At 43.7% G+C, this 288,358-nt stretch overlaps 1 protein-coding gene and 2 pseudogenes across 4 annotated transcripts; all 3 read right to left on the reverse strand.

Annotated features, from left to right (window-relative positions):
• Positions 1–24,106: 24,106 nt before the first annotated feature.
• On the reverse strand, positions 24,107–226,020 carry FCHO2 (FCH and mu domain containing endocytic adaptor 2). Of its 4 annotated transcripts, XM_040341455.1 has the most exons (28): positions 225,831–226,020; positions 165,656–165,747; positions 144,279–144,353; positions 144,043–144,184; positions 143,794–143,946; positions 142,691–142,756; positions 135,696–135,800; positions 112,260–112,358; positions 103,915–104,011; positions 91,629–91,673; positions 91,451–91,523; positions 85,206–85,230; positions 79,902–79,959; positions 76,976–77,154; positions 75,457–75,468; positions 72,388–72,412; positions 72,230–72,269; positions 69,666–69,751; positions 67,510–67,971; positions 64,363–64,478; positions 61,826–61,955; positions 59,189–59,300; positions 58,915–59,070; positions 51,167–51,299; positions 44,449–44,648; positions 41,565–41,629; positions 34,335–34,499; positions 24,107–30,146 (listed from the first exon to the last, which is right to left on the reverse strand). In XM_040341455.1, the coding sequence occupies exons 1-28, from the start codon at positions 225,861–225,863 to the stop codon at positions 30,124–30,126; spliced, it is 2,967 nt and encodes a 988-aa protein (XP_040197389.1). In that variant the 5' UTR covers positions 225,864–226,020; the 3' UTR covers positions 24,107–30,123. The 4 variants fall into 4 exon arrangements, with proteins under 4 accessions (XP_040197389.1, XP_040197392.1, XP_040197390.1 ...); XM_040341456.1 differs by lacking the exon at positions 142,691–142,756 and having other exon boundaries at positions 30,002–30,146; positions 225,831–226,019; XM_040341457.1 differs by lacking the exon at positions 67,510–67,971 and having other exon boundaries at positions 30,002–30,146; positions 225,831–226,017.
• On the reverse strand, positions 36,802–36,920 carry LOC120925441 (annotated as a pseudogene).
• Positions 162,288–162,406, reverse strand: LOC120925440 (annotated as a pseudogene).
• Positions 226,021–288,358: the final 62,338 nt, after the last annotated feature.

Here is a 288,358-nt window from a genome sequence, read left to right on the forward strand (position 1 = left end):
TTTTTGTGTCATACGAATACAAACAAAATGAAAATGCCGCACTAAAATCCAGGAAACAAATTTAACAATTTTCACTAGATGGTACCTCACACCCACTAGACTGCACAGATGCTTCCCGGCGGCGTCAGACCTATGCTGGCGCTGTGGGGAAGACAAGGGATCCCTATTACATATCTTTTGGTCCTGCCCAAGACTGCAGAATTTTTGGGATGACATACACAATATAACGCAAAGGTTTACCGATTACACGATCCCTGCAGATGCATCTTTCTTCCTACTGCACCTATCCAAGATCTCAGCCAAGACTTACAAAAAATCACTACTACGACACCTACTAAATGCCGCTAAGGCATGCATACCCCTCTACTGGAAACAGCAGTGCCCACCAACCATTGGGTGTTGGCTCAGGAAGGTGGAGGAAATAAAAAAAATGGAAGACTTGATTTTCACGACACAGCATAACCATGAGAAATATACAGAGACCTGGAGCATTATGAACATTTTTATTTATTCCGACGAGGGGATGGCCCTTTTGGGGACATAGTATTGTAGTGCTTCGATACAGTCCCATCCCACTGAGCCCTCGCCCTGTCGCGGCCCTCCCCCCCTTCTCTCGGACCTGCCCCCCCCCTTACTTGGCGGTTCTGCCCCTTACTTTTTTTAGTTCTCTCTACCCTAATTATAATTTTTATTTCTTATTTTAATAAATGTTGGTTGTTGTATAAAGAAAATGGAAAATGACAAAGGGAGACCCTTCTCATATACGTGCCGCAGCAATGTAATGTTATAATGACGTAAGCAGGAGTAGACCTCTAAGAGGATTGTGTATCTCAGGGTAGGAATACCTCACACAAGTTTTGATGATTATCCTACTCTGCTCTAGCATTCACGGTATTGTGTAAGATGTGAGGCTGCGACCTCGTTGGTTTAACTGTTTATGTTGTAAAATTGGGGCCAGGCCCTTTCTCGAACTTTAATAAAAACTATATTTGAAATAAAAAATGAAAATGCCTAAACATTTGTAATTTCAACAAGTTTCTGGGCAAAGTGGTGCATTATCTGACAGAAATGCATCAGTGCCAATATTTCTGGCCATGACTGTACATACCTACATTCCAGATGCCTTTTGGTCAAATGATCATGTTAGTCCTTCTGTTCCAGTGTCAGCAGTGGGTGGTCCTCAACACAGTCAGGTTGTGATGTGTAACAAATATGGATACTAAAGTCAGCACTAGAAATAAAAATGGCAGCTAGCAACAAAGGTAGGGTACAAATTAGTTTAGAGTCCAAAATCTTCCACTAAGAGGGAGTAAATAATGCAGTCCACTTTAAAGTAGAAAAGATGGTGTCTTTTTATTGAAGACCAAGTAGCAAAGATGATAACATTTTAAAATCTATCAATATAATGCCAATAATATAATTAATCAGCTCCAAAGTATTCAAGACATAAGTAACAATAAATATCAAAGGAAGTGCACTAAGATGGCTGCCGTCTCTGAACCCGGAAGCCACTGAGTGAAGTTAGCACATAGCTCTGCCTCGACGTGTTTCATGCAAAGGCATGTCTTCAGGGGGATTACAGAGTACAGTATTGTTATGTGTCTGGAAAGGGGGAGAAGTGCTTTGAAAAGTTTTTTTTTTTTTTTTTTTAAGCAAGCACAGAAAAAGGGACATCCATATAGCCTTAATTAATACTGCTGCTTAAAAGGAAACTTGCCGTCATGGAACTGTGACAACCATTTACTGGTCTCCTGAAAAGGTCAGTTGCCTGAATGTTATACAGGTCCCCAGTCTATCTGAATGACTTTCTGAATGTGGATCAAAAGTTCCCATTTCAGTTGTTGCATGCTTGTTGTTGGAATGGTCGTACATACTGGGCACACAAAAGCTGTGCGTGTGGCAGCCATTTTGTTCAGGTCTGAAGTCAACCCATACCATTTTGTCAAATGCAGTGACCTCTTTATAATATGAAAAGTTAGCAGACTGTAACCTGTAAGTATTCAAAAATATAAATATTTATAGAAAACTGTATCTGGGACATGGTCGTACACATAGTGATATCCCAACAGCTAAAAATGTTACCGGATGATTGGTTAAGTAATTTCTGTTGACGCCCCCTTTAACAACCAAAAAAGGGGGCTACCCATGCAGTAGTGAGCTCTCGTTTAACATCAAACCAAGGAACACGTATCAAGTTGTATGAGAGCCATGTACCATCTTGCTTGATTGATTTGACTCTGCTGAACCAGGGCATTGTTAATTATTCTCACTCTCAACTTTTTATTTCTCTGTTGCATTATTGTCTCTGTTATACCCTTTTTCTGTAAATATTTTATTTGCACCATTTTTAACCTTTTTATTATTAAGCCATATTAAGTGTTAAAATGGTCTATAATGCCCTAATGCAAACTAAACGAAGCTACTGTATTATAAATCTCTGAATATACCTGTATGTACAGAAGTTTATTTAGATTCACAATTTTCATTGTTATTGTGAAGGGTTGATGGGCCCAAAGCTATCTGGTGGTAGTTTGTGGTGTAACTGGTTAACTGCTTAGTTAACTACTCCCAATGAGAATCACACTCAAAGTCTGTTGGCACTTACATTGTTGTCCCACAAGCTGGAAAATCTTTGTGCAGGATGAGGCTAAGAGTGTCATTGTTTCGTATCAGTGCCAGCGCAGTGTGAGGTTGACCAGCCATTTGTCACAAGTTGGTGAAAAAGGCCATGGTCTGACCCAAATTTGTCACAGTTATATCTATCTTTTTTTCTTCAAAGACTGAAGACCGACCATATGCCTTTTTAGAAGGAAGGAACAAAAGGCAGCCTTATTTTTTGACAGGTCACCTTTAGGCAGATGCCAGTGGATTAATTATCCACAGGTTTCTAATGTTTTTCAGAAATTCCAGTGAATTCCAAACTTCCAAATGCAGTTCCCATTACTGAGTTTGAAGAAGTACACCTCCTGCTTATTCTCTACATTGTAAAATAAATGTAGGGTTAATCAGATTGAGAGGTGTATGGACCTGGAAGCTCAAGTGCAGGCATTTAATCAAAGGAGTCCACACAATTCAATGGCGTCACATTAAAGATAACCCATCTTAAGGACCTTATTTAGGAACTAAACATTCAGGGCTAGATTCAGGTAGCCCTGCGTAACATTGTGCGAGCGTAACGTATCTCCGATACGTTACGCCGCCGTAAATTAGGGCGCAAGTTCCGTATTCATAAAGAACTTGCGCCCTAAGTTACGGCGGCGTAACGTATGTGGGCCGGCGTAAGCCCGCCTAATTCAAATGGGGATGATGTGGGCGTGTTTTATTTAAATTATGGTTGACCCCGCGTATTTTACGTTTTTTACGAACAGCGCGTGCGCCGTTCGTGAAAGAATCCCAGTGCGCATGCTCGAAATTCCGCCGCAAATCGTCATTGCTTTCGACGTGAACGTAAATTACGTCCAGCCCTATTCGCGAACGACTTACGCAAACGACGTAAAAAATTCAAAATTCGATGCGGGAACGACGTCCATACTTAACATTGCATACGCCTCATAGAAGCAGGAGCAACGTTACGCCGGAAAAGCCTTGCGCAAACGACGTAAAAAAATTCCGCTAGTTCAACCAATAGATAAAGTAAACATTTAACTAAAAAACTGTAATATACAGAACTGCATACCTATAGTCCAGGGGTCTCCAAACTTTCTAAACAAAGGGCCAGTTTACTGTCCATCAGGCTTTAGGGGGGCCGTACTGCGGCCATTTGGAGTACAAAATGTCCCAGCGTCAAGGGGAGTAAACAGTCCCCCATCATTAGTGTCAGTAGGAGAAAATTGCCCCATCATTGGGCCCCATTGGGAGGATTCGTGCCCCATCATTGGTGTCATCGAGTCCCATTGGAAGGAATCGTGCCCCATCATTGGTGTCATCGGGCCCTTTTGTTGATTTCATTGGGAGTAATTGTGCCCCATCATAGGGTCTCATTGTTGGTGTCTCGCTGAGAAGCTGTGCCCCATTATTTGTGTCATTGGGAGAAATTGTGCCCTTCGTTGTTGTCAGTGAATAAAATGGCACTGCAAGGGCTGGGTAGAAGCAAATGGCCACATCTGACCCCTGGGCCATAGTTTGGAGGCCACTGTTATAGTCGATGAAGAGGAAGGCAGCCCTATAAATAGTAGTCCAATTATATTCGGGAGGTGGGGGATTCCTTCCTTACCCCCAAAGGCAATTGGAAATTCTTCAAATCATTGGTCTCCAAACTGCGGACCTTTGCTTGTCTTTATCTGGCCCTTGGGGCACTTTTCTGTTCACTGATACAAGACACTATTCCTCCCACTGACACCAACAATGGGGAATAATTCCTCCTACTGACATCAGCGATGGGGCACTATTCCTCTCACTGACACCAATGATGGGGCACGGTTCCTCCTACTGACACTAATGGTGGGGCGCTGTTCCTCCTACTCACACCAATGATGGGGCACTGTTCTTCCTACTCACACCAATGATGGGGCACTGTTCCTCCTACTCACACCAATGATGGGGCACTGTTCCTCAAACCGACACCAATGATGAGACACTGTTCCTCAAACTGACACCAATGATGGGGCACTGTTCCTCCTACTGACACCAGCGATGGGGCATCACTCTTCCCCATAATACCAAAGATGCATGCTTTACTCCGACCAACACCAGGACAATTTCTACTCCCCCCTAAAATCTGGGGAACCGTAAACTGGCCTGTTTAGAAAGTTTGGAGACCCCTGCTCTAGATCAACATTGAACCAAAAAAGGCTGCATTTGTTTTGTTTTTTAGGCTTTCTGTCCTTTACTACCACTTTAAATGTGACCAATGAAATCTTTCTTCTTACAGTGCCTTGAAAAAGTATTCATACCCCTTGAAATTTTCCACATTTTGTCATGTTACAACCAAAAACCGAAATGTATTTATTTGGGATTTTATGTGATAGAGCAACACAAAGTGGCACATAATTGTGAAGTGGAAGAAAAATTATAAATGGTTTTGAAAAAATATCTAATAAAGTGTTGTGTTCATTTATATTCAGCCCCACTGAATCAATACTTTGTAGAACTACCTTTTGCTGCAATTACAGCTGCAAGTCTTTTTGAGTATGTCTGGACCATCTTGGCACATCTAGAGAGTGAAATTTCTACTTTAAAAAATATCTCAAGCTCTGTCAGATTGGATGAAGAGCGTATGTGAATAGCAATTTTCATGTCTTGACACAGATTCTTAATTGGATTTAGGTCTGGGCTTTGACTGGGCCATTGTAACACATGAATATGCTTTGCTCTAAACCAGGGGTCTCCAAACTACGGCCCGCGGGCCACATCCGGCCCGCCAGGCCATTTCTTCCGGCCCGCAGCGTGAATCCTTAGTCCACCTGTTAGTTGTGGAATCTGCGCTGCATATTTGCCCCAGGCAATATGCAGCGCAGGTCCCGCAATCCCTCCCGGCGTCTCACTGTGTGTGTTGGCTGCTGGGACCACGGCATCCCAGCAGCCAATGAGGTGTTTAGGGCAGACCCGTAGCCGCCTCCCTGCTCCCGCCTCCCGCCTCGCTGTTAACCAGTAACGAGTGTGCAATACCAGCGGGGCGGGAGTCGGGAGATGCAGCAGGTCTGCACAGCCAGTGACGGAGAGTGGAGACGCGCTGGACACATGCACGGAGGGGGGCTGATACACTTGAGTGGGGGTGGGTTGAATGGCGCTGATGGGGCACAAACATCTGGGGGCTGATGACTCTGATGGGGACACACGTGGAGGGGGTTTTTCAGACTGATTTGGACACAAATTTTGGGGGGCTGATGACTCTGCTGGGGACACACGTGGAGGGGGGGTTGTAGACTGATGGGGACACACATTTTGGGGGGCTTATGACTCTGATGGGGACATACATGTGGGGGGGCTGATGACTGATGGGGACATAAATGTGGGGGGGGGGGGCTGATGACTGATGGGACATAAATATGGGGGGGGGTGATGACTCTGATGGGGACACAAATATCTGTGGGGTCTGATGGGGACACAAATGTGGGGGGCTGATGATTCTGATGGGGACACAAATAACTGTGGGGTTTGATGGGGACACAAATGTGGGGGTGCTGGTGGCTCTTATGGGGACACAAACATGTGAGGAGGGGGGCTGATGGCTCTAATGGTGACACAAATATGCAGGCAGGGGTGGGCTGTGATGGGGACACAAATGTGCAGGGAGACTCGGATAAATGATGGGGGGGGCTCTAATGGGGACACCAATTTGTGGGGATAGCCTGATGAGTGATGGGGACACAGATGAATGGGGACACAGAAGAATGGGGACACAGATGAATGGGGAGACTGATGGGGACACAGATGAATGCGGAGACTGATGGGGACACAGATGAATGGGGACACAGATGAATGGGGACACAGATGAATGGGAAGACTGATGGGGACACAGATGATGGGGACACAGATGAATGGGAAGACTGATGGGGACACAGATGGATGGGGACACAGATGGATGGGGACACAGATGGATGGGGACACAGATGAATGGGAAGACTGATGGGGACACAGATGAATGGGGACGCAGGTGGATGGGGAAACTGATGGGGACACAGATGGATGGGGACACAGATGAATGGGGACACAGATGGATGGGGACACAGATGAATGGGGACACAGATGAATGGGAAGACTGATGGGGACACAGATGAATGGGGACGCAGATGGATGGGGAGACTGATGGGGACACAGATGAATGGGGAGACTGATGGATGGGGACACAGATGGATGGGGAGACTGATGGGGACACAGATGGATGGGGACACAGATGGATGGGGAGACTGATGGGGACACAGATGAATGGGAAGACTGATGGGGACACAGATGATGGTGACACAGATGGATGGGGAGACTGATAGGGACACAGATGAATGGGGAGACTGATGGGGACACAGATGAATGGGGAGACTGATGGGGACACAGATGAATGGGGAGACTGATGGGGACACAGATGATCGTGACACAGATGGATGGGGAGACTGATAGGGACACAGATGAATGGGGAGACTGATAGGGACACAGATGGATGGGGAGACTGATAGGGACACAGATGATGGTGACACAGATGGATGGGGAGACTGATAGGGACACAGATGAATGGGGAGACTGATAGGGACACAGATGGATGGGGAGACTGATGGGGACACAGATGAATGGGGACACAGATGATGGTGACACAGATGGATGGGGAGACTGATAGGGACACAGATGAATGGGGAGACTGATGGGGACACAGATGAATGGGGAGACTGATGGGGACACAGATGATGGTGACACAGATGAATGGGGAGACTGATAGGGACACAGATGAATGGGGAGACTGATGGGGACACAGATGAATGGGGAGACTGATGGGGACACAGATGATGGTCACACAGATGGATGGGGAGACTGATAGGGACACAGATGATGGTGACACAGATGAATGGGGAGACTGATAGGGACACAGATGAATGGGGAGACTGATAGGGACACAGATGAATGGGGAGACTGATGGGGACACAGATGAATGGGGAGACTGATGGGGACACAGATGATGGTGACACAGATGGATGGGGAGACTGATAGGGACACAGATGAATGGGGAGACTGATAGGGACACAGATGATGGTGACACAGATGAATGGGGAGACTGATAGGGACACAGATGAATGGGGAGACTGATAGGGACACAGATGAATGGGGAGACTGATAGGGACACAGATGATGGTGACACAGATGAATGGGGAGACTGATAGGGACACAGATGAATGGGGAGACTGATAGGGACACAGATGAATGGGGAGACTGATAGGGACACAGATGAATGGGGAGACTGATAGGGACACAGATGAATGGGGAGACTGATGGGGACACAGATGAATGGGGAGACTGATGGGGACACAGATGAATGGGGAGACTGATGGGGACACAGATGGACGGGGAGACTGATGGGGACACAGATGAATGGGAAGACCGATGGGGACACAGATGAATGGGAAGACTGATGGGGACACAGATGATGGTGACACGGATGTAAAGCCTCATGCACGCTGGAAGTTTAGCCCCGCTGCATGATGCTCCAGCGTTTAGGTGCCAGCAAAGAATATAGGAGCACCATCCAATCCTGCTGTCAGCAGTAAGTCAAATTCTATTCTATTCTTCTTCTACTGTGGATTTATTTATAAATTATGTTTCCGGCCCGCGAATATGTGTAAAATACAGAATGTGGCCCTCGAAGTAAAAAGTTTGGAGACCCCTGCTCTAAACCATTCCATTGTAGCTCTGGCTGTAGGTTTAGGGTCGTTGTCTTGCTGGAAGGTGAACCTCCGCCCCAGTCTCAAGTCTTTTGCAGACTCTAACAGGTTTTCTTCTAAGATTGCCCTGTACTTGGCTCTATCTACCATGTTTTACCACACATGCAGTTTTTCTTTTAGGCCAAAAAAGTTTGGTCTCATCTGAATAGAGCCCCTTCTTCCACATGTTTGCTGTGTCCCCCACATAGCTTCTCACAATCTGCAAACAGGACTTCTTATGGCTTTCTTTGAACAATGGCTTTCTTTTTGCCACCTCTATAAAGGCCAGATTTATGGAGTGCTCGACTAATAGTTGTCCTGTGGACAGATTCTCCCACCTGAGCTGTGGTTCTCTGCAGCTCCTCCAGAGTTACCATGGGCCTCTTGGCTGCTCCTCTAATTAATGCTCTCCTTGCCCAGGCTGTCAGTTTAGGTAGACGGTCATGTCTTGGTAGGTTTGCAGCTGTGTCATTCTCTTTCCATTTTCGGATTATGGATTGAACAGTGCTCTGTGAGATGTTCAAAGCTTGGGATTTTTTTTTTATAACCTAACCCTGCTTTCAACTTCTCTACAACTTTACTCCCGACCTGTGTGTTCCTTATGCGGTTTGTTCACAAAGGTTCTCCAACAAACCTCTGTTCACAGAACAGCTGTATTCATACTGAGATTAAATTACACACAGGTAGACTCTATTTACTAATTAGGTGACTTCTGAAGGCAATTGGTTCCACTAGATTTTAGTTAGGGTTAGCAGAGTAAAGGGGGCTGAATATAAATGCATGCCACACTTTTCACATATTTGTAAAAAACAATTAAAACCATTTATCATTTTCCTTCTACTTCACAAGTATGTGCCACTTTGTGTTGGTCTATCACACAAAATCCCAATAAAATACATTTATGTTTTTGGTTGTAACATGACAAAATGTGGAAAAGTACACATACAACTTTTACTAACTGCCCAAACAACACAGGAACGCAACGTACCCTCTGAAACTTTCCATTTTTTGTTTTATTCAGCTGTATTTACTCAGTGCAACTTATAACATCCAAATGAAAGATATAAAACCAATATGTAAAAAAAAAGAAATACAAAAAAATGCCAAAACAGAAGAACACCCCTCCTAAAAATGACCCATAAACTTAATCAGGTGTAGCTAATCACCTTCTCAATGGCACACAAAGACTTTCAACTGTGATAATTTTGATTAGTCCAGCATGAGAAGAGCTTTGCTGGAGCATTTCAGTCCCTGCAACTGAAACAATCAACTATGGGTGGCAAAGCACAGTCAAAAGATCTCCGGGATAAAGTTGTGGACAAGCACAAGTCAGGAGATGGATACAATTTTTTTTTCAAAGGCTTTATCAATGCCTAGAAGCACAGTGAAGTCTATTATTAGGAAGTGGAAGGTATTTGTACAACACAGACCTCCTGGATCAGGACGTCGTACCAAACTGGATGAAAGAGACAGGAGGATACTTGTCAGAGAGGCTGCAAAGAGGCCTACAACAACCCTGAAGCAGTTGCAAGAATTTATGACAGAGTGCTCATTGTCTGGATGAGACAATAAAATCACAATTTCTCTACAAATGTGACTTGTATGGGAGGGTTGAAAGAAAAAAGCCACTCCTCAAGAAAGGCAACATGCAGTCAACACTGAGCTTTGCCAAAACGCACCTTGAAGATTCTGAGGCCACATGGAAAAGGGTGTTATGGTCAGATGAGAATAACATTGAAATAAATGGCCTCAACACCAAAGGTTCTCTGGCAAATCTAATACAGCTCACCAATAACACCATTCATACAGTAAAGCATAGGAGGTGGCAATATCCTGTTATGGGGGTCTTTCTCTGCAACAGGGACTGGAGCACTTGTCAGGATAGAAGAAACATGAATGGGGCAAAATACTGTCAAATTCTTGAGGAATATTCATTCCCCTCTGCCAGAAAGTTGTCAATTGGGAGGTTTACCTTCCAACATGACTATGACCCAAAGCACGCAGCAAAAATTACCACACATTGGTTGAAGGAGAAAAGGATGGATGCCCTTGCATGGCTTTGTCAAAGCCCAGACTCAAACACCATTGAAAATCTGTGGAATGACTTGAAGACTGTAGTCCACAAACGGTCACCATTAAATTTTACTTAACTTGAGCAGTTCTGCAAAGAAAAGTGCACAAATATGGCAAAGTCTAGATGTGCAAAGTTAGTAGAGACATATCCCAAAAGACTACAAGCTGTAATTAAAGAAAAAGGTGGTTCAACAAAATACTGACATAAGGAGGTGATCCTCAGATTCGGTTTTTGATTTTTTTAATATTTTATTTTTACATGTTGGTGCTATATCTTTCACTTGGATGTTATAATGTTGCACTCAGCAAATACAGCTGGATAAAACAAAACAAAAAACTGTGCCTGTTTTTGTAAAAAAAAAAATATATATAACTGTGTCCTCATTTCAGGGTGCAAAGAAACAAAATGTGATTATTTTTTATATGTTGTTTTATATTGCACATACATAATAAAAACAACACATTTCTCACCCAAATGAAAATATACTTTACCATATTTACCCCTAACTATTTCTACTCCACCTCCTCCCCACAAAAAAACTACCCCCCCCCCCCCCATCTCTCTATTTTACCCTTCCCCTAAACCCTGTTCCACCTCTCTACATGCTCTTAATTTCACCATATTTCTTTGTTAACTTAAACCATTCCCACTCTTCACATATTTTTGAGAACCCCTCTCTTGTATCTTCGTAGCAATGTCTTAAATATTCCATATCTCTTCTATCTTATCAAACCATTCACCTATCTTTGGACTTTCTACTTCTTTCCAATTTTTCGGTATTAAACTTTTTGTGGCATTCATCATGTGTATTATCATTGAGTTTTTATATTCCATTATCGAGATATTTACTCCATGAAATAGACATGTCCAAGGTTCTAATCTCTTTAATATAACTTAACACTTTCTTCCAATAAACCGCTATCTTGGGGCATCCCCACCATATGTGGGCCATAGTTCCCACCTGCCCACACTTCCGCCAACACTTCGTTGTTTGACCTATTTGGTACTTCCCCAGACTATCAGGAGTTCTATACCACCTAGATATGCATTTATAATTAATTTCCATGATCTTATTCTTTACTGTTGATCCGTGTACAAGTTTCAAGATTCTTCCCACTTCTTGATTCCTTCCTCGTTTCCCCAGTTCCTTCTCCCAGTTTTTTATGAATGTTGGTACTTCCAACTCCTCCACTTCGCTCAGAATTTTATATATTCAGGATATATTCCCACGAGTTTTCTCCGTATTACGTAGGCGCTCCATTGGTAATAAGTCATCTCCTTCTCTTAGCGGATGGGGGAGTGCCGCTATGAAATGCTTGAGCTGGAAGTACCGCCATTCGTTTATATCCATCAAATCCTTTTTTGTTTTTAGTTCTTGTATGGTGCATATTTTTCCCCCTTGCATTATGTCTCTTAACTGTGCATTGTCTTTTTTAATACAATTCCCTCCCATTGAGTTTTTCCCCGGTCCAAAATAGTTATTTTCCTTTAATGCTATCAGAGGTGAATTATATTTCCATGTATTTTTCTTGTGCACTGGTTAGCTTGTAAGGTTTTAATTAGCATTTTTAGATCTTGTATTTCCAGTGCTTGTTTATTATTTTTCTCTTCTGTGTCTTCTACCCTTTTCAAAAGATGGCCCAAATCCTCTCGCCTTGTTGCGATCTCTGCTTTAAAAGAGTTCTCCAGTCTTCTTTCCAGTCCCTCGAAGATTTCGTAGGCATTTGTGATTGTACGCTCTGTTCTCCTGTATCTGCTAGGCTGGCCATCTTAGTATTTTCTCCTTTTTTTTTCTTTAGTCGCCTGCGATTTATCAGGTATGGGGCTTGTAGGGCTCCTTTCTTTTGTTAAATATTTCTGTATCGTACTAGTGTTCAAACTTTCCCTTGGTGTTTTTGGTTCTGTTCCTTTTGTGGGTCTCCCTCTCATTCTAATAGGTAAGAGGGAGCAGTTTGAAAAGAAAATGGTTATAGCGAAGGAAAGCGAAAAAAACTAGAGAAACTATATACATTTTTTTTATATGTTTTTTTCCCTCCCAGACTATATCTGCTTTTCAGAAGAGTTCCAACAGAATTCTTTATAAGATACTCAGTTCTATAGAGGGGTGGGGTGCTGCTCCGCCGGAGAGGTGTGTTTTTTTTTTGTTTGACGCCACTCCAAAGGAAGAAGCCGCCACTGAAACTGGCTAGAACACAGGTGTCAAACACAAGGCACGCAGGCTGATTCCGGCTCGGTTCACACTGGTGCGGGAGTGAAATCGTGCGAGTTCAGCTGAACTCGCACGGCTTCACTCCCGCAGCCCAGTGTGAACCTGGGCTTCAGGCCATTTCATGTGGTCCTCACACCTCTCCTGCAGGAGAGCTCCAGCCCTTCTCTGGTCCTCCTCCAGACCCATACTTTCTGCTTTTAAGCAATGCATCCAACTTCTTCTCAGCAGCAGCATAAGAAAAGGGGGTGCACTGTGATGTAATGGAGTGTAGGGAACTCAACTTCTGATGGTGGGGTGGCTCTTGACATCTAATATAAGGGGAGGGGATGCGCTAGACATCTAATCTTACAGACACAACCGGCCCTTTTGAGGACAATCATAATGCTGATGCGGCCCACAATGAAATCGAGTTTGACACCCATGGGCTAGAACTATGGTACAGTATTTTTGTTTGTTACCCATACTTCATGAACTATAGTGGATATAAAGAGTCTACACACCCTTGTTAAATTGTCAGGTTTCTGTGATCTAAAAATGACACAAAGATAAATCACTTCAGAACGGTTTCCACCTTTAATGTGACTTATAAACTGTAAAACTCAGTTCAACAACAAACCAAAATCTTTTAGGTGGAGGGAAGTAAAAATAAAATGATATGGTTGCATAAGTGTGCACACCCTTGAACTAGTACTTTGTTGAAGCACCTTTTGATTTTATTACAGCACTCAGTCTTTTTGGGTATGAGTCTATCAGCATAGCACATCTTGACCACTCTTCTTTTCAAAAACACTCACATCTCCGCAGCGGCTCCGGTGCGATTTGCATAGGATCCCTGAACAAGAATGCAAGGACTCCTGCTGTGAGCCACTGCATGCTCATATGTGAACCCTGACTAAGGCCCCTGTTGCAGCTTAAGAAAGACAGCCCCAAAGAATGAAGCTGCCACCACCATGCTTCACTGTGGATATCATGTTCTTTTGGTGATGTGCAGTGTTGTTTTTGCACCAAACATATATTTTGGCATTATAGTTTATCAGAACAGATGTGTTTTTGCACAATTTAGCCGGGCTTGGATGTTTTTCTTCATAAGAAAGGGCTTCTTTCTATCTTGCCACTCTACCCCATAGTCCAGCCATATGAAGAAAACGGGAGATTGTTGCCACATGTACCACACACAGCCAGTACTTGCAAGATATTCCTGCAGCTCCTTTAATGTTGCTGTAGGCCTTTTGGCAGCCTCCCTGACCAGTTTTTTTCTTGTCATTTAATTTAATTTGGAGGAATGTCCAGTTCTTGGTAATGTCACTGTTGTGCCATATTTTCTTTACTGTGTTCCATGGTATATCTAATGCCTTGAAAATTATTTTGTATTCTTCTATAGTGTTGCTCAAGAATATTCGTGTTACGAATATTGCATATTCGAGTATTCGCGAATAACTCGAATATCGCGGCCAAAATTCGCTATTACGAATATTCGTATTTTTTCAAATTTATTTTTAAAACAGATCACATCCTAGTGATCTCCATCGACGTCTAAAAGCATTGCTGGTATGATTAGAGACCCTGGGCCGAGTAGCTGAGGCGATCCTTTTATGTTGACGAATATTCGCTTTCGCGAATATTCGTATTACGAATATTCGCGAATACTTTCTCCGCCCTTCTTTTGCATCAGAGCCAATCAGAGTTCTCCTACCACAGTTGTCAGAGGTTAGCAACCTCCATAGAAACCAATAGGAACCTGCCTGCACGACCAGTATATAAGATCACTCCCAGCAGTATTTCAGTGCAGATTCACAAGGTGGCTAGAGAGAGTGGAGTGTTTCTGTGTGTTTTTCCAGTGTATTGCGATCTTAGAGCATTGTGCTTCCTATAGTGCTTTCAGTTCTGAGTTTCCTGCTTCTATAACCAACTGCTTTTTTCAAAGCAAAAGACCCAACAGCTTTTCTAAAATCTCAGATTTGTGTTGTTTTGTCCAGGTTAGTGTAGCTTAGTGTTAGATAGATTTCTGTGTAGTTAGTGTAAGTGTACATTTCTTTAAGGTAGCTTAGTTTAGTGTGTGTTTAGTCTCTGGCAAAGATCCAGGAAATGATCTCCATTCTCGCGTGTTCTTAGCGCGCATGCGCGGACGAGAATTTCGCAATCAATTTCGCATTAGCGAAATTTCGCAAATTTTTTTTTTTTATAAAATATCACGAATATTCGATTTTAACGAATATTTCACGAATATTCGTCTATATATTCGTGATATATCGCGAAATCGAATATGGCGTATTCCGCTCAACACTACTCTTCTCCTGACTGATACCTTTTAACAATGAAATGCCTCTGTTGCTTTGGAAACTCTCTGCAGACCATGGCTTTTGCTGTAGGATGTGACTAAGAAAATGTCAAGAAAAACCTACTAGAATAGCTGAACTTTATTTGGAGTTAATCAGAGGCACTCTAAATGATGGCAGGCGTGTACTGACTCCTATTTACCATGAGTTTGAATGTGATTGCTCAATTCTGAACACAGCTACATCCCCAGTTATAAGAGTGTGCACACTTATGCAACCACATACATTTTCATTTTTAATATTTACTCCCCCCTCTTAAAGATTTGTTTGTTTTTCAATTGAATTGTACAGTTTATAGGTCACATTAAAGGTGGAAAACATTCTGGAATTATTTATCTTTGTCTCATTTTTTTTTTACATCACAGAAATCTGAAATTTTAACAGAGGTGTGTAGACTTTTTATATCCACTGTATGTTAATTACTGTGCTGGAAAAAATATGGGAGACAGGAGAATTCATATTTGTTCTAGATCAGTGAGGCAGGATTAGGATGACACCACCATTGCCTGAAAGCTTGAGGGCAAAATAATTGAACGCAATGTTCGCTTCTATATTTATGTTCTTGCAGGTTCACTTCATTTAGTTACACCTTCCAACAGACATTTATTTTGCTGCAGCGGTAATGTATGAAATCCCAGGGTAGTTAAGGCATTCATAAATCCTTTGAGAACCAGTACAGAAATAAACATCACTTACACCTATGCCATAGCCTAGGTGGGCATTATAAGCAGCATAACTTTAGCCCCACTTACGAGTCTTCTGAATGGGCATGATCATTCATTAGCTAGGAGGGGCTGTAAAATTTGCCTGTTAAACAGATTACTGGAAAGCCCTAGGCTAGTTAACATTTACCCCTGTAAAAATTGAGCATTGTGCGTCAGGTGCTCAACTACATCCATCTGAGACTGGAGAAACCATTAGAAGATGTTCTTTTCAAGCCAAGTGGAAAATACATTTACATTTGTATAAAAGCACTAATGTGTGTACTAAGCCACTCTAGTGTTTAAAGAGCAATGCACCCTTCTCAAAATTACATCCCCTGACAGTAAACAGTGGAAACATGTCTTATCAGAAGTAGGCATTATAATGCAAGGGCCCACAAGCTACCTTTATTTGTTCCCCTCTTTCCTGGTCTTATGTGCTCCTGTCAGCTGTACACAGTGAAATCATATAGTGAGCTCACTGAATTAGACTATTGAATGATAAGGAGATACTGAAAATGATGAGCCCTGATGTACAAAGGTAGTTTCAGTTTACTTGGAATCTCAGTTTATGAGTATCTTTACCATACCTTGTAACAGCTGCATTTAAAATGTATAATGTCAAATGAAAAAATCTCTGTATATACACCCTGATATTTACTAATGGAGGTTAGAAGCTGTTTAGATCATTTGTATGTAAACCTATGCCTAGTACACACGATCAGAAAATCGGATGAAAAATACAGCTTTCAAAGTGATCGTACAATAATCTGATCATTAGTACACAGCTTTCAAGCGCCGATCACAACAGTTCATGCAAAATTATCTGAAGGGACAAACATTGTTCTCGTACTATACCAGAACATACGATATTTGTTTAATCAGTACAGTTTTAGCTTGAAAAAATAAATAAAAAATCGGAAGACCAAGGCCATGCATGCTCAAAAACAACAGAATTCATTACAATACAATGCATCACATCACTTCCGAAGTATTCTGTCATGCGAGATTTTTTTTCTACTTAACCACTTCCAGCCCAAGGGCGTCATATAATGTCCTTGACTTTGTGTAGGGATACCTGAATGATGCCTGCAGCTACAGGCATCATTCAGATATCCTCGTTTTCAGCTGGCGATTCTGTGCACCATAAGAAAGATCATAACGGCAGTTCCTTACAGGCGAAGGGAGGGGACATCCGCCCATATCCACTGCTTTTCTGGGCTCTCCCGTGCCATTGGGAACCCGGAGAAAGAATCATCCGCCGCCAGATGATGACCATAAAGAATTCCGGTAACCATATGGGAACCAGTCTCTATGACCCTCAGAGGCCCGGATGTAAACAATGCCACAATCGCGACTGGTAAGCATGGGATCGTGATTTTTTTCGATCTCATGCTTTTCAGCCTGGAGGAAAGATGTGGGGTCTTATTGACCCTGCATCTCTCCATAAAGAGGACCTGTCACAAACTATTACAAGGGATGTTTACATTCCTTGTAATAGGAAAAAAAGTGAGCAAAAAAATGTAAAAATATAAAAGTAAAATAATAAAAAAAAAAATTAAAAATGCCCCTGTCCCCGGTAGCCTGCGCTCAGAAGTGAACACAAACTTAAGTCACGCCCACATATGTAAACTCTAACTCTAAACTGGTAACCTGTAAAAAAAAAAAAAAATTAAGTGTCGCCTATGGAGATGTTTAAGTACCAAAGTTTGGCACCATTCCATGAGTATGCACAATTTTAAAGCAAGACATGTTGGGCATCTATTTGGTGTAACATCATCTTTCACATTATACAAAAAAAATTGGGCTAACTTTACCATTTTGTTATTTAATTAATGAAACAGTCCCCCCCCCCCAAAAAAAATGCGTTTGAACAATAGTTGCGCAAATACTGTACACGATAAAAAGTTGCAATGACTGCCATTCTATTCTGTTTGGGGGGGTTCTGAGTAATTATCTAGCAAAAAAAATATGATTTTTACATGTAGGAGAGGAGTGAGTGCCAGAATAGGCCCGTTATGGAAGTGGTTAAGTACCCTTTTCATTTTCGATATAAGACTAGCATGCAAAAATAAAAACGAAAGATCATTCGTCTGATATTTTCATTGTGTGTACAAGGCATAACAAAGAAGCAGTTTCATCACTAGTGATACTTCTTTTGATGGGCTAGTCAATCTTCAAAACCGCCACATGCCTAATCTATGCATTTCCCTTTGGTTTTGCCACTGAAATGTTACCATAAATCCTGCAGTCAATTTGCAAATTTTCCAGCTGTAAAGGAACCTATGCAGATTATAAGGTTCATATAAGACAACAAGCAAAATTAGGAAACCATAACAATCAAGTTTTATCTGTCACAGTCCTGACTGCTCCAAGAAGCTCCATAGGTGGCCCTATAATCATAAGTGATGAACCCAGTCAATCATTTGAAGATGGCAGTGGTGTGAAGGGAAGTACAGACACACCACAGCAGGAGGGCATTGTGTAGGTTAAATGTAGGGTAAGTCTGAAACAATCAGACATCAAGAATGGTCTGATGACTGATATTACTTTTGTACCATTTAAAACCATTTTTATTTCATATTTCAGCTAGTAGGAAATAGCCACAACACATTTTATTTTCTATTTTGCGGTGTTCCATTGGGGAGATCCTTCTTAATTTCCTATCTCGAGACATAAAAAAAGTGACATAAGATATGAGAAATCGTCTAAGACACTTGTCTCAGAAATAGATGTCTTATGCTCTGTACACACGACCGGGATTCCCGACGGCAAAAGGTCTGTCGGAAATCCAGAGGGGAAAATCGAGAACCTGCTCTCTACTTTTTCCCCCGTACACACGTTCGGTTTTCCCGTCGGGAAAACTCAGATGAGAGATTTTCCTCGGGAATCCCAACCGTGTGTATGCTCCTTCGATCTTTTTCCCCAGAGGAAACGGACGTTTTCTGCTGGGGAAAAGACCGCCGGGAAAAAAGAGAGCTGGTTCTTTTTTTTCTTTGCTGGCCAAATCCGTTAGTTTTCCCGTCGGAAAAACTGCGATGGAGCATACACACGCCCGGGATTCCCGGCCAAAAGCACCCCTCACAGTTTTCCAGTCAGAAAACCCAGGCGTGTGTACAGGGCATAACTAATTATTACCCTTTTAGATTTTTCCCTTAAAGTAAAAAAATGTAAAGGTAACACTGTATACCCTTCACAACCCCCCTGGGTTCCAGCTGTACTTACCCCTGGAGTTCCGAGCTGTCAGCCACTCCAGCAGCCCAGGAATTTGAAATCCCTGCTCTTCTCCATCAGTGCTTCAGGGATGGACCAAATGGATTCTGATTGGTCAGAATCAATGTGATGCCGCCAAACAGAATCGGTGTGGTCAGTTTTGGAAGGGCTGCATGCATGGTGATTCCCCAGACTGCTGGATTGACTGCAAATGTGCTGAAAGCAAAGCAAACCCTGAGATATGTACAGCGGAGATAAAATACATAAAAGAAAAGTATTGGGACTTTAAATGAGGTATGTGTAGATATGTACAGTGGGGGCTGGGGAAGGTGTCTAACATTTTAGTTTAAGAGAAAATGTAAATAAATACCAAAGTATGTGTATTCTCGTTTACATCTATCTTCAGGACAAAGAGAATTATTCTCCCCAGTAGAGACACAGACAGCAATATAAGCCTGACAGAGGTTCTAGTTATTTTACTCACTATCAAAATAAGTAAAAACTTTTTCTCTGAGTCCTTAAGGAAAACAGAAATTCAGATACGTTAGGTTATACTGCTGCGTACAGGAGGATTTGACACTGGCAAACAAAAAAAATAAAAAATATGTAAGCCAGCCCAGGATAACCCCTCCGTCTCAGATATTTTTGCTAATGACCTGGGAGGATGGGCATCTTTATTTAGCTCTGCTATGAAAAATTCAACTGTTTTTTGCTAGCCTTTTGATTGATTTATGTGGCAGGGCAAGGCCATGTCACTGGCTAATATGACGGTCTGGGCCAGGTTTTCTAGAAAACAGGCACACTAATGGCGCAGGTGTGTGCTGCATTCTTCTTAGAGCCAGAGTTAGAGCTCAGGGCCCCACCCTTCCCAGGAGGTCGGTGTGTTAAAGTGGTTGTAAACCCACTTAGTAATTATCAGGCAATCCCCTGTCTTCCATAATGCTAGGTGTCCTGTATATGTGCCTTATTTAAAAAATGCTGTTCTATACCTTAATTCTTAACACCGATTGGCGCTCATGTGACCGGCAGACTCTCCCCACTCCCATTCGGACAGCTAAAGTGGGAGGGGCCGAGAATCCCCCCTGACGTCAGTTAGAAGGAGGGGAGTCAAGGAGGAGAGAGGCAGCCGATCACATGAGTGCCGCTAGGAAATAAGGTATAGAACAGCATTTTTTTAATAGGGCACATATATAGGGCACTTAGCATTATGGAAGACAGGGGATTGCCTGATAATTACTTCAGAGCTGACAGGCAGGGAGGGGAGGGGGGAGCTACAGATAGCTGCGGATGATGGAGGCATGTAAATGCTCAGCAGCCATGATACACCGTGGTCAGTTTACAGTGTGGAGGGCAGAACTAGGAAGGATCAGTCAGGTAATTTCAGGTGATACAGGGGGCCAAACTACACAGCGCAAGCACTGTGCTGTTATTTAAACTTTAATGCAGTGATCGGCAACCTACCCACCGCCGCTAAATGCCTGGCCTAGCAGTGCAAGTGATCAATTCATGTGCACCCGGCCCTCGGACAATTTAACCCTGGTCTGCTTTCTTGGGATAACGAACAATGTGGCTAAGAAGCCTCTCGGCTATTTATACCAAGCAGCATGAGGGGACACCCCCCCCCCACTGTTTTTATGCGCAATTGGCTTTGATCGGATCTTGGATATAGTAAACCCGTAAGCGATGTCATGACAAAAGACTGAAAGGTGCCAAATTTTTTATGACAGTATTCAAAAAAGCCAAACTTGGTGTTTTGAATGCTTTTGAGTGTAAAAGGAGGAATTTGGGGTCTTATAGATGCCAGATCCCTCCTTAAAAAGAGTACATGTCACTACATAGTTTTTTTTTTTTTAAAGGGACAGTGTAAAAAATGAAAATAAAGAATGAAATAAAAAATTAATATTTAAAGCGCCCTATCCCTCCGTGCTCACACGCAGAGGTGAACGCATTCATAAGTCGCGACCGCTAAATGTAAACAGTGTTCAAACCACACATGTGGTATCGCCACAATCATTAGAGTGAGACCAATAATTCTAACAAAAGAGCCCCTCTAACCTGTAAACAGGTAACCTATAGAACATTTTAAGTACAGTAGTTTGTTGCTATTCCATGTGTGCACAATTTTAAAGCATAACATGGGGGGGTGTGCAATATGCAGGGGGGCTGGGTAGGGGGGCTGTGTGAGGTGCAGGTAGGTTGTGTAATGTAAAGGGCTCCAGATTATCCCAATGTATTAGCAGATGAATGAGGCCCTCTATGCATTTACATGCATTGAATCCGGCCAGTGGAAAATGGTTGCCAACCCTGCTTTAAAATAACAGGATCCTTTTTTTTTTAGGGTAACAAGCAGTGAGGTGCGCATGTCTGAACTGTGCTGTCCAGGTCAGGACAGACCAGGGACAGAGCCTGACAGAATCTAGGAGAGCTGGGAAGCTGCAGGAAAGCCAAATTGACGGAGGTACAGTGTGGGTGCACGAGGACTGGGAAGTGGGTACGAGGCTTAAGCCGCAAGGGTGATAAAGAGCTGGAGGCTGATTTTTTTTTGTTTTGTTGCATTGATGAGAACCCCCTGCATGGGAAGGCATTCATTTGTGAAGTTTTTTGTTTAAATAAAAGCAGGCAGAAAAAGCCATGAAAGACACTTCTGTTTGGCACTACAAATGAGCTACAAAACCCCCAACTTGTCACATTATGATTAAAAAACATTCGATAAATCCTAATGCCAAGCCAAACAGGCCTACTCAACTGAGTCTTCAGAGACCATATAAGCACTGAGGCAATGCTTCAGCTCTGGATATAGAAAGCGATACTTAGCTTTCAGCAGTACTTATAGTCTATAAAGCACCACAAGCAGAACCATGTGCCTGAATGTAAATTCCAGGTCCCCCCTCTCCCCACGTCAAGTCCACCAGGGTCTGGGCATGACACTCAGGCCATTCTCCTGGGACACCAACAAAAAAAACAGGCATGCTGGATAGGGTAGGGGTTATCTTGGGATGACCTGTAATCTTTGTTTGCCAGTGTCCTATGCTCCTGTAGGTTGAAGTATAATCTAACAATAATTATCTGAATTTGTGTGTCCCTGAATGGAGAAAAACAAAAAACATGCATTCTGAGACACTTTAATAATTCTATAGGCATTTATAGATCACCATTGAATTCTAAATAGCTCTGAACAGTGATCTGCCCCTAAAAGTATTTTAAATTAAAATTTTAAGTGCTATCAAAAGTAAAAAGGAAAGGATCAAAACATCCCTTTGTATGAATAAACCACCAAATGCAAAGCCAGACCGTGCCATTTTTTGCTATCACACCGAACAACGCTCATTATTCATAATACACATGCATATTCTTTTTTCTGATGTAGCCTGTGTGTGTGTGTGTGTGTGTGTGTGTGTGTGTGTGTGTGTGTGTGTGTGTGTGTGTATTAAACCATGCGCTTCTCTTATCCATCTTCACGCTATGAAATGCTGACATGTTAAACAGTGTAATGTAACAATGAACAGAACACAACAAAGGATGCATTTTTTCGTAATTTATGTATATATTACATGTTTATTACAGATGCAACATATTTTGTAAAATTTACATTATGAAAAAAATCAAATATATTTACATAAGTCTTTTTGTAAGATAAACATGTTTTTGTTTTAATTTACAATCAAAAGTAAGAACATTCCATAAAAATTCTGGTGTACTTTAGCTTTTCAGTGTTTACAAAGTCATCTAAACAAGAGGCAGCTAGGAGGATATCACTGTGTATGAAAGCAAGGGCCAGCTCGCTAAACATTACACTTGGCAGATACCAGCATCGACCTGTACAATCCCAGTTCATTCATTACTAATGAAAATTCCCATAGAAATCTGGATGGCTTCCATATTGTAACCTGTTCTTTAAACGAATAACATTTCTGAATATCAAGGATAAAAAGTGCTAAATGATACAAATATGTATTACCAAATTGAGCCACAAATGCATTCAAGCAACCGATTAACTACAAGAATCAGCAATTACTACCGGAGCTGGCCAAAACGTATAGTTATTCAGCTGTTAGTGGACAACAGGACACCCAAAGCTGTTATATTTCGGAAGGTGAAAGGGCTTAACTACATACAAAGTTTATTTTTATTTTTTAATGCTTAACAACATTATTGATCTTTTGTTGTCACGTTACCAGTGATAATAATGTGTTAACAAAGAAAAACAAAGTATTAAAATTCCATGTGTAGTTGTACCATAAGTCCTTTCAGATAAAAAATAGCTTCTGTTAGGACAGTCAAATAATGAATTTTGCATAACATATTAATTACATTTGTTGTTCATTTATGCCTGTTGGGTTGTTTTATTTTGCTGGTTGCTATGGATCACTGAATATAGCTGCCTACAGATAATAATGAAATTGCTCACATGGACAAACCATTTCTTAATTTGAAATCACTGGTACAAAACTGAAAGTGGTTGTAAAGGTAAAAGTTTTTTCCTTTTACCTTAATGCACTCTTTGCATTAGGGGGAAAAAACGTTAAATAGTGACTCCCCTCCTACATACTCACCTCAGCCTGTGCGTGTCAAGCAGGTCTTCTCCCCTGTCTTACAGGCCATTGGCTCCTGTTGCTGTCAGTCAAAACATGTGAGCAGAGAGTGGGGAGGCAGGGCCGAGTCGGCCTGTGTGTCTGAATAGAAGCAAACAGCCTGACTCAAGACAAGAAGCTTTCTATGGGAGCACTTGGTGGGGAAGTAGCCAGGAGGGCCAGCCATGGATTCCAAAAAAAAAAAGGAGGATCGGGGCTACTCTATGCAAAACCACTGCACGGAGCAGGTATGACATGTTATTTTAATAATAAAAAAACTTAAGGCTTTACAATCACTTAAAGCACCTATCCAAGGAAGCCAGATTTATTATTTTATTTTGGAGCTCTACTTGGACTTTGCGGGTCACACATCAGACTACGATTTATGGGGCTTGTACACAGAATATCCTCAAATGTTGCCACGTGTGCATGCAACATTTACATTTTTGGTCAATTTTAGGATAACAAAGCTGGCTGCACATTCAGTGAGGGATTGGCTGGCACAAAGTGGCTTGTGTAGAAATTCTACGTGTTATATACATTTTTAGCAAAAAGTGGAGTTTTTCTCTTTGATGAAACCTTACTGAATTTTAAGCTTCTCCAATTTCTCTTCAGCATTGCAAATCATGTTATGGAGCGTATAGTGCCTGACTTCCTTGAAACCCTGGGTTCAGCACTAACTGTACAATAAAACTTTCTCAGTTCTCACCACTTCCCAATGTTCTCTGTGATAAAGTCCATTCAGTAATTGCATTGCTGAAATGACTAAAGAAAAGAGAAAAACAGCATTTCAAGTGACTTTGATTCCATCAGGTATAGGATAAGAAAACAAAAAAAGGACTGGCTGGTGCGCTTCTGACAATTTGTCTATGCATAGGATGCATTTTAATAATGCTCTCCAGTATGAATATGTTACCATTTACTAAATGGCCTATGCTCTCACTTTGCAGAAATGACATCTGGGTATTTTAGCTTTCCTCTGTGAAACAGTACTGTACATAACAAGCTTAAATACACCAGCTCAGCAGCAATCGTTGCGTTGAAGTCTATATAATGTTGGTTACAAAGCATTGCATCGGTCTGCAGCAGATCCATAAAACATGTGTAGAAGAGGAGCTAGATTTGAACCTGGGTGACCAACTTTAAGTTCCACTGGCTTCAACAGAAAGGTCTTAACGGAAAATTGTAGTGAAAAGTATGAGGATTACCATGTCCGATCTCCTAGGATTTCTAGTTGTCTACATGTCTCTAGCTTCAATACTTTCCTAGTCACTGGCCCTGAGCAAACACAGAAATCAGGAGAGAAGTCAGAACTCCTGGAATTGTTCCAGGTCACTGCCTCCAAGATCAATATGGCAGGCAGGCAGGCAACTAGCACTTTTTTAAGGAGAGTTGAACAATGGCAGCCTCCATGATTTAGGTGCATTGGCTGTCTCATTTAGCTTTGTCTAGTCCTGATATATAGTTTCCACGTGGCAATCAGCAAAATTTGAACATTGTGCACTGGGTATTACAGGCTACCTCAACAGCCCATCCAAGCATAAATGAACCAGCAAAAAAAACCTTGGCTTCTGCCAACAAGCCTTACAACATACTTTCTAAACAGAAGGAATTCTAAGCAACCAAACATATGGGTATGTTTACTCTAGGTAGATTTGGATTAGAGTACTAAACAGGTTACATCAGAGATGACCAGAAGTGTCAACCATTAGCTTTTCAAACTGTTAAAAAAAACTTTATAGTAAAAGTGTTGCCCAAAATAAAAGCACAATGTTTTTATTGCTTAAGTTTGTTGCAAAAAAAAAAAAAAAAAAGACTTTTCATACTGACTAAATATAGGATCAATAGCTATTTCCAAGTAGTGGAAGGTTGATTGGTGCTATAAAGTACTTGCGTATCTGCAGAATTTACAAACTGTAGTGGTTCATGTCTCTGTAGAGTTACCGTAACTGGTTATATAGGAAAGGCAGTATATTGCGCAATTCTTTTTAATGTGATATTTGTTCTCTCTAGTTTGAGAATTAGAAAATCATCATGTTAAGGAGATGAGCTACTTACAGGTAGGTTCAATATCCGTTCCGCTAAAATCTTGAGAACATTTTCTTTTTTTTGGATGAATTATGGTTAGTTTACAATAAGCTGAGCAAAGAAGGGTGATCTATGGCATACAGAAAACAGAATCTGGCAGGTAAAATGGCAAGGATTTGACTTGTGGATAGTGCTATAGGATAATACAAGGTAAATGATATATTTAGGTATATGGTTTATTATCAGATTAACAGTTAGGCTTTCAGGCAATACTATCAGTAAAGGACAATTTGCTTCCCTATAATTTACATTAGTGAGTGGAGAACATTTGGCCTAAGGGACAGAACAATGCTCAGGAATAAAACTTAATTGTATTATTTATTTCCTACACAATGGAGTACAATATGTGCAGAAAAGAGGTTAATAAATTACAATACATGGGTTGCATCAAGCAGAATTCGTATTTAGAAACTCTTTTCATCATTTAAATGGAAAATGTAAAAAGGGAGTACGCAGTATCTTTTTTTCTGACTTTTATATTTTGCATAGGATAGAATGACCAGGCAGCATGTCATCAGATACAAGAACGTTCCCCATACTGAGCACATATGACTGCATGGCCTTTATTTCTCTATACAGTCTCTCAGTAGACTGTAACTAGCCTGCTTAGCAAGGAATGAGTATAATGATTGACAGGTATGGAAAGTTTCTTAAACATTGACTTAAAAATGCTACGAAAAAGCAAACATAGCTGACCACAGTATTGTCAACTACCAAGCCTGTTCTCAAGTTTTACCGACACTACCTCCTTATGCTGAAAGGCAATTATTAATATAATGTTATAGGTTTCCAGTTGAATTGATATATGGACATAACTACATGTGTTATATTACAAGCAGTGTTATATAAAGCAGCACCTATTAACTGAACAATGTCTACATCTGAAATCTTTTCCTAATAATAAGGTTTAGGATTAACCCCAATTTTATTAGGATGTACACTGTAGGCATTTCTTTTTCACTGTCATGCTTAGGATATCCTTATACTACTTGGCTTAAAACCGATGACTTCCAATCAGCAGACACAATGATGGTTGTGGCCATGGACAGAAGATGCCCTGCTTATTCTCTCGCCAAGGGATGTAAAGAATTAACTACATTCAAGCAAACAGTATACACGGGCACTTATTAGATATACGACAGGGTTTTTTACCCGCAAAGCCCAAGTCAAGTCCATTTTTTTGTTAGTTGCTATGGGTAACTGGACAGTCTATTCAAAAAAATGTAACAGTTGTTAAAGACATCCATATAAAAAAAATCAGAAATTAAAAGGTGTGCATTTAAAAAAAAAAAAAAGTGAATAAATCTCCTTCTGAAATGTGTTTTTGAATATTAATATAAATGGAAGTTTACCCTAAAATAACTCTATGAACATTTAACAGCCATATAAAATGTACCTTGTACTATGTTTGACTTCTGTCCATTTTCAAGTTGGCCAGCAATCAGCATTAAAAAAAAAACGCCATTTACCGGAGACCCCATGAAACTGATGTCACTGAGCCCCCTTAATGCTATCTACGTTTCTGAAAGCCCTCCACGCAAAAAATGCGTAATTCCTGTGCTATCTACATTTTGTGATAGCACAGCCTGACTGGGAAATGCTTCTGCTGTGCCCGGGCATTGATGTGGATAGCACGGGGGAGGGGGAACACCTATGAGGTTTTGCTGGCAAATCTGACATTTTGCAATACTGATTGCTGGACAATAGGAGCACAGGTAGAGGAAAAACATTGTGCTATGCATTTATTGAGGTACATGTGTTATATGGCTGTTTAAAGAGGAGGTCCACCCCCCACAAAAAATTAAAAGAGAGCAGCTACAAATACTGTAACTGCTGACTTTTAATACAAGGACACTTACCTGTCCTAAAATCCAGCGATATTGGCACCCCAGTCGATGTTTCCATCATCTCTCGGGTGCTGCTGCCGCCATTGCCTGTAAGGGAAACCGCCAGTGAAGACTTTCCTACTGCACATGCGTGAAGCGAGCTGTACTTTGTAAATGGGAGGAGGGGGGGGGGGCGAAGTTCCAGGTGAAGGCGCCGTGACAAGATCACCTGGAAGTGGGAGCAGGTACCTGTTTAAAACCAGGTACCCGTTCCCCCTCCCACCTGCAAGGTTCCAAATGTGGCACCGGATGGGGGGGGGATTGCGGGCATGCAGGCAGATAAGCGGAGCTTCGGCTTTTGGGTGGAACTCCGCTTTAATCACAGAAGAGTAATTCTAGGGAGAACTTCCACTTTAATAGAAAAATAGCCTAGGGGAAGTGAAAAAAGGTTCAGAGGGAATATAGAAAGTCAAAAACGCTTATATTTGTGCTCAGTCACTAACAATATTTGCTACATATATTAAATCAATCAGGCAGTGGACTTGTGAAACAATTAGGATTACACTTTGGGCAGTACTTCAATAGTGATCACATATAAACATTTTATCAGGCTTATTTTCTCTACTCTTTCCTGAATTTCTGATTAGGTTTGGTCAGTGTATTTGTGCTGTCCCCCTATTCCCTTCCCAGTGCAAAGTAACCTGAAAACTTCTAGTGAATAGCATCTGCCCTAACAGGTGAGGTCTGTGCGGGGTGTTTCAGAAATTTGCATAAATCAGAGTGAAGTAGCCCTTTATATATCAGTTACTAAATCAATTCTCAAGTAACAACGATGGTGACTGGAGCAGGCTGGGAAAGGCACAGAAGTCAAGGCATATACAAAACTAGTTTGCCTTTAAGAATAAATTCACTGACAGACCACGTAACAAAAATCCTACTGTTTTTTTTTTCTTGTAATTGCACTTGTGCTGAACTTATTCAAAAAAGTAATACAAAAGCAAAACAAAGACTTGGATCTTGTTCCTTGTTCCGCTTGACAATAAAAGGATAAATCGATGACAACTGTCTTGTAGAAAAGGACGTAAGTATATTGATGACACAGTGGACCTTTTGCCTCCACTATAAAGAAGCAGCCATTTTGTGAGCAGAGCCAATGCCATGTATTGCTGTAACTGAGGCATTCTGGGTACTATTTAATAAACTAACATAGCCAAAAAAAGGATGTTTACCCACTTACCCAACTCCCAGAATGGACAATAAAGGTAATAACTGTGCAGACTTAACATTGTTTTGTAAAGTCATTTTCAAGGAAACATTGTGCATAGTATTGTTTTTGCAGAAGAATCTATTCTAACCAATCAGCAGAAATTATCCAGCATATTGAAAGGTTTTGATCAAAGCGAGAGATTCAGGATTATCTAAACAGCCTTTTTTTTCTATTGTTAATCACGTTATTAATATCATTGCAATACTGAACTCTTCAGTTTTGCTATTAGAAGTTTAGTGTTATCAGACTAGTAAACTACTGAGTGGTTATTAAGGGTTACTACTCCCCATCAAGAGACCTCCTTGATGAGACATATTAACAGTATGACATCAGATAATGAAGGACAGACCATATCAGTGAAAGCAACCAGTTGACCCAAGAATAACTTCTATGGACACGAAAAAAAAGAAAATCTGGTAGCTATGGGCCATGCAGACTGTACTACATTCATCCATGGTGTAAAACACTTGTTGCATAGAGCACAATACGTACAGTGATAAAACAGATGTAGAAAGATCAGTCTTACCAATTGTGTACTCGGGGAGTATAGAAATTTTGAGTAGTGGCCTGTAAATGGTACATATAACCCGTGGGAACAGATTTGTCCAAAGAGCCAACAATTTTACTGGTTACTCCACATGCACTCAGTCAAATAAATATTAATTGCGTTAGACCAAGAATGACAGGACACCAGTGGTTAGTCTTTTAGGGCCTGGCTAGCCTATTGTGTGGATAGCCTTAATTTGAGATATTTCTGAGATCGTTCAAAATTCATTGACAGGTGTATTTAACCTTCTTTTGACCTGACTCAAGTGGGCTTTGCGTTCCCATAAACTGGTAAGAGAATTCAAAATCTGCCTGATGTTAACAAATGCCCTTAAAGTCATCACTAAGCCAAAATTCAATGACTGTGCTGCATTGTCATTAAAAACGGATCAATTCACAAAATGGCCGACTCCATGATGTTAGGCAATAGGTCCACAAGAGGCGAATAGACATTACCATGAATTGCTCACAGATGAAGGCTTGTAAAAAAAAATGGTATTGTTAAATATTAATGCCTTGGCTTCTTACCACTGTATAAAATCTTGTACAAATGTATACGATTGCTCATAGATGTTTTGGATTTGTTACAAAAAGGTAACAGTTTATGCTTTTTGATAAAAGAATGGTGGTTTATATAGGAAAGTTTTTTCTTTACACAAAAACTGAATTTTTTATATTTTTTTTTTCTATAGCTGAATTTTTACCACGACTGCAGAAAAATTCAGTGCTACAACATAAAATTGATGAGATATTCCACAAAATGACTCATAAAAAGTGCATTTGTATACTCTGTAGTTGGCAGCAATATAGAAATACCTTCTAAACAAGTCAAGAATTAAAATATATATATATATCTATAATTAAAACAGCATGTGGAAGATTTCCGATAAATTAACAGGAAAGCGGCTTGCTTACATCCCACGATTAAAAATTAAATTAAGTTAAAAGCATCAACAGTCAGCCATGTATCTTCCTAAAAAAAAGAAAACAGTGAGAGAGAGTGAATGTCAGCATATACCAAAATAAGAAAATTATTTAAGACTTATACATTATGGAAATTATACAATATGTACTAAAATACAAAAATATGCAAAATAAGTGTGCAAAATGCGACAATGAATTAAAGTGTTTGTTCACAAATGCCAGAAGTCTGCCAAGCAAAATAAAAGGAGTTGGAAGCTTTGGTGCACAAAGAGAACGATTATTTATTTGGTATTGCTGAATCTTGGCTTCATTCTTCACATGACTGGGCTATTAAAGCAGAGTTCCACCCAAAAGTGGAACTTCAGCTCATCCGATCCCCCTTCCCCTTTCGGTGCCACAATTGGCACCTTTTGGGGAGGATACAGGATACCTGTCTTTTCCCACTTCCGGGAGTCTGGGCCGCAGCCTGTGACGTCAGCGCGGGGCTCCCTCCTCCCCCAGCCGCTGAGCCAGTAGGATAGAGGAGCGGGCCTTGTGCATGCGCAGCAGTAGGGTTCCCGGCGTGAAGCCGAAAAGGCTACACTACTGGTTACCCTTACCCACAATGGTGGCGGCAGCACCCAACAGCTGATGGAAAAATCAGCTGCGGGTGCCGACATCGCTGGACTCCAGGACAGGTAAGTGTCCATTTATTAAAAGCCAGTAGCTGCAGTATGTGTAGCTGCTGGTTTTAAAGCGGTTGTAAACCCGCAAACATTTTTTTTTTTTGTTCACCTGTAAAGGAAAAGCCATAATGAGCTAGTATGCACCGCATACTAGCTCATTATGAAATACTTACCATAAAACGAGGTGTAGGGAACTTACCTGGTCCACGCCGAGCGAGATATCATCTTGCCTGGCGTGTCTTCCGGGTATCGCCGCTCCACCGCTGTGATTGGCTGGATCGGCGATGTCGTCACGGGAGACTTCAAACCGGCAAGGGTCCGCGGCTGCCGGCCCTTTACCCGAGGATCCCCGCTGCGCATGCGGGGGGGAATATCTCCTAAACCGTACAGGTTTAGGAGATATTCTTTATACCTACAGGTAAGCCTTATTATAGGCTTACCTGTAGGTAAAAGTTAAAAAAAGAAGTTTACAACCACTTTAATTTGTATTTATTTTTTGGGACGGAACACTGCTTTAAAGGAGAAGTATAGCCAACGCTCGTTTGGCTGTACTTCTCCTATGGATCACAGAAGTGCAGTTCATTTTACACTCCTGTGACCCGTTTTTCAGCAGAGAGCGGGCTAAAGTCCGAGCATGTAGGCGCTTTACAAAATAATCTAGAGTGGATGACTGGGGACAAAAAGAAGGCAAATGTATTAAATACCTTCCACAGCTCTGTGTATGCAAAGGAGCATGGGGGAGCTCATGTTCATAATGGGTATTGGTATCGACGCAGCCCCAAATGATCCACAATTACTGTAGGTGACCGCGATATTGTGTCAATCTCGCTCCCGGGGATCTGATTTGGATTCCCGCCAATTCTAGCTGCTGCGTTTGCTATGAATCATGAGGGGGAACTCCACGCCACATTTTAAATAAAAAAACGGCATTGGTTCCCTCCCAGGGGCATACCAGACCCTTAGGTCTGGTATGGATTATAAGGAGAACCCCCTACGCCGAAGAAAACGTGTGGGGGTCCCCCCACAATCCATACCAGACCCGTATCCAAGCACGCTGCCCGGCCGGTCAGGAAGGGAGTGGGGACGAGCGAGTGCCCCCCCCCCTCCTAAGCCGTACCAGGCTGCATGCCCTTAACATGGGGGGGGTTGGGTGCTCTGGGGCAGGGGGGCACCCTGCGGCCCCCCAACCCCAAAGTACCCTGTCCCCATGTTGGTAAGGACAGGGCCTCTTCCCGACAACCGTTGGTTGTCGGGGTCTGCGGGCGGGGGGCTTATCGGAATCTGGGAGCCCCCAGATACCGGCCCCCCACCCTAGGTGAATGAATATGGGGTACATCGTACCCCTACTCATTCACCTGGAGGCAAAGTGTCAATAAAATAAACACACAACACAGGGTTTTAAAATAATTTATTAGTCAGCTCTGGGGGGGGTCTTCTCCACTCTCCAGGGGGGTCTTCACTCTCCGGGGGGGTCCTCTTCCATCTTCTCTGCTGTCGTCTCGGCGCTCCCCGGTTCTTCGCACCGATTTATATAGGCCTCTTATGACGTCCCAGTCTCATCATGCTCCGTGGGTCCCGGAGCATGATGGGGAGTGGAGAAGACCCCCCGGAGAGCGGAGAAGACCCCCCAGAGCTGACTAATAAATTATTTTAAAACCCTGTGTTGTGTTTATTTTATTGACACTTTGCCTCCAGGTGAATGGGTAGGGGTACGATGTACCCCATATTCATTTACCTAGGGTGGGGGGCTGGTATCTGGGGGGCCCCCTTATCCAGCCGTTGTGCTGGAAACACATTCTCGGTGACAGGTATTGTAGCTAATTTACTTAGTCTCGGAGGAGTTTGGTTAATGAACAGTTCAAACCTGCATCTTTATTGGTCTTGATGATGGTGGATTCTGCTGACACTTCAGGAAAGGAAGAATTTCCTCATCTTACACATTTAAAGGGGGATCTTTTTTTTATTTTTGGGACAATCTTTACAGCAACTCTTGAGTACTTTTTTGTTTATTGAATTTCTATATTGGCACTGTATATAAGCTTAATTTTGTATATGTTGGATTTATTGAATTTACTCACTGATTTAGCGCAACACAGGTAATTTATTATAATTTACAATGCCCATGTACATTTCTGGGGTCTACATGAGCCAGTTCTATGGAGCTTAGATTTTTGGTCAAGTTGATATTAACCACTTAAGACCTGGACCATTATGCAGGTAAAGGACCTGGTCCCTTTTTGCATTTTGGCACTGCGTCGCTTTAACCGACAATTGCGCGGTCGTGCGACGTGGCTCCCAAACAAAATTGGCGTCCTTTTTTTTCCCACAAATAGAGCTTTCTTTTGGTGCTATTTTATCACCTCTGCAACTTTTATTTTTTGTGCTATAAACAAAAATAAAGCAAAAAACTTTTTTTCCTCAGTTTAGGCCGATACATATTCTACATATTTTTGGTAAAAAAAAAAAAAAAAAAAAAAATCGCAATAAGCGCTTATTGATTGGTTTGCACAAAAGTTATAACGTTCACAAAATAGGGGATAGTTTTATGGATTTTTTTTTTTTTACTAGTAATGGCGGCGATCAGCGATTTTTTTCGTGACTGCGACATTATGGCGGACACATCGGACGCTTTTTTGGGACCATTGCAATTTTCACAGTGAAAAGTGCTATAAAAATGCACTGATTACTTTGAAAATTACAATGGCAGTGAAGCGGTTAACCACTAGGGGGCGCTAAGGGGTTAAGTGTGCCCTAAGGGAGTGATTCTTACTGTAGGGGGGCGTGGCTGGACGCCCAACGTCACTGATCATCGTTCCCGATAACAGGGAACAGACGATCAGTGACAAGCCACAGAGAAGAACGGGGAAGGTGTGTTTACACACACCTCTCCCCATTTTTCAGCTCCTGTGACCCGATCCCGGGACACTGGCGGTGATCGGGTCCGCGGGTCCCACGGTCACAGAGCTTGGGACCGGGTCACAAGCGCGCGGCCAGCGCGACCCACGGCTGGACACTTAAAGGGCAACAGCCGTGCCATTCTGCCCCGGTCCTTAAGTGGTTGTAAACGCATTTGTGTGATTTCTACCTATAGGTAAGCCTAGAATAGGTAGTGGAAATATCTCCTAAACATGCGCTGTTTAGGAGATATTTCACCTGTAGTGCGCCAAAGTCGTCATCGACCCATGCGCTGTGAAGAAACAAACCTCTGCGCTGTTTCTTCCCCAGAGTGTGCGTGACCGACGGCTCCGGACAGTCACAGAGCCGGAGTTCGCGGCCCCCGAAGAAAGAGGTGAAGATGGATGTGGCCTGCACAGGGGACATCGCCGGGCTTCGTTTGCAGGTGTCATATCATGGGCTAGTATACAATGCATACTAGCCCATCATGCTTTTAATTTGCAGGGTTTGCAGGGAGCAAAAGAGGAAGTAAAACCCATGGGGTTCCAATTTTTGGTGCTAAGCAACGCCCCCTTGTGATTTAACTGGTAAATGACAACCCCCTAGAAATTCTGGCATAACAGCTGAATAGCCATAGGCGAGGTAGAATAAGAAGAAAATAAAATAAAATACTGTACCTGTGCAAAACCTCTTTTTCACTAAAGAAAGGCGATAACCTGTGCCCACTAGTTCAATGTCCACACCAGATAGGGTGCCGCCGTCACTGACAAACTGCACTGCCAGAGTGCTCGGATTGCTAGGTCCCTCTGAGATATCAAATTTTGCCCTGAGTGATCCAGATCCTTAAAAAAAAAAAAAAAAAAAGCAAGGTCATATTTTCAGTCTTAAAAGGTTTAGTCTCTTAAAAATAATGCATTTTCAAGGAAGTTACTCATGTTACTACATATGTATTACAGAATAATGAACTCCAATCAGGAAATCATGCCTTAGCTTGTAGCAAGCAATAACAGAGAGCATTATCACAAGCACAGAAGTATCGGACCTCTGAGGAAACTCCAGAAAAAAGATTTTACAGTGAGTACAAAAAAAAGGATTTTTTTGTACTCACTGTAAAATCCTTTTCTCCGAGTCCATGGACGGGCACAGCTCCTTAAATCTTGACAAGTGGGTTATGTTCCCTGTTTACAGGAGAGGACTAGGCAGAAACATGTTAGATAATTAGATACATGTTACATTAACAGAGTTGAACAGCCTCCAGACGTAACCCTCCTCCCTGCAGTATGCAGCCTCAGTTCGTAACAAGCAGTAGAAACCTAAAAGGAGGGGTGGGTGCTGTGTCCGTCCATGGACTCAGAGAAAAGGATTTTACGGTGAGTACAAAAAATTCTATTTTCTCTAATCGTCCATGGACGAACACAGCTCCTTAAATCTTGACAAGTGGGACGTCCCCAGTGTCCAAAAACGATGGGTGGGAACAGCATCAGTAAAACTACTTGTAACTTCGCCCCAAAACAAGCAGAGCTCCTCAATGGAGGAGGTGCAACTTTAAACAGCCGCCTGCAAAACCTAGCGGCCGAAAGAAGCATCAGAAGATGCACTCACAGCAACGATGTAAATTCTGGAAAAAGCATGAACGGACGACCAAGTTGCCGCCTCGAACACCTGTGAGACCGACGAATGATGTCGGAATAAAACCCAGGAAGCACCAATTGCCCTGGTCGAAAGTGCCGTGACCGGAAAGGGGGGACCCACCCCCTAGGAGCATAGGCCTGTATGACGGTCTGCCTGATCCACCGACAAATGGTGGTCGACGAGACCGCCAGGCCCTTTTGTGGACCAGACACTGACACAAAAGAGTCAGATCTCCGAAACGGAGCAGTAGCAGGTAGGTACACCCACAAGGCGCGTACCACGTCCAAACTATGTATCGCAACCTCCTTAGGATGAGCCGGCCAAGGACACAAGGATGGAAGTACAATGTCCTCGTTAAGGTGAAATGAATAAAACCACCTGAATGGAAGAAGGGAAGGTCGCGGGCACACCACCACCTAATTCTTATGGAGGATCAAGCATGGCGGCTTGCAAGACAAGACCGCCAACTCAGAAACCCTTCTAACAGAGGTAAAGGCCACTAAAGGGGCCACCTTCTGAGATATTGTCAAAAGAAAAATCTCTCTGATGTTTCCAAAAGGAAGGTTCCTGAAGAACCGAGAGCACCAGAGTCAAAACTCATGGGGGAAGAGGTGGGCCAAGAGGGGAAGTACATGACAAACCCCCTGCACAAAAAGGTACCCAGCAGGGAATGGGCCACAAAAAGCCACTGAAAGAACAATGCCAAGGCTGAAATCTGCCCCCAAACTGTGCTTTAAGCAATGTTTAGATCCACTCCAAGCTGTAAAAACAGCAGGACCGTCCGTGGACGTCACTCCATCTCTTCGCACCAAGAGATGTAGGCCTTCCAGGTGCAACGGTAGATCCTCCGGAAGAAGGCTACCGTGCCCTCAGCATGGTTAAGATGACCGAGTCAGACAGACCCCAGTCTCTTAAAATCTGGCTTCCAATAGCCATGTTGAGCAAGTCAGTGACTGTACAACAGGAGGAAGTATGGGACCTCGGGACAGAAGGACCTCCCGCCCTGGCAACCGCCAGGGTATCTCCGCTACCAGGCACCCGATATCAGCGCACCAAGGACGCCGAGGGCAATCTGGAGCGATTCGAATCATCGGGATCCCCTCAGCCTCCACTCTGTGGAGCAGCCGAGGAAGCAACTACGATGGAAGAACAGCATAAAGCCGCCAATACAGACCCCACAGGGCCACCAGCACGACTGACGCGTCTGTACAAGATCACTAGACCTGGCCACTAACTTTGACGCCCTTGCGGTGGAGACGAGCGGCCAGGAGATCCATGCCCTGTGAGACTCACCTCCTGCAAGGGAGCCAAAACACCCCCAAGCACAAAGACCAGTCGCCCTAGTCCAGCTTCCGACGATTTCGGTAGTCCGCCTGCCGGTATACCTGATGGCAGATCGAAGCCACGGCCGTGGCGTTGTCCGGCTGAATCCATGACCTTGCAACCTCCTTGACCACAAGGGGAAGCATAGCCTGATCGCTCCAAAATAGTAGGACAATGAACGGTAGACAGGGTCCACAGCACCTGATATTCCCAGGCAATCTCCCACCCAGATACTAACCAGGCCCGACCCTGGGTAGCTACCGAGATCAGACGAGAGCGGGCGCATTCAGGGAGGTGTGGCCGTAAGCCCACACAAGTCCAGCGACTCAGGGCCGACTGGACCCCCCAGGTGCTCCCACAACTTGTGTGGTTGGCGACCGTTGTAAACACCGACCACTGGAAGGAAGAAACAACTTCCCGGAACGAAGAGTCGGGGATCTCTGTCACCAACTCAGAGAGACTGACTAGGTGGCACACCAGAATCTGATGCTTTCAGAGACAAGAGATCTTTACCACCTGGGCAGTATTTCCCCTGGAAAACCAGAGTGTGGAACTGGGCATACAGTAAGGAGGAGGCTACCCACAGGCCCTGGACCTGCATACACCCAGAGAGAAGACCGATTGCGTGATGCCAATACCTTCACCACAGACTGAAGAGTCTGCAATTCCTTCAGGGGAAGATGGACCTTTGCCACAGAGGAGTCAACCCTAGATACTCCAACGCTGAGTCGGAACCAGGACCGACTCCAAAAGTTTACCACCCACCCGAATCTTCGGAGGGTCTGAATGGCTATAAACACATCCACTAGGTCTGAGACAAACTGCTCTCAGAAGAAAGTCGTCTAAGTAGCCCAAGAGGCAAAGCCTCGCTATCCCACAAAGTTAGGATAAGTGCGAGCTCCTAGGTGAAAACCCTTGGTGCTGACGCCAGATCAAAAGGGAGGGCCACAGACTGACAGAGGCTCTCCCCCATCACGAAGCACAGAAACCTCTGTGACCTGTGCAAAACGGGACATGCATGTATGCATCCCTGATGTCCGAGGACGCAAGAACGTCCCCCGGATGGAGTGCAGCTACCACCAAACGAATGGATTCCATGCGGAACTACCCGACGTTCACAAAGGTATTCAGGGCCTGAGGCCCATAGAAAACCCTAAACCTCTCGTCCTGCAGGAAAGGCAAATTTATTAAATACTTTCTTCAGCTCTGTGTATACAAAGGAGCATGGGGGAGCTTATGTCCATAATGGGGGTGGTAGTGACAAAGCCCCAAATGATACACAATGGCTCAAAAGTGATATGGTCCAGAAATATTTAGAATAAAAGGTGGATAAAGCACCTGGGCCTGATGGCATCCACCCACGGATCCTAAAAGAATTGAGCTCTGTCATTTCAAAGCCACTGTATCTAATATTTAGGGACTCATTAATGACAGGAATAGTACCCACTGGATTGGCGCAGGGCCAATGTGGTGCCCATATTTAAAAAGGGAACAAAGTATTTACCAAGTAACTATAGACCTGTTCGTTTAACTTCTATAGCTGGGAAGATACTGGAGAGATTAATAAAAGACCACATAGACGAGTTCTTGCTGGTAAAAAAACTATTTAAGCAACAGACAGCATGGATTCATGAAAGACAGAAGTTGTCAGACAAACCTGATTTCTTTTTATGAAGAGGTAAGTAAGGCCATACTGTTTGTTGTGGGTTTGCAGTGACTGTATGCACAGTTGAAAATAAAAGACATCTCTTTTTTAAGAAATTTTGGAGTGCGGCTGTCCAGCTTTCGTCCTTTTATTTTTGCTAAGTAAAACCTTGGACAGAGGCGTGGCAGTGGATGCGGTATACCTGGATTTTGCAAAAGCGTTCGATACAGTTACGCACACACGGCTTATGTGTAAGGTAAAGTCTACAGGATTGGAAATATCAGTTTGTAAATGGATAGAAAACTGGCTAAAAAGATAGAATTCAGAGAGTCGTGATTAATGATTCTTACTCTGAATGGTCTAAGGTTATCAGTGGTGTACCCCAAGGTTCAGTGTTGGGACCCTTACTTTTTAAAATCTTTATAAATGATATTGGGTCTGAGATCAAAAGTAACATTTCTGTCTTTGCAGATGACACCAAGGTATGCAGTGGAATAACGTCTTTACAGGATGTCGCCAATTTACAAGCCGACATCAATGCTCTGTCTAATTGGGCGACTAAGTGGCAGATGAGGTTTAATGTTGATAAATGTAAAGTTATGCACTTGGGGGCTAAGAATATGCATGCGTCATACATACTAGGGGGAGTACAACTGGAGAGATCCGTAGTGGAGAAGGATCTGGGGGTTTTGGTAGATCATAAGCTCAATAATGGCATGCAATGCCAAGCTGTGGTTTCCAAAGCGAGCAAAGTCCTTTCTTGTATTAAGAGAGGTATGGACTCCAGAGACAGAGATATCATTTTGCCCCTGTACAAATCATTAGTAAGACCTCATCTGGAATATGCAGTTCAGTTTTGGGCTCCAGTTCTCAAGAAGGATATTGGGGAACTGGAGAAAGTGCAGAGAAGGGCAACCAAACTGATAAGAGGCATGGAGGAGCTCAGCTATAAGGAAAGATTAGAGGGACTGAATTTTTTTTCTCTCTTGAGAAGAGAATAAGGGGGATATGATCAACATGTACAAATATATAAGCGGTCCATATAGTGAACTTGGTGTTGAGTTATTCACTTTACGGTCAACACTGAGGACAAGGGGGCACTCTTTACGTCTAGAGGAAAAGAGATTTCACCTCCAAATATGGAAAGGTTACTTCACACTAAGAGCTGTGAAAATGGAATAAACTCCCTGCAGAGGTGGTTCTGGTCAGCTCAGTAAAGTGCTTTAAGAAAGGCCTGGATACTTTCCTAGATGTACATAATATAACTGGGTAATGACATTTATAGGTAAAGTTGATCCGGGGAATATCGAATTGCCTCTCTGGGGATCAGGAAGGATTTTTTTCCCCTGCTGTAGCAAATTGGATCATGCTTTGCTGTTTTTTTTTGCCTTCCTCTGGATCAACTGTGGGTATAGAATTGGGTATATGTGATTGTACGTTACTATTATTTTATTTCTTATGGTTGAACTTGATGGACTTGTGTCTTTTTTCAACCTGACTATGTAAAATTACCCCGCAGCTCAGCAAGTCCCACACTGCCCAAGGCAGACCGACAAGCCGGGAGAGGAAAGAACTCCACAGAGACCACCTCGCAGACCCACTGGTCAGAGGGTAGGGAGGTTGACCAAATTGTGAACCTACCAGCTGCCCCCCCCCTACCTAGAGACGGGGAGGGAAATCTACATACAATGGCGGGATTTGGGTGCCGGCGTGAACGGCTTACGCACCCAGGGATGGATTAGTCCTGCAGCTGAGCCTTTTTCCGCCTAGGAGGGTTGCCCTTTAATAATACATACACATAGTGTGTATGTATTATATGTAGGTGTATGCACACATGTCTTTGGAGGGTGGGAGGAAACCGGAATACCCGGAGTAAACCCACGCAGACACAGGGATTGACAATGCAAGCTCCAGGCAGATTGGCATCAGTGTCCAGATTCAAACCAATGACTCTCTTGCTGCCAAGTAATGGAGTTCCCACTACACCACCGTGTGCAAAAACCATCTCTGAAACAGAAGCCCTGGATAACAAGGGCGCGGCATTCAATGAAGCATCACAGACCTATACAAGGCCCTGGACCAGCTGGTCCGCTAACCTAATAACTTTGGGAGAGAGTTTGTGCTCCTCCACTGTCTGGTGCAAAATGCTCACTACGTGAGTGACTGAGACCCCAGAGTAGTGGCCACAATAGGCCGCAAGTCAGACCCCAGCATGGTAAACATGGAACGGTCAGTACTTCGGATCTTCCATCAGTCAGATCCATACAAGCGGGGGTTCCCGCAGTAGGGAGAGTGGTCACCCATACATGACACCCGGAGGGTCCACCACCGGAAAAAAAGCTCACCTTTTGAAAAGGCTCTCCTCAAAGTGGCACTGAATCGCACGGCGGTGAGGGACTACAAAAGCCCTCAGTGGCTTTTCTCATTCCACATTTAGAAATTATCAAAGAAGGGCACAGAAGGAAAAAACCTACACAGAGCGGTCTGATTTGTTTGATCCAAAAAAGACCGAGCCCTCGGCGGAAACCCGGCTGCACAATCCAACTTAAGAGAGTCCCTTGCAGCAGTGAGAAGCGCACCCATAAATGCCTTATCCTGCTTTTTTTTTCCACTACCCAGGTACCTGGTCCATGGCTCCATAACAGAGCATTCCCCAGGGGATAACGGGGGAAGGGGACACTTGTTTAGCGCCCGTCCGCAGTCAACCCCCACTGTGGCACAAACGTGTCCATGACTAACAATAAAACCTCTGTGGGAATCCCAGGAGCTAACACCTGCTGCCACCACCAGCATGGTGGGGAAGGACCCAGATACGGACTCCAAATATTAATAATATTTACATAGTGTGTATGTATAATATGTAGGTGTATGCACACCTGTCCTTACAAATAAACAGAAGCTCCTAGAGCCCTATTAAGGGCATCTCACCCACTTGCTGCGCTGACCAGGGGTACCCAGAGGACTCACCTAAGGAGGAGACTGCCCAGCGCTGACATACGCTCTCTGCACACAGCGTGTGAGAGGAAAAGAACCATGAGGTAACTGTTCGGCGTCTGCAGGGACATGTGTGCGCCGTAGGATACAGCACTAGGGGGTCAGGACTACTCCAAGATGGCCGCCGAGCGTTCAGAACGCGGCCACAGGAAAATGGCCGACCGCAATGTAAGCTGACCTTTTTTGGTGTTTTGCTGGCAACCAATATATTTACTTACTATCTCTTACTTTACATATTGTTTTCTAGATTTCGTTTTTTAATGCATGGGCAAGGCAGATTTACTTTGAACACCATGCATATTTCTGTACTTGCCTCCATTTTCAGATTTTTCTGAAATTGCAGATATTTTCCACAGGGCTTTCATCTGTTCAGAATTCCTGCAAGAAAATAAATATGAGATATTTGTTATTAAAAATAATACATAGGCTTTATTTTGTTTTGAAAGAAAGAGAGAACCACTGATCCCTAGGATGTAACAGGCTATGGTATAATATGTATAAGGAGTGATCAGAGGCAGAGATAATGGAGTAGAAAAGACACAGTACAAGGACCCTAAAGTGCTTACGCAGCTACATATACAGCGCTGGAGGGCTTTGTTCCAAGGTATTTCATAATGTGGTAGTATGCTATGCATACTACCACATTATGCCATTGCCTTGCAGTTTGTTCGTTTTTTGGCAATATCCACGGTTTACAAACACTTTGGGATCTTTGTTGTGATCTTTGGGAAAGAATAATGCCGCATACACACGACCGTTTTTCTCGACGCGATTCTTGTCAAGCTTGCCTTGCATAGACACGATGAAAAAAAAAAATGCTTGAGCAAAGCGCGGCGACATACAACGACACTATAAAGGGGAAGTTTCATTAGAATGGCGCTACCCTTTGGGCTGCTTTTGTGTTAGTAAAAGTTTGGTGAGAGACGATTTGCGCTTTTCAGTCTTTGTGCTTTTCAGTCTGTTACAGCGTGACGAATGTGCTATTTTCATTACAAATGCTAGTTTTACCACAACGAACGCTCCCATTTCATAACTTGCTTCTGAGCATGTGTGTTTTTTTTCCCGTCGTTAAAGCCTACATATCGCCGTTTTTCACAACGTGAAAAATGACGAGAAAAATTAGAGCATGTTCTCAATTTTTAATGCCCATTTTTCACGTTGAGAAATAGAGCGTTCTTTTGGTGGTATTTGATCACCTCTGTGGTTTTCTATTTTTTGCGCTATAAACAAAAATAGAGCGACAATTTAAAAAAAAATGCAATATTTTTTACTATAATAAATATCCCCCAAAAACATATATAAAACATTTTTTTTCCTCAGTTTAGGCCGATACGTATTCTTCTACCTATTCTTGGTAAAACAAATCGCAATAAGCGTTTATCGATTGGTTTGCGCAAAATTTATAGTGTTTACAAAATAGAGGATAGTTTTATTGCATTTTTATAAAAAAAAAAAATTACTACCAATGGCGGCTATCAGCGATTTTTTTCGTGACTGCGACATTATGGCGGACACTTCGGACAATTTTGACACATTTTTGGGACCATTGTCATTTTTACAGCAAAAAATGCATTTAAAATGCATTGTTTATTGTGAAAATGACAGTTGCAGTTTGGGAGTTAACCACAAGGGGGCGCTGAATGGGTTATGTGTTCCCTAAAGTGTGTTTACAACTGTAGGGGGGTGTGACTGTAGGTCTGACGTCATTGATTGTGCGTCCCTATATTAGGGAACACACAATCGATGACATTGCCACAGTGGAGAACGGGGAAGCCGTGTATACACGCAGCTCTCTCCGTTCTTCAGCTCCGGGGACCGATCGCGGGACTGTAGCGGCAATTGGGTCCGCAAGTCCCGCAAACGAGGTCACGGAGCTTCGGACTGGGTAGTGGGAGCGCGCCGTATATCGTCGTTAGGCGGTCCTTAAGTGGTTAAGAAGATTTACATATTGTAAATAATTGGGACAGAGGTGCACTTTAACCTCTTTACCACCGCGCTATAGACAAAACATGTCTACAGCGCAGTGGAGTTATTCTGGGAGGACATCCCTGGGACGTCCTCCCAGAATCCTCCTCTCGCGCGCCCCCTGGGAATCATCTGAGCGCCGGGTCTAGCAGACCCGGCGCATCACAGATCGCGGTAAATTGACGCCGATAGCGGCCGTTTACCACGTGATCACTCCGTCAAATGACGGAGCGATCACTTGTAAACAAACAGGCGTCATGTGGTGACACCGGTTCCTCCCTCTCCTCTCTGTACCGATCGGTACAGTGTGAGAGGAGAGGGGGGAGAGCGGGTGGCAGCAGCTGCTGTGGCTGGATCTGTGACAAATGCAGTCACAGATCCAGTCATCCATCCCTCCCTGTGCAATACTCTGCAATACTCTGCAATAACCCCCCCCATACTCTGCAATAACCCCCCCCCATACTCTGCAATAACCCCCCCCCAATACTCTGCAATAACCCCCCCCCCCAATACTCTGCAATAACCCCCCCCCAATACTCTGCAATAACCCCCCCCCAATACTCTGCAATAACCCCCCCCCCAATACTCTGCAATAACCCCCCCCCCCATACTCTGCAATAACCCCCCCATACTCTGCAATAACCCCCCCCCCATACTCTGCAATAAACCCCCCCCCCATACTCTGCAATAAACCCCCCCCCCATACTCTGCAATAAACCCCCCCCCCCATACTCTGCAAAAACCCCCCCCCCCATACTCTGCAATAACCCCCCCATACTCTGCAATAACCCCCCCAATACTCTGCAATACCCCCAATACTCTGCAATAACCCCCCCAATACTCTGCAATAACCCCCCCAATACTCTGCAATAACCCCCCCAATACTCTGCAATAACCCCCCCAATACTCTGCAATAACCCCCCCAATACTCTCAAATACCACCAAAAGAAAGCTCTATTTGTGGGAAAAAAATTCAGATGGGCACAATGTTGTATGAGTAATTGTCATTCAAATTGTGAGAGCACCGAAAGCTGAAAATTGATCTGGTTAGGAAGGGGGTTTAAGTGCCCAGTGGTCAAGTATTCCAGATGTTGTTAAAAGCAGATATTTGCCAAGCATGGTACATGATCGAAGTCTAATTAAATTTAGGAATTGATCAAATGAACACATCTAAATTTAAGAACAGAAAAGGTCTATGAATAAATTCGTAAAGGACTATAGTACAAGCTTACCATATTGCAGTTGGTATAGACTGCATGTTCGTGACACCGCCATCCACTGGAACCACAACCTGTATATTCGATAATGCACTGGGCGCTACCATGGACTCTGGGTTGTACTTATAATCTAGCCTGACATCTGTAGTGGTGGGGTTACACTTCCAGTAGGTGGCCAGGTTTAGAGGTGTGGACTGAATTCCATTCGATGATACCTAGAATCAGAACTCACATTAGTTTTTTTTAGCCCAGGATAATTTAGGTGAAAGGCTTTGTATACAGAACTATGTTCAATGGTGCAAGAGAAACATCATAAAACTTAATGAACTAAAAAGGCAAATAAGCATGACTGATTTCCAGTCAAAAACTGAAAGATGAAAAGTATAAATACTAGAGTAAAACCTTTGTAGTGTACACAGAAGTCGTTTTGCAATTCAGCAATGCCTGAGCAAAGGTCACACATTCTTGGACTGAAAAACTACGTCTGCAGCCCTGCCGTACTGGACTCGCTTGTACAGCGCTTCGGCTTTCATCCACAATTCAGAAGATACTGATAATGGTTAGGAATGTTTCAATCAATAAAAGGGGAAACTATTTATGGTGTTGCTCAGCCATACACCCCAATAATCACTGGGATGCATATGGGCATTTTCCAAGGCAGACGGAGGGCTGTGAGCCAGTTTGTCATTTCTGGCTCCATACGGATCTGGCTATGAAATCTGATTTCACAGCAATGCTTAGATCACATGCTGTGCCGAGGAACATTCTGCTCATCATGGAACAAAACTGAAAGTACAAGTTTATTGACAGATTAAGCCATTTGTTCTATTGTGTATACATTTCCAGGGATTTAAGATTTGGGTGGCCACTTTTATTCTAAAGCAGGGCTACATTATCCTGCATACAGTCACACCAATCTGCATCTATGTCAATGTAACAAAGGTGTTTTTCTTTAGCACAACACTATTTAATCCGTGATTCTTAAAGTGCTACTAAACCAAGAACCTGCATTCACTATATCTGGTCTCCCACAGTACACAGAACATGGAAATGCAATTATTTTAGTAAATATAAACTGCTAAATACCTTTTCTCATCAGCAGTTTATAGCAGTCTTGTGTCTGGCTGAGCACTAATTAAAGCTTGTAGGAGGGAGTTTTCATTCTCCTCTGACTGTCCTATGAGGCTGCATGACCCCCGACCTTCTGTCTGGACAGGACTGATTGGCCCTCTGCTAATCACACGCACCCTCCCAAAAAACTTGCTAGCAATACAAACCAAACTGAGCACCTGCAGACTGGCCCCCCCAATGCTCTGTGCTATCAGGAGATGGACTGAGGATTATGATAGCAGGGAAAAATCAGAGAAGACAAAACAGCATTTTTACAAATGCACAGGATTAACCCCTTAGGTTCCACAGTGAGTATAACGAGCATGCTTTACTGCATATACTGACCGATTTTACTGTTGTGGGTTTAGTAACTTTAATTTGCTTCTTTTTCCTTATGTAACAGACTGTAGGCATTATATTTCCTCTGTTATATGCCCACAATATACACAATAAAGGATAAGTTCACCTTTTTATAACACGTTACACCCATATTTAGGGTGTAACATGTTACAAACAGACCGCCCCCCGCACCTACCCATTCTGGCAGCAAGTGGGGATCTCCCCCCCCACGAGCTGTCACAATTTAAAAAGGCCCATGGCCAAGCAGGGCTCCACCCGTCCGGCCGCGTCACTCATTAAACAATGTCCTGGGTACAGCAGCCTTTGCGGCCGTTGACTTGTAGTTTTCAATGAACTACCACAGTGCTGTGGAGAGCCATGGTATATTTTGTATTTATTCAATGATTTCAGCCTCAAAAGACATGTTGTCCTTTGACTGGCATGCAAAGGAGGTGGTTATTGCATGCCAGTTCAATAGACCAACGCTTTACCCAAAGAGTCATCCTCGTGTTTACCAACAGGAGACTCATGCAGAAAATGAGAAAAGAATCTTCTAAAAACCTATTCACAAAGTAATTCAAAACTGAAAGCACGAACTCTAAATGCACAATGATTAAGGGATCAGCTTTCATAGAAAGCAACATGACTATCGATGAAAGTTTAGGTAGCGGCAAAATACGGCCTAACAAGAGTAGTGGTGAAATGCGGATGTAATCATAAAGATAACCCAGGTACTTCATTCTGCATTGTAATAATCACAAGTATTATGGAGGTAGGCTGTCAGGTTTCTCATCCTTATTAGGAGGCATATATTGGTGACCCAGTCCTTGAATTAAGGGACAGTACCTAAGAATTAAGGTGCACATAGCAAAAATGAAGTGTAGTTTTGTGTGTGGACAGTTGCACCATATATGTAGCATGCTGCCCAATGAGGCATTGTGGTGCCAACAGGGGCGGGGAATTGTTGGGAAAATGTTATGCATGTGTGCCTTTATACCATCAAATCAATATTTCACATGCTTTCTCCTGATCTGCGATAGATCCATTTAGGCTATGGGCAAAAGTACGTTCGAAGTGGGCAAGGGATTGTGAGTTCTGAGAGAATTTGGATGCCTCCTGATGCGAGGGAGCCCGTTGAATAAGACAGGGCTCGGACAATCATCACTAAAGGAATGTGAGGCTGTTGCAGTTTAACTTGATTACCCATGATCAGGCCCCATGAATAAGGGAATCCTCAAGGACGATTGAATGGGGGGGAACCAGGCGAGAGAATATGGGAGAAATTAAGAGATATAGTTTTCAACAGCAACCCACAACTTGTTGTCTTTCTGAAATCAACAGTCACAAACGAGAAAGAAGACCTTGCTTACAGCAGTTTTAAATCTGCCTGGCTCTACCTGTATTTGCCTAGATAGCAAGCTCCTGCTATCAGGGTAGACGTGCAGACTTTCATACTACGTCAGCTGCCAATATCTCTGCATCTTTTTTATTATTTTGATATTGTTTTTAATTAAAGGGGTTGTAAAGTTTCCTGTTTTTTCACCTTAATGCATCCTATTAAGGTGAAAAAAATATCCGATCATGACTGCCCCCAAGCCCCATTTTACTTACCTGAGCCCTGGAAAGTCCTGCCTCGTAAACATGCTGGCTCTTTGCCCAGGGTTCTTGGCTATTCATTGGATATTCATAGATTAATAGCAGAGCAGCCATTGGCTCCCGCTGCTGTCAATCAAATCCAATGACGCGGGAGGTCGGGGCTAAGTCCTGCACTCGGCGGCTATGGACGCCGAATGCAGGACTCAGGAGCGCACCCGCAAGGTAAGCCCCTTGGGAGAGCGCTTCCCAGAGGGGGTTGTCTGAGGCAGGGAGGAGCCGAGAGAGTTGCCGGGGGACCCCCAAAAAACGCAGTTCGGGGCCACTCTGTGCAAAACGAGGTGCACAGTGAAGACAAGTATGACATGTTTGTAATAGAAAAAATTAAAATTGAACCTATAGTATCACTTTAATTCTGCTTACGCATTGTTTGTTTTTTTTGATCACAGGTTCATTCTGAATTCCTCAGACTTATATCAGGTATAGTTTAATGGCTTTTCATCCACAATTTGTATAATAATGTTCTTTAACATGATGCTCCTTGCTGAAGGAACATGAGTATATGTTCGGCTGTGGATACTAACAGCTTGCAGTAGTGTGGGCTGCTTGTTCCCGGACCGCACCGTGTCCCTGATCATGTGATCACCATAACAGCCAATTATAGAAATCATGTAAGCCTGTATACAAACCAAACCAGCAGGTTCAGCTCTCAAGGTGCTCAAATGGTATCTTTACTAAACCATTTGTATTTACCTTAGATAAGGTACAACACGCACTCATGGAGTTCTAACCTACACCAGGCAGTGAGCTGGTCCTATTATTATCTGACAAAGCTGTCCATTTACTGCTTTCATCTCCAAGCCAGAATGGAAAAGCCTTCTACACGTAAGCCTGCTGGACTCTCCGTGGAATTAAAATGAAGCCCTTATTTCATTCAGTAACCTACATGAAAGTCTGTTACCAATATGTTTCTGCGCAACATAAGGGTCTGTGTAACTCACTTATCTCTGTTAGACTATAACTGCAACCATACATTTACATGAAAACCAGCAAGTATATGATGCACATTGCTCAGCACTGTAATCAGTATGCTTATTTGTTCACATTAGTCATGCACAGAAGGTAAATAAACCAACTCAACAAAAAAAGTACACAAATTTCATGACTTCGTACAAATTAATTTCCTTGCCACCTGGATCCCGAAGTAGCCAGCTTCCCTTCAGAAACACAAGGAAGCTCTCTTCATACTCATGCCACCAACTATCAGTGTAAACATTTTACTGATCATGACCGTTACCGCTACATTCCTCTAATCCAAAAAGTATGTATGAACTTCAGCTAACAAGTCACCCACATCCAGTAAATTAGATACAGACACCCTGTCTTCCAACAAAAGAAATACAGCCAGACTTAACCCTCAGTGTGCACATGTTACAGCGAGCAACACTCTGAAAATGACCGTGTAAACAGTACAAAAATGTCAGCGCTAAGGCCCTGTCACACCAGCACTTCTGTTGTCAGCAACAAATTCATTAAAGTGGTTGTAAACCCCATTCATGAAATTTGACTTAACCCATTCCTCTGTTATCAGCATGATAACTTCTGACAAGTTCTCCGACACCAGAAATAACAGCAGCTGGAAATTTGTGTCCTGAGGAACTTATTCCTCTGTCTATGTGGAGGGGGGTGTGTGCCTTTCCTCCAATCAGCTCTCACACAGTGTATGCCCAGACTACCCACCCACTGCTGAAACAGGAAGAAAGATTTCTAACAGGATGTGCACTTCCTAAAGAGTGTAGAAAGGGGAAGACAGCAGCTATACATGTAAAACATATGTAGGGAGATATGTTTCATTCCTGTGTACTGTTTGAGGTTATTCACTTCACTGGGTATAGGAAAGGGCCACTTTAAAGTGGAACTAAAGCTCTACTGCAAAAAACTTAGCAGGATGGCTCTTTACTGCAGAAGAGACATGCAATGTCTCCTCTTCTGCATTAAAAGAAACCTACCTGCCTGCTTGCAGTCTACTTTATAATATACACAGTTCAGTGTACATTCCAGGACAGCACCTGTGTGCCGGAATGACTGCGCTCATGTGCATAAGTGACATCATACCCCAGTGGTCAATGAAGATAGCCAAAGACTGGCACCCAGCAGAAGATGCCAGCGAGGGATGCAGGAAGGACAGGTAAGTTTAGCTCCTCAAGCCCACTCTACCTTAGCTTAATGCTGTTGCTTTCTCACCAAAATAAATAAATAAATTACAGGTCTCTAACCTATTTCAGCATAAAAAGCATCTAATAGACCTGTTTTTGTCGGCACACAGCAACTAATTAAAATGGTAATCCCACAGCCAGGGCGCAATGCATATGGAGTTAGGTGCCGATTAGTTTACACTATCCCATGGTCATTCCAAATTACATGGTGGGAAACCGGTGGATCTTGTTCGAGTTCATACACGCTGGCATGGCTCTTAGTGCCTTTTATGTGAGTGTGACGCCATGTTTTAATTGGCAATAATAAAGCTTTTAGGCCACTTTGACACTGGGGCAGTGAGATCACATTTCAGCTGCTAGCGGGGTGCTTTTAACCCCCGCTAGCGGCTGAAGAAGGGGTCAATGCCGTGTAGTGCCGCTGCCGAAGCGCTTTTGCAGGTCTGCCAATTCATTTCAATGCTGCTTGCAAGACTTTTTCTAGCGTCCTGCAAGCTTACCGCTCCAGTGTGAAAGCACTCAGACTTTCACACTGGAGTGACAGGATCGGTGCTTTACAGGCGTTATATTTAGTGCTAAAAGGCCTATAAAGTGCCTCAGTGTGAAAGTAGCATTAGACAGCTAGCACTTATGTTTTCTTTTTTACATTGCATTGCCATGATTCTGTGAAAGCACCTTTAAAGGAGGGAACTGGGTTGAGCTTGCTGGAGGAGTCTTATCTATACAGAATTGACTATACCCCCAGCGGGAACAGCACGTTTTGACTCTCTGGTAAAAATCTGGAGGTAAACGACCAGAGAACACTGGTGGGGGATTGCAGGACCACCTTCTTTTACCGTTTATGATATCTTGCAGAGGTGGAAGAAGTTGGTTCATGGATGTGTCCAAAAGACTGTTTTCTTATTGATTGATACAAATGTTTCTTTTACATTGTCTATGGACGTGTTTCCATATATGTTTTGGACTATTATATCAACTGAACGGAATATTATGTAACATTTGGATACTATGTTTCACTTGCACTTTTGAATTATTAGTATATTGCATTTTGGATGATTATAATTAGTAAGACTAAGCACTTTTGGTATAATTGCGCTGCACTACTTTTGAGGTTTATATTGGTTAAAAGTAAGGTGAGAACACATTTTTGGTGCTGGCAGCAATTACCGTGGATTCACTCGTGTTAATTTTTTTTTTTTTTTTAGCAATATAATTTTTTTTATGACTTTATGCACAATATTGTTTTACAATCATTTACAGGTTAGAGATTGTGCCGATTAAAATATAGATATCATATAGTTAGAATATAATAGCATTTCCTCCACATAGAACAATTTTTACAATAGACATGGGATTATACCAATGCTCATCAGGAAAAAAAACAGGTGACTACAACCAGAACACCATGCCCTTTCCATCTATATATTTGCATTCTTATTATTTTGACAAAGAACGGATAAGATATCAATGCGGCCTACCTGGTATTTTAAGATGTCCACATTATAATAAGAGGCAGATGGGTTCTGCTCACAAGATTTCTTGAGGTAGGCAGTGACTGCTTGCATATTCATCCAGAAGTCTTTACAGTTGTTATCGCTCTGGGAAGGATCACTGTAATAGAAGTGAATTGAAATAAAAGACACATGGTACAGTTCATAATGAATTGCAAACATAAATCTAAAAAATGATAATACACTTTGCACGCAAGATCACACATCATTTGCAACAAATGTACACCCAAGTCTAAACTCCAAACATTTAAAGTGTTATTAAACCCATAGCCTAACATCCACAAATAGTTACTATATAAAAAAAAAGCTACTATATGCTTAACATAGATACTGTAATAATAGATTTTTTTAACAGAACATAGATAATAATTACTTCCAAAAATACCTCAAGTCTTTGGAGGTCAGGTGAAATTTCCATGCTCCACACCGCAAAAAAAAAGTTTTAAACAAGTAAATACGAAAAACGTTCCTATCTATTTACTAATGCTAGCAGCATCAGGATTATAAATAGTCAATGTTGATTGGGAGAGTGAAGTTCTACCTTAAAGGTAAAAAAAAAAAATCCATAAATAGCTTCCTTTACCTTAGTGCAGTCCTACCTCATCCTTCTATTTTGCTTTTAAATGTCCTTATGCCTTCTGAGAAATCCTCACTTCCTGTTCTTCTGTCTGTAACTACACACAGTAATGCACGGCTTTCTCCCTGGTGTGGAGAAAGCCTCTTAAGGGGGCGAGCAGGAGTGTCAGGACGCCCACTAACACACAGCTTCTTTCTCTATCTGCAAAGTAGAGAGTGTCCTGACTTGCCTGCTCGCCCCCCTCCCCCCTCAAGAGGCTTTCTCCACACCAGGGAGAAAGCCTTGCATTACTGTGTGTAGTTACAGACAGAAGAACAGGAAGTGAGGATTTCGCAAAAGGCATAAGGACATTTAAAAGCAAAATAGAAGGATGAGGTAAGTGAAGGAGGACTGCACTAAGGTAAAGGAAGCTATTTAGGTACATTTTTTACCTTTACAACCCCTTTAATTTAACCATTTTACCCTGATCATTTTTTTCACTGATCTGTGTTTATATTGAGAGCTGAATCACAGCCAGATATTAAAGTGGTTGTAAACCCACTTTTTTCACTTTTACCTACAGGTAGGCCTATAATAAGGCTTACCTGTACGTATAAAGAATATCTCCTAAACCTGTACGGTTTGGGAGATATTCCCCTCGCAATGCGCCGCTGATTGCAGCGGTGCATGTGCAGGGGGGATCCACGGCGTAAGGGCCGGCAGCCGCCGGACCTTGCGAATTTAAATCTCCCGCGCGTGCGCGCGGGAGTGACGTCATCGCCGCTCCAGCCAATCACAGCGCTGGAGCGGCGATACCCGGAAGACACGCTGGAGCAAGATGACCTCTCGCTCTGCGTGGACCAGGTAAGTGTTCTTCACCTCGTTCCGAGGTAAGTATTTCATAATCAGCCAGTATGCGGTGCATACTAGCTGATTATGCCTTTTGCCTTGCAGGTTTAAAAAAAAAAAAAAGTTTGCGCGGTTTACAACCGCTTTAAGCAACACCATTTAACCATAATAGTGTATTTATTAAATATTCATTGGTTGTATAAAAAAACAGCATATATACCTGGATTTGTTTTGATCTCGGCGTCCTGTTTGTACTGGGAGCTGTAGCAGTCATTACTGTAATTCTACCTCCACTGTCCATTCATTGGCTAGGGCCATGTTGGTGACCTAGCTGTATTGCTGAGCTGAAGTACAGAAATATGAGGCCACCAACCTGGCTGTTCGTGGATATCTTCATCACAAAACTGGATGAACATAGAACTTTTGGCAGATAAAATGGTTCATGTACTAAATATTTGTGTCCACTGTGTATTTAAAGTGTCAGAAAAGTGTAAACCCAAAATATATCTCTATGTATATCTATATATCTTGTTTCTTTTAATATGCGATTGGTGTGGAGAGGAAACAGGAAGGCTCTTAGTTTTCCTTCACACGTCACTGCAGGAGGCTGTTTCTTCTGACCATCCAGCGCTGCTCCAGTCCGCTGGTTTAACCACTTTCTGTCCACCCTATAGTAGTTTTACTGCTACAGGGCCGCTGCTGTGCGCCAAAACACGCACATTATATATACATACACACACGTGCACGTGTGATCCCACACTTCCGGGAAGGGGGCACTCACAGCAGAAGCCAATGGGCGGGTGCCGGGTATTTGATGTCCTTCAGCACCCGCCGATCGTCAGGCAGAGAGACAGAACTGCAATCTGCCTATGGGATGGAGTCTGTGTCCCTGCTAAGAAGGAAATAAATTCCATCTCTTTCCCCAGTAAAAACAGCACATACAGTATAGCAAAACACCGGTTAGGCACAGTTAACCATTTTGTTAACCCCTTTCTAGCTAGTGTCATTAGTATAGTGACAGTGCATATTTTTTTTAGCACTTATCACTGTATTAGAGTCTCTGGTTCCCAAAAAGTGTCAGAATCCCCACCACAATATCGCAGTCCCGCTATAAGTTGCTGATCGCCATCATTACAAGTAAAAAATTTGTAGACGCTATAACTTTTGAGCAAACCAATCAATATACGCGTATTGGTATTTTTTTTTTAACCTAAAATATATAGCAGAATTTATATTGCCCTAAATTTATGAAGAAATTCGATTTATTTTACATTTTTTTAATTTGGTATGTTTTATAGCAGAAAGTAAAAAATCGTTTTTCTCAAAATTGTCATACAATTAGTTTATAGCACATAAAACAAATGCAGAGGTGATCAAATACCACCAAAAGAAAGCTCTATCTGTCGGAAAGGACACTGGAAAGGTACAGTGTTGCACGACTGCACAATTGTGAAAGTAATGCGGTGCCGTATCACAAAAAAATTGCCTGGTCATGAAGGGGGGCAAATCTTTCAGAGGTCAAGTGGTTAAAGTGGAACATCATTCTCTCAATGAACATGGATTATTTTTAATCCTAAAGCTGCTAGCACTACTAAATAGATTGGAACAAGTAAATATTATATAGTTTCCCAACTTTTTTTTTTTACATTTCTTCTAGGCCTAGGCAAATGTCATCATACATCCCAGGAGTCTTCAGGAGGGAAGGAGAGGAGGAGGGTTTTTCTCAGGTAAGCACACTCTCCTGCATGCATGCTTGAGCTAAGGGCAGATGGATTCCAAGAAGTAAATGCTACATAACCCATTTACCCTTACTCAAGATGGGCAAGGCCAGAAATGTTAGGACGTGTTTTTCAAAGTGATTTCTCATCAAAATAAAGAATGTAGACAAGGATGGATGGGGTAGTTTGATTGGAATATTAAAAATAAATGAAATGGTGCTTTTGGTTTGTGGTGCTCAGATGCAGTATAGTTCCGCTTTCATGAAAAATAACTTTTACAGGCAAACACTTGCATACAAATCCCAGGGAGCACATGCTGCTTTATTCTAATAAACTTGAATGGAAATAGAAAACTGATGTCAACCGTTCTTGCAGGCCTCGGCCACATTTACTTGTTATGTGAGAGAGAGGGTGTGAGCTGTCAACCAAACAGTTGTAGCCGTCCCTCAAGCAGATGACAAAATTAATGTGGGCCGGTAACGAGAGGAAGGAGGAGGAAGTCTGAAGGCTAATGATGGAGCATGTGCATTGCAAGTGTCAACACAACAGCCAGAGGATCAGCTGCTATAACGTGGACACCACCAACAGGGAGTTCCAGAGGATCAGCTGCTATAACGTGGACACCACCAACAGGGAGTTCCAGAGGATCAGCTGCTATAACGTGGACACCACCAACAGGGAGTTCCAGAGGATCAGCTGCTATAACGTGGACACCACCAACAGGGAGTTCCAGAGGATCAGCTGCTATAACGTGGACACCACCAACAGGGAGTTCCAGAGGATCAGCTGCTATAACGTGGACACCACCAACAGGGAGTTCCAGAGGATCAGCTGCTATAACGTGGACACCACCAATAGGGAGTTACTTGAGAACAAAAACTCAAGACACGCAGCAAAGAAAGGTTTTGCAAGCAGGCAGAGGAAATACTTGTACATAGGTATATTTTGGGTTTACGCTTTTCTGACACTTTAAATACACAGTGGACACAAATATTTAGTACATGAACCATTTTATCTGCCAAAAGTTCTATGTTCATCCAGTTTTGTGATGAAGATATCCACGAACAGCCAGGTTGGTGGCCTCATATTTCTGTACTTCAGCTCAGCAATACAGCTAGGTCACCACCTAGCCAATGAATGGACAGTGGAGGTAAAATTACAGTAATGACTGCTACAGCTCCCAGTACAAACAGGACGCCGAGATCAAGACAAATCCAGGTATATATGCTGGTTTTGTATACAACCAATGAATATTTAATAAATATACTATTATGGTTAAATGGTGTTGCTTAAAGCTGGGGTTCACCCTATAAAAAATTTCTAACACTACATCCAGCCCAGTTCTGTAAATAAAATTACACTGACCTTTTTTTTTTTCGCCGTAGATAGCGTTTATCGTTAGAATTCACCGCGGCTTCCAGGTAGGGAATCCCGCGGGAATGGGTGTCCCTATTGACATGCCAATTGATTGACATGCTAAATGACGGCGCACACAGCGCGTCACGACTTCCCGAAAGAAGCTCGGGTCGGCTCGGTGCCTGCGCACCGGTGCCGAATAGTGCCGAGCCGACCTTCTTTCGGGAAGTCGTGACGCGCTGTGTGCGCCGTCGTTTAGCATGTCAATCAATTGGCATGTCAATAGGAACGCCCACTCCCGCGGGATTCCCTACCCGGAAGCCACGGTGAATTCCACGGCTAAACGCTATCTACGGCGAAAAAAAAAAAAAAGGTCAGTGTAATTTCATTTACAGAACTGGGCTGGATGTAGTGTTAGAAATGTTTTATAGGGTGAACCCCCGCTTTAATATCTGGCTGTGATTCAGCTCTCAATATAAACACAGACCAGTAAAACAAATGATCAGGGTAAAAGAGTTAAATTAAAGGGGTTGTAAAGGTAAAAAATTTCCCTAAATAGCTTCCTTTACCTTAGTGCAGTCCTCCTTCACTTACCTCATCCTTCCATTTTGCATTAAATGTCCTTATTTCTTCTGAGAAATCCTCACTTCCTGTTCTTCTGTCTGTAACTCCACACAGTAATGCGAGGCTTTCTTCCTGGTGTGGAGAAAGCCTCTTGAGGGGGAGGGGCGAGCAGGCAAGTCAGGACACTCTCTACTTTGCAGATAGAGAAAGGAGCTGTGTGTTAGTGGGCGTCCTGACACTCCTGCTCACCCCCTCAAGAGGCTTTCTCCACACCAGGGAGAAAGCCTTGCATTACTGTGTGTAGTTACAGACAGAATAACAGAAAGTGAGGATTTCTCAGAAGAAATAAGGACATTTAAAAGCGAAATGGAAGGACGAGGTAAGTGAAGGAGGACTTTTTTTTTTTACCTTTACAACTCCTTTAAGGTAGAACTTCACTCTCCCAATCAACATTGACTATTTATAATCCTGATGCTGCTAGCATTAGTAAATAGATAGGAACTTTTTTTGTATTTACTTGTTTAAAACTTTTTTTTTTTTTACACTTCTTCAGTTACTTCCTGGTTTCTGGCCTAGGCAATTTATGCTATGCCTCCCAGGAGTCTTCAGGAGGGGAGGAGGGGTTTTCTCAGCTATGCACACCCTTTCCTGCGTACATGCTTGTTGTTTTTAATCAGATTTTATTTTTGGTTTTTTTTTCCTTTTACATAAACTACAAATAAACAAAACAAACAATAAATAAACAAAAAAAAAAACAGAACAAACCGGCTTGTGTGACTTCACTACATACCAGCCTGCAGGCTAATCCGCGCTGTTCTAAAATGTCTTTGATGCAAGTGCAGTGGAACCTTTCAAATAAATGTTTTTCTGTATCGCACCATAAAGTCTTTCTCTTCTATTGCCCTCCATACATGGAGTTGGAAACAGTGAGATCAACTGAACGTTCATTTTTTGATCCCATATGTCTCCTAGAGACATATCAACATTCAACTCCCATTTTTACCTACATGGTATGGGAAATTTAAGAAGCAAATTAGATAGCAATTGGTTTTAAACTTTAGAAATTAGGCCATTTATGTTATTAGCTTGGGCTACACAGTGTTCGGACCAAACTGTGGAATTGCAGAGCATGTCTTCGTTGGAGATACTGGAAAAACCACCTCCGATCCAGACTGAGCTGCATGAATGCTTGTTGCTAAGGGCAGATGGATTCCAGCAAGTAAAAGCTACATGTACTATTGGCCCTTAGTCAAGATAGCCACGGACAGAAATGCTAGGGGGTTGTTTTTCAAAGTGATTCCTCAACAAAAAGCATGGAGACATGGATGGATGGGGGAGTTTGTTTTGAATATTAAAAATTAATTAACCACTTCCATACCAGGCCAATTCTGGCACTCCTCTCCTACATGCAAAACTAATAATGTTTTTGCTAAAAAAATTACACAGAACCCCTTATCATCATATATGTTTTTTTAGCAGACACCCTAGGGAATAAAATGGCAGTCATTGCAACCTTTTATCTTGCACTGTATTTGCACAATCATTTTTTAAACGCCTTTCTTTTCATTTTTAAACAATAACAAGACAGTAAAGTTAGCCCATTTGTTTTGCATAACGTGCAAGATGATGTTACGCCAAGTAAATAGATACCCAACATATGCTTCAAAATTAGGCACACTCGAGGAATGGCGCCAAACTTCAGTACTTAAAAAAATGTTTTAATATTTTTTACAGGTTACCAGTTTAGAGTTACAGAGGAGGTCTAGTGCTAGCATTGTTGCTGAGCACGTGCTGCCAAGGACAGGGGCGTTATAATTTTTTTGTTTTAATTTTACTTAATTTTTTTTATTTTTACACTTTTTTTTACATTTACTTTTTGATCACTTTTATTCCTATTACAAGGAATGTAAATATCCTTGGTATTAGGAATAGTTTATGAAAGGTCCTTTTTATGGAGAGAGGTGGGGTCAACAAGACCCCACCTCTCTCCTCCAGGCTGGAAAGCATGAGAGCGAGAAAAAAAATTCACTGATCTCATGCTGACAGCCGCGATCACGGCTTTGTTTACATCTGCAACCCAGGTATGACGGTCATAGAGATGACTGGTGACCGTCATCCAGCGGTGGCCGATTCTTTCATGGGAGAGCCCGGAGAAAGAAGTCCCCTCCCGTCGCCTGTAAGAAAGATCAAGTGGTGGAACTGCCGTTATGATCATTCTCATCGTGCGCAGAATCGCCGCCAGAAAATAATAATATCTGAATGATGCCTGTAGCTGCACCCATCATATAGATATCCCCCTGAAAGTCAAGGACGTCATATGACGGTGTGCGGTAGGGAAGTGGTTAAAATGTTTTTTTTTAGTTTCTGGTGCTCAGATGCAGTAAAGATCTGCTTTAAAAAACCTGTCAGGACAGAAACACTGCAGCAATCAATACCAAATTACTTTTAAAAAGTGCACGTTCCAGGGCTTTTTCCCCTGTATTCTACCATTTAGCAAGTCACTGACCTGAAACAAGCATGCAGGTCAGGGGTTCTGATTTTACTGGCTACATGCTGGTTCTAGTTCTACATTTACTCAAGCATATAAACAGAAGAGTGTTTGCTACAGTTCTGGTACTGAATGGATTAAAAAAATAATCACAGAGGTACTGTAGGGGAGCTCTTATACATACCTGTATAAAAGTTGAGTATTTGGTAGAATTTGCTCTAGCTTGCTGGTGTTTTTTATCCTGAAGCAAAGCACTGCTGGAGATGGGTTACTTGTGAACACTTTAATAATTCCACTTGGAAATGACACGGTCATATCCCCAGTAACCTTGACAATACATCTGTAGAGAAAGAAAGGTATTATATGCAGGAAAATTATAAATATTTTTTTAATCACAATATTCAGTGTGAACAAAATATATCTATATGTAGAATAATGAAACCCTGAAAATGACTTACTTTGCTGGGTCTGCTCCTTTGAAGTAAGCGTTAACAGACTCTGACAGCGCTACAGCAACAGGTAGTGTGTCCTGAGATCCTAAGGTAACTGGACTGGGCCCACGCGATATACCTAAAGCAAGTGAAAAATAAGTCTGGATAGTGTAACCTCAAACTACACAGCGTCAGTTCACCAAAAAATGATCAGTCTAGTTAGGAGTAGATAACTGTGGGTTGAATTATCAACTGACCCCCTTACCACCCCCAAAGAAAGTGCTCCATTATTGCCATTAAAATTTGATCCCACAAATTATGTCCAATTTATGTAGCATGTAGTATGTAGTACTTACACTGTTCCAGCCTACAGAATGCAGCTCACCACACTAAAGCCTCGTACACACGATCGGATTTTCCAAAGGGAATTGTGTGATGACAGGCTGTTGGCCGAAAACCCGACTGTTTGTACGCTCCATCGGACAATTGTTAGATTTTCCACAGACAAATGTTGGATGGCAGGCTTTAAAATGTTCCCGGGACAACGGTCTGTTGTCAGATTTTCCGTGTACACAAGTCCGTCGGACAAAAGTCCAAAGTAGAAACACGCGTGCTCGGAATCCATGCTCACCAAACATGACATTAGCAGAAAGGGTGACGCTCAAGAGCTGAAATTTCACGTAGTATGTAACTACGTTCGTGTTTGTTGGCTGACAATTGTGTGCCGTTTGTATGCAAGACAAGTTTTTGGCCAAAAGTTTGAGGCTTTGTCTGCAGAAAATTCGATCGTGTGTGCGAGGCTTAAGGCTCCATTCAAACCTAGGTATTCAAGGAACACAGGTGGAATCGTCGCAAAACGCAGGAACGCAGGCTTGCAATCCCGTTACATTTAATGGCACCCTATTTGCTGCGCGATTTTACCGCAATTGAAGACCTGAAAAATCGTGGCATGCCTGTCGCCCAAAAGAAGTTCTGGGGTGCCATTGAAAATAACAGGGGAAAACAAATGCAGCCCACGTTTTGTGAATACTCTGGAATCACGGGCAGAATCACAGCAATTCCACCTGCAATCTGAAATGCCTAGGTGTGAACGGAGCCCAACTAATGTCCCATCACTGTGCCAGGGCGAACAACAACAATGCTTATTTTTGCCTTTTTCAAATACATTCTCCTGAAATTATAGTATTATTATATGGGATTTATATAGGGCCAACAGTGTGCCCAGCGCTTTGCAATATAAATATAATAAATTATCCCCCAAAAATATATATAAAAAAAAAAAAAAATTTCCCTCAGTTTAGGCCAATATGTATTCTTCTACATATTTTTGGTAAAAAAAAAAAGTGTATATCGATTTGTTTGCGCAAAAGTTATAGCGTCTACAAAATAGGGGATAGTTGTAAAGCATTTTTTTTTTTTATTCGTAATGTCGGTGATCTGCGATTTTTATCAGAACTGCGACATTATGGCGGACACTTTTGACACTATTTTGCGACCATTGTCATTTATACAGCGATTGGTGCTAGAAAAATGCACTGATTACTGTGTAAATGACACTGGCAGGGAAGGGGTTAAGCACTAGGGGCGATAAAGGGGTTAAGTGTGTCCTAGGAAGCGATTCTAACTGTGGGGGTATATGCTACCAGTGACATGACAGTGATCACTGCTCCCGATGACAGGGAGCAGTAGATCACTGTCCTGTCACTAGGCAGAACAGGGAAACGCCTTGTTTACATAGGCATCTCCCTGTTCTGCAGCTCCGTGACACGATTGCGGGCACCCGGCGGACATGGAGTACGCGGGACCCATGGTCACACTCATCGAGCTTGCGGCGGGCGCACGTGCCCGCAATTTAATGGGACCATGAAGGTACGTCCATATGCGCAGCCGTGCGATTCTGCCGACGTAAATAGTCGTGCAGCGGTCGGCAAGCGATTAAGGTGCTTTAGGAGCAGTGTATACACTGCTCCTAAAGCACCGCTGCCCATTGAAATTAATGGGCAGCAGAGCTTTTAACCCTTTTTCGGCTGGTAGCCGGGGTTAAAAGCACCCTGCTAGCGGCCGAAAAGCGATGCTAAAACGACGGTAAAGCGCTGCTAAAAATAGTGGCGCTTTACCGCAGACGCCCGGGCGCTGTGAGTGCGATAGGGCTCTAAGACAGGGGTCCTCAAACTACAGCCCTCCAGTTGTTCAGGAACTACAATTCCCATCATGCCTAGTCATGTATGTGAATGTCAGAGTTTTAGAATGCCTCATGGGACTTGTAGTTCCCGCAACAGCTGGAGGGCCGTAGTTTAAAGATACCTGCTCTAAGAGAAAAAAAAAAATCTGTATTTTATTAAATATATTTAAAGAAAACTTTGTTTTTATGTAGAGTTTATTATTAAATTTAATATGCAATATATTATATTTTACTGACTCATTTATTAATATTTTTAGCCCCAACCAGAACACCCTCGGAATGTGCGAAGCATGTTTCTGTGCAATTCTGGTGTGAACCAATATTTCTGTTTACGATATGTTTTGATTGGTTTAAAATCATAATTTGTCGTTCAACATGCTATTGTAATGAATAATGCTGCACACTTCTGGAACAGGAACTGGTTACGACATGATATAAGACAAAGTCTTGACAGGTACATGACAGATGCACATAGCACTTACCAAAAGTGGGAGTATTTGCTGCACTAATTGAAGCCGACGAGGATATTGAAGAAGAGCTTTCTGCACGAGGCAATGAAGCAGAGGAAGGGGGGCTAGTGTTCGATGTCACGGGAGGGCTGAACGGTCGTGGCTTGAAAGGAAGCAGAAATAAAATGAATGCAATACTAAAAAATAACTTCTCTAAGTTAATTAGTTAAATCGATTTCTAGGAAATAGTCCCAGAAAAATCTAGAAAACCACTTTTTAGCTTACCCTAAAAGATTTATTTAGGAAATGTTAGGGAAACTAAACAAATAAAATAAAAATACTTTGGGATGATTTAGGGGAAAAATAGCAACAGGGTATATAAATGCAAACATCTATGCTTCCGTCACCTTATAATACATGGCCAAGGAGCAAAAGCATCATTTATGGTGACAAAATAAAAGCCCCAATTTCTACAAAAACCCAGAAACACACCAAAAATTCAACATTTAAAACATACTATTATAGTACTGTAATTTGTGAATGTTTACTGTACTTACTGTAACATTTTGTAAAATAGTAAAAGCGGAACTAAACCGACCGATTTAACAGTTTCTGAAAATGGGTCGATTCACACCAGGTATGGTGGGACTCCATTGGGCAGCTAATCAAGCACAGTCCCACCGCACCCTGACTGCAAGACTGCCTTGTCTCCGGTGTGGCTGGATCACATCACTGTGTTGAAGTGGTATAGGATAAAAAAAAAAAAAGTACCGCATGCAGTACTTTTTCCAGCTCAGTCACCGCACAATGGCCAATAGAACTTTATGAAAAGTCACTGTATGACATTTCAATAAAGTTAATTTTGGAAAAAAGGGTAAACAGGGTCTCACCAGCATCAGCATTGGCCTTTCCACCTCGCACACCATCTGCTAAGTTGTAAAGTAGTGACTGGTGGAAATGTACCCTTGCAATTACTAGAATAGAGAAATGTCACTAGCACACCAAGAATTCCTCAGAAGGGTCCAAAGCTCTATTCACATGGTCACACGGTACACATACAGCAACATTTCGGAGCCACACAGGGCCCCTTTTTCAGGCAAGGGGCGCCGCGTGGCTCCTAAAAGTTGCCATATGTGTACCGTTTGACCATGTGAATAAAGCTTTGGATCCTTCTGAGGAATCCTTGGTGTGCTGGTGACATTTCTCCATTCAGATTGTCTGCGATTTCCAGCCTATTACAGCACCCAGCATTATTACAGTCATTTCCATGAACGCTTGTGTAGGGAATATTGCAATTGTACTTGCAATTACTAGTGTTCTAAAAGTAAGTTCTCTAACAAACTATCAAGCCATTAAATGACTGGGGTCATAGCTGATCACATGGCAATGGATAATCAAACAGAGGCTAAGATGATCCGTGGCCTGGGGGTTGGGGACCTCTTCTATAGAGGACAGACAGATGTCACCCTGACCAGAGGGTGACACCGGATTTACTATTATCAGAAAATGATGAACGACCACTATTTTTAACATGAATTAGAATCATTACTTTATTCACCTAATCTAAGACGACACATACTATATTATCAATTAATATTTCTGCAGTATTATTGTACCAGGCTTCTAACAATATATAAAAAGAGTGGTACTAATGCGCTACCAAATAAAACCAAAATAGGAAAAACCCAGCAAAAAACAACAAATGATAAAAGCTGCGTATCAAAAAAAGTGAACCAAACAAAGATAATAGTGAATTGAGTATAGATAGCGCTGATTATCAACTAGTGCAAGGTGAGTACAATAAAATCAAAATAAAAATATATATTCAATAGTGTGAATTATAAATGTAGGAAACAACAACACTATGTCAATATTGCCTATCTACATGAGAGTGAGTCCGTAATGGGTTAACTAGACTGGACCCATATGCAGCCCTGCAGGAAAATCAGCTGACATCTCCTTCTCAATGCTTCAGAATAGATAGGATAGATCTTCCCAAAGATTCCAGCCAGAAACTCCACATGTAAGTAAAAAGAGAAGAACGAGAGGACAAAGCCTCCTAGTGCAATATTGTTGGAAACAAGGAAGGGAGACAAGGACTACACCGACGGTGTGAAAACTCACAAATCCGCCGATTAACACAGGCTCTGAATCTGGTTGCCGCTCAGTGTGATGGTCTCCTCACTCGGATCGTGTCCCGTCACATAGGCTCCTCCCCCACGCGTATCGTCACTCGTCACGTGACTTAGTCATGGGCTGCCCATGACTAAGTCACGTGACGAGTGACGATACGCGTGGGGGAGGAGCCTATGTGACGGGACACGATCCGAGTTGGGAAGATCTATCCTATCTATTCTGAAGCATTGAGAAGGAGATATCAGCTGATTTTCCTGCAGGGCTGCATTACGGACTCACTCTCATGTAGATAGGCAATATTGACATAGTGTTGTTGTTTCCTACATTTATAATTCACACTATTGAATATATATTTTTATTTTGATTTTATTGTACTCACCTTGCACTAGTTGATAATCAGCGCTATCTATACTCAGGCTTCTAACAATACTCACTACTTCGTTTATTCCACTGAGCTTGGCTGAGGGAAGCTTTGGTCTTGATGGAGGCCGTGGAGGGGGTACAATTGTGCCTACCGAGAGTGGTGTGGTTGGTCGTGCAGGTGGCGACACTGTTAGAGAAAACATGTATTAGCAAATATTAATGCATATCTACAGTGCTAAATAATGTTTAGCTCCTACTCTGGGAGGACCCGAAGGTACAGTATGTTTTTAAAAGCAAAGCAAATAAACTGTACAATTAAAGCTTCAATCTTACATTAGATGTAAAATGCTTGGCAAGATGCTACATTGCCCTTTGACCAGAATGTTACTACATGGGTGAGATTCTATGCTTTGCCCACAAGCAGGTTCCCTTAGTTGGTGCACTCCCCAGCTGGCACATACAGCCCCCCCCCCCCAATAGCCAATCAGGATTAACCTATGCCATCCTGTAGGAGGAAAGGGAGCAAGTCACATGCTCCCCATGGGCAGATGTACCAGGAATTCCTGAAAGAAGGAATCAGGTATAGTGAAAGGATGGCAAGTACAGTATGTGAAGCTGGGGAAGGGAGCAGTTAAGTAAACCTAATGTTTTTGGCCTGCAGAGGGCAAGCACAAGTTCCTTTTAAATTTTAGAATTATCCATAATTATCCATAGAATTATCCATAGAATTTTAATAACTCATGATAGTCTTTTTATCTCTAATAATAATATCCTAACATTACTTCAAGATGCCTGTCCTATTAGATACAGGTCTCTTTTCACTAGTATGGACAAAGGAGCAAGGATGTACAATTACTCATAATGTCTAAGGGGACCAGTCAGAGGTCTTTCAGAGATGGTCTAAAATGATTTGTCTTATTAAATAAATTATATATTATTAGTTGACACTTAACAGCTTGGGACCAGTTACAGCTTAACATTCCTTTAACATGGAAAGGGTTCTGCAAATTACAGTCCTGAGGACAAGATAAGTATTGCTTTTTATCTTTTGTGTTTGTCCCTACTCTTGCTTTATTAGCATATACACAAAGTGCAAAGATTAATATTCAGAGGAACGTACTTACACTCACAAAGGCTCAAAGTTAGGTCAACAGGTGTCAAAAAAAAAAAACTTGTATAACTTGGTGTAAAAATTCAGTATCAAGCTTACTACAAAGCTACACCTACTGAAATATTAGCAAATGCTTCCAACTATCTCAAGCAAAGTCCAACAGCAACCCACTCCCTGAACTCTGCCTGACAATACAAAATAATGAACTATGGGGAACAGGCCTATTTATTTATTTCTATAAATCAATGTGACACATATGGTGGCCAGCTTTTTCAGATTTTAAGGATGTAGCATTTAGCTTTCAAACTGTAATATAGACGGCCATCATTTTTTTTTTATCTTTTTCTGTTCTGTAAGTGTTCTGAATTATTTAAGACTAAGTGCACCTTCATGGTAATGTTAACAGTCACAATGAATACTGCATCTGGTTTGTTCTGTGTGTTCAAGGTCTATACACTACATGCCACCATTTTGGTATCTCAAAGTTTTACAAAAGCTGATGAAACAGACAAAAGTCTTAGCGTTTATTGGTGTTCTATGAAAAGTGTCATAACAAGTATCCAGATAGATATGTATGCTTCCCTGATGATCTCAGGGAACAGGCAATCAAACTAAACGTCAGAGCATGCAAATCTAAAGAAGAATGGGGACAATAGAGCATGTATGACACTTTTCTGGCAGCATGGCCCTTTAAAAATGGTTGCGCCAGATAAAAAAAAAATAAAAAATCTATGCCACCAGTTTTGGTAGCTTTAATGGACCATGCAGCAGACACTGGTAGTTCTTAAAAGTGCCACTTTCAAAAAGTGGCGCCATGCCTACACTGAATTCAATATGACCTACCCCCCCGATTACAGATACCAAAATTGGAGGTAATCAAGACCAATTCTAGCTTTGATGTACAGAGACAGGCAGAGTACCTGATTCTGTACAACGTGCAGCATGTTTGCTGCTGCTATACCCCCTCCTCCCCCCAACCTTTCACTGGTTGTCTAGGACACTGTCCGATTCACAGCTGACCAGCTGACTGTTGGTGAAGTTTAATTGTGAATCTGAGTGATTCGTTTCCCATCAGGTCTGCTATTTCTTTGTGAGTGACAGCAGGCAGATTCTATAGCCAATAGCAGACTGTCTATAGGATACGTAACTTCCCACTGCCTGCTGTCAGTCAAAAGAAGAGTGGACCTGATGGAGAACTAATGTCTCTGAATCCTCACCAGGCTCCGCCAATCCAACTAAAAAAACTCCTTAGCCACTGCGCTGTCTATGCGTGAAAGCTGCAGCGGCAGGGAGGGAGCTCAGCTGCCCATAGAACTGAGTGTATGGAAGCTCCAGCCTCAGTACACCTTAGCACGCAGTGCTTGCCCCCAAATTCTCGCACCCAGTTCCTAAATCTGTCACCCACACTAACTGTTGTACAGAGGCATTTTGGAACTCCAAAGAGTACCGCATACATTCTTTAAGAATTTCCCTGCCTGTGCAGTATGTAGAAGGCCAACAGGATTTGGCAGAGCCAAATTTCAGATATAAATATCCCTAAATTTACCAACATATAGCAACTAAAATGTTTCGAAGTGCACATATTCTTTAACCATCTATGATTTATTGTATACCTTACCGTAAAGCTCTATAAAAGAAAAACATAATAAGGCTACATAAGACGATTGTACATCTGGGAAGAGCTTACTATATATACATTAGTGCAATGTATACAAGTGTTTAGTACCAACGAAACATAACTCTAAATGCTCATTACAATTTAAATAATTCACTCCATGCACATAAACACATGCAATTTCAGCACAAAACATCCATTTTCAAAATACAGAAGTTTGCATACACAATTACATCCATATGTAAATCTATTGAACACACAATATGCTAATGTATTATGCAAACCAATTAAAAAAAATAGCAAATCAAGCTGCTTTGAGACAACACGGGGTAAGAAAACCAAAATCATATTAAAGAATAACAAGATGCAACGGACACATAATAATGTGAAAGAAGGTATATGAGGCATTTGTCCACATAATGAATAGAAAAATCGTCCACTATTTGGGGACTACACCGCACAACATAGCAACACAAGGCATGCTTGTCATACCATTGTTTGTATGAACTGTAGGCAGGCTACAGTTGATAGAGGCAGACTTTGAAGACTTCTCAGTAGGATTTGAGTTTTCTTCAACAAATACATCATCAAGACAATAGTTGGCATTAGAGAAACCTACATAGTCTTCCAAAACATAGTTCCTCAAGGTTCTCTCCGATAAATAATACCGCATGTTGTCAACTTTCTCAAAAGCGCTATGGAATCTCTGAATCTTCTTGCGACCTCTAATGAATGTTCGGCTGTTACTCTCATACAGAGCAATCTGTGGCCTTTGGGGATGTGTGTTTTCTACCTGAGCTTTCACTGTGCCAACATTATGGGCAAAATTGGTACCAAAATCAGATTGTGCTGCGTCCCCGGGATCAGACATAGGGAAGTCAAATGTGAACTTATTACTTGAGGTCAGAGATGTGGGAGAAAAAGCAAAACTCCCAAAAGGCTCCTTTAGTGCAGCTGAAGAAAATACGGGGAAGAAAAGACAAACATTGAATGTACACTGCCAACGCTGGTAAGATCACTAAAATGCTTACGTTGAAGTGCTTTGCGTCTCTAAAATGAGGTGAGCACCTCTTACTAAAATCTCTCTTTTGGATGGACTGACTGTTTTAGTGCCCACCATACCAACGTATTAGAATGGGGAAACATAAGGCAGGTAAGCCTTACATTACACATTTTTCTTCATTTGGTTCATGTCTTAAAAACTTGTTTCCTTCAATAGTATAGATACAAGATGGACATATTTGCCCTGACTACGTTGCTACCGCATAATAGTGAAGGTTTACTGCTGAAACAACCTTAAGGCATGTCTAAGTACTTGTCCTCCATAAATGCTGTCAGTGAAAAAGGGTTTATGTAAAATTACTGAAATCATACACCCTAGTATTAAAAATGACTTCCCATAATAGGACAATGAACTTCAGGTTTCAACCGGTGGTAACATTTCTTTGCACTTCTTAAAAAATATACATTTTCATTCATTATTGGACCTTTATCCTCCACTTTTTACACCAATTCTCCTTTATAAGGGGTGTAAAAAGTATTACAACCGATCAAAAAGACAGTGATAAGCATAACAAGGCCATACTTAGTTAAAAACAACAGGCAGTAGCCTTTGTCCTGCCCAACATCCACCAAGGGTTATAATGATCCTTATACCACGTCAAGGGAAGCGATAAAGCAGAAGGGCGAGAGAGAAATCAGGAACCATTGAGGCCTGGACTAGCCAATCCTGTAAGGTTGGAAAATTGCAGCTTGAAGAGAAGTCCCCAATGGAGTTGTTTGAAGGGTCATGCCTCCTACCATCAGCTTATGGATCTGTAGACACCACTTTACCCTGGACCAGATATCAGTATAGACCCCGGTAAACTCTGGTACTTGGATACCTTTCAAATAACTTCAATGGGGACTTCTCTCCTATCTGCATATTTCTAGCCTTACGGGATTGGCTATTCCAGGCCTCAGTGGTCGCTGATTTCTAAGCATCTTTATAACCCTTGGTGGATGTTGGGCAGAACAAAGACTACTACATGCTGTTTTTAACTCAGTACTGCATTGCTATGCTTATCACTGTCCATTTGATCAGATGTGATACTTCATACACCCCGAAAAGGGAGCCTTGGTTTCTCTGAAATGCGTCAGCTGAAGGAGACACATCGTACCATCCATGATAATCAGGACAGTTACATTATAAGCTATGTTGTATGCTGTACCTATGCTTTTAAACGTTCGATTGTCTACCAATAAAATAGTTTTACCTTTTAACTATATGCATGTGTTGTTACAATAGTACCTTATAAAGTCCCACTAGGGGGAAAGTACATTTTTCCAGTTGGTGTATTAGGGATGTGGAACTAATCAGAATACACCCAACGCTATAGATATCCACTCTTTACACAAAGTAGAGACAGGACAATATAAGATTCAACAACTCATCTACAGCATTTTGCAAGTATAAAATCATACAGAGCAACCAAGGGTTTGTATCAATAAGCTTTACACTACAGAAGCAGAAAATTAACACCACACTTGTAAGAATTATTACGTTCATGAAAATGCATATATAAATGCAAATTATATCTAGAGTAATAAAAAGAACAAAACAAATTATTTTTTTAGAACAGGGACAAGGGCCAAAGACTGATCTTTACCTGTAGAACTGGATGAAGAGAGAGAAGAGGTTTCGACTGAGTTGCCAAACAACGGGTCCCAGGCCAGAAGATCACTGTTGACTCTACTGCACAATGTGAAAACAGTAAAAGATTAGAAAGACTATGCATTAACTTTAATAGTGCTTAATACTTTAACCGGTTCCTGACCTGCTCACGCAGATATACTGCGTCAGAATGGCTCTCCTGGGCAAAATCCTGTACAAATACGGCTTGGCCCAGGAGAGCCACCTGGGGGCGATTGAGCCCGCTGCACAGCGGGGAGCCTGATGCGATTGGCACCGGCTGCGCGCGATCGTGAGTGCCAGCACCAAGATTTGTATGTGTAAACACACAGCTGTCAGAGGAGAGAAGACAGATTGTGCGTTTCTACAAAATAGAAACAGTGATCTGTCATCTCTCCTAGTCACTCCCCTCCCCACACAGTTAGAACACAGAGAGAGGACACACTTAACCCCTTGATCGCACCCTAGTGTTTACCCCTTCCCTGTCAGTGTCATTTATATGGTAATCTGTGCATATTTATAGCACTGATCACTCTATAAATGTCAAAAGTCTCTGATCTGTCCGTTGCAACACCGCTAAAAATCACAGATCACTGCCATTACTAGTAAAAAATAATAAAAAAGCCATTCACTTGCATGTGTAAATTTCAAATGGTAAAAGGGATAAACTATTGCGCTACTGGGAGTAATTGAAATGAAAAGTGAATAAAGTGAATGTAACATGAAACGTGGAAGCTGCTATATCTAATAGTGGTCACTGAACACAAATATAGAATAAAATAAAAAGTGAGATAAGCGCTACACACTATTGGTAATAATAATGATTATACCAATACCACCACAACTGTCTACCGATAGGATCGCTGGCAGACGGAAATGGTCATAAATTGCATATAAATGTATAGCCAATACAAACAATAAAATAAGCAATCGCAAGTGCAAAAGTGAGGTGCAAACCAATACACTAACACAAGTGATCCATACAAAACATGTATATGTAAAATAAAATGTATGTGCAAAGTCCTAAATGAGAGAACAGTCCTTCAATCAGGAGAACCAATACTGGGCATCAATTGGTGCTGGCAGGCGATGACTATACAGAGTCCCAAACATATGCAGAGATATCCGACACTAGTCTCCCAAAACTCTCACCTTAATGGCATGAAATGCAGGCGTGTCCGGGAATGGATGCCAGGATACTCCCAATGGTGTCCTCTTATGTTGATCCTCTTGCCACTATGGCTAATGCTGATGCCAAGATGTATGGCTGATCTAAAACTCAATGCTCGATAGACAAGGGGGAGAAAAAAAAAATCCCCTTTTTTTTTCTCCCCCTTGTCTATCGAGCATTGAGTTTTAGATCAGCCATACATCTTGGAATCAGCATTAGCCATAGTGGCAAGAGCTCAACATAAGAGGACACCATTGGGAGTATCCTGGCATCCATTCCCGGACACGCTTGCATACATGCTACACGCCTGCATTTCATGCCATTAAGGTGAGAGTTTTGGGAGACTAGTGTCGGATATCTCTGCATATGTTGGGGACTCTGTATAGTCATCGCCTGCCAGCACCCATTGATGTCCAGTATTGGTTCCCCTGATTGAAGGACTGTTCTCTCATTTAGGACTTTGCACATACATTTTATATATACATTTTTTGTATGGATCACTTGTGTTAGTGTATTGGTTTGCACCTCACTTTTGCACTTGTGATTGCTTATTTTATTGTTTGTATTAGCTATACATTTAGTTATGCGATTTAGGACCATTTCCGTATGCCAACGATCCTATTGGTAGACAGTTGTGGTGGTATTGGTATAATCATTATTATTACCACAGTGTGTAGCGCTTATCTCACTTTTTATTTTATTCTATATTTGTGTTCAGTGACCACTATTAGATATAGCAGCTTCCACGTTTCATGTTACATTCACTTTTCATTTCAATTACTCCCAGTAGTGCAGTAGTTTATTATTACCACAGTGTGTAGCGCTTATCTCACTTTTAATTGTATGTGTAAATTTCAGCTTGAGGTATTGAGCTCTGTAAACAAAAGGGCAAAAATAAATAAAAGTAAAAAAAAACGATATCATCACCTTCTGGTTGCACATTAAAATGCATTTTTTTTCTCTCCATATTTCAATTTTTCTTTTAGTATTGACAGAAATACATATATTTTAAATCACTATACAGGTCTATTTTTCTTTTCCAAAGGCAGGAATTGAGAGTTAAAAAAACAAACAAAAGGACAGTGTACTCCCAAACCCCCTGTAATGTTTTACACTACAGGCTTGGTCTATGTGCTCCTTCTACAGAACCAGGACTGGAAACTCACTGGGTCCAGCGTCAGCCTCTCACTCGCCAGGCTTGCTTTCTTTCAACAGCATGCTTACAGTGAAAGGTCAGTGTTGGAGAACAAGTGGCAAGCACATGCCAGAAGCAACAGAGGTTAATGACTAACTCGCATCTAAACACCTAATCTGTCAGAACCTATAATACGCAACATCCCTATTCCAAATAAAAGATTAAAATGACTTACTCTGTTGTTCCCGAAATCTTTAGTTTGGTCATCTCGTCACCTAAAAATACAAACAAAAATTAATTTTTAGTGTATATAATATATATATATATATATATATATATATATATATATATGGGAATTCATAATACAAAAACTGCCACCCAAAATATACTTACTTGAAGCATTCCGGGTCATGTGTGCCTAGTGAAAAGGCATACAGTTATTTCAAGGGTTTACAGAACACAATCATATGCATTAGGAGCAAAAGTAAATAAAAGAAATTCATTATAATGTGACAGTGATTTCAGATTTTATTGGTCATGTGCATGCAGTGCCCTCAATAGTCAATGGCGGACAGTATTACAGCTAACCCTATACATAAAAGCTAAAGGCTGTTATAGCAGGGTTTGATAAGCACAATTTATTTTAACATCATCATTTTTTGTATTATATTACCCCCCACTGCTTCTGATCATTAGATGACATGGATGATGTTATCAGGGGGTGGGGTCTTGGAACAAGAAGAGCTGTTTCACTCCAGCGGCAAATTTGTTAGTGTGTTATATAATTAACAATTGTCTGGTTTCACGTGGTATAAAAGGACTGGGTCACCTTCAAAAGAAACTAGTGATAAACTAAACCAAACAAGCACGCATATGGCTCTGCTCCTCTCCATCTTATGTATATGGTTATTGGTCAAAGAGGCTACCTACTGCATAAAAAAAAATAAGAGTAGATTCAACTGAAAAAGTTTTGTTTTCCATATGGTTTTATCTGCCTTTATCTCTGGATCTACTTAAAGCGTTTGTAACCCTAAAAAAAAAAACTATAATATATACTGTATATATATACACACACACACACACACATATATATATATATCTATATACACACGCACACATATATCTGTATATAGATATATCTATATATATCTCCTGTTCCTTTAAAGCATGTTAAAGCGGTTGTAAACCCGCATATCATTTTTTTTTTTTTTACACCTGCAAGGAAAAAGCCATAATGAGCTAATATGCACCGCATATTAGCTCATTATGAAATACTTACCTCGGAACGAGGTAGGTAACTTACCTGGTCCACGCCGAGCCTCGGCGTGTCTTCCGGGTATCGCCGCTCCAGCGCTGTGATTGGCTGGAGCGGCGATGACGTCACTCCCGCGCATGCGCGCGGGAGATTTCCTTTCCGGCATGGGTCGGCCCTTCAGCCGAGGATCCCCCCTGCGCATGCGCCGCTGCAATCAGCGGCGCATTGCGAGGGGAATATCTCCTAAACCGTACAGGTTTAGGAGATATTCTTTATACCTACAGGTAAGCCTTATTATAGGCTTACCTGTAGGCAAAAGTGAAAAAAGTGGGTTTACAACCACTTTAAATAGCACAGTGCTTGTGCTGTGTAATTTGTCCCATTGCATGATGTAAAAAACCTGGCTGATCCTGCCTGTTCCTGTGTCCACCTGACTTTGCTGACCACGATAATCTTGGCTCCTGATCCAGGATACCGTGGTCAGTTTACATGCCCCTTTCATCACACAGTCTACTCTCTTCTCTGTCTCTCCCTCTCCCCCCTTCATGTCAGTTTCCGATGCCTGTGTGTAAAAGCGATCTCCTCCTCGCTCCTCCCCTTCTACTGCTCTTCCCTGTCACTTGAAATACATTTTAAAAGTTACTTACATCACCTCCGTTTTACCAAGATCTAAACTATTAGGTATCAGTTTCTTAAAATTCTAATCTTAAATACCTTCTCACGGTGGTCACGTGACATTCCTCTGCTGGTCCGCTGATGCCAGAGGGTTATCGCAGCCCCTCCCTCTGCATTCCTTACATCGGGGAAGATCAAGCAGAGGAATGTCACTGACAGACAACAAGTCATTGCTGAGATAAGATATTTATGATTAGAATAAAAAAAGACACAACGTACTGTAGCTCTTGATAAAACAGAGGGGATTTGCAGTGTTTTATCATCATGACTTTACAACCACTTTAACCATTTAAAAATAAATCCATGGTCTATGCCTACAGATCCTGTGTCCTGTACTATACGATTAATGCGGCACTAAAGGCACAAATACTCACCTATGTGCCAAAGATCCAACACCCTTCACCTTCTCTCCGGATTCTCCAGATGATAGCACTGGCCAATCAAGGTAGCCAAAGACTAAGTGACGTCACTGCCGTGCATGTGCAGGAAGTGAAGTCATTCTGGCATACAAGATCTGTGATGGAATGTAAGCTGTGCTGAAAATGCACAGCTCAGTGTACATTCTACAGGGGCTGTGAACAGGCAGGTAGTGTATTTTAGTGTAGAAGAGACATTGTATGTCTTCTCTGCAATAAATAGGTGGTTTTCATAAAAAGTTATCCTTGCTTATACAATTTACATGACATACTTCATGTGAAATTCCTAGGTTTATCACAAGCTGGCCTTACATGGGTAGATCGTGCTGCCTGACTACCTACATTTTCAAACTGCAACAGAACTGAAAACCCACAACGATGGTCCAGACCAACAGATCCACATTCTTGGCAGTCTCCCAAGTATGTAGTTGGCATGAAGAAGAAGAATGCAATCAGTCCTACAATAACCACACCCATTCTTGAAGCTTTGTTCAAGAGGATAATGGAATTGTGCATTTACCTCCGACTGATATCTTAGGCCTATTAGCAGCATAACTGATAAAAATAAGAAATATTTATCGCTGTGCTGCAATGTCATACAATGAGAGGTCACACATTTCACATAATAAGCTGAAAGATGAAATAAGAGACATCTTCTATGGCCACTTAGTGATAAGAATGAAGTATAATGTACTATAAATAGTGACAAAGGAAAACAAGCAGCTGGGAAAAGTACACAGAGTTTGCGAATAACTTCAATCAGACTCATTAACATCAAACGAAGATACATAATTCAAGTGTTAAAGAAGAATAATAAGACAATACAATGTAATTTACAGACACAATTATTCATAATACCATTGTCTTTCAAGAGACAGTCAATATTTGTAAAGCCTATTTGTGAATAATCAGCTTTGCGTGTTTGATACAACTCATGACATAGCATACAATAATCAGTCATTTCTCCTACAGTCTTTGTATACGCCATCACTTATAAATACTGTCACACATACACCTTTAATAGAAAAGTCAGCTGTAAAAACTGTCTATTTATGACTAAATCAGTAACTATACATTAAAAATTAAGTAATATTTCAAATCATGCCATGTACTCACCGGGCTTTGCCTCTATATGCAAAATAAAAACAGAAAAGAAAGGGGAAATTATTAACAAAAGATCTAAAAATTCAACACTATTATAACAACATATTAAAAAGGTGAAGATACAGAGAGGAGAATTTATAAGCCTGGAGCAGCTGTGCATGGCAACTAAGGATGATCTCCGGCGTGTTGGCAGAGCCCGCCAGGAAGTCGGCAACGGCACTGCGCTAATCACAGGCAGTGAGACATTGCAGCTGCGCATCGGGACAATGTCCCGCTGCCTGTGATTAGCGCAGTGCCGTTGCCAACTTCCAGGCGGGCTCTGCACGTGGCTTTGCGAACACGCCGGAGCTCATCCTTAATGGCAACCAATTACCTCCTATCATTTGAAAAGTTTACCTCAACAACTCAAAGACGGGAGCTGATTGGTTACCATGCACAGCAGCTTCATATTCTGTCTGATCCACTGCCGTCTGCCCGCCCGCTCGCTCCTCTCCACCCCTTTGCCCTGGAGTTTTTAGAAACAATTAGAAAACAAAATGAACCAATTAATTTTTTCTGGACCGTGATGTACATCTGTTGGCAAGGTGTGTTGGAGTGTAATGCAGAATGAATGGCAATGCATCACACCAACAAGCATAGCTCATGTTACGACAAAGCAGTAGTCTCCAAACTGCGGCCCGGGTGCCAAATGTGGCTCTTTGCTTGCCTTTATTCTGCCCTGGGAGCACTATTCCTCTCACTGACATGAATAATGGGTTGCTATTCCTCCCGCCTACACCAACAATGAGGCACTATTCTGCCCACCGATACCAATGATAGGATATCGTTACCAACGCTAGGACATTTTCTACTCACTGGCCACTGTCTAAAGCAGTGGTCATCAACTCCTGTCCTCAAAACCCACAAACAGACCAGGTTGGCAAGATAACTGAAATCAATCACAGGTGATATCATTTGCTGCTTAGTGATTGCAGTATTCTAGTCTGCATCTCCCCATGGTAATACATAAAATCTGGCCTGTTAATGGGCCCTGAGGGCAGGGTTGATGACCACTGGTCTAAAGGATAGTAAACTGGCCCTTTGTTTAGAAAGTTTGGAGACCCCTCCCAGCAATGGTGTGAATGGGAACCTAATCGGCACTGATGATGATGAAGGTCCATTGGTCAGCAGGCAAGTTACATAGGAAACTGCAAAGCTGAAAGATAAAATTGTGGCGCCTCTCTTCTCTTTTATACTCAGTTGTGACATGACGCTACATGTATATCAAGATATCACTTGTATATCAAGTAAAAATGTATTAAAAAAATTTGGCTTGTCTTGCAAAACGCTCTCAAACCAAGGTTTTACTGTATACTTCATATTCTAAAGCTCCAAACTGCTATAATAGCATCTGCAACATCATTAATTAAATATGCTTGGCTCTGTAACTTTTTTATTCATCTTGTGGTTATGATCATGTTGATTACTATCAGCAAGTTGTACGAGTTGAACTTTATAAATGATTTAGATCACAGGTCACAAGAATACTCACAGAAGGTGCTGGTGAAAGGGATATATTGCCAATAGAAACCTTCAGTTCATCTAGGGAGGCCATAGTGTGATGGGAGCCATTATTGGGCTGCACAGGTTTGATCTCAACATGAAATTTTTTAGGCCCATCATCATCAGGTTCAGAATCACTCGAGGAGTAAAAATGATTTTCTTTGGTATGTGTGCATCAGTTAAGAAAAGCTCTGATTAATTACAGTTATATTAAAACATAAACAACAAAACCGAACAATCCAAGAGAAAAGAGCAATCTGCATTTAGAAAAATCAAATGCCTTTGGTTATCCACCAAGAACAAAAGTGGAAAGATACAGAATTTAGCAGGCATTCAGTAATCTGAAAGAGTTGTGTTTTCACAACAAAAGAAAATAAGAAAACACCAAATGGTACAGTGGCCTTTTAAAGGAAATCAATGATTACTTTAATGTAAAAGGTTAAAGTAAATGTGAACCCTCACCTTGTTAAAAAAAAAAAACACACTCGGCTTTAAAGAGAAGTGAAAGGCAAAACATTTATGTATACATACATACATACACATACATATATATATACATATATATATATATATATGGGAGGTATATAAGTGATCACATACCCTCTGTTCTCAGAGAGCTAGGGGAGAAAAAACAGCAGCACATGTTTTTTCCCAGTGAATGTCTCTCCGGGGGGTGTCAGCAACAGCTAAAAAACGGACCATGCTGTGCTCTCTCATGCCTAGTGTGGTCAGTTTTTATTAGGAAAGTGGAGGTACTGAAAGGAACCCTAGATATTTCAAACAATGGAAGCAATACAAAGAGAATGGCATGCATGGTACAGCAGGCATATTTTAGGAATATGAAATGTTAGGTTTACATATTCTTTAACCACTTCAATACCGTTGGACATCCATGTACGTCCTTAGGTTGAAGTGTTTATACCGGGATGATCATCCCAGTAGAGCTGCATGATTAATAGGTCAGTTTAACCACTTAAAGACTAAACCTTTTTTTACACTTGTTGCGTACTAGTTAGATAAAATCAGTAAGTTGCTAGCAAATTACTTAGAACCCCCAAACATTATATATTTTTTTTTAGCAGAGACCCAGAGAATAAAATAGTAATTGTTGCAATATTTTATGTCACACTGTATTTGCGCAGCGGTCTTTCAAGTGCAATTTTTTGGGGGAAAAATACACTTTACTGAAATAAATAGAAACTAAACTGTAAAGTTAGCCTAATTTTTTTTGTATAATGTTAAAGCTGTTACGCCATGAGAATCGTGATCTTTATTCTAAGGAAAAACAATAGTGATTCTCATTTTAGCCAGAGTCATTTAGCTCTACATCCCAGTATCAACATTTTCAACAGCAATATGCTCTTCACTCAGAAGTGATTAGAGTGGCTGAACAGGGTAAAACCCCCTCCCCCCGCCACTGCCGCTGCCTTCCTCCAACTCTGCTGTCCGATTGCGAAACCCGGGAGCAATGGGACCGGCGGCCCTACACAGAGACGTTGTTCCTCCCTGTTTGTGACCCCGGAAATCAGAAATGACTAGGATTTCATTCACTTCCGGTTTCTGTCTCTTTGTTTACCTGGATGTTAGCAGCCAGGAAAGTAGCCGATCAGTCCAATCTGTGTCTGATCGGCTGCACAAAAGGCCTAGATATTTGAGGTCTAACAGAACCCAGATCTCTCCATAAAGAGGACCTGTCATGGCTTAAGCTGTCACAAAGGGGTGTTGTTCATCCCTTGTGATAGAAATAAAGTTAACACAAAAATAAATTAAAAAGAGAGTAAAAAAAAGTTTTGGATAAAATAAATACTAATAAAAAAAAACACGAGATTTAAAGCGCCTCCGTCCCCACATACCTAATCCCCCACACATATGTAAACGGTGATCGCACCACACTTGACAGGTATTGTAGCGAACATAAGCGCCAGAGCAATAATTATAGCACCAGACCTCCTGTGTCTCTCTAAACTGGTGACCTATAAAAGGCATTTAAAGCTTCGCCTATGGAGAATTTTATGTACTGTAGTTTGGCGCTATTCCAAAAGTGGACCCAATTTTAAAGCGTGACATTTACTCATCATAACATCATATTGTACCAAAATTGGGTATTATATTGTGTTTGTGTGCAATAAAATTCATGCAGGTGTACTTTTTTCCCCAAAAATTGCGTTTAAAAAACCAACTGCACAACTATGGTGTGACTTAAAAATTGCAACACATATGATTTTATTCTCTACGGTCTCTACTAAATATATATATATATATATATATATATATATATATATATATATATATATATATATATATATATATATAAATAAATAAATAAAATGTTCGGGGTTCAAAGTCAATTTCTAGCAAAAAAAGTAAATTTTTACAAGTGAGAAGTGTCAGAATTGGCCCAGAAACACCCACAAACACAATTATATGAAGACTTATCCATCCACTCTTTAAGGTCTTGCACAATAATCCACTCCAAACTGAAACACAATGAAGCACCAGTTTAGAGCAGATTATTATGCAAAATTTAGAAAAATGAATAGGTAAGCCTTCAAATATTTATGCTTGAGAGCTCAACATTCAAAATAATATTTGCTTTACATGGTTGATGTTTGCTTTTGGTCATTTCCTGTCTGCATATGGCTTGGTGTCAAAGCCAGGCTGCCGGTGATTGTTGAGTTGTGTGCTCTTCGAAGCACTTATACGAAGAGGACAAATTTGTCAAAGACGATTTTATCCATCACTGGAACCAATATCCTTTCCTATGCAGAGCACAGAAGGCATTTTAGACTACTATGCATAAAAGACAACACATGCAAGAGATTTAGGACACATAGAGCCCAACACCATTGTTTGAAGCTATTTGGTAGTTACAATGTTAACCTTATTAGCCTAGAAATTATGCCAGAAAAGGATATAATTCTGGTTATCTTCTGGTTTTATACTATACCCTTCTTCATCAACTGTAGGAGCATTCTGAAAAAGAAAGTAAATATTAAAAATGTATTTAAAGACTACACTACAATGTAATAGCAGTACAACATTCTATACAACACAGACCAAACAATCCTTGCATCTAAGGCTAATGCAGCATGCTTGCTCTAGTTGTGTACATCCTTCACTCAAGAACAGTGGCATATGTGGATGACCCTGTGCACCCTACCAATCTCTTATCTATACAGTTTTCTTGGGTAACTGTTAAGCCTAGTACACACGGGCCGAATGCCGGACAATAACCGGCTGGTTCAATAAAAAGCACCTGAAATTCAGCTCATCTGTATGGCAGCTGGTCCGACAGACAAGCATGCTGGAAAACCAGCAGCCTGCCAGCTCCTGTTTAGCGGTTTCAGCCAATGACCGGAGTGCTCTGATGGGGGGCTGTCCCCCTGTCAGAACACAACAGCTCAACAAGGGAGATCGTTGTACTAATATTGGATTGTTAATTCAGAGGCTCCAACCTGAGCTGTCAGTACAGCGGGTTGAACGAAACAAAAACTAATAATGTTTACTAGGCTTAAGGCTGGTCATACTCGAGTCCATTTATTTTCCTATTCAACCAGCGAGAAACCTCCCTGCAGTGTCTTTGTATTTTGAATTACCTCTCCGCTGTCTGAATACACTGATCAGTGCTGTAGCCAATTGCCTGCTGCACTGATCAAGCAGAAAAATAGGACGGTCGAGAAGAAGTCAACCAGTAGTTCAACCGCTGTGGCTGCACATGGATCGAAATTCAGCAAGTCTCTGCTGAACCAGATACAATTCAACTAGGGCTGCAACTAACGATTATTTTCATAATCGATTAGTTGGCCGATTATTGTTTCAATTAATCGACTAATCGGATAATCTTAAAAAAAAGTGTGGTGTACAATTTAGTTAATATGTAAAAAAAAAAAAAAAAAAAAAAAAGGCAATTTATTCTTAAATATCCATATGCAGTGGTAAATCTAAACAACCAACTACAGTAATTGTAATACCTTCTATTACCTCCACTTTCTCTGGGTTCAGATGCTGATCTTTCCTGCACAGAGTCTTTAAAGTGATTTTTTTTTAACATACTTGTTATACTCACCTGCTCTGTGTAATGGTTTTGCACAGAGCAGCCCAGATCCTCCACTTCTGGGGTCCCTCACTGATGCTTCTGGCTCCTCCTGCCTTCAGAGTGCCTCAATAGCAAGCTGCAAAGTATAGTATAGAGCGCCCGCTATAGCAAGGTAAAAAAACTTCTGCCTTTAGAACCACTCACTTTCTGCCCAGGACTACATGTCCCATGAGGCATTGCTCCTCGCACTTTCACATTCACAAATTCTCAGGCACTTAGTGACATGTATGGATGGTGTACTGAGCTGTATGTGTGCTGCACTGTATTTCCTGATATGTAAACAAATAATGTATACTATATGCAGGCCAACTAATCAACTGGCCGATTAATCAATTATGAAAATAGTTGACAACTATTTTCATAATCGATTAGTTGTCGATTAATCGATTAGTTGTTTCGGCCCTAAATTCAACCCATGTATGGCCAGCTTTAGACATCTTCTAGTGCTAAACAAACCAACACATATTTCCAAGTAAGTGGACATGGAAAAAACGCTGGTTCCTCCAGACCTACACCAATTGCCTAGTATTGTGGAAGAGTCCAGGAGCATTAGATAGTTAATTCTGGAAAGGTTCAACAGATATTCTTTAAACCTTTCAATGAGCAAGGGCAGCAGACATTGCGGTACTCCAAGTAAAATAATCACTTCCAACTGATACAGAGTTTGGGGTGGAGGAACTTGACTGTCCTAACCTCAAGCCGATAGAACACCGTTGGAATGAAATAGAGCGGAGACTGCAAGCCAGGCTTTCTCGTCCATCAGTGCCTGACCTCACAAATACGCTTCTGGAAGAATGGTGAAACATTCCCATAGACACACTCCTAAACCTTGTGGACAGCCTTCCCAGAAGAGTTGAAGCTCTTATAGCTGCAAAGGGTGGGCCATCTCAATACTGAACCCTACAGGCTAAGACTGGGATGCCCAATAAGATTTATGTAAAAGGCAAGTGTCCCAATACTTTTGACAATATAGTATATACACATGAACAAACGTGAACACACGCGCCAGGGGCAGCACCGCCTGTAAATGCAGATTGCGATACACGTTCCATATCACCACGCATGCTGGAGAGCTAGCAATATTTCTAGCACCAGACCTCCTCTGTAACACTAAACTGATGACCTATAGGGGGCTGTTAAAATGTCACCTATGAAAAATACAGGATACTGAAGTCTGTCGCCATTTCACAGGCGAGCGCAAATTTAAAGTTTGACATGTTGAGTATTTACTTGGTGCAACCTCATCTTTTAGATATTACAAAAAATGTGGTAATTTGTTGGGTTTGCATGCTCTAAAACTAACTTTAGTGTTAACCATTGCGGTAATATCAGGCGACATAAAAAATTTGAACTACCACTATTTTATTCTCTAGGGTGTCAGCTGTAATGTTTTGGGTGGTTTTATGTAATGTTCAGGACTAAAAAAATGTTTGCGGAAAAAAAAAACGTTGCTGGCAGTAAAAGGGTAAATACCAATAGAGAGACAGAGAAACTAATATGTGTTATACATTATAACAATCCTCAATGTACTAGCATGAGAAGGTGGCTTTAAGTGCATCTCTGTAAAACACTCAATACTTTCTAGTTTTTGCACGAAAGACAGACAAGTTTCCAGTTCACTGTGCCTCATAAATTATTAACTCTGAGCACCACAACAAGCAAACCAGAAAGTAAACATTGTAAGTCAAACCAAATTAAGACCTGCTTCACCGATTTAACCTTGCAGCTATCGAGAACTCGCACTTCATTAATGCGACTGTTAACGAACGCTCCCAGGAATTTTTCTTTTCACACAATATATTTTAAAGCAAAAGAGAGGGTGAAATTGTTTGAACATAAAGTATACCCCCCTCCATGGTTCTAGTCTGGATCATTTTAGAACAAAGAATTCAGGGCAATGGTAACAAGTTCAGGTAATGATTGCCAGCACCACCGTGTGCTCACTGATGTTATCACAAGCCCACTTAGTTAAGTATTATTTTACTATCCAATAAAACGGTTCTGTGTGGTAGTGCAACCTGACTCCATAAGGGAAGGTGAACAACGAGGGTCTGTAATATCACAATCTGTATATTAGAACATGGACAAAGAATAGTCTGATAAACAGTGGGAAGTCCGATTTCAATACACCACCCAGTCTAAGCTACTAAAAAACATTTTCTGGACATTGCTGCTCTTGCATTGTGATCCCATTTAAAAGCCTCAGGCTGGTGTGCAATAAAGGTATCCGTGGTAAAGCAATCTGCAGCAACCTGATTTGGTCTACAGTAGAAGAGAAGTATGCAATCCACTGTTCTTTTATGAAGCTGGTCGTCATTCAACCTGGAAGAGTAGTGGCTGGATGAAGGAGTGCCGCCACCGTGCCAATGTACTGGAAGCTGAAACTGCTCTGGAAGAGGAATGGCTGAATGAAGCTGTGCTGCAACCGTGCCAATGCACTGGAAGCTGAAATTGCCCTGGAAGATGAATGGCTGGATGAAGCTGTGCTGCAACCGTGCCAATGCACTGGAAGCTGAAATTGCCCTGGAAGATGAATGGCTGGATGAAGCTGTGCTGCAACTGTGCCAATGCACTGGAAGCTGAAATTGCCCTGGAAGAGAAATGGCTGGATGAAGCAATGCCGCAACCGTGCCTATGTACTGGAAGATGAAACTGCCCTGGAAGAGGAATGGCTGGATGAAGCTGTGCCACAACTGTGTCAATGCACTGGAAGCTGAAACGCTCTGGAAGAGGAATGGCTGGATGAAGCTGTGCCACAACTGTGCCAATGCACTGGAAGCTGAAACTGCCCTGGAAGAGGAATGGCTGGATGACACTGTGCAGCAACTGTGCTAAAGCACGGGAAGCTGAAACTGTGGCTCCTGATGTAGTGCCTGGCACCAGATCAGTGAGAGAAATAAATAAAAAACTGGGCCATGAATTGTCAGCTTAAAGTGAAACTAAACACACACTGTTTAATTTACATTGTCGCTTCTATTTCTGTATGTGGATGATGTCACTAAAATCATTTTAATAAATAAATGATCAATACACAGCCATTATATGACCCAGCTCTTTTGCAGACTGTACCTTCTGTATTGTACTGTACTATAATTGTGCTGTGCCCCCTATACAGAACAACAGGGGATACCGCCCGCCGTCATTTGACGGCGTACGGTACTAAGGAGGTTAATCGACATGTGATATCCCACCCCACTGTGTTTAGTTCATTAGTGGGCATGGAGGAGGAGGGAGGGAGTGGGCTGTCATTTACCACTGTGTTATAGTCACATGGGCAACTCAGAGGTAATAGGGAGGAAGTGCTAAGCATATTAACTCACTGAAAACTGGGCATGTGCAGGGTTGCATAAGAGGGGTTTATTAACCCTTCTTCACTACATCCAAAATGTGAAATAAAAAGTTGGGGGCTGACCCATGGACTTGCACTGAAGGATGGGAGCGATGAAGCCAGCCATTAGGCTTGAACTACTAAGCTGGAAGCAGAGCCTGTATATGTAATGAGCAAATATTGACAGCACCAGGCGTGCAGACACTGACATCCACAGAAATACACACCAATTCTAAAACATTAACTCACTGATAAGATTATTTACATAAAACTGATTCATTTCACATATAATAGGTAACACGTCATGTGTTCTTTTCCTTATTATCTACAAACAGAAATATGCAATAAACCAACTCGGCTTGACCTAGCAAAGCAAGCAAATATATTGGTTTTAAAAAATACTTTATGGAACGCTATTACCAAGCATGACTACATTTTCATAAAGGTCATTGCACACGTCCCTACACCTGCATTCCCTCAATGTAAATGAGCAAAGCGTACATATGTTTGTTCAATTCACATGACGTACAATATTAAATGTATATACTGTTGTACTTTGGAGTCACCAAGCACAAATGTCAGCACATGGCTGTGACTTATACATGTGCGGTTTTTGATTTTTAAAGCAGAGGTATGGCTGCAGCAAAGCTGCTGCTTTTAAATGGATCCCACGTCTCGAATATCATTTTTAGGCACAGCTGATTGTCTCCTGACATCTGAAACTAGCGGCTGTACTTGGTGAAGGCAAATCTACTGAAACATAGGAGTTTAACTTCATGGAAAAGCAGCACTTACTATTGAATCAGAATCTGCATTCTCTCTGAAAAAAAAAAAAAAAAAGAAAAACATATTTAGATAAGACTCAAACACATATATTAACACACAGACACAATATTACTTATTGATCTAATTTAGCTGGTAGGTGAACTCTTGTAAAACATACTTTATAGGGTTAGAACTCAGTTTTGGTATAAGCTGGAGAGATAAACTACCAGACAATTTATTTTTTATATATTCTGCAGGAGCTTTATTGACAAGATATTTGTATTATTATACACAATTTATATAGCGCCAACAGCTTATGCAGCGCTTTACAATGTATAGGGGGCACAGCACAATTATAGTACAGTACAATACAGAAGGTACAGGAGGGCACGGCTCGTAGAGATTACATTCTAAAGGGAGGGAGTGGTGGTACAAAAGGTAATAGCTGCAAAGAATGATTTCATGGTGATCGCTCGGGGACAGTTGTTAGGTGGGTGTGGGATAGGCTTCTGATATCTGCACTTAGGTTCCTGGATATGCATGACAGCTGTAGACATTATGAGGAACCTCATTATGGCTCCTTTCACACATGCTTTCCGATCAGGTCCGCCTGTCAGTTTTTCAGGCGGACCTGATAGGAGCCTCTATTGATCCCTATGGGGCAGCAGATGTCAGCGGTGACATGTCCACTGATACCCGCTGCTATCCGATCCGGTCCGTGAAATCAAGACGGGTGAATACCCTATTTTCCATCTGTCTGGCGGATCGGATGGAAACAGACAGGTGGACCGGTTTCATCCAAACTCCCCATAGAGGAGAGCGGGGCTCTGACAGGTCCTTCTTTGCACAGTGAGTGGAGATGGAACGGTCATCTGCCTGCTCAACGGGGACCAACAGAGCGATCCCCTGCTGAGCAAAACAGGGTCCGCCGGGCCAAAAACCTGTATGGAAAGACCCTCTCCCTGCAGTTGAATGCAAAGTAAAACATGGGATGCTGGAACATGCAAACATTAATTACCTTCCTACACTGGACTGGACCAAGACAGAACAATCTTGGATCTTGGATCGATTCAACTACCAGTAAAGCAAATAAAATAATAGTTGAAATGTATTTGCCAAAATGAGCCTCCAGACTCATGCAAGATATCCATGTTGCACTACCGACCCTGCACATCCTTTGTACATGTCCTGTCTAACCCTCATATTCTGTTTTATTGGTCCAGAACCTATTTCATTCTTAAGATGTTCCTCTTGAACATTATGGATTACTACATCCCAAAGACGTGCTCATGAACCATATTCCAATACACACCAATCAGCCATAACTTTATGACCACCGACCTAAAATTGAGTAGGTCCCCCTTTCACCGTCAAATAGCCCTGACCAGTTGAAGCATTAGACCTCTGAAGGTATGCTGTGATTTCTGTTACCAAGCCATCAGTAGAAGATCCTTTAAGTCCTGTAAGTTGTGAGGTGGTACTGGATGGATTGAGATCTGGAGAACTTGTTGTTTTCCTCAAACCATTCTTGAACTATTTTTGCAGGGTGCATTATCCTGCTGAACGAGGTCACTGACATCAGGGAACATTGCCCTAAGCATTACACTGCCTCCACCGGCTTGCCTTCTTCCCATACTGCATCCTGATGCCATCTCTTCCCCAGGTAAGTGACGCACACGCACCGGCCATTCACACATGGTCCATCATACCAGGCCACCTTCCCCCATTGCTCTGTGGTCCAGTTCTGACGCTCACGAGCCCATTGTAGGTGCTTTTGGCTGTGGGCACAGATCAGCAAGAGCACCCTGACTGATCTGCTGCTATGCAGCCCGATACATACACTGTGATGCCATTTTTTTTTGCTTTCAACAAAACTTTATCCCACCGACTATATCCTATTGTAACTAGATAATCAATGTTATTCACTTAACCTGCCAGTGATCATAAGATTATAGCTGATCTGTGGGTTTGTTTCTTAGGTTGTAAAGCTATGCTCTCCCCTTCATATGCCACTTTTCTGAGGCTTCTCAATAAGACGTTGCCAAAATACAAACCGATTTGTGTAAAGCTTACCACAAACTTATTACAATCTCCTTTAGATCACAATGTAACTCAAGGGCATGCCTGATTGAATCCAAATGTATTAGACATATTAGGTAGAACTTCAAATTTACCAAATCTATGCAATATTAAACTGGTTGTACAAAGATGATATAGCCAGATTGTAACAAGTATGGTAAGCCCAAGTCAATAATGCTGGGGAAACTTCATAAGATTTGCAGCCTGTGGTTGCAATGTATGAATCATACAGCTTAAAAGTCAAGTTCACATATAAGACAATAAAATGTACATATTTTTGCAGGTAAAAAACATGCCTCTAAAATATATTGGTTTATGCTCTTTTCAGTTATACAGTATATTTAATAAAACTTTGTTTTACTTTAAAAAAAAAAAAAAAAAAAAACATGCCTCTAATATTTTTAACACAGAAGCCTGCAAAGCATTGTACCTGTAACTAGTGGATCACGGGTGCTATGTCAGGCTCCTGCAGATTCTTCCTCCTGCTTTGTGCCTGTACCTCTCCTCTGTACGGGCTTTCAATTAGAAAGCTGGAGGAAGTATCAATGGACTATGAAAGTGCGCCAATTACAGTCCTTGCAAGCCCATTGAGAGCTACAAGTCTGTCTGCCGCAGTGGAAACCGGGATTTGTAGTTTATCTATTACTTCCAGAGCAAGCAGCTGGGGGGGGGGGGGTTGCACTCCCGCAAGCTGTTACAGGGAAGGGAGGGTTCTTGGGGGCGAGAAGAGGGTGTTTACGAACATGTTACCTGTTATACACTAAATACTGATGATGGCTTCTATGTTAGCCGAAACGTTGAGGTAATATCGCATCATCGCGTTACTTCCGCCCAACCAAAATACCCCCGGGAATCGCGCACCAGGACGCCAACAAGGGGCTCATCCGTTCAGGGCCGATTACCCTTTATATAATTGCCTGCTACATACGCCGGGTGCCAGGACTATCAGGCACTCAGCAATGTAAGTGTAACTTTTGTGGAACCAATACATTTTAATACGGCATTGCGCAATGAGGCTCTCTATTTGCTCTTATTATCCCATTCATCCTTATGAGGCACATCTCTACCTCCAAGAAGTCATTCTAATCATTCGGGGTATCCCCACATGCGCATAAGACCATACTAGAGATAGGTGGTCCATATCTAGTGGTGAGTGTACATCTATGTGGGGCACCCAGTCCAAGCACCAATCTGTAGGAGACATCTTTTCAGCACTGAGCACCATATGGGATTATTTGATGTCATTATTTTAATGATGCATTTTCATTAATATTTTTTTTGTTTGTCCAATGATTTGTCTACTACTTATATCAAACTATTTCTAGCGCAAGTTTTTGTTTTCTTATACTAAATATGTGTGTAACTTAGGCTTTAATTCAACTTTCATTTGAGGGACATCTTCCCAACCAGAGTGCCTCCTTACATGGGGAACTCTTCATGCTTCATAGCACTATTGTTTATTTGTGGGTTTGTTGATGTATCCGTTGAATGAATACTGGAATAGAGTAGGGAATTATGGCAGTAAGATTACACTACTTTCGTGGTCTCTTGCTTCATATCTACTGGCAATGTCCACTATTACAACCCTACTAAAAGTCAGTACAGGATCTTCTTCAAAAATTGTTTGACTCAAACCTTCCATTTTGTCCCAAGGTCTTTTATTTATTAGGGCAACTTCCTACTACTTTATCTATATGCTTGCTAAGAAATGAATGCGTCATATACTAATGGCGGCCAGATGCTTTGTGGTTCTTCAATGGAAAAAGCCAAAAACCGCCAACCTCCATTGAGTTGTACAAGGACGTGGAGATAATGAAGTCACTTACTGCTCGCCTAACTGATACGGTTGAGCAACATAATGCAGTTTGGGAGCCTTGGCACTCGCAAGACTCCTTATAAGAGTTTAATGTGTCCCAATGTTGACAATAAAAGTAAAGGTTAATGGCACACCAGAGGCCCAAAAAGACCAAAAAGTAAGTAGGGGCAGGGGGACTATAGTGGTACTGGATAAGAAAATTTAAGGAAAAGTTGTAGTAGAGGTAAAAAATAAGTCAATTTATTGAACATAACATCAAAAAAACACAGGAAATACACAAGGTTTATAAAATACATCAAAAGCAGTATAAAATAGACGTATTATACGACCAGCCGTCCAATCACCGTGATGGTATAAAACCCTAGACGGAGGGTGGCAATGAAAACAAAGGGGTCACAAGGAGTCCACTGGACTGAATCAGTGGACTCCTTGTGCACAGGTAAGCCGCACAGCTTTTGCCTTGTCCCCTTGAATCTTTATATATGCATTTTCTCTGATAGTTGTATACTTGTTGTCTTTACCCGAGTGGTTTTGTACATGTTTACCTAGATGTATATAGCCTGTGACGTTAACAAATATATATTATCATAATTTTTTTAGAAAAATTCTCCTGACGAAGCAACTATCGTGGCGAAACTAGTAGAGATGAGATCTTGACTTTTATGACCCCCTTCGTTTTCATCGCCACCCTCCGTCTAGGGTTTCATACCATCTCGGTGATTGGACGGCTGGTTGTATAATACGTCTATTTTATACTGCTGTTGATGTATTTTATAAACCTTGTGTATTTCCTGTGTTTTTTTGATGTTATGTTCAATAAATTGACTTATTTTTTACCTCTACTACAACTTTTCCTTCAATTTTCATATCCAGTAACGCTATACTCCCCCTGCCCCTACTTACTTTTTGGTCTTTTTGGGCCTCTGGGGTCCCATTAACCCTTACTTTTATTCAAATTGATGTTTAGGATGATGGTACTATAATTAACTTTATGTTTACTTTCTACACTGAGAGGCTTTCATATAAACCAATGTTGACAATGGCGGTATGCTCCAATCCCTTGGAGTGACAACCTCAAGACCCTTCTTACTTTTGCTCTTTCTTTCTTTTTACCAACTTGTTTTTGAAAGCTCTTTACGGGCATTGAATGGTGCGCTGGGCCTCAGTTGTTCCTTTCTGGGATAGGGTCCATTGGCTGATATTTTTAAAGTTAAACAGTTCAATGTATATTTTGGTTAAACTTGCAGATGTCGTACTGCTATTATTCATGCACTCCCTTCAGACCTATACTTTTAATGGATTGCTGGTCTGTTGTGGATCATATATGATGCCCTCTGTCTGTCTGTTGATTTATTTTTTTTGTTATCTGAATGAAAAAACTCTAAGACCCCTTTCACACTGAGGCAGTTTTCAGGCATTTTAGCGCTAGAAATAGCGCATGTAAAGTGCCTGAAAACTGACTCCCATTCATTGCAATGGGTGCTTTCACACCCGGGTAGTGTGCTTGCGGGACATTAGAAAAAGTCCTGCAAGTGGCATGTTTGCAAACGCACCTATACATTGCAATGAATAAAAAAGTGATTCGGAAGCGCTGCAACATGGGAGTTTTTCACCCCTTTTTTAGGGTTAAAAGCGCCCCGCTAGTGGCTGAAAAGCGGTGCAAAAGTGCAGCTTAAACAGCAGTAAAACTCCACTAAAACGAATGGTGCTTTACTGCGAACAGTGTGAAAGGGGTCTAATAAAAATTGTCAATAAAAAAAGATTTCATTACTAAAAGACAGACATAAAAACTCAAGCTTCACTTTTAATTGAAATCATTTTGATCAGAGTAAAATTTTAACAAAAAGCTGATGATGATAAATATGATATTATGGCGCAAAGGTATGTATTTAATCAAATGTTTTTACAATCCAAATAGGAATTTTGCTTATCTTTTCCTCAGTGGGGGCATAACGCACAATCTGTGGCTACAGATACTAATAATCATAAGACTAAAACCCACCACTGGACCAGATCACACAGAGCTGGTTGTCTCTGATGGACAAGAACGCAGACACACTACCTGCTTTTATCACCCGCCAAAAGTAATGTGTTCATTCTTATCAGCTAATCACTGGTAAAGAGCCTAGGGGCCCTTATCCCACTGCTAGGCATTAATCTTATTGAGGTTTTGCACTTTGTGACTGAAAAACATTAAATGTATATCATCACAGATAAGCTTTATTACCACAAAGGTTCTAGGAGACATGGAAGCTCTTTCATAAATCAATACTCAAGATATGAAATTTGAACTGTGCCAGAAGTATAGTAAAAACCTACTTTATATGCAAACGCTTGGTCCTCTTTTCTTGCAGAAATGCCCTCACAACACAATACTTACACAGATTCTGTGTCTTTCTCCTTCTTGATTATTGTTGGAAGCCCAAATGGCTTTCTTTTCTTCGTCCTCAATCCTGGGAACATTTACAGATAACATTTCAGTTGTGGTGGATTGAGGAAAGTCAATGTGTTACAAAACCATCTGCTTCAATTCCCAATCAACACTCACAATAACTCACCTTCTATTGCAATGGCTGTATTGCATGCTTCAAACTCAATGAGACCTTAAGGAAAGTAATAAAAAAAGTTTTAAAGGGAAACTTTTGCAAAGTGGAAAAGCATACAGGAACTGTTCAATAAACCCAATGTTTTGGTGGATCATCATGCAAGAACCCTTGCTGCAGTGAAAGGCTGGCCAACATGACAACACTATCCATAGTTGGCTGTTCTACAGAATTGGTACCTTTGTTTTGTTTCCTGCTTTTACTTCTGAATGTACCATCATAATTCCAACATCCACACTAAGCTCAGCAAAAACCTGATTAATGATTAGAACTCTAATAATTCTGATAAAAGCCTTTTTTTAAAAGAATATAAATAACAGTGTATCCAGGGGCTGCAATACTGAAAGTGGCTCATCTTCCATCAATCCAGAGAAATTGAATCGGCTACTGCTCGCCTCAAGTCACTCAATTCTAATCTCAGATCAACGGAGAACTGACTCCAGTTAATCAAAAGGAAATCAATGCCTTCCCTTAGCTTACAAGAAATCAGCACTATAGTAACCCTCTAAACCAGGGGTCTCCAAACTGCGGCCCTTTGCTTGCTTTTATCCGGCCCTTGGGGCACTAATCCTCCCATTGATACAGGACACTAGTCTGCCATCGAACACCAACAATGGAGTACCATTTCTCCCACTGACACTAATAATAGAGCACTATTCCTCTTTGATACCAACGATGGGGCACTATTCCTCTAAACTAATACCAAATGTGGTGATGTTTACTCCTACTGATGCGGAAGAAATTTCCACTCTCGCTGGCCACGATCTGGCCCTCCTGAAGTCTGAAGGACAGTAAACCTGCCCTTTGTTTAGAAAGTTTGGAGACCCCTGCTCTAAACGCTAGCTACATATAACATTTTCTTACTATAAAAAGTCTATTTAGGTTCTGATTGCTGCCCACCGTCACCTTCTCCCATTTCCTGTTCTCTGTACGTCATCCACATCTTCGCTCCAGCTGCTTCATGTAAAACATAGCACGCCTTGTGAAGACTACATTTCCCAGGTTGATCAGAACTGATGAAGTTAGGAAGCGTTATCTGTAAGGACTGTGCTTGTGGATGTAAATGGTGACCACTGACAGCAAAATTTCTGGTGTCTCTGTGGATGAGGGGAGGCTGGAGAGAGAGTGCTCTTTCCTTGTGAGGGGAATTCACTATGTACAGATGACTACACTTATATGGAGGGTCGCATTATTCGATAAGCCTTGTGTGCGATCAATGACACCTAGGGGACCTTACAAGTGTTTGATGGTGACGGCCTGGGGAGCTCATCCTATTTTCTCATCATGGCTTGTGTGACTCTTTGTATTGTATTTTGTCCTAGTGTATTTTCTGCTGTATATGCCCCCATATGAATTCATGGATTTAAAGCACTTTGTTGAGTTATGTTTTTGTATATTAACATGATATCATAGTTTATGTAAAGCATTTTTATTACACATTTTGCGGTAAACAAAAGACATTGGCCCAGATTCAAGAAGCACTTGCGCCCGCGCAAGTGCTTACTTGCTCCGGTGTAACGAGTGCTCCTGATTCAGGAACCTCGTTACACCGACTGCAGCCTAGGATGTGACAGACATAAGCCTCCTTATGCCTTCACATCCCAGGCTGCATTCTTGCGTTGGCCGCTAGGGGGCGCGGCCTTTGTGATCGGCGTGTAGTATGCAAATTGCATACTACCACCGATTCACAAAAGTTGCGCGGGCCCTGCACACGCAAGGTACGGAGTTTCCGTACGGCCACTTTAGCATAAGGCTGCTCCTGCTAATAGCAGGCGCAGCCAATGCTAAAGTATAGCTGCGCTTCCCGCTCGTGAAATTAAAATTTCACTTCGTTTACGTAAGTGAACCGTGAATGGCGCTGGACGCCATTCACGTTCACTTAGAAGCAAATGACGTCCTTGCGACGTCATTTGCCGCAATGCACGTCGGGAAAGTTTCCCGACGGAGCATGCGCTGTTCGCTCGGTGCGGGAGCGCGCCTAATTTAAATGATTCCCGCCCCCGGCGGGATCATTTACATTAGGCGCCCTTACGCAGGGCTATTTAGCATATCGCCCGCGCAATTTACGGAGCAACTGCTCCGTGAATCGCGGGCAAAGCGCAATATTTGCGTGGGCGCAGAGAAAAATGTTTGCTCTTTGCCCACGCAAATATTGCGCGATTCTACCTGAATCTGGGCCATTGGGGGAAAGATCTTGGTGATGCAAAGATTTACCTTTAATTTTTTTAATTCATTTTAGTTTTTGGTTTGTGAATGCTGTGGCTTGCTATATACCCAATTTCCATGCATGTGCACAGTTGCTACTAGTTTCTACTATCTGGGACCTTGCAGAGACCTGCAGCATATGTGCACATGTGAAGGAATCGCACACAAATGCGCAGACAGTTCACAGGTACCAAATACCTGGCAGAGACCACATTCATGTATCGCAGCACACATGCTCCCCTATGTAAAACACTACCTCCTGGCCTGTGATGTGGGAATGCCAGGAGGCAGAGGCATTCCATCTAATCTCACCCAAGCAAGGAATCTATAAGTGCTACACTGCATCAAAAAAAGTAACATGCTTTTTTTAAAACATTTAGGCTGGGTTCACACTATTGCGAATTGGATGCGCATGTCAGGAGATTGTGACCGGCTTTCAATTGAGCCGGTTCACACAGCTCCAGGATGGCTACAGTGCGAATTGCACAGGAATCCTGTGCGTCTTCTGGTCCATTTCAGATCCAAATTGAGCCAAATATTGGGACTGAAAACGGGCCTGAAATGGTGAACAGGAACGCACCGGACCTCTGCTGTGAGCCGCTCGTGTAAACCTAGCCTTAAACATTTTCCAATTCTGGAAATGGAAGCTGGGAGGAACCAAAAGAGGAAAAGTTAGTGTAAGGGGTCCACTAGAAAGCAGAAATTTAATGCCAGATTTTTATTTTTGACCATATATACACTTTAAAATGTTTCACCAATTAAACTGGAAAAAATTCTCTGTTAGTCCATTCTGCTTCAATCATTTTCTAGCAGTGGTCAAAAAGTAAGTAGACCCAATAAAAACATATGATATTAAATCCTTGGGTACTAGGATAGAAAATCATGACACTAAAAAGAGAGGTATAGCTAACAAGTGTGGTCACACTCTGACTGGCAGCACACTGGCTCAGCAGTGGGAATCCAACCTGTGGGTGACGTTACACTAACAACTGCCACGTCACTTCTGAAAGGACCACCTCCCACTGACACCAATTATGATGACCTAATACTCTCACTGACACCCATTTTGGGGCCCTATTACTCCCACTGACACCAATTATAGGGCCTTATTACTCCCACTAACACCAATTATGATGACCTAATACTCTCAGTGACACCCATTTTGGGGCCCTATTCCTCCCACTGACACCAATTATGGGGCCCTATTACTCCCACTGACACCAATTATAGGGCCTTATTACTCCCACTAACACCAATTACGGGGCCCCATTACTCCCACTGACACCAATTATGGGGCCCTATTACTCCCACTGACAATTATAGGGCCTTATTACTCCCACTAACACCAATTATGGGGCCCCATTACTCCCACTGACGCCAATTATGGGGCACTATTCCTCCCACTGACACAAATTATGGGGTCCTATTCCTCCCACTGACGCCAATTATGGGGCACTATTCCTCCCACTGACACTAATTATGGGGTCCTATTCCTCCCACTGACGCCAATTATGGGGCACTATTCCTCCCACTGACACTAATTATGGGGTCCTATTCCTCCCACTGACACCAATTATGGGGCACTATTTCTTCCACGGATACCAATAATGTAATTTTCTTACTCCCACTAACCACCAAGCTTATGGCATGGTTTACTCTTACAGATGCCAGGGCATTTTCTACTCCCACTGGCTACAGTCCAGCCCCTGTCAGGTCTGAAGCTTTTACTTACCTAATCCTCTGCTCCTCCCCACTGCTTCTTCTCCCCCATGCTCCAGTGGTCTAGGGTCCTGACATCAAGACCAAGGAAAGGTCCATAGCCCTGCACTGGATATTTAAATGCTGATGAATTGTCCACCGCCAGAGCATGTGAAAATACCATCTGCCAGGGAGAGCAGAGGACCAAGAAGTAAAATGGTTTCTCTTCTCACCTTGACAAAACAAGCTATTACTCTTTCAGCATAGGCTTAGCTCTACTGCAAGAGAGAACTTTTTAGTCATCCGAAGTTGAGCTTTAAAAAAAGCTGGTGACAGAGCAAAGCTGGAATCTTTTTAGTCGGATGCAATCCTTAATCATGAATAATCATGGCATGTTTGAGTTCAACAATTGAAATAAGGACAATATTTGTCCATATGTGGACAGCTTGAACTGGATTATTTTTTTAAGCTAAAGGCTGCTGAGCCAACAAAAAACCCAAAAGGAACTCATTCACTGAAACCATATTCGCCAATAACCATTTCATGCAAAATTACAACAGAAAATATTTAAATCCACTGACACATGTTGGCTAACATTGCCAGTGAATACATAATAAAAATTGATCTGTGTAGAACATATAACCAAGGCTATACCAATGGGAGTACTTTAAGAAGTATTACACATGTTGTGTCTGCCCCCTACTGCACATTAGGTGCAAAACACTGAAGAAAAAGCCGATTAAGTGCCAGTCAACCCAAAGGTTAAAAACAATGACAAAATAAAGGCATCAAGTTAAAGGTTTACAATATTTTAAGATAACACAATACCAAAATAAACTCTGAGGACTATGTATCTCATACACACAATTAACTTCCTAACCAGTGAAGCTCGTGAAAGGACACTGTATGCAACTTTTACATAGCTACACATGAGAAAGATTCTTTATTGAAATGATATTATAGATAATATTGTATACAAAATATGTATTTTTTTTATACACCAAACAACCTGTAATTTTAGAATGGTCATTCTAATCCTAGGTGATTTAAACCCAAAACCTACACAGGTACAACCATGTGCTCACATTATTGTGCATTTGGGACAACCCATTCATTTCAATGGGCTGCCCCACACGCAACAAATCACAAAAGAAGTACAAGCAATATATATATATTTTTTTTTTATTGCATCACAACACAACACACGGCAATAAGTTTACATTTGCTGTGGTGCGATTTACAGCAGGTGCATTTGGAGTGTCATTAAGATAGAATGGCACCTCAGAGCACCTGCCAGAAAATAATGTTCTCACATTGTGCAAGTGAATACGTAAGTGTGAATGGGGCCCAAACGATCATTTGCAACAATAACATTTTGTGAAAACAATCGTCTACAAAGAATTATTTTCTAACAAGTTGGAAAATCTTTCTGACCAACACTTCCAATTAGATTTTTTCATCAATAATTCCATTTGCAGCATAACCATTGAATATTTATTCAATTATACCTCTGAATAGTCAAAGTTTCAATAATTCTCTAAAAAAAATAGCATACAACCAGTCTTAGTTGAATGGCAAATAGCTAAATACACATTTGAATCATAAGACTGATTATACAGCCTTACAAATCCTTTGGCTGGTATATGGTATAATGTTCATTTCTGCTCTTTCCTGGAGTTCTGCTCCATATTTATCATAATCAAAAAAAAAGAAGATACCCCCAACCCAATTGCAGGCACCCTCTGTTTCTGCCTTTTACCACTAGCACTCCTACCCCCTTGCTCTGGTCTGCAAACATCCTATGTAATCATTAACTAAAAGTGAAATTCTGAAAGCCAATAACTGCATAGTACTAAGTACTCCCCACATCCCATCTGACAGTGCTTAGACCTAACGGCTAAATACATGGAATTACGCATAATTAAAAGAGAAGTATGTTTTTTCTTGTAGATTCATACTAACCTAGGTGGACGCAGCATCATACGGATGCTGCATCTGTCCCCTGCCGCCTCTACACTGAGATCTGAGCCACCAAACATTGCAGATGGCTCGGTTCTCTCACCTCATCGAGCAGAGAGCTGCTGACTGTCAATTAGCAGCTCTCCTGCTCTGCTCCTTCACGCTCACTTGAGCGGTGGAGTGGCGGCTGTCTCAGTGGCTCGCTAAGAGGCCGAGACGCCCATCAGTCCAGTCCCAAGTCGGAATGACGTGGTGCCTGGACTAATTCCATTGACGTCAGCAGAGAGCGGACTTCAGACCGCTCTCCGCTGAAAATGGGTCACAAGACTGCAAAATTAGTTGCATTCCTGTGACCCATAGGAGAAGCCCAGCCTAAAATGCCCAGGCTGGACTTCTTTAATTGCTGTTGGTACGCAAGGCCTGGCTCACATTGGTGCGGCTTTGAAATCACGCTACTTCATCGCAATTTCAAAGCCTCACATCACTTACATTTCATTGAGGCTTGCACCTTCATTTAACAGAAGTCTGTAGCCATTGAGCCAGCACCCTGGGCAGAGTTTTGTCCCCTAGCTTGTATTGTTCATCTCATCATACAAGAACTTGATTACACACTATGGGATCATACCCCTGTAACACTAGCACCTGCCGCTTTTGTGATAAACATGCCAGGAACCACAAAGCGGTTGTCTCTTGTGCGACTGGCAGAGAGTTTATCATAAAAGATTTTGTCAATTGCAACAGCAACAATGTAATTTACTTAATAGAATGTACATCTTGTAGGTTACAATATGTTGGCTGTATGTCCAGACCTATGAGAATCAGTAAGCATTTCCATGAGGTCTATCCCATGTCTCCAGATATTTTAAATATGAACATTGTGGAGAGATGGGATCTTTTTCATTTTGTGTTCTGGAAAAAGACAAAAAGACACCAAGGGGTGGAGATTTCCACTGCAAACTGTTGGAAAGAGAGGTTTGGTGGATCTTCAGTCTTTAATCCAGAACACCATCTGGTTTAAACTCAAGATATGATGTAGACTTGTTTCTCAAATAGTTTATTTGGATGAACCTTTTTGATCTCTAGATCTCTTGTGATTCCCTTTTGTTTGGATAATAATAATATATATATATCTATCCATTTTTATATATCCATTGCTAGAAATAATTTTCCATGTGTGTATTGCCAAGTGCTACACCTCACCACCTTTTTTGCATGTCTCTTAATTGCAATTTCAATGAGATAATTAATTGGAAGGTGTGGTTTTGCAAATCGTATATATGTTCTGTTCTTTTAACTTGAAAAAGGTGTTGTGATTAAGGCCTGCCTCTGTGCTAAATGGGCCAGTGCTACAACCAATACAGTGGTGGCAGGCAGCGTGGCAACTGACATTCTGAATATGGTGACAGGCAACGTGGCAAGTGACATTCTGCATCTTGTGACAGGCATCGTGGCTGGTGGCGTGGCAAGTGACAATCCACATCCGGTGGCAGGCAGCGTGGCAGGTGACGTGGCAAGTGACATTCCACATCCGGTGGCAGGCAGCGTGGCAGGTGACGTGGCAAGTGACATTCCGCATCTGGTGGCAGGCAGTGTGGCAAGTGACAATCCACAACTGGTGGCAAGCAGCGTGGCAGGCAACATGTCAAGTGACATTCCGCATCTGGTGACAGGCAACGTGGCAGGCGACACGCTCAGGGCTCCCACTGCTTCTGCATTTTGGTGAGTTGAATGATTTAATTCTATATTACAATGTAATAATAGAAACAATGTGCTTCAATCACCCCGACACCATATCCAGCATAGTGTCGTGATAATTAAAGCGCTGATACCAGCCAATGCCCACGAAAAATCGTTTACCTCCCGCGTGAAACCCCCTCCCGGTCCTTGGCACAATTTTTTTTTTCCACAGAGCTGGTCACCAGTGCCAAAAAGGTTGGGGACCACTGCCTTATACCATGGGCTCCCAATAGACAGAAGACCGTTAGCCAAGAAAAATGGTTGTTGAGGGAACTGTAAAGCTGGCCATACACTGATGGAAATTTGGCAGTTCAGCATTCGACCAGCCGAATTCCAATCAGTGTGTGACAGCAACCTCTTGACATAAGTTGATTGTTTGATTGACTGCTGTCAAAGCAACATGTTTGAAATTTTTCAAAGTAGGGGGGTCATCACTATTTCTATGAAAAATCTGAACTATCCCTCACTGGTTCCTAGCATTGGCGTAATGACGGCAAATTTGTGTCAACAAGCACTTCTCTGAGCTCATTACTGCTGAGGCTTTACTATCCACCCAACTCAATTATGACATGTCATGTCTGGGTACCTGTCTGTACATACATATATGGGGGAATAGATTACAACCAAAGTTACAAAGTTGGGTGATGATTGAAGTCAAGTACATTAGTTGTTCAATGTCAAGTATGTTCGATGCTGAATGGGCTGTGCATGCTCTGAAACGCATTACCGCCCATCACCTTCACCTGATGTCACCGCCTCATTGCATCTTCACCTCCTCGCCAATCCACATCACCAGGTACTCCAACAGCTGCAGGACAGCTCTCTTTCTCCCCCAGACAGAGGAGGATTACAGCGATCCGCATGAGGACAAAATATATGTCTATGACCTAGTATTTGCTTGTAAGTGTTTTTAATCCCATTGTGCCTGTAATAAATGTTTTACCACTGCACTTAGAGGTGCCTTTCTCTTTCCTTTATGACCCTCTAAAGCGGCTTCTTCTCTACAAAATGCTGCCTTCAGTGTCATCTCTCCACTGCTACCAATGACTCGATACCCTGCCTCACCAGAGTGCCCTCATCTCGCCCTCATTTCTAGGTCAGAATTTTGGCATCCCCTGCAACAAAGGTGAGAAACCTCCCAAAGGGTAATCACATCTAAAGGGATGCAGAACCTGACACTTTTCTCAATAGAGTCCTGCAGTTTCAGAAGCTGATAATTATAAAACTACGCCCATTCACATTCATTTTGCACATGGACACAAAGAAACAAACAGCTATTTCTTCAGAAAAACAAGACAGGAATCTGCAACAAAGTTTTATATATATATATAGAGAGAGATAGATAGTGTGTGTGTGTGCGTGTGTGTATGTGTGCGTGTATGTGTGCGTGTGCGTGTGCGTGTGTGTGTGCGTGTGTGTGTGTGTGTGTGTAAAGTGTTGCGTAAATTGATGGGACTATATAAGAATCTGTAATAAATGACAAAGTGTTGGCTGCCATTGTTGACAGGCTTTCATACGGACCCTCGGTCTTTGATCATTTTTGAATTACTGACCAAAAACAAGTTTGAAAATCAGTAGTTCTGATTTCACCGACTTCTCTGACCGCATGTTTGTTCAGAATCACTGAAGTAACTGAGGTAACTAGCATTTCAATAAGAATCTTGGCAATGGTAGCCCAACTATTTCTTTCAGTACAGAATTAATTTAAATATATATATTTTTATATTAGTAGTCATAACCAAAAGATTTCTGTATAATTCACACTAGCAGTCTAAACATTTGTGTAGCAGTAATAATATGACTGGATACACATATGGCCATGTAACAGTCCAATGTTTGAGTGTTTTGTGATAATACACAACACAGAATGCAAGCTCTTTGGCCAAGAAACCAGTTACACTCTACCGTGCTGCTATATAATCTGCATTAATCATCTTTTGTAGAAAACCACAGCTACTACTTCCATCTCTTTTAAAAATGTATGAGACAATCGGAAAAACAAAAAGTTAATTTTCCAACAGGATTATCCCACAGAGGGATTTTGAGGTTCTTTTTGCATCTCTTGCATGAGCTTCCCATGCCACAGTGAGTGGCAAGGCTTTGCGTGCCTGGCATGGTGCCAGTTGACAGCCCAGCAGGATATCAGTGCACATCGTGACCTCCCTCCTGCGGCGTGTCACTTCGCAATCGTTTCCGCAGTAGAAAGTTTATTCAACCTCTCTCTGGAAATTCAGTGGACCGGCCATCATTCTGCTATTTAATCAGAGTGGGACATTTTATTTTTCTGACAGCACTAAAGCCACAGAGCAATTCCTAATGAACAGCTTGATACAAGTGGAATTTCAAATGTTTTAGCCTCAATTAATTCTGCTGTCAAAACAAATGGCTGCTCTTAGCTCGGCAATGTTAAAGCTAGGTCAGCAAAGGTCATTCCTGTGAGTACACAATCAAGCTATTTTTCAGCATTTTACCCAAACGGGTTGCAGCGAGTGTGAAGGCTACTGGTTCAAACACATAAACAACAACAGTAACAATTTAGCAGTCGCTAATTGTACAACCAATGATGTACCTTGCACGGCACGGAAACAAAGAATACTACTTACTACCAACATGTGCATGTGTAGATTGTCTGCGAACTTGGTTTAGGCTGTCTTTGCCAATAACCCCTTGTATGCCAATAACCCCCTTGTACGCAGTCTTTCAACTTGTTAAAGTGGAACTCAAACTAAATTTATAAAAAAAAATTATAGATCCCAATATTTGTCATATGTAACCACATCCACGGGCCAGATCTGCTGCGAAACTGGCTACTAGTTGCTGAGAAGAAAACAGCCTTCTATGGCCTGACAGGCTTGATTAAGGGCAATTGGGCTACAAAGTCAATCACTGACAAGCTCCAACCTCATTTTTCTGTACTGCAGTTAAAGCAATACAGATTGATCAAAGACCACTGTGACAAGGTAGCAAAACATTGAAGACGTTAGTCTTGTGCACTCCCCTCCCGTTGACCAGATCCTTGGGTCCTGTGCAATGTATCAGAGCCTTATGACTTACAGTGCTGCCCAGTCCCCAGTCCTCTTTCAGTCTGAATCATGCACAGTGGCACCATTTACATGAAATCTGATGTCCACGTTTCATATTACTTTAAATAGTTTGTTTGGATCAAGCTGGCCCAAACTAACCATTTGATTTCACCAAGTGCTGCAGTGTCTCTAAGCACTGTATGTACTGCATGCAACTTCAGCTACATACTGTACATAATGCTGTGTCCCAGCATGGAGACACATCCGGAACAAAACAGAGTCTGGCTGTATTATATTCTCTGAATACAAAGCTTCCTCCGATTGGCTCAGTGGGAGGGGCGGGCTGATGACCTCGCGCTCTCAGACTTGGCAAGTCAGAGGAAGCTTTGTATGTATTTACATAACACAAAGCTGCCTATGAATGGCTGAGCACCGCTTAGCCGGACTCTGTTTTGTTCCAGGTGTGAGACGGGAAGTCTGTGTCTCACAGCCCGAAACCTAGCACTGTGCACTGTATGTAACTGACGTTACATGCAGTACATACAGTGCTTAGAGACACTGCAGCACTTAGCAAAGCAAATAGTTAGTCTAGACCAGCTTGGTCCAAACTATTTAAGGGGACATGAAACATGGACCTCAGCTTTCAGCTAATCTCTAGTATATAAGATCATCTTGGAGTCTTGAAAAGTGATTCTTTCAAGTTTAATGGTGGGCTTTCTAGTTATGTTTGAACCAAAAGAGAAGATTGTACCCATGGGACTTTAAAGTGATTGTAAAGTCTTGTTTTTTTTCCTATAAAAACAACAAACATGTTATACTTGCCTGCCCTATGCAGTGGATTTGCAGAGCAGCCCAGACACTCCTCTTCTCAGGTCTCTCTTTGGTGCTGCTGGTCCCTCCCTCCTGGTCCCCACAGCAAGCAGTCTGTCTATGGGGGCACCCAACCCGAGTCACAGCTCCCTCTACTCATTCAGACATGGAGCCGTGGCCCAGCCCTCTCACTCCTGATTGGCTGACTAACTTTGATCGACAGCAGTGAGAGCAAATGGCACCGCTGGTGCGTCTCAGCCAATCAGGAGGGAGAGTCTCGGTCGGCTGAGACACTTGTGAACATTGCTGGACAGAGATGGGGCTCAGGTAAGTATTAGGGGGGCTGCTGTACACAGAAGTTTTTTTTATCTTACTGCAGAAGTTAAAAAACCTTCTAACTTTACAACCCCTTTTAATAGTTGTGCCAAAATAAGGGAGTATCCGTTGTCTGTTGCTTTCTAGTTATGAATCATATTGGCACTCTATTTAGACAGAAGCAATGTTCACCAGCAGAGCTAAACATTTTTTGACATTTCGGTGATGACCATAATATGAGCAGCTTGACTGGGCATGGCAGAGAATGCGCAAAACAGTGAGAGGCTGTGGGGCGGAGGCACCAAGCACTTCCAAATCAATGTGATACAAAGCACAATACATCTGCCAGACGCTGTGCCCATGAGGGAATAAAAACAACCAGCATGTACACAATTTCAATTGACTCAACGTGACCTGTCACACAGAAATAAGTGGCAAGTGTCACCTCTACAAGCGGATAAGCCAGCAGCCCACTGCTGACCCGTAGTACTCACCAGGCCTTTCCTTTCCAGTGCCTTTAGACTCTGCAAACTGTTCTAGTAAGCTTTCTACTGTGATGTTTGCCATGTTGTTTATAAATTCTTCATGAACCTAAAAAGAAACAATACAAACTATTTATTTCTGTGAATTCCAATATTCTGTGCAGACATTTTATGAATGTCATTTCAGAAAATGGATACTGCAGTGGCACGAATACCAATTATATTATTGTTTTTAACTTGCTATTCCATCTTGAGTTCTTAGTCCTTCCATTTAACAATACCTAAGCATAAAGGTTATTGTCTTAATTATCCTTTCCTTTGTACAGCTAGCAATCCCTAGATAGCAGCTGTGAAAACTCTTTGTAAAAAAAAAATCATCTTTAGAAGTCTGATTTGCAGGCTGTGTTCAGTGTGCCCGAAAAGGACATTACACTGCTTTTTCCCATTTGTTGAGGAAGGTTTTTTTTTTCTCTACTGGCTGACCTCAGCCAATAGAAATTTGTCAGAAATACGATGACTGCTTTTGAAAATGCCAGCTGTCTGCCTATCAAGCTGATGCTTTAGCATCAATGACCTACTGGAAGAAATAGAAATTGGAACTTTTCTCTGACTTGTACTTTGCATTCTTGTTTTAGGTTTGTGACTCAGCATCGACAATTAATCGATTACAATTTTCATAATCGATTGATCGGCCAGTAACATAATGGGGTTAAAAAAAAAAATAGCCCTTTATAGTACAAAAAAGCAAATTGCTACTGTACATATTACTTTCACTGTCCCACTGTAAAAAAATGAACCCCTTACAGTAGCGATTATTTGCTATTTTTGTACTTATTTTAGTTTTTTTAACCCCATTATGTTACTAAACATCTCAGGCCTGAGTTCACACCTGTTTTTTGGTGCTTTTTGCAGAAACACACTACAGTTCATTTACATGTTTTCCTATGGGACACGTTCACATCCATGATTTTTTTTCAGCTGCTGCGTATTTGGAAAGGGCAAGGACTTTTTAAACGCAAAACAGTACTACTTTGTTTTTTTTGGTTCAATATACCGTATTTATCGGCGCATAACATGCACAGGCGTATAACACTAGCTAACTTTAAGAGGGACGTTTCAGGAAAAATACTTTCCACGGCCCTCTGCGTATAACACGCAGGCACAGTTTACCCTCTATTTTCAGGGTAAAAAAGTGAGTGTTATACTCCAATGAAGCTGCAAAAAAGCATGTAATGTGTTTTTGCAGCAATTTGTGTTTTGTAATCTGCCCAACAACAAATTGGCCCAAAAAATGTTTTATTTTTTTATTGCTATTATCTGATTAATCGAAACAATAATCGGCCAACTAATCGATTATGGAAATAATCGTTAGTTGCAGCCCTACTCAGAAGTATAAAAAGCAGACAAAGCCAGACAACTAAAGTTCCAGAAAGAAGCCAGCAATAGCAGTCATATACATTTTTTGCTCAGGATGGATTTGACTACACAAAACACAATAGATCAGGGTAGCATAAAAAAAAAACTTTAACTAAATAGGGTGGCTAATACTTTTTCTGCTAGAACATGCTTGATGCCTGGCTGTACTGCTGACCCTCTGCCTTCAGCATTTTAACACACAGGTGTTTATTTTCCAAAAAAGTGCAAAATCTGGTGCATCTCTGCATAGAAACCAATCGGCCTATAACTTCAGCTTGATCAATTAAGGAGTTATAAAGTCAGAAGGTTTTTTTATCTTAATGCATTCTATGCATTAAGATGAAAAGCCTTCTGTGTGCAGCAGCCCCCCATTATACTTACCTGAGCCCCAACTTTGTCCACTAGTGTCTGTCGTCCGAGACTCTCCCCCCTGATTGGCTGAGACAGAGCAGCGGCACCATTGGCTCTGGCTGCTGTTTAAGTCAGTCAGCCACTCAGAAGAGAGAGGGGGCAGGGCCGGGCCGCAGCTCTATGTCTGAATGGGCGCAGGGAGCTATGACTCGGGTGCCCCCATAGCAAGGTACTTGCTGTGAGGGTACTCAACAGGAGGGAGGAGCCAAAAGCACAGAAGAGGGACATGAGAAGAGGAAAATCAGGGCTGCTCTGTGCAAATCCACTGCAACAGAGCAGGTAAATATATAACATGTTTGCTATTTTTATTGAAAAAAAACAAGACTTTACAATCACTTTAAGCTTTGACAAAAAAAAAAAAAAAAAAAAAAAGGAAACTGGTTAATCTGTACAGCTGCACCAGATTTTGTACTTTCCAATTTTGTCAAAACTTTTTTTTATGGCTCTTCTAATCTGCCACCTATTCTGGATCTGCGACTTAAAATGACCTGAAGACACAATAGAAACAATACAAGCCTAATCCTTATATATATATTTCTTCCACCAAGTCTGTAAAACAATAAAGCTTTTAAGAGTGTCACTTTATAGTTTGTGAACAAAAAAATTATTTGTAGCAAAACCTTCAAGGAAGAAAAAAAAACAAGCCATCACCACCCCGTACCCTGAACTAGCCATCTTCTGGTGCCTGTACCTAATAAACAAGCTAAGGAAAATTCCTCTCTAGACCCCTCTAGTACACTAGGTAAACTATTTCCAGGGTGCATCGGGCATCCGTGGAGCGGTGGCTGCTCTTTTCGCTTCCGCCGCGCATCTCCTTCCCTCCTCCTAGGCCTCCAATAAAATCGCCTGTCCTTTCAGCCAATTGGGTGATGGGTATCAGCATTGCAACAGTGAATATTAATTAAACACTGGTAAACAAAGCTAATCAACGCCCCCTAGTAACTTTCTAAACCACCACTGAGCACAAGATAAACTTGATTACCTACAGCTGCTACTTAAAGTGGTTGTAAACCTTAAATTTGCACTTTTACCTACAGGTAAGCCTATAACAAGGCTTACCTGTAGGTAAAAAGAATATCTCCTAAACCTGTACGGTTTAGGAGATATTCCCCTCGCAATGCGGGCGGCGCATGCGCAGGAGGGATCCACGGCGGAAGATCCGGCAGCCGCCGGACCTTGCCGATTTTAAATCTCCCGCGCGCATGCGCGGGAGTGACGTCATCGCCGCTCCAGCCAATCACAGCGCTGGAGCGGCGCCGCTCCAGCCAATCACAGCGCTGGAGCGGCGATACCCGGAAGACACGCCGGAGCAAGATGACATCTCGCTCGGCGTGAACCAGGTAAGTGTCGTTCACCTCGTTTTGAGGTAAGTATTTCATAATCAGCTATTATGCGGTGCATACTAGCTGATTATGCATTTTGCCTTACAGGTAAAAAAAAAAAAAAAATTATATATGCGGTTTACAACCGCTTTAAATAGAAATGTATATAGTGAATCTTTAGTGAAAAAAATAGTAGCGCTCCGTTTCATAAAACAGTACTAGTAAAGTGATTTTATTAACCACTTAAGACCCGGACCTTTATGCAGGTAAAGGACCTGGCCAGTTTTTGCGATTCGGCACTGCGTCGCTTTAACTGACAATTGCGCGGTCGTGCGATGTGGCTCCCAAACAAAATTGGCGTCCTTTTTTTTCGCACAAATAGAGCTTTCTTTTGGTGGTATTTGATCACCTCTGCGGTTTTTATTTTTTCCCGCCTTGAAACAAAAATAGAGCAAACATTTTGAAAAAAAATCAATATTTTTTACTTTTTGCTATAATAAATATCCCCCAAAAATATATATAAAACATTTTTTTTCCCCCCTCAGTTTAGGCCGATACGTATTCTTCTACCTATTTTTGGTAAAAAAAAAATAAAAAAAATCGGAATAAGCGTCTGATTGGTTTGCGCAAAATTTATAGCGTTTACAAAATAGGAGATAGTTTTATTGCATTTTTATAAAAAACATTTTTTTTTACTACTAATGGCGGCGATCAGCGATTTTTTTCATGACTGCGACATTATGGCGGACACATCGGACAATTTTGACACATTTTTGGGACCATTGTCATTTTCACAGCAAAAAATGCTATAAAAATGCATTGTTTACTGTGAAAATGACAATTGCAGTTTGGGAGTTAACCACTAGGGGGCGTTGTAGGGGTTGTGTGTGACCTCATATGGTTTTCTAACTGTAGGGGGGGCGGGGCTGGACGTGTGACGTCATTGATCGTGTTTCCCTAAATCAGGGAACACACAATCAATGAAGCTGCCACTGTGAAGAACGAGGAAGCTGTGTTTAAACTCAGCTCTCCCCGTTCTTCAGCTCCGGGGACCGATCGCGGGACTACGGCGGCGATCGGATCCACGGGTCCCGCGGTCATGGTGCTTCGGACCGGGTCGCGGGACCCACGGCTGGGCACTTAAAGAGGACGTACAGGTACGTGCTTGTGCCCAGCCGTGCCATTCTGCCGACGTACATCTGCAGGAGGCGGTCCTTAAGTGGTTAAAATAACAAATAAACACATTAGCACATAAAAATTAACAAGTGAAAGTGAATTAATAAAATAGTGCATGCTAATGATCCATAAACATATAAAGAACGTTGAAAAAAAAATTCATATAAAAGTGTCCATAAATCACTCCAATCTTTAAGTGATTAAGCAGCGATTGATCAATGAATGGTATCTTTCTTGAAGAAATCTTGATACAAACTTTCCACCACACCTCATGTGCTTGTGAATCCACTCCCAAAGGAAAAAAACTCACCAAAATAATATGCCTCACATTCACATGTTCGGCACAATACCTTGATAACTCACCCGGGTTGATAGACAATTCCAACGGTGATCACAAATCAATCAAATCCACATGAAAAAATAAAAAAAAAGCTTCCAATGGTGAAGAATGTAAAACCAATTTATAAAAAGGGCTCATAAATCCTCACTCATTGTACTCACATGTAAAAAAAATTCACACAGACACTTCAATCAAAAAAGTTCTCTAATGAAGAAGACTTGCAGTAAGAGGTTAGGTTATTGCGTTCACGGCGGACACAGAACACCCAGCAGATCTCACCCTCCACTTGCTCGCTCACTTCCCCAGCTGGAACAGCTACCTCCCTTGGCGGTGATACTACGTATAGGGATCACAAAAATTTGCCGAGCAGGCTGGGGAAGTGAGCGAGCAAGTGGAGAGTGAGATCTGCTGGTTGTTCTGTGTCCGCCGTGAACGCAAGGCGCTTTGCATCCAGTGTCGTCCTGGTCCTTCAGAAGAGGTGGGTCTTAAGTTTTTTCCTAAAAGCCCGATGGTTTTCTTCCAAGGGGATGGTCGTGGGTAGAGCATTCCAGAGCCGTGGTCCTTGGGCTGCAAATCTATGTTCTCCCTTAGATTTGTATCGTGATTTAGAGATTTGGAGAAGGTTTTGGTTGGTTGACCGGAGCACGCGCTTGGTGACGTAGGGTTTTATTTTCTCGCTTAAGTATTGAGGAGGGTTACCCTGTGTACATTTGTGCGTGAGGCAGAGTGTCTTGAATGTCACCCGGTCCTGTACGGGCAGCCAGTGGAGGGACCTCAAGACCTGGGTGATTGGTTCCCACGGCTTTTTACCTGTTACCAGTCTGGCTGCCGTGTTCTGGACGACTTGTAGACGTGAAATCTGGTATTTCGGTAGTCCTAAGTAGAGGGAGTTTGCGTAGTCGAGTCGTGAGTTGATGAGTTACAACCACTACTGCTGTGTCCTCTTCCGGGATGAAGGGGATGAGTCTACGTAGCATGCGGAGCAGATGATGAGAACCGCTGACGACTGATCCTATTTGTGCATCCATCGTCATGTCTAAGTCAAAGATGACTCCGAGACTTTTGACTTTGTTGCTTGGCGTGATGGTTTGTCCGAGGATGGTGGGTGGTGTCCATGTGGTCCAAGAATTGGATTTGCGATTTGCGTGAAGGATGAGTAATTCTGTTTTGGATCCGTTGAGTTTGAGGGAGCTTTCAGTCATCCAATTGTCGATCAGTGTAAGGCACTTTCCTAGTTCATGAAATTGGTCTTTTTTGTTGGTGATTCGAAGGTAAAGCTGCGTGTCGTCAGCATAGGAGTGGTAGCGCAGGTCCTGTTTGCTGATGATTTTGAGGAGTGGGCGGATGTAGATGTTGAAGAGTACAGGTGAAAGGGGTGATCCTTGAGGGACTCCGCATGTAATGGTCCATGTTTCTGATGTAAAGCCTCCAAGTTTCACGGTCTGAGTGCGATTTTCTAGGAAAGATGCGAACCACGGTAGGGCAGAGTCAGCGACTCCGGCTACTTCTTTGAGTCGCGTGAGCAATGTGTTGTGGTCTACCATGTCGAAGGCTGCACTGAGGTCCAACAGCACTAGGAGACAGGATTCTCCGTCATCTGCTGCTTCGAGGGCGTCATCCCATAACTTGAGGAGAGCCGTTTCTGTGCTGTGGCCTGGGCGAAAACCCGATTGTAGGGGGATCTAGGAGTTTGTGGTCGTCCAGATGGGGCTGAAGCTGTTGTACTACTGCTTTCTCCATGATCTTGGAGATGGTGTTCAGGCTTGTTACCGGTCTGCGATGGTTTGGGTCTTTAGGGTCGAGGTTTGGTTTCTTTAAGAGGGGTTTTATTATGCCTTGCTTGAGGGTGATCGGAACAATCCCTTCCCTGAACGATTGGTTTATGATGTGCGTTATGGTGGTGGCCAAGATGTCAGTGCATTCTTTCAAGAGTTTTGTAGGAATTATGTCATTTGGTGATGTGTTGTCTCGGAGGCTTCCGATGATGTTTTTAGTGGTGTCGATGGTAATTGGGACCAGTAAGCTTTCCACCATCTTCCGAGCGGTGGAAAGTCATTTAGAACAGCTTACTAAACACCTTACTGAGGAGGAACAGGAAGTGAGAAATTCAGACAAAGAAAACAAAGAACAAAAACATTTAGAAGGGAAATTGAAGGAAAAGGTAAGTGAACCAACCATGCACTAGCTTAAAGTAACCTATTTAGAAAATAAAAAACAAACCTTTACAACCCCTTTAATCACTTGAAGATTGGTGTGATTTATGGACACTTTTATATTAATTTATTTTGTTTTCAACTGTCTTTATATGTTTATGGATCATTCACATGCACTATTAATTCACTTTCACTTGTTAATTTGTATGTGCTAATTTGTATGTGTTTATTTATGTTATTTTAATATAATCACTTTACTAGTACTGTTTTATGAAACAGAGCGCTACTATTTTTTTCACTAAAGATTCACTATATAATCCTGGACCCAGTCTATCAATAATGTACTGCCACTCTACAGGATCACATATGAAAGTAGACAATGTCCGGCAAAATTTGACAAGGTGTGGTCTGGGTGGATCGATGCCAGGGGTTAATGTTGGTTCTTGGTCTGGTTGTCATGCTGTACCTGAATACTAAATACTGTTTCCTGTGATGGGTTGCACTTGATATTCACCTACTGTTCACTACTGTCTCCTCCCCCCCCCTACCCCCCCCCCCCGCTCCCTCCCGGGGTACCCTGTTTTCCACTTCCCCTTCTTTATGTGACCCTTGGAGGGATCAGGGGGTCCTGATATAAACTCTGGTATGTCTTTTGCGGTCCTTGGGGGGGTCTGGATTTGGATCTCGTGTCTCTTCATCTGATAATGTGATGTGCTTAGGGATACTGTCCTGTTCTGAGCTCTTAGGTTGCCCCTGATTTTTCTACCTAACTGTACCTGTGTTTACATGTGATGATGTAACTTTGCTTTGTTCTCTTAATAAAACATCTCTGTTAAAAAAAAAAAAGATTCACTATATAGTGAATATTAATTCACTGTTGCAACACACCTGTGTGAGCTCCAGTCACACTCTCTGCGACTGGAGCCCAGCCTATTTTAAAGTCTTAGAGCTCTAATCAGGTGCTCCAAAAAAAACCTGGCCGCTGTTAGTCATGTGCCCGATTCCCTGAGGGGCCCGGATGCATGAATCTATCCATTGCATGTAGGGGGATGGCCTGGAGAGAATGGGTGGCGCTAGGATGCCCCTAATGGATGGCCGGGCCACCCCTGTATTTAAGTCTAGGGCACATTAGTGTGCAGAAGGAGAAAACTAAACACATGCAGGGAAATAGTCGGCTTAGTGGATTTTAGGGGGCTGGGAAGAGAGGCAGGTTCATATAAAAAAAAGGTGTGCAATGTCTTCCAGTCCATCTTCTTTAAAAAGCAGCAATAGCATACGTAGAAAAGACTGCCCTCTACCAGCATGATGTAGAGAAAAACCCTTGCGCTCTCAATGGAAACAGTATTCTCTCTGCAAAGGTCTGACACGCTCCCCATTGAGTCAGACGTATAGCTCTGCAATCAGAAAAGTTCATGCTCTTTGCTGATTAGAGAGTTCCAGCTGTAAATTAGGAAATGTGTCCATAGTAAAGCTGGTTATACACAGGCAGATCTATGTGTAATGGGGACATTAAAAAAAGGGCAAGAATTCAAAACATACCTGGCCAATCTGAATGTGAACCTCACTGATAGAATGAGAAAAGCCACCAATGATATCTTTAACCCGAATGAGATGTGCCTTTTCGATGTCTTGGAATTTCTGAAAATAAAAAAACAAAAAATGGCAACAAGTAGAAAACATGTATACATACATATGATTCTTGTTTTTATTTTATACAAACTAGGGGTCCTGAAGCCAGAAGAGCCCTTAGCACATTTAATGTAGAACCTTTTTGATTTTTTCATAAATATACTACATAGGATAAGTATGATTCCAGAGTCTCTGTGACCAAGACAGTATTCTGTTAAATACACTTTAATAGTAAAAGGAGTTGCAATTCAACCAAGAAAAGGTGAAAACTAGCTTAATAATGCACAAAAATTCTGAGAATAAAATTACAGAAAAAAAAAGCATTACCCTTTTTTTGTTTCTTGACTGAAGCAAGCCAATGAAATACCTGAAATCTCATAATGACCACATCCCAGGCACAGAATGAAGACTATGATGGTATGACATTTTCCCTGCCAGAGAATTAGGATTACAAACATTCTTAATATTCCTGCACAGTGGAATGACACCTACTGGTTACACAAGATGTGCCGACATGTTTATCAGATGAATAGCTTATCGCATGCAAAACTGCAGCAACGCTAAATGCAGGTTTTAGGCCAGGATGAAGGCTTTATTTATTTTTTAAAAACAGTCTTAAAGCGGAGTTCCGGACACAATTTCACTTTTTATATATAAATACCCCTGTAATACACAAGCTTAATGTATTCTAGTAAAGTTAGTCTGTAAACTAAGGTCCATTGTGTTAGGTTGTTACAGCATTTAGACACTTTATAAAATAGAAATTGACTGGGGCCATCTTAAGTGTGGGCATCATGAAGCCAGACTGTATGACTTCCTGGATTTCAGCCTTGCAGCTCTCGCACAGGCTCAGTGCTGCACAAGCAGTGTAATAGGTTTCAGATCAGGTTTCAGCACCTGTACTGTACAAGTCACATGATTCTTTGAGACTGGGGAGTGCACAGACTCCTGGAAAGTTACACCCACTACATTCCCAGGAGTCTGTGCGGTGTAGGTTAGGAAGCTTAAGCACCTAGGTGCAGGAAGTGGGAAGATTAACTATTCTGCCTAGCAACAACACTTTTAAGGCATCTAAAAAAAAAAAATGTTTTTCTTAAAGGACTAATGACATTTTTTTAAAACTACTGATGTAATGTTATATTTATGGGTGGAACTCCACTTTAACGACATAATAGATAATAAGATTGCAAAAAAAAGTGTTGCTTAGGAATAGAACATAACGTTTTTAAAAAGTAAAAAAAAAAAAGAAAAAAAGTAGTAATTGTAGTAGTAAATCAGTTTTTCCAGGAATACATCTGCAACAGGCTCACAGCTTTCAGCTTATGTTACCTTCCCACTGGGCCCAATATTGTGACAGCTTCCTAGTAGAATCGCTCAGTTGGGTTCGAACAAGGATACAAACAAGCTTGAGCTCATCCTTATGCCTCCTCTCTAGACAGCAAACTGGCATCATTGCCCCGGACCAATAGGTATAAGCCAACACAGGAAACAGTAAAGCTATCAAAAGAAAGCAGTAATGCTAAAGCAGGAAATGGTAGAGTGATCTTGCCCTCAACTTTGTATCTTTTCATGTCGCTATGCTGTACTGTGTGCACATGCCCACTCTGTATTTGTGTTCATTTCAATGGTCCAAATACTGTGTGTACTTACTGCAAGCACCCAACTTCATTTCCTTACAAAATTACTGGCTTACACTGCACAGGCATAAACTAGACATACACCAGTTCAATTTTTTTTTGAAAGTTTTCTTTTAAAAATGTTCGTTTGATTTTCTAACCATTAGTGAGGTCAAATCTACGTTTATTTTCAACAACGACAAAGAAATTTGAAGAAGCAAGATGGAAAACTTTTCATGAAGAAATTTCTAACAGTGTGTATGGATTTCGTACAGGAAAGTCCATGTATTCCAAAATTGAAGTTAAAGGCAAATTACATTTTGAAGTACTTTCAAACAACATTAATCATCTCATTAAATACATATACTGAGAATTTTCATACATGTAATGTTATTTTGAAAAACCACTAGTGTATGGCCAGATTTAGACAATGGCATCTGGTAGCCAACTGCAGATGAAGGGGGCAAGGCATTTTAAAGCTAAAATATGTTGTTGCATTGTTTGAAAATGCTGTCAAAAAAGTCAGGATCCACAAAACCTGCAATACACTATTACAGTAAATGAAAAAGTCAGTGTACTCAAACTTTTTTATCTGCAGTATGGTCTGGAAACACTAGATGGCATACAACACACAAGATGCGTCATGACATCTCTCCTACATCCTGACTACAGAGAACTCTCATCCTTTTACCTAAACCGACAGAGATCAGCGCAGCTCCCTACATTCAAACATGAAGAAAGGGGACGCCTTTAAAAGTGCAAAGTATGCAGGCAAAGAAGACAATGCTGCCACACCCCAGTTACACAGGACTGCAAGGAATGCATATGCAAAAATGATTGCTTAAACCCACTGGAACATTTTTCACCACTATTCTTTTACACTGGCTTTTTACATGAACAAATTAAATAATTTAAAGATTTGATGAAAAGCTTAAGCTGGCCATAAATGGATCAAATCTCGGCCAATTCAGCAGGAATTGGATGAATTTTGATCCATCTATGGGCACGCTGGTTGTACTGAAGTCGATCCATTGATCAATCTCAGTACATCCAGCCTGTTGGACATTTTTCAAGCGATCACTACCTGGGGTTATAGCTGCCAGCAGTGACCACTGTGTTTTGCAAAACACAACAGCATTGCGGGAGGGATTGAGCAATTTTCTTTTCTGCAACCCGTGGTGGAAGGAAAGAAAATTGCATAATCTATGGCTTGCTTTAGTGTTGTGCAGGATTAGGCAACCTTGGCACGCCAGCTGTGGTAATATTACAAATCCCATCATACCTTTGTCAGGGAAACTTATGCCTTAGGCAAAGGATCTTCAAACTACGGCCCTCCAGCTGTTGTAGAACTACACATCCCATGAGGCATTGTAAAACTCTAACATTCACAGTCATGACGGGAATTGTAGTTCCTGAACACCCAGAGGGCCATAGTTTGAGGACCCCTGCCTTAGGCTGTCAGTCTTGCAATGCATCATGAGACTTGTAGTTCTACAACATCTTGAGTGCCGAGGTGGCCTACCCCTGCTGTAATACAACACTCCTGGTAGTTAAAGTGACACCAAGTGGCGGTTCACACAGCACTCGACTTAGGCCGGGTATACACGAGAGGATTTATCCGCGGAAACGGTTCGGGGGACCGTTGCCGCGGATAAATCCTCTGGCGGATTTTGATCTCATGGTTGTACTAACCATGAGATCAAAATCCCCGCGGAATTCCGTCCGCGGTGACGTGTCACGCCGTCGCCGCGATGATGACGCAGCGACGTGCGCGACGCTGTCATAGAAGGAATTCCACGCATGCGTCGAATCATTACCACGCATGCGGGGGATGGATTCGGACGGATTGATCCGGTGAGTCTGTACAGACCAGCGGATCAATCCGTTGGAATGGATTCCAGCGGATCGATTTCTTAGCATGTCAAGAAATTTTGATCTGCTGGAAATCCATCCCCGGGGACAAAAATCCGCGGATACAGATCCGCTGGATCGTACACACCAGGGGATCTATCCGCTGGAGCCGGTCCGCGGATCAACTCCAGCGGATCGATTCTCTCGTGTGTACGGGGCCTTACAGCGCGACTTTGCAAGGCAACTTGGAGCAACTTACAACGCGCCTTAAAGTTGCCTCCAGGACAGGCAACTTTGGCTGTGGCCAATCACAGAATAATCAGCTCTGTGGGAGGGAGGGGTTTGCCTGAGTATGCTATTTTCTCTTCCTGTAAAGTTGCTTCAGTTAAGACAGAGATCTGACTTGGAGGCAACTTCCATTGAAATCTATGGGTACAAGTCGCCTTGAAGTAGTACAAAACCTTTTCTGAAGTCGGAGTGACTTCAGTAGTGTACATCAAGACAACTCTCGTTCACTTCAATTGAATTTCTCATGTCGGGCGACACAAGTCGGATCTCAAGTCGCAGTAGTGTGAACCGGCAAGGTTCGCGTTTTTTTTTTTTTTTTTCTAAACAACAAACATGTCATACTTACCTCCACTGTGCAGTTCGTTTTGCACAGAGCGGCCCCGATCCACCTGTTCTGGGGTCCCACGGCGGCTTTCGCAGCTCCTTCCCGCATTAGATAACCCCCTCTGGGAAGCTCTCTCACGAGGGGGTTACTTTGAGTCCATGGATGCCGAGTGTATGACTTGGCCCCTCCCCTGCGTCATTGGATTTGATTGTCAATCTATCCAATCAAAGCCAAGACTCTGTAGAGAGAAGGATGATGGGGATGCGCCCACGGAAATTCGAGGCTCAGGCAAGTAAAATGGTGGAGCTGGGGGCCGGAAACTGCAAGGTGTTTTTTCACCTTAATGCATAGGATGCAAGCCCTTTAAATAGTGCTTATTTATAGAGGTCTATAGATCATACCAAACAGAGGGAGGTGTAGAGAGAGAGAGAGAGAGAGAGACACAGAGGGATTTCATTACATTCATGTCATTACATTACATTCCAGGGACAGCTGGAAGCTATGCCCTTTGGTCAACTAACTAAAATGTATGCGTTGTTGTACTTGTGCTATTTTCTCATCAAAACACGCAATTTGCACACACATTGATAAACAACTCTTTACAGATAAGAATCTGTGTGAGACCTTATGACCTCCATGTATTGGTGCTGGCTGAAAATCCTTTTGCATTGTCCTTAATATTACTATTTTGGATCTTTACAGTAAGTCAGTACAGGTATCTATAAGAAACCCTGGAGCAGCTAAAATATGTGTCAGCTGTACACATTAACCAATCAGCTTCCATCTTCAGCTTGTTTAGTTAAGGTTTAAAAATGAAAGATAGAAGCGGATTGATTGCCATGCACAGCTGCTCCAGTGTAGAGCCTGCAAAAGTCACGGCAGTGTCAATGACCTCCTCCCCGGCTCTGAGGCTGGTGAACGTTTCATGCATGCTGCAAGACTGGGAAGATTGTTCATTTATGTGCCCCTGTAAACGTGGAGGTGAATTTACTAAAACAGGAGTGCACACAATCTGGTGCTGTTCTGCATAGAATATAATCAGCTTGCAGGTTTTATTGTCAAAGTTTAAAGTGTTCCTGAACCCAGGACCTTAAATTTACTACATCTGGTCTCCGACAGTACACAGAGCATGAAAATGCAATTATTTTATTAAACATAAACTGCTAAATGCCTTTTCTCATCAGCAGTATGCAGCTGGCTTATGACTTCTATCAGTGTCTAGTTAAAGATTGTAGGAGTTTTCATTCTACTCTATGAGGCAGAAGGACCTCTGACCCTATTGTGCCGATTGGTCCAATGCTGACTGCATGCACCCTCCCAAGAAAAAAAAAACTCACAAAAAATACACACCAAACTGAGCATGTGCAGAGCGACGCCAAACGCTCTGTTTTATCAGGAGATAAATTGGGGACATGTGGAAGAAGGGGAGGAGCATGATGGATCAAACAGCCTTTTTACACAATGTACAGGATTGACCCTTAGGTTACACAGCGAGTAGAACAAGCATGTTTTACTGCATACACTGACTGATTTTTACTGTTGTAGGTTTAGTAACACTTCCATCGAACAAGCTGAACTTAGAAGCTGATTGGCTAATATGCACAGCTGATTGCGCATTTTAATAAATCAATCCCTCTGGCCGGGTTCACACTAGTCCGACATACGCTCCGACATTAGGAGCTCATGTTGCATGACGTGTGAAAAGCAATGTTTCCCTATGGGAGCCGTCTTAACTGGTCCGACACATGTCGGTCCGACTTTCCAAACGCTCCCTGTACTACTTTGGTCCGACTTTGATCCTACTTCACTCCATTGAACATCATTGAAGTAGGATCAAAGTCGGAACGCAGTCTTGCACGCTCCGACTTTGGCATGCGACATGTATTCTACTGATCTTGAGGGGGAACTCCACACCAAATTTTAACAAAAAAAACGGCATGGGTTCCCCTCCAAGAGCATACCAGGCCCATGGGTCTGGTGCGGATTTAAAGGAGAACCCCCCTACGCCGAAAAAACGACGGGGGTCCCCCCAAAATCCATACCAGACCCGTATCCGAGCAGCAGCCCGGCCGGTCAGGAAAGGGGGTGGGGACAAGCGAGTGCCCCCCCCTTCCTTAACCGTGCCAGGCCGCATGCCCTCAACATGGGGAGGTAGGTGCTATGGGGCAGGGGGGCGCACTGCAGCCCCCCCACCCCACAGCACCCTGCCCCCATGTTGATGAGGACAGGGCCTCTTCCCGACAACCCTGGCCGTTGGTTGTCGGGGTCTGCGGGCGGGGGGCTTGGGGAATCTGGGAGCCCCCTATAACAAGGGGGCCCCCAGATACCGGCCCCCCACCCTAAGTGAATGAGTATGGGGTACCCTACCCATTCACCTGGAAGTAAAATGTTAAAAATAAATAAACACGCTACACAGGTTTTTAAAATATTTTATTAGTCAGCTTCCGACGTCTTCTGGGGGGGGGGGGGGGTCCCAGTCTTCACCGCCGTCTGGTTCTCTTCCGCCGAGTGGGGGCCACTCTTTCACAGCGGCCCCCTCCCGGTCTTCCTCTGGTCTCTTCGGCAGGCGGGGGGGGGGGTGTTGTTGCCCGGGCTTCTGTCTCCTTCTGCCTTCTCCTTTTTCGCTGTTGACACGTCGCTTCCTCCCGCTGTAATGCCGTGTGCGGCGGCTCGCACCGACTTTAATAGGTCTCTTTTGACGTCACAGTCCCATCATGCTCCGGGTGCACGGAGCATGATGGGACTGTGACGTCATAAGAGACCTATATAAGTCGATGCGAGCCGCCGCACACGGCATTACAGCGGGAGGAAGCGACGTGTCAACAGCGAAAAAGAAGGAGAAGGCAGAAGGCGACAGAAGCCCGGGCAACACCACCCCCACCCCCCATCGAAGACATCGGAGGAAGACCGTAAGGGGGCCGTTGTGAAAGAGCTAAAGAAGAAAGCGCCCCCCGCCCGGCGGAAGAGAACCAGACGGCGATGAAGACTGGGACCACCCCCCCAGAAGACGTCGGAAGAAGCAAGCCCCCCCTCGTGAAAGAGCTAAAGAAGAGAGGGGGCCCCCGGAGCTGACTAATAAAATATTTTAAAAACCTGTATAACGTGTTTATTTATTTATTACTTTACTTCCAGGTTCCACGCTCGCTCGTCCCCACCCCCTTTCCTGACCGGCCAGGCTGCTGCTCGGATATGGGTCTGGTATAGATTTTGGGGGGACCCCCACACACCGTTTTTTCGGTGTAGGGGGGTTCCCCCTTAAATCCGCACCAGACCCATGGGCCTGGTATGCTCTTGGATGGGAACCAATGCCGTTTTTGTTGTTAAAATTTGGCGTGGAGTTCCCCCTCAAGATTCATATCAAACACAGTGCCTGATATTGGTAGGGATCCAAGTCTGATCCCTGCTCATTGAAAGTCGGACTTCAAGTCCAGGACAAAGTAGGATCAAAGTAGTATCCTGTTCATGAAAGTCGGATGGATGTAGGACCAATGTAGGATAAATGTAGGACCAATGTAGTATCAGTGTAGGAGCATTGTCGCAGAGCAAAGAAGGATGAAAGTCGTGTAGTAGAGTGTGAACCCAGCCTCTGTGTCATAGTTTGTTCTTCTTGCTAATTTATAATCAATCCCCATTCACAGTTGTGTGAAAAGTTTGGTATCAGCTCAAAATCTACACATAATATTGTAGTCGGATTGCCCTGTAATCAGCGGCCCCTCCTTCAGTGGTATGCAATTCTGTCATCATTTATTATACCGCTCAGCTTGTTGAGAATGAACGGCACTCCTGTGATGCACAGGAAAAGTACAGCCATACAAGCTTTGGCTATAGTTCTCCTTTAAAGTGGTTGTAAACCCATTATAACCACTTTTACCTACAGGTAAGCCTAGATTAAGGCTTACCTGTAGGTGCAACAAATATCTCCCAAACCTAAAAGGTTTAAGAGATATTTGCAGAAATGGCGGCACCAATGGCTACGGCGCATGCGCCATAGACCAGGGGCACAGGCGCACGGAGCGTGCCGCTTCTAACGGCGATCATGCTGTTAGTGGCGGCACCCTCAGCCTCTCAGTGAGTCACTGAGAGCCTGATCCAGCTCAACCCCCCCCCCCCCCCACAGTACAATGCTCCAGTGGGGGTTAATGGGGGAGTTGGGAGAGCAGAGAGCCAGTGGCCGACAGTCAGTAGCTCTCTGCTCATGGGCACCGAGAGATCCGCAGCCTTTGATCGCTCAGTTCTCAGCCTTAAGAGCAGGCGGGGGCAACAAATGCAGCATTGGACCAATCCACCTTGATATGATTTCTAGAAATAAATTCATTTAAAAAAACGTCTCTTAAGTTAGGAAAACGTTTAGGGTTTAAAACCACTTTGAATTAGTGTCATTGGCAAAGTAATCTACAAAAAAAACAAAGGCAGACATAGGGGCTTATATATGAACACTGGGGCAAAGGAAAGTGTTGCCCATGGCAACCGTTCTTAACCTTTTTTTCCCACTTCCACAATGTAAGATCAGGATGGCAAATCTCCAGGAAAAGGTTCTATTTCCCACTGCTCTGATTATCAGAGGTCAGAACTCAAGCTGTCATTGGCTTCCAATCTGAGCTCAATGCGAACGCTTTGTTTTACTATTGTACAAGTGAAATGCGCACTGTAAAGTGCACACAACTTTCTATATGCTTCTGCATCAGCAAAGGCTCAGAGCAACTGTTGTAATAAAGGAAATCCTGAAACTTCATAAGGAATAAAAAAACAAGGCTCTGAAAGGTCTGTAACATACAGTGGACACCGCTGGGAGCCAACTGCAGATAAATAAATAAATGCAAGCTTAGCAAACAGGAAAAGGTCTGCAGGAAACATGTGATGGGTGAGAGGAATTGTACAACATCAGCGGATATGACAAAAGGATCTCGGAAAGCACTGCCTAGATCATACCGAGACTGGACACAGCACATGCTTATGTGTGCTTATTGGGAAAACAGAGGTATGCATCAGAATATAAGCTCATCTAATAAACAAAATACCTATCCTAATAAACTGGAGGAAAAGAAAATTTAAGAAAAGTACACGACGGGGGGGAAAAAAAAGCATTACCAAGAGGTTAGAACCGCATGTCAAAAACAAGAATTAGATCCTAGGTAAAGGGAGTTAAAGTTCCAAACAAATCTCTACTTTTCCTGACAAAGTCAGAGCCGACTCCAACCTTTTGATGATAACTGAGGCACCTCTTAACCACTTCAGCCCCGGACCATTTGGCTGCCCAAAGACCAGAGCACTTTTTGCGATTCAGGACTGCGTCGCTTTAACCGACAATTGCGCGGTCGTGCGACGTGGCTCCCATTTTCCCATAAATAGAGCTTTCTTTTGGTGGTATTTGATCACCTCTGCGTTCTTTTTCTTTGCGCTATAAGCAAAAATAGAGCGAATATTATAATATTTTTTTACTTTTTGCTGTAATAAATATCCCCCAAAAACATATAAAAAAACAAATTTTTTCCTCAGTTTAGGCCGATACATATTCTTCTACATATTTTTGGTAAAAAAAATAACGCAATAAGTGTTTATTGATTGGTTTGCGGAAAAGATATAGGCCCGGATTCACGTAGAAACCGTGCATCTTTGTGCCGGCGTAGCGCATCTCATATGCGCTACGCCGACGTAACTGTGAGAGGCAAGTGCAGTATTTACAAAGCACTCGCTCCCAAACTTGCGCCGGCGTAACGTAAATTGGCCGGCGTAAGCCCGCCTAATTCAAAGTAGGAAGGTAGTGGGCGTGATCTATTATAATGAAGCGTGACCCCATGTAAATGAAGGGCCGGACGAACGGCACATGCTCAGAATCACGTCGCATATACTCCCTAAGATACGACGGCTCAATGCCTTCAACGTGAACGTAACCTACTCCCAGCCCCATTCACTTACGACTTACGCAAACGACGTAAAATCCGACGGCTGTTCCGACGTCCATACCCTAACATGACTTACCCCTGCTTTATGAGGCTTAACTTTACGCCGGACGTACGCCTTACGTAAACGGCGTAGATTACAGCAACGGGCGCAAGTACGTTCGTGAATCGGCGTATCTTGCTCATTTACATATTCGACGCGTAAATCAAGGGAAGTGCCCCTTGCGGCCAGCGTACGTAAATATGCGCCCAAGATACGACGGCGTAGGAGACTTACGTCGGTCGTATCAAGCCAAAATTCAGGCGTATCTTGTTTGCTGAATAAGGCGCATAGATACGACGGCGCATCCGCAGACTTACGCGGCGTATAAGAAGATACATCGGCGTAAGTCCTTTCTGAATCCGGGCCATAGTGTCTACAAAATAGAGGGTAGTTTTATGGCATTTTTTTTTTTAATAATTTTTTTTTTACTAGTTATGGCGGCGATCAGCAATAATATTTTTTGTGATTACGACATAATGGCAGACACATCGGACACTTTTGGCACCATTCACATTTATACAGCGATCAGTGCTATACAAATGCACTAATTACTGTGTATGTGTGACTGGCAGTGAAGGGATTAACCACTAGGGGTCTAGGAAGGGGTTAAGTGTGTCCTAGGGAGTCATTCTAACTGTTAGGGGGAGTGGCTTACTGTGACACATCACTGATCGCTGCTCCCGATAAGAGGGAGCAGACGATTAGTGTCAGTGTCAGTGTCACTAGACAGAACGGGGAGATGCTTGTTTACACAGGCATCTCCCGTTCTGCAGCTCTGTGACATGATCGCAAGACACCGGCGGACATCGAGTCCACGGGTCCCGCAGCGAGCGCACTCACACAGCGGCAAATTTATACTGACGTATATTTACGTCGATTTGCCTGTCTGTGCCATTCTGCCGACGTAAATATACAGGAGCCGGTCCTTAAGTGGTTAAAGTGCAGCCAAAATCCAAAACAGAAAAATCTAAGCAATGTCCATAAAGACATGAATGAGTGAGTTTGCGGTGGAGGAACTTGACTGGCCTGCACAGTCTTGACCTCAACCCAATTGAACACCTTTGGGGTGAATTCGCTTCTGGAAGAATGGTCAAACATTCCCATAGACACACTCCTAAACCTTGTGGACAGCCTTCCCAGAAGAGTTGAAGCTGTTCTAGCTGCAAAGGGTGGGCCAACTCAATATTGAACCCTACGGACTAAGACTGGGATGCCATTGAAGTTCATGTGTGTGTAAAGGCAGGTGTCCCAATACTTCTAGTAATATAGTGCGTATATCAGAGTAGAGTTTAGACACACTTATTACTTCACATTCTCTACAACTACCAGCCAGTAATGCTTTGCTAGCCTGGTACCTGAGTGATCTGACCTCTTCTGGCATTCTGCATATATCACACACAGAGGTGTGGAATGCTACTTAAACCCAGATTAAAGAGCTAAATGAGATCCAGCTAACAATTATTTATAACTACCTGTGCACGTCATTGCTTCCACCTGTACATACACACATTGTAACCTTTCCTAAAAGTGCTACTACATGTTGGACAGGGCTTTTTTTTTTTCTTATATAATTAATCTGGTTAAATTAAACACTGAACTCAAATAAAAAATAAACACCTTAAACACATGTAAGTATTCATTAAAATTTAAATATAGCTACACTTATTAGTACTGAAATTAGTCTTGAAATCAGCCTTCTGTGGTCTACACAACAGGACTCGCACTTCGGGACACCTGTGCACGTGCGCTCCCGAGTTCTGCTTCTATTGAAACAGAAAGCAGGACTCGGCCCCGCCCCCCGCGTCACTGGAGTTGATTGACAGCAGCGGAAGCCAATGGCTGCACTGCTATCAATCTATCCAATCAGGACATGAGACACCAGCTAGAGCTAGTGTGCTCACCCCAAGAGAACAAGACCGGATTCAGGTAAGTAAAATGGGGGCACTGGGAGGGCTGCAGCATGAGAGGCTTTTCACTTTAATGCATAGAATGCATTAAAGTGAAAAACCATGAGGGTTTACAACCCCTTTAAAAGCCTCCCCCTTTTAAAAGAAAGGGGGGGAGAGAGAGAGAGAGAGAGAGAGAGAGAGAGACACGCCCCCCCCCCAAGACAGGGGGTTGAGAGAGACATGCCCCCCCCCCCCAAGACAGGGGGAGAGAGAGAGATGCCCCCCCAAGACAGGGGGGGGAGAGAGACATGCCCCCCCAAGACAGGGGGGGAGAGAGAGAGACATGCCCCTCCAAGACAGGGGGGGAGAGAGAGACATGCCCCCCCAAGACAGGGGGGGAGAGAGAGAGAGACATGCCCCCCCAAGACAGGGGGGGGGAGAGAGAGAGACATGCCTCCCCAAGACAGGGGGAGAGAGAGAGACACGCCCCCCCAAGACAGGGGGAGAGAGAGACATGCCCCCCCAAGACAGGGGGGAGAGAGAGACATGCCCCCCCAAGACAGGGGGGAGAGAGAGAGAAATTCCCCCCCAAGACAGGGGGAGAGAGAGACATGCCCCCCCAAGACAGGGGGAGAGAGAGAGACATGCCCCCCCAAGACAGGGGGAGAGAGAGAGAGAGAGACATGCCCCCCCAAGACAGGGGGAGAGAGAGAGAGACATGCCCCCCCAAGACAGGGGGAGAGAGAGAGAGAGACATGCCCCCCCAAGACAGGGGGAGAGAGAGAGAGACATGCCCCCCCAAGACAGGGGGAGAGAGAGAGAGACATGCCCCCCCAAGACAGGGGGAGAGAGAGAGAGACATGCCCCCCCAAGACAGGGGGAGAGAGAGAGAGACATGCCCCCCCAAGACAGGGGGGGGAGAGAGACACCCCCCAAGACAGGGGGGGAGAGAGACACCCCCAAGACAGGGGGGGAGAGAGACACCCCCCAAGACAGGGGGGGGGGGAGACACCCCCCAAGACAGGGGGGGGGGGAGAGACACACCCCAAGACAGGGGGGGAGAGAGACACACCCCAAGACAGGGGGGGAGAGAGACACACCCCAAGACAGGGGGGGAGAGAGACACACCCCAAGACAGGGGGGGAGAGAGACACACCCCAAGACAGGGGGGGAGAGAGACACACCCCAAGACAGGGGGGAGAGAGACACACCCCAAGACAGGGGGGAGAGAGACACACCCCAAGACGGGGGGAGAGAGACACACACACCAAGACGGGGGGAGAGAGACACACACACCAAGACGGGGGGGAGAGAGACACACACACCAAGACGGGGGGAGAGAGACACACACACCAAGACGGGGGGAGAGAGACACACACACCAAGACGGGGGGAGAGAGACACACCAAGACGGGGGGAGAGAGACACACCAAGACGGGGAGAGAGAGACGCACCAAGACGGGGAGAGAGAGACGCACCAAGACGGGGGGGAGAGAGACGCACCAAGACGGGGGGAGAGAGAGACACACCAAGACAGGGGGAGAGAGAGACACACCAAGACAGGGGGAGAGAGACACACACACCAAGACAGGGGGAGAGACACACACACACCAAGACAGGGGGAGAGACAAACACACACACACATCAAGATTGGGGAGAGAGACACCAAGACGGGGGGAAGAGAGACACCAAGACGGGGGGAAGAGAGACACCAAGACGGGGGGGGAAGAGAGACACCAAGACGGGGGGGGAGAGAGACACCAAGACGGGGGGGGGGAAGAGAGACACCAAGACGGGGGGAAGAGAGACACCAAGACGGGGGGAAGAGAGACACCAAGACGGGTGGAAGAGAGACACCAAGACGGGGGGAAGAGAGACACCAAGACGGGGGGAAGAGAGACACCAAGACGGGGGGAAGAGAGACACCAAGACGGGGGGAAGAGAGACACCAAGACGGGGGGAAGAGAGACACCAAGACGGGGGGAAGAGAGACACCAAGACGGGGGGAAGAGAGACACCAAGACGGGGGAAAAGAGACACCAAGACGGGAGAGAGACCAATATAGCTTTAGCTATATTGCAATGCATTCTCAGAAAATTACAGTGGCTGCAAATTGACAAGGAAAGGTAATTTTTAATAAATTACAATAGGATTCATCTCGCAATTATATGTGCTATATTATTTTTTCATTATTTGCTTTTTCTTGGTGGAGTTACCCTTTAAGATATATGGAGTTGTAGGGTACTACTTGTTTCCTGGCGCCACACATCACCCCCCAAACCTGCACTACCACTCTACTTTATAGTACTTCATTCTACCACTTATCTCCACCGCCTTATCTTCAGGGCTTTACATTCAAGCCATTATTAACATTTCAATCTAATTAACTTTGGAAGCTTACTATAAATGAGCAGATAAAATTAACTACAGTAAAATCTTAGATACAGGACAGTAGCCAAGAACGCTTTCAGTTAATGAACAACACGCTAAATCTTTCCTGCCTAAACCAGACATGTAATCGCACTGAAATTAAATAAAAATAATAGCTACAATATACCAACATTTTGGGGGGAACAAAATGTTCCAGTGCAATTTAATTTGAAAGGTAAAAACAAGAATTTCTGTGCCACTCTTAAAGTGGAAGTAAACCCTTCTATCATTTTCAGCCAAGGAAGCTGCCATCTTGGCCTCTGTTAAATCTTAAACTGCCATGATGCTGCACATGTGATCAGTTTGGATGGTTTGACAGTTTGGCTGAGAGCACAACCATGTGACAGTTAGCATTTTCTGGACGTGACGGGAACGTAACTGTTTTTTTTTACTGTTAAACCGATGGATATATATAGATATATATATATATCTATATATCTATACATACATACATACACGGTATATATATATATATATATATATATATATATATATATATATATATATATGTGTGTGTGTGTGTGTGTGTGTGTGTGTGTACCCACAGATGGTTAGACCTCAAAGGTGGGGCACAATCCATCTATCGGTATCCAAGGGAGGTCATCTGTCCCTAACCGTAGGTGATACATGCCCAAAGTGTTGGAGAGCTGTGACTACTGTGATCCTGTTGTTCAGGCACAGACATTGTTAATTGGAACACCTGGGATTCGGGCTTTAACCACATCCCACCCGGCCACTGCATATATACGGTCGGCTTCCTCCTTCTGATTGGACGTTTCAGGAACATCCCTCAGAAGGACCATACTAGCTGTCACTTTTTTTATTAGTGCGGCCAACCATATGGCCACGCCATTCATTCACACAGCTCTGGGTATGAATTAACTAGCAGTCCCAACATCCTTTGCGGATGTCAGCTTGCAGTTCTCAATGAACTACCACTGTGGAGCATCGTGGTAGTTAACTGATTCTTCCTGTCAGTGCATCTGCTTGTCCGTACGAGATGTATATGGGTACACAGATACACAGATAGGTCTGCAGGAGACTTGCATGATGTAGTGATCTGCTGATTGCTAGTGCAATGCTTTACAGGCTCCAAACAAAAAAATATAATAATTTTTATTTTTTAACCTGCAATAAATGTGCATTTATTTATTTTTGTTAAGAATACTGATGGTATCTGTTGACCAGTTTGTTCAATCGGTCATAGTGTGAACCCAAGTAACCCATATATAGAACAAGTGCAAGAACTATGAAGGATTTTATTTGTAATACAAATAGCAATCATTGCGTTCTCTGTAAATTGCTCTTATTAGAATATCTGTGGATTTCTATACTTCACCTATTACAGTTAGAGAAACTTCTCTCCACATATACAAAACAAGGACATTAATAGGAATTATTCAGCCTAAAACCAACTTAGTAATGGGAAGATGAGCTGTAAAAGCCAAACTTTTTTGTAAGGCTGTTACTGATTAAAATTTTTGTGTTTGATTAATTGATTTTTTTTAGCCTAGGTTCACATTGGAGCGATTTGTCATGCGATTTGAAAGATCAAATCGCATGATAAGTCGCAGCCTATTGGCGGCAATGGCACTGTTCCAATCGGTGCGACACCGATTTGCAAAAGTAGTTCCTGCACTACTTTTGCCAATTTCAGGTGCGATTTCTATAGACATCGGTGTATGAAGCCACACAAATGTCTATCAAGTAGCACCTGAAATCGCGCTGACCTTGCTACTTTGAAATCGCGCTACTTCAAGTAAAGTAGCACGATTTCAAAGTATCATCAGTGTGAACCAGGGCTTAATCGATTAATTTCAATTATGACGCACATACAGATCCAACTACTTTTAGCTGATCTCCTTGCAGGCTGATTCCCAGTGCAGCTACCAACCACTGGAAAAATGGATAACAACAAATAAAGAGAACTAAGAAAAAAAATGGATAGCAGGATACAAAAAACACACAAAGGCAGAACTCAATGGGAATAGCATTAAAACTTTTATAGTCTTCAAGTACAAAATAAATATTGCACTGGAGATAAAATCGATGTAGCTACATAACCTGTAAAAATGGTGCGAGTAATACCAAACGGTAGCAAAATCAGTCATAAAAACATGTAGCTAAGTAGATACTGGTATAAACATGTGTACAACGATACCACTGCTGAATCCAGATGAGGAGAAGTTAACATTTGTCTGTCGGGATGTAGATGTCCCGTGAAGGGAACTATCACAACTCCGAGGGGATGGTTGTAGAATCCCAGGTTGATAGAGGGAAGTGTAACAGCCCTTGCGTGTGGCAGATAGTAAGGTCCCGCCGGCATGCAGATATGAGGGCACAGCAAAGGAGCCCTTCAGATGGACACGGCAAGCCCCACCGGGGTCCGTGACATCACCGGATCGCCGACGGAACTCCCTGAAGACCCGAAAGTCGGCTGAGAGGTGAGTACCGATCAAAAGAATTTTAATCGATCAAAAAAAATTAATCGTTAATTTCCGCAGCCCTACTTTTTTGTGAATAATGCGACTGCCATCACGAAATCTCTCTTATAGGATTAAAAAAAAGTTGACTATAGTGTCATTGTGAGAGTTTTTGCTTTGTTGATGACAGTAGAACATTAGAATCATACGGTGATACACACCCTATGCCCAATGTAAACTTTGACTTTGCTAGTGTTCAATCACCTGAACAAAGCTGCATGTATCCCATTGTCTGAGAATACAAGTCCTGTACTGTAAATTAAGAGAAGTGTAATTTGTGGCCCAAAGAAAACTGGCAGGCCTTTCAACTAGCACAAGAAATAAACAGGCACATTTTATTTACAGTTCTAAAGAATCTGTCATTTATCAGGCATCATCTCATTGCTGTAGAGTTCAATGATCCAGAAATCATGCTTTTAAAATGTGTGTTCCCACGGCTGAGTAATCAATGGAAAATCTGAGGTTTTGGAGCCTTTTATTTATATAATTTTCAACATTTCAGAAGGCTGCATAAGAGCTGTAATAGAGCTTGTGACGCTAATCTGTGTCTGGAATCCGAGGATAATCGGCCAGGATAGCTGTGCCCAGGGCAAGGCTGGTATCACACCATATCATTAGCTTGGTCTATCACAGACTCAGAATATGACACTGTCTAATAAATTGTCTTAGTCTGTGACTAATTCTATTTCTAACTACCAACTCTAAATAAACTATCTGACTATCTTAGATACCTTCCTACCCCTATCTTTTTAGGTTATAAACTATTCTAAGAATGGGGAAAATGGCAAGTGGTTAGGACTACCAGTCTACCAAAAAAATAAATTTTAGTTTTTTTGTTTTTTTTTTACTTAACTCAGGACCCTGCATTTACTATATCTGGTCTCCCACAGTACGCATAACATGGAAATACAATATTTTTAGTAAATATAAACTGGTAAATACCTTTTTCTCATCAGAAGTTTGTCTGGTTAAAACTTGTAGGAGGAGTTTTCATACTGCACTGCCTATCCTATGAGGATGTAGGACACCTGACCCTCTATATTGGGGATCTTCAAACTACAGCCCTGAAGCTGTTGCGGAACTACACATCCCATGAGACATTGCAAGACTCTGACATTCACAGACATGATTAGGCATGATGGGAATTGTAGTTCCTGAACAACTGGGGGGCCATAGTTTGAAGACCCCTGCTCTATATGGACAGAGTTAATTGGTATGTCTTGGGAGAGTGCATGTGATCAGCACAGGACCAAACTGAGCATGTGCAGACTGACTCCACTAACTGTTCCATCTGGAGATGGTTTGGGGACAACGCAAGGAGGACAGGATCTGTGCATACAGGATCAAACAGCCTTTTTACACAATACGGAGGATTAACCCCTTAGGTTCCACAGTGAGTATAACAAGCATGCTTTACTGCATATACAGACCGATTTTACAGTTGTGGTGTTAGTAACACTTTAAGCCCCTTACACATGGGCCGAATGTCGGGAGACATCAGTCTGTTAAAAAAAAACAGCTGACATTCGGCCTGTGTGTATGCCACCCTGCCCGGCTTCTATAAGAAGAGCATGCTGGAAAATCAGCAGCCAACCGATTCCTGATCAGCAATGGCGGAGAGAGCCAATCGTAGTGCTCTGGCTAAGGGAAGGGGTACCCCTGTCAGATTACAACAGCTCAGCGGGGAGATTGCTATACTAAACTACTAACAGTTTTTATTTTTTGTTCAACCCAAAAACTCAAAGTGGGTACCAAGCTTTAAACCAGAAGAATCAAGAAGGACAGGCATTTAAATAGCAGGAGACATCAATATTAATAGACAGCGATACAAAAATCTAAAAAAATTATAGGCACATGCCATGGTTTCCAAAGTGTTAGCAACTGGGGTTTGTTCAGAACTACGCTAGAAATTATCTGTCTTACATAAAGAAGACTATGAACAAGCTTTGAGGTAAATGTTCCATGTGCCAAAACATGTATTATGCCACTGTGCTACCAACTGTATTGCCATTACATCAAAATGTAGGTACGGATTAAAGAGCACCCACGCGCTGTCAGTGAAAAGTGACAATGACACTCTAAAGCCTCGTACACCCATTTTCCATTGCCAATTGTGTGTTGGCAGGGTTTTGTCGGATAATCCGACCGTTTGTACGCTCCATCGGAAAATTGTTGTCAGAATTCCTGACAACAAATGTGGGACAGCATGCTTTAAAATTTTCCGACAACAAATGTGTCTTGTCGGATTTTCCAATCGTGTGTACACAAGTCAGTCTGAAAAAAATCCAAAGTACAAACACGCATGCTCAGAAGCAATGCTAACCATAAGACAACATTAGTAGAATTTGCCCAAAGGGTGGCGCCAAAGAGCTGAAAAACCACATCGTTTTGCGTTTGTTGGCCAACAAAGTATTGCCGTTTGTATGCAGAACAAGTTCACTGCCAACGCCCTTCGCACAAAATTCAACGACTTTGTCCGATGGAAATCCAATCGTGTGTACGAGGCTTTAGCCTCACCATGCACAAAGATTTTGCAGCTTGCTAGAACAAAAACAAGTGCCAGCAGACAGAGCGATCATTACTGGGTTCGGTTTACTAAGCAATTAACATTTCATACCCCACTGCCACCAGATATTTTATCGCAATATATTAAAAGTTTACACTAAAATGTATAACTTATAATAAATGTCTGTAATACCCACTGTCACCACAAACAGGAATATCTAGAGATTTACCACATAGCAGAACCCTTCAAAGGGGACAGGGATTCTTTAAGTACTCCATTGGTGCATTAGAGGCAATTTTAACACTTTTCAAAATACAGTAAAACCTTGGTTTGCGAGCATAATTCGTTCCAGAAACATGCTTGTAATCCAAAGCACTTGTATATCAAAGCATGTATGGTTTAATAGAAAAGGTAAAAAAGGGTGCAAAAAATATTTGCATAAAAAGAGTATTACAAAAGGAAACAAACATTAACCACTTCCCGACCAGCCGCTGCAGATATACTGCGGCAGGTCGGCTCCCCTGCACAAATCGACATACTGTTACGTCGGCCCGTGCAGTAGCTTTTGCGGACGCGCGCCCACTGCGTGCCACGGGAGCTCATCCACGGGTTTTGCGGACTCGATGTCTGCCGGCCAGCCACGATCGTGGGAAAGAGAGACAGAATGGGGATCTGTCAATGTAAATAAATAGATCCCCGTTCTGACAGGGGAGGAGAGAGATGCGCTGTTCCTAGTGATTAGGAACAGCAGATCTCTCTTCTCCCAGGCAACACATCCCCCAAACAGTTAGAAACACCTCACAGGGAACACACTTAACCCCTTGATCGGCCCCTATTGTTAACCCATTCCCTGTCGGTGCCATTTATACAGTAATCAGTGCATTTTTACAGCACTGATGAGTGTATAAATGTCACTGATCCACAAAAAAGTGTAAAACGTGTCCGATGATGCTCTGTTGGACCTGGTAATCTCAAACCATGCAAAGCTTATTACAAATGTTCATATAAAAGGAACATCTGGGTAGCAGTGACCATAACACAATTTAATTTGATGTTAGCTTTAAGAAAAAAAACACATATGGGAAAGATAAAAACACTAAACTTTAAAGCGGGGGTTCACCCTGTTAAAAAAAAAAAAAATGTTTTTTTTTATCAGACCATTACATTCGGCATCGTAGCGCGAGCTACGGTATGCCGGTCTTACATTTTTTTATCCCCGTACTCACTGTGCTATCGATGATTGAAGAATCCGGGGAATGGGCGTTCCTATGGTGAGAGAAGGTGATTGACGGCCGGCCCTGGCACGTCACGCTTTTCCGGAAATAGCCGAAATAGGCTTGGCTATTCACGGCGCCTGCGCATAGCCTGTGCGCAGGCGCCGTGAATAGCCGAGACCTACTCCGGCTGTCTTCGGGGAGCGTGACGTGCCAGAGCCGGCCGTCAATCATCCTCCCTCTCCATAGGCACGCCCATTCCCCGCGGGAGTCAGATTCTTCAATCATCGATAGCACAGTGAGTACGGGGATTAAAAATTTAAGACCGGCATACCGTATTTTGCGCTACGATGCCGAATGTAATGGTCTAATGATGTGAAGGAGGGTGAACCACCGCTTTAATAGAGCAAATTTAGAGGGCTGCTCTCCCGGACTTAGACTGGGAGGGAATATTGGCATTGATAAACACTGAACAGAAATGTGAATTCTTCAAAAAGACTGTTTGTGAACTCACTGCAAAGTATATTCCAATAGGCAATAAGTTTAAAAGGCTAAAAATAAAACCTATGTGGCTCACGGTCAAAGTTAAAAAAAGCTATAAACAATAAAAAAATATAAAAATTAAGGAACACGAGTGTCGTTAAAATGTTACAAAGAATATAACCGAATATGTAAAAAGGAAATCAAGGATCAAAAAATACAAAACGAACGACAGATTGCAAAAGAGTAGGACAAACCCCCGAAAAATCTTCAAATATATTAATAGTAAAAAAGGTCAGGTCTGAGCATGTAGGCCCTTTACAAAATAATCTAGAGTGGGTGACTGGGGACAAAGAGTAGGCAAATTTATTTAATACATTTTTCAGTTCTGTGTATACAAAGGAGCATGGGGGAGCTCATGTCCATTATGGGGGTGGTAGTGACAGTCCCAAATGATCCACAATGGCTCAAATGTGATATGGTCCAGAAATATTTAGACAGAATAATTCTAATTTTTAGGGACTCGTTAATGACGGAATTGGTATCACTGGATTGGCGTAGGGCCAATGTAGTGCCCATATTTAAAAAGGGAACAAAGTCTTTACCAAGTAACTATAGACCTGTTAGTTTGACTTCTATAGTCGAGAAGAGAATTTAATAAAAGACCACATAGGCTAGTTCTTGCTGCAAAAAAAATGGAAGAGTGCTTCTAACAAAATAAAGAATAGTTTATATAGAAAAGTAGAAGCAATACTTCTTACTACACCCCTAAAGTCTATCTGTCTGGCCACACTCCTGCCAGATCTCCACTGTGTCCACTTGAATCTGTATTGGACACCAATGCAAAGTCTGCCAGCCAAGCAGCTGCTTCTGTACATGCAAGTCTCATATGCTGACAGGGAAGATGCAGAAAGGAGAAAAAAGCCGAGTAGATGACTTATTGTGTTGCTACTCCTTCACTACCCAATCAAGCATGAGATGACACCTCTGTCCTTACAAATTCCAACAGATAAAACAGTTTGCATATGTCTATTTAGCTTTTTGCCTGGAGCTTGGTACAAATGTAAAGTCAATACATTAGAAATACTCATCTGCCAGAGCAAAGGGAAGCTGCCCCTGCTGGAAGAACACAGTAATTACTGATAGTAGCTATAACAGCCACTAGCAATAATCGCATGTAAAAAAACAACAAGTTGATCAATGGAACAATGGTTCCTGCTGAACTGGCTGAGATTCAAACCATCTATTGCCAGCTTAAGTTAAACTGTTTAAGAGAAGCACAAACAGAACTGCAGACAAGATACAATGGGCATCTCTGTTAGCTCTTGTTTGGTCTGGTCTTCTCCATTAACTCTCCACAGGAATGTCAACAGCCACAGAGCCTATAAGCTGTAGTACAGAATAGCTCTATGTATTAGTGCATTAAAATATATATGTTGTATTGCACAATCGTGCCATGTCTACATGTGTAACTAGTAGCTGCTAGACCCTGCTATAAGAGATAATGTTTTGAGAGTATGTGGTAGGAATTGATCCCACACTGGGGTGTTTCCATAAGCAAGCTTCAACACTTCCATTTCAGTAGTTCCCATCTACAGCAGTATACGGGGAATCATTTTCTGCCATCTGGGCCTCACATGTCACAGAGTAGGGGGTGGTGACAATTTAGTTGGAGTTGGGCCAGGCAAGAGCTCAATTCCAACTTAAAGCCTAACTTCAGGTATAAATTCACTTTAAAGCAGAGGTCTTGCCGATTTTTTTTTTTAAAAGCCAGCAGCTACAAACTTATAAAATATGGACACTTGCCTGTCCAGCACGCTCACGATGTCGGCAGCCGACATCGTGAGCGTGGAAAGTGGAACTCCGCTTTAAATAGTTTGTTTGGGCCAAGCTGGTTCAGTTATTTCCTTTACCAACAGATATATTGCCTGTCAGCTCTCTATGCAGAGGTGGGCGGATGACTTCACAATCCCTTCCGCAGCCAATCAGGAGAAGCCTTTTATTCATTGATAAAATACAATGCTTCATGTGAACGGGCGAGCAAAACTCAGCCTACCTTGATTGTGTCCAAGTAGCAGACGGGAAGTCACTCATACCGCTGCTGAAAGGCGCACTGTACAGTATGCTGTATGTAGCCAATGTATATTAAAGTTTCTTTACATACCAACGTAAAATATAGGCTTATGTTATAAAGTGTAAAAACCCTTTTCTGGACTCTTCATTTTATCACAGGTGCTAGGTTTTTTGCATCTAATGTTGTACCTTGTTTCTTCCCGTACAGTTGAATATTATGTTCAGTATTTGCACCAATTGTTTTCTCACCTGTGCAGTCTCTGCCATCTTCTGCTCAAAATCAGATTTTACAGCAGCGTACTTCTCAACGCAGCCCTTGTAGCTTTCTGTAGCTTTTTTGGCTTTTAGCGATGCCTAGTAAAACAAAGATTTGAAAAGGTAAACGTTACTTACAAAGAAGCCCAATTGCTAAAGTCAACTTTGCCTACTAGGTATAAAAAAAAAAAGCATTCGGCTACTTTCACATAAAGGCGCTTTGCAGGTGCTATAATAGTGCCTGGAAATCGCCCTGAAAGAGCCGCTGCATTTACTCCAGTGTAAAAGCCTGAGGGCTTTCACAATGGATCAGTGCGCTGGCAGGACGCTCAAAAAAGTCTTGCCAGTCGCATCTTTGAGGCACTGTAGGAGTGGTGAATACACTGCTCCTAAAGCGCCCCTGCCCATTGAACTCAATGGGCAGTGCCTCCAAACTGCCAGCAGTGAGCAGTTTCAACCCTTTTTCGGCCACTAGCAGGGGTTAAAAGCACCCCACAAGCGGCCGAAAAGTGCTGCAAAAACAATGGTAAAGCGCCGCTAATGCTCGTGACGCCCCAGTGTGAAAATAGCCTAACAGACAGCAGTCACCATAAGGTGCCTGCTCTTATCCTTCCATGTGCTCATCCACTGTCCTGATTCAGCACCAGAACACCAAGAACAAAACAGTACTTCAATGTAAGGTAGCCACCATGCATTGGCTGCCAGGCACAGCTGCACCAGATTTTGCACTCTACAGTTTTAGTAAATCAACTCTGATGCGTTTTAGCGAGTTTTTAATGCTTTGCATAACAAACAGATGAAGCTTTTTTTAGAAGGTTATCCACGTGTTGCCTTTGGCAATAATGTAATACGTGTTTTTACCAAAATGCACCAAAGATGCAGCAAGGAGGATTTTTCAGCAATGCAAGGCACTGTTTCCCAATGTAACACAGCTTCATAGATTATCATGGAAATTTGCTTTCATGCTTTAAGTGCGCTGTTATTCCACTTTATAGCGCACATAATAAAATGCCCAGGTACGAACAATCTCTTAAAAACTGTTAACTATCTCCCAGCTTATAACCCTCTGCCAGAGCAGTTTTGTATTTTTTGTGAACATTTAATTTAGGAACTGAAGGTTAATTAAAACCTCAAAAACATTATATAATTCCTAAGAGTAGAGACGCTGGAGAGTAAAATGGTGTTTTTTCTAAAATATTAGCTCTACTATTTATCAAACCCATAATTTTTAGCAAAGCATACACAAAAGTTACGTTTATTGCACACAAACACAAATTAGTGCCTAATTTTTGGTAAACTATAAGAAGGTGAAAATATGTGGAGTAAATCGATACCAAACATGCCAAGACTTAAAAATGCCAGCGCCTGTGAAACTGCGACAAACTACAGTACCTGAAATTGTCCATAGGTGAAAATTTACAGGTCATCGGTTTAGTGTTAACTGTGATCAATCATTTATTGTTAATAGTGGTTGCATATGTGGGACACCCAATTTGTGTGTTTATGCCTGTATGTACGTGTAGTACATGGGGAAGAAGGGCTTAGTAAGAAAAAAAAATTGAGTTTTTAATTGATTATACGTTTTTCCCCCCCATTATTGCCATTACATAGGAACCTTACATGGGTGGTAGCGTATAGTTTTGGAGATTTAGTCCTTCCCTACTTATACACCTAATATTTGTGGTATCCAATGCCTCTGCCAGGTAACCATGAAGAATTCTAAAGCATTGCTTCTTTCCCATCCTTTTCTCAGCATGTCATAGTAGGGCTGAACCTAAACATAAACCGGCCCTCCGATTCCTCTTATATTAAATTGTATTCTAATCGTACGGTCTGCCCTCATGTTGCAAAGTGCTACGCAAACTGTTGCCGCTATATAAATCTTGTATAATAATAAGTCTCACCCCCCATGATGCAGCAGGAGCTTTCCCAAATCTTGCCCTCCATTGACCTGACTAGCAATCAGCACCTACTTCATTTGAATATTGCCTGTTCTCACAATTCAATGAACTGCTGGAGGAAAAAAACCTTTGATTGATATTATGGGGGCCGGGGGGGGGGGGGGGGGTAGTGTTTTGTCTTTTTTATTTTTTTTGCATTGAAAACAGTAAGCTGTTTGAACAAAATGTTCATCTTCTTCATGCACATACATATGAATGTTTGAGGCAGGATGGTGGCGATAGGATGCCTTTATGTCACATGACCGTTTAAATGTACGGTAAATCTGGCATCTTTAAAATGATAAAGCACGTCATCAACCCATTCTGCCACCGCAATCTTTTTTTAAACCAAACAATCCGTATGAGTGCTTGTAACTAAAAATAATCACATCCGAATTGTCTTATGGGTGGGGGACATGAAAACAAGGCTAAGATTAGCCGAGGCAACTATTTTATGTGGGATAACACCCTTGAGCATAATGTTAAGAACATTTAAAAATGACAATATCCTCAGTATATACATACAAAACATAATATATACTGTAAACAGTACAAATGTCATTTCATTATTTCAACACGTCTGTTTGAATAAATATCTGTATTTACTGGCAGACGTATAAGTAGGGATCATGTGATGACAGAACATAATGCCTACTCAGTTCCCTTTTTTGGTTCCACCCCTACTTTATCAGGATAGCAATTCTTTAGTTGTCCCTAAAAGACAAATCTTCATTATATTTAGGCTGCCATTTAACGGGCATAGTTAAGTGGAATTCTAGTCTAGATCTAAAGAAGCCTTAACTGCTCCCACCCCCTTCTAACTACCCTGTAGAAAGAAGATACTCATGTTTAGCTATTCTGGGGGCACTCTGGTCCAGTCATGTCATCTCCCCAGCAGCCGGCTACAGGGGAGAGAAGAGAGAGCCAACAATGTATGGAATGCCTGTGTGGTGGCATCAACCATAGGATTACTATGGGGCATCTGCTGTTTGCTGTCCCTTCTTTTCTCTAAAGCCGGCTGCTGGGGAGATCATGTGACCAGGCCAGAGCACCCTTAGAATAGGTAAGCATAAGCATCTTCCTTCTACAGGGTAGTTAGTATAGGGCTTAGGATGGGGAGTGGGAGCATGTTGAAACTTATATTTAGACTGGACTTCTACTTTAACCGCTTCAATACTGGCCACTTTTACCCCCCTTCCAGCCCAGGCCAATTTTCAGCTTTCAGTGCTGTCAAAATTTGAATGCCAATTGAGCGGTCATGCAAGACTGTACCCAAACTAAATGTATATCATTTTTTTAGACGGATAGAGCTTTCTTTTGGTGTTATTTAAAAAAAAAATAAAAAAAAATAAAGCTTTTTATAGTTTCTTTTGTAAAATATTGAAAAAAAAGTTATTTTTCTCCTTCATTGATGTGTGCTGATGAGGCGGCACCGATAGGTGGCACTAATAGGCAGCACTGACTGGCATCACTGCTGGGCACTGTCAATCAGTTCCCTGATTATCTGTGCAGATCTCCCCTGTGAGGAAATGTCGCTGATCGCCTCTCCTCACATGCTGTCTATGCGAGGAGAGGAAGGCTGATAACCAGCATTTCCTTATTTACATGTGATCAGCTGTGAATCAGACACAGCTGATCACATAGGTAAAGAGCCTCGGCTCTTTACCGAGATCTGTGATATGTCGTACCCCAGGGAGACAGCGCACTGCTGATCGCCATGTGCCAAGAGAGCCGCCTCTTGCTCGTCATTTTACAATACGGCGGGCGGAAGGTGGTTAAGGTGTACGGGCCTTCAAACCACGGAATGAAGAAAATTGCATAATCTATGGTCAGCCTAAGGAATAACAGTATAACAAAGGCAGAGAGAACAAGAAGTTATCAGCTCACTGATTTCTGGCAGGAACAATAGATAATTTTTTTACACTTATCAGATATAACAAAATGCTTTAAATTATGCATTTACCAGGCCAAAAGGGAGCAAATAAGATAAGCCCATAGTTAAAGTTTACATATACTTTATTATAACAAAGTAAAGGCCTGATTCCACACATTATTATATCCACATACACAACCAGCGCTAAAGTTCAAATATGGGCTACAAATAATCCATACAATGTTGCAAAGTCCCCAATTTTTTCTGTGCAACTGCAAAGTTCGTCCGATTTTTCACAGCAAATCGGAACCGATGAATGAAAATGTTCGTATGGCAAAGGCTTTTTTTGCTGTTTATGGTTTCTGATCATGCATAGTCTTTGTCTTATTTTTAAGAAAATCATTTGAAAACAGTACACATTAAATGAAAATTGTTCATTATGTTCCCGTACGAGAACATTTTGGACACTGGTGAGGCTGTTGGGCTCAGGCAGGCTGCATATGACGGGCACTGGTGAGGCTGTTGGGTACAGGCAGGCTGCATATGACGAGCACTGGTGAGGCTGTTGGGTACAGGCAGGCTGCATATGACGAGCACTGGTGAGGTTGCTGGGCACAGGCAGGCTGCATATGACGAGCACTGGTGAGGTTGCTGGGCACAGGCAGGCTGCATATGACGAGCACTGGTGAGGCTGCTGGGCACAGGCAGGCTGCATATGAGGGGCAGTGGTGAGGTTGCTGGGCACAGGCAGGCTGCATATGACGGGCACTGGTGAGACTGCTGGACACTGGTGAGGCTGCATTGATCTCTTGTATCATTTCTGCAGTCTCTGGCCATCTCCTGTATCATGTCTGCTAGAGGTGCACCGAATGGAAACTTTCCTAATACCATTAGCAATGTGTTGAAGTAAGAGATTGCAAACGTGATACAAGACATGATTAGAGACTGGGGACATGATACAAGACATGATTAGAGACTGGGGACATGATACAGGACATGATTAGAGACTGGGGACATGATACAAGACATGATTAGAAACTGGGGACATGATACAAGACATGGTTAGAGACTGGGGACATGATACAAGACATGGTTAGAGACTGGGGACATGATACAAGACATGGTTAGAGACTGGGGACATGATACAAGACATGGTTAGAGACTGGGGACATGATACAAGTCATGGTTAGAGACCGGGGACATGATACAAGACATGGTTAGAGACTGTATTTTTCTTGAACTTTCTTGCAGTAAAGGTGCCAATAATGGCAAACAATAAATCCATAGTAATTTAAATTGATGATATTAGTTAAAAAGTTGAATACAATTATATATAAAAATATAAATATTTTTTAAAACTGGTCATTTTCGGTATCGTGCACCCTTTATTTTTAGTATCGGTTTCGGCACCAAAATTTCCATTTGGTGCACCCCTAATTGGCACTGGTTTTACAAAAGGTGCAAGGACTTTTTGTCTGTTTCCCGCAGTCAATTTATATGAATGGGCTGCTGTCCCTGTGCACACGCGGGCGGCATTAAACACATAGGTGTGAACCAAGCTCGACACAGGCTGCTTGCACACAGCTCTATGCTGCCCTGGATGCATAAACAAATGGCTCTTCATGCTATACAGGCCTCTGCACTTGTGTGAATGAGCCCCAAAGAGGTTTATCTTTTAGCCTTAGGATCCATTTCCACAATTTTTGTAGAGATTTTGTGTTCTGTTTGTGTCCGCACAAGTCTTTTCATGGGCACACTGGCACTGCTAAACTCCTTGTAAAAACCACACTGCGTGCATGGGGGGCGGGTCTCAAAATTGAACGCTACCCTCCACAGGTGATCACCCCCAGTGGCTGAACCCCACCCTGGAGCACATCTATACATTGCCCGAACCCTCAGCTGGCGCAAATCTACTCCCCCTCCGCTTTCTCTGTGGAAACAACTAATTAACAACAGCCTACCACTATACAAGGATACTTATGCCAATAGAGGCTGCCCTCACAGATATGACAAGGTCTGGTCCAAATGGCTGGCGGATCATTCTACAGTCCTCTAGATGAACCTGATCTCTAGGCTGCTCCCCGCTTGGTACTAGGTGAACACTGCTGACTGCTTAAATGTCTCATCCTGGTATGCACATTTGAGGACTGCACTGTCTCTCAACCCGGGAGCAGGGATACCGCAATCATTATCTTACTCTGTATTCCATGTTTTGATCTATACACTTGCTGATATGATGGTAGGATCCTTGCAAGGATTGCATTGATATTCTACAAGACCAATGCACGCATGTTTTTTTTTTTTCCCCTTTTTGTTCGTTTAATTGTACCTTTTTTTTGTGTTCTGAAAACGAAAAAAACAGATAAAAAAAAAAACTCCTTGTAAAAAAGCTAGTTGCTTGGCTTTTATGACAATCTCTAGCTTTTATAATAACTTTTGAATCACTGTCCCTCAAAAAAAAAAAAAAAAAAAGGATGAAGTGATGTTAGCAGGACTCCTGTTAGAAACCGACAAGCTTTTTTTCTGTGGCTGTGTGAAGGCAGCTTATGAACACAGCTGCAGGTCCTAACCAGACAGGCGTGTGGGTGCATGTGTACAGCCCTAAACACCCATCACCCTTAAAGGGACACTAAAGGCAGAAATGTTTTTTTTTTTAAATAACAAACATGTTATACTTACCTCCGCTGTGCAGTTAGTTTTGCACAGTGACCCGGATCCGTGTCTTCTGAGGTCCCTCGGCGGCTGTCTCGGCTCCTCCTCGCAAAAGCTTTCCACGTTCATGTGAGCTCCCTCGCATGGTGGAAAGCTTTTGCGAGCGCGCTCCCGTGATACATCAGCGGCCATAGCCGCCGACTGTATCACTCGGGCCGCCCCCCCCGGCGCGCCGCATCATCCGCTTTGATTGACAGCAGCGCCAGCCAATGGCTTCGCTGATATCAATCCGCCCAGCCTAGCCAATCAACGGCCAGGCTGGGAAACCAAGAACATCACGTGAACGTGCCCGGGAATTTCGAACGGTCAGGTAAGTAAAACGGGGGCTCGGGGGTGGCCGGTACCATCGGATGTTTTTTCACCTTAATGCATAGGATGCATTAAGGTGAAAAAACTTTTACCTTTACAACCCCTTTAATATTTTAAATTACTTTTCTACAAATTTGTTAAATACATATTTATACCATTTTTTTTATTTTTTGCACAACGCTTGGCATGGGGGAAGGCGTCATTGGTGAGATATCAGTTGTCTAAAATTATGAGAAAGAGAAAGGAATTAAAAAGGAACTGCAGTCTAATCACATAATTTGTAATAAAAACATCTTTGTCATTCTGAAGCTTCCCTCCAACCACGTTGCATATTATTTTATATATACTGAGATTCTGTACATGCTGTCTGGCTGCGTCCATTTTAACTGTGGGCAGCTGAAGCTGCTGCCTATTCACTTCCTGGATTTACGCAGGCATACCTCCAGCTCTGCAGCTCTCATAGGCCCTCTTATGACCCATCCCCCTCCCTTCCTGGCAAACTCTCACAAGAGTAAGAGGGAGAGCTGTGCATGATGTCATAACCCTAGGCTAATGACCAGACAAGAAAGAGGAAGTGGGCTGTATAAGGTATTTACTGTCAGAAAATACATGTTTTACTATTTTTTTGAGCACCACCATAATCCCATCCTTTTGCCATTTCCAACTCTCAATACCAGGGATGAGGTGCTGGATATTCTAGAGCATGGGTGCTCAACCTTTGGCCCTCCAGCTGTTGCGGAACTACAAGTCCCATGAGGCATTGCAAGCCACTGACAGTTACAAGCTTGACTCCCAAAGACAGGTATAATGGGAATTGTAGTTTTGCAACAGCTGAAGCGTCACAGGTCGAGCACCCATGTTCTAGAGTCACTCAACTCACCTTTCTAACAAGGGCAGAAGATTTAATAGATGGAACGATTAAAAAAAAAATTACTGAAGTTCCGCTTTAAGGACATGAAGTCCCCTTCTCCTTAGCTGAGCTGCAAAACAGTATACGCTGTACAGAGGCTCCTGTTCATTTAAAAACTAATGCATAGTAAACAGAGTTTACTATGCTTCAGTTATGAAAGGACACAGTGATCGGTACCGATCCCCCACTGTGTTTATTTAGTAAAGGAAGGAGCTGGTAAAAATAAAAACTTTCTCAGGTTTCCTTCAATACAAAGCTAGTTGTCACTTATAACACCCAGTTCACTATGTTTCCCTGGAAAGGTACAACGTAATGCATGTGCTTCCGCAGAAAACTCATCTACGTTACCTTTTCGATCTCTTTCTGGGCTGCACCTTCCTTTTTCAGCCTCTCCTGGTCCACACACTTGATGTTGTACAGTTCCTTGGATTTTTGCAGGGCTTGAGTAATACTCTGAATGCTCTGTACAGCCTCCAATGTTCCAGATACTTCCTCCTTGGTCTGCAAAATGTAAACAAAGAATTATCTATTGAAGTGTCCAACAGCCTTTAATAATCCTGGCATAGAAAAAGAATCAATCTTTCAAAAGACGGCTACCTTTTTATGAGACTTCAACTGTTCTTCCCCGTATTTTTGTAGCTCTTTTATAAGGTCCTGTAATTTCTTGACAAGTTCTAGGTGACAGCCAGCAAGCTTTTCTGTTGAAGTTTTAAAGACATCCCAGACGGGGCCAAAGGTCCTATGTAAAAATGACACGCTCATTCATTTGTCTTTCCTGAAATGTAAATTCAAATCTTAGAAACAAAATGTGTTCTTTCATTTCTCAAACATACCCAAGTTGTGTATAATTGCTAGCAGTCTTGGCGAGTTTTGTCATTGACCGGGAATAAGCTTCTTCAATTGTCGACCTGTAAAAGTAGTTGGAAGAACAAGTTGGTGTGTGTAAAGTAGACTTGTCATTATTCAACAAATGATAGGATAGGGATTGTACAAGCAATGTTTCCTTTAACCACCTCAATACTGGGCACTTTCACCCCGGTCCTGCCCATGCCAAGTTTCAGCTTTTAGTGCTGTTGCACTTTATATGAGGTCATCCAACACTTACCGTATTTATCGGCGTATACCGCGCAGTTTTTTGCCCTGAAAATCAGGGCAAAATCATGGGTGCGCGGTATACGCCGATACCCGCTTTCCCGCGCCGAGTTTGAATACTGCGCCGACATATACCAAGCGCAGTACACTCGGGTATAGTCGGGCAGTCTCGGCTCCTTCCGCGCTCACGTCCTGGACGTACAGGATGTCAGCGCGAGAGTTGCCGAGCCTGTCCGACAATACACGAGTGTACTGTGCTCTGTATATGTCGGCGCAGTATTCAAACTCGGCGCGGGAAACGAGCGGGGAGGACGCCGCAGAAGGACGCAGGACCCGACAAAGAGGACACCCGAAGCCGCAGACGGACGCCGGACCCGACGAGGCCGCCGATGGACGCCGCACAAGACACCAAAACTGTAAGTACAAAAAAAACTTTTTTCCACAGGAATCCGCTGCAACTTTAGGGGTGCGCGCTATACGCGGGAGCGCGCTATACCCCAATAAATATGGTAACTCATATGAAATTGTTATTATTTTGATACAGATAGAGCTTTCTTTTGGTGATTTTGAGCCGCTTGCCGACCACCCTCTATATATACGTTGGCAGAATAGCACCCGGCCCGAGCGCCGTAACCGTGCCCGCGGGACCCGCAGACTCAGTGTCTGGCCAACGTGTCACGGAGCTGCAGAACATGGAGCTGTAAACAAGGTATTTCCCTGGATTACCCTGTTCTGCCTCGTGACAGGACACTGATCTTCTGCTCCCTGTCATCAGGATCAGTGATCACTGTCGTGTCACAGGTAGCCCAGCCCCCAAACAGATAGAATCACTCCCTAGGACACACTTAACCCCTTCCCTGCCCCCTAGTGGTAAACCCCTTCCCTACCAGTGTCATTTACACATAAATCAGAGCATTTTTATAGCACTGATCGCTGTATAAAATGACAAAAGTCCCAAAATAGCATCAAAAACCAGCCATAATGTCGCAGTCACAATAAAAATAAAAAAACGCAGATCGCCACCATAACTAGTAAAAAAATAATAATAAAAATGCCACAAAACTACCGACCCTTAGGGCTAGTGCACACTGCAGCTTGAAAAAAAAGCTGCTTTAATAATAGGCATTTGAGCTTTTATTTCAGCTTGAAGCTTGTGCTTCTTTGTGCTCTTTTGTTTGCGTTTATTGAGCTTTCTTGAGCATAAGCGTCTTTCACGAATCCTCCCCTCAGATAATTTTTCCTTATTTATTTTTTATTTATTTTTGAGCTTCTTAGAGCATTTTTGGGCATTTAGTAGAGCTGCACGGTTAAGTGTTAAAGTGAAGTTCCATCTGTGAAAAAAAATAAAAATAAAAAAAGTCAGCAGCTACAAATACTGCAGCTGCTGACTTTTAAAGTAAGGACACTTACCTGTCTAGTGCGCCCGCAATCTGCTCACCCGAAGCGAACACGTCCCTTGGCTCCGTGTGGAGGCGCCGACATCTTCAGTAAGGTAATCAGAAAGTGAAGCCCTGTGGCTTCACAGCCTGTTTCCTACTGAGCATGCGCGAGTCACGCTGCACCTTCTGAATGGTATCTGCAGTCTTCTGGTACCTGTGCGTCTCCCAGAAGACAGCGAGGGGGGGCCAGATTCTGCTGCGTTCTTCCTCTGGAAGTGGGAGCAAATACCTGGATTAGACAGGTATCTGCTCCCCCCTGAAAGGTGCCAAATGTGTCACAGGGGGGGGGGGGATGGGGAAGAATCGGATCAGCAGAAGTTCCTTTTTTGGGTGGAACTCCGCTTTAAAGAATTGAGGTTGTGATTCTACCTCCCTCTCGATCTTAAAAAAGCATTTCCTTGATTCTGTGCAGAAAGTTCTCTGCTCAAGCTGACAAGAAAACAAAAGAAAAGAAAGAAGAACAGGCAGCCTGCCAAGTTTCTAACATCACTAAAGAGAAACATTGTAACATATATTTATTTTAGATCAAAAGGGATGAACTTCTGTCTGTAAATGAGGTCTGTTATTTGCCCAGCGGTCTTTCAAACGCATTAAAGTTTGCCCAATTTTTTTGTATAATGTCAAAGATGATGTTACGCCACGAGAATCGTGATCTTTATTCTAAGCAAAAAAAACAAACACATTTTAGCACTTAGGCGTCTTTTGGTCAGGGTTTTCTGCATGTAAACTCCTAAAAAAACCATAGTGTGCACTGACACATTGGCTAATGCTGTGTAAAGTCCAATGGGAGCTTTTCATCAGATATTCCGACCGTGTGTATGCCCCATCGGACCTTTTCCGTCGCAATTTCCGACGGACGTCGATAGGGAGCAGGTTCTCAATTTTTGCGACGGAAAAAATTCTTATCAGAAAATCCGTTGGTCTGTATGGAATTCCGACGGGGGAAAAAACATGCATGCTAGGAAACAATTTGACGCTTGCTCGGAAGCATTGAACTTCTTTTTCTCACCTCATCTTAGTGTTGTACGCCACCGCGTTCTTGACGGATGAAAGTTCAGAGAACTTTTTTGTGACCGTGTGTATGCAAGCCAAGCTTGAGCGGAATTCCGTTGGAAAAACCATCCAACTTTTTTCCGATGGAAATTCCGCTCGTGTGTACATGGCATAACATGGAGGGGAGTTTCCAGGCAGAAAAAATAAGAGCTCCAAAAAGCGCAAAAGCCTGTAGGAGCCGCTTCTTTGAGCTGCAGTGTGTGCGTGAGCCCTAACAGTGGTAGTAAAATAATTTGATATAGGGGGGCTCAATGGAAGCCCCTGACATCATCAAAGGGTCATACACAAGGAGAGAGAAAAAGCACACATGTGCCAAAGAGCTGCATGTTGGGCACAAGGGTCTAAAAAAAACAGCTACATAACCGCACACACTATAAAGTCCCTGTGCATAACTTAAAGCACACCTGTCAGCCTATTTTTTTTATTATAAGTGATCACATTCTCTCTGTTCTCAGCTGCACAAGAGTTTAGAGAGCTGGAGTAGGAGAAACAGCAGCACACAGTACACTGAGCTTCCAAGTGAATGGTTGTGCTGGGGGGGGGGGGGTGTCAGAACAAATCTGATTATTGGAGCAGGCCGAGTTCTCAGTACAGCTAGAAAACTGACCATACTGTGCTCTCATGCCTGGTGTGGACAATTTAAACACCATGGATATCACACAAAGGAAGCAATACAATGAGAATGGGATACTTTTTTCATACTAGTAGACTATACAGCAGGCACAAATCCAAATGTTGGGATTACATATTGTTTCTTCAAATCATAGTGAGCTGACAGGCAGCATTGTGCAAGTCAAAGGGGCCACACTGTATCCGTGAGTCAAACACTTGGCTCACAGTTGCAGCACAATAGCTAAATTATAAACTATTGTTTGTCAAAAAGGGGGGGGGGGTGACACAGATATCTATGCAGTGGCAGGATTGCCTCCTGAATGCCTGACAGCGACTGACAGCAGAGGGGATCGCTTTTCAAAGCATTGGCTAGTCTGAGCCTTGCCAAAGGGATGTTCTATGATTCTCAATAATAGATCATCCTATCAGGGGTTAGCTATATCATATGCAGGGCTAGCTTTTTCCATAGATCTGAATGCAGCACGGTATAACTTTATGGCTCCTGGCATGAAGGACATTAAATCTAGTAGGGATGTGCTGTACATCTATCTTGTTCTGTACAATGTAAACAGTGTACACACACAGGGCTAGGCCCGTGATAAAGCAGAGGAGAGAAAAGGAGCGAAAAGTCAAACCTAAGGAGGTTATACTTGCAAAGATTATTGATAGAACAAAATATCTAATGTGTTTCAAAAGAACAGCTTTGTTTTACATACTATTTCTAACATATATAGTAAACTCCAAACCAAGCACATTGTCAATATCTCTCCCAGAAGCTTAAGGCCCCTTTCACACGGACATGTCCACTGACATCCGACCCGATCCGCTAAAATCAGACGGATGGCGATACGTCGCCATCCGTCCATGACGGATCGGAAGAGATCTGATGAAAACAGACATGCTGTCCGTTTTCATCAAATCTCTCCATAGGAGACAGCGGCGCTGGACAAGCCCCTCCCCGCTCAGTGAGCAGAGAGGGACCGGTCATCCGCCGGCTCAGTGGAGATCCACAAAGAGATCTCCTGCTGAGCTGGCGGACTCCGCTGCGACGGATCCGCCTGGTGTGAAAGGGGCCAAATGTGTAATATCGAATGTTTACTATAAACATATTGATTATACTCTAATCAGGAGCACAGATAATCAGGAGCAAGGACATCTAAAGGGATGCCAGGAATGTGTTCTTTTATATAATGTTCAGTATCAACAGTACAGTGACTGATGCCAGCCTTGTGGATCACAATCACATGATAAAGAGCAAAACTGATTGCCGACATTGAAAGTCAATAGGTGACAGTACAGACCAGGAGGGGAGGGGACTGATGATGATGTTCAGACAAGAAGATAGGTTCAGGATGGCTGCCGCAGCTTAAAAGGACTATATAGTGGAGTTGCAGTCTTGAAGGGAATAGAGAGTAATTTCAACACGGGAGAAAACTTGAGAAAATATAAGGCCGGATTCAGTTTTAAATCTTTTATAATGGGTACCGTTTTGGCTGCAGAACATTTCCACAGCTTAAGAATAGCTATGGGTGGGTGTCCCTTCCCTGCTGTGTGCCAGCATGGAAGCTTTTTATGAAGCATAAGAGAATTGCATTCCAAAGCGTTGGCTTTAAACTTTCCATCAGTAAAAGGTTTTAAAGAACAGCATTAAATAAAATATACACTATATTACCAAAAGTATTGGGACGCCTGCCTTTACAGGCACATGAACTTTAAGGGCATCCGCGTCTTAGGCCCCTTTCACACTGCCAGACTGTTCAGGTCCGTCTGTCAGATTTTTTGGCGGACCTGAACGGCCGCTCCATTCTTCTCTATGGAGCGTCGGATGTCAGCGGTGACATCCGACCCGATCCGCTAAAATCAGACGGATCCATCCATGGCAGATCGGATCGGGTGAGATGCTGTCCGTTTTCATCCGATCTCTCCAAAGAAGACAGCGTCACTGGACAAGCCCCTCTCGGCTCAGTGACCAGAGAGGGACCTGTCATCTGCCGGCTCAGTGGAGATCAGCAGGGAGATAGCCTACTGAGCTGGCGTACCGCTGCAAGGGGATCTGCCCCGTGTGGAAGGGGCCTTAGTCCATATAGGGTTCAGTATTGAGTTGGCCCACCCTTTGTAGCTATAACAGCTTCAACTCTTCTGGGAAGGCTGTCCACAAGGTTTAGGAGTGTGTCTATGGAAACGTTTGACAGTGTTCAAGAGCTTTCAATGTGCAAGTTTCAGGCCCAGGTAATGCATCTGGTAATGCCTGACTTTGAAGGATTTGATTCTCTCTTGGATGAAGCCTCAGCAGCTAGGCCTCCTGGGCCATCCATGTATATATTCAAGAACAAACACAACATCAGGATTGTATGTCATCCATAAATCTGGGATTAACTTTTGCACAGTCTGATATATAACTGGAACTTCATTCACATGCAAATCAACATCATCTCCTAACCCAATCTTGTCAAGTTCCTGTACAGCCACCCAACTTGCATTAACAGCATGCTCGCCAAAAGGACCAAACCCTGCAAGAGATTCAGCAGGGTTTCCTTCAATTGGCTGCGGCCAGGAAACTTCATAACAAAGGGAGGCTGACAAAACCCATGGAGTGGGGTAGGGCTGGGGAAAAAAATTGTTTTGAATCCTGAATCGAGTTGCAAGGTCAAATCGATTCAGGTTTTCAAAAAATCAATTTTTTTTCCTCCTCCAGGACCGGCGCCGACACCGTGCCAGTCCTGAGGAGCTGCGGGCAGGAGTTTTTAGGTGAGGCCGGACATCGCGGACTAGGCTGAAGCCTTTTTTATAATAAAAAATAAATAAATCGCAGATTTTTTTTGGGGGGGGGGGGGAAATCGCCCAGCCCTAGAGTGAGGGGTTTGGCTTCTCCCCATACTTCCAGTGAAGGGAACACTTAAGGTGTGAGCATATCAAGACATTTTGGACAATTCCGTGCTCCCAACTTTGTAGGAACAGTTTGGGGATGACCCCTTCCTGTTCCAACATGACTGCGCACCAGTGCACAAAGCAAGTTCCATAAGGACATGGATGAGTGAGAATTGACCTCAAACCAATGCCTGTGGCATACCAATGATTAATCTGATTGATCTTGAAGTTTGTAAACGTACTTTGTGAAGACCTCCACCTATTTACTTCCTTGAATTCTATGACACCTATTCACTATGCCCGGTGAGTAGGCCACGCTGTGTCACACATTTCACAAAGCCCGCCTTCTGAACTATAGAGGTGGAGCTTCATTAGGCGGAGTCAGTTCAGCAACCACTGTTTGAAGGCAGCAAGGGACCATGAGATTGGTAGTCCTTAGAAATGAACAGTAAGGCTTCATGTACACGGGACGTTTTAAAAAAATCTCCTGAACGATTTAACTTGACAAATAATAACCAATGTTTAAAAAATCTGTTGTGCCGCGTTTGCATTTAGGAGCGTTTTTTTGCATTGCAAATAGTCAAAAATGTATCTCCATTAAAAAGGCCTGTAAAACTCCTATCACACCCCCCCCCAACACTGATGTACATAGGACACTCAGGACTCACACATACAAACCAAATCTAAAAATTTGAACATAATACAAGGGGGGACGTCAAACAAAAGTCCTATGTTCGAAAGCAAACAATAGGTACGGCATCAATAAGGGTTAACTTTTACAGCTGGTAACAACTGCCAAAGTCAGTGTTTTTTTGGCAACAATTTGGATGCAATAATTCAAGGAATAAATAGGACACAGCTGGAATCACAAAGCCATGACTGTTTCCAGTGACAAAGAGCAATGACATGAGGCTGTCACTACACTGCTCCACCAATCTATGAGACTCATGATAATATTAACATAAATGAAATCACAAATACTTAATACATAAAATTATCTTTCTGTTGCCATTATTCTGGCTGCTTATTGTCTTGTCTTTACTAGAAATATAACAATTAGTCATTACTTCTGAATAAGTGGCTGAGAACGCCAGCAAGCAATAAAAGTTTAAAGTGGTTCACAAACCTTCCAGAATGCTGGATAGCAAAAGCCATGAAAGATATATAGGATGTACTCAGAGAATAGGAATTAGGACATTTCAGACTTCACTGGCTACATGTAATGTTCATGGAAGTGATTTGTTAGGTAGTAAGGCCAGGAAGCGCTAATGAGCAAAGTCAGCATAAAATACAATACATTCATATACAGACACATACATACAAATGCCTACTTCAGGACTAAACACATTTGATAATTAGACCTTATGCTGTGCTGTTCCATATATACATCCCAAATCTTAAAAATGATTAAAAACTTTTTTTTTTTCAGCCCAGGTTCACACCGGGTACGATTTGGTACGATTTGAGATGCGATTTCACATGTCAAATCGCATCTCAAATCGGCGGCATTTGCCGGCAATGGCACTGTCCTAATCGGTGCGACGCCACATCTGCGGCGCTGCACCGTTTTCAAAAAGTAGTTCCTGTACTACTTTTTGCGATTTCGGGCCGCGATTTACATTGAACCCTGCACAGATGTCTCTTAAATCGCGGCCGAAATCGCAGCCGCGAAATCGCGGTAAAATCTCGGTTTTCCCGCGATTTTGAATTTGCAGCAGTGTGAACCTAGCCTAAAAGAACGTTATGAACCAAATTAAAGTAGTTGTAAAAGCATCTCTTTGTCTTAAAGAAGCAATGACAGATCTTGTTGATTCCATCCAGAATTTTGGCACGTGCAGATATATCGGTATTTGTTTCGAGATTTTAAGGCCAGAATGTTTTTTTGAACAGAAGCCTGATCTTCTAAATGACCTGGTACAACCATTCTCCTTGTGTCTGATGTAGGTACAAAGCACTTATATAGTCTGCCTTCTTCTGGTCTGAAGCTGACAGATTGGATGGTAATAAAACAAGCAGAGATCATACTCTATTTTGTGCCTCATTGAAATGGCAGAATGGACTCAGAGGTCCAGCATGTATCGGATTCAAACTGGCAAAATGTCAACAGATGTCTCCCCCACTCTTAAGAGTGGTGGCAACCCTCAATTGTTAGGAGGGCTTCTGGGCATGCTTTGTAGACTTGGGAATGCAGGGCTTGACAAAAGAAGGTGTTACAATTTAAAGCGGGAGTTCACCCATTTATTAAAAAATAAAAATAAAATTCCCTTAGATTCCTGCTCGTTTGGTCTAGGGGAATCGGCTATTTGTTTTAAAATATGAGCAGTACTTACCGTTTTCGAGATGCATCTTCTTCCGTCGCTTCCGGGTATGGGTCTTCGGGAGCGGGCGTTCCTTCTTGATTGACAGTCTTCCGAGAGGCTTCCGACGGTCGCATCCATCGCGTCACTCGTAGCCGTAAGAAGCCGAACGTCGGTGCGGCTCTATACTGCGCCTGCGCACCGACGTTCGGCTTCTTTCGGAAAATCGTGACGCGATGGATGCGACCGTCGGAAGCCTCTCGGAAGACTGTCAATCAAGAAGGAACGCCCAGTCCCGCAGCCCATACCCGGAAGCGGCGGAGAAGATGCATCTCCTAAACGGGTAAGTACTGCACATATTTTAAAACAAATAGCCGATTCCCCTAGACAAAACGAGCAGGAATCTAAGGCTAAAAAGTGTTCGCTATGGGTGAACCTCCGCTTTAAGTTCACCTTTTTTTTTTTCTAAAATCCAGCTCCCCTATGTACCAATAATGTACCTCTGTTCCACAAAAATGCAAGTTTTCTTTGGTTTTGAAGACCAGGCCTCACCTCCATCCATGGCTGTAGTTTGCAGATCATTTCAGAAACTTCCTGTTTAAACACAGGCGGACCAGCCAGTATGACCCAGGAAAGAGTTCACCAGCTGTCCTCTTTAGCATTCCTTCACCCATCAACTAAAGTTTTCACAGCACCCCCTGGCATTCCTCCATGTGTGAATTTACCTGACTTCCCGAGCGTCCCTTCGGATGGGCACGGGCTAAAATTTCCTGGGGCCACATGCAGCCCACGGGACATCCCAGATGTAGTGCAAGTGCCAGCCTGATTGGATACAGAGTGATTGGATTGATGGTGTCTCATCCTATTATATTGTTTTGATAAATCTAAAGGAGATTGTACAATCAGATTGTATAGTGTATGGCCACATTTATACACCTCTTTCAGTGTCATTAATTGTTAACGGCACACCAAACACAGAAGAAAACACACATTTGTGGTGACAAGTGCAGTAACAAATTTACAAAAATGTCATCTCATCCCTTTAAACCCGAACACATAATAATTACACAAGTTCTGTGGCTGATTAACCACTTCCAGACCTTAGGTGTTTTTCAGATTTGGTGTTTGCAAGACTTAAACAGTTTTTTCTGCTAGAAAATTACTTAAAACCCCCAAACATTATATATTTTTTTTCCTAACACCCTAGAGAATAAAATAGTGGTCATTGCAATACATTTTGTCACACCGTATTTGCGCAGCGGTCTTACAAGCGCACTTTTTTTGGAAAAAAATCACTTTTTTGAATTAAAAAATAACACAACAATAAATTTGGCCCAATTTTTTTATATATTGTGAAAGATAATGTTACGCCGAGTAAAATGATACCCAACATGTCACGCTTAAAAATTGCGCCCGCTCGTGGCATGGCGTCAAACTTTTACCCTTAAAAATCTCGATAGGCGATGTTTAAAAAATTCTAGAGATTGCATTTTTGGAGCTACAGAGTAGGCCTAGGGCTAGAATTATTGCTCTCACTGTAACGATCGCGGCGATACCCCACTTGTGTGATTTGAACACCGTTTTCATATGCGGGCGCTACTCGCGTTTGCGTTCGCTTCTGCGCGCGAAGCTCGTCGGGACAGGGCGATTTAAAAAAAAAATGTTTTTGTTTTCTTATTTATTTTTATTTATTTTATTACTTCTTACACTGAAAAAAAAAATTGATCACTTTTATTCCTATTATAAGGAATGTAAACATCCCTTGTAATAGAAAAAAGCATGACAGGTCCTCTTAAATATGAGATCTGGGGTCAAAAAGACCTCAGATCTCATATTTAGGCTTAAATGCAAGAAAAAAAAAATTGTCTCTTTAAGAGGCTGGGCGGGACTGACGTTTTGACGTCACTTCCGCCCTGCAGAGCTATGGGGACGGGCGAAGGAGATTTTTCCTTCAGTCTCGTCCCCGCTCAGCTGCCGAACAGTCCCGATCTCCTCCACCGCTACCGACGGCTCCGGTAAGCGGCGGAGGGCGTGGGAGAGCGTGGGGCCCTCCCGCCACCGATAACGGCGATCTCGCGGCGAATCCGCCGCGGAGACCGCCGTTATCGTGTACCAGACCGCGCACACTAAAGATCGATACCTCGGTTGTGGCAGCAGCTGCTGCCGTTACCGAGATATCAATCTTTAAAAATAGGACGTACATCATCGTGCGCAGGTCTGGAAGTGGTTAAGGTGATAATTAAACTCATTAGGTGCCTTTAACAGCATGAAATTAGTCTCAGAACCTGTGTAATTAATATGTGTTCAAGTTTAAAGGGATGACCCTACCTATGAGCTACTTTGCTAGGTGGAGCGCAGCGCATTAAAATCAACTGGCTGCCCTATGTGTGTCACTGGAAAAACGAGCAAAAAAACATGCATGAAATTGGTGCGTTGACAGGTCAGTCCCCACACACTGTGCAGGGACCGCCCTGTTAGATCTCCGCTCTCCTCTATGGGGGGATTGGATGAACACGGACCGTCTGTCCGTGTTCACCAGATCCATTCTGCAGACGGATGGAAAAATAGGATTTTCCTCCGTCTGCAGAATCGGAGCATTGTGGACCCGGATGAGATCGGGTGTTTACATCCGTAAACGGATGGATGGATGAAAAAGCGGACATACGGTCCGCAGGTGTGAAAGGGTGTGTAACAAGTGCAGAATTCTCACAGCTGGGAAAAAATTTAATAAAAAAAATCCAGACAGCCTGCCAAGTTTTATCACAACAGGCAATAAATAGAAACAAAGTATCTTTTCGATCTTTCATCAAAGAAAATAATTCCGGCATGTAAATGAAGGAAGTTAAACCAAACCTTTTCTGCAATTTGTTGCTTACAAGTAAACATTTTTTTTTCTGCTAGAAAATTACATGGAACACTCAAACATGAGATTATATATATATATATATATATATATATATATATATATATATATATATATATATATATATATATATATATATATATATTTTTAGCAGAGACCCTTTGGTTGTTGCAATATTTTTATGTCACACAGTATTTGCGCAGTGGTCTTTCAAACACATTTAAAAAATAAATACACTTTAATGAATAAAAATAAACAGTAAAATTAGCCCATTTCTTTCTATAATGTGAAATAAAAATGTTACTTTATTCAAAGCAAAAAAAAACGTGATTCTCATTTTAGCCAAAATCGTGCAGCTCTACCATGCGCTGCTCCAAAAATAGTTCTGGAGCTTCCCTGGGGCGAAGGGCAGTCTTTGTTAGGTGCATTTTTGTTAGGTGGAGATGTGAATGAGGCCTTATGACTGAGCGTCTTCGTCCACTCCCTCCTATGTACTTGTATAAAGATGCCATACACTATGCAATCTGATTGTACAATCTCTTTACAATTTCCATTAGATTTACCAGAACTATGTAATTAGACAGGCCCTTGTTCTACATAGTTGATGGGAGATCTAAAAGGAGATTGTATAGGAAGTGGTTGGAAGGTGGTATTGTAATGATGGAGGTGTGGTCCAGAGTGGTGAACAGACCCTATCACGCCCTCTTCTGTGATGCAACTAGGAAGTGAAGGTTTCTGGGAGATGACCTAACAGGAAGTGAATGCTGACACAAGCTACAGGAAGTGAATGCCGACACAAGCTACAGGAAGTGAATGCCGACACAAGCTACAGGAAGTGAATGCCGACACAAGCTACAGGAAGTGAATGCCGACACAAGCTACAGGAAGTGAATGCCGACACAAGCTACAGGAAGTGAATGCCGACACAAGCTACAGGAAGTGAATGCCGACACAAGCTACAGGAAGTGAATGCCGACACAAGCTACAGGAAGTGAATGCCGACACAAGCTACAGGAAGTGAATGCCGACACAAGCTACAGGAAGTGAATGCCGACACAAGCTACAGGAAGTAAATGCCGACACAAGCTACAGGAAGTAAATGCCGACACAAGCTACAGGAAGTGAATGCCGACACAATCTACAGGAAGTGAATGCTGACACAAGCTACAGGAAGTGAATGCCGATACAAGTTACAGGAAGTGAATGCCGATACAAGCTACAGGAAGTGATGGAATCTGAAAATCCATTCAAAGATACAACAAGATTGACAAGATTCTAAATATCATGTGAACGAGGTAAGTGAGAGAAAAGCACATTGGGAGGGCTGGGTAAGGAATGGCATTGGAAAACGCTTCTATTTATTACGAAAAGTGAAATTCTGCCCAAAAAGGTGAACTTATTCTTTAAGCCTTGGTTTGAAGAGCGATACCTGGGGAAGTAAAATTAACAATTTTGTTGAAAAGTAGTAGTAGTTTTAGGGGTAGGAATATAAAGCTGGGCACATAAGCCAGGCGGATGGAGAAATCCTTCCTGCTGATCAGCACTGCAGCATAACAAAAATTTCCAACAAGCCTGTTCGTGAGAAGTTGATCACTAAATCGACTTCTTGCGAATGGAAACGGCCATAGATGGATTGAAATTCTCCCAGTTCCTGCTGAATTGGCTGGATTTCAATCCATCTATGGCCAGCTTTAGGCTTCTTCAGCACCTTTCCCTCAGTGACTTCCTTGATGAATTTATCAAGGGATTCTCCAAACAGGCAATTACCACCAAAAAGGCATGCCTAGAAGACCCTTTTTACAAGCAGGTTCAGTGGACAAAGTTTATTGGCCACAAAGGCCTTTGTCTATTCAGAGAGATAAGGGACATTCAAGAGACTTGACTAATCACATTCTTAAGAGTGTCAACATAAAACAACACCGATAGCATCAGCTGTAATTGTTCTAATGGAGCACGATCCTCATGTTCCCTATTCATTTTTTCTTCCCAGTTAGCAATAATCTGGCAAATGAAACAGCAGCTATAGCTGGCTGCAGGGCAGGACCTGCAAGGGCAAAGAAGGCTTTTCCAGATGCCTATTAACAGAATTCCTTAAAAGAGGGAACATCCTCTGTAAGGAGTTTATTCAGAATATATTCACCAGGAAACAGCCAATTTCTTTTTTTAAAAGCTTTTCCGCTGTATAAATCTCAGCAAAAAAACGTAGGAGTGACCAGGAAAGGCTGGCCCTCATCAATCAATCTGTACATGCATTGGAAAAGTCTCTGTATTTAGACTTTTTTTTTTAGAGCCCATAGGGGCTTGTTTAGGCTGTGAAAAATCTGGTGCTGTAGGGAAAGACTAGAGCGCACCCCATCAATTAGTGTGTCCACAGTAGAGAGCATTTAGCTTGAAGCCACAGCTTGTACTTCATTCAATGCAATGGAGGGGAAATCCTCTCCAGCCTCTACTACAAAATCAGGGTCCTCAATACTTTGATCCATAATCTCTGCCAGGAAAGGAGGTTCCACTTCCGAATCCTGACTACAGTCAAAGGGAAGAGAGGACATGTAGCATTTCTGGCCTCTGGAAACCTAAGGTTTTAGAAGTGCAGAGAGTTCTCCAAAGAATTCAAATAGGTCAGACACATGCTGTGTGCCTGGGAGATAGCTGCAATCAGATAATAGCTATAGCCCTGAGCTGTAGTTTCCTGTGGGTGGTCTGCAGAACATGTTATTTGGCCCTTTTTACCCTGGCTGACTTGCACCTATGGTCCATCATTACAAAATGGATGGAGTTGTGTATGTCTGGATATTGTCGCCACTACAGCCCAGGTGCTGACTTGGTCCCTGCAGCTTTGTCTGTGTAGAACGGGGATATGCAATTAGCAGACCTCCAGCTGTTGCAGAACTACAAATCCCATGAGGCATAACAAGACACTTACAGCCACGAGCATTACACCGAGAGGCATGACGGGACTTGTAGTTTTGCAACAGCTGGAGGTCCGCTAATTGCATATCCCTGGTGTAGAAAATGGCAGCAGGAGTGCAGTATTGTGCGGTGTGCATTCTCAGTGAAAAAGATGGACAGGAATAAATCTGGGAGGCATGACAATTACTTCTTCCTGAGACTAATTCCGAGGGGGAGGGGAATAACTGCCAATTTTAAATTGCTCGCACCAAGAACTGTGAGAGACAAAATTGCAGGGGTTAACATAATAAAGTAAATATCCAAATCCTGTCTAAAGAACCACATAATGTTTTACACGGAGCTCATCCTAACAAAATGGACCAAGGCGGCTCTGGACCTTTATAGAACCCATTGGCTAACACTACAGATGTTGCACTAAGGTGAATGTCAAACGCAGTGGCAGAAGCAAACACTAAAAGCTGACCCCACACAGTGGGGTTCTGGTGTGGTCCCCAAAGTATAACGTGAGGATAAAATCAATCCAGAAACGACTATGTAGCCAAGGGAAGTTAGCATTTGGATCTTCATAGAAGCTATAGAGAAAAAATTGAATGGTTAGAAAAAGAAAAATAATTCTTCAGAGAAGAAAAGATCTAGAACCATAGGATGCCAGCAAAAAAATAGGATTTTTTTGTACTCACCGTAAAATCCTTTTCTCTGAGTCCATGGACGGACACAGCTCCTTAAATCTTGACAAGTGGGTTATGTTCCCTGTTTACAGGAGAGGACTAGACAGAAACATGTTAGATAATTAAATACATGTTACATTAACAGAGTTGAACAGCCCCGCCCAGGGGGCGGTCCCTCCAGACATAACCCTCCTCCATGCAGTATGCAGCCTCAGTTCGTAACAAGCCGTACAAACCTAAAAGGAGGGGTGGGTGCTGTGTCCGTCCATTGACTCAGAGTAAAGGATTTTACGGTGAGTAAAAAAAATCCTATTTTCTCTTCTCGTCCATGGACGAACACAGCTCCTTAAATCTTGACAAGTGGGACGTCCCCAAGCAGTGTCAAAAAACGAGGGGTGGGAACAGCATCAGTAAAACCAATTGTAACTTCACCCCAAAACAAGCAGAGCTCCTCAACGGAGGAGGTGCAACTTTAAACAGCCGTCTGCAAAACCTAGCGGCCGAAAGATGCACTCACAGCAACCATGTAAATTCTGGACAAAGCGTGAACGGACGACCAAGTCACCGCCTTGCATACCTGTGAGACCGACGCATGATGACGGAAAAAAACCCAGGAAGCACCAATTGCCCTGGTCGAAAGTGCTGTGACTGGAAAGGGGGGACCCGCCCCCTAAGAGCATAAGCCTGTATGATGGTCTGCTGATCCACCGAGAAATGGTGGTCGACGAGACCGCCAGGCCCTTTTGTGGACCAGACACCGACACGGTGTCTGGTCCAGATCTCCGAAACGGAGCCGTAGCAGGCAGGTACACCCGCAAGGCACGTACCACGTCCAAAGTATGTAGTGCAACCTCCTTAGGATGTGCCGGTCGAGGACACAAGGATGGAAGTACAATGTCCTTGTTAAGGTGAAATGAACAAAACCACCGGAACGGAAGAAGGGAAGGTAGCGGGCGCACCACCACTTAATCCTTAAGGAGGATCAAGCATGGCGGCTTGCAAGACAAGACCGCCAACTCAGAAACCCTTCTAGCAGAGGTAAAGGCCACTAAAGGGGCCACCTTCTGAGATAGTGTCACAAGAAAAAATCTCTGATGTTTCCAAAAGGAAGGTTCCTGAAGAACCGAGAGCACCAGAGTCAAAACTCATGGGGGAAGAGGTGGGCCAAGAGGGGAAAGTATATGACAAACCCCCTGCACAAAAAGGTACCCACCAGGGAACAGGCCGCAAAAAGCAGATGAAAGGACACAGCCAAGGCTGAAATCTGCCCCCAAACGGTGCTTTAACCACTTAAGCCCCGGACCTTTAGGCAGCTAAATGCCCAGGCCAGGTTTTGCGATTCGGCACTGCGTCGCTTTAACAGACAATTGCGCGGTCGTGCAACGTGGCTCCCAAACAAAATTGGCGTCCTTTTTTCCCCACAAATAGAGCTTTCTTTTGGTGGTATTTGATCACCTCTGCGGTTTTTATTTTTTGCGTTATAAACAAAAATAGAGTGACAATTTTGAAAAAAATGCAATATTTTTTACTTTTTGCTATAATAAATATCCCCCAAAAACATATAAAAAATATTTTTTTCCTCAGTTTAGGCCGATACGTATTCTTCTACCTATTTTTGGTAAAAAAAAAAAAAATCGCAATAAGCGTTTATCGACTGGTTTGCGCAAAATTTATAGCGTTTACAAAATAGGGGATAGTTTTATTGCATTTTTATTAATTTTTTTTTACTACTACTATTGGCGGCGATCAGCTATTTTTTTCGTGACTGCGACATTATGGCGCAGTCACTTTGACACATTTTTGGGACCATTGTCATTTTCACAGCAAAAAATGCATTTAAATTGCATTGTTTATTGTGAAAATGACAGTTGCAGTTTGGGAGTTAACCACAGGGGGCGCTGTAGGGTTCACCTAGTGTGTGTTTACAACTGTAGGGGGGTGTGGCTGTAGGACTGACGTCATCGATCGAGTCTCCCTTATAAAAAGGATCACTCGATCGATACGCCGCCACAGTGAAGCACGGGGAAGCCGTGTTTACATACGGCTCTCCCCGTTCTTCAGCTCCGGGGAGCGATCGCGACGGAGCGGCTATAAACGAAGCCGCGCCGTCGTCCCGGATCGCTCCCCGAGGGAATCCGCACGCAGCGGAGGGGGTCCCGATCGGACCCCCACCCGCTAGAAGGCAAGGACGTATATATACGTCCTTCTACCTGTACGTGCCATTCTGTGGACGTAAATAGTTGTGCGGCGGGCGTTAAGGGGTTAAGCAATGTTTAGATCCACTCCAAGCTGTAAAAACAGCAGGACCCTGAACACCGAGTACGTCCATGGACGTTACTCCATCTCTTCGCACCAAGAGATGTAGGCCTTCCAGGTGCGACGGTAGATCCTCCAGAAGGCGGCTACCGTGCCCTCAGCATGGTTAAGATGGCCGAGTCGGACAGATCCCGGTCTCTTAAAGTCTGGCTTCCAATAGCAAGTCAGTGACTGTACAACAGGAGGAAGTATGGGACCTCGGGACAGAAGGACCTCCCGCCCTGGCAACCGCCAGGGTACCTCCGCTACCAGGCACCCGAAATCGGTGTACCAAGTACGCCGAGGCCAATCTGGAGCGATTAGAATCATCGGGCTCCCCTCACCCTCCAGCCGAGAAAGCAACTACGATGGAGGAACGGCATAAAGCCGCCGATACAGACCCCCACATGGCCACCAGCGCGACTGACGCACCTGTACAAGATCACTTGACCTGGCCACTAACTTTGACGCCCTTGCGGTGGAGACGAGCGGCCAGGAGATCCATGCCCTGTGAGACTCCCCTCCTGCAAGGGAGCCGAAACACCCCAAGCACAAAGACCAGTCCCCCTGGTCCAGCTTCCGGCGATTCCAGTAGTCCGCCTGCCGGTATACCTGATGGCAGACCGAAGCCACGGCTGTGGTGTTGTCCGGCGGAATCCAGATCGGACGACCTTGCAACCTCCTCGACCACGAGGGGAAGCATAGCCTGATCGCCCAAATTAGTAGGACAATGAACGGTAGACCGGGTCCATAGCACCTGATATTCCCAGGCGGTCTCCCACCCAGGTACTAACCAGGCCCGACCCTGGGTAGCTACCGAGATCAGACGAGAGCGGGCACATTCAGGGAGGTGTGGCCGAAAGCCCACACAAGCCCAGCGACTCAGGGCTTATAACTTCAGGAGAGAGTTGGTGCTCCTCCACTGTCTGGTGCAAAAGTGACTGAGACCCCAGAGTAGTGGCCACAATAGGCCGCAAATCAGACCCCAGCATGGTAAACATGGAATGGGTCAGTACTTCAGATCTTCTAACAGTCAGATCCATACAAAAGCAGGGGTTCCCGCAATAGGAAGAGTGGTCACCTATTTATGACACCCGGAGGGGTCCACCACTGGAGAAGCCCACCTTTTGAAAAGGCTCTCCTCAAAGGGGCACTGAACTGCCCAGTGGTGAGGGACTACAAAAGCCCTCAGCGGCTTTTCTCATTCCGCATCTTAGAAATTATGAAAGAAGGGCACAGAAGGAAAAAACCTACACAGAGCGGTCTGATTTGTGTGATCCAAAAAAGACCGAGCCCTCGGCGGAAACCCAGCTGCAATATCCAGCTTAAGAGAGTCCCTTGCAGCAGTGAGAAGCGCATCCATAGGTGCCTTATCCTGCATTTTTTCTTTTTCTTTTTTTTTTACTACCCAGGTACCTGGTCCATGGCTTTATACCAGAGCATTCCCCAGGGGATAACGGGGGAAGGGGGCACACTCTTACAGCCTGTCCGCAGTCCACCCCCACCGTGGCACAAACGTGTCCAGGACCAACAATAAAACCTCTGTGTGAATCCCAAGTGCTAACACCTGCTGCCACCACCAGCATGTTAAGGAAGGACCCAGATACTAACTCCAAATATTAATAATATTTACATAGTGTGTATGTATAATATGTAGGTGTATGCACACCTGTCCTTACAAATAAACAGAAGCTCCTAGAGCCCTATTCAGGGCATCTCACCCACTTGCTGCGCTGACCAGGGGTACCCAGGGGACTCACCTCAGGAGGAGACTGCCCAGCGCTGCCGTCCTCTCTCAGCACACGGCGTGAGAGAGGAAAAGAACCGTGAGGTAACAGTGCGGCATCTGCAGGTACCTGTGTGCGCCGTAGGATACAGCACTAGGGGTCAGGACTACTCCAAGATGGTCATCGAGCGTTCAGAATGCGGCCACAGGAAAATGTAAGCTGCGCAATAGCGCGGCTACGACAAAATGGCCGCCAATGGGAGTTATAAATGTAATTGAAAAACCTCCCAAAAAATGGGGCCAGCAATGGAGGTAGCTGTCGGCTCGGTCCACTGTGAGTGAGACAACACCACAGCCCAGTCATATGTGGACCTCAGAGCAAAGCTCACCGGCCACCCCAGGAGTCATGGGGTATGGCGTGGAAGACCCAGCCTCTTTGCAAAGGTGTGCCCACGCTTGCTGGTCGGACTGAGTAGACTACAAGGATCTATATTATCCAGCCAGTCTCTCAGCCGAAAGTTGAAAGAAGATTCTTCAAGAAAAAGTAAAATAAAATGTCTCCTCAGGGCGCTGGGCCCAAAGGGAGCCATACGTCCTTCTCCTTTCTAGGCAGAACGAAACTGAGGCTGCATACTGCAGGGAGGAGGGTTATGTCTGGATGGACCGCCCCCTGGGCAGGGCTGTTCAACTCTGTTAATGTAACATGTATTTTGTTATCGAACATGTTTCTGCCTAGTCCTCTCCTGTGAACAGGGAACATAACCCACTTGTCAAGATTTAAGGAACTGTGTCCGTCCATGGACGATAAGAGAAACTGGAGTTTCACAGAGTGTATACGGTTATATATGGTGTGCTCTGAAGGCAGCCCTAGCAAATTGTGTGCTAGTGTCCAATCACCTGAAGGAAGCTGCATTTTTTTTTATTTAGTGGTATGCAACATACACAATGAAATGGTAACTTCACAGAGCAGATTATCAATACAAAATGGAATTTGCAAGGTAGCTGTGTTTAACCCATGGGTCTATGAAAAGTCCAGTGTCCTGTACTGTACAATATGGATAAAAGTTTTGACTTTGGAATACTTAAAAATTATCAGCTACTCGGCACCAACCGTCACTCTGCCTTATGCTGGCTACAATAGTTTAGTCCACTGAAGTCTATGGGGAGAGATGAGCTCCGGCGTGTTCGCAAAGCCCACGTGCAGAGCCCGCCAGGAATTCGGCCTTGCGCCAATCACAGGCAGTGAGACATTGTCCCAATGCGCGGCTGCAAAGATCGGGAAATGTCTCACTGCCTGTGATTAGCACATGGCAGTGCCGACTTCCTGGCGGGCTCTGCGAACACGCCGGAGCTCATCCTTATCTACAGGGATATCCAGGCTTTCAAGCAAGCTGCAGACCAGCACTTAGGTACCAAAAAAATGACGGCAGTGTAAGGCCCCTTTAACATGAGCCGGATCCGGTTTTGCTCAGCAGGGGAGCTGAGCAGAGCTCAGGTGCGCATTCGCTTTGCATACGTACAACGCCCGTTCTGCTCTATAGGCAGCCGGACACAAACAGATCGGCTGTCCGTTTACACAATATTGCCCTCTGATCATTATGACTAAGCGCTGGGGAGCTGAGTGAAATGTGTTGGAGCCGTGACCTGGTGGGAGCCCAGGCTGAGGTTGTCTCTCTCATTATCACAAAACCCCATGGATGTCCTTCTGCCCTCTGACACATCCAGATGAAGGGAAATGGATCCCCTTCCATTTTTTTGCCGGATAAGACCCGGAGGATGCCGGGTGTAAACGGATACAAGCCTGTTTATGTCTGGTGCACCACAGAGAAGAATGGAGGGTCCGATCGGACCTCTCGTGTAAAAAGTGCCCAAGTGATGCAGAGAAACCGAAATGATATTCCACCTGATGTCTCCAAGGATGCAATGGAGGAAAGTGCAATTTACATCTTACACCTAGCTGTCCCATCTGTACGTAAATGAGCTCCACTGAGGTTTTTTTTTTAGCTCACAATGAACCTTCTTGCTTTACCTATGAGAATCAGGTGGGTGACATTAATTGTGATAAATTATGTACCCGCTACAGCTTCCCATTCAAGGAAAACCTGATCATACCTGGCCAGTAATCCACCACCATGGATGCATCAGTCATCAACTGAAAGGCAGGTGTTCTGCATATTACAGTCATTCAGAGGTGGGAGATGACGGGACTGGTAAAGAAGGCAGCTGCAGACTGCTATAACACAAACAGTCATTGCAGGGCTGCCTTGGATGCTTTAAAGACAGCTGGCACAGCACAAACAGTATAAACATAATTTTTTAACACACACTTTACAAGTCACACAAAAATCTACACGTTACAATGCACAAAAAAGAGGAGAAGACCGCACCTTTCCCGTATAAATTCTGAGAGCTCCTTTGTTGATATCTGGCCATGTTTCATGTTGTGATATAGCACATCGAACCCATTATTCTTCTCCCCCTACAAAAAAAGATGGCAAATTTTATTACAATAGCACATAAACATTTCTTAAGAGTAACAGTTCAAATGAATGGCAAAAAAATGCAAATAGAATTATTAAAGCCACAATGTGACCCAGAAAAAAAAAAAAAATCCCCTTTGCGAAGGAAGAGAAGTATTACCTGTTCTACCACCTGTGCCTTCAATCTTATTTCATTTGCAGAGCTACTGCCTTAAGGATCTTCAGCATTTAACCCATGCCCATGATTGTCAGATGCCCAATACCCCCACTGCATAATGTGGTTCCATACACCACTTGCTATATCACTGCAGGACATGGGGGACAAAGGTACCCAGCAGTTCCAGAAGTGTTGAATACTAAAGATGACCACATTACAAGAGAGCCAAGATCAGAAGCATGGGCAGTGGGACGGTAAAATTAAAAGTAATTGTAAAGTCTCTTTTCTTGTTTTAAAAATAAATAAAAATAAACATAAAAATAAACACGTTATACTTACCTGCTCTGTGCAGTAGATTTGTGTCACACGCTCCCGATGCTCTTCCAACTCTGCACGGGGCAGATATAATGTTAATTAAAGCGTGTGAGGGGCGGATGCCTACAGAAGAGGCCGTATTTAATAATGATGGGCTGAGCTGATAAATTGGGGGTGGATTTCTCATTAAACTACACAGGCTTCTCAATAATACATCTGCCCCTTTAAAAAATCCACCCCCATCGTATGAGCTCTGCGCATCATGATACAATATGGCCTCTTCTGTATGCATCCGCCCCTTGTAGACTTCAATCAATAATACACCCGCCCCTTGCAGAGTTGCACGAGCATCGGGAGCGTGTGGCCTGTGTGGCACAATGCCGTCTTCATTGCGCAGGCGCCGTGTACAGCTGATCAACAGCTGTTCATGTTCAGAGACTTTCGGCGGCTCCGTACTGCGCCTGCGCAGTGCAGGGCGGGCATTATTCAACGGGGGACCTTTCTCGTCAGAACACCGGGCAGCTGAGGGACTCATGGACATTGCTGGATAGAGATGGGGCTCAGGTAAGTTAGGGGGGCTGCTGCACACAGAAGGCTTTCTTTATCTTAGGCTGCATTCACATCTAGGCGGACAAAATGGCGGCGTTTTGTCCCGCGAATTGCGGCGACAAATAGCGGCGTTTTGTGGCGACAAAACGCCGCGATTGTCCACCTAGATGTGCCCCTAGATTGTCCCCCTATGGAGATGGTTTCCATCTCCTATGCCGAACGCCGAAAGCCGCCTGAAAAAAAGGTCCGGGACTTTTTTTCAGGCGGCAGGCATTCGGCGCGGAGATGTGAACCATCTCCATAGAGGGCAATGATAAATCATCCCTCTAGCGTGTCGGGGCGGCAGCGGGCGTCGCACTACAGGCGACAAAACGCCTAGGTGTGAATGGGCTCTTAATGCATAGAATGTATTAAGATAAAAAAAAATTCTGCCTTTACAATCCCTTTAACTCACAATTAAATGTTTGTATCATGAGGCAAGCCAGGAAATGTATTCACATAAAAGACAAAAGTAGAAACGTGCTAGTACATCTCGTGAATTTACACAACTGTGTACAAATAGTGTGCCAAGAGCTAATTTTTTTCAGATACATGTTAAAAAATTGCACATTTTAGGTTTTCAGATTGCTTAATACCCAGAAATGTTATATAACTATATAACTTGTGAAAGCAGATGAAAGTTTGTCAGCTGAAATTTTTTATCTTGAAAAATATTGCACAACAGTTTAAGCTTTAGTTTCAGAATAAAAATACACTTTCGCAACAAGAAAAAAAAAATCCCCCTTATTTTTTTTAACATTTAAAAGATGAGATTGTTTGCAGTAAATAAATATCAAAACACGCCAAACCAATAAAACTGCGTGCACTAGCAAAACGATGAAAAATTACAACACCCAAAATTGGGCATCGATTTAACCAACTTTATAGGTTATCATTTTGGAGTTAACCATAAGTACTGGTCAGAGAAATAATTCCTATCACTCTGCCACATGCGGGGACACCCATAAGCTAACAACTTGCCTATGTGACAGCATATATGAAGTGACAGGTTCTCTTTATGTAGGCATCACAAGTCTGTTAAGACAGATAATGCCTCATCTACATGCCAGTGAGGACATTGAAGCCGAAAACAGTGTTTGAACTCCTTACTTTAATGGCTAGGGCCACCAGGTTCTGACAGCTCTGAAGCCACTCTACCAAAAAGCCAAAAGCCTGCTGAACAAAACTAAAACAAGCTCAAGGGTGCCATGAGCTTGTTTAGGCTCTTTTATTGCCATTACATTTGGGACATGTCATAAGCAGCCACAGAATTAACACGTATGCTCAACCACAGTGGAGTGTGGATACGTAAATAGACCCCGTCACCAGACCACGCATTTCAACAATAATCGAATAAGACTGTTCGCTAGATTCAGGTAGATGTGTGCATCTTTGAGGCGGCGCAGCGTATCGTATTTACGCTACGCTGCCGTAAGTCAGAGAGGCAAGTGCTGTATTCACAAAGCACTTGCCTCCTAAGTTACGGCGTCGTAGCGTAAATGGGGCCGGCGTAAGCGCGCCTAATTCAAATGAGGATGAGGGGGGCGTGTTATTTAAATGATTGGTGACCCGACATGAGTGACGTTTTTTACGAACGGCGCATGCGCTGTCCGTGTACATATCCCAGTGTGCATTACTCCATAGTACGCCGCAAGGACGTATTGGTTTCGACGTGAACGTAAATTACGTCCAGCCCCATTCACGGACGACTTACGCAAACGACGTAAAAAATTCAAATTTTGACACGGGAACGACGGCCATACTTTTTTTTTAAATCAAAATGACGCTTATTGAGCATAGAGCAAGGGTGGTTACAGACAGTGCAGTAAACGGTGCAACATGCACCACAAGCAAGGATACATGGTAATGTCAAGTGTACAGGCATAACAGACATAACAAAGACAGGATGAGTGTCATATGGCAATGCGGAACAGAGCTAAGAGACATGTCAAATTAAAGATGGGGGCCTTAACCCGGGGGTATCCAGCAGGTGCCTATGAGGGGGTTCAACCAGTAGGGGTACCACAGGAGGAGGCTTCCCCCAGCCATCTATCCCAGATCTTGTTGTATTTACCGGGGCATCCCCTATGGGTATAAAGAAGCTTTTTGAAAGGCAGGGTGTCATTGACAGCCTTGATCCATTGTTGCAGGGTGGGGGGGGACCCCTCAGCCAGGTTTTCGCTATCTGAAGCCTTGCGAGGAACAGAGTCTCTTGCAAAAATGTGTTAAGGTATTTCTCGGCCTCAGACAGCGAAAATATCCCGAACAGACATTGTCGGGGGCTAAGGGAGAGGGGGGAGCCCATGCGGTCGTGGAGGAACCGGACCACCTGGGAACGACGGCCATACTTAACATTTACTAGGCCAGCTATTTGTTCGACTAACTTTACGCCGGAAAAAGCCGTACGTAAAAAAAAATGCGCCGGGCGCACGTACGTTTCTGAATCAGCGTATCTAGTCATTTGCATATTCTACACCAAACTCAACGGAAGCGCCACCTAGCGGCCAGCGTAAATATGGCACCCTAAGATACGGCGGCGTAGGAGACTTACACCGCTCGTATCTTAGCCTAATTTAAGCGTATCTGGTTTCCAGAATACGCTTAAATTTAGGACGGCGTAGATTCAGAGTTACGTCGGCGTAAAGCTATCTGAATCAAGCTATGTATGTGTGTTTAATGTATACTAGGCATTAAGGATGAGCTCCGGCATGTTTGCACAGTCCATGTACAGAGCCCGCCAGGAAGTCGGCACCGTGCTGCACTAATCACAGGCAGGGAGACATTTCCCGATCTCTGCAGCCAAGCTTTGGGAAATGTCTCCCTGCCTGTGATTAGCACAGCACGGTGCCGACTTCCTGGCGGGCTCTGCACATGGACTGTGCGAACACGCCGGAGCTCATCCTTAATGCCTAGTATACATTAAACACACAAACAGTCTTGAAGGATGAGCTCCGGCGTGTTCGCACAGTCCATGTGCCGAGCCCGCCAGGAAGTCTGCACGGCGCTGCGCTAATCACAGGCAGGGAGACATTTCCCAAAGTTTGGATGCAGAGATCAGGAAATGTCTCCCTGCCTGTGATTAGCGCAGCGCAGGTACCCACTCCTTCCCGTGCCAAATGTGGCGGGGGGGGAGAGATTAGAAAAGCAAAGCTTCCCCTTTTTGTGGTATACTGTAACATGAAATTCTTTAAATTGGTGACCAGGTTTGCTCAAACGCAGAGATCTTAGTGCCATAATCTGAGATATTTTCATACCCACACCCGCTTGGCTCACTAAGGAGGAAGACTGATCACAAGGTCTACATTTTAAATAGGACCACATTTCAGTCATGGCCATATGTTAAACCAAGGGGGTTCAATAAACTGAGCAAGGGTCAAAGTGCTAAAAGTAGTAATTTATAGCAACCAATCAGAATTGATTTGCTGTCCTCAGACCAGACAAGAAAGATTCTGATTGGCTGCTATGTGTAATGCACTTTATACACACTGGTCAATATGGATGTGAACAACTATAATGCCACGTACAGACGATCGGACATTCCGACAACAAAACCGTGGATTTTTTTCAGACGGATGTTCGCTCAAACTTGTTTTGCATACACACGGTCGCACAAATGTTGACAGAAATTCCCGAACGCCAAGAACGCGGTCACGTACAACGCGTACGACGGCTCTATTAAAAGGAAGTTCAATACCAGTCGTGTTAGGAGAAGTTTGGTGAGAGACGATTCAGGCTTTTCAGCCCGTTACAGCGCGACGAATGTGCCATCTCCATTACGAACCCTAGTTTTACCAGACCGAGAACTTCCGTCTCGTACTTGATTCAGAGCATGCGTGGAATTTTGTGCATCGGAATTGGCTACACATGATCGGAATTTACGAGAACGGATTTTATCGGAAAATTTAAGAACCAGCTCTCAAATTTTTATTGGTCGGAAATTCCGACAGAAAACGTCCGATGGAGCCTACACACGGTCGGAATTTCCTGACAACAAGCACCCATCGAACATTTGTCAGAAATTCCGAGCGTGTGTACTTCAGTGTGGGATTTTCCTGCACAGAACGTAAAGCCGACCATAGAGGTTTTGAATCTCAGCCAGTTCAGCAGGGACCGACAGATTCAAATCCTATATGGGCAGGCTGATTGACTAATCGATAAACTTGGGTACAACCAGCATGTCGGATTTTTCATGCAATTATGGCCAGTGGCTATAGTCGTTTGCAATAATCACCATGTGTTTTTCTGGCAGGGACGGCCCTGGCTGTATTGATGGGGGAATTCAGCGATTTTCTTTCCTGCAACTCATAGTTGTAGGAAAATAAAATTTAAATCACACAATCTATAATCGCCTTAAAGTTTAAACTCCAGCTTTACCTTCACTCCATCTATAAAATATAAGCAGATTAAACTTTAGCTTTAATTATGATAAAACTTTATGCTGTTTTTTTTTTTACCAACAACATATTTTTTGTTCTAACAGAATGGCTAGACAGACTAACAAATGTCACTGCAGGCGGCCTGAAGGTATTAGAAGGTTTATCTAGTGCTCAGCATCTGTAATCAAACCGGCCACAGGATGAATAAGCAAACGTTCCCAAAGAACATATCTTTCTCCAGAAAAGAGAAACATTCTCCCCAGTGATAAGAAATAAACAATTTTAAACTGAAAATTACTGTGAAAAAACCCAGACTAAAGCACGACCAGTTATTATAATACCAAGGCATGTTTATTCCGGCAGCAGTACCCCTAAGGTTTCATCTGGTTAGACACAACCAAGCAGGAGGTTTCCTGCAGTTGTCCAGTGCCCAACACTAATGCCCTGTACACACGCCCGTTTTTTCCGTCTGAATAAACTCGGATGTTTTTTTCCGACGGAATTCCGCTCAAGCTGTCTTGCATACACACGAACACACCAAATTCCGACCGTCAAGAACGCGGTGACGTAAAACACTACGACAAGCCGAGAAAATTAAGTTCAATGCTTCCGAGCATGCGTCGACTTGATTCCGAGCATGTGTGGTTTTTAGTGCCTTGGAATTCTATACAGACGAACGGATTTTTCGTTAGGAATTGTTTCCGTCTGAAAAATAGAGAACATGTTCTCCAAGTCCGTCGGAATTTCAGGCGGAAAAAGTAGGATTGGGCATACACACTGTCGGAATATCCGATGAAAAGCTCCCATTTGACTTTTTCCATCAGAAATTCCGACCGTATGTACAGGGCATAAGGCTGGGCTCACACTTGTGGAATCACAGATATCGCATGTGAGTCACACCGCATTGCTGTGCAGATCACATGAGATGCAAATTCAGCCATACAAACTGTATGGTTAAATTTGCATCGCATTCCCACCTAAATTGTGCAGGACCCCTTTTTTTTAGTCTGCACTGGAATCAGATCGCATGGGCGTTTGCACCTATGTGATTCAATCCCTGCACCCTTTACAGTTCGCACTGCGATCCAATCTAGAGGTGTCATTAAAAACGTACATTGACACCTGCAGTGTGAACTACCAGTGCGATGCGGGAATCTGCACAGGAATCGCTGTGGTTCCTGCAACACACAAGTGTAAAGCTGGCCATAGATGAATTGAGATTTAGCCAGTTCAGCAGGTATTTTGATCCATGTGTGGGCAACCCTGTTCAGCGGAAGTCGATCGATATATTGACTTCTGTAGAATGAGAAACCTGAAAAACCTTTGTTGATCTGCAGCCACTGATCAGTGTATTCCGACAGCAGAGAGTCCCACTATCAGAACACACCGAAAAACAAAACAACCCATCAATGGCCAGCTTAAAGTGGTTGTAAACCCTTTACAACCACCTTTTGCTACAGGTAAGCCTATAATAAGGCTTATCTGTAGCTACTGAGGATATCTCCAAAACCTGCATGGTTTAGGAGACATCCCCTGTATCTGCCGACATCATCGGCACATGCACACTGAAGCAATGGCGCGTACGTGCTGTTGCTTTAACGAGTGTGCCGTTACCGGCGGCTCCTGTGCGCATGTGTGGGAGTACCGTCATCGCGGCTCGGGACAATCACAGCGCTGGAGCCCACGATACCCAGAAGTAACTCCGGGAGCAATGTCATCGGCCGGAGCAGTGTGACGGGGCCGCTGTGGGGGCTTTGATCTAAGGTGAGCATTTAACAATAAGCTAGTATGCTATGCATACTAGCTCATTATGCCTTTGTCTTACAGGTTTATTTTTTGTGGGTTTACAACCACTTTAAAGTGGAACTAAACCTAGCAAAACGTAACAGTTTCCCAAAACAATTACATTCAAGGCATGCCATAAATGATTAATGTCACAAGTACTTGTGTGCTCAACTCAACTGTCAATTCAACAAATGGCGGTTGTCATAGCTAATCACGTGTGCAACACCATGGCAACTGCAGTTCAGACAGAGGCTAAGATGGCAGCTTCCTAGGCTGTAAAAGATAGGAGGGTTTAGTTCCACTTTAAGTCGGATACCTATGGATGTCAAGAGTATAAAATGGGTTCAGACACCACAAATTATAGTAGATGCAGCAAATGCAAACGGAGTTAGTTTTCTAAAGTACCACGTATCATAAACAACTGCTATTTAGTTACTGATTTTCATCCCTTGCCGCATTTCAGCGTTGTTGCCCATCTTCTGTATTCTCCTTGCAGCTACTTCCTGTTTAGATGGATGCACTTTGGTGATAGTGGCATGGCGTCTCTCATGGAGGTTTCCCTAGAGTGACAACCGTGGACCATGTCTGCATGATGTGTGTTGGAACAACAACTTTTAGCCATTCACAAAACACAGGCTGACAACTCAGACAGGGACAGAACTTTGCCACTCTCTAACAAGAAGTGCCTCTATAAGGACCTTCATGGCAGGATCACCAGAAAAATATTAACCCCCTTCCTATCCATCCTGCAGTTTTTCCCCTTACCTTGTGAAGCAATATACGCTCATCTAAATCTGCCGTCTAGGCGCCTCGCCAATCACAGGGCACTGAAAGCCACAATCTATTGCTTCTCATGCAGCACCATTTAAAGTAAGGACTGGTAATACAATCCTTTGAAAATACCATGCTATAAGCCTACGTGGTATGGGAGAATAAAGATAAATAAAGAATTTTCTCTTCAACCAAAGTCCATTGTGCAGTTAATTTAGAAGTGTGGATAAGCTTGTGTTAAAGACAATTCAAGCGTCAAAGTAAACCTTCTTGGTTCTTTATTCAGTCTGGTGCAACCAATTCCATCAGTTTCTTTGCATTAGGATCACTCACAAATAACAGAAAATCTAAAGCTTTGTTATCAATGGGAAGCTAATGGAGACCCTCCCTATAACAAGACAAGCGCTTTTCTGTTTATCATTTCTATTCATTCTGCATACAATCTATACCTATATATAAAAAATACCTCTGCATGCTCTCTGTTAGAAAGCGTTCGATACAGTTCCCCCCACACGGCTCATGTGTAAGGTAAAGTCTACAGGCTTAGAAAGATCAATTTGTAAATGGATAGAAAACTGGCTAAAAGACCAAATTCAGAGAGTAGTAGTTAATGATTCTTAAGCCTCCTACACGCGATCGGATTTTCGGACAGGAAAAGTGTGATGGCAGGATGTTGTTGGATAATCCGACCGTTTGTATGCTTCATCAGACAATTGTTGTCGCAATTTCCGACAACAAATGTAGGATAGATAGCATGCTTTAATATTTTCCGACAACAAATGTGTGATGTCAGATTATCCGATCGTGTCCGTTGGAAAAAAATCCAAAGTACAAACACGCATGCTCAGAAGCCATGCCAACCATAACACAACATTAGCAGAAGTTGCCCAAAGGGTGGCGCTAAAGAGCTGAAAAAACAGGTAGTTTGGTGTTTGTTGGCCAACAATTATTTGCCGTTTGTATGCAATACAAGTTCCTGGACAACGCCCTTCGGACAAAAGTCCTACGATTTGTCTGATGGAAATCCGATCGTGTGTATGAGGCTTTACTCTGAATGGTCTAAGGTTATCAGTGGTGTACCCCAAGGTTCAGTGCTGGGACCCTTACTTTTCAATATATTTATAAATGATATTGGGTCTGAGATCAAAAGTAACATTTCTGTCTTTGCAGATGACACCAAGCTATGCAGTGGAATAACGTCCTTACAGGATGTCTCCAATTTACAAGCCGACCTCAATGCTCTGTCTGATTGGGCGACTAAGTGGCAGATGAAGTTTAATGTTGATAAATGTAAAGTTATGCACTTGGGGACTAAGAATATGCATGCATCATACATACTAGGGGGAGTACAACTGGGGGGATCCGTAGTGGAGAAGGATCTGGGGGTCTTGGTAGATCATAAGCTCAATAATAACATGCAATGCCAAGCTGCGGTTTCCAAAGCGAGCAAAGTCCTTTCTTGTATTAAGAGAGGTATGGACTCCAGAGAGAGAGAGAGATATAATTGTGCCCCTGTACAAATCATTAGTAAGACCTAGAGATGCACGATTCTGGCCAAAATGAGAATCACAATTTTTTTGCTTAGAATGAAGATCACGATTCTCACGGCGTAAAATCTTTTACATTTATACAAAAAAAAGGGGCTAACTTTACTTTTTACTGGCTTTTTTTTTTTTTTTTTATTCATTAAAGTAATTTTTTCCAAAAAAAAAATGCATTTAAAAAGACTGCTGCGCAAATACAGTGCAACATAAAATATTGCAACAACCACCATTTTATTCTCTAGGGTCTCTACTTAAAAAATATTATAATATTTGGGGGTTCTAAGTAATTTTCTAGCAAAAAAATAATGATTTTAACTTGAAAAGAGCTGTCAGAAAAAGGTTTGGTGTTTAAGTGGTTAAACGTTCCTAATTTACATACAGAAGTTTATTCCTTTGATGTGATACAATGTTTAGACTTAACTTTCCAATGATAAAGAATGTTTTTAAAACTTGGCAGGCTGCCCAGACTTGGCAGATTGCCCAGACTGACTTTTGGCTGAGAGCAGACAGGAAATTCTTTGCATACCAAAGTGCAGAGAGAAAATTATTTTCATGTCAAAGATTGTGAAGCCCTGTGTCAAGAATTGCAACGGGAAAAAGATTGCGATAACGATTCTTGACGATTACTCTTGTAGCTCTAGTAAGACCTCATCTAGAATATGCAGTTTAGTTTTGGGCACCAGTTCTCAAAAAGGATATCGGGGGAACTGGAGAAAGTGTAAAGAAGGGCAACCAAACTGATAAGAGGCCTGGAGGAGCTCAGCTATGAGGAAAAATAAGAGAAACTGAATTAATTCTCTCTTGAGGAGATTAAGGGGGGATATGATCAACATGTACAAATATATAAGGGGTCCATATAGTGAACTTGGTGTTGGGTTATTCACTTTAAGGTAATCACAGATGACAAGGGGGCACCCTTTACGTCTACAGGAAAAGAGATTTAATCTCCAAATACGGAAAGGTTTCTTCACAGTAAGGGCTGTGAATATGTGGAATAGACTCCCTCCAGAGGTGGTTCTGGAAAGCTCAATAGATTGGTTTAAGAAAGGCCTGGATTTCCTAAATGTACTAAATTTAACTGGGTACTGACATTTATAGGTAAAGTTGATCCGGGGAATATCCGATTGCCTCTCGGGGGATCAGGAAGGAATTTTCCCCCTGCTGGAACAAATTGGATCATGCTTTTCTGGTGTTTTTCCCCTTATTTTGGATCAACTGCGAGTATAGGATTGGGTATATGGGATTGTATTTTTTATTTATTTTTATTGGTTGAACTGGATGGACTTATGGTATATACTGGAGTATAAGCCGAGTTTTTCAGCAAATTTTTTGGTCTTATACTCGAGTCACCTTTTTGCGCCTAATCTCCCGGACTTTGGGGACCCTGTACCGGCCGTAGGTCCCCTGGACCCCAAACTTGGCACACGTATAGACCCACTCTTCCTCTACAAGTCTACAAAGTTGTCCGGGGAGCACCGATTTTTCAAAGTCGGGCATCCCTTCCATAGACTCCCATGTTAAATGGTAATTTCTCTGGTATCTTTGGGGACCCGGTAACGACCGTAGGTCCCATGTACCCGAAACTTGGCACACATGTAGCCCCAGTTCTCCTCTACAAGTTTGCTGTCTGGGGGATCAACGGTTGGGGAGCAACAATTTTTCAAAGCCGGGCACCCCTTCTATATACTCCCATGTTAAACGTAAGTCTAGGCATGGGCACAGTGAGGCATGGGCACAGTGAGGCATGCAGAGGACACTTTAGGATTATACTCGAGTCAATACGTTTTCCCATTTTTTTGTGGTAAAATTAGGTGCCTTGGCTTATATTCGGGTCGACTTATACTCTAGTATATGCGGTATGTCTTTTTTCAACCTGGCCAACAATGTAACAGTTATAAACCATCTCATTGATGTGTGTTTTAGAGTGGTTCTGAAGTCTAAGGCCCCTTTCACATGGAAAGCCCGATCGGATCCGCCTGTCTGTTTTTCAGGCGGATCCGAGTGGGACCCGTCTGCCATCCGATCCTGACAAACTTGGTGGATCGGATGAGATCTGATGAAAGTGGACATGCTGTCCGATCTTTCCATAGGAATCAGCGGCGCTCTGACAGACCCCTCCCCGTGCAGTGAGCACAGACGGACCTGTCATCTGCCGGCTCAGCAGAGATCAATGAAGCAATCTCCTGCCGAGCTGGCGGACTCCGCTAAATGGATCCGCCTCGTGTATGAATGAGGCCTAAGACCTTGTGCACACAGGATGTTTAAAAAATGCAAGCTCTGCTGCTAGGAAAAAGAAGAGTTAAAAACACACTGTTAGCCATGTTTTTAAAATAGCATTTACGATCCCACCACCTCCTCATTGGCACTATGACGCTATGCAAAAAAAAAAAAAAAACACATTAAAAACATTTTGGCTTTACATACACTTTAAGCTACCGTATTTTCCGGCGTATAAGACGACTTTTTGCATCTGAAATCATGCCCCAAAAGTCGGGGGTCGTCATATACGCCGGGTACCTGTCTGTCAGACGGCGGCCATCCATTATTCAAAAGCCGCGCCTCCTCCTCAGACTGTTCCGTGATAGGCGGAACACTAATTTTCCCAGCAGAGTCTCTGTTCAGTGTGCCGCCTATCATGGATGCCTTCTCATCCTCGGCCTCGGACGAGAGGACATTGGTGATAGGCGAAACACTGAACAGAGGCTCTGCTGGGAAAATTAGTGTTCCGCCTATCACGGAACAGCCTGAGGTGGAGGCGCGGCTTTTGAATAATGGATGCCCGCAGCCTGAGAAACTCTGCAAACAAAAGAAGGTAGGAAGATCGTCGAGGCAGGCATACTGGCACAGCGAGGCAGGCATACTGGCACAGCGAGGCAGGCATACTGGCACAGCGAGGCAGGCATACTGGCACAGCGAGGCAGGCATACTGGCACAGCGAGGGGTCGTCTTATACAGCGAGTATATCCCAAAACCAGCATTTTAGCTGGAAAATGAGGGAGTCGTCTTATACGCCGGCAAATACGGTACATTTTGCTCTGCATGTTTAAGTGATAAATGAAAACACATGAAAATGAATACAAAATGTGGAAAAATCACTGAAAATGCCTCAAAATCCCAGCTTCCTCCTCATCACTCCTCTGGTATGCAGACGACTCTGGCGGAGATCTCAGAGTAAAACTAATTAATGTCAGATTATGCAGCAGGAAGACGTGCTTAAGCAAACACAACATAATCCAGTTCTTTTATGTGCTAAGGACCTGTGACCTTGTACAGTCAGTCCTATACAGCCAGCGACTCTAATGTCCAGCATAACCCCCACAAGGCTCTACCCAGACAATACATTTGGTACATGGTATCTTCTAAAGCTTTGTACACATGGGCCAAATGTTGGGCAGCATCAGCCGGTTCAATAAAAACTGGCCGACATTTGGCCCGTTTACTGAAACCAGGTCAGCTTCTGTTGAAGGGGCATGACCGAAAAAGGTCTGCCGATTGCGGGGGAGATCGATGTACTAACATCACATAGTTAGTACAGCAGCTCATCCTGAACCCATTCAATGTTATCCTATGTGACCATGTACACAGGCTCATTTATTGCCGTCGCGTATAACAGTGTTTCTTTGAAAGTAAAAAAAAAAATGGGTTCAGACGCAGAAGATTTCCACGTTTCAGATGCCAAACGCGGCAACCCGCATTTAGTTTATAGGTGTTTTTCGTTTTTGGCCATTAAAAAAAAAAAAAGCGTCAAAACAGACATTTGAAAAGTGGGTTACTATCTGTCAAGTTTAATCATTTAGAAGCAGTTGTAAAAACGTCCCGTGTACATGGAGCCTTAAAAAGAAGAGAGGTGCCTCCAAGTGTAGTAATATGTTTACATTTATTAAAGGTAAAACAATTAGCAACTCACATGTTTGATGAATAAAACAATCACATGCGATTCAGACAGAATTCACACCGCATTCCGGTTCAAATCGCATTTGATTCTTTGCAGTGCAATTTGCACCATTTTTTTTGTATGGACACAGATGGCACCGCAAAGTTTTGGTACTCGGTATCAGCAAGTACTTGACAGATAAAAAAAAAAATGGTATCGGTGCAACCCTAGTATTTAAGGTTGCAATGGTCTTCACCATGGGGTGCTGTCCAGTTTCACACAGTTGGGTAGGTGGGGGGAAGGGGGACTTTAAGGGGACATTTTTGAAAAAAATGTAGTTATCCTTTACCTGGTTAAAAGTGACATGCAGCAAAGCAACACTCGCATTGCTAGGCTTTCTCCTAGCTCCTCTGCTGCTTGCATACCTGTCCAATGAAGTCAGCTGAGGTTCTCACTTGAACCAGCAAAGACGAAGTAAACATAAAATACATGATGACAGAATTCCAGGCTGTCGTGGAAACCCGTACAATTCCTTACATATATCCAGAATCTACAGAGTACAGACTATATCATTGCACAACCTGCTAAACCTTCACGGCACATTTATACTGTTCCTGCGTTTTAGAAGAAGCCAGGCTGCACAGTAACAACTAGGAAAGGATGAGAACACGATAATAAAAGTGCATTTCAGGAAATCGAACTCAATAAGGTGCAAAGTGCTGTGTGGGCCCAGACAAAAGATCTCCAAAAGGTCTTTTGTTTTGGGGAGTTCTTCTTAAGGCCCCTTTCACATTGGGGCAAGAGGTGCGGTGGAGGTTATTTTTAGCGACGCTTTACCGCAAATTTTGCGGCGTTATTCGGCCGCTAGCAGGGCGGTTTTAACCGATAGCGGCCGAGAAAGGGTTAAAACCGGCCACAAAGCGCATCTGCAGAGACACATTGCCGGCGGTATAGCCGCGCTGTCCCATTGATTTCAATGGGCTGGAGCGGTGAAGACGCGGTATACACATCACTCCAAAGATGCGGCTAGCAGGACTTTTTTTCCCGTCCTGCTAGCGCACCACTTCAGTGTGAAAGCTCTCGGGCTTTCATACTGGAGAAACAGCAGCAGCTGTTTAGGGTGGGTTTGCAGGCGCTATATTTAGCGCAATAGCTCCTGCAAACCGCTCCAGTGTGAAAGGTGCCTTAAAGTAGAAATAAAGCAAGAAAATACGAGGTCTGCTTTAATAACAGTTGACAACCTCAAACAAAATGTAAAAAGATGCTAAAACTATTACATTTAAAAATATACCTGGATCCCACCATTAGAGAGGTCTTTATAAATAACAGTAGAAGCAACAGAAATCAACAAAAGAAAACAGACGTGTGTTTTATAGTGAATAATAATTTAATAAAGGAAAAAAGAAAAAGTATACATCTGTATAAGGCCCCTTTCATGCGGTTAGGTCGTTCAGGTCCGCCTGTCCATTTTTTCGGCAGACCTGAACGGCCGCTCTACCGGATTTCAGCGGTGTGACATGTCTGCTGAAAAACGACCCGATCAGCTAAAATCAGACGTATAGTGACGTATCGCCATCCGTCCATGGTCGGATCGGGTCAGGCGAGAGCTTATAAAAACGGACATAGGAGACAGCAGTGCTGGACAAGCCCCTCCCCGCTCAGTCAGCAAAGAGGGACCCATCATCCGCTGGCTCAGCGGAGATCCATGGAGAGATCTCCCACTGAGCTGGCAGACTCCGCTGCGACGGATCCGCCTAGTGTGAAAGGGGCCTTAAAGGAAAAGTCCGGAAAAGGGTCACAGGAGTGCATTTAGTTTTGCACTCCTGTGACCCGTTTTCAGCAGCGAACGCTCTGAAGTCAGCTCTCTGCTGACGTCACAAAGATCAGTCCAGGTTCCACGTCATTTTGACAATGGATCCAGCAGGTGCCTGGACTGCCACCCATCTCAGCCTCTCAGCGAGCCGCTGAGAGGCTGAGACGGGCACTCCCCGTCCCTCCACAGTTTAGCGCTCGAGGGAGCGAGGAGGGGCAGAGAGGAGACCTGCTGATTGACAGCAGCTCTCTGCTTGGGGAGCTGTGAGAAGTGAGCCATCAGCGATGTTCGATCGCTCGGTCCTCAGTGCAGGGCCAGCGGGGGACAAGTGCAGTATCAGACTGATGTTGTATCCACCTAGGCAAGTATAAAACTAGAAAAAAAAACACATACTTCTCTTTTAAAGTGACCTTAAGCCTAGGTTCACACTGCTGCGAATTCAAAATTGCGGTAAAATGCGCGATTTTACCGCGATTTTGGCCGCAATTTAATGTAAATCGCGGCCCGAAATCGCAAAAACTAGTACAGGAACTACTTTTTGAAATCGCAGATGCGGCGTCGCACTGATTAGGACAGTGCCATTGCCGACAATTGCCGCCGATTTGAGATGCGATTTGACATGTCAAATCGCATCTCAAATCGTTCCAAATCGTACCCAGTGTGAACCAGGGCTAAAAGGATGTTTGGCCAATTTTAAAGCGGGATTGGACTCTCAACGCCGTGCTGAAGATCAGAGGCCAAAAGACTAGTCACAGGAGAATATGAGAGTGGACGTTCTGGCCTGTGCATTGCAGAGAGTTGGGGCATTGTGCTGCATCATCCGCTTCTGAAGACCATCTGCATAAACCAATATAGCATGGAAAGTTTTACAACTGGATTACAGGATTTCAACATTTTGATCTATTTAAGGATGAGATGCTGATCTTATTATGAGCTCATGGATCACAAGCTAACAATAAAAATAGAGAGAAAATAAAAATTGGATTTTATTGCATTCTTACCAGTTTAAAGTTTTTAACCGATGAAGAGAAAAAAAAAAACGAAAAGACAAAAAGGTATAATGTGCTAGTATGCATCGCACAATAGCAGCAGCGGGACTCGGGAGCGAGCCTGCATGGATTGGGAGTGGGCGTTCCTATTCGAGACTAAGTGATTGACGTATGACAAAATCTTGCCCCCCCGGCGCATAATGCGCGTCACCAGTTTCCGAAAGAAGCAGAACTGCGAGTCGGCGCTATACGGCGCCTGCGCACCGACGTTCGGCTTTTTTCGGAAACTGGTGACGCTCCTTTTGCGCCAGGGGGCAAGCTTTTGTCATACGTCAATCACTTAGTCTCGAATAGGAACGCCCACTCCTGCGGGATTCACTACCCGGAAGCCGGGGGAAGAAATACCTATACTACGGTATGTAAACCGAAAAAACAAAACAAAAAAAACAGCATACTGTACATGTCGGTAGTATGCTGGATTGAATGGTATAGACTTGTTTTTAGGGTGAACCTCCACTTGAATAAAAAAAAAGTTTGGATTTCACATAGATGTATTTGTATGATAATTTTACACACATATGCCAGTCATTAAATGTGTATTTTTATACTGTGTTGTGAAAGCTTCTTTTTTTTTGTGTGTGTGGTCTTGTGTCCAGCACAGCACCAATCAGAGCTGTACAGACACAGGGTCACAGTGCAGGCTTCCTCTGCTGATGGATAGAACATACATCACAGGGGACTAGAGGCTCCTCCTAGGATCCTTCCCCACACAGCTACAGATAAACACCATAGGATAGCTATATACAGCTGTGGCAAAAAGGTACTTAGAAGCTTCATTTTTATAAAAATGTAATAACTGTAAAAACCACATCCACATCTCTGTAATATCCACATCTCTGTAATATCCACATCTCTGTAATATCCACATCTCTGTAATATCCACATCTCTGTAATATCCACATCTCTGTAATAAAGAGATTTTTAATACAGCTTACCTGTAAAATCTTTTTCTTGGAGTACATCACGGGACACAGAGCGGCATTCATTACTATATGGGTTATATGGAGTACCTTCAGGTGTAGACACTGGCAATCTCAAACAGGAAATGCCCCTCCCTATATAACCCCCTCCCATAGGAGGAGTACCTCAGTTTTGTAGCAAGCAGTATGCCTCCCAAAATGGTCCTCAAAAAAGAGGGGTGGGAGCTCTGTGTCCCGTGATGTACTCCAAGAAAAAGATTTTACAGGTAAGCTGTATTAAAAATCTCTTTTTCTTTATCGTACATCACGGGACACAGAGCGGCATTCATTACTATATGGGATGTCCCAAAGCAATGCTTACAATGAGGGGAGGGAGAACATCTCCAAGACAAAAGGATTTAATTTAGAGATATACTCAAATCATAATAAATCCAACTTAGTTGAGAAAAATAAAATTTTTAAATTTAACTCGAACAAGAGGAGCCCCCGGAATCCGAGGGTCTCAAACTGCAGCCTGCAGCACTGCCTGCCCGAAGGCAGTATCAGTATTCCTTCTTACGTCCAACTTGTAGAATTTTGTAAACGTGTGGACAGAAGACCAGGTTGCCGCCTTGCAAACTTGAGCCATAGAGATCTGGTGGTGTGCTGCCCAGGAGGCGCCCATGGCTCTAGTAGAATGAGCCTTTAATGATACTGGAGGAGGCAACCCTTTCAAGCCGTAGGCCTGAGTGATTAATTGCTTAATCCACCTAGAAATGGTGGACTTTGCAGCTGCCTGCCCCTTCTTGGGCCCATCCGGTAGAATGAACAGCACATCTGTCTTCCGGATCTTCTTTGTAGCTTTAAGATAGGCCTTCATGGCCCTGACAATATCCAAGGTATGCAGCAACCCTTCCTTTCTGGAAGTAGGTTTAGGGAAGAAGGATGGTAATACCAAATCCTGGTTCAAATGAAAACTGGATATGACCTTCGGAAGGAAGGAAGGATGAGGGCGGAGAACGACCCTGTCCTTATGAAAAACAAGATATGGTTCCTTACAGGATAAGGCTGCCAGCTCCGAAACTCTTCTTGCGGAAACTATGGCAACCAAAAATACTAACTTCCTTGTCAGTAGAACCAAAGGAATATCAGCCAACGGCTCAAACGGTTGTTTCTGTAAACTTGACAGAACAAGATTTAAATCCCACGGACAAAGCGGGGATTTAACTGGAGGTCTAATACGTAAGACCCCTTGAAGGAAGGTCTTAACCAGCGAGTGGGTGGCCAGCGGCCGCTGAAACCACACTGACAGAGCAGAAATCTGTCCTTTGATTGTGCTTAATGCCAATCCTTTATCCACTCCTAGCTGGAGAAAACTTAATACTCTATCGATGGTAAATTTGCGAGAAAGCCATCGCTTGGACTCACACCAGCCTACATAGGCCTTCCAGACCCTGTAATAAATCACCCTAGAGACCGGTTTCCTGGCTCTGATTAGGGTAGAGATTACTTTCTGGAGACAGACCTCTACCCCTGAGAATCAGGGATTCAGCTTCCAGGCCGTCAAATTTAGATGCCGTAAGGCAGGGTGGAGGATCGGACCTTGCGATAGCAGGTCTGGCCGTAGAGGAAGAGTCCAAGGGTCTCCCACTACCATCCTTAAGATTAGTGAGTACCATGCCCTTCTGGGCCATGCTGGAGCTACCAGGATGACTGGTATGTGCTCCACCCGGATCCTGCGCAGCAGGCGGGGTAGTAACTGGAGCGGGGGAAACGCATAAAGAAGTTTGAACTGATGCCAAGGGCAAACCAACGCATCGGTTCCGCAGGCCATCGGATCCCTTGAGCGGGACATGAACCTGTCTAGTTTCTTGTTGAGTCTCGATGCCATGATATCCACGTCCGGCACTCCCCATCTTTGGCAGAGTGCTTGAAAGACTAGTGGATGCAGAGACCATTCCCCCGGCCATAGAGTCTGGCGGCTTAAGAAGTCCGCCTGAAAGTTGTCCACTCCTGGAATGAATATTGCCGATATGCAGGGCACATGAGCCTCTGCCCATAGAAGAATCAAGCTCACCTCTCTCTGAGCGGCTTGACTCCTGGTTCCCCCTTGGTGATTTATGTATGCCACGGCCGTGGCATTGTCTGATTGAATTCTCACCGGGAACCCCTGCAATTTTGACGTCCAAGCCCTGAGGGCTAGTCGAGCAGCTCTGAGCTCCAAGATGTTGATGGGCAACTGCTTCTCTGGCTTTGCCCAAGTACCTTGGCGAGTGCAACCATCCAAAATTGCTCCCCAGCCCGTCAGGCTGGCGTCTGTGGTCACTATCTTCCAAGCCACTGGGCTGAAAGACCTCCCCTTCAGTAGATTCTGAGGGTCTAACCACCAACACAGACTTTGTCAGACTCTTGATGAGAGCGGCAACGGGATATCCAAGGCCTGTGGCCTTCTGCTCCATGCTGACAGGATGGCTGCCTGTAGGATGCGAGTGTGGCTCTGGGCGTATGGTACCGCCTCGAATGTGGCCACCATCTTGCCTAGTAACCTCATACATAGGCGAATAGTCGGTTCTTTCTTGCTTAGAACCAGTAGGATTAATTCCTTGATGGCTTTTACCTTCCTCAGAGGTAGGAACACTCCTTGTTGTTCTGTGTCTAATCTCATGCCGAGATATTCCAACTGCTTTGTGGGCTGGAAAGCTGACTTTTCTCGATTTAGGACCCAGCCGAACCTCTCGAGGTATTGGACCGTGAGGGCCACTGCTCGCTCCAAGCCGGGAGACGAGTGATCTATGACTAGGAGGTCGTCCAGGTATGCTAGGATCGTGACCCCTTGGATCCTTAGTTTGGCTAGGATTGGAGCTAGGACCTTCGTGAACACCCGGGGGGCCGTAGCCAACCCGAAGGGAAGCGCCACGAATTGGAAGTGACGCGAAGCCACCATGAAGCGTAGATATCTTTGATGTGGCTGATAAATTGGAACATGAAGGTAGGCATCCTTTATGTCTATGGACGCCATGAAGTCGTCCTTCTGGAGTGTGGCAGCTGCTGACCGCACGGATTCCATCCGAAATGAGCGGATCTTTAGATATGCATTTACCATCTTTAGGTCCAAAATTGGCCTGACATCTCCATTGGATTTTGGGATGATGAATAGGTTGGAGTAGAAACCCAGCCCCTGTTCCAGGACTGGTACCTCTACTATTACTTCCTGGGAAAGTAGATGATCTAATGCCGATCTTAATGCGGCTCCCTTTTCCGGATCGTTTGGAATCCTCGACTTCTGGAAATGAGGAGGAGGAAACCTTAGGAAATCTAATTTGTAGCCTGTGGCCACGGAAGACCGTACCCACTCGTCGGGAATGCTGGCTTCCCAAATCTCTGAACAGAGTCGCAGCCTTCCCCCCACCTTCGTGGGTGGGGGCGCCCCTTCATAAGGTTGGCTTGGGGGCTGGTTTTGCTGGTTTGCGAAACCACTGCCTTTTGCCTCTAACAGCCTGTCCTTGTGATCTGCTGTTGAAGCCGAAGTTTGCTTTTGCAGGAGGCCGTCGATACTGCTTGGCATTAGAGGGCCCCTGCCCAGGGGAATACTGTCGTTTAAACGCAGGTCCCTGAACCTTCTTCTTAGTTGGCAAGAGAGTACTCTTGCCGTTTGAAATGGTCTGAATGTATTTATCTAGGTCTTCTCCGAAGAGTCGTCCTCCATGGAAGGGGAACCCTACCAGGAGCTTCTTGCATGGGGGCTCAGCCTCCCAGCTTTTTAACCATAAGAGTCTTCTCATATGGATAAGGGATAACGATAAACGTGACGCTTGCTGGATAGAATCCTTGATTGCGTCTACCGTAAAACATATGGCCTTAGGGACATCCGAAAATTTTTCTGCCTGCTGGGCCGGAATAAGTTTAAGCATCTGCTTAAATTGATCCGATAATGCTTGAGCGACCCCAATCGCAGCCACAGCTGGCTGTACTACTGCCCCTGCAGTAGTGAAGGAGTTCTTAAGTAGTGCTTCCAAGCACTTATCAACTGGATCCTTGAACACCTGTATGTTTTCTACAGGGCATGTTAACGATCTGTTAACACATGAGATGGCTGCGTCCACTGCAGGAGTAGCCCATCTTTTGGAAAATTTTTCTTCCATAGGATATAGGACAGAGAACCTTTTTAGGTGGTAAGAAGATCTTATCTGGCTTGTTCCAATCTTGGAACAAAATTCCCTCTAATAGAGGATGGATCGGAAACACAGCATTGCTTTGAGGCGCCCTCAGTGAGCCCAAAGCTGAAACCGTCGATACCTGGAGATCTGGTACTGGCAAGTTGAATGTCCTATGGACCAAGTCCGACAATCCTTGAATCCACCAGCTCTCCCTCAGGGAGACTGCCCCAGACTCCTCTGTATCCGGGTCTTCGATCCCTGAACCTACTTGGTCCGTGTCCAAGAGGTCGTCCAATTCCCCTGAGGAAAGGACCTCCTCTTCTGAGGGTCCGCGCTCGGGCGACGGAGATCTATTCCGCTTACTGCCCCGCATAGCTGCGGATATCATTGCTTTTCTCATCTCTTTTAAAGAGGTGAGTAATACCTCCTCCGTGACCATCTTAGGGTTGGACTGACCCGCGTCAGCTCCAGCCCCAGATCCCGATGGCCCCAAGGCTCCCTGTAGGGTAAACAGCGGCATACCATGGTACAATACCGAGGTACACCTGCTACCTATTGGTATTTGGAACTATAAAAGTTAATTGTCCAAACACCTGTTTGGGGGATAAAAAAATGCTTCCTCTCCCCTAGATGACTTTTTTTTTTTTTTTTTTTTTTTTTTCAAATCCAGGAAAGAAAAAACATTCTGTCCCCCTGAGTAGTATTGCAAAGAAAAACTATGAGATGGAAAAGAAACAGCCTATTTCTAGGCTTGACAAAACAGTCCTCTGAAGACTGCAATATCCTTTCTGGCCACTGTGTGTCCTCGGCGCCCCGTGCTGCCGCTCTGGTCTTTCTCCTCAGTTCCAAAGTATTGATGGAACAAACAAGGAAGGGCCGCCCCTTCCTTTAAGCCACTGACCCGCCCTTCCCCCCCAGCAACCTCAAACAGGAAATGCCCCTCCCGACAGGGGGAGGGGGGGGGATTTTGGGAGGAAGGGACCTCTCTGTTCCAGCAAACTGCAGCCTGCAACCATGAGGAGGTCAGCGTTTTGCCTGCTTGCAGGCTCTGAGGAGGAAGACTGAATGGAGCATCGCCTGGAGGCCTGCAGGTAAGCAAAGCTCTCTGACACACACATATATTTTTATATAACACAGGCCCCACTCAATGCTTTTCCAACACTACAAGGGAGGTCACATCTTATGGGGAATAATACATAGAGAGCCATCCTATCTTTATGATATGTGACTAGTTTGCCAGATGCAGTGCATAACTTTAGGCATGTCCCCTGTGACCCCCCAGAAAAAAACCTGCTAAGAACCAAGTTCCGCAAGTTTTCCCCTCACTTACCTGCTCCATGCCGCAGGACTTTGCCAAGCAAGAGGCCCAATCTTCCCCCATCTCCGTGGGGATGTCTAGACCTTCAGGCCCTGGGTTCCTATGAAGGATCCACTGTCCTGGGCCCATATAGCACCCTGGCAACAGAAAACTTTAGGTACCCAAAGGTTTCTAAGTTCTGGGCCCAGGGTCCAGCTCTCTAAAAAGAAAAGCATTATGGGCTATACCCCAAGGGTTTGGGGTCCGGTTACTGACCACTTTAGCGCTGAGGCTTTTTTGGACAGAACCGGTAGCTCACCTAATCCCAAGGATGCGGAGGCAAGCTAAACCATGACTAACACCTAAGACACTGGCGTAAAAACTGAGGTACTCCTCCTATGGGAGGGGGTTATATAGGGAGGGGCATTTCCTGTTTGAGATTGCCAGTGTCTACACCTGAAGGTACTCCATATAACCCATATAGTAATGAATGCCGCTCTGTGTCCCGTGATGTACGATAAAGAAATCCACATCTCTGTAATATCCACATCATCTCCCCCGCTGTAATATCAACATCATCTCCCCCACTGTAATATCCACATCATCTCCCCCACTGTAATATCCACATCTCCCTGTCAGCACGCTGCTCCGGAGCTAGGCCGAAGCCGCGGCCATTTTCTATGGCCGCAATCCGCGGATCGCGTGGTGTGCCGATCCGAACGCGGCGACCCGTTCAGATCACGGATCAATGATGATCTGTTGCACCCCTTATAAGTATGTGTTTATTATCACTTTAACTATTGGCAAATCTTCTTCTGTGGAGCCCCTGAAGCTGTGTGCACACTGTCTGCAGTCCTTGACTCCAAGTCAGAGCTGCAAACCCCACTGTGCAAAGCATTGCTAGTACCTTCACAGACAGCAGGAAACTACACAGAGGAGTCCGTGCCAGGATTATTTCTAAAAAACACAAACGCGGCAAAACGGAAGTTTTTAAACGCCGGTTACTATCTGACAAGTTAAATCGTTCAGGAGAGGTTGTAAAAACATCCCGTGTACATGAAGCCCAAGTCAGTATCTTGTCAAAGTCTACAATGATAGCTTTGAACTGAGCGGGTCATTTTAACTTTAAAATAGTTGTAAATTAAGAAGCAATTTTTATCTTTAAGCATTAAGATAAAGAACATTCTGTGTGCAGCAGCCCCTCTAATACTTATCTCTATCCAGCGATATTGCAGGAGAGTCTCTGCTGCCTGGGACTCTCCCTCCTCATTGGCTGAGCCAGCAGTACGGTGTCACTGCTGTTCATTTAAAGTCAGTGAGCCAATGAGTAGAGGGGTGGGGCCGAACTGCAGCTCGGTGTCTGAGTAGACACACAGAGCAGCGGATCGGTGCCCCCATAGCGAGCTTCTTGCTATAGGGGCACTCTGCAGGAGGGAGGGGCCAGGAGCACCGGCGAGGGACTCGAGAAGAGGATTTTTTTTCTTTAACCACTTGCCGTCGCCGCACCGTCATAATACGTCCACAAGGTGGCTCTCCTAGGCGAGAGCACGTATTATGACGTCCTGCCTTTAAGCCGCCACTAGGGGCGCGCGCGCCCCCCGCTCGCCCCCGACTCCCGTGCGTGTGCCCGGCGGGCGCGATCGCCGCCGGGCACACGCGATCGCTCGGTACAGAGCGGGGAACGGGAGCTGTGTGTGTAAACACACAGCTCTCGTTCCTGTCAGCAGGGGAAATGCTGATTTTCTGTTCATACAATGTATGAACAGAAGATCAGTGTTTCCCCTAGTGAGGCCACCCCCCCCCCCCCCAGTAAGAACACACCCAGGCATACTTAACCCCTTCCCCACCCCCTAGTGTTAACCCCTTCACTGCCAGTGGCATTTTTATAGTAATCTAATGCATTTTTATAGCACTGATCGCTATAAAAATGCCAATGGTCCCAAAAATGTGTCAAAAATGTCCGAAGTGTCCGCCATAATGTCGCAATACCGGAAAAAAAAATCACTGATCGCCGCCATTACTAGTAAAAAAAAATATTAATAAAAATGCCATAAAAATACCCCCTATTTTGTAAACGCTATAACTTTTGCGCAAACCAATCAATAAACGCTTATTGCGATTTTTTTTACGAAAAATATGTAGAAGAATACGTATCGGCCTAAACTGAGGAAAAAAAATGTTTTTTTTATATATTTTTGGGGGATATTTATTACAGCAAAAAGTAAAAAATATTCATTTTTTTCAAAATTGTCGTTCTATTTTTGTTTATAGCGCAAAAAATAAAAAACACACAGGTGATCAAATACCGACAAAAGAAAGCTCTATTTGTGGGGAAAAAAGGACGCCAATTTTGTTTGGGAGCCACGTCGCACGACCGCGCAATTGTCTGTTAAAGCGACGCAGTCCCTAATCGCAAAAAGTACTCTGGTCTTTGGGCAGCAATATGGTCCGGGGGGTAAGTGGTTAAATCATTTTTATCCACCCTGGATCCCAGCCCCTTATTTCTGAAAGTTCAGAAAGTAAGTTGTAAAAGTTGTATGGAGAATTTGTTCATCTCTGCGTGTCACCTTGGGCCAGTCACTTCACTGGTTATATGTAAGTGAGATCTAGAAGCCAACAGGTTGCCATGCACAACTACTACAGCCATAGTAAATTCCCCCAGAAATTCTGAAAGTGACATGGTAACTTGGACAAAGCTCTTGATTTGTATTCATTTATATTGGTGACGGCAGGACAGTATTTATACACCAAGACCGACGCATATGTCTGTACAGTACTAAATACCAATGACAATTACTGTTTACATATATTTTCCCGTCAGGCCTTCTCTGCCTGGAACTGTAATGGGTGGAGTAGCACAGATGAGTCACAAGACTCCGTAAATACGGCCATATTCAATATTATCCTGCTTGCTGATTTCTAATTGCTGGACTGTAATGAATAATCTAGACAAAACACAAATCACAAGCTGTTTTTAACTGTATAGTCTTAGAATAATAAAAGGTCAGTGATGTGTGCGTAAGGTGGCAGCTCTCAATAGTCATGAGTTAGGCTGGGTGTACACATGTACCGGTAGTCTTTTTGTTTTGTTCAGCCAGCGGATTAAACAAAAAAGATAAACGACAGATCTCTGCATCCACACAAAGGAACAGCTGTTTGCATCCCAGCAACTAAGGACAACAGTCTGCACCGTAGCAAATAAGACACTCTTTGGGAGGAGCCGTCTGCATCCTAGCAACTAAGGACACTCGTTGGGAGGAGCCGTCTGCATCCTAGCAACAAAGGATGCAATCAAAAAACACAAATCTATTGCGCTAGGGTTAGTACAAAGATCCTACATACAGCACATAGCACAGTATTGTTTGAAACAATAAAACAGTATGTGTGGTAATGGTGCAGCAACAAAGGATGCTAGGTAGCGATGGCCGTCTGTGTCCTGGCAACTAACAGGCTGCAATGAATCGGAGCTCCAGTCAGCAGCTACAAAAACTGTAGCTGCTGACCTAAAAAAAAACAAAAAAAACAAGATCCAGTGGTGTTCTCTCCCCAGCCGGTCCCCAGTATCTTCACTATGGGCACCTGGCTGTGACATGCACGAGTCGCTCTGCGCATCGTCAATGGTGGATGCAGTCTTCTGGGACCTGTCAGTGTCCCAGAAGACTGCAGGAGGGAGGGAGGAGAACTTCTGTTTAGTGAGTGAGTATCTGTCAAAATCAGGTACCCGCTTTTCAAAAGTGCCAATTGTTCAAGAGGAGCGGGGAACGAGTCCTTAAAGCGAAACTTCCCTTTTTGGGTGGAGCTCCGCATTAACACTGTATGCTTGTATGCATGTAAACGTTGCAATAATATTGCATGCGTAGTGTGTCTGCATAACTTTAAAAGCAGGATCTTGCTGCCAGCAACATGTGTACGAACCCTTTGAAGCTAACAAAGCATACAGCAGCTTTATTGACAAGTTGGCATGTGACACTGCAGCCATGTTTTCTAAAACAAATAAGGCCTCATACCAGCTATTCCATCTATTAAACTTCATTATTTCAGGAAACTGAGGAGCAAATAAGGCTGCATTCAGAATTCCAAAAGATACTATAAACTCTGATGCCGCGTACACACGATCATTTTTCAGCATGAAAAAAAAAAACGTTGTTTTTCAGCATGTCGAAAAAACAAAGTTTGCCCAACTTCATCATAAAAACGACATTGCCCACACACCATTGTTTTTAAAAAATGATCTAGCAAAGCGCGGTGACGTACGACTGCATTATAAAGGGAAAGTTCCATTCGCCTTTGGGCTGCTTTAGCCGATTCCATGTTAGTAAAAGACGATTCGCGCTTTTTTGTCTGTTACAGCGCAATGAATGCGCTTATTCCATTATGAACGGTAGTTTTACCAGAACGAGCGCTCCCGTCTCATAACTTGCTTCTGAGCATGCGCTGTTTTTTTACGTCGTTTTAGCCCACACACGATAATTTTTTACAACGTGAAAAACGTCATCGTTTAAAACAACGTTAAAAACTGCAGCATGTTCAAATTTTTTTTTTGTCGTTTTTCAGAACGTGAAAAATTATGTGAAGCCCACACACGATCATTTTAAATGAAGTTTTCGGAAAAAAAAAGTTTTTTTTCATGCCGAAAAATGATCGTGTGTACGCGGCATGAGACTATATCTGAACATAATGAAACTGATAAATATATTTATCAGAAATAAACCTCTGTCAGTTCTATGAAGGAACAGATCATTTGAACCTTATTTAACCACTTGCCTACTGGACACTTTTATCCCCTTTCCTACCCAGGCCAATTTTCAGCTGTCGCACATTGAATGAAAATTGCGCGGTGATGCAACACTGTACCCACATGAAATTTTAATCTTTTTTTCCCCACACAAATAGAGACTTTCTTGGTGGTACTTGGTGGTATTTGCTAAACAAAAAAAAAAAAATAGAAAAAATATATACATATATTTATTTTCCATAGATTGTTGTTATAACATTTTGCAAACAGGTAGTTTTTCTACTTCTGATGTGCACTGATGGGCATTACTGGTGTGCCCTGATGGGCACCGATAGGTGGCAATAATGGGCACCGATAGGTGGCAATAATGGGCACCGATAGGTGGCAATAATGGGCACCGATAGGTGGCAATAATGGGCACCGATAGGTGGCAATAATGGGCACCGATAGGTGGCAATAATGGGCACCGATAGGTGGCAATAATGGGCACCGATAGGTGGCAATAATGGGCACCGATAGGTGGCAATAATGGGCACCGATAGGTGGCAATAATGGGCACCGATAGGTGGCAATAATGGGCACCGATAGGTGGCAATAATGGGCACCGATAGGTGGCAATAATGGGCACCGATAGGTGGCAATAATGGGCACCGATAGGTGGCAATAATGGGCACCGATAGGTGGCAATAATGGGCACCGATAGGCGGCAATAATGGGCACCGATAGGCGGCACTGGTGGGCACCGATAGGCGGCACTGGTGGGCACCGATAGGCGGCACTGGTCATCAGGACACTAATTATTAGTGTAGATGCTCCTTTAACAAAATCCATGTATCGGCTCTCTTCTCCCTTCCTCAAGCTGTCAGTGTGAGGAAAGAAAACCAATAACCAGCTTGTGTTTATAGCTGATCACGTGGTAAATGGTGGCTGTGATGGGCCCTTTACCTCAATCCGTGATCGAAGGACTCAGGGGGCACGCGGGCAGCACGATAGGAGGTCCATGGACGTCCTCCCAGCAAAGTAAGCCCACGCTGTAGCTCTCTTTTGGCTATAGCATGGCCAGCAAAGGGTTAAGGGGCCTTCTTCTGTAAGAATAGACTGATGATCGGCTGCAGCAGCCAATTAAGAAAAGTGTTTCAGCATGTCCCTCTGACAGAAGTTGATCAAACGATTGACTTCTATTGAGCAAACACAGACATGCAATGATCATAATTTAGAGTCCCTGCTGAACCAGTCGAATTTCAATCAGTGCATAGCCAGCTTTAGTCCTGGTGTGCAAGAATTTATAGCAGGCTCATATCAAGAGATGAAAGGATTTTTGCTAGTTGTGCAAAATACATTTGGCGATTTATTTTTTATGAATAACGAAATAAAACGGTTACTACAATGTAGGGCTGCAACTAACGATTATTTTCATAATCGATTAGTTGGCCGATTATTGTTTCGATTAATCGGATAATAGCCTTAAAAAATTAAAAAATAGCATTTTTTTGGGCCCAATTTGTTGTTGGGCAGATTACAAAACACAAATTGCCGCAAAAACACATTGCATGCTTTTCTGCAGCTTCTCCATTGAATTATATTGAACCAAAAAAAATATATATATATCATCGGTTTGCGTTAAAAAGTTCTCGCCCTTTCCAAATACGCAGGAGCTGAAAAAAAAATCATGGATGTGAACGTGTCCCATAGGAAAACATGTAAATGAACTGGAGTGTGTTTCTGCAAAAAGCACCAAAAAACAGAGGTGTGACCCCGGCCTGAGATGTTTAGTAACATAATGGGGATTAAAAAAACAAAAATAAGTACAAAAAGAGCAAATTGTTTTACTGTGTGACAGTGAAAGTAATATTTACAGTAGTGATTTGCTTTTTTGTACTATAAAGGGCTAATTTTTTTTTTTAACCCCATTATGTTACTGGCCGATTAATCGATTATGAAAATTGTAATCGATTAATTTCATAATCGATTAGTTGTCAGCTATACATCTGAATCTGCTAAAAGCTTGGAACAAAGCAATCACAAATATAATGCATCCTAATGACATTCTGCCCAAAGTCTGTATTCCACAAAGAAGAATTGATTTTTCCCGTGGAAATGACACATGGCAAAATGTGATACACCAGTTTCTTATTTTAGAATTACACCTCCACCTCTGTGTAAGACCAGACGTTTATCATCACGTTTGTATGAGCAAGAAGGATCATTAATAGATTGCATGTGAGGTGCAGAGAAAAGACCATGTCTGCATTAGACCCCTTTCACACTGAAGTGTTTTTACAGCGTTTTAGCGTTAAAAATAGCGCTCTTAAAACGCTCTCCATGCATCTCAATGGACCCTTTCACACTGAGTCCTGCAAGCAGCATCTTTGGAGCAGCTTTTGGGTGCTGATAAAAACGCTCCAAAAACACCCCTCTACATTGAAATGAATTGAAAAGCATGAAAAAACACCTTACCCTTTCACGCTGAGGCACTGCAAAAACGCCCTAAAATGTTAGGATCTTAGCGGTGCTTTACCAGCACATTGGGATTGCAGATGAGGCTTCGCTCGAAGAACGCTGTAATAACGCTCGAAAAACGCCCCAGTGTGAAAGGGGCCTTAATCACAGCAATTAATAGGATTTTGCATTTAGTCTTTGAGCCTGATTCAGAAGAATAAACTGATGAATTGTGATTGGCTGGTATGGGCAACTACTAAGTCCAGCCTTATGTGTATGCTTTCTACATGGATGCTTACTAGAAACATTCTTTAAAGGGGTAACTCCACCTTTAAGGGGGCGAAAATTTAGCAATTTTTTTTTTAAATCTATCGATTAGATAGATAGATAGATAGATAGATAGATAGATAGATAGATAGAGGGAGAGGGAGAGAGGGGGGGGGGGAGAGAGAGAGAGAGAGAGAGAGAGAGAGAGAATAGATATAGATAGCGTATACAATTGCAACACAAGTCATATTGCAGCTGAAGACCTGGCTATTCTGCCAAGCATTTCAATCCTAGGTAAATTTTTCTTCGCTGATTTCTTTTTTTTTTTTTTTCTCCCTTCTCTTTTATTTATGCTCCCCACGCCAGAACATCCGGGCTATTTTGTCACAAAGCGCTTTGGCACCACCGACCGGTGGTATATGCGCGCTTCCCAAATAAATAGTAATAAATAAATAAATAAATAAATAAATAAATAAATAACTGAATGTTATATATAAAAAAAAACACCTTTTCTTTTCAATCTGCAGATCAGACATTTTCTGTAAAATGCAATATGGCTACTGGAGGCGTTCTGTGCACAGAACGCCCCCCAGAAACATCACTTGCAGCTTGTGTGATTGGCTCACTGATTTTCCCAGAAGTCTGCCCAAGTCATATTTTTGGCATCCCCTGCAGCATAAATATCATTTTTGACGAGATACTCCCAATAGTAAATCACATCTAAAGGGATGCCAACCCTGCCAGATTCCTCAGTAGAGCTCTGCAGGTGCAGCAGCTGAATAATAATTATAAAACCATTCCCATACAGCTTCAAGCACATGGACAAACCGCCATTTCTTCATAATCACAAAATCTGCATAAAAGTTTGGTAAAATCCTTGCCATGTAAATAGATCACCCAGGGGGAGGAATATATTTTCTCAACACAAGTGGAGTTGCTCTTTAACCACTTCAGCCCCATAAGACCCCATTCACACCTAGGCGTTTTTACGCCTGTAGCGCTACGCCGCTGCCGCCAGAGGGCTGAAATCAGATGTCCCTCTATGGAGATGGTTCACATCTCCACGCCGAACGCCGGACGCCTGTCGCCTGCCGCGTGAAAAAAGGTCCCGGACCTTTTTTTCAGGCGTCTTCGAGCGTTCGGCTAGGAGATGGGAATCATCTCCATAGAGGGGGTCATCTTGGGGCACATCTAGGCGGACAATACCGGCGTTTTGTCGCCGCAAATCGCGGTACAAAACGCCGCTATTTTTACCGCGATTTGCGGCGACAAAACGCTGCGATTTCGTCCGTCTAGATGTGAATGCAGCCTAAGGATTTACCCCCTTAAAGGGTAAAAAACTTTGTTTTTTTCACCCTAATGCATCCTATGCATTAAAAAGGTCACTAAAGGAAAAACAAATTTAGCTGAAATGACTGTTACAGGGTATAGAGACATAAAAGTTAACTGATTCCTTTTAAAAATGATTAAAAATAGATAAAAACCAAACATATAATGTGCCTGCAGTTTAGTTTCGTTTTTGCGGTTGTTTCCTGGTTCTCTGATGTACAGAGCCAATAGAGGGCAGTGATGGATTGTAAAACGAAACTGGATTGGTGCTGACACACAGTAATCACACCTCCTTGATTAGTGACCACCGTGAGAAATCTCCCAGTACTGTGGTGATCAGGAAACAGACAACCAGGAAGTGTCCAGAACAGAGAGGAATTACAGCAACATCAAAGCAAAAACAAACAATGAGGATATGAAACCAGGACTGCAGTAAGGTAAAGGAAGCTATTTAGCTAAAAAAAAAAAAATTCCTTTAGTGACCCTTTAAGGTGAAAAAACATCTTGTATTCTCGGGCCCCCCCGTTTTACTTACCTGCTTTCCCCCAGCTTGAGGCGGCTCTTCATTGGAGATTGATAGCAGCGCAGCTATTGGCTCCCGCTGCTGTCAAATCAATGAAGCGGGCGCTGGGGGGGGGCGGGGCCAAGTGATACACTCGGTGGCTATGGCCGCAACTGTATCACACAGGAGCACGCCCACAAGCTAACCCCCTTGGGAGAGTGCTTCCCATAGGGGGATTAGCTCTTGTGGGGAGCTGCCGAGACAGCCGCCGAGGGACCCCAGAAGACGAGGGTCGGGGCCGCGTCATTTTTTCCTGATGACGCGGCACACGCAAAGTGAATTGAAATCTGACAAAGCACGCCTCACACTGGAGCTATGAGTTTTTAAAGTCCTGAACAGCTGAGATGCATGCCGGGACCCATATCGCTTACAGTTGGATGATTGGAATACACAAGGAGTTACCTGTATTTGGATCTATTGGGAATTGACCTAATTTGGGAGAGAGCATAACAAGAAGGATCCTGATATAACCCTTTACATGTCAGTAGGTCAATTATGGCCGCATATTTCTGGTGAGCGCATTTTGATTGTCACTTCGGGTGAAGCACTTTTTTATGCACTTTCTGAGAGCACGGTGGTTGGAGCCTAATCTGGAATACAGCATTTGGTTACCAGTTCTATATTTGGACTTTTTCTTATTTTCCACTAAATATATGTTATTTCTGATAACTATTTACACTTGTTGTGCCCTTTCTACCTTCTTTTTTCACAGTTTATTTGTCACCTACTCATTTTTGGAGCTGCACTTGTTGTATATATTTAATTTCACATATTTTTGTTGGCGCCGTTATCCATTTTTTCCTATACACACTGGCAAAATGTCAGGCGATCGGTCGGTTCAATAAAAACTGGTCAACACTCAGCTTGTGTGTATGGCAGGCATTTGGTAGGCTTCTGTCAGACGAGCATGCTGGAAAACCAGTGGCCAACCGGGTTCCGATCAGCACTGAAAGCTTATGGCTGACAGCACTGACTAGTGTTCTGGCGGGGGGGGGGGGGCCTGTCGGAACACTATCTATAGCTCAGCAGGAGACATCACTTTACTAACATTGGATTGTTAGTACAGCGGCTCCAACCTGAGCTGTCAGTTTTTTTCTGTTTAACCTGCTGGGTTGAAAAAAAAACTATAGTATGTATGTACTAGGCTTAAGGCAAGATTTACATCTAACCACTGAGGTGCAATGCACACACATTTATTTGCATTTTTCCATGCTGTGTTAGGCAGCCAATAAAAAAAAAAAAAAAAACAGGCTGGCGGACACCTCAGCAGACCAGAGATGTGTGTGTGGTGAAGCACACCTCTGTTGGTTAGATGCATTGGGGTACAATCCAGAATGAATGGCACTGTATCACAGGTAGTGTACGCTACCTAACGTTGTAACATGTGCGTTTCTACAAGGCACTAATGTGTATGGAGTAGTAGCAAACCTGTACTTTGCCCAAGTTTTCCTGTAACACATACTTCTTTCTTTCACCAACTTCTCAATTCAGCCACCAGGTGTAAGGAAATGAACCTCTGAACATGCTCCCAGTCTCTCTAGCCGGAGCTTACAAAGGGCTGAGGACTCTCTCCCCATCTCCATGTGACAACACTGGTCCAATCACCAAGCACCAATTCTGTCACGTAAGAGGAAGCAAAAAAAAGTCACAAGATTCGCCACACCCCAAAGTAATGGGAATTTTCTTTGTTCTGAATGATGCCGTGTAGGAAAGGAAGAAAAGTATATGCTGCTGGGAAGTGGGGCATTAAATGGGTTGTAAAGGTTTAATATATATTTTTTTTTTTAATAACAAACATATCATACTTACCTCCACTGTGTGTTCGTTTTGCACAGAGTGGCCCCGATCCTCCTGTTCTTGGGTCCCTCTGCGTCTCTCTCGGCTCCTTCTCACAATAGTTAACCCCCTTTGGGAAGCGCTTTCCCAAGGGCGTTAGCTTGCGGGCATGCTCCCGTGTGATACACTCTGCGTCCATAGACACAGAGTGTATGACTCGGTCCCTCCCCCCGTGGAGGCATCATTAGATTTGATTGAAAGCAGTGGGAGCCAATGGCTGCGCTGCTATCAATCTATCCAATCAACACAGAGAAGCAGTGGAGAAGAGGACGCCGGGGGACATGCACAGCAGGTGAATGGGCTCAGGTAAGTAAAATGGGGGGGGGCTGGGGGACCCGTGACAACCAGGTGTTTTTTCATCTTGGGCCCCTATCACACTGGGGCGGGAGGTGCGTCGGCGTTAAAGCGCTGCTATTTTACCCATTTTACAATTTCGCGGGGCTATAGCGGGGTGGTTTTACCCCCTGCTAGCGGCCGAGAAAGGGTTAAAAACTGCCGCTAAGCGCCTCTGCAGAGGCACATTCCCGGCAGTATAGCAGCGGTGTCCCATTGATTTCAATGGGCGGAAGCTATTGAGGATACACACCACTCCTTCACCGCTCCAAAGATGCAGCTAGCAGGACTTTTTTTTCCGTCCTGCTAGTACCCCTTCAGTGTGAAAAGCCCTCAGGGCTTTCACACTGGAGACACAGCAGCGGCTGTTTAGGGACGGTTGTCAGGTGCTATTTTTAGGGCAATAGCACCTGCAAATCGCTCCAGTGTGAAAGGGGTCTTAATACATAAGATGCATTAAAGGGAGTTCCAGCCTTTTTTATGTTTATTAAAAGTCAGCAGCTACAAAAAGTGTAGCTGATGGCTTTTAATAAACAGACACTTACCTGTTCCACTGTCCAGCGACGCAGCCACCCAGAGCTTCGCTCGTCTCTCCGCCTCTATTCTAACTGTGGGTACCCAGCCGTAACAGCTTTCGGCTTGACGGCCGGGCACTCACTGCGCATACGCGAGTGGCGCTGCGCACCCTATTCCTACTGAAGCCCCCACTACCCCCCCAAAAAATGACATGCCAAATGTGGCATGTAAGGGGGCGAGGAGTGGTTTAAGCGGAGGTTCCACTTTTGGGTGTAACTCTGCTTTAAGGTGAAAAAACACAAACCTTTACAAACCATTTAAAGTGGAATCAAACCCTCCTATCGTTTTCAGTCAAGGAAGCTGCCATCTTGGCTTTAATCTTCAACTGCCATGATGCTGCGCATGTGATCAGTTTTGCCACCAACCATTGGATGGTTTCACAGTTTGGTTGAGAGCACAACCAATGTGACAGTTACATTCCTGTCATGTGCTGGAAATGTACATTTCTTGAAATTGTTAAATCTATTGGTTTACTTCTGCTTTAAAGCGAGCGTGATACCTTCCCTGCATTGGTTGACCACTTTTTTTTAGCAAATTGTGTGATTACAGCACTGGGAGGAATCATGTGACTACAGCAGGCCCACTCAGCACTCAGGAAGTGACTGGAACACGTTTCTACATTCAAACAGAAGCACATGGGTCAATGAAGTTTGCCAAATCATTGCAATGCATATACCCGACCAGGACAGAATTTTTCTTTCCTCCGTATAGAGATACGCTTCAAAATATACCCAGACCAAGTAAACAAGGAAAAGTCTGAAGTTTTATATTTCGACTTGTTGTGGGTCACTCACCCAACAGGTATTGAAGCCACCAGGTTAACAGAACAGCCAAGCAACTAGTATTTTTGGAAGGAAATTAGCGATGGCAGTCGCCATATCTCTCATGACAGGTTTCCTTCAATAGGCCAGACTGCAGACACACGGCTACATTCCTTTACAGCTCATCAAATTAAGTGCAATTTCTTTTGTTCGGGTCTGTTAGTGAGGGAAACGTCTGCCACTGTCACACATCCTGTAACCTTATCCCACCAGTTCACTAGAGAAAGTCAATCACTGTGAGGGGCTCTGCCAGGACAAATTGTTTAACACTGACATAAGCCCAACGGGAGTCACAACACACAACGAAAAGCCATTACCAACCTCCTATGCAATATATATATATATTTTTTTTTAATTAAAAGAGATTTGATGTGAATAAAATCATTGAAACTGCAGAAAACACAACCCAAACATCCAAAACAATGAGAAAACCACTCCGCTGATGAAAAGAACTTTCCTGTTAACATGTTATGGAGGTGAGGGCAGTATACAATAAAAAGCAGCCATGTACCTTCCAGAGTACTCAGCGTGCAATATATAAAGGCTACAGCGAGATGGGTTCAAAGAGCCTGTTGGCCACCAAATCTAATCGGCTGAGACCAGGGTAATCCAACCATGGTGCCCATATCTTCTCAAACTTGTCGGGGCAACTCTTACGCTGCTAAATAAATTTCCCTAAGCGAAGGGTGTCACCTATATAGGATATAAATTATTTACAGGTTGGTATATTGTTAGACTTCCATTAATGCTTACCTAGCTGGATGCAGCATCAGTCCGATGCTGCATCTGTCCCCCCGCTGGCTGAGACTGAGAACAGCGATCAAACGCTGCCAATCGCTTGGTTTTCAGAGCTCCATGAGTAGAGAGCTGGTGGCCTTCAGTGTTGTCTGTTCTGCTCCCCATGCTCACTAGAGCGCTGGGCTGTGAAGGGGGTGGGAGCGGCTCGCTGGGAGGTTGAGCCGGGTGACGGTCCAGGCACAACCATATGGTCGTGATCTCGCCTCAGCCTGGACCGGCTCTCACGTCAGCAGACAGTGGGCTTCATCCCGCTGTCTGCTGAAATTGGGTCACAGGAGTGCAGAACAAACTTGGGTGTATGTATCCTTTAAGAATTAACCTACGTTCTTGAAGCAATGCTCTTGCAACAGGTGAACTTGGAGAACTTCTGCAATTGCAAACTGTCCAAGATGCCCAGGATGCACTGCTTTGTGTCAGTTGTAATGGACACCTGAAACAGTGTTGAGTATACTAATTACCTTTGCCCCGTATAGGTGAAGTTTTGGGCATTGCCACAGTAGGTGAACTAGATCACTGTGGTTCTCTATGGCATTTTATGCAGAAGGGGTCTGGTATAATAACTATTTTAATCAGTTTAGTAGAGATATAATACACTCTCAGAATATAAAGTTGCATTTGTTTCTGACCTTTGGCCTCCTCCCACTGTTCCTCCTCAAAAGCACCAATATTCTTGGCCCAAAGGGTTTCACCTTTCAATGGTTATGTATCCAGAAAATGAAGTAATAACAGAGTGAGTGTAACAATGGGAAATTAAACTCTTGGTGGAAGTTTTATTTCTTAAAGACTGCATTAATCCCACACATTTCCATGAAAAATCTGGAGCAAATGCCTGTGTTTTTTTCAATATCACTCTTTGGGTAGAAGGCCAAATAAAGTGACTAGTAAATAAAATGAGCCTTTATTCCGTCACTTCTTTTCAGACGTTGCACCAGATAGATGAGAACATCTCAGGCTACATTCGCACATTTATGTGTTCTTTATGTGGTCTAGTTTTAGCGCAGACATGTTTTACAAGCATTTTCTATGGGTTACCATTCGTCCCTATGGAAACTTGCATTAAAGATGGAGCACACAGGATTTTAACACAGAGGTGTAAACAGGGCTTTTTTTCAGCAGGAACGCGGGGGAACGCAGTTCCGGCACCTCCTGGACTGACTGTATGTAATGGCAAGGGGTGCTGGGGTGTGCTGCAGGGTATTGATGCTCACTGCTGTGGATCTATTTTTGCAGGGGGGGTCTATTGTTGCTGGGGGGTCAGTTGTGGGATGGGTCTATTGTTGATGGCTGCCAGAGAGTCTATTACAGTAATGCTGGGGGGTGTTGATGCTGCTGAGAGTCTATTGCTGCTGGGGGGGGGGGGGGGGATTTTGTTGTGGGTGGTCCATTGTTGTTAGGGGGATCTACTGTTGCTGGCTGCAGGGGATCTATTTTACTGCTTTTCTTGATATCATTACCAAATTCCATACAAATTACTTAGCACCACAAATATATACTAGATTGTCTAAAAGGGGCAGTACTGGGAGGTGGGTAGAGGGCGGAGAAAAGGGGTGACCCGGGGGAGTTCCTGCACCTATTGTCTGAGAAAAAAAGCACTGGGTGTAAATAAGACTTCTTTCACACAGCCGTTCTGATCAGGTCTGCATGTCAGTTTTTCAGACTGATATTCACCATTAGGGAAAGGACTTGTGTCCATTTATATCCACCTACCTCCAGGTCCGATCGGGTCCACTAATAAAATAATTAAAAAGCGGAAGTGAACTCTGTCCTTTTCCATTTAGGAGGACCAAATCGGAAGTAGTCGGGTGTAAACGGACAGCGGAGTTTGTTTACTTCCATCTCCCCCCGACATTGCGTGGTGCGCCGCACAAGATTGCAGCGATCTTTCCCCAGAAGTGGGAGCAGATACCAAAATTTGACAGGTATCTGCTCCCCCTCCCCCCTGAAAGGTGCCAAATGTGGCACCGGCAGGGGTAGGAATCCAATCTACGGAAGTTCCATTTCTGGGGGGAACTCCGCTTTAAAGAGGAAGTAAACCTTCTCGGAAAAAAAATAATAATTCACCCTGCAAGACAAAGGCATAATGAGCTAGTCTGCATAGCATACTAGCTCATTATAAATTACTTACCTGAGATCGAAGCCCCCGCAGCGGGGCATGATCTCCGTTAGAAACGGCACGCTCAGTGCGCCTGCACCCGATGTCTACGGCGCATGCGCTGTAGACTTTGGTGCCGCTATAACTGCAAATATCTCCTAAACCTTTTAGGTTTGGGAGATATTTATTGCACCTACAGGTAAGCCTTAATCTAGGCTTACCTGTAGGTTAAAGTGGTTGTAATGGGTTTACAACCACTTTAATGCATAGAACGCACCAAGATAAAACACATTCTGACTTTACAACCACTAGAGGATAATGTCACAAGTTAACAAAAGCAAAAATAGGAAGTGTAACAATTTGAATACAACAGGATACAATTACATAAAGAGGTGACAAAGGGACTCCCTGGAGGCCACCAGCCAATAGCACAAGTTCCTGAGGAAGTCACTAAGATGGTTCAGGAGAATATGAAAGTTGGACCAGAGGATCATTGGATAGTGTTCTACTAATGAACTATAAAGTCAGAGCAAAGCTTTGCAAAATCATTTGTTTGGTTAAAAATTAGAAAAGTATCAAACGACTTGCCTACGACTGCTGTGCTCAAGTGTGAATGGGGGCTATATGTGAAGCCCGCCATAGAGATTAGTCACTTCTGGAGGTGGGGGAGCCGAGCTACTAGGAGAAAGTGAAAGTAAAATCAACAAACTTCAGCTGCAAGTCTGAGTATGAAATACTCCACAGCGGCTGCAGCTACGGCGGTCAGAGAGGTGGTGACTGGCAATTTTGTTTGTAATGTGAAAACCATCAGTCATCATAAAGACACTTAAAGCGGTGGTTCACCCTCCTTCGCATCATTAGACCATTACTTTCGGCATCGTAGCGCGAGCTACGGTATGCCGGTCTTAAATTTTTAATCCCCGTACTCACTGTGCTATCGATGATTGAAGATTCTGACTCCCGCGGGGAATGGGCGTGCCTATGGAGAGGGAGGATGATTGACGGCCGGCTCTGGCACGTCACGCTCCCCGAAGACAGCCGGAGTAGGTCTCGGCTATTCACGGCGCCTGCGCACAGACTATGCGCAGGCGCCGTGAATAGCCAAGCCTATTTCGGCTATTTCCGGAGAAGCGTGACGTGCCAGGGCCGGCCGTCAATCACCTTCTCTTACCATAGGAACGCCCATTCCCCGGATTCTTCAATCATCGATAGCACAGTGAGTACGGGGATAAAAAATGTAAGACCGGCATACCGTAGCTCGCGCTACGATGCCGAATGTAATGGTCTTATAAAAAAAAACATTTTTTTTTTTTTTAACAGGGTGAACCCCCGCTTTAAGAAAAGTTTTCTATGTCCCCCAACCACTCCACAATGCTGGTGAAAAGTGTGGTGCAGTGCAGAAAGATGCAGCATTTTTCCGCAGCACACTGGATGGCACCATACTTCACAGTACTGCAGTGCAGGGACTTAAGTGTAGCTTTGTACATTCTCAATAAAGTAAAAAAACACTGACCATTTTAGTATGCAAGGGTGAAAAGGTCCTAAAGCTTATTGCTTGTTAATAAAATGTAAATACTTGAATGAGCATAGCCTGAGCATAGTTCTATTTCAAACCAAGTCGCAGATACTAAGGACTGCCTATGCCAATATACACTATTTCCTTTTGCAGCTTAGCCTTTCTGTACTCAGTGACTAGTAAAAGTATATTTCTTACACCTGCCTGTAAGGAAATATGTTCAAACTACTGGAGATGCACTTTAAAGTGATACTATAGGTTTACGTTTAACAAACATGTCATACTTACCTCCACTGTGCAGTTCGTTTTGCACAGAGTGGCCCGATCGTCTTCTTCTGGGGTCCCTCAGCGGCTCTTGTGGCTCCCTCCCCGCAATAGCTAACCCCCCTATGGGAAGCTCTCCTTACCTTGCGGGCGCGCTCCCTTGTCATACACTCTGCATACTTAGCTGCCGAGTGTATGACTCGGCCCCGCCCCCTGGCACACGCGTCATTGGATTTGCTTGACAGCAGCAGGGGCCAATGGCTGCCATCAATCTATCCAATGAAGAGCCGAGAAGTCGTGGGGAGAACGACACGAGATCGCTGCCACGGTCGTTCAGGACTCGGGTAAATAAAATGGGAGCTGGGGGGGGGGGGGCCGGACAGTGCAAGGATTTTTTCACCTTAATGCATAGGATGCATTAAGGTGAAACATCATGAGGCTTTACAACCCCTTTAACGTGAACTTATGGGAAGAACTAAACAGATTTAGCAGACTGCAGGCAGCATAGGCCTTTTTATAATAATATCTGTTACTCCAAAACCTTGAAGCATCTACAAAAAAATTTTTAGACTTTTTCTACGTCTGTATTTGCATAGACGCACAGCCCATGGGCCCCTTACCCCACCACCACCACCACCCAATTACACAATAACAAGCAGTACATATTAAAGCGGGAGTTCACCCGAATTTTTTTTTTTTAACATTAGATGGATGCTCATTTTGGGGGGAATCGGGTAGTTTTTTTAAAATCGAAGGAGTACTTACCGTTTTAGAGAGCGTTCTTCTCCGCCGCTTCCGGGTATGGGCTGCGGGACTGGGCGTTCCTATTTGAATGACAGGCTTCCGGCAGGCTTCCGACCGTCGCATACATCGCGTCACGAGTAGCCGAAAGAAGCCGAACGTCGGTGCGGCTCTATACGGCGCCTGCGCACCGACGTTCGGCTACTTTCGGAAAATCGTGACGCGATGTATGCGACCGTCGGAAGCCTGCCGGAAGCCTGTCATTCAAGTAGGAACGCCCAGTCCTGCAGCCCATACACGGAAGTGGCGGAAAAGATGCATCTCTAAAACGGTAAGTACTGCTTTGATTGTAAAAAAAACACCCGGTTCCCCTTGACAAAACGAGCCTCAATCTAATGTTAAAAAAAAAAAGTTTTTTGGGTGAACCTCCACTTTAAGTGATATGTCCTGACCTGTAGTTGGCAAGGCTGTGCTGGTACAGGTATTAGCTACACAGACATGGCTTTATCTCACATCAGAAATTTCTGATCCTGCCTCCACCTAACAACTGTACTTTTATTTCTTCCATCAGCTCATCCCCCACAGCCATTACCTTTTGTAGCACTTGACCCTCCCTTTTAGATTGTAAGCTCTAATGATTAGGGCCCTCCGATTCCTCATGTATTGAATTGTAATGTAACTGTACTCTCTGCCCTTATGTAAAATGCTGCGCAAACTGTTGGCACTATATAAATCCTGTATAATAATAAATCATTTAACCCTCCGCACATACTTACTCCTCTCCACCTGTGCCAACACATAGGTGCCTTGTGTGAATTTTTATGATTCACTTGGCACTGGCTCCAAGCTATCACATGACAGCAACGGCACGAGTCCCCATTCTGTAGTGTTATCTGCAGATCTAAGTACTAAACATGAGGAACAGAGAAACCCCTGGGGACGCGTTTCTACTCTGGCCTTCAAAAGCAATTGCAGGTTTGTACGTCAGATTCTGCTTGTTTTTTTTTTTTCCATTAGGAAAACGTTTATCGTATCAACCACTTCAGCTCCGGAAGATTTTACCCCCTTCCTGACCAGAGCACTTTTTACAATTTGGCACTGCTTTGCTTTAACTGACAATTGCGCAGTCCTGCGACGTTGTACCCGAACAAAATTTGCGTCCTTTTTTTCCACACAAATAGAGCTTTCTTTCGGTGGTATTTGACCACCTCTGTGGTTTTTATTTTTTGCCCTATAATCAAAAATAGAGCGACAATTTTGAAAAAAATCCAATACTTTTTACTATAATAAATATCCCCCAAAAATATATTAAAAAAATATTTTTTTTTCCTCAGGTTTAGGCCGATTCTTCTACATATTTTTGGTAAAAAAAAAAAAAAAAAATCGCAATAAGCGTTTATTGATTGGTTTGGGCAAAAGTTATAGCGTCTACAAAATAGGGGATAGTTTTATGGCATTTTTATTAATTAATTTTTTACTAGTAATGGCGGCGATCAGCGATTTCTATCGTGACTGCGACATTATGGCGGACACATCGGAGCACTTTTGACAATATTTTTACAGCAAACAGTGCTATAAAAATGCACTGATTAATGTGAAAATGACACTGGCAGTGAAGGGGTTAACCTGTAGGGGGCGCTAAAGGGGTTAAGTGTTCACTAATGTGCGTTTCTTACTGTAGGGGGGCGTTGCTTGGTGTGTGACGTCACTGATCGTCGTTCCCTATAACAGGGAACAGACAATCACTGACAGGCTCACTAGGAAGCACAGGGAGAGGTTTATTTACACTTACCTCTCCCTGTTGTTCAGCTCTGTGACCCGGTCACGGAGCTCAGGACCAGGTCGCGAGCACACCGGCGGTGGCGGAGCGCGCGACCCGCGGCTGGGCTTCTTAAAGGGGACGTCCATATGCCCAGCAATGCCATTCTGCCGACGTATTTAGTCGTGCGGCAGTCCTTTAGAGGATAAAAATCCCACATTTTATTTTTCAAAAAACTTTTTCCTCAGTTTAGGCCGATATATATTCTTCTACATATTTTTGGTAAAAAAAAAACGTAATAAGCGTATATTGATTGGTTTGCGCAAAAGTTATAGCGTCTACAAAATAGGGGATAGAATTATGGCATTTTTATTATTATTTTTTTTACTAGTAATGGCGGCGATCAGCAATTTTTATCGGGACTGCGACATTATGGCAGATACATCGGACACTTGACATATTTTTGGGACCATTGACAATTTTACAGCGATTAGTGCTATAAAAATGCACAGATTACTGTAAAAATGTCACTGGCAAAGAAGGGGTTAACACTAAAGGGCAATCAAGGGGTTGTGTTCCCTCTGCATGTTCTAACTGAAGGGGGATGGGACTTACTAGGGGAAATGACAGATCGCTGTTCATACAAAGTATGAACACACGATCAGTCATTTCGCCCCTGAGAGGAAGTGCTTCCAGTGGCTCTGGGTTTATTGATGTGACAGAAGCAGCCGGATGAATTCTGCAGTGTTTAGAGATATATGGTCAGCCCAGATTCAGACAAATACAGCAAAGTTGATTGGACGGCGTGTCACATGGACAGATGGACAATGATTCAAAACACTGCAAAAGCAACCCAGGAGCTTTTGAAGGAAAATAAGTGGAATATTCTGCAATGGCAAGGTAATCACCTGATCTCGACCCAATTGAGCACTTGCTGAAGGCAAAACTAAAAGCAGAAAGACCCACCAATAAATAACAACTGAAGACATCTGCAGTTAGAGTCTAGCAAAGCAGCAGAGGACACACAGTCTTTGGTAATGTCTATAGGTTCAAGACTTCAGGCAGTAATTGCCAGTAAAGGATTCACAACACAATATTAAAAATTAACATTTTATTTATGATTATATTCATTTGTCCAATTGAACATAAGCCTAGGCTTTCAACTGACAGCCAGAAGTGTGTCAGATTCTAAAGATTCACCAGCTGCTGTAGCTATGCCAAAGTGTAAGGTCTGACTGTGCAAGTGGTGGAACAGGAAAGTATTGTTGTTGTTCAGTCGTGTCCGACTTTCGTGACCTCATGGACCATAGCGCGCCAGGCTTTTCTGTTCTTCATTGCCTCCCGAAGCTTGCTTAAAGCAGAGTTCCACCCAAAAATGGAACTTCCGCTTTTCGGAAACCCCCCTTTCAGGAGGAGGGGCAGATACCTGACCAATCCAGGTATTTTGCTTCCGGTCAGATAGCCGAGCCACCCGTGGCTGTCTATGCCATGTCCACTGCCCCCCCCCCCCCCCCCCCCCCGCTGTCTTCTGGGAGACACACAGGTCCCAGAAGACAACAGGGACCAGTGGGATCACGCAGAACGAGTCACGCATGTGCAGTAGGGAACTAGGCTGTGAAGCCGCAAGGCTTCACTTCCTGATTCCCTTACCGAAGATGGTGTCAGCAGCACCCGAGGGACAGATCAGCTTCGGGTGCTGACATCGCGGGCGCCCTGGACAGGTATCCTTATTTTAAAAGTCAGCAGCTGCAGTATTTGTAGTTGCCGACTTTCAAAAAAAATAAAACAATTGGTGGAACTCCGCTTTAACTTCATGTTCATTGTTTTGATGATGCTATCTATCCATCTTGATTTCTGTCGTCCTCTTCAAATCTGCCCTTCCAGTGTCTGGAAGGACAGATCCTGAAGCTGAAACTCAAATACTTTGGCCACCTAATGCGACGAGAGGACTCATTTGAAAAGACCCTGATGCTGGAAAACATTGAAGGAAAAAGAAGACGAGGACTACAGTAAACAAGATGGATAGATAGCATTACTAAAACAATGAACATGAAGTTAAAGCGGAGGTTCACCCTAAAAACAAGTATATACCATTCAATCCAGCATACTGCCGACATGTACAACATGCTGTTTTTTTTTGGTTTACATACCATAGTATAGGTATTTCTTCCCCCGGCTTCTGGGTAGTGAATCCCGCAGTGGGCGTTCCTATTCAGAGACTAAGTGATTGACGTATGACAAAAGCTTCACCCCCGGCGCATAATGCGCGCCACCAGTTTCCGAAAGAAGCCGAACGTCGAGCCGGCTCTATACGGCGCCTGCGCACCGACGTTCGGCTTTTTTCGGAAACTGGTGACACACCTTTTGCGCCGGGGGTGAAGCTTTTGTCATATGTCAATCACTTAGTCTCTGAATAGGAACGCCCACTCCCTCGGGATTCACTACCCGGAAGCCGGGTGGAAAATACCTATACTACGGTATGTAAACGAAAAAAAAAAACAGCATACTGTACATGTCGGCAGTATGCTGGATTGAATGGTATATACTTGTTTTTAAGGTGAACCTCCGCTTTAAGCAAGCTTCAGGAGGTATTGGAGGACAGAAAAGCCAGGCACGCTATACTCAGGGTTAATTTCCTTCAGGACTGACTGATTTGATCTTCTTGCCCCAATTTTCTCTACTGCAGGTCAAGGATAAGGTGTGACTTTCAAGAGTATTCTTCAACAACATAGTTAAAACAGTTGTATACCCCCTTTTTTTTTTACCTGCAGGTAAGCATACATTAGGGCTTACCTGTAGGTAAAAATGAATATCTCCTTAACCTGCACAGTTTAGGAGATATTCACCCTGCATGCAGCCGCCGACGTCGGCAGCGCATGTGCAGTGAAGGTCCGGCATATCATCCCGGAATGGAAGACTCCTGCACGCACGTGCAGGAGGGACATCATCGTGGCTCCGGCCACTCACAGTGCCGGACCTGCGAACCCGGAAGAAACGTTCTAAGGTATTACACAGCGATCAGTGCTATAAAAATGCACCGATTACTGTATAAATCACACTGGCAGGGAAGGGGTTAACACCAGTGGTGATCAAGGGGTTAAATGTGTTCCCTGGTAGGTGTTTCTAACTGTGGGGGAAGGGGGCTGACTGGAGGAGAGAGATCACTGGTCCTGATCACCAAGAACAGCAGATCTCTGGGCTGCAATGTTGGTCACAGTGTATTGGTGGTTTGAGGCTAAGCGCTCTAATGCTGCAGTCTGTGCGGAGGCGGCCTGGCTGGGCTCTCTACAAAGGCCTAAGGGCTTATGTGGGTCTGCCGGACCCAACTAGAGTGACTCTTAAGGTGTGGGTGGCGGCGAGACGTAGGTTCTTTCGGGAGGGGTGTTAGGTTAGGATTACCCCATAAGGGTTGGACCGAGGCCCGCCTCATTTCCAGTCCATACCTGATCCTCAGGTTTGGGCGAGATTTGGCATCAAGATTTTAAAAGATATCATGCCGTCGGGTACTTTGTTGTCGTTCTTGCAATTGACTCAGACCCATGAGCTACCTGGCTGGATGTTTTTCCGGTCTGCTTAGCTTCGTCACGCAGCTAGGGCCCAGTTTTCCGGCCCTCTGGAGCTTAGGTTAGACCCGGTGGAGGACCTCTTGTCTTGTGGTGACCTCTCGAAGCCTCGGTCTGCCCTGTATGGTGTATTGCTTCCCGTGGATTCCCTTAAATTGAACAAGCTCTGGGAATCTTGGAAGTTGGATATCCCGGAATTGGAGAGGGAGGATTGTCTGGAGCGTGCTCCCAAGTTGGTAATATCCGCAGGGGATAAGCTTGTGCAAACAAAATTTTTTGCACAGGGTTTATTTCACTCCGGTGCGTCTGTCTAGGATCTATCCTGGCAGGGACCCGCTGTGCCCGCGGTGTCGAGTGGAGCGGGGCTCATACCTACATATGTTTTGGACGTGTCCGGCTCTGGGGCCCTTTTGGGCGGGGGTGTTTGACCACCTGAATGTCCGTCTGGAGCTTTCCGTCCCTGTGGCGCCTGCACTGGCTTTGCTGGGTGTCATGGACGATCAAAGGTCCCATCACAGTAAATTACTGATCCTATATCTCCTGTTCTATGCCAAAAAAGAAATACTAATCAACTGGACCTCTTCTACTCCCCCTTCTGTGTCTTCATGGGAAAGTATGGTAAATGCAGCACTACCAATGTACAAATTAACCTATATCAGTCGTGGATGTCCCTGGAAGTATGATAAGGTGTGGCTGCCATGGACGGAACTTTAACCGTCCGGGTGGAGACACGTCTCCCGGGAATCGGCACTGTCTATTCTGGCTCCCTAGGTCGCATTCTTTCTCCCTTTTACGCTCTTTGGTCTGGGTTGCGATCCTGATCAAATTGTTGAATGTGCATAGTATGTGAAATATGTGATTGTCTTGTTCTGTATGGCATTATTCTTGTCTGACAAATTGTCTGTATTGCTGTTATATTATGTATTCTGTTTTCCTTCAATAAAGCACTCCTGATTGTTAAATAAAAAAAAAAAGAGAACAGCAGATCTCTCTATTACCCTGTTCGAACGGGATCTGTCTGTTTACATTGACAAATCGCCATTCTGGCCCTCTGTGGAGCGATCGTGGGTGGAGGGCGGACATTGCGACCACCGGTTCCTCGCATTGGCTCCAGCGCCGTGTGTGCGCCCACTGTCTATTGCACGAACCGGCGTACAGCTACGGTGATTCGTGCAATAGAGCCAAAAAAGTTAGGAGCCAGAAAACGCGCCCCGCCAAGCTCGCACGCAGAAGCGAACACATACCCGAGTAGCGCCCCCATATGTAAACGGTATTCAAACCACACATGTGAGGTATCGCTGCGATTGTTAGAGCGAGAGCAATAATTCTAGCCCTAGACCTCCTCTGTAACTCAAAACATGCAACCTGTAGAATTTTTTAAACGTTGCCTATGGAGATTTTAAAGGGTAAAAGTTTGACGGCATTCCACGAGCGGACGCAATTTTGAAGCGTGACATATTGGGTATCAATTTACTCGACGTAACATTTTCACAATATAAAAAAAAAAAAAATTGGAATAACTTTACCGTTTTCTAATTTTTTAATTCTAAAAAAGTATTTTTCCCCAAAAAAGTGCGCTTGTAAGACCCCTGCGCAAATACGGTGTGACAGAAAGTATTGCAACAATCGCCATTTTATTCTCTAGGATGTTAGAATAAAAATAAAAAAATATATATATATATAGTTCTCAAAAAATTAGCATATTGTGATAAAGTTCATTATTTTCTGTAATGTACTGATAAACATTAGACTTTCATATATTTTAGATTCATTACACACAGCTGAAGTAGTTCAAGCCTTTTTATTGTTTTAATATTGATGATTTTGGCATACAGCTCATGAAAACCCAAAATTCCTATCTCAAAAAATTTGCATATTTCATCCGACCAATAAAAGAAGTGTTGAGCCCCTGGCGGCATCGATTCGCAGGAACCCGGATATCCGGGGTGTCTTGGTGCGGGGTAGGGAATTCAAGCTGGCGCTTTTCGCAGACGACGTTATTCTGACCCTGACCCAACTTAGAATCTCCCTGCCTAACCTCCACGCTGAACTCGATCTATATAGGTCCCTGTCGGGTTATAAGATAAATGCGGCCAAGTCGGTAGCTCTCCCCATTAACATCCCCGACGAGGAGGTTCGACATCTAAAGCAGTGCTTTCCCTACCACTGGGCTACAGCGGGGCTGAAATATCTGGGGGTGCAGATCACCCCGTCCTTTGACTCTTTATATAAGGCCAACTTCCCCCCCCTCTATCGCTCCATAAGAGAACTTTTGCAGAAGTGGAGGGCCCATCACATTTCCCTTCTGGGTAGGGTGGCATCTGTTAAGATGGTCATCCTTCCCAAACTCCTATTTATTCCAGACGTTGCCCATACCAGTCCCATACGCGGACCTACGTAAGCTCCAAGCGGATCTGGTCCGCTTCGGCTGGAATTACGGGCGACACAGAGTCCCACGGACGGTCTTGACAGCATCCCGCACTGACGGGGGATTGGGGTTCCCTGACCTGCTTAAATATTATCAGGCAGCTCAGCTGCGCGCCGTTGCCTCTTGGTTCCCTCAGCGCTCTTATAATACATGGACACAAATCGAGAAAATTTGGATGGCTCCCGCACACCCGAATAGCCTACTATGGAATGCAGGCGCGGAGGTGGATCCGGGCCGACTCTTGGGGCCCATGCTTCACCTCAGGACGCTTTGGCGCAGACTGTCCCGGACGCATAGCCTGAGCTCGGAGCGGTCTCTTTTGACCTCCTTCCTGTTCAACCCCAAGATGCCTGATAGTTTGACCCATCAGATGTCGTCGCCTTGGGCGTCGCGTGATCTTTTTCATTTTGGCCATTTAGTGGACCCCATAACACGGAAACTCCTATCGTTTTCCGATTTGCAAAAGAAATTTGACCTACCCCGCCAGGTGTTCTATGGGTATCTGCAGATAAGACACTATGCACAATCATTTGCCCCTGGGCTCCAATTTTCAGCGCCAACGCCTTTCGAAAAACTGGTACTGGAGGGATCGGCTCGACGCGGGTTGATATCCGATACGTATCGGTTGCTGAACTCTCGCTCTTTCCCCACCCAGGGTAAGCATGCATACATGCTGCGATGGGAGAGGGAGCTCGGGGAGGAGATCTCGGAGACAGAGTGGCAGACGATCTGGTCCCAGGCGGCTAAAAGCTCTCTTTGTACGTTGTATAAGGAGAATGCCTATAAAATATTGTATTTCTGGTACATGACGCCGGCTACCCTCCACGCTATCTATCCATCCAGTTCAGACAGGTGTTGGCGTTGTCAGGGAGCCAGGGGAACCTTGTACCACATTTACTGGACCTGCCCCAAGATAGTACCGTTTTGGACGGAGACCCAGCAGTTGCTATCTCGCCTCCTTGGAGTGCTGGTTCCCTGGTCCCCGAAACTGTTTTTACTAGGAGTCTCAGCCCTGCGGATCTCCAAGTCCTCCAAGAAATTGTTGAGGCATGTATTGACGGCTGCGAGATGCCTAGTTGCCCTCCATTGGAAGCGCCTGTCACCCCCCTTCTCAATCTGACCTCTACGCCAGGATCAAAGATATTGAACTAATGGAAAAAATGACTGCCAGGTTACGAGATAGTTTGGACACTCATGATGCAGTTTGGGCGGAATGGCATCGTCGGGAGGATCCGCCTTGAACCACGAGTCGAGCCACCCCTTAACCCCCCCCCCCCTCTTTCTCTCTCCCTGTCTTATCTGCGCCTGCAGTCTCCTTCCTCTGCTCTTTCTCCACCTCTTTTATTTTTTCTTTCCCTTTTCCTTTTTTTTTTTTTCTTGGCTCCCTCTTTTTTGTTTCCTCCTATGCCTCTGCTACTCAGGGGTTTGTTCTACACGTGCTTACTTTTGTCTTTTGGCAGCTTGTGTTTTTAGGTTGGCTGCTTACGAGCGGAGTTATTGAGCTCCCCCTGATACCTGCCTTGTACTGTACTGTTATATGCTATGCACTGTTTTCTTTTCTGTTGATGCTCTGATGGCATCCTTGTACCGTATCTTTTCTGGCACGGGGGTTACCTCGTGTCCAATAAAAACTGTTAATTGAAAAAAAAAAAAAAAAAAAGAAAAGTGTTTTTAATAAAAAAAAAGTCAACCTTCAAATAATTATATTCAGTTATGCACTCAATACTTGGTCGGGAATCCTTTTGCAGAAATGACTGCTTCAATGCGGCGTGGCATGGAGGCAATCAGCCTGTGGCACTGCTGAGGTGTTATGGAGGCCCAGGATGCTTCGGTAGCGGCCTTAAGCTCATCCAGAGTGTTGGGTCTTGTGTCTCTCAACTTTCTCTTCCCAATATCCCACAGATTCTCTATGGGGTTCAGGTCAGGAGAGTTGGCAGGCCAATTGAGCACAGTAATACCATGGTACCATTTACCAGTGGTTTTGGCACTGTGAGCAGGTGACAGGTCGTGCTGAAAAATGAAATCTTCATCTCCATAAAGCTTTTCAGCAGATGGAAGCATGAAGTGCTCCAAAATCTCCTGATAGCTAGCTGCATTCACCCTGCCCTTGATAAAACACAGTGGACCAACACCAGCAGCTGACATGGCACCCCAGACCATCACTGACTGTGGGTACTTGACACTGGACTTCAGGCATTTTGGCATTTCCCTCTCCCCAGTCTTCCTCCAGACTCTGGCACCTTGATTACCGAATGACATGCAAAATTTGCTTTCATCCGAAAAAAGTACTTTGGACCACTGAGCAACAGTCCAGTGTTGCTTCTCTGTAGCCCAGGTCAGGCGCTTCTGCCGCTGTTTCTGGTTCAAAAGTGGCTTGACCTGGGGAATGCGGCACCTGTAGCCCATTTCCTGCACACGCCTGTACACGGTGGCTCTGGATGTTTCTACTCCAGACTCAGTCCACTGCTTCCGCAGGTCCCCCAAGGTCTGGAATCGGTCCTTCTCCACAATCTTCCTCAGGGTCCGGTCACCTCTTCTCATTGTTCAGCGTTTTCTGCCACACTTTTTCCTTCCCACAGACTTCCCACTGAGGTGCCTTGATACAGCACTCTGGGAACAGCCTATTCGTTCAGAAATTTCTTTCTGTGTCTTACCCTCTTGCTTGAGGGTGTCAATGATGGCCTTCTGGACAGCAGTCAGGTCGGCAGTCTTACCCATGTTTGCGGTTTGGAGTAATGAACCAGGCTGGGAGTTTTTAAAAGCCTCAGGAATCTTGTGCAGGTGTTTAGAGTTAATTAGTTGATTCAGATGATTAGGTTAAGAGCTCGTTTAGAGAACCTTTTCATGATATGCTAATTTTTTAAGATAGGAATTTTGGGTTTTTATGAGCTGTATGCCAAAATCATCAATATTAAAACAATAAAAAGGCTTGCACTACTTCAGTTGTGTGTAATGAATCTAAAATATATGAAAGTCTAATGTTTATCAGTACATTACAGAAAATAATGAACTTTATTACAATATGCAAATTTTTTGAGAACCACCTGTATATATATATAATGTTTGGGGGTTCCAATTAGAGGGAAGGAGATGGCAGTGAAAAAACACTTTAAGAACTGCTGTTTTACTTGTAATGCCAACGGCCACCACCAGATGGCGTCAGGTCACAGGAGTAAGCTTTGGCCTTCACAAGGCTGCAAAGCCGCGGCCTCAATTACCGGACGTCGTGGGCCCGCCACGATCGCACAGCGGGGGCGCACGGAGACACAGGATCCTGTGCCTCGGCGCGCCCCCGCCACGCGATCGCGGTGGGCCTGCGACGGACGGAAATTGAGGCCTTGTAGGCAGCAGCCTCAATTACCGGCGGGTGCCAGGTTGCAATTTCTTGTCGCAATTGTGACCTGATATTGTCGAACCCTGCCTTACATGCTTGCTAATGTGACAGAGCACCTCTGATTTTCACCTTCAGTTAAATGTGAAAATCAGAGCTGTTCTTTCACATTAGCAACCATGTAAGGTCAGCAGGTTTGCTGCGGCTTTTAAAATTTAACATGTAAACAGTCCGTCAGATTAACATATACTGTATTTAACCACATAAGCTCCATTTTGTGTTGAAAATAACTTTAAATAAAGAACATTTTGAGAATCATGAGAGAATCGGGATCTTCATTTTATACAAAAGAATCGCGATTCTCATTTTTCCCAGAATCGTGCAGCTCTACTGCAGGTCAAGGATAAGGTGGCACTTAAAAAAAAAAAGTCAGATATCCTTTTTGCCCGCTTTCCTGACCTTATCTAACCCTGCCCTAGGCACTTTATCAACTTCTAGTAAAGCAGAAATGAACCAAGTGAGTGCCTAAAACCTGAAAACGTGCATGCTACTATTGAGCAGTCTATGGCCAGCCTTACTGACCCCCAAACAGACCAAGTGTTTGTATTCTCATGATGCACAACACCCTTCAATGCTTTGCTGAGTAATAAAGAACAACTATTCAGCACAGATAAACAATATACAGGGGGCCCCCGAACTACTCCTACCTATGAACGGGACGCTGCAGGGACCATCTGCCATTTTGCGCATTCGCGGCCAGATGGAGCCTCGGAAAACATCGGAAAATTTAGAAAATGTCCGTAATTGGCCACGCATGTGCAGAACGGCATTCGACAGAACATCGGTAATGTGAATTGCCGTTCTGCGCATGCGCGGCCCGACTTACGAACATTTCCGGATTACAAACAACAGGAAAGTCCCCAACTCGTTTGTAAGTCGGGGACCCCCTGAACAAGATAACTGCCAGCTGAACACGACAAGGATAATTCAAAAAAGCCCCGATGAAATTATAAAACAGAATCAGTGCAGCGCAACATGAAGCATAAATAAATGTCCATAAAATTTTAATATTGTCCATGAACGAGCCAAACAATGGTGAACGCAGATGAACAGCTTCCAGGAGTGAGGAGCCTGATGACAGACGTGACAGTGAAAATGGTGAGTATAGCCCATAGCCTCTCATCATAGATATTGTTGTCCCGATACTAGTATCGGTACCGATACCAAGCATTTCCCCCGAGTACTTGTACTCGGAGAAAATGCTCCGATACTTTACTCGATACCTGACTTTCCCTGTATCCTCCTCCAGTTCCCCCATCCATTCTGCTCTCTCCCTCCATGATCCTGTGTCCCCCTTCCATGCCGCTGCCATTCTGCTTACTCCCTCCATGCTCCGTGTTCCCCCTCCATGCCGCTGCCATTCTGCTTACTCCCTCCATGCTCCGTGTTCCCCCTCCATGCCGCTGCCATTCTGCTTACTCCCTCCATGCTCTGTGTCCCCCCTCCGTGCCGCTGCCATTCTTACTCCCACCATGCTCCGTGTCCCCCCCTCCGTGCCACTGCCGTTCTGCTCTCCCCCTCCGTGCCGCTGCTGTCCTCCATTCTGCTCTCCCCCTCCATGCTCCGTGTTCCCCCTCCGTGCCGCTGTTGTCCTCCGTTCTGCTCTCCCCCTCCATGCTCCGTATCCCCCCTCCGTGCTCTGTGTCCCCCTTCATGTCCTCCTCCGCCCCCTCTGTCAGGACGGAGAGCGGCGATAGGAGCCGCTAAACCCGGCTCCTACCTTTTCTGAATGAACAGAGGCAGTGATCACTTGACTCTGTCCATTCATATAACTGAGCATCGTAAACTGTGTTTACAATGCTTCAGTTTATGAATGGAGAGGAGCCTCTGTCTCCTGTCCATTCATTACCAGTGCAGCTGAGAAAGGGACTGGGGAATCTGTGTCCCTAGTCCCTTTCCCTGTCTCAAAGGGGAGATGTCAGAGGTTTGTTAAGACCCCTGATATCTCACCAAAGCCCCCCAACAGGGCTAAGAAAAAAAATAGCAATAAATAATAAAAATAATCAATTGTAAAAAATAATACATATTAAAATAAAAAACACACCGACACATCCATCCCCTTCCCCATCCAAAGAAAGCATTGTAAAACAAAAAAACAAAAAAAAATAGTGAAAAATGAAAATTGTAAAATAAAAAAAAAATACTGACACATGACATTAAAAAAAAAGTATCGGTATCGGCGAGTACTTGAAAAAAAGTATCGGTACTTGTACTCGGTCTTAAAAAAGTAGTATCCGGACAACCCTAATCATAGATATTCAACCTAAAAAGATCACTCGGCATTCCCCCACACCATGGGGTTTAGACATCCAACAATCAGATGATGTAAAAAAAACATCTCTCCTCAGGACATGTATAAATCATGAAGGAAGAATCTAGTGCTCTCCGTTTAAGTTTATTGTCAGCATAGATAAAATCCTACTTACAAGCAAAGCACTTAGACTAAGTGTGGGCATATGAGCACGACTGTATGTTTCCAACCAAAAAGATGGCTGCGGTTTTGTTAATGTTTTTTTGTAGGGTTGAACTGAAACGTCAGTGAATACGAGTACTGATACTTGTGCTCAAGGCACTCGACGATACCTTTGCGGTGCAATTTGAGAAAATACAAAATGAAATGGGCTTAAATTCGCACTGCAAGGAAATCGCATGCGGTTTCCCACACCGCTCCTGTGTGAACCCAGGCTGAAGTCACAAAGGAGAGGTATGGGGAAACACATGCGATTTGGACAGAAATCACAACGCATTTCTGTTTAAATTACTTGCGATTCTTTACAGTATCATTTGAGCTTAATCATTTTGTATGGGCTCAAATCGCACCGCAAAAGGTATCGGTTTCCGGTATGAGTACTCGTGCAAATGCTTGGTATTGGCACCTATTTCAATATCGGTAGCTTTGACCACGCATGCTCAGAAATGAAGGAATACCTTACAAAACAATACATTACATTACTTCCACAGTTGTATTCTGTTGTAGGAGTATTTTTATAACTTCAGTAACCTATTGGTTTTTGATATGAGACTAGCATGCAAAAAAAACAAAAACAGACGATCATTCGTCCAATAGTCTTATGTGTACAAGGTAGATATGCACCGAATATTCGTCGGACGAAACATATCAGCCGAAAATGGTGTGTTCACTGTTCAGCACTTTGCCGATAAAGAAAAAGGTGCCCATAAGGACGCTGAAAACGCACACGATTTTGCTGCAAAAAAATTGCTGTGCTTATGGTGTGTTTTTCATAGGTCATGTGACAAAAAAAAACACATCAAAAACATAACAGGTGCGTTATCAATGCGTTTCCAGTGCTTTTCAATGGGGAGGTGCGTTTTTATTAACTAACCAAAAATGCAACAAGCACTTTTTTTTTTTAACACCACACCGGAGACACGCAGACATACATAGAATTTAAACTGATGCATTTTTCGTGAGCTTTTGTTGAAGGTGCCGATAATGGCCAACAATGAATCCATATTCATTTAAGTTCATGATATTCAATAAAAAGTTGATTATAATACAATTATATAAAATATAATTATTTTTTAAAAGCTGTTATTTTAGTTTTCGGCCAAGTGCATCCTGAATTTTTGGTTGACACCAAAGTTTCCATTTGGTGCACCTCTAGTATGAGGCTTAAAGAGGAAGTAAACCCACTTGTAAAAAAAAAAAAAAGCACCACCTGCAAGACAAAGGCATAATGATGACGTCACTCCCGGGCATGCGTGCGGGACCCGCCAGTCATGGCAGGCCTCCATTAGAAACGGCACGATCACCATTGCTAAAGTGCGCATGCGCCGTAGATGTTATTTTTGTAAATATCTCCTAAACTGTGCAGGTTTAGGAGATATTTAAAGGACCTACAGGTAAGCCTTAATCTAGGCTTACCTATAGGTTAAAGTGGTTGTAAATAAAGGGTTTTTAGAACCACTTTAAAGGTGTTGTAAACCTTCGTGTTTTTTCACCTTATTGCATTCTATGCATTAAGGTGAAAAAACACCTTGCTGTGTCCAGCCCGCCAGCCCCCCATTTTACTTACCTGAGCACCGAATTTCCATGGGTGCGTCCCTACCTTCCTTCTCTCCACGGAGTCCCGGCTTTGATTGGATAGATTGATTGCAGCGCAGCCATTGGCTCCCGCTGCTGTCAATCAAATCCAATGACGCGGACACCGAGTGTATGTATGACTCCGGAGCGCCCCCACAAGGTAACCCCCACCCCAGGAGAGCGCTTCTCCTAGGGGGTTATCTAATGCGGGGAGGAGCCGCAAGAGCTGCCGAGGGCCCCCAGAAGTGGAGGATTTGGGCCACTCTGCAAAACGAGCTGCACAGTGGAGGCAAGTATGACATGTTTGTTATTTTAAAAAAAAACAAAGCAAGTATGTCACTGCGACACATCCATTAATACACCCAGTGACTTATTCACCAAGGTAGTATAAAAATCTACAAATAAAAGCAGTGTGTTTACACAGATTTACGTTTACTGACATAAGCTCAGTGAAAGATGAATTCTTATTGGCTGCTACGCTTTAATGCACTTTGCCTTATTGCATAAGCCTATAATGGTGTTACTTTACACTGCTGAGCAAAGACAGCATCAATCTGGGTCTCTATGAAGGACAGCTGAATATCAGAGGTATCGGCTATGTAGCATTATCCCCCAACACTGCAGCCCCTCTCTCACTATCCTTTTCCACACAGGTGAGTGAATATCTTGTGTGTATGATGAGATCCAAGCCTATCACAAGGCAGCAAACACATTCCATCCACCACCAGATGTGTGAGCACAACACACCCATTACATACAGAATTACTCATCAACCCAACAGGTTAAACAATTCACAAATGTGTCCAGACACTAAAGCATATAAAAGGGTAAAAATAGCACCTACATCAAACCGGTTCACTGTAATTATTGCCAAGCAATATAGAGATATGGATCGCCCATACAGAGCAAACGTGACAACTCGGGACCAACCCAGTGTAGAGGCATCCTCATGTCCTGTATACCTTATAGCCTCGTCTACACTTGTAAATAAGGATGTTTAGGATCACCCATGGGAGACTAAGGGCGTCCCCTGCAATTAGACGCAAGTGGGTGGGAAGCCCCATTGAAAGAAATAGGCGCTTTGGATGTTCTGGACAGACTGATGTAGGGAATACAAAGATGAGCCGGCCCCACAGCGCCAATGCCAGACATTTAGCAATAAAACCTGGAAGCTGATTGGTTTCTCTGCAGAATTGGGACTAATTTTGCCCTCTCTAAATAAACCCCTCCGTGACACCTATAAATGCTGAGGATTATTATAGAAGCCACTGACACCAATGCTGGGGGGTATTAAGGCCAATAACACCAATGTGGGGGTTAATGACACCAATGTTGGGGGTTATAACTGTGCCCACTTCCATCAATGCAGAAGATTATTGCAGCCACTGACACCAACGTTCAGGGTTATTTTTGTGCCCACTGACACCAATGCTGGGGGTTATTACTGCACCCACTCACACCAATGCTGGGGGTTATTACTGCACCCACTCACACCAATGCTGGGGGTTATTACTGCACCCACTCACACCAATGCTGGGGGTTATTACTGCACCCACTCACACCAATGCTGGGGGTTATTACTGCACCCACTCACACCAATGCTGGGGGTTATTACTGCACCCACTCACACCAATGCTGGGGGTTATTACTGCACCCACTCACACCAATGCTGGGGGTTATTACTGCACCCACTCACACCAATGCTGGGGGTTATTACTGCACCCACTCACACCAATGCTGGGGGTTATTACTGCACCCACTCACAGCAATGCTGGGGGTTATTACTGCACCCACTCACAGCAATGCTGGGGGTTATTACTGCACCCACTCACACCAATGCTGGGGGTTATTACTGCACCCACTCACACCAATGCTGGGGGTTATTACTGCACCCACTCACACCAATGCTGGGGGTTATTACTGCACCCACTCACACCAATGCTGGGGGTTATTACTGCACCCACTCACACCAATGCTGGGGGTTATTACTGCACCCACTGACACCAATGTTCAGGGTTATTTTTGCACCCACTGACACCAATGCTGGGGGTTGTTGGCAGTAAAAAGGGTCACTGTTTCGAATCCCAACCACGACACTACCTGCATGGAGTTTGTATGTTCTCCATGTGACTGTGTGGGTTTCCTCCAGGTATTCCGGCTTCCTCCCACCCTCCAAAGACATGCTGGTAGGTTAATTGGCTCCTGTCTAAATTGGCCCCAGTCAGTGTATTAATGTGAGTTAGAGACCTTAGATTGTAAGCTACTTGAGGGCAGGGACTGATGTGAATGTATATGTAAAGTGCTGCGTAAATTGACAGCGCTTTATAAGTACCTGTAATAATAATATTACTGCACCCACTAACAACAATGCTGGGGGTCATTATTGCACCCTGACACCAAGACTGGATGTCATTATTACACCCCCTGACACCAATGCTGGGGGTCATTATTGTGCCAACTGAAAACAATGTTTAGAAGTACTATTGTGCCCCCTGGCACCAAAGCTGGGGGGTCATTTTTGCATATTTCTCCCCCCACTCCAATACTGGAGGTCATTATTTTGCCACTCGACACCAGTGCTGGGAGTTAATATTGCACCCACTGACACCAATGTTGGGGGATACTGGACAAGTAATGTTGGTAATATTACGGTGATCGCAGTTACCAATTTTGAGGGGTTATTATTGTGGTGACAAATGCCAATGCCGGGGAGATATGACTGCACCCACAGATACCAATTCAAGGAGTTTATATACCCACTGACATCAGTGCTGAGGATTATTTTTGTGGTCACTGACACCAATGCTGAGGATTATTATTGTAGTCACCGACACCAGTGCCGAGGATTATTATTATTGTGATCACTGGCACCAATGATGGGGGTTAATATTTCACCCACTTACTGCAATGTTGGGGGGATACTATTGTGGCCAATGACACCAATGCTAGACAGTACGGGAAGCCCACCCCAGGCGGTGACAGTACGGGAAGCCCACCCCAGGCGGTGACAGTACGGGAAGCAGCCCCCCCGTGGTGACAATACGGGGCACCCCCCCTGCTGGTGACAGTACAAGGGCTCCCCAGGTGGTGACAGTACGGGGTCCCCCAGTAGTGACAGTACGGGGGCCCCCCAGGTAGTGAAAGTACGGGGGCCCTCCCAGGTGGTGACAGTACGGGGGCCCTCCCAGGTGGTGACAGTACGGGGGCCCTCCAAGGTGGTGACAGTACGGGGGCCCTCCAAGGTGGTGACAGTACGGGGGCCCTCCAAGGTGGTGACAGTACGGGGGCCCTCCAAGGTGGTGACAGTACGGGGGCCCTCCAAGGTGGTGACAGTACGGGTGCCCTCCAAGGTGGTGACAGTACGGGGGCCCTCCAAGGTGGTGACAGTACGGGGGCCCTCCCAGGTGGTGACAGTACGGGGGCCCTCCCAGGTGGTGACAGTACGGTGGCCCTCCCAGGTGGTGACAGTACGGAGACCCCCCAGGTGGCGACAGTACGGGGGCCTCCCAGGTGGCGACAGTACGGGGGCCTCCCAGGTGGCGACAGTACGGGGACCCCCAGGTGGTGACAGTACGGAGACCCCCCAGGTGGTGACAGTACGGGGCCCCCCAGGTGGTGACAGTACGGGGCCCCCCCAGGTGGTGACAGTACGGGGCCCCCCAGGTGGTGACAGTACGGGGCCCCCCCAGGTGGTGACAGTACAGGAGCCCGCCCAGGTGGTGACAGTACGGGGACCCCCTAGGCGGTGACAGTATGGGGCCCCTGTAATGTAAACAATAGGATGTCATGTTGGACCCCCATGTTGATGTACTAAAGATCCCAGCATGCCCCCTGCCTGTGATTAAAAGGTTCCAGCAGCTGTAGGGCCCCCGGGGGCCCCGTCCCAGGTACAGCCCCCTCTTCCAGCACTCCAAGGAAGGGAGGCCAGGCAGGAAGAGAAGAAAAATCAGAGCTCAGCTCACCCAGAAATTCTCCACGAAGTACGCCATCACCATGCTGCTGGCGGACTCAGAGGCCGGACTCAGCCCCCCTCTGTCTTCTCCAATGCGACCCGCTGTCCGCCGGCTCCCCGGCCCGATCCGCTCTCCCTTCTCCGCTTCTCCCCAAACCTACGGAACCAGAAGGAATCCCTCCTCCCCCTCCTGGGACTGGGAGCACGCATGCGCGCCACGACCAAGGGAGGGACACCGGCCCACAGCGCCCCCTGCTGGCCGAGTCAGGCGGTGCCGCTCATTGCTGGCTCAAACGGTGATAAACACAGGAACAGAAATGACAAGTATGAGCGGCCTGTGTCTGCATGGAGGGTGTGCGGCCCTCAGCACATTACTATGCCTGCAATGACCTTTTAGCAACTTTAGGTGCACTTTAAAATGTAACTGACGGCAAACGTTTTTTTTTTCATTTTGTATAGTGTAAGGGAGGGTTACAACCCCATAATGTTTTTTTGCCATCTGATTATATACTCCATTGGGAAGATTTCTCATCACTTCCGGTCCTGGCCAAAACAGGAAGTGAGAGGAAATAACTTCAAATTAAATTGATTGTAAACCCATATGTACACCCATTGAAGCGACTGGCCTCAGTTGATAAACAGAGATAGAAAAAATCTACATAAGTTTTACCTGTTTATTTGCAGTCTTCTCTACATCCATTCAAAGTCCCGAATTTATACAGCCTGTCCCCGGGCCCGTGCTACCACTAGAGGAAGTAGGCATGAGCCTAGGATGCACTGCCACCTAGGGCGCAGCCGCCCACGTCTACTGGTTTCCCTACTCTATGCTGCCTTCCTAATATTTTGCTGGCTTCCCCACACAGTGCGCCGTAAATCTATAGCCTGCTGCTCTCTGCTGTGCACATCTCTGCAACTCGTATCTGCATATTCTGTATGTGATTTGTTTCTATTAAGGCCGTACCTCGATAGGAAAAAATCACATACACAATATGCAGTAATGAACGTGCATTCTGATAAAACAAACAACACAATCAAAGAATTTTGCAGGGCAAACTAGATATAGTATTTGGGGTATGGGTACTTTCTCCACTCCTCCGTACCCAGGACCTGCCTAACTATATAATAATGGCCACTACCACCTAATACATATAAATATGGTGTCCAGGGCTGCTGTTAGAAATCACGGGGCCCCGTACAGCCTACCTGACAGGAAACCCCAGCCCCCCCGAAATATATCAAAACAATATTTTCACAAACAAATACACTGAAATCATTATTAGCGGACACAAACATAACAGAGAACCCTAGCAGAAGGCAGCGCCATTCCTAGTGAGGCGTTGTTAGCTCATATCTCTGTTATTCCCAAAGATGGGAAAGACCCGACCCAGCCCCAAAGTTACAGACCCATATCCCTCCTGAATGTGGATGTAAAAATCCTAGCAAAAATTCTCGCCACCAGACTGAAACACCTGATCCCGTTAATTGTCCACCCTGACCAGACGGGGTTTGTCGCGGGTCGGGAGGCCCGGGACAACTCTGTCAGAGCAATTCAGCTCATTCACTGGGCACGTACTTCGACTGACTCCTCCCCGTATCTTATCCTCTCCACAGACGCGGAGAAGGCCTTCGATCGGGTGGACTGGAGCTATCTCCAGGCCGTGCTTGAAACCATGGGCCTTCGTGCACATATGCTGACTTGGATTATGGCGCTGTACTCAGACCCAAGTGCCCAGGTAAAGGTTAACGGATTCCTTTCCCACAGATTCCCGATCAGAAATGGCACGAGGCAGGGGTGTCCGCTGTCGCCCATCTTGTTTGCCCTGGTACTTGAGCCTTTCTTACGCACCGTCCGGGCAAATATTGACATTAAAGGACTGATGGTGGGCCACACTGAACACAAGCTTTCGGCATACGCTGATGATGTGTTGTTCCACTTGACGGAGCCCCTGATCTCGTTGCCAAATTTGCTACGGGAACTTAACCATTTTGGAACACTTTCAAATTTTAAAATTAATTACTCGAAGTCCGAAATACTCCCTATACAGATGTCACCCGCACTAGCTGACCGGTTACAGACGGCTTTCCCATTTACCTGGGCAAAATCCTCCCTGAAATATTTAGGTGTCCGGCTGACGGATAGGTACGATACCCTCTATGCAGCCAACTTCCCCCCCTTGCTAGCCACAGTCAAAAAGGACCTGGCCAATTGGACTAAGACGGCCTTTACCTGGCTGGGGAGGTTGGCTGTAGTGAAGATGAATATCTTGCCTCGCATCCTGTTTTATATGCAGATGCTGCCCATGTCCCTTCCTAGGACTTTCTTTACCCAAGTGTCCACTCTGATCTCTAAATTTATTTGGAACGACCGGAGGCCGAGGATCGCACTTCGGTTGCTTATGCGCCCGAGAGAGGCAGGGGGACTGGGTCTCCCCGATATTCAGAGATACCACAGGGCGATTATCCTACAGAGGATACTTAATTGGCGCTTCCACACTACCTCTAAGATCTGGGTCTCCATGGAGAAATGTATGGCGGGTAGGAACCTTTCCTATGCCCCTTGGCTGTCCCGGGGGGATAGAGGACTGTCGGACTCTGTTTCCCCGCTGACTGTCCAGACCTTGAGGATCTGGGATCGGCTCAATGCTCGGCTGGCGTTGGCCCCCCCTGTGTCCTCTTTAGCCCCACTGGGTGGTTTCCTGTGGTTCGCACCGGGAGAACAGGCGGGTTTTTTCGGGCCGTGGGTGGACGATAGTAATGCTAGCTGCGGTAAACTGCTACGAGACGGTAAGCTTTTGACCTTAGAGACGCTTAGAGGACGGTATGGGTCCTTTCCCATGGACTTTTGGCGCTATCGACAGCTTCATCACTTTTTTGAGACCCACGGGGACTCGATCAGGGACACTTCCACGCTTAAAGCCTTTAAACGCCTCTTTATTGAAGAGGAACCGATTCCACATATGATCTCTGAACTTTACCGCTTGCTTAGCCTTGCGACCCCCACACGAAAGCCCGCTTTTGTCCGGACATGGGAACGAGACTTAGAAATAACTTTTACCCCCAGCCAACTGACGCAACTGTACCAATTCACCCGATCTAGCTCAATTGACTCCAAGACCCAAGAAACAAATTATAAATTGCTGTCGCGTTGGTACCGTGTACCTGCGGACTTAGCTAGAATCTACCCTTCGGTGTCTGATAGGTGCTGGAGGGGCTGCGGCCACAGGGGCACGCTCTTGCACATTTGGTGGGACTGCCCGGTGATCAGACCTTTCTGGTTAGATGTACAATCCCAGATTAAGGATATACTAGACCTGGACGTCCCTTTCTCCCCGACCCATTTTCTGTTGCACATTCCTCCCATGCCGACGAGCCAATATAAGCGCAGTCTACTGCCTCATCTCCTGAATGCCGCAAAACGGCTACTTCCAATATATTGGAAGCGCACACAGGTTCCCAGCAGGGAGGAATGGATTCGTAGAGTAGATGAGATACGGGAGGCAGAGGACTGGATTGCCACTTGTAGGAATACGCGGGAGCGCTACTCTAGCACCTGGTCGGCCTGGACGGAGTACTTCCTGGACTCGAGACTTGTGTCATCTAGCTTAGATGTGGCATTGTTGGAGTTAGCAGACCCCTCCCTTAAGCAAAGACCTCGGGCCCAATAACCTGCAGCTCTACCCTTGGCTGAGCTGCTCTGAATTTCTTGAGTGTCGTCCTCTTTTAGTCGCTATCGTTGTGAGCTGGTGGTGGCGTGTGGCGCGGGGGCGGAGCTGGATGTCTGGTCTCAGGTACGTTCCTTCTGACTCTAAACCTTCTCTATCCCTTTTTTCTCTCCCTATCTTTCCCCCTTGTTTCTTCCATTTCCTCCCCCACCTCCCCTTTCTTTTTGCTCTCCCCCTAGGGGCCTAAGGGTGTTGTGGTGGCACTGGGGGTCCTGGTGGCTGATGCGCTGGGGGGGTGGGTGCTGGGGGCCCTGGCTGGCCGGACGGACTCGGCAGCCGGCTCTCGGGGGGGGAGCCTGGCCTCTTCTGAGGTGAGGCCCCTTTTTTGCCGCCCCGGGGCGGATCTGTCGATTGCTGGGGGGGTGGGTGGGGGTTACCGCGGGGAGGAAGGTAAGTTGGAGGCCCTTGGAGGCCCCCCTTCCTTCGTGCGTGCCCGGCCGGCTTCCCCCTATACCTTGCACAGTGCAATTGGTTTTGTTTTTCTTTTGTCCGTCGGACGGGTTGGGTCGGCCTTCGGCTCCCGGCCCCTCCTTGGGGCCCTTAAGGTTCCGGAAAACCCCTTTTAATACCTGGAGGATGGTGTGCCACCTCTGTATCTTAAATCTCAACGTAGGTGTACTGTATGGGGGAGGTGGGCCCCGTCCTCGGTCTGCCACCCGATTCTCCAGCCTCCCTTTGTGATGTTAGTACGGCTACTAAGCCTCGGTGGGAATATGTGCATCCCCTGTCTTTTTCTCTGTTATGTTGAAAAGAAATGACAAAAATGGATGGCTTATTGTTTGATATATGATGCCTTTGACAACATAAGTTGTAATGTATTATCATGCCGTCCACAAATAAAGATTTTACATAACAGAGAACCTGTGTGAATTAGCCCTTTTTTTAAATAGTTTTTAAAAATCTTTAAACTTTTTTTAGATAATTTTTTATTGTGACAGGTAAGCCAACAGTGCCGTGGGGGAGCAGCACAGTGACAGGGAGCTCATAGGGGGATCAGAAGCAGGCAGAACAGGAAGGGGATCGGTGCGGGGGTAGTAATTCAGTAATTGCCCCTCCATCCGACCACAATGATTCCCTCTGCTGTCTGGGCCCCCCTATTTGCCCGGGCCCCCTACAAGAGGGCTGGTGGTCCCCCCCTATCAGCGGCCCTGATGGTGTCCACCCCCAATATACTCAGTGGAACTCTGTGGAGGTAGCTATCTCTTCCACAAGCACCTGATGGTGTTTGGGCACCTGTAAATGGTCCTAGATAGCATTCTCGTTCCACTGTGCCTCTAAAGTACAAACACAGCTTCCAGGACATAGGGGAACGCAAGTCCATAGAGTTCCCTAATGTCCCTGATCATCCGCTGCTAGAGCCACCACAACCGCGTGAGGTGGTGGCTCTGCTCCTGTCCTGGGGGGCAGGTAGGATGGTAGGCGTGGAGGGTTTCCTGGGGGACTGTTGGTCTCCTCCCCTTCCTCTCCTCTGAATCCATGTAAGGAGGGCACCCCCTCTCAGGCAAAGCAGCAGTGTGGACTGGTGAAGCAACATGAGCCACAGTTCCTTCTGGCTCCTCCACCATGGCAGTAGCTTTAGGGGAGTCCCACAAAGCCCCAGGCTACTCATCAAGCTCCTCACAATTGTGTCTTGGCAGGTTACAAGGTGGTCACACGGAGCCTCAGGACATACAGAGACTAAAGTTTCTGTGACCCCAACGTGGCACACCACCAGACTCCTTCTGGGCATGACACAAGTCCAGTGTCCAGAGAAACATCACTGATATCAGGTGATATAAAATGGGACTGTGTCACCCAAGTTACAGGCTGCTTTAATATTTTCTACTGTTTTTAAAAACGTTGGAAGTTTTATTTTTTGTTGGGGGGGGGTGCAAGGGGGTACACTTTGCAGAGCTCAGTGAGCAGAGGTCTGAGAGATGGTTGAAGGGAAGGTACACTCCCCCCCTCCACAGCACACAGGAACAAAGATGAAGCGGTTGGTGGTAAAAAAAAAAAGTGACCTGGATTGAGACACATTATAGAGGGATATTCTTTGTTCATATTTCATGTTTGAGGTGTACAACCACTTCCCTACTCGCCCATAGTCATGATGTCCACAGGTGGGATCTCCCATCCTGGGTGGGCATCATATGACGTCCTCGGCTCCCCGGCGGTATAGGGGGGCAAGCGTGCGTGTGCCCGGCGGCCGCAATGTCTGACGCCACCTGTGATTGCTGGTGACAGAGCAGGAACGTAGATCTGTGTTTGTAAACACTGATCCACGTCCTGTCAGGTGGGGAGAGACAGTCTCTTGCTTGTTTCTGTTGTTTTTATTAGGGAATAGAACTAGGTTCGGGGAAACGGACATGGGATGCCCATAGGATAAATTGTACTTTGTACAATAAAAGTAACTGTGTCACACTTCTCAGCAGGACAAGATGGCTGACCCTAAACTTGACAGACTTTTACCTCAGAACACTTCTTCCAGCACACTACTTCACTGTCCAACTTTAGTACTCCTGTCACACCATCAGGTCACTCTGAAAAAGTCCCAGTGTCTTTAATTGATAGCCCTTTGTAGGCTGGGGCATGCAGTACTCCTTTGTGGCAGCAACCAATTTACTTGAGAAAAATAAATGTAGATGGACTACTGCTCCCAGCAAGTCTTGCCATCCTTCTGGCTGCAGAAACTTGACACAAATTCCCATAGTCTCTCCCTCTGGTTTTACATCCAGCTCCCCTAGCATGTTTCTTCCAGAGCTTTCCACTTTTGGACACCTGTCCTGAATCCTTCCTGAATGACTGTACTCCGGACGCGGACCAACTGTCTCATTCAGCTCCTGTTCCAGAACATCCCTCCATGGCCGTGTAAGAAGAGGCTCCCTTCCAGCTCCCGAGCTCACCGTCTTGGTAACATGTTTGCTTAATGAGACATCAGATGGTAACAGGGTGTGTGGAAGGGATCCAGCCGCCAGATTGCCTACATCTGACAGTTGCCAGTTGTCTTGAGCCACCGTAAGTGTGCATAAAACCCCCCCCCCCAAAGCCACCCACGTATCAGTGGCAGCACAAGGGTTAAGTCTTAGGGCTCATTCACAGGGGTGCAGAGGGCTATACAGGGAACATATATCAGAGCCTTTATGTAAGTAAAGGGAGGGATGTGTGCCCCTGGAAGCCAGGGCCGTCTTTACCGCAGGGCAAATGGGGCAGGTGCCCTGGGCCCTGTCACTGTTGGGGGCCCAAAGCAACCCCCTTTAAAAAAAAAAAAAAAAAAAAATTTTTTTTTTTTTTTTTTTTTTTTAGGGGTCCGGAGGCCCCCAGGGGCCCGGAGGACCCCAGGGCCCCAGATGGCAACCCCCTCTTTTTTTTATTTATTTTTAAATTAAAAAAAAAAAATTATATATTTTTATTAAACGGACAATTTTTTAATATATTTTTATTTTATTTTTTATTAAAGGGGCAATTTTTTTTAGAGGTCTGGGGGTCCCCAGGGGCCATAGTTCCCCAGGGCCCCGGATGACAACCCCCCTTTTTTTATAAAAAAAATCTTTTTATTTATATATATATATATAAAAATGTTTATTATTATTATTATTATTATAGGACCCAGAGGCCCCGGATGGCAACCCCCCTTATTTTTTATAAAAAACATTTTTTTTATATATTTTATTTCTTTTTTTTCTTTTTATATATATATATATATATATATATATATATATATATATATATATATATATATATATATATATATATATATTTTTTTTTTTAATTAAAGGGCTCAGAGTTCCCCAGGGCCCCATGTGGCAAACACCCTTTATCTTTTTTATAAATGTTTATTTTTTTATTTTTGTTTATATATTTTTTTATTTATTTTTTATTTAAGGGCCCAGGATGGCAACCCCCCCCTTTTTTTATAAATGTTTCTTTATATATATTTTTTATTAAAGGGCCCAGAGGTCCTGGATGGCAACCCCCTTTTTTTTGTAATTTATTTTTATTAAAAAAAAAATATTAAAGGGCCCAGAGGTCCCCAGGGCCCCAGATGGCAACCCCCTTTTTAAAATATATTTTTTATATATATTTTTTATTTCTTTTTTTCTTTTTATTAAAGGGCCCAGAGGTCCCCAGGGCCCCGGATGGCTACACCCCTTTTTTATATATATTTTTCTTTATTTCTTTCTTTATTTCTTTTTTTGTAAATGGCCCCCCGCTTCTAAATTTGCGGCAGCCCCCCCCTGCTTTATTAATTTCAGGCGGCAGCACCCCCCCATCCCTGTTCTCTGCTCCAGGGGGCTCATGCCTGAAGCTGTGTAAGTGGCCTCATAATTCCTGATGGCGGCCCTGCCTCCCGTTAAGCCCCTGTGCTGCCCACAAATCAGGCTGAAAATCATCAGCGGCACGCAGCCAGTGACAGTACTGCTTCCCTTCCCAGTGTTTTAAAATGTACAGCACCCCTGGCTTCCCTTTAGATGCGCACTTCTCCCTTCCTGCCACTGGGTGCTGCTTGCATATAAAAGTGAATTAGAATGTGATTTTATAACATCCCCAGTTTGCTCTTCCTGAGGCTGACTTCTTCATGTCCTGCTCCTCAAGGTATGTCACTGTTTGCTAATCTATATTGTATATAGAAGTTTTCTGTAGAGTGTGCCCAAAGTCTTTATAATATTTGATGATTCACTGCAGGTCTGGTCAGTGTTTTAAAAAGTTCCTCTATTTTACACATGGCATGGCATGGGGGTCACAGCACTGTCTGTCCATTCTGCTTTAGCACCATGGGACCCCATGCCATGCCATGTGTAAAATAGAGGAACTCTTTAAATAACAGACCAGACCTGCAGTCCAAGCTGAGTAAAGCCTCAGAGCAGATGACATTACTGTCTGTATTTAACTGCTTGACGGGCTTATTTTGGGCCTGGCTGGTTCACATGTATGTGTTTTGGCGGCCCACATTTGCGCAGGCACAGCAGCCCATTCATTTGAATGAGCCGCCATGCCTGCGTTTCCTGCAAAGAAAAGCGCATGCCTCATGTAATAGGCTGCGCACACGGCATGCCTATGCCCATCAAGCACTGAAATACAGCACTGTCTGTCCATTCTGCTGTCTGCTGTGACTTATCTGCAGTTCCCGCACTGTCAAACTTGCTGCATTTTTAGACGTTTAGGTCACGCTTTTAAAAACACAGTGCGTTTGTGTGTGCAAGAACTGCAGGTAAGTAGCATGGTGCAAAAGCAGAATGGATTTCAAGGCAACTGTATTTTTAAAATGCTGAATGCACCTTTTTTCTGCAGGAAACGAAGGCATGGCAGCCTATTCAAATGAATGGGCTGCTGTACCTGCACAAATGAGGACCGCCAAAACATACATGTGAACCAGCCAGGCCCAAAATAAGCTGGAGGGGGGCCCAAAAAAAATGTTTGCCCTGGGCCCAAACCATATTAAAGACGGCCCTGCTGGAAGCAGACAGTTTGCATTTGGCTCCATTCATTTGTCCATGTACCATGTGTAGCACTACCCCCACAGGAGCTGCTGGTTATATTTTGGGTGGCACGTTACCTCTATATTATCGCTGTCCAGGGTGAAAGGAGAGTCTGAAGAATTTCAATGTCCACACAATGCACTTCTTTTTCTTGGATTTATTTGGGAGAACTTTAGAAGAAAAGAAGGATGAGGGGTGGAAGGGTAGGTAGGTTCAGGTGCATAATCAAAAGTAAGGAAACACTCCTGTTTCCAGTATACAGTTCTCGTCGCCACTCTAGCCAGAGTGGGTATTGCTCACCCGGATAGGTCCCGTCCCTCTCACTGGCCCAGCAGTCGGGATGGCGCACAAAGTAAAGTAGTCTCTGCCACAGACCTTCCTTTTCTAATGAGACACTTTGGTCCGGAATCCTCTGCCACAGGATTCAGCACCCGAATCTCTTTAGCTTTGTTTCTTTAGAAGTTTAGATCCCACAGGTGACACCGTCAAGCCTCTCGGTATACATCCTTCGATGAAGTTTCCAGGCCTTCTCCCAAGGTACCAGCCTCTTGCATGGCCCTCTCCAGGATAGGTCCTCCCCTGGCTTCCTCCATCAGGTGGCTTCCTCCCGCAGGACGGACAACACAGGATCACCTCTGCAGTACAGGCCCCAGCCAGACAACTGGCCCACAGGCGAAGCCGCAGCCCCCAGGCCAACGTGGTCCCGGAACTAGGATTCAGAGCGCGCACCTCAGGCCAGGTGGGCCACGAGGTGCGGACGGACGACCGACAGACCCCCGCACCAATGGCGTCAGCCCCTTAAGTACCCCTCCCCAGCATGCAACCACTCCCACTGATTCGCTGCCGAGGGGGACACTCAATACACCTTGACTTTGCTACTGTCACCCTTGGCCTGGGGTGGTAATGACACCCCCAGGCGAGCAATGGTGGACACTCTCAGCACAGCCGTGGCTGGAACAGAGGCTAAATTGCCTCTAATTACTCTGGTCTGAGCCAAATAAGCTCAGACCCCCACTACATTTAAAGCAGCGCCTGTTCAACAGGAGCAGGGCACTTCACATGTAAATGCTTGGATGTGCATTGACCAACTAACACACTGTGCACTTACCTACATGAAATGTCAGCTTCCAAAGCAGTCCATCAGATATGCGGTATACAGTACACATAGTCCCCAACATTTCCAAAAAGTTTTTAGGGACACTTCTTTTTCTGTGTGCAGGAAGCCATTGTAGGTAGAGTATGTACTTTAATTAGGGGGCGGGGCAATCATTTAAAAACGGCGTGATTCTACAAGAAGCATATAATTAATTGCAATTGTTTTTTCAATGTATTAGATCAGAGTTTGGTAATTATTTAAATTCTCAAATGATAGGTTGCTTTCGTTTTTTAATCACTTTGTGTCATTTCACCAAGAATCATGGCAGATATCAGTGTTATGGCAAGATGTTCAAACACTGGCAGATATCTCCCTATTTATCATTCCCTGGGACAATTTGCTACAGTGAGTTCTTTAATTCCTGTGCTCTCTGCCTCTGCTGCACTGAAATCTTAGGCAGAGATACCAGAATTGCCCAGTTTACTAACTGTGGATTACACAGCACCCACTCTCTTTGTTATGAAGATGAAAAGAGAGAAATGTTTTCTGTGGTCCTCACACACCTCTTGTCCTAAGGACAGAATGCAATATGTTTAGCACTGCAGTGATTAGTGTACAATGTGGAGAGTGTCCCAGTGATAAGTATATAATATAGTAGGAACCCTGGTTATCAGCATACAATGTAGAGAGCATCCCAGTAATCAGTATATACAGGAAAAAACTTTTTCAAAGAAAATACATTTCTTATAAGAAAAAAAAAAAAATCAGTATATACAGTCATGGCCGAAATTGTTGGCACGCCAGAAATTTTTCCAGAAAATCAAGTATTTCTCACAGAAAAGTATTGCGGTAACACATGTTTTGCTATATACATTTACTCCCTTTGTGTGTATTGGAACAAACCCCAAAAAAGGGAGGAAAAAATCAAATTGGACATAATGTCACACAAAACTCCAAAAATGGGCTGGTCAAAATTCTTGGCACCCTTAACTTAATATTTGTTTGCACACCCTTTGAAAAAAATAACTGAAATCACTTGCTTCCTATAACCATCAATAAGCTTCTTACACCTCTCACCTGGAAATTTGGACCACTCTTCCTTTGCAAACTGCTCCAGGTCTCTCTTATTGGAAGGGCGCCTTTTCCCAACAGCAATTTTAAGATCTCTCCACAGGTGTTCAATGGGATTTAGATCTGGACTCATTGCTGGCCACTTTAGAACTCTCCAGCACTTTGTTGCCATCCATTTCTGGGAGCTTTTTGACATATGTTTGGGGTCATTGTCCTGATGGAAGACCCAAGATCTCGGACGCAAACCCAGCTTTCTGACACTGGGCTCTACAGTGCGACCCAAAATCATTTAGTAATCCTCACATTTCATGATGCCTTACACACATTAAAAGGCACCCAATGCCAGAGGCAGCAAAACAACCCCAAAACATCATTGAACCTCCACCATATTTTACTGTAGGTACTGTTCTTTTCTTTGCAGGCCTCAATTACATTTTCGGTAAACAGTAGTATGATGTGCTTTACCAAAAAGCTCTAGCTTGGTCTCATCGGTCCACAAGACATTTTCCCAGAAGGATTTTGGCTTACTCAAGTACATTTTGGCAAACTGTAGTCTTGCTTTTTTATGTGTCTGTGTCAGCAGTGGGGTCCTCCTGTGTCTCCTGCCTTAGCGTTTAATTTCATTTAAATGTCAATGGATGAGCCTGCAGGACAGTTTGAATTTCTTTGGAACTTGTTTGGGGCTGCTTATCCACCATCCGGACTATCCTGCGTTGCAATCTTTCATACATTTTTCTCTTCCGTCCACGCCTAGAGAGATTAGGTACAGTGCCATGGGTTGCAAACTTCTTGATAATGTTGCGCAATGTGGACAAAGGCAAATCTAGATCTCTGTAACCTTGAGATTGGTAATATGTTTCCACAATTTTGGATCTCAAGTTCTCAGACAGTTCTCTTCTCCCCTTTCTGTTGCCATGCTTAGTATGGCACACAATGCAAAGACTAAGTAAGACTCTCCTTTTTATCTGCTTTCGGGTGTGATTTTTATATTGCTCACACCAGTTACTTGCCCCAGGTGAGTTTAAAGAAGCATCACATGCTTGAAACAATCTTATTTATCCACAATTTTGAAAGGGTGCCAAGAATTTTGACCAGCCTATTTTTGGAGTTTTGTGTGACATTATGTCCAATTTGCTTGTTTTCCTCCCTTTTTTTGTCTTGTTCCAGTACACACAAAGGGAATAAACATGTGTATAGTAAAACATGGGTTACTGCAATACTTTTCCGAGAGAAATACTTGATTTTCTGGAAGAATTTCTGGGGTGCCAACAATTTCAGTCATGACTAATGTAGACGACCGGATGACAGTGATTGGTATACAATGTAGAGAGCATCCCAGTAATCAGTATATAATGTAGAAGACCATATGACAATGATTGACATACAACGTAGAAAGCATCCCAGTAATCAGTATATAGTGTATAAGACTGTATGACAGTGCGTGACATACAATGTAGAATGCATCCCAGTAAACCAGTACACAATACAGCGAGGACCCCGGTCATCAATATACAATGTAGAGAGAACCCCTATGATCACCAGTATAAGGAAAAAGATGATCAGCACTCAAGATGACATCCAAAAAATAGTATTCCTTGAAAAAACCTACAATGTTGCAAAAACAGCCTACGCATTTCAGGTGTTAGTCCTTAGTCATGGCCATGAGTCATGACTGAGGGCCAACGTCTGAAACACATAGGTGTTTTTACAGCATTAAATAAATGGACGTAGGGAGGGGTGGTGGCGCTGCCCTACCTACAACTGGACACAGCAAGAATTGTGAACAGTAACCCAAATGGGTATGAGGTAACGTGTAATAGTCTAGTGGTCGATGCAGTGAGTGAAAGCAGACCTGTGTTCCGACAAAATATTATGGTGATAATACAATATTAAATAGAATGCCCCACCACATATATAATATTATGGGGTGAAGGTAAGTAAGAATATCACTTGTAGGCTATAAAAATAGCCTGTGAGGGTTCCACTGTGCTAAAAATTCAAATAAATAATACTACGTGTGGCAAAAAAGGAAAAAATTATACATGTGACAAAAAGGATGAGCATGTGACAAAAATGCAAAGTTGTGGTACTTGTAAATAAATATATATTGTGATAGTCCAATAGTATGTATATATAGTACAGAAAAATATAGTCCAGCAATATATATGCAGTGAAAAAAACTTATTGCAACAAAAATATGAAAAAGGCCATCCAGGGAGTGGTAAAGTCCGTGCTGTTAAAGGTGCACCTGTGAAGGTGAGTGCTCAGGTATACAGTAGTGGAACTTGCACGCAGTGGTCACGGTGCTCCCCCTTATGGGTCCCCACTTACCAGAGGCACTAACCCCTGCAGGGGTAAAGTGCAAGTAGTCAGCCTCGGACGGCTCAGTGGTCTCCCGTAGTTCCTCAGTTATACTTGGGACCTCCTAGATGTAATAGTGATGTTTTATCCGGATCCAAGGTGAGTAGTTGTTTTAAAAGCCAGCAGCCCTCCAAGTAGAAAGTCTTTCGTTCCGCTTGCTAACAAAAATCTCAGTCTTGCAGTCTTTCTCCAGGCACTGCACACTTAGTTTAAAGAAGCTCCTATGAATCGGGGGGAATTAACCTCACTCCGGTGTCTGTACGAGGTGTCGGCAGAAAGGAATGTCCACTCCGGGTGTCACTTCCAAGTGAAGTGACACCCGGAGTGGACATTCCTTTCTGCCGACACCTCGTACAGACACCGGAGTGAGGTTAATTCCCCCCGATTCATAGGAGCTTCTTTAAACTAAGTGTGCAGTGCCTGGAGAAAGACTGCAAGACTGAGATTTTTGTTAGCAAGTGGAACGAAAGACTTTCTACTTGGAGGGCTGCTGGCTTTTAAAACAACTACTCACCTTGGATCCGGATAAAACATCACTATTACATCTAGGAGGTCCTAAGTATAACTGAGGAACTACGGGAGACCACTGAGCCGTCCGAGGCTGACTACTTGCACTTTACCCCTGCAGGGGTTAGTGCCTCTGGTAAGTGGGGACCCATAAGGGGGAGCACCGTGACCACTGCGTGCAAGTTCCACTACTGTATACCTGAGCACTCACCTTCACAGGTGCACCTTTAACAGCACGGACTTTACCACTCCCTGGATGGCCTTTTTCATATTTTTGTTGCAATAAGTTTTTTTCACTGCAGATATATTGCTGGACTATATTTTTCTGTACTATATATACATACTATTGGACTATCACAATATATATTTATTTACAAGTACCACAACTTTGCATTTTTGTCACATGCTCATCCTTTTTGTCACATGTATAATTTTTTCCTTTTTTGTCACACGTAGTATTATTTATTTGAATTTTTAGCACAGTGGAACCCTCACAGGCTATTTTTATAGCCTACAAGTGATATTCTTACTTACCTTCACCCCATAATATTATATATGTGGTGGGGCACTCTATTTAATATTGTATTATCACCATAATATTTTGTCGGAACACAGGTCTGCTTTCACTCACTGCATCGACCACTAGACTATTACACGTTACCTCATACCCATTTGGGTTACTGTTCACAATTCTTGCTGTGTCCAGTTGTAGGTAGGGCAGCGCCACCACCCCTCCCTACGTCCATTTATTTATTCTTTTACTATCCCCTATGGGGATTTGTTTTTGGGGGGCTGCAGCCTGATTATTGATTATTGATTATTTTGATTATTTTGATTATTCTGATTATTTTGATTATTTTACCTATCGTTTTCCCGGATTTGATTAGACATTTGTTTAGTATCTACTGCCATTTATATTAGCCTGGTCAGATCCTAAGCGCGGATTAACCCCTACCCTACGTTTTTACAGCATTGTATATGTATTCTCAATAAAGGAATACTATTTTCTGGATGTCAGCTTGAGTGCTGACCATCCTTTCCTTATTCGGGTGATCATAGGGGTTCTCTCTACATTGGGTATTTTTGGTATCTTTAGGACATGCTGTATTGTTCAGGTAGATACGATATACCAGCCGTTATGATTTCATTTTTTTTTTAACTCATATTCTAAGTTTATTATGTTTTATCTCATATGATTTTGCTACTGCCTCTAAAGTCCCATGATAAAATATAGAGTTTGCTTATTGCATTAGTGTTTATATGCAGATCCCATTTTAGTTATATTCAGATCATGTTTTTTTTAGTTAACCCCATCTTTTCTGGTCTGAGAGTCTACAGCTAGTTTTAGCTCAGGGCTCAATAAACAGCATAAGCTAGAGCCAGGTTAGGCATTCGACGGACACGTCTGATAGTTAGAAGTCCATTTGCATGACAGATTAGACATTATGAGGGAGAGACTTCAGCCTCGTACACACAATCAGATTTTCATTGGACAAAGCCTCAGACTTTTGTCCGAAGGGTGTTGGCTGTGAACTTGTCTTGCATACAAACGGCAAAGAATTGTCGGCAAACAAAAACGAACCTGGCAACATATTAGACGTACTACAAGACTACAAAACAGGAAGTTCAATTGTCAGGCGCCACCCTTTGGGCTCCTTCTGCTAATCTCGAGTTAGTAGAAGTTTAGTCAGTGTTGATACACGCTTTTCAGTTCGTTTCTGAACGGTCGTTAGTCAACCAGCCATGTTGCGCATTCTGAGGAGAGAATTTGCTATTGTTGGGCTTGGAGTTATTGCTTTGACCCAAGTCCAGTCCAGGAACAGGAGGAGGAGAAGTTCTTGGACTAAAAATTGGTTGCTTAATAGTGACCAATTTTCTTGTATCAAAAGAAGAAAAGAAGCAGCGCCCTCTAAGCGTTGTAAGTACATTTCTTAAAAGTATATTAAAAACCATATAAGGGATTACACTCAGAAACTAGCTATATGGCAAGGCTTATCTGTACAGGTGCTTCCGTACTGGTCCCGGGTACAGCTGATGTAAGTTAGTGCTGCTCTGGCCTCGGTGTTGATTAGACCCGGTCCCTGTAGCTCCTTGCCTCAGTCGGCAGCGATGGGGATTCCAGACGCTCTCCGAGAATAGAGAATGAGGACATCGTTCCTGAGCGCACGGCTGTGGATGATGTCACGTCCGGATCAACAGTCGGCGGGGAGGTGCGCGCGTTCGAAGCATGCATGCTTCTTCATCAGGCTCTATAGGGACCATCTTGCAACAGGGAAAATTTAACTGGCAGGACATTTGCCTATTGGTTTACTTAATTCCATGGAAACTAATGCTATCCTCAAGCTGGAATGCAATGATTGAAAACCTAAGCTATAATATTAGCATTATTAAAGATTAATCATTTAAAAGAATAATTTAAAACAGTGGGCGATAGGCTGAAACATAACTTAATCATACCCCAAGCTAATTATAAGATCACAATAAAAAGACAAGTAGAAAAAAAAAAAAAGTAGATAGATAAGAGAAGGTACTAAATTACGAAAATACTGTACCATTGTCATCAGATAAAACCATAAGAAAATATATTAATAGAAAACGTGTTAATAAAATATTGATTTCAAGACCCTCATTCAAGCCCCCTGGCGAGAGGCTATCAAGGGTATGAATCAAATAATTTTCCCTTCCACACAACTTTTTATATTGTTCTGCTTGGGGAAGGTGTTTGGAAATGGCCTCTATTACCCAGACATGGAGCCCCATAGAGGACTGCTGGTGAAACTCTTTAAAATGTCGGGCAACACTATATTTATCAGTGCCCTTTTCCACAAAATTCCGGTGTTCTCCAAACCTCTTGCGAAGAGTACGGATAGTACGGCCCACATAAAACAGACCGCAAGGGCAGGTTAAACAGTACACTACATACTCAGAAGACCACGTAAAAAAGTCTGGTATGGTGTACCGTTTGCCTTTACACGTAAAATATTTTTGTCTGTGGGTGACATGTTTACAGGTAAGGCATAACGCCTTTTTGCACTGATACATTCCCTTGAAATTAGAAAATGTCAGAGAAGCACTAGCACTTGGCCCTGAGTTTTACATTTTACTGGGGGCTATTTGGGCCTTGATGTTTTTGGCTCTTCTGTAACTCGCTAGTGACCGATGCGAAATGGTTGATCTGAGATGTGGATCCTCACTCAATATCGGCCAATGTTTGGATAAAATCCTTTCCATTCTCCTAAACGGACTATGAAATTGAGTGACAAAACGGACTGGTTGAATATTATCATCTGATCTCATGGTTTTATTGCTCCCAACATCAGTATTCAGATAATGTTGAAATGCCCCCTCCACTAGCTCATCAGGATAACATTTATCTGAAAATTTGTTTTTTAGCGATTGCCCATGAGTGGTATAATCTTTTAATCGAGTACAGTTGTGTCTAAGGCGGCAGAACTGACTCTTAGGGATATTTTTCACCCAACGTGGGTGATGACAACTCCCATAATGTAGATAGGAGTTGCCGGAGGTGGGTTTGGTGTAATTTTGGGCACATATGATGTTCTCGTCATGAAACAGCTCCAAGTCCAAGAACGCCAGTGTATTGTCATCTGTGACTGCAGTATAAGGTAAGACCCATACAGTTAAGAGTTGTAGTGCTGCAGAAATCCTGGGATAAGGGTGTCAGGTCCATCCCAGATTATGACTATATCGTCAGTCTAACGACCGAAAAAGACCAAATGGGCCGCAAAGGGGTTATTCTGCCAAATGTTAAAATGTTCCCAGTATCCCATTGTGAGATTGGCATAGCTAGGGGCAAAATTAGCCCCCATGGCTGTTCCCTGAATTTGAATAAAAAATTCTCCATTGGTTTCAAAATAATTACAAGTTAGACAGAATTTCAGCAATACAACAAAAGGTGTATTTGCCGAGGATTAAGCATAGGATCCTCATTGAGATAGTACTGTGTGGCCTGTAGGCCAACTTTATGGGGTACTGATGTATAAAGAGACACTACATCTAACGAAAGCCACCGGTAGGAGGGTTCCCATCGATATTGTTACGTATCTAATAATTGGATGCTATCTTTGATATGCGAAGGGAGACTGGTGACTAAAGGTTGAAGGAAATGTGCTTCTCTGACGTTTTTTAATATCAAGGGAATGTACCAGTGCAAAAAGGCATTATGCCTTACCTGTAAACATGTCACCCACAGACCAAAATATTAAAAGGTAATGTAAAGGCAAACAGTATACCATACCAGACTTTTTTACGTGCTCTTCCGAGTATGTAGTGTACTATTTAACCTGCCCTTGCGGTCCGTTTTATGCGGGCCGTACTATCCGGACTCTTCGAAAGAGGTTTGGAGAACACCGGAATTTTGTGGAAAAGGGCTGTGATAAATATAGTGTCGCCCGATATTTTAAAGAGTTTCACCAGCAGTCCTCTACGGAGCTCCGTGTCTGGGTAATAGAGGCCATTTTTAAACACCTTCCCTAAGCAGACGATATAAAAAGTTGTGCGAAAGGGAAAATTATTTGATTTATACCCTTGATAGCCTCTCGCCAGGGGGCTTGAATGAGGGTCTTGAAATCAATATTTTATTAGAACATGCTTTCCATTTATATATTTTCTTATATTTGTATCTGATAATGGTACAGTATTTTAGTAATTTAGTACCTTCTCTTATCTTTCTTCTTTTTTCCCCCAAAACATTTTTATAATTTTTTTTCTATTTTTCTTTTTATTGTGATCTTATAATTAGCTTGGGTATGATTAAGTTATGTTTCATCCTATCTCGCACTGTTTTAAATTATTATTTTAAATTATCCTATATTGTACTAATAATTAATCTTTAATAACGCTAATATTATAGCTTAAGTTTTAATTTTATTTCTCAGATTTTTCAATCATTGCATTCCGCATATCAGCTTGAGGATAGCATTAGTTTCCATGGCATTAATTGAACCAATAGTCAAATGTCCTGCCAGTTAAATGTTCCCTGTTGCAAGATGGTCCCCATAGAGCCTGATGAAGAAGCATGCATGCTTCGAACACGCGGACCCCGTCCCCCCCCCCGCCGACTGTTGACCCAGACGTGACATCATCCACAATTTGGACAGTGTGTATCCATATTTTTGGATTTTGACACTTCTCACCTGTCCACTGGGCTTCCAGTAGTGTAAGTAAGGAGGGGCTGCCCAAAGTATCACACATTATTTTTGCATTCAGCTCTCATGGAAGTGGAGTGTGTTACCTGTCCAAAACATCTACCCATTTCCCTTCCCACCAGAATTTTTTTAGAATGGGCCACCAGAGGGGGTGAGGAATCTGATAAGTTAACCTTACACTCTTCTCTTTAAATACTCATTTAAATGTTATACTTATGTTGGCCAAGAATGTTTGTCAAATCTGCTTGCAATGTTTTGTGCCGAAGTAGTAATTTTTTTCCTTGTTTGATTCCAGTTTCCTTTCAACCCCCAGCAATGGCAGGATGTTGCAGCCCAGTTCGAGGAGCAGTGGGATTTTCCCAACTGTGGTGGTGCTATTGATGGCAAGCATGTCGGGATTGTCCCACCACCCAACTCAGGGTTCTATTTTTTTTAAATTTTTTAATTATAAGGGCTTTTGCAGCATAGTCATGCTAGCTGTTGTGTCTGCCAACTACAAGTTCCTGTACCTGGGTGTTGGGAAGAACGGCCAATGGAGGTGTCATTATGCAGACAAAGTTCTACCACCAGCTCCAGAATGGCACCTAAAATTTGCCATCTACTGACAATGTTGAGGGCCTCAATTTTGTGTTTGTGGCAGATGAGACCTTTGCTCTGGGTGAACATCTTATGAAGCCCTTTCCTATGAGGAACCTCATCCCAGAGCAGAGAATATTTAAATTATAGGCTCTCTTGTACCAGAAGAGTGGTTAAAATGCCTTTGGCTGTTTTTAACTTTGATCAACCTGGCCGAATATAAAATCAGTCATGTGGTATTGTGCGGCTGCACCCTCCACATTTTTTTGCAGAGGAATGCTAGCAGCTACCTTGCCTTAGGGCCAAATGATGTGGACTCTGCAGGGTCAGGCCCAGCTGAAGAGGCTGTGATGACGGCTTTTGAAAGTGGCCTTGCTGGGTTGCCCTCCCGAAATGCCTGAGTTGTCTGGCAGCAATACATGGACTATTTTTTGGGTAGAGAGGCAGTGGCATGGCAGCAAACTGTAGCTGATCCTGAATAAATATTTATTTGATCCTAAACTCCTATTTGATTTGAACTACTATTATCTGTTTTTTATCGGTCTCCTAGCTTCTCAAATGGCCTTAATTTGGCACATTTTCTACAATAGTGCAAACGTACTTATTTGCTACATGGGGTGACAATCTCTTCTTAAGCTAACTCTTATGCTGTGCTGGGGTTCTGGAAGGTGGGGAAAACAACTGCGCTAGCTAACAGAAAAAACAAAAAACAATGTAGCAGCCGGCACACAAAGTCAAAAGTGAACATAGAAAAGGGAAGTGCAGCGCTATACTTAATTAATCCGTGAAAATGCTGCCAAATTGACATGACATACAAAAGTGAAATCAAACAAAAAAATATATATAGAAATGGTGAAAAAAACAAATTTCACACAGCATGGATGTAATGCTGCTTGAAGTCTATACATATGTTTCCAAACTGGTGAGTGGAAACACCAACCAGGTGTGATGAACAATGTGAGTAGTTCATAGGTGTGTTTCCCAGTAGATGAATGAAACACTTCACATATAATGCCAGTTCAGATAAATGAAGACAACAGTATTGGCTTGTCTGTAGCAATCTTCAAACTCTCAAAAAAGAGAATGGGTACTCTTACCAGCTGTGGTGGACTTACATGTTAATATTAACAGCAAGTCGGATCAGGCATGGTGGTCACAACAGACCCTGGGCTCTGTGCGAATGATTCTGCTAAGATGGTCACTCCGGTTAAGATGGTGGAACCAGTCTGGATCAGATACCTCACTTCAGGAACAGAAACCCGGATAGAAAAGGCCAATGGTGGAATGGCCAAGCTCGTGAATTAACACAGCATGTGTGGTTATATGGAAACAAAAAAAGGAAATGCTCCCAATGGTGCAGATCAAAAAAAACAATGAAGGCTTTATTTAAAATTAAATGGATAAAATCACGTGGGAAAGTTTAAAAGCAGTATGGGGTACTAAGTATGTTACCCCATACATACTTAGTACCCCATACTGCTTTTAAACGTTTTCACGTGATTTTATCCATTTAATTTTACAAGCTTGGCCATTCCACCATTGGCCTTTTCTATCCGGGTTTCTGTTCCTGAAGTGAGGTATCTGATCCAGACTGGTTCCATCTCAACCGGAGTGACCATCTTCGCAGAACCATCCGAAGATGGACATAGCCAGCGGCCGTTTGACGCCCCTGCACTTCCTGAAGCTCCATTGTTTCACTGAAGGAAAAAGCACCCCAGACCATTATGGCTCCCCCTCCACTGTGGCACGTAGAAAACATCTCAGGTGGGATCTGCTTGTCATGCCAGTAACGTTGGAAACCATCAGGACCATCAAGGTTACATTTTTTCTCATCAGAGAATAAAACGTTCTTCCACCTTTGAATGTCCCATGTTTGGTGCTCTCTTGCAAAGTCCAAACGAGCAGTTCTGTGGCGTTCAAGGAGACAAGGTTTTTGAAGACGTTTTTTGTTTTTAAAGCCCTTCAGTCTCAGATGCCGTCTGATGGTTTGGGGGCTGCAGTCAGCACCAGTAAGGGCCTTAATTTGGGTCGAGGATCATCCAGTTACTTGACGGACAGCCAATTGGATCCTCTGGCTCAGTGCTGGTGAAATTTTTTTGGGTCTTCCACTTGACTTTTTTGTTCCATAACCCTCAGGATCATTTAAGAAATTCCAAATGACTGTCTTACTGCGTCCCACCTCAGCGCTGTGAGAGACCCTGCTTATGCAGTTCAGCAACCCGACTACGCTCAAAAAGGGAGAGTTTTTTTGCCTTTGCCATCACAACGTGCGACTACCTGACAGAAGATGACAATGAATCCACATCTTTGCACAGATTTGGCCTTTTAAAGGCATGTGGTCCTAAACTTTTGATCAGCTGAAAAACAGCCTGTTTCAGTTTATTCGTTATTTTCAATTAATTGAATGCTCAAAAAATGTTTTGTCTCACTCTCATTTCTTCTTGTTGCATGTTGAAGCTCTACTTGGAACCTTGTTAACCACTTGCCGACCGCGCACCGTCGAAATACGTCCACAAGGTGGCTCTGCTGGGCGAGAGCACGTAATATGACGTCCTCTCTCCCAGCCGCCACTAGGGGCGCGCGCGCGCCCCCCGCTTGCCCCCGACTCCCGTGCGTGTGCCACGCGATCGCTCGGTACAGAGCGGGGACCGGGAGCTGTGTGTGTAAACACACAGCTCCCGGTCCTGTCAGCAGGGGAAATGCTGATCTTCGGTTCATACAATGTATGAACCGAGGATCAGTGTTTCCCCTAGTGAGGCCACCCCCCCCCACAGTAAGAACACACCCAGGCATACTTAACCCCTTCCCCGCCCCCTAGTGTTAACCCCTTCACTGCCAGTGGCATTTTTATAGTAATCCAATGCATTTTTATAGCACTGATCGCTATAAAAATGGCAATGGTCCCAAAAATGTGTCAAAAGTGTCCGAAGTGTCCGCCATAATGTCGCAGTACCGAAAAAAAAAATCGCTGATCGCCGCCATTACTAGTAAAAAAAATATAATAAAAATGACATAAAACTACCCCCTATTTTGTAAACGCTATAACTTTTGCGCAAACCAATCAATAAACGCTTATTGCGATTTTTGTTTACGAAAAATATGTAGAAGAAAACATATCGGCCTAAACTGAGGAAAAAAAATGTTTTTTTATATATTTTTGGGGGATATTTATTATAGCAAAATGTAAAAAATATTCATTTTTTTCAAAATTGTCGCTATATTTTTGTTTATAGCGCAAAAACTAAAAACCGCAGAGGTGATCAAATACCACCAAAAGAAAGCTCTATTTGTGGGAAAAAAAGGACGCCAATTTTGTTTGGGAGCCACGTCGCACGACTGCGCAATTGTCTGTTAAAGCGACAGAGTCCCGAATCGCAAAAAGTACTCTGGTCTTTGGGCAGCAATATGGTCCGGGGGGTAAGTGGTTAAGATCCAACAATGTTAAATATTTTTTTTTGCCATTTTTCAAGTGGTCTTAAACTTTTGATCAGGACTGTATATTTTTTCGTTTGATTTCCCTTTTGTATGTCATGTGAATTTGGAAGCATTTTCACAGATTAATTAAGTATAGCGCTGCACTTCCCTTTTCCATGTGCTGGGGTTCTGACACACACACAGTTTTTGTTCTTAATGTATCTAATGCATTAATGCCCAAAAAATTAGGCCTTTTCAACTTCGAGGCCATAAAATTGCCAGAGTTTGCCACATTTTAGAGCACATTGGGCCAGATTCACAGCAGAGATACGACGGCGTATCTCTGATACGCCGTCGTATCTCTCAGAGTATCTATGCGACTGATTCATAGATTCAGTTCCGCATAGATAGCCCTATGATCCGACAGGTGTAATTGAGTTACAGCGTCGGATCTTAGGATGCAGTACCTCGGCTGCCGCTGGGTGGAGTTTGCGTAGTTTTCCTGCGTCGGGTATGCTAATGAGCATTTACGGCGATCCACGATGGTTTTCGCGTTCGTTACGTCGTCGCTAGTAATTTTTTCCCGTCGCAAATTTACACCTGCTTTAACATGGCTTAACTTTAGTCGAAACAAAAAAGAAAAGGAGGGCGCACCGACCTTGTGCATTACCACTTAATTTTTTTTATTAAAACAGAATAAAAAGCAATGGTCCTACTCACAAGACACTCATAAATATGCGCTTTTCTGACCCAGTCCAGTTGTCTGAAAAGCGCATATTTATGAGTGTCTTGTGAGTAGGACCATTGCTTTTTATTCTGTTTTAATAAAAAAAATTAAGTGGTAATGCACAAGGTCGGTGCGCCCTCCTTTTCTTTTTTGTTTCGTTTTAGCCATATGAACACCCTTTGTTCTGTGGAGGGCTGCAAGACTCCTGATTTTTGCCGTTAGACTACACTGCTGTACCCGGTTTGGCGAAACACCAGAGCGCAGGAGATTTTGTGTGTTTAACTTTAGTCGAGCCATGTTAAAGTATGGCCGTCGTTCCCGGGTCGAATTTCAATTTTTTTTTGTTTTGGCGTAAGACGTCCGGGAATACGAATGGACGCTACGCACGTCGCCGTTCAAAAAAATGACACCACATCGCGCAAAGCACGGCGGGAATTTCTAAACTGAGCATGCGCAGTACGTCCGGCGCGGGAGCGCACCTAATTTAAATGGTACACGCCCCATTTGAATTGGGCGGGCTTGCGCCGGACGTGTTTACGATACACCGCCGCAAGTTTACAGGTAAGTGCTTTGTGGATCAGGCACTTACACTGAAAACTTGCGGCGGTGTAACGTACACAAGTTACGTTGCGCCGCCGCAAATGTAGGAGAATCTGGCCCTTAGTCACTGTAACTACACCAACTTAAAAGAGAAGTAAAGGTTTTTTTTTTTTGGCTAAGTATACTTACCTAGGTGAATGCAGCATCATACTGATGCTGCATCTGTCCCCCGGTGTGTCTCTGCACTGAGAACCGAGACACTAAACACCGCCAATGGCTTGGTTCTCACTCCTCCTGAGCAAAGCGATGCTGACGGTCAGTCAGCATCCCTTCTGCTCTACTTCGCAGCGCTCACTTTGTCTCCTCTGGTGGCTTATTTGTAGCCTCATTTTTTGCGTTTTCCTGTTGATAGAAGAGTAAAAAAGGGGCCCCAAAATAAATAAAAAGGAATGTTTATATTTAACTTCCTCTTTAACCACTTCAGCCCCAGACCATTTTGCTGGTCAAAGACCAGGTCACTTTTTGCGATTTGGTTCTGCGCCCCTTTGACAATTGCGGTTGTGCGACATGGCTCCCAAACAAAATTGACGTCCTTTTTTCCCCACAAATAGAGCTTTCTTTTGGTGGTATTTAAACACCTCTGCAGTTTTTTTTTACGGGTTACGCGTTTCCCAGGAAGTGCTTCTTACGGTAGGGGGGGGATGGGCTGTGTGTGACATGTCACTGATCTCCGCTCCGATTACACGGAGCGGAGATCATTGTCACTAGACAGAGCGGGGAGATGCATGTTTACATTAGCAGCTCCCCGCTATATCTCTCGGTGAGACGATCTAGTCCGCGGGACAATAAAGGGGATGTACCTGTACGCCCTTATGCCTGTCCGTGCCATTCCTTCAACATAAATAGGCGTGCTCTGGTCCTTAAGCAGTTATGAAAGTTATAAAAGTTATACTCACAGAAAATCCTTTTCTCTGAGTTGATGGACGGATACAGCCTTAATCTTGACAAAGTGGGTATTAGCCTTCATTCGGGAGTGACTAGGCAGAAACTGGGTATAACCCCTCTTTCTGCATCTCGCAGATCAGTTTGTCAAAAAGCAGTACAAACATAAAAAAGGAGGGGTGGGTGCTGTATCTGTCCATGAACTCAGAGAAAATAATTTTACGGTGAGTACAAAAATCCTATTTTCTCTTTTGTTCATGGACGGACACCGTCTTAATCTTGACAAAGTGGGATGTCCCAAAGCAGTGTCAAAAACAAGCGGTGGGAACAGCATAAAAATAACTTCATTGAAACTCTAAACAGCCGCCTGCAAAACTTTGCGGCCGAAAGAAGCCTCCGAAGATGCACTCACATCAACCATGTAGAATTTAGTGAAAGTGTGAACGGACGACCAAGTCGCCACCTTACACACCTGAGAAAAAGACGCTTGATGTCAGAAAGTCCAAGAGGAACCTATTGCCCTGGTTGAATGCGCCATGACAGCCAAGGGAGGCGCCCGACCCCTTATGGCGTAAGCCTGAATTATGATCTGTCGGATCCACCTAGAGATGGTGGCTGACGAGACCGCCAGGGCCTTCTTAGGACCAGCCACCAAAACAAACAGCGAGTCTGACCTCCGGAACGGAGCAGTAACAGACAAGTATACTCTCAGAGCTCAGACAAGGTCCAAGGAATGCAACGCCGCCTTTTTAGGATGCGACGGACGAGGACACAAGGATGGAAGTAGAATTTCCTCATTGAGATGGAAGGCCGAAACGACCTTAGGAAGAAAAGAAGGCTGCGGACGCAGCACCAACTTATCCTTGTGGAAGATCAGATAGGGGGCCTTGCATGACAAGGCTGCCAGCACAGAAACCTGTCTAACTGACGTAACAGCCACCAAAAAGACCACTTTCTGAGAAAGTGTCAACAAGGGAATCTCCCTGTTTTTAAAGGGTGGTTTCTGAAACACCGAGAGGACCAGGTTCAGGTCCCACAGAGGTAGGGGAGGACAGACCGGAGGGGCCACATGCCGAACCCCCTGCGCAAACGTACTCACTAGTGAGCTGCCAGGGGTTGTTGAAAAAAGACCATCAGGGCAGAAATCTGCCCCTTGATCATACTTAAAGCAACCGTTTGGTCAACCACCCGCTGTAAGAACAGCAGGACTCTGGAAACCGAGTAAGTATGTGGATTCCACCTCATTTCCTCACAAATGGATATGTAGGCTTTACAAGTGCAATGGTAAATCTTCCTAGAGGATAGCTTTCGAGCCCTCATGGTAGAAATCACTGAATCCGACAGTCCCCAGTCTTAGCACCTGGCTTTTAATAGCCATGCTGTTAAAGCCAGCGACTGTAAAGCAGGATGAAGTATGGGACCTTGCAACAGCAGGTCCGCTCTCAGCGGTAGACGCCAAGGGACGTCTGCTACTAGACGCACTAGGTCGGCGTACAAAGGACACAGAGGCCAATCCGGAGCAATTAGAATCATTGGGATGCCCTCTGCCTTCACTCTGCAAAGCAGATGAAGAAGGAGCTTCAGAGGGAAGGCATAAATCAGCCGATACTGACTCCACGGTGCCACCGCATCTGTCGCGTCTGGCCATGGGTCTCTTGACCTGGCCACAAACCTCAATACCTTCCGATTGAGTCGAGACACCAGGAGATCTACGTCTGGCGTGCCCTATCTTTGGCAAAGAAGCTGAAACACCTCCGGGTGCAGAGACCATACTACTGGGTCCAGCATCTGGTGACCCAGTTTTCCAATCCTGGAAGGTATACGGCCGACAGGGCCGGTACGCTCCTTTCTGCCCACCTTGTTACTCCTTGATGGTTGACATACGCCACCGCCGTGGTGTTGTCAGACTGGATCCTGACTGGACGCCCCTGTAGCCTCTGGGACCATGTGGAGAGGCACAGCCTGATCGAACAGAGTTCCAGAACATTGATCGGCAAGTGGGATTCCTCCGGAGTCCAGTGACCCTGGGCCGACTGGACCCCCCAACCGGTAAGGCTGGCTTCCATCGTGACCACCATCCTGTGAAAAGGAAGGAACGACTTCCCGGACAGAAGTGCCAGTGGTGTCAGCCACCAAACTAGGGAGGTACTGACTAGGTGGCACACCGAATTTCACAATCCAGCGACGATGGGCACTTGTCCCATCTGGACAGAATTTCCTTCTGCAACACTCGAGTGTGAAATTGAGCATATGGTACTGCCTCAGAGGCTACCATGAGACCCAGGACTCGCATTCAAAAGCGGAATGATGACCATCTTTGGGATGTCAACTGCCGCACCGCAGCCCGAAGAGTCTGCAACCTTTCCACAGGGAGAAAAACTTTCGCCTCTGATGAGTCCAGGAACAACCCCAGATACACTAGGCGTTGAGTCGGCACCAATACTGACTTCTGAGCGTTCAGCACCCCACCAAAATCGGAGGGTTTGACAGGTTATAGACACGCTCACCTCAAATTCTGTGCTTGAAGTGGCCCTCAGAAAATGATCATCCAAGTAGCCCACGATAGCGATGCCACGCTGTCTTAGTAGGGCCAGAATCGGGGCGAGCACCTTGGTGAACACCCTCTGTGCCGATGCCAGTCCAAAGGCGAGACACACAAATTGGTAGTGGTCTTCCCGGATCGCAAATCGCAGACATCTGATGCCTGGTGCATATGGGGACATGCAAGTATGCGTCCTTGATGTCCAAGGATGCCAGAAAATCCTCTGGATGGAGGGCAGCGAAAACAGAGCGAACCGACTCCATTCGGAATCCTTGTACCTTCACAAAGCAATTGAGAGCCCTGAGATCCAGGATTGGGCGAACGCCCTCTTTCTTTGGTACTACCAACAGGTTTGAGTAAAACCCCTGAAATCGTTCCTGTACTGGGACAGGAATGATTACCCCGAGTACCAGCAGATCCTGAACTACGCCAAACAGGGCTATCCGACAGGTCGGCTGAAGCTGGAGGTTGGAGGAAAAAATAAATCTGTTTGGTGGGCGAGAGAGAGAAACGATCTTGTACCCTGAGGAAACTACTTCTCAAACCCACCGGTCGGAGATCTGCGATGTCCACCGGGTCGCAAATTCACGAAAACGTCCCCCCCCACCGGAGAGATGGGTGGGGGCAAACCTTCATGCAGACGTGGATTTGTTCGCAGGCTTGTTGGGCTTGCAAAACCAGGGACGCTTCTGTCCCTCAGCAGTCGCTTTATTGGCCTGGGATAGTTTACTGGCTGCGCTGGGCGGACGAAAAAAACGTTTGTGCGCGGTAAAGAAGGGCCCTTGCCTACAGCATGGCTCCTTACCCTTTTTGGATTGTGGGAGTAGCGTACTCTTACCCCCTGTGGCATCTTTAATAATGTCATCCAGGGATGCTCCAAAAAGCCTGTCACCCTTAAAGGGCAAATCCATCAGGGCCTTCTTGAAAGATTAGTCCGCAGACCAACACTTTAGCCAGAGCAGGCGGTGTAACACCACCGCATAGCTTGAGGCTCTGGCCAGCAGAGGAATAGTGTCCAAGGCTGATTCGCAGACAAATTACAGGCCCTGTAACAACTGGTCAGCTGGTCCGAGGGAGCCTGACATGCTTTTAACCCATTATGCAGCATCTTTGCCCATTCAGTGAGTGTCAGACACCAGGGCCCCAACTATCGTTGGACGCACAGCCGAGCTGTGTATAGGTAGCGGGAGACTGCCTCAGCCTTCTTGTCCACAGGGTCCTTGAAAGCAGGAGCCCCTTCCACCGGAATCAAGGTTACACAGGATGGTCCATTATCGGATGAGAGGTTAATTTTTTCAAGAAACAATCCTCAAGAGGGAAACGCACTGCCAAATTTTTAGGGACCGAAAAAACCTTCTGTGGTTTGTCCCATTCCTTGTATAAAAGTTTGTCTAGATAAGGCACACAAGGAAACACCTTAGTGCGGGTCAGCTTACGGAACCCAAAAGGGACGAAGCCTCTGTTGCTTCTGCAGACTCCTGTTTTTAGATCACTGACCGGAACCTTTTTGCGTGCTGACCCAGATGCAGAGTCATCCTCACTGTCCGGCCAGTCCTTGGATACATCAGAGCCAGGGTCATGAGCCGTAGCTGGACCCGGCTTCGCTTTAGAGTTGTCCCTAGAAGATGACGGGGAGGGGGTGTTTTTTACCCCCCGTGTTCCCACGCGCCGCTTCCACCGTGGCAACAAAAGCATCTAGGATTGCCGACATAGCATCCGATACATCTGGTGCAGGGGCATCAATTGCTAGCTCAGGTGTTTCAGGGGAAAAGGCATCTGCTTCTGACGCCATGCTGACCCACGCGCCTGACACCCACAGGGACTCCAAGGCAAGGTACAACAACCCAACCTCCTAGCTGTGAGAGAGACGGGGGGTTCCCCCCTAGAGGACTCACCACACTTGAACAGTATAGTACGGCTGCCATCCGCTTTCTGCTCAAGCCGCTTCCTTGTCAGCTGTCTGTGTCAGTCTGACCACTGCACAGCGTGTCTGCAAGCTTGTGCCGATTAAATGATATGATCTGGCGTGGACCGCGAGAAAATGGCTGCTGAGCGGCAGATAGAGGCCAAACAACGCCGCGGGCCACAAGAACATGGTCGCCGAGCGGCAGGTAGAGGCAAAAACACAGCGTGGACCAGAGCACAGTGTGGATCACAGGCAAAATAACCGCCGATTAGCAGATAGAGGCCAAACAAGGCGCAGACCACAAAAACATGGTCACCGAGCGACAGATCGAGGTCAAACCCAGAGCGGACCACAGGCAAAATGGCCTCTGATTAACAGATAGAGGCCAAACAGTGTGGAACACAGACAAAATGGCCGCCGATAGCATGGAGGGGAACACACAGGTAAGCAAACTTTTCATGGCAGCTTATAGCATCTGTATGCGGACGTACAGCGCAGTTCGCTCACAGGTGAAGCCCCCCAGGTCAAACCCCCGGCCCAAGTCAGCCCAAAAAAATAAATGAAAAATTCAATTTGGAATAGATCTCAAGGTCTATGGACCTGAAGGGAGCTATGTCGTCTTAGCTAGGCAGAAGAAAAACTATCTGCAAGATGCAGAGAGAGGGGTTATACCCAGAGGGACTGCCCCCTGGGCGGTACTGTATGGTGTGTGAAGTGTTCAACACTTTCTACACGTTTCTGCCTAGTCACTCCTGAATGAAGGCCAATACCCACTTTGTGAAGATTAAGGCTGTGTCTGTCCATGAACGAAAGAGAAACATTATCTAGATTTTTCAAGACCTACTTGGAGAAAGCACATGTACAGACAGCTAATTTACACATCTACATATTGGTTAGATACAAATATTTTACTTTTTTATTATGTGGTGGATGGACTCCATCTGCTCTTGCTCACAGTACTTTAAATCAGACCATCGCTTGCGGATTTGATACTTTGTTTGGTGCACCGAATATTAGCCCTCCAAACGGCGATGACCTTCTCCAAAACTAGGTCTTTTCGGCTATTGGGCCTTTCGTAGTTGCGCAGATTGAAATCGTAGTTATGCTTCAAGGATGAGCACCATCTCCACCTTGCTCATGGGGGTGGCCCAGAAGCTCCACCACCGCTGGGCTGCATAAAATTGCCTGAATCCACCATGTCGTCCCTCCCGAATGTTCCGCCATGTGTGTCGCATGCAAAAGAGAAATGGTCATGACGCACTGAGAGCGGAGTTTCACGCATGCACAGGGTATATAAAGCTATAACGAGTGGTCGATGTAATGGTCATAGAAACGATCTGTGAGTGGAGGAACGAACGATTGCCATAAGGAGCCATAAAACGAAGGTACAATTGTAAATTAGGGTATCGGTGGTTAGTGGCCTATACTGCTTAGATTGAGGACTACATTGTGACCAGATTATGAGTTAAGACTGACATTATGGTTTGTCTTGTGTTCTGTCTTGTAGGCATCTGATAATTCACAATAGTGAATTAATAGTGAATTCAGTGTGCCTGAATTTTTTTATTTATTGAGCAGTACCGGGAGCTGACGTGTCTATGGAAAGTGAAGGGTAGGGATTACTCTAATAAAAACAAGAGAAAGGCAGCTTTGCAGAAGCTTGTGGAATTGATGAAGCCTCTGTACCCTATGGCAGACATCAATTAGGTGAAGGCCAAAATTGGTAGCCTTCGGAGTACATATAATAGGGAGCGCAAGAAGGTAATGGAATCCCAGAGATCAGGAGCAGCAGCTGATGAGATCCATCTCCCCAGGCTGTGGTACTACCACAGCCTGCAGGTTTTTTTCAGACCAAAGCGAACCACTCTGATCCCTCTCAACGCTTTCTTCCACATCGGCTAAGACCACAGGTCCTGAGGTCCACCCTGGTCCTTTTACACAGGAAGATGTGGACGAGCCCAGCTTGACCCAGTTATAGCAATATTGAACATATTTGTATCCAAAAATAGAATGATGTTGACTAGACTATATTGATCCTAAATTGCTGCCTTAAAGTGGTTTCCATATCAATAGACAGTAATTGCCAAAAATGATTGGGACAAGAATTAAAAATGATGGGGTCAGAATGATAGTCTTTTCTATTTCTCTACATTCAATTTGCAACAGTCATGAGCTCAAAATTGTGTGTTTGATGGCCAAAAATTTTAAATGATGTCCCATTTTCATAAACCGGAAAGTGGAAGTCAGGATTAGCGTGGGCCCAGCAGCCAGACTGAGTCCCAGATCTCTCCCCTATGCCCTCCTGCTAAAAGGGCCAGGAAGACCGAGAACCTGAACAAGGCCATGGCTGCCTTCCTGAACCACGCAACAAATGCCATCAGCATGGCCCCAGATGCAGCTGAGGCATTTGGCTGAATGACAGCCAATAAGTTCAAAGAGATGGAGGACAAGCAAAGCAGTATGTGTGAGGAGCTAATCCTCCAGCTCCTCAACAAGGGGAGGGGGGACAAATTTGCCCCAAAACACAACTCTGTTTTTTGATCACACACCTCCACAGCAGCATGTTGGACAGTGGCAAATACAGCCCCAAGATCCCCAACAAGCTCGCTGGCCTGGGAAATTTCATCCCTACTAAATTTAATTTTCTTTTTGTTTATATTTTGAATTATGATTTGTTATACTTTAGTTCCTTTTGTGTGCATGGAATGCACTTTGTTTCCGTTTTTTTCATTTTGATGGCAGATAACAGGTCTAATTTCTTTTCTTTTTTTTTGTGAAAAATGTACAAGAAAAAAAATGGCCTCAACAGATGTGAAAGGAAGCGTTGAGAGCGATGGGCGAGGTTCGGTCTGGTCTGTTAAAAAACGCAGCCTGTTGGAAGACCACAGCCTGGAGACATACCAGTTCTCTACTGCTGCTCCCAATCTCTGAGTCCAGGACCGTATTGTGCTCCCTATTAAATGCACTCCTCAGGTACCCAATTTTGGCCTTCACATAATTGATGTCTGCCATGGGGCATATAGGCTTCACCAATTCCACAAGACTCTCCATCAATGCCGTCCTCTTGATTTCTATATGCCCTTCTTGTGCTCCCTATTAAATAAAAAAAAAAAAATTACAAAAAATACTTGGTTATGTGTTTTCATTCAAATGACAGTTTGTATTTTTGAAATGTTACTGCCTACTCCCAATGTAAAATTAACAAGGGACACCAACATAGTTGAATCTTTGATCTTAAAAACAGGGGGATAATGGTGTTGTAGTACCTTGACCCAAAAAACAAAACAATATATATTCTTGAGATCACTAGAAAAAAAAAAACTTTTTAAATATGTTTTTATCAGAACTCCATCAGTATCACCAGCAAAGCAGCTTCATTATTATCCCATTATAAAGAGGAGAATGTGCGCTACATTTCAAGATTTCATAATTTGCGGCATTACAAATGTGATATCTCCATTACGAACGCTAGTTTTACAAGACTGAAGGCTTCCAGCTCGTCCTTGCTTCCGAGCATGCACGTTTGTACTTTAGAGTTTTGGCCGAAGGACTTGTGTACACACGCTCGGATAATCCGATAATCCCACATTTGTCCATGGAAAGTCCGCCAACAGTTGTCCGATGGAGCATACAAACGGTCGGGTTTTCCGACAACAGCCTGTCATCACACAATTCCCGTTGGACAATCCAATTGTGTGTACAAGCCTTAAGGCGCCGAGTAGATAGAATGACTCTGCATTCCAGTGCCACACCACAGTTCCTGCTGGTGAGAAGTTGCTGGATCCTCCCATCGCCGCTGATCTTGTCTTCGGGTCTCCAACACAGATGCCACATTGCAATCGAACTTTGCTGAAACATTCATTTGAAGGTATCTCCATTAATAACTTTATAAAAACAGGTAAATATGCACAATTCCACCAGGACTCCTACCGAGCCCTTTGCTGATAAAAACCTGTTTGTTCATTGGATGTATGTACTAATATTATTCTTTTATCTAAAAAGCTTGTAGTATCTCTATACTGGTGTGCACCTACATACTTATAGTTAATGTTATATGCTAACACCAGTAGTTTCCAATTATTTTTAATAAAATACTGGTGATTTTCCTAGCAAGAAAAATCCAAGCCCTGTCCTGGATGGATACATTGCCAACTTTATTATCAAACCAACTCTTCCACGTAGCGAAGGGCATTGACAGCCAGAATGTGCTTCCTTGTTTTTGGGCCCTGCCATGTTATCACCAAGTTCTTGCCAAACCAATTTATTAACCTATGAGGAGGTGAGCTGCCATCTAGATAAAGGAAGGCCCGTAGACGTGGTATATCTGGATTTTGCAAAAGCATTTGATACAGTTCCCCATAAACTTTTACTGTACAAAGTAAGGTCTGTGGGCATGGACTATAGGGTGAGTACATGGATTAAAAACTGTCTACAGGGGCGAGTTCAGAGGGTAGTGATAAATGGGGAATCCTCGCAATCGTCTGGGGTGGAAAGTGGGGTCCCCCAGGGTGCTGTCCTGAGACTTATCCTATTTAATTTATTCAACAGCTCAATCTCAGTATTTGCAGACGGTACAAAGCTAAGCAGGGCAATAACTTCTCTGCAGGATGTAGAAACCTTGCAAGAAGATCTGAACAAATTAATGGGGTGGGCAACTACATGGCAAATGAGGTTTAATGTGGAAAAATGTAAAATAATGCATTTGTATAGCAAAAGTATGAACGCAATCTACGTATTAGGGGGAGAACCTCTGGGCAAATCTAAGATGGAATAGGACCTGGGGCTTATAGCAGATGACAGGCTCAGCTATGACATGCAATGCCAAGCTGCTGCAAGCAAAGAAAACAGAATATTGGCATGCATTAAAAAGGGGATTAACTCCAGAGATAAAACGATAATTCTCCCAATCTAAAAGACTGGTTCTGCCGCACCTGGAGAGTGCCGTCCAGTTCTGGGCTCCAGTCCTCAGGAGGGATGTGCTGGAACTGGAGAGGGTCCAGAGAAGGGCAACAAAGCTAAGGGACCGGAGGACCTTAGTTATAAGGGAAGGTTACAAGCACAACTTGTCCTCTGGAGAATAGATGCTTGAGAGGGGATAGGATTTCAATGTACAAATACCGTACTGGTGACCCTACAATAGGGATAAAACATTTCCGCAAAAGGGAATTTAATAATGCACACAGCCATTCACTAAAATTAGAGGAAAAGCAGTTTTACCTTAAACTGTGTAGAGGGATCTTTACTGTAAGAGCGGTGAGGATGTGGCATTCTCTTCCACAGGCAGTGGTTTCAGCAGGGAGCATCAATAATTTATAAAAACTATTAGGTAAGCACCTGAACGACCACAACATACAAGGTGATGCAATGTAATACTGACAAAAACACACACATAGGTCAGACTTGATGGTGTCTTTTTTTGGCCTCGCCTACTATGCAACTATGTAAATACTTAAATGGTATCCTTGAACATGGAGGGGATAGCTGAACATATTGGATTGTGGATGTGATTTTTATCATGCTAGCACTGTTTGGGAAACCTGTCATTTTATGCTTTACGTCAGGGGTGACCGAACCTTTTTCCAAGGAGGGCCAGATTTGATTAAGTGAATATGTGTGAGAGCCGACCATTTTGTCTGACATTCTTTGAACCATTAAAATTCGGTCTAAGTGTGTTCGTCTGAGCACTAATACACAGCCCAACAAGAATTATTTTGCCTTTGTAGCTGTGTGTGGTGAAGAGATGAGCTTGGGTGTGTTATTTGGATATATATATCTATCTTTTGTGGTCCCATTATAGAGGCCACATAGTAAACAGGAGATTCTCCTGTATGTAATCTGACGGCGCTGGTCCCACCCCCTCCCTGTCCCCTCCAAGGCAGCGCCTATATTATATTATATATATATACACACACACACACACACACACTATTTCATGGCCCTAGGGGGGCACAAAAGATTTATATATCCAAATTACCAGGGGGGCCACATTTAACTGGAACGTGGGCTGGACTTTGGACATGCCTGCTTTATGTGAACATTTTTATTTATTTAAAATTTTGCTGCCAAGTGCATTCTGAGAATTCTTGGAGTTCAAAGTCAGTTATACCCTTTAACAAAAAAACATAAGGGGCCTGCTGTTCTCAGTAGAGTCATTCTGACTGGTCTGAGTTCCAAGATGTTGATTGGGAGCTTAGTTTGTTCCGTGACCATATTCCTTAAGACTGTCAGGGATTGGAACACTCCTTTGCAGTGTCTGTTGTGATAATTTTCCAGTGATAGGAAAGGGGATTTTCCCACTTGGTCCACCAAGATACAGGTGAAACTCAAAATGAACATCGTGCAAAAGTTAATTTATTTCACTAATGCAAGTTAAAAGGTGAACTCAATATATGAGATAGACTCGTTGCATGCAAAGCAAGATAGTTCAAGCTGTGATTTGTCATAATTGTGATGACTATGGCTTACAGCTCATGAGAAACTCCAAATCCACAATCTCAGAAAATTAGAACATTACACGCAATCAATAAAACAAGGATTGTACATATAACAATATCTGCCCTCTGAAAAGTATAAGCATGCATATGTACTCAGTACTTGGTTTGGGCCCCTTTTGCAGCAATTACTGCCTCAATGCGGCGTGGCATGGAAGCTATCAGCCTGTGGCACTGCTAAGGTGTTATGGAGGAACAGGATGCTTCAAAATCGGTTTTCAGCTCTTCTGCATTGTTCTGCCTTATGTCTCTCGGCAACGCCCCCATAGATTCTCTATGGGGTTCAGGTCAGACGAGTTTGCTGGCCAATCAAGAACAGTAATCCCACGGTCATTGAACCAGGTTTTGATGCTTTTGGCAGTGTGGGCAGGTGCCAAGTCCTGCTGAAAAATGAAGTCAGCATCCACATAGAGCTCATCTGTGGAAGGAAGCATGAAGTGCTCCAAAATCTCCTGGTAGATGGCTGTGCTGACCCTGGAAACAAAGAATAATTACTGCGCTAAAAAACCTAAATAAACCTAACAATAAACACAAAAGTGAGCTGCAACAAATATGTGATATACACACAAAATACAATGCAAAAGAGGAATAAGTTGCGCTGATAAAGTGAAAAAATTGAAAATGGAAGTTCAATGTGAATAAGTCCAAACAATAAAAGCCCTCCAAAGTCCTCAAACTTGTAGGATAAATAACGTGTGAAATTATAAGTGCAAAATGAAGCCAAACGTGATCAACACCAAGGGGGTATATAAGATGTATGCTTACCAGAAGGCAAGCAATAAAGAGCTTGCGGCTGAACCCCAGCCAGGGCCTTTAACCGGAGCTGTGGTCCAAATCAGAGGTTGGAATCCTTCCATTAGGTGGAGTGGCATAGAAATTCCAAAAAAAAGAACTCACATAGTGATGTACCCAACAAATGGTTATGGATTTATATGATGCACACTAGAGGAAAGAACCACCACCGACAGGGAACACCGTTAAAATATGCGCTTACCAGACTGATATTAAAAGTTAGCTTGCGGCTGCACCCCAGCCAGGGCCTTTAAGGAAATATCCCCAGTTTTGATGATAGAGGGCTTCCCCAGTTTCCACGGCACAATGAACCACCGAAAAAAATGAATAGATCCGACAATAGTGAAGTACCGTACGATGTGGGTTTAATAATAAAAAAATATACACTTACAAAAGGTAACCGATTAAAAGATAGAGGTAAGCCGGCCGGCTTGTACAATCACCCGTCCTCGTGGACTAGAACGCTGTGCATCAGAGCGTCTCCTACCCGACGTACGTTTCGTCAGATGTGACGTCGTCTGGCGAACGGGTGACGCAGTGACGCATCACGTTACATAGTATACAATAGAAACCATGCCTCGCTGTAAGAAGCGGTTCATCAGTGTCCCGTGATGTGGACAACCAATGATATGGAACCACGACCCACTACGAGACCTGGATACAATATAAACAACTACGGTGACCCGAAAGGTCCCGTAACGGTGAAAATTACATTAAAAAGAGCAAACTGCTCGAGCTGAGTCAAGTAATCCGGTTCTAGCCTCCAATCAAAAACTGATCGAGATTTTAGAAAATATGGAAAACAGGAACGCTCTCCAATCAAAAGAGCATTGCAATAATAAAACAAGTATCAACGAATTAGCTGCTGGGTATGAACCAGACCAAAAATAAAATATTAATATGAGATAATCTTAGTTATAAAAATAAGTAGATAACCAAAAATGTATCAGAAAACTGATTATAACCAAAAATTGGTTTTAAGTATTAACAAAAATGATTATTAAAAAGCGAAATAAAAAATTGTTAGGTTATTTCTTTCTTTGTAATCAATCGAAATCCAGGTGTTTGAAAGGGAAGATCATTTAATTCAAAATGCAGCAATACATTTTAGTGATGCTTACAAGTTGAGAGAAAAAGCAAAAGAGAGTGAGAAGAGAGGAGCCCCCACCTTCTCATCCTTACAGTGAAACAACGATAACACTTCTTATTGGTTAAATTAGCTAAGGAAGGTCTATCTGTACCTGGCACAGACTGGCACTTTATTACTAAACAGAGCTTCCTGCACAATCTGTTATCTATACATTACGTATGGGGTTATTAAGAACAAAAGAATATAACCAGTTAGTAACATGTGCTCGGAAGCCATATTAGAAGAATGAGTGTCAGCTCTGTTTTAAATAGACACACAAACAAAACTTTTCTAACATTCCCTCCTCATGTGTCTATTTTTATCTCAACACATTTGGATAATAGTCCCCGTGTTATACATTTTCGGACTGTATGTCATTAAGTTGAGCTTCAATGTCCACATAGGTCTCCTCCGAGGTAGGAACGGCTTGATACATCTTTCTTGAGATTGCAGTTTCAATCAGTCTTTGTGAAAGTCCTCGAATATAGGGAATGCAGCAGCATCCGCAAGTGACCAAAACAATCAAAACCACAGCAAATTAGATAAAACATGATGTGATAAGTCCAGATTGTGAATGGATCGTTAATACCTGAGTTTTCTGCCAATTCATTTGATAGAGCAGTTAGTCCTTCCAGGACTCTGGTCACGGTTCCCCAGGAGCTGTATTATTAGGGATAAAGGTGCAACACATGCTACCAAACATTTTGCATACCCCTCCTCTTACAACTAGGACCATATCTAAGGCCATTCGGTTCTGCTAGACCTTTTTTTTTTTACAGTATCTTTACTAAAGTTTACAAATCATTGTTCGTTATAGTATATATATATTTAATCCAGTCAACATTTTTATTTATAGTCACCCACCAGAGAAAAGACTTCAACCCAGCCGTTACCCGATTCCTGGCCTTAAACTAATTTCAGCACCCCGCAAGGAGCCCCAATATCATCTAAGTAGATCTGAGAGTTAAATGACCCTTTGGGAGAAGTTTTCCTTCGATACCATTGGTGACTCTTAGTTCACGGGTGTTCTGATATGATTTTCAGGGGCATAACTAGCTGGACCATAGCACAATCCCCTCAAGCATTGGCTGGTATCTTAGTTCACAGTTGCCTATATTACATAATTGCATAACAAATAAAATGATTATATATTACAACAGTCTGATGTGGAAAATACAACCCTGTCTTAGGTGGGCCCCCAAACAAAATCTCATAAGGGCTCAAGTTCTCTGACCTATAAAGTAGGGGTAATCCTGATGTTGTAAAGAAGGAAACAGTTGGCCATTGTTTCTTTACTAACCCATCTACCCTTTTCCTGCATTGATTTAGCTGGCCTGCTTTTAATGACTATACTATACTATACTATACCTTTCTACCTTCCCTGAACTCTGAGGATGATGGGAGCATGGAAGGCCTGCTCAATTGCCAAATCCTTGCATGTAATTTGCATGATCTGTCCAGTAGGACGTGTTCCTCTGTCATTCTCTAAAGTTTCAAAGACTCCAAAGCGGCATATTACTTCAGAAAGTATCTTCCTCTCTGTTGTCTTGGCATTTTCTTTAGCCACCAGTCAGACTTCTATCCAACTTTGAAACATTTCTATGCACGGCAAAACATTTTGATATTGTCCTGATTTGAGCAATTGGATTTAATAAACATGTAGTCTTTTGGAGAAGGAATAGTGACTTGGCCAAATGTCTTTGTGTTACTCTGGGCTGTTTTCCTTATTTTTAGCACAGATTATGCATCCCTCAACAAAGTTTTGATATGCATTTCTGGTGTATCGAATAAACCTTCCAGCTTTGCATACGTTTCTCTCAATTGCCTTAGGGCATACATGATTCAGTCCATGAGTGCAGATTCTTGCAAGTTCTTTTACTTTCAGTATTTGTTCTCTTCTTTTTATCTGCTACAGGCTTCTCCTTCTTTGCAAAATCAGTAATTAGGGTCACGATTGCTTCTATTGGTGTTTAACCACTTCAATACCGGGCTTTAAAACCCACCTCCTTCCCGGGCCTATTCTGGCACTTCTTTCCTACATGTACAAATCCTCATTATTTTGCTAGAAAATTACTCAGAACCCCCAAACATTATATATGTTTTTTTAGCAGACACCCTAGGGAATAAAATGGCGGTCATTGCAACTTTTTATCTTGCACCGTATTTGCGTAATAATTTTTCAAACGGCTTTTTTTTGTAAAAAAAATGGTTTCAGAAATTAAAAAATAACAAAACAGTAACGTTAGCCCAATTTTTTGGTAAAATATGAAAGATGATGTTACGCCGAGTAACTAGATACCTAACATGTCACGCTTTAAAATTGCGTACACTCATGGAATGGCGCCAAACTTCGTTACTTAAAAATCTCCATAGGCGACACTTAAATTTTTTTACAGGTTGCCAGTTTAGAGTTACAGAGGAGGTCTAGTGCTAGAATTGTTGCACACGCTCTAACGCACGCGGCGACACCTCACATGTGTGGTTTGAACGACGTTTACATACGTGGGCGGGACTTACGTGTGCGTACGCTTCTGAGCGCGAGCTACCGGGGACAGGGGCATTTTAATTTTTTTATTATTATTTTTTCTTTTTTATTTTAGTTATTTCTTTATTTTTTACACTTTTTTTTTTTTTCAATCGCTTTTATTCCTATTACAAGGAATGTAAACATCCCTTGTAATAGGAATGTGTGTGACAGGTCCTCTTTAAGGAGAGATGCGGGGTCAATAAGACCCCACATCTCTCCTGCAGGCTGGAAAGAATGAGATCGTGAAAAAAAATTCACAGATCTCATTCAAACTAGCCGCAATTGCGGTTTGTTTACTTACGGGGACCCGGGCGTGACGTCATCACATCGCGCCCGGGCCTCCGACGGTCATAGAGATGACTGGTGACCAGATGGTCACCAGTCTTCTCTATGGCAAACATCCGGCGGACGGCGATCATCTCTCCGGGCCCCCGGTGGGACGGGAGAGCCCGGAGAAGCACCGGATGGCGGCGGGAGGGGGGGATGTCCCCTCCCGCCACCTGTAAGAACGATCTAGCGGCGGAACCGCCGCTATGATCGTTCCTACGGTGCGCAGGATTGCCGCCGCTAAAAAATGATATCTCAATGATGCCTCCGGGTGCAGGCATCATTGAGATATCCCCCCCGCAAAGCCCAGGACGTCATATGACGTCCACCCAGGATAACAGGTCCCCGTTTTGGATGTCATATGACGGCGTGCGGGTGTCAAGTGGTTAAGGAGTCTTCCTGGCAGTATGATCAGACAACTGTTTCCTTTTTCTTCCATGGGTTGTCCTTCAGTATGTGCGTTGACCTTCGGGGTGGCTACTTCCTTTGGGAGGGTGACTGGTTCAAATAGTTCTTAAACATATTTCCAGCTTTGAATTGATTTTCTTGCAGCAATTGTAAAACTTCTGTTCTTCTTTATGGGTCCATAATCCTGGACTACTTTGACAGCATGCTTGCTATCAGTGTAGATGTTGGCTGTTTGATCCTTTGCGGTCTCACAGGCCCTCATGAGTGCTACCACTTTGGCAACCAGCGCTGAAAGTGACGAAGGGAGAATTTGGGTCTCAATCACTTCCTCCAATGTTGTCATCGCATATGCCATTCTTGGGACTCCATCTTTGTACAGGCGTGAACCCTCTGCAAACAGGATCAGATCAGAATTTTCAAGAGGAATGTCCTTTACTGGGAAGATTTACTGCATTTCTTCTTCCATAAGTCTTAAGCAGATGTGGTCACCCTCCTCTTTGAGGAAAAAGCTAGCAGGCTTGATTGTAGTACATCTTTTCACTTCTGTTTTTCCCAATTCAAACAGTATGACTTTATAACATCCATTCCAAAGCATATCTTATTTGCCTTCGTCACCATCCTTTTCTTCATGTAGCTGGTCTCTGGTATCAGGTAAACAAACGTTTGCTCCTCATCCTCCCCACTAAACTTAATAATGTGATTTATCTCAGTAGGGTCAGAAATGGATGCGACTATAAAAGCACCATTCAAACAAAGGCTATCAACAATCAACTAAAATGGTATTAGTTACCCCTTCTATTAAGATTAAGTTCAAGGCCTTCCCCGTACTTGCCCATTCTAAAGGTTCCCTTTTTTTTTTTCTGCCTCCCCGTATGGACGTCTCCTCTAGAGTCACCAGTAGACCCAAGATAAATACTGTCCCTCTTTCTAACCAGCTACAGAGCCCTGGGGGTGAGGTAAGGGAGTCTTCACCGGTTTGAGATAAGCCCCACCTTGTGCAGAACCTCCCTTTGTAGCCGGACTTTACCAGAGCTCTGCCGCCAACTGACCCTGCTCTGCCTACTGTAAAACCTTTTTTTCAATGGGACTGGTGAGTCCAGGTAGACCTCTCTGCAATCCTTATTGCTGTGGAAGTGGTGAGAAGAATCTGATATGGCCCCTCCCACTTAGGCGAGTGCCAATGTTTCCTTTTTCTTACTTTTATCAGGACCCAATCTCCAATATGGATTTTCTCTTCTCCTTAGATTGAACCTTCTGGGATAGAGCAGACCTCCTTACTTTGTTTCTGTTTCAACAACTTAGACACATATTCTGCTAAGGTACATTCAGATTCTTCAACCGTGTTTCATTTAGTAGTAGGGGTATTCTATATGACCTTCCATGTATCATTTCAAATGGGCTTAAACTTTCCTATGTGGGTGTAATATGCATGCTAGTCACAGCTAATGGTAGGCAGTACATTCAATTTTTTTACCTGTTTCCTCCATAGCCTTTCTCAGTTTATTGTTTTTCAGGATCCCATTGTGTCTCTCCACCAATCCAGCCGATTGGGGGTGGTAGGCGCAATGGTTTTCTACTTGGATACCCATCACTTCTGTCAAATGTTGTATAGTTTTATTTACAAAATGGGATCCATTATTACTGTAAATCTTTTCAGGGATTCCAAACCTAGGAATTATATCTCTTAGTAATGCTTTGGCCACAGTCTGTGTGTCCGCACTTCCTGTCGGGAATACCTCCACCCATTTGGTCAAGGCGTCTATGATAACCAAACAATATTTTTTCCTTTCACATTTGTCCAATGCAATAAAATCCATACAAATGTGTTGGAATGGATATTGCTGTTTGGGGAACTTTCCTTTCCGTGGTCTTATGCCTCCCTGAGCATTATGTTTTGCACATATAAGGCATTGAGAATAAAAAGTTTTTGAGTAGTTGGTGAAACCATAGGCTGTGCATACTTTATTCAACATCTCAGTCATCCCCCTGTTTGACACATGAGTTACTCCATGTGTCAACACTGCTGCATACCTAAATAGGGATTTTGGCAATACCGGTTTTCCTTCGGGTGATGTGTAAATGTTATCTATTGTGCAACCTTTTGTTTTCCAATATTGTTTCTCCCTGGGTGGTGCATTCTGCTGCACATCAGTAAGGACTGTATGATCTATCGCTATGATTTCCAGTTCTGTCATTATTTGATGCGTTACTTGTGCCGCTATTTTGTCCGCTTCATCTGTCCTTTAATTTCCCTTCAAAATGGGGTCTGTATGTTTTGTGTGTGCTTGACATTTACATATTGCAAGCTCTTTTGGTAATTGGATTGCATCCAAGAGTTCTAAAATGAAGTCTGTGTGTGAAATTGGCTTACCACTAGAGGTCACCATCCCCCTGTTTTTCCATTGTTGTGCAAAAACATGTACTGTTGAAAATGCATATTGACTATCAGTGTATATGTTTACGGACTTCCCTTTTGATAGTATGCATGCTCTTGTCAGTGCTACAAGTTCTGCTACTTGTGCTGAATAATGTTTTGGTAATGGCCTAGCTTCTAAGATTTCATCGTGTCACTACTGCATATCCGGTTGCATTTGTGCAATCTGGATTTTTTTTTTTTTTTTTTACTGGAGCCATCGACAAAAAGCATCATGTCAGGGTTAGATAATGATACATCTTTCAAATCACTTTGTGGCAGTACCTTTTCAGCGATGGCAGCAGTACAGTCATGTTTATGAACATCAGTAAAAAGTGGTAGCAGTGTGGACAGATTTAATATACAGGCATACCTCACTCCCAAGTACACAATGCGGTCCACCCACCAAAGCCAGAAAGCGCAAAACCAGGCCCACCCCCGCACAAAAAAACAACGAGCCTCCAGGCTTAATTGAACAAGCTGGGGTTAGAAGCTCATTGTCTTCCGCGCAGAAGCGAGCCCAACACCGCGCCCCCCCAACCCCATCAAATAAACTCCACCATGCACTCAAAAGCGGGGCACGCCTGCAGTATACCCCTGTATTGTCATACAGGAAAGGTGTCGTGCTGGGCTCAAGTGTTATATCTTTTGATGTAAACGAATAACACTACTACATGTGGTACGTTGAGTGTTACAGGTGATATAGCACTATAGATGCTGAGGCCTAAACTGCTTCGGCTGCAGCTACCACTGCCTGTACACAGGGTAGAAGTGCTCTAGTTACACTGTCTAGTTTTATAGAATAGTAAGCGATCGGCCTCTGGCGTTCACCATGTAAATGTGTAAGTACCGATGTCATGTGACTCTCCCTTGAGTCCACTGTTTGTTCAAAAGGTTTGTCATTTTTTTCCTCTGCCAATCAGTACCCATCTAAGCTGGCATCTATTCAGTAAGGCAGTCAACCTATTTCTTAAGTCTAGGCTATCTGGAGGCAATGAATTCCCTCGCCCCTGTCTGCTTGTCCTCCCCTGGGGTACGGGACTTCTATCCTCACCACTATACCACACCATACCTCATAGGAGGTTTACTTAATCTCTTGGACCCTGCTGGGGCACCCAGTGCATGGATTATGGCATTGGTTAAAGTTTCAAGGATCGATCTGTTCATCTCTGAGGCTGTGCTACTGTCTGGATAGATTGAGGAAGTAGGATTGGGGTCTTGGTCGGAGGCGGTTCCTCTGACAGGGGTGGATGTCACAGGAAGGGCGGTATTCTGGGCTGTGGCTTGCACCTGAGGGGGGGGCTATTATTAGGAGGTGGTCTTTGGGTGCAACAAATGAAATCATCATCTTTGTCCATTGGCTTGGCATTTTTTTTTTTGTTCTCTTTCCCTGTGCTCTGATCCTAGTGTGTTCAAGCCAGTGTTCTGCCATTTCTAAACCATACCATTTTTGGTCTCTGGGACCTAACAATCTCAGTTTATCCACCAAATCCTGACACCCGTTTGCAGTTAATTTACCATTTAATCCAAATTTTGTTTCCGACTGAACAGATTTAGGTTCTATACTATGCATACATTTCTTATCTCCTTCAAACAGCACTACTAGGAACACAACATGAACTTACAACCCATGGAAATGGACACCTTTAAAGTAATCAAAAACATCCCAAGCTTTTCCTTGTCTCATATACAGCAATCCTCATTAATAATTCTACAACATTCTGTTTACTTTCTTCATAGTGCAATTCATGTTTCATGTTCTTTTAAACCCTCTTATAAATAAACTTTCCTTTCTCTACTTTCATGTTCAGTAGCCTAGAATAGAGAGCTAAACATTTAAATAATAATCATGGCTACCTTTGCTTTCTTTGTTTAAAATGAATCCTAGAATTGCATAACAAAAACTAACAATTTTACCTAGGTTTAACGACGCCACATAATTAAACATTTCTTAGATATTCAGAACGACCTGGCTGCTTTACACAGGAATTTGAAGGGAGGGGGAGGAAACTGCAAAATATAGCAGGCTCATCTCTGTTTTCTGCTTCTCAAACATTTATATAACAATGGCATTGCCTGGTCTAATTCTCTAACTTTGATAGGCTCACAATTAGTTAGTTTCATCACGTTGCATACTTTCAAAAACACACATTGTACATTTGTACATTACTCTGTCAACATACACAGAAACCCAAATTGATCATAACTCCTTCTGTTGGTATTAGCATTCATACTTGTCGGCTCTATTATTTCTGCAACAGGTAAAGGAGTTATTTGGCTCAAACTGTGTAACATCACCATTACTTTTCCCCATATCATCAACAGAAAGGTTAAACATAAGAAAGAAGAAACTAAAACACACAGAATAAGGTTAACTTCGTGGTCTTCCTAGATCACTCGGCCAACTAGCGCTTAAACCATCAAACATTCAACCTCATATGACGTCAGGCAATCAACCTCTGACGTATTGGTATACCACAAATCTTTTTTTTTATCTGTCCGGACAGCGGGCGACGTCTATTTTACCTTAGGCAACGTCCCCAAATGCCTCGGTCTTCGACCATTGGATTACCGAGATTATACGATCAATGCCAATGTCGGTACCACAATTCATACACAAACAAACCAGAGACAACCAGAGAGAAGAAAAAGAGAAGAGACTTAGAAAAGAATGAGAAGCAATTTAAATGATCTTACCCTTTCAAACACCAGAAGACTAAGTCAATTTAGGTTCAGAACCAGATGGTGGATTTGGGTCAAATCCGGCGCCAAGCAGTCCCTGTTTAACACTAACGTGAGTGGGGTTTCTCAGTGAGCTTTTGAGGTCCAATACTCACTGGATTCTGTCGGTACCGGTGTCAACCCAAGGGTTCCATCCATTGGTTTCCGCTCGAAGGACCAAAAATGTTTGATTGCAAAGAAAGAAATAACCTATCGAAATCCAGGTGTTTGAAAGGGAAGATCATTTAATTCAAAATGCAGCAATACATTTTAGTGATGCTTACAAGTTGAGAGAAAAAGCAAAAGAGAGTGAGAAGAGAGGAGCCCCCACCTTCTCATCCTTACAGTGAAACAACGATAACACTTCTTATTGGTTAAATTAGCTAAGGAAGGTCTATCTGTACCTGGCACAGACTGGCACTTTATTACCAAACAGAGCTTCCTGCACAATCTGTTATCTATACATTACGTATGGGGTTATTAAGAACAAAAGAATATAACCAGTTAGTAACATGTGCTCGGAAGCCATATTAGAAGAATGAGTGTCAGCTCTGTTTTAAATAGACACACAAACAAAACTTTTCTAACAAAAATGGTGAATAACCATGAATAGGCTAAAAACCATTACACCTGATAAATTAAACAAATGTAACAATCAGGCGTGTATACATATACAGCCACAAATAAATGGCCATAATGATGGATGGCGTATAGTTACATGAAAAAATACATGTAAATAAAAATAAAAATAAATATAAAGATAAAGTATACTGAAAAAAAACCCTCAAAAACTGCTGACCCACCCCATTAGGTACTAAAGCAAAGGAGGCCCTGACTCAGCTTGAGTTAACATATTAGAGGAAGTCATAAAAATTGATTATGAATTGTCTATGAAGGCATTTAGATCAACCTCAATATTGAGTCCGTGAGGAGTATAACACTTAACCCTATGTATCCAAGCCATCTCAAGCTTGGATATACTTCTTACTAGGGAAACCCCCCGCCAGTGGGGAGTATATTTATCTATACCTAGGAAGATGGTTTTAGAGGGATTATTATTGTGAGCCAGAAGGTAGTGCTTGGAGACTGAGTGATTGGTGAAACCATTTATAATATTAGTGATGTGTTCATTTAATCTGACTGATAAGGGTCTTTTGGTTCTACCAATATATTGAAGCCCACAGGGGCATTGAAGTAAATAAACAACCCCTTCGGTAGAACAGGTAATAAAAGGCTTAATTTTAAATTCCTGTGATGTGGACGTGGATGTAAAACTGTGTGCGCGTCTGTGTGTGCAACCATTAAGAGAGCACACGCGACAATTTCTACATTGATAGAAACCATTTAAGGAATTAAGAAATGTCATCCTAGTGGGTCGGAGGTTGTAGGACATTGGGGGCTAGCCTGTGTCTGAGTGCTGAAGCCCCTCTAAAGACCACCTGAGGAACCGGGGGTAGGGTAGATCCAAGTACAGGATCATTCCTCAATATGTGCCAGTGCTTTTTAACCAAATTCTTGATGCTGTGATGTTGGGCCGAGTAAGTGGTCAAAAATGGTACCATTGAAAAGTTTTTCTCTTTGGGAGGCCTGATGGCAAGAAGGTAATTTCTATCAATTAGTTTGACTTCCTCAAGAGTAGCGCTAAGAGAACTGGCTGCATACCCTTTCTCTAAAAATCTTTGAGTGAGAATGGTCGATTGGTCAAGAAAATCTTGGTCTCCAGTGCAGTTACGTTTAATTCGTAAATACTGGCTTTTAGGCACAGATTCCAACCAGGACTTATGGTGACAACTGTCTACTGGTATGTACGAATTCCGATCTGTGTTTTTAAAATGAGTCGAAGTCACATACTCATTCTGAAGGATGGAAATTTTCAGATCGAGAAAGTTGATGCTAGACTGACTGGCCTCAAAATCAAGGTGTATACCTCTGGGATTGTTGTTTAAAGACTCCATGAAAGACTGTAGGTCTTCCAAAGAGCCATCCCATAGGAGGAGGATGTCGTCAATGTACCTCCTCCACAGCTTGAGCTGTGGTTTCTGGCTAACAGACGACATCCTCCTCCCATAAGGCCATGAAGAGGTTGGCCAAGCTGGGGGCATATTTTGCCCCCATTGCGACGCCTCTATCTTGGCGATAAAACTGATCTTGGAACCAAAAATAATTTCTTGAAGCGGCAAAATGAAGTAACTCCAAAATAAAGCAGATCTGTTCGTCAAGTAAACCAGAATCTCGTCTTAAATAGTATTCTACAGCAAACAGCCCAAGATCATGGGGAATTATAGTATACAGCGAAGCCATATGTTAGCAGTAGGTTTGAGTTCTGACAGAAAGTTAATAACGTGCCGTGAGTCCTTGAGTGGCCACCAAAGGTTGGAGGAAAAAATCTATGTACCTGCCCACCCGGGAAGTGAGGGAATCTATCCCACTCACTATGGGGCGTCCCGGGGGGCAAGTCTGATTTTTATGGACTTTGGGAAGGTAATAGATTATTGGTGTCTTGGGGGCTATAGGAATAAGATAGGCCCTCTCTTTTTTTATATACAATTCCATCTTTGAAGCCCCTTGTTAAAATCCGTTCCAATTGGTCTAAATATGATTTTTTGGGGTCAGACCTCAGGGGGGTATAGGTATCCCTATCACCCAAGATCTTTTCCATTTCCAATAAATAGTCACTTCTATTAAGTATGACTATTCCCCCGCCCTTATCGGCAGGCCTAATCACAATTTCTTTATTGTCACATAGGGTATTAAGGCCAGCCTGAAAATCATGGTCAATCCTAATATTTTTGATAGGTAGTTGATCAAGATCTCTAAGGAGGACATCCCTAAAAACCTTAATGGCAGGAGCCATGGCACCAGAAGGATTGTACAGGGATGCATTTGACAATCCTGTATGTACAAAGTCGCCTGGTACATTCTGATTGTTGGTGATAGGGTTAGAAATCATATATCTTTTAATGTGAATTTTCCTAATGAATTTGTGGATATCCATATATGTCTCCAACTTGTTAAGTTTACGGGGTAAAGCAAATTTTAGACCTTTATCCAAAATTACCTTTTCTGCCTGGCTCAAAACAACAGTGCTTAAATTAAAAATACCTGATTCTGCTAGAATTTTTGTCTTTTTGATTCGTAGCCTTCTCCCTCCTCTGACTCCTCGCCTGGGTCTCCTGCGCGTTTGATGCCTTGATTGGGCCTGTGAAAACCCCACTGTTGGGGGGTCAAACCAGAGGAGCCCGTACCAGCCTGAGAGTACGAATTATTCCTTAATTCGTTCGTAGTGGCCCCAGGTAAGCTGTTCTGTGACAAATAGGTAGTATTACTTCCCCCATAGTTTTCAGTTGGTCCGTCCTTATCTCGTAGGGGATAGAAAAGGTTCTGGGTATCGACCTGATAAGAAAATTCCTTATCTTGAAAATTAGGGGGATTGAAATGGTTGGGACCCACATTGTAACCATAATTGGGTGGCTGGAAATATGGTGGACCCTGAGAGGGTGGAAAAAAAGGGAGTGGTACCCCTGTAAATTGTGGATAACCTTGAGATCGCATTTGGAGTGGTCGCCCCTGGTTGGAATAGGACTGGTTGTGGGAAGTACCCCGACCTCTGCCCCTCCCTGGACCTTGGATGGGTCTGGGGTTACGCGGAGGCAGGGGTTGTTGATGTTGTTGTGAAAAACCACCTCTACTATGGTTAGGGGCCCTGAAGGGAGAAGAGTGTGAACCCCTTCTAATATGGGCCTGAAGTGAAGAAGAAGCCTTATGTAGGGGCTGTACACCAGAGTTGTGATAATCAGAAGTGGAGGCCTGTAATTGATTGGTCTCCATTTCTGCCTCTTCATTTCTGACTATTTTCTTCCAGAATTTTTTTCTGCCAAGAAAAAACTACACTATCTCGGTAGTCCATAAGGTCTCCGTTATACTTTTTCTTCTTTTTGTTTTTTTGATCCCTCTCCTCTTTTTCCAAAAGTTTGGCTAGGGACTGTGATTTATCTTTATATTCCACAGAATCTCGCAAGGGGACAAGTTTCTCAGCTATAGATTTTATTTCTTCATCTAATCTCGTGAGCTTAACACGTTTTCTTTCAATCAAGAAGCGGAGAAAGTTGACCCCTGCTTCATTAAAATATTTAAACCACTCATCTAATTGAATGTCGCCTTTCTGGGGGGAAACCTCCCACCTTAGGCTACGTGGTACCATATTTTCCTTGACATAGGTTTCAAGATAAGCAATGTCCCACTCTGTGTGGTTTTCTGAAATGGTAAGATTCTTTAATCTGGTAAAAATACCAATGAGGTCGCCCTATTCCTCTTTATAGGACTCAAAGACTCCCAAAGTGTCCACTGTTCTGGAAGCCCTATAGTCAAAGATATCCATAATCAAATGGAAAATAAATCGCACAATTAAATTACCAGCTGCAGTAAGTGGGTATATAGCAAACAATGTAAACAAATAATAATTACTGCGCTACAAAACCTAAATAAACCTAACAATAAACACAAAAGTGAGCTGCAACAAATATGTGATATACACACAAAATACAATGCAATAGAGGAATAAGTTGTGCTGATAAAGTGAAAAAATTGAATAAGTCCAAACAATAAAAGCCCTCCAAAGTCCTCAAACTTGTAGGATAAATAACGTGTGAAATTATAAGTGAAAAATGAGGCCAAACGTGATCAACACCAAGGGGGTATACAAGATGTATGCTTACCAGAAGGCAAGCAATAAAGAGCTTGCGGCTGAACCCCAGCCAGGGCCTTTAACCGGAGCTGTGGTCCAAATCAGAGGTTGGAATCCTTCCAGTAGGTGGAGTGGCATAGAAATTCCAAAAAAAATAACTCACATAGTGATGTACCCAACAAATGGTTATGGATTTATATGATAGCACACTAGAGGGAAGAACCACCACCGACAGGGAACACCGTTAAAATATGCGCTTACCAGACTGATATTAAAAGTTAGCTTGCGGCTGCACCCCAGCCAGGGCCTTTAAGGAAGTTATTCACTTTACGGTCAACACTGAGGACAAGGGGGCACTCTTTACGTCTAGAGGAAAAGAGATTTCACCTCCAAATACGGAAAGGTTTCTTCACAGTAAGAGCTGTGAAAATGTGGAACAGACTCCCTCCAGAGGTGGTTCTGGCCAGCTCAGTAGATTGCTTTAAGAAAGGCCTGGATTCTTTCCTAAATGTACAGAATATAACTTGAGTATTAAGATTTGTAGGTAAAGTTGATTCAGGGTAAATCCGATTGCCTCTCGGGGGATCAGGAAGGAATTTTTTCCCCTGCTGTAGCAAATTGGATCATGCTCTGCTGGGGTTTTTTGCCTTCCTCTGGATCAACTGTGGGAATGGAGTTGGGTGTATAGGATTTTACTGTGTTTTTTATTTTTGTTTTTTTATTTTTTGTGGTTGAACTGGATGGACTTGTGTCTTTTTTCAACCTGACTAACTATGTAACTATGACTTCAAGCATTGCAGTGTGTGCCTCTCCATTCTTTCTCCATACTCTGGGTCCTTTGTTTCCAAATAAGAAGCAAAATTTGATCTCATCAGAAAAGGGGACTTTGGACCACTGAGCAACAGACCAGGTCTGTTTTTCTTTAGCCCAGGTAAGACGCTGACATTTGTTGTTCAGGAGTGGCTTGACAAAAGGAATACGACATTTGAAGCCCATGTCCAGGATCCGTCTGTGTGGTGGCTCCTGATGCACTGACTCCAGTCTCAGTCCACTCCTTGTGAAAGTCCAACACTTTTGAATGGCCTTTTCCTGACAATCTTCTCTATGCTGTGGTCATTCCTGCTGCTTGTGCACCTTTTTCTTCCACACTTGTCCCTTCCACATAACTTTATATTAATGTGCTTTGATACAAGCACTTTGGGAACATCCAACTTCTTTTGCAATTACCTTTTGAGGCTTTTCAATTATGGTTTTCTGCACAACTGTGAGATCAGCAGACGTTCTCATGATTGTGATTCCTACTGAACCAGACAGAGACCATTTAAAGGCTCAGGAACCCTTTGCAGGTGTTGTGGCTTAATTAGCCGATTAGAGTGGGACACTTTGAGCCTAGAATATTGCACCTTTTCACAATATTCTATTTTTCTGAGATTGTGGATTTGGGGTTTTCATGATATGTAAGCCATAATCATCACAATTATGACAAATCACGGCTTGAACTAACTCGCTTTGCATGTAATGAGTCAATCTCATTAGTTTCACCTTTTAAGTTGCATTAGTGAAATAAAAACAAACTTTTGCACGATATTCAAATTTTTTCGAGTTTCACCTGTAGGTAATTCATTGACTGAACAGGAGCATGGGTAAACCAAGAGAAGGAGCCTGTTTCGTCCAGGTTGACAACATTTTTAGTTAGAGTTCTTAAATGTAATTAGACAAATGGTACTGCTTCAAAAGGAGGCTATCATTAGGACTTCGAGCTCTCATAGGGAATCTCATCGGAGAATGTCTCTTGGATTTTTGCTTATGGAACATGTGCTTTTGAATAAAGAACTTTTTTTCTGGGAGAAAGACTTTTGCCTGGGATGCAACCAGGACCAGACTCCAGTGTTCCAGGTGAAATGCTGGAGAGCAGATTTGTTCAAATTGATTACCCAGCCGAAGGCTGGACGAATCTGAATTATTTTGTGGACATTTTCTGATGGAAGGGTTCTTCGGAATAAGGTATATAGCTTGTGACGCTGAAACAGTCCTCAGACACAGGACACAGGAAGGCTGCTAGTTCAGTGGTGAAGCAGGACGCTCTCCCACGAATCGGCTCACCTTAGGGCTAGTGTGTAGCCTCAGGGATAGATCAGACAGGGTTTTTCCGACCCCCCCTGCTTGCAGCACCCAGGATCTCCGTCTCTCCCATCCCGTTTGGCCTCCCTCTTCCTCCACCGCCATGCTCTTCCCAGGGAGCCTCACAGGTAAGCCTGCTTTCTCCCTGGGCTCCAGGCTCTCCCACCGCCTCCCACTGGGACAGCGTGCGGCCGTCCTAAGGATAAGCCGCGGCCTCCCATAGGCAGCTCCTCTCAAAGGTAAGGCCTGCACCATCCGGCCTGGTCTGTCCTCCAACCCGGGGATCGAATGCGGCCGTCCTTTTCAGGATAAGCCGCGGCTCTGATCCCGGGAAACGGACGACCGACGCCCCCCCCATCGCATCCCAAACACTCCACCGCTATCTCCCGCCGTCTCCCCGCCACCATCCCTGCTGTCCTCTACCTTTTGGGGCCCAGAAAACCCCCGCTTCGGGATCACGGCTGCCGCATCTAGGAAAGTCCACGGCCTAGCGGGACATCCCGTGACTTTCCCAGCTTATAGACTCCCCGCCGCACATAATCTCACACCCAGGTCCCCTAGGACTCTTACCGCGTTGCCCCTGCATCCCCCCTCTCTCCGTCCCAGTACCCTAGCCCCCGGCTCGGGCCTAGTCCCGGTCGGTAGCCATCTTGGTACTCCCATTCAAGTAAAAACACCCCCCTCACTCACCCTCACCGCCCCCTCCACAGCCTGTTTCATCTTGAAACTAGGTCCCATCGGTCAACCCAGGGGTACGTATCCCCCATGCCCCCCCTCACCTATTGATCCAGGGTTGCACCGATTGCCAGTGAGGCATCAGGAAGGAATTTTTTCCCCGGTCGCTGCAGATTGGCACAGCACGCCTGGGGTTTTCGCCTTCCTCTGGACCAATTCGAGGAGGGAAGACTTAAGCGAGTGACTGTTCACTTGCATATTCTTCCTCCCAGCGCCGGCAAAGCCCCCCAATCAACATCACTTCCCTGCGTCTTTTCTGCAACCATGGGTTATCTGAAATACTCTGCAGAAACCATCTGGGAACTAAAACCATTAGCCTCTACACTTCCAACGGTCACCAAAAAAGCTCTAAAGAGTGAGCAACTGTTAAGAATCAACCGACGATTAACAGTAAACAACTGCATGCAGGTACTCCAGCCCAAACGCATATCATGCGCTTTGGTTAACACAAGATCGGCAGTAAAACACCGGCAAGAAATCTATGATTTCATCCTTCAACACGATCTAGATTGCCTTTTCATCACAGAAAGCTGGCTTACAGCAGACTGCAACACCATTCTGGGAGAACTGGTGCCAACAAATTATTGCATTCAAATGCAGAACAGAGTGGGGCAAAGAGGGGGAGGCCTAGCGGTGATCCACAAGACTCACCTCTCGATCATCAAACCAGTCCTTCAATACTCACGTCCATTCATGGAAACCCTCACTCTACAGCTGCAAACAAATCCCCAAGACATGGTCCATATTCTACTATGCTATAGACCACCAGGCCCAAAAACGCATCTTCTAACGTCGTTGACAGAATTCATATCCTCATACACCCTAAGCATCAAACACCTTTTGGTGCTTGGGGATTTCAACCTCTGGGCCAACTCCTCGCTGGACCCCGTCGCCGACACCTGCATCGACCATCTGGAAGGATTAGGTCTGCAGCAACTAATAGTAGGCCCCACTCATGCCTCAGGCCATACACTCGATCTCATTTTCAAACAAGATTTGGAAATTGACGTCCTGGAAAATGAGCCGCTACCATGGACCGATCACCATGCCATTAAATTCAAAATCACCAATAACGCCAGACCAAAAAAAACGACAAAACCGGTGACAACTCACTGGACTAGATCCCAGAAGAAGCTCCACTCGGAACTCTTCAAAACAACACTAGGGAACAAAATAAAAACAATCCAACAAAAACAAACAGCCACAGAAACACTTGAAGCCATCAACAAGGCGCTACTACAGTCAGCGGACTTGGTGGCACCAAAACGCAAAACTTGCATCCGGAAAAACAACTCCAGCTGGTTTAAAGACCAGCTGACGTTGCTAAAGCAAGAGCGTAGAAGAGCAGAAGCTGCTTGGAAAAGGTGCTCTTCAGAGGAAAACCACACCTTTTACAAGACAATAATGAAGAAATATCACAAAGAAATCTTTATGGCCAAAAAAAATCACTTCTCCAACATCATCGCTAATGCCCTAAACCGCCCCCGCAAACTCTTCAAAATGGTTTCGCAGACAATGAATCCAACTTGTTTAGAGGCCCCCAATTCTGATTCACAAGAATTTTGCAACGAATTATCAGTTTATTTCATTAATAAAATCCGTGAAAGTATTCAGCAAAATGGAATCGGCACTAACCCTTCCCCAAATCCCAAACCAAATACCCACATAAACCCGCCGCAACCACCAAAATTCACTCTAAAACCCATCTCCATCAATGCCACTAAAAACATCATCGGGACTATGCGTAATAGCACAGCTCCCAATGACATCATTCCCACTAAACTGCTGAAAGAATGTGCTGATATACTGGCACCAGCTATCACGCAGCTCATAAACCAATCATTCAAGGAGGGCATGGTGCCCACCTTGCTGAAACAAGGTACAATAAAACCAATCTTAAAAAAACCCACCCTTGACCCCAAAGACCCAAACAACCGGAGGCCCATAACAGGTCTAAATGTTTTCTCCAAGGTAATGGAGAAAGAAGTTGTACAACAGCTGCAACTGCATTTAGACACCCACGAATTACTCGGCACATTTTAATCAGGTTTCCGTCCGGGGCAAGGAACAGAAACGGCGCTGCTCAAAATATGGGATGACGTTCTAGAGGGCGCAGATGAAGGAGAATCTTGTCTCCTGATCCTGCTGGACCCAAGCGCGGCTTTTGACACTGTAGAACCCGGACTACTGCTAGCTAGGCTAGCTGAAGTGGCCAAAGTCGCGGAAGGTGATTTACCCTGGTTCTCCTCCTTCTTGGAAAACCTACCACACAGTGAAACTGGGACCTTACGGTATCATGCAGTCCCACAGGGATCTCCCTTGTCACCCGTATTGTTCAATATCTATCTCCGCCCCCTCTTTGAAATCATCAGGAACCAGAAGCTACTTTGCCACTCCTATGCAGACGACACTCAACTGTATTTTCGCATCTGCAACAAAAAGGATCATTCTCTTGGACTAGAGAAATCCCTCTCTCTAATAGATAGCTGGATGACATCCAGTTATCTTAAACTCAATGGTTCAAAAACAGAACTGCTCCTGTTTCACGCAAACCGAAAAAGTCACCCCGCGCCAACTTGGACCCCCCCGCCCACTCTGGGTAAAACTATTACCCCTAGCACCAAAGTCAAAACTGAGTCATTTTCGACTCCTACATGACAATGGATGCACAAATATGGTCAGTAGTCAGCGGATCCCATCTGCTGCGCCTACTACACCGACTCACCCCCTTTATCCCGAAAGAGGACATTGCAGTCGTGGTGGGAACAATCATCAATTCCAGACTAGACTATGCAAATGCCCTCTATCTAGGACTCCCCAAAAACCAAATCACTCGTCTGCAAGTCGTTCAAAACACGGCCGCTCGATTAGTGACTGGCAAAAAAACATGGGAATCAATCTCACCTTCGCTGAGATCCCTTCATTGGTTGCCAGTAAAAGACAGAATCACTTTCAAGGCGCTCTGCCTAATGCATAAGTGTATTCACGGAATTGCCCCCCAATATCTATGCAAAAAAATAAAAGCCCATAACCCAAATCGCATACTGCGATCCACAAATCAAAACCTACTCCAAATACCCAAAGCCAGATACAAGTCCAAAGGAGATCGAAGATTTGCAGTCCAAGGACCTCGGCTGTGGAATGCGCTACCAACTACCATCCGACTGGAATCGGACCACTTGACCTTCAGGAGAAAGATTTAAACCCATTTCTTCTGAGGTCAGGGGGTTTCCTTACCCATGGAATGGAAACAGCGCCCAGAGGCGATTCAGTTCGCATGTGTTGCGCTTTACAAGTTTTTCACTCACTCACTCACTCACTTGGATGTCTCGAGTTCTGAGAAGGGCAAGCAGAGGTGCTAGGATTATTTAAAACTCTGGGAGTAGAGGCTAGGCCTAGTGTGACAAATGAAGTCGTTTTATTGCTGCAAAGTGCAGGGATGAGATGAGTAATTGGGAACATGCAGATAGGTAGGCACTCAATAGCTCAGTAGATTGCTTTAAGAAAAGCCTGTATTTCCTAAATGTACATAATATAACTGGGTATTGATATTTATAGGTAAAGTTGATCCAGGTAAAATCCGATTGCCTCTCGGGGAGGTCAGGAAGGAATTTTTCCCCTGCTGTAGCAAATTGGATCATGCTTTGCTGGGGTTTTTCGCCTTCCTCTGGATCAACTGTGGGTATAGGATTGGGTATATGGGATTGTAGGATTTATTTTTTTTGTTTTTTCCTCGTCTCAGGCAATTACCGACCTTGGGGATTCCATGTAAAATGTTGAAATTTGAAGGAATCCATTGAGGGATTTTAGATCCAGAATAGGGGAAATACCCAGCTAGGCTTTGGTGCAATAAACAGCTTTAAGTAAAATCTTTTGAACCGGTCTTGTGTCGATACTGGTAGGATTCCCTGGGTCAACAGATGGTTAAGGGCATTCTTCAAATCTGGACTTTCCTTTGGCAGTTTCTGGTGGATTTGAAAGAAGAAAGCGGAGAGGGGGGTAGTAGGGACATTCCACTGTGGAAGTAAAATCTAACCACCGGTGATCGCTGATGAATTAGTCAAATGCCATTAGATCTGCGCATGTAAATGGAGATTCAAGCCTTTCTGGAAATTTGTCATGTCATGACATGACATGTTTAAGCGCAACCACTAAAAACAAGGGAAAGAAAGCAATTGCTGCTAGTGCCCTATAAAAGCATGATCCTGAAATACAGGGTCATGATGTTTTTTTCTGTTCTAGTCCAGTTAGCTGCAGTTTGACATACAGTGCATCCAGAGAGTATTCACAGCGCTTCACTTTTTCCAGATTTTGTTATGTTACAGCCTTATTCCAAAATGGATTAAATTCATTATTTTCCTCAGAATTCTACAAACAATAACCCATAATGACATGAAAGAAGTTTGTTTGCAAATTTATTTAAAATAAAAAAAAATACTTAGATAAGAATTCATAGTCTGCTGAAACACCATTGGCACAAATTACAGCCTCAAGTCTCGAGTATGACGCTACAAGCTTGGCACACCTATTTTTGTTCAGTTTCTCCCATTGTCCTCTGCAGGACCTCTCAAGCTTCATCAGGTTTCCGACAACAAATGTTGGCTGTGCATGCGCTCAACTACGTAAGGTTGGATAGGGAACGTCGGTACACAGCCATTTTCAGATCTCTCCAGTGATGTTCAAATCGGATTCAAGTCTGGGTCACCCAAGGACATTCACAGAGTTGTCCCATGGCCACTCCGTTGTTATCTTGGCTGTGTGTTTAGGATCATTGTCCTGTTGGAAGATGAACCTTCACCCCAGTCTGAAGTATAGAGCGCTCTGGAGCATCAAGGATGTCTGTCTGTACATTGCTGCATTTATCTTTCCCTAAATCTTGACGAGTCTCCCAGTTCCTGTTGCTGAAAAACATTGCCACAACATGATGCTGCCACCACAATGCTTCACTGTAGGGTTGGTATTGGCCAGGTGAGGATCAGTGCCTGGTTTCCTCCAGACATGACGCTTGCCATTCAGGTCAGAGTTCAATCTTTGTTTCATCAGACCAGAACATTTTCTCTCATGGTCTGAGAGTCCTTCAGGTGCCTTTTGGCAATCTCTAGGCAGGCTGCCATGTGCCTTTTACTAAGGAGTGGCTTCCGTCTGGCCACTCTACAATAGAGGTCTGATTGGTGGAGTGCTGCAGAGATGGTTGTTCCTCTGGAATGTCCTCTTTTCTCCAAAGAGAAACACGAGATCTGTCAGGGTGACCATCAAGGTTCTTGGTCACCTCTGAAGGCCCATTTCTTCCGAATGTTCAGGTTGGCCAGGCTTCCCACTCTAGAAAGGGTCCTGGTGGTTCCAAACTTCTTCCATTTACGGATGATGGAGGCCATTGTGCTCATTGGGACCTTCAATGCTGGAGACATTTTTCTGTACCCTTCCCCAGATCTGTGCAGACAATTCCTTTGACTTTATGGCTTGGTTTGAGCTCTTACATGTATGGTTAACTGTGGAACCTTATATAGACAGGTGTGTGCCTTTCCAAATCATACCCAATTAGGTGAATTTACAACAGGGGTACTCCAAGTTGTAGAAACATCTTACGGATGATCAGAGGAAACGGGAGGCACACTGAGCTTAATGTGTCATGACAAAGGCTGTGAATACTTATATACATGTGATTTTTTATTTTTAATAAATTCGCAAAGATTTCAAACAAACTTTTTCCACTTTGTCATTATGGGGTATTGTTTGTAGATTTTTAAGAAAAATAATGAATTTAATTCATTTTGGAATAAGGCTGTAACAAAACAAAATGTGGAAAAAGTGAAGCGCTGTGAATACTTTCTGGATGCACTGTACTGAAATTGCAAGACAACTGGTTGCAGGGCTGGGCCTACAAAAGTAAAGAGCCTTAAAGCGCAACTCCACTTTTGTTGAGAAAAGAAAAAAACATTCCCTTCTGGGTGATCTATGTACAATAATTATAACAACCTTTGTTGCAGATTCCTACCTTTTGTTATTCTGAAGAAATCCAAGCGTATTTGTGTGTGCCTCTGTACCGAGTGGGTCTAATGGGAGTGGTTTCATAATTACCTGTCAGGTGTGCAGCTGCTTAGCACCAATGAGGAAAAGTGCTGGGCCTGCATCCCTTTAGACGTGCTCCTATTAACCACTTAAGGACCAGGCCTCTTTCTGAGATGTGGTGTTTACAAATAAAAAACTTTTTTTTGCTAGAAAATTACTTAGAAAAAATATATATAATGTTTGGGGGTTCTAACACCCTAGAGAATAAAATGACGGTCTTTGCAATACTTTTTGTCACACCGTATTTGCGCAGCAGTCTTACAAGCGCACTCTTTTTGGAAAAAAAATCACTTTTTTTAATGAAAAAATTAGACAAGAGTAAAGTAAGCCCAATTTTTTTTTTATTGTGAAAGATAATGTTACACTGGAGTACAACATGTCACACTTCAAAGTTGCGCTCGCTCGTGGAATGGCGACAAACTTTTACCCTTAAAAATCTCTATAGGCAACGTTTAAAAAATTCTACAGTTGGCATGTTTTGAGTTACAAGAGGGTCTAGGGCTAGAATTATTGCTCTCACTAACGAACGCGGTGATACCTCACATGTGTGGTTTGAACACCGTTTTTTTGATATGCGGATGCTGCTCACGTATGCGTTCGCTTCTGCACAAGAGCTCGTCAGGACACGTTTGAAAAAAAAAAAAAAATTATATTTTTTATATATATATATATATATATATATATATATATATATATATATATATATATATATATATATATATATATATATATCACACACACACACATACATACACACACACACATATATATGTATGTATGTATGTATGTGTATATATAGCCTAGGTTCACACTGCTGCGAATTCAAAATCGCGGTTCAAAATCGATTTTACCGCGATTTCGGCCGCAATTTAATGTAAATCGCGGCCCGAAATCGCAAAAAGTAGAACAGGAACTACTTTTTGAAATCGCAGATGCGGCGTCGCACTGATTAGGACAGTGCCATTGCCGACAATTGCCGCCGATTTGAGATGCGATTTGACATGTCAAATCGCATCTCAAATCGTTCCAAATCGTACCCAGTACTTACACAAAAATGTTATAAAAAACAAAAACAAAAAAATGTAATGTCATATATATATATATATATATATATAAAAAAAGTCTCTAAAAGCATTGGGCAGAAGTAACGTTTTGACGTTGCTTCTGCCCTGCAGTGGTATTGAGACCGTGTGGGCCAATCTTCCCCTCACTCGTCTCCAGGCCACTGACGTGAGAGGATCCGATCACCTCCAGTATGCGGCGGAGTGCACCGGCGAGTCTCGGGAGGGGCCCTCTATCAAGTGATCTCACTGCAAATCCGCTGTGGGGATCACTTTGATTTAAAACCGGACCGTCGGCTCTTGGAGGACACTGGGGTTATGGCATAACAACAGTATTCCTTTTTCAAAATAGCGACCTATAACACGGCGGGCGGTCTGGAAGTGGTTAAAAGTATCTCTCCAAAAATTTAATTTTTGTTGTAGGGGATGCCTGAAATCTGACTTGTATCTTGGGCAGATTTCTGGGAAAATTAATGAGCCAATCACACAAGCAGAAAAATAGGATTTTTGTATTCACCGTAAAATAATTTTCTCTGAAGTTCATGGACGGACACAGCTCCAAATAATCTTGACAGTAGGGTTATGTTCCATCTATCAGGAGAGGACTAGGCAGACCCTCTGGTCATAACCCCTCACTCTGCAGTCAGCAGCTCAGTTCATCTAAAAGCAGTACAAACTTAAAAAGGAGGGGTGGGTGCTGTGTGAACTTCAGAGAAAAGGATATATATATATATATATATATATTTTCTCTTTCGTTCATGGATGGACACAGCTCCAAATAATCTTGACAGTAGGGACATCCCCAAGCAGTGTAAAAAAAAAACGAGGAGTGGGCACAGCAAGCAAACCAACTTCCACCCAAAAACCAAACAGTGCTCATCAACGGAGGAGTTGCAACCTTAAACAGCCGCCTGAAAAACTTTGCGGCCAAAGCAAGCATCTGCAGATGCATGTACATCAACCTTGTAAAATTTAGAGAAGGTGTGAACGGACGACCAGGTCGCCGCCTTACACACCTGTGAGACAGACGTT

Source organism: Rana temporaria, chromosome 1, assembly GCF_905171775.1.
Source record: "Rana temporaria chromosome 1, aRanTem1.1, whole genome shotgun sequence".
NCBI lineage: Eukaryota > Metazoa > Chordata > Amphibia > Anura > Ranidae > Rana > Rana temporaria.

Excerpts from the sequence above, each read along its gene's own strand:
- FCHO2 (XM_040341455.1), bottom strand. The coding sequence starts at position 225,863 with ATGGTGATGGCGTACTTCGTGGAGAATTTCTGG. Across the intron at positions 77,155-79,901 it reads ACCAGAAGATAACCAGAATT|ATACCAAAGAAAATCATTTT; the intron begins ATATCCTTTTCT and ends ACTGATGCACAC. Across the intron at positions 34,500-41,564 it reads AGAAAAATCTGAAAATGGAG|GATCTGGATCACTCAGGGCA; the intron begins GCAAGTACAGAA and ends TTTTTTTTTAAG.